The 288,358-nt window shown below is 42.8% G+C and overlaps 9 protein-coding genes across 15 annotated transcripts; 5 read left to right on the forward strand and 4 right to left on the reverse strand.

Moving 5' to 3' along the window:
• Positions 1–5,475: 5,475 nt before the first annotated feature.
• Positions 5,476–23,950, forward strand: SMTNL2 (smoothelin like 2). 2 transcript variants are annotated; one of them, XM_086624554.1, is made up of 9 exons: positions 5,476–5,880; positions 12,924–13,008; positions 13,731–13,973; positions 14,689–14,742; positions 16,320–16,395; positions 17,758–17,928; positions 18,503–18,620; positions 19,986–20,137; positions 22,402–23,950. In XM_086624554.1, the coding sequence occupies exons 1-9, from the start codon at positions 5,476–5,478 to the stop codon at positions 22,526–22,528; spliced, it is 1,431 nt and encodes a 476-aa protein (XP_086480680.1). In that variant the 3' UTR covers positions 22,529–23,950. The 2 variants fall into 2 exon arrangements, with proteins under 2 accessions (XP_086480680.1, XP_086480681.1); XM_086624555.1 differs by having other exon boundaries at positions 13,734–13,973.
• A 5,504-nt stretch (positions 23,951–29,454) lies between these two features.
• TEKT1 (tektin 1) lies at positions 29,455–34,664 on the forward strand. Its single transcript, XM_009991984.2, has 7 exons — positions 29,455–30,285; positions 30,675–30,840; positions 31,120–31,248; positions 31,621–31,764; positions 33,011–33,233; positions 33,854–34,050; positions 34,331–34,664. Exons 1-7 carry the CDS (start codon positions 30,096–30,098, stop codon positions 34,488–34,490), a joined length of 1,209 nt encoding a protein of 402 aa, XP_009990286.1. The 5' UTR covers positions 29,455–30,095; the 3' UTR covers positions 34,491–34,664.
• Positions 34,665–39,725: 5,061 nt separating this feature from the next.
• Positions 39,726–45,865, forward strand: PIMREG (PICALM interacting mitotic regulator). The gene is made up of 4 exons (XM_009992040.2): positions 39,726–40,080; positions 41,677–42,011; positions 42,814–42,909; positions 45,625–45,865. The coding sequence occupies exons 1-4, from the start codon at positions 39,790–39,792 to the stop codon at positions 45,749–45,751; spliced, it is 849 nt and encodes a 282-aa protein (XP_009990342.2). The 5' UTR covers positions 39,726–39,789; the 3' UTR covers positions 45,752–45,865.
• Positions 45,866–53,321: 7,456 nt separating this feature from the next.
• Positions 53,322–168,615, reverse strand: PITPNM3 (PITPNM family member 3). Its single transcript, XM_086624856.1, has 23 exons — positions 168,586–168,615; positions 165,649–165,859; positions 156,384–157,678; positions 155,280–155,340; positions 135,836–135,931; positions 120,727–120,834; positions 111,840–111,887; positions 102,525–102,601; positions 98,620–98,855; positions 94,713–94,902; positions 92,617–92,736; positions 85,421–85,602; positions 82,673–82,842; positions 74,895–75,065; positions 68,262–68,456; positions 67,368–67,516; positions 63,748–63,864; positions 62,323–62,439; positions 59,176–59,324; positions 57,219–57,368; positions 54,552–54,735; positions 54,020–54,148; positions 53,322–53,630 (listed from the first exon to the last, which is right to left on the reverse strand). The coding sequence occupies exons 1-23, from the start codon at positions 168,613–168,615 to the stop codon at positions 53,322–53,324; spliced, it is 4,494 nt and encodes a 1,497-aa protein (XP_086480982.1).
• Positions 168,616–171,631: 3,016 nt separating this feature from the next.
• Positions 171,632–189,979, reverse strand: KIAA0753 (KIAA0753 ortholog). The gene is given in 24 exon segments (XM_086624726.1): positions 171,632–173,215; positions 174,339–174,563; positions 174,733–174,853; positions 177,076–177,157; positions 178,058–178,182; positions 178,185–178,230; positions 179,334–179,421; positions 179,587–179,676; positions 180,411–180,577; positions 181,799–181,966; positions 181,968–181,990; positions 183,329–183,379; positions 183,382–183,417; positions 183,420–183,478; positions 183,480–183,517; positions 184,689–184,927; positions 185,740–185,800; positions 186,095–186,163; positions 186,165–186,202; positions 187,518–187,575; positions 187,577–187,654; positions 187,657–187,814; positions 187,817–188,132; positions 189,521–189,979. Coding segments are annotated over 24 exon segments (2,544 nt in total). The 5' UTR covers positions 189,611–189,979; the 3' UTR covers positions 171,632–173,097.
• A 656-nt stretch (positions 189,980–190,635) lies between these two features.
• Positions 190,636–193,396, forward strand: TXNDC17 (thioredoxin domain containing 17). 2 transcript variants are annotated; one of them, XM_086624743.1, is made up of 4 exons: positions 190,636–190,789; positions 191,709–191,790; positions 192,090–192,165; positions 192,775–193,396. In XM_086624743.1, exons 1-4 carry the CDS (start codon positions 190,648–190,650, stop codon positions 192,841–192,843), a joined length of 369 nt encoding a protein of 122 aa, XP_086480869.1. In that variant the 5' UTR covers positions 190,636–190,647; the 3' UTR covers positions 192,844–193,396. The 2 variants fall into 2 exon arrangements, with proteins under 2 accessions (XP_086480869.1, XP_086480867.1); XM_086624741.1 differs by having other exon boundaries at positions 192,090–192,813.
• Positions 193,397–193,868: 472 nt separating this feature from the next.
• On the reverse strand, positions 193,869–197,383 carry MED31 (mediator complex subunit 31). Of its 3 annotated transcripts, XM_086624745.1 has the most exons (5): positions 197,300–197,383; positions 196,314–196,391; positions 195,569–195,665; positions 194,618–194,836; positions 193,869–194,085 (listed from the first exon to the last, which is right to left on the reverse strand). In XM_086624745.1, the coding sequence occupies exons 1-4, from the start codon at positions 197,307–197,309 to the stop codon at positions 194,644–194,646; spliced, it is 378 nt and encodes a 125-aa protein (XP_086480871.1). In that variant the 5' UTR covers positions 197,310–197,383; the 3' UTR covers positions 193,869–194,085; positions 194,618–194,643. The 3 variants fall into 3 exon arrangements, with proteins under 3 accessions (XP_086480871.1, XP_086480870.1, XP_086480872.1); XM_086624744.1 differs by having other exon boundaries at positions 193,869–194,836; XM_086624746.1 differs by lacking the exon at positions 197,300–197,383 and adding an exon at positions 196,505–196,527 and having other exon boundaries at positions 193,869–194,836; positions 196,314–196,393.
• Positions 197,384–208,859: 11,476 nt separating this feature from the next.
• Positions 208,860–224,187, reverse strand: SLC13A5 (solute carrier family 13 member 5). The gene is made up of 14 exons (XM_086624424.1): positions 224,111–224,187; positions 223,181–223,199; positions 222,582–222,689; positions 219,646–219,774; positions 218,626–218,762; positions 217,980–218,194; positions 215,843–216,008; positions 214,547–214,669; positions 213,795–214,007; positions 212,901–213,022; positions 212,504–212,622; positions 211,085–211,246; positions 209,742–209,879; positions 208,860–208,988 (listed from the first exon to the last, which is right to left on the reverse strand). Exons 3-14 carry the CDS (start codon positions 222,684–222,686, stop codon positions 208,860–208,862), a joined length of 1,758 nt encoding a protein of 585 aa, XP_086480550.1. The 5' UTR covers positions 222,687–222,689; positions 223,181–223,199; positions 224,111–224,187.
• Positions 224,188–229,475: 5,288 nt separating this feature from the next.
• Positions 229,476–237,036, forward strand: XAF1 (XIAP associated factor 1). 3 transcript variants are annotated; one of them, XM_086624672.1, is made up of 8 exons: positions 229,476–229,548; positions 231,001–231,136; positions 232,122–232,178; positions 232,969–233,221; positions 234,727–234,794; positions 235,066–235,416; positions 235,906–235,975; positions 236,907–237,036. In XM_086624672.1, exons 1-8 carry the CDS (start codon positions 229,517–229,519, stop codon positions 236,918–236,920), a joined length of 981 nt encoding a protein of 326 aa, XP_086480798.1. In that variant the 5' UTR covers positions 229,476–229,516; the 3' UTR covers positions 236,921–237,036. The 3 variants fall into 3 exon arrangements, with proteins under 3 accessions (XP_086480798.1, XP_009976528.1, XP_086480799.1); XM_009978226.2 differs by lacking the exon at positions 236,907–237,036 and having other exon boundaries at positions 235,906–236,163; XM_086624673.1 differs by lacking the exon at positions 231,001–231,136 and having other exon boundaries at positions 229,535–229,548.
• The last annotated feature ends 51,322 nt before the right edge of the window (positions 237,037–288,358 follow it).

The raw sequence follows: 288,358 nt of genomic DNA on the forward strand, positions 1-288,358 counted from the left end.
AAGAGCCATGCTTCATCTCAAGGCCAACTTACAGTAACCTGAGTAAATGGGAGTCATCGGAGTTACTCCAGTTGTAATCACAGTGGTGCACCTGCACAGAAAACATGGCTCATGCTGGAAGGAACAAACTGCCTTTGCGCAAATTCTTCTGTAACTGAAGGGAAGAACAAAGAGAAAATCACAGGCAGTTTCTGTGTGCAACGTTGCCACAGACTTCTTAGGGGGACCTTCACGGAAGTACGCTAGCATCTGTGCTCGTAGAGCCCCTTAGAGAAAAGGCAGACAGCTCAAGCATTTCTGGGTCCTAGCCTATGAGATGCCACGCATCAGATTGTGTAACAGGCCACGCATGTGTATATGCCAATGTCGAACAGGCGATGGCTGCATCCAGAGACAGAATGCCTTTCAGTTGGGCTACTTCAAATTGAAGATCTGCTTAAAAGGCTTGCTCTCTCTGGCTACTGCTCAGCACAGATGCAGTTACACCTGTTTCTCTTCAGCTATGCTGGGCTTTGGAGAACAGATTTGAGCATGTAACTGACTGGAGGCCATGGCTCTTCTCTCTTCAATTGGCCTGGGCTTTAACTGTAGAATGGTTTGTGCAAGGAGCAATCTCATCAGGCAGACATTGTCTGCAAGGTGGGGACTGAAGACTATGGCTTGAAACTGACAACCACTGAGGGTGCCGCAGGACAGAATTGCAAAGGACTGCAGCAAATGCTGATTCTGGGGGTTAAAAGGAAGGAGAGGAAGGCTCTGTGTGGAACCTGAGCCTGTTCCAAGGGAGATAAGTAGTGTGATATCAGTGCTCACACTGATGTAAATCTTGTGAGACAAAACAGACCCATGGCCTGAGAAGATCTGTGACAAGAGCCAAAAGCCTCATTTTGAACTCTTCATCATCCTGCTGTGCTGACAATGAAAATAAAGACAACAGTTGCTGAATCTGAGCTTTTATTCTGTTCCTGGCCCTGAACCTCACAGGGGACAACTGAAAGGAAATTCCATCCCATCGCATTGAGCTTCCCAGTTCCTGAAAACAGTAACAGAGAGATGGGTAGGAGGTGGAGGCTAACACGATGGGAAGGATGTCAGATTTTAAAAGCCTTAAAACTTTCAAAAACATTGAAAGAGAGATCTGGATACTCTGACACCAGCATAAAACAGAAGTATCTTCCAGATGTTTACACCAAGTGGATGTCTAGTGTTAAAAAATTCCCTCAGTGATATATAGAGATGTAGTGAGATCCTCATCCAATGTAGCTCATCCTCCTTCCACTGAATTCAATGGAGCTTTACCACTTCATGCATATTTAAGAAGTGACCCTTTAAATCTCCAAAGAAACCACCCTCAGTGTGCATGGCCATTATACTCTTGTCACCATTTGCAATTGAAATATGTATTTCAGCATACTCCTTAAATGCATTCTGGCAAAATGATAATATAGTTACACGTGTATTTGTAACACCACAGTGCTGTTAAAAGATCATGAAAACCAGTTTACTATGCAGTGTAAGTAATCTGTCAACACCCAAGACTAAAAGGAAACAACTTTTTTGTTCACAAATCTGAAGCTCAAATGCAGACATTAAAGAGAACCTCTGGATCATGCAGAACTTGGTAACCAATATTATATTTATTTTAGGTCCGTTTTATGCTAGTGATTAAGTAATCACCTGTTTTATCATGTTCTATATATGCTAGCAGGCAATCCAAGACGATGTAAATCCAAATGCTTTGATACAAATTTGCTTACTGTGTTTACAGGAGCAGGTTCAATTGTTTGGATGAAGTTTAATTTGGATGATCTTGTGGCCTGTTTGATGTGCCATTTTTTCACTCTCAAACCACAGGGAAAACAATTTAGAGTTTAGCGCTGCAAATTAAACTATTTTAGTCTAGTATTGTTATACTAGAGTACTGTGTTGATGTCAGACATTTGAACCACTGGGGAAAAAAACTCAGCAATGGATCAGTGCAGATCTGCCAGAACAGCTACACAGGTTTTTAAAAAAACACACACACATACAAAACTATTGGCGTTGAGCTTTATTATGAAATAAAGCTTGGAACATTTAATAGATTATGTAATACAGTGTTATTTCCTGTCCCCCAGTCAAACAAGACAGACTTCTTTCTTTTCTTTCTTCCCTTTCCCATCTTTGCAGGAATCTTAATAGACTATGGAAATGTTGCTATTTTCTGCTTAGAAACACAACTATGGAAATGTTGCTATTTTCTGCTTAGAAACACAACTATGACGAACATCCCTGGGCAACGCTGGGAAAATGATCGTGCAACTCTTGCATACCCTGGCTGTTCCACTGGGCGCAGATCAGTTTTCAGAAGGATTATTCATACTTGCACAAGGATCAGTGACTCTTGTTGCTCTAGTCCGTAGTTCCTGACCAGGACCACGGAAGGCAGTGGATTTACACAGAAGACAAAATGGACGTCTTGTAGCCTTTTGTACCTTATCACTTCTGGTGGGTCACCAAATCGCAAGAACTCAAAACTTGTTTATCAAAGCCCATGGTAAGCATGTTGGACTGGCCTTTATTTAAAGACAAACTCAAAACTCTTCTATATGTAAATTGAGAATATTTTTTTCTGAACTGAAACATTTTTAGTTTTTCCTTAGTTTAGTGCCTGGCCGTACCATTTTTCAATGACAGTTTTCCAAGTAGAACTTTGCCTTAAGACAGCTAAACTGGTTATTTGAGATGGGCTGTGGAATGTATTATGTTCCACAGATGCTGGTTTGCCTGCAGGGTAGATTAGATACTCTAGAAATGCCATAAGACCCTTAAAAAAAATGTGATATTGCTACAGAAATTGATCAAACTGTTGTATTACTGTAGGCTGTGGTATTTGGACCATTGCTAACAGAATATTGACAAGGTTATCATAAGTCAGGTTTTCCTGAGTGTTTCCTCATCTCCTGCCAGGAGATTTTGCCAAATGAGATTTTGAGGATTTCATAGTCCTCTAGGTTTTCCACATGCCAAATATCTTCAGTCAAGCTATCCTTCCACTAGAAATCCTGGATGTAACCACGGCACATTTTTAATGTTTTTTGTTCATCCTCCTTATGATGTCCAACCAAGACATGTTACCAGTAATTTAGCTGGAACCGTGTGTTCTTTAATGTTCTAAATCATGTCTGAAGACATGAGAACTGGGACTTCTTTCTTGCTGGCAGAAGAGAGTTTATTTCATCATAGTAGACAAATGTCAAGGACCCTCAGCAAACTGAGTTTGTTTTAATTAAATGACATGTTGCTGCTGTTCTAGCACAGTTTTTCTTTCCTTCTAGTACTCCAGATTGATTGTAAAAAGTGGCAAACATGAGCACTCAGGGAACTATTGAGACCTCATGAACAGAAAAACACCCATTGATCTTTGTCTTTGGGCTGTGGCTCAGACCTGAAAAGACGTCCTTAATTGCTTGTACTTCAAAATAAATCTTATTTCCTGATAGGATTTTATTGAAGAAAAAGAGGATCAGATACTGAGACAGAGAGAGGGAAGGAGAGCTGAACATCAAATCCCTAGTGTGATTTGGGCATCAAAACCTCTTAGGTAAATTCAAGCTCTGAGAATCTTGAGTGTTGTCTTTCCGTCTTTGAATTGTATCAGTTGGTTTGGGCTTCACTTCTGGTGTTGGCTTACAATACTGTCTGTTTTGAGAGGCTTTTAGAGACGAATAGATTCCCATGGTGTGTCCAGCTGCAAGAGCTTAAAAGATTTCAAGTGGGAACAGAAAAGTGGGTGTGGTTTTAGACTGCTGAAGTATTAAGCCAATTCCTCATATGTGGCAGAGCAGACAGATAGAATGAAATTTGTACTTAAATTTGCTGTAAGATTAGGAAGTATCTGAATTGTTTGTATCCTAACCTGTACTGTAAATTGTTCTAAATGCATGAATGAGAGGCAGTTTTAAAAATACTAGTTTTTTATGATTATTCTGTGATTGCTGAGTCTGGAAACAACAAAAGAATTTTATTTTCTTGGCTCTGCTAGACCCTGATGAGAGTGGGTTGAAAATTTTCTTTAAAAGCATCTTGTGTGAGAAAACTGAACTTTCACTGAGGTTAATATTCTGTAAGCTTTCCTTAGTAATTAAACAATATTGTAAAAATTGAAATCTTTACTATGGAGGGAGGAATATTTTCCCAAGAATTATGGTATTAGCTAATAGCTGATAGCTGTAAGCTGTCAACTTTAATATTCACACATACCCACATATTATTATTGTTAGGTAAGGTTGCATATGTTAAGAAATTACCTATAAGCAGGTGGTAATTGACTTCTGTTATTATTGCTCTAGGGTTTTACATATACTTGACTTACACCCTTTGCAAGCTGGAGGTGGGGTTAAAAGTTGAGGCAGAATTTCTCAATCAGCTATTTGCTGCTTCATGTTAAAGAACAACTGTTGACAACTGTTAAATGATGGCTCCTTTCTCTAAGAAAGCAGTCATTATCTTGTAAGACATTGACATTTTTCTACAGCAGTATTTTAATGCTGTAAGATAGGACCCACAAAAGAGCTTAGGCTAAGAGAAGGGGAGGGCAAGGAAAAGAAATACATACAGTGGTACTGGAAAAAAGGAAGAGATAAGTTGGTATTTAAAGCTATCAGTAGCTTAGATAAATGGGTAAATATTACGTACAAATACACACACATACACATGTCCACAGAGGAGCGTAAATTTGTACATACAAAAATTATCAATGCAAAAAGCACACATGCATGTGCATTTCTGTCTCTAGTATCCCAGAGACGATTCCTCCTCTCCCTTTGCTCAGTGTTCCCCCTGGAAGAGATAAGCTGTGCTTACTTTGGCATCATCATCCAAGCAACCCGGGAAAAAACATAGTCACCCCTCCTCTCCTCACTCCCTGTCTCTCCTGTTCCTTCCCGACACCTGTCTACCCCTCCTTCCTCTCCCTTCCCCACACCGGCGCTGCAGCCCACTTCGGGCCGTCTCGCTTCCGCGGCCCCTCCCGCAGCCCACCACGCGCGGCCCCCTCGGGCCTTCACAGCCCTGGGCAGCTGGGAACAAGCCAGTGCCCCCGCCCCTTCTCCCTCCCACCGCTGCCGGCTGAAATTACATCTCCCCCTTGGAAGGAGCATACGCTGAGCGGGGCAGTCCGAGCAGCTGCCTCGCTCCGCGCACGTTCCCTCCGTGCGCCGCTGCTCTGCGGCGCAGCCGAGGCGCCCCCCGCGCCGGGCGCGGCGCGGAGTCTGCGGGGCTCTTCCTTCGTACTGTGAGGGCAGGCCGTGGCCCAGTGGCAGCGGGGGCCGGCCAGCGCGGGGGCCAGCCTTAAAACCACCGGGGGCAGAGGGCGCCCCCCCAGGGGAGGAGAAGCGGGGGCGGAAGAGAAGACGGCCGCGTGTCTGCCGCCAGCGGCTCCCGAGTGCCCCCGCCTCCCTGGCCGCGCCGCGCAGCCTGCGGTCCGCGGGCAGTATGGCCAGCGAGCTCGAGGATCTGAAGAGCCAGGAGGCGCAGACCGTCTGCGAGGCCCTGGGGCGCTACGAAGACACGCTGCGGGGCGCCGTCCGGGAGATCCACGTGGACATCCAGGTGTTCAAGCAAGGGGTAGGCCGGCAGGTGGAGGAGGTGCTGCGCCTCGCCAGCCCCCTGGCACATACCGTCTCTGAGCTGCAGCAGGAGAACCGGCGCCTGCGGGCGCAGCTGGAGCGCCTGTCTCGGCAGGTGGAAGCCCTCATCCGGTCGGCGGGGCTGCCGCAGGAGTGGTCCGATGAGGTGGCGGGGAGCCCCCTGGCCGGGGAGCCCGGCTCTCCGGGACAGGGTTCGGCCGGCAGCACATTCTCCAGCCATGCCAAGCTAGCGGTCACTGGCCGGAGCCAAGTAAGTGCTGGCCATGGCCAGGGAGGTGGCGGGAAGGAGGGCCAAGAGGATGCACAAGCAGATGCTTCACGGGTGTTGCCGTCCTTTGCTCTGCCATGGGGGAACGTTTAGGGAGATGGGGCTCTTCTTTTGCAGTGCAGAGTCAACAGGCTTTTGGGAGGTGCTCTGAGAAATGGTTTTAGCCCCAATACCACCTGGGGAGTTCCTGATTATGGCACTGCTTAGTCAAGCAGGCATCTTGGTTAGAGTGGTAGCGACCTGTCAGTTCAGTGTGGTTAGAAGTCGGAAGAGAAGCTGAGGCAGTCTCAGCTATCAATATACATATGTATGTGAATATCTGTGTATCCTTTCTGGATTCAATTCAGGGGGATCTGTGTGCCAGTAATGCTGTTTGCCAGCTGGCAAGTTCACAAAGGAGGACAGCTCAGCATATAGCAGGCAATAGCATGTTTTCCTAAGATAGTGACTTAGCAACCTGCAGTGAGACAGTTTTACTGCACAACCACTGTCCCACACTGCTGCAGCTCGTCCCTGAGAGGTGGGCCTCATGCAAGCTGTCATGGTCTCCAATGACCCAAACTAGCACGAACACACGCATTCCTCCCGGTTATAAAACTCTTTGTGCAGCGTAATGGAGCCTTGTAACTTGGTGCATGGAAACCTGTTAGTGTCATCTGTCACTGAGATGTTTTCTGTAATACTTTTTCTATGTGTCTGGCCCTATGGAAAGAGTTGAGGACTTGTGTATGATCCTTGACACCAGGAGGTGGCAGCCAGACAGTACACCATGATTCAGTCACATAAAACTGTGTGAGACCAGAAACTTGGCTTTCACAGATGACAGTTTATTTTGTGTAATCTTGATTAAGCCATGTCTTAAGGGATCTTAAGACTGCTGGAGCATGAAAAGCTGGTCTGTGGTCTGTCCAGGCTATGGGGCTGGAAAATAAAAGCTCAGAAATTAAGTTCAAACAAAGTGAAATTGGTGGGAGTGAGCAGAGAGTCTGTAGTGCTTTCCAGCCCTTTTCATTCTTTCTGACTCAAGAATGGAGGCATAGGGCTTCCTACACCTGGGCAAGTGAAAAGTAAAGCTGCTGCTTGATGTGTTGTTCCCACATAGTCATGGCAACTGCTGCCTTTTCCCTATGTGGCAAAGGTAAGCAGCATACACACAACTTTCAGATCCATTCCTTTTTGTTCCATGGAGCCATCCACACTTGTTTATATTGCAAGGAACAGAAGTGAGCTGACTGACGTGGAAGGGACAAGGGGGAGTGTGGTCCCTCACACCATCTCACCTGATCTTTCACCACTCCCTACATTGTAGTGTGTACTTCACTGTGAAAAGTCTTGCATCGAGGTTATAGAAATAGCCAGCTTTAGGTATCAATCTGCATTAAAGCACAGAATGAGCTTTTGTTTGGATTAGAACCTTCCCGCTTTGCTTTGAGGGTTTAGGAAAGATCACTTAAGTACTTCTAGTTCTTCAATGCTCTCCCATCAATTTTCCCCAGAAGGCTGGACAACTTCCTGAGTTAGCATACCTGACTGAGAAGGAATTTCAGTACTGAGAACTACGGGAGATGCAGCTAGAGCTACACATACCAAATGTATGCAACGAAAGCATGATTTTGTGGCCAAGGCTCTGATGTGACTGTGTGCAAATAGCTAAAGAGCGAGCCTTAGTCGCTGTGCCAGTCACCCAGATTCTCTGTAGTGAAGAAAGTGCTCAGTCGCTTGCAATTTATGGTTATATGATCAAAGCACTTGAATCTAAAGAGGGTAGATTTAGATCAGATCTAAGGAAGACGTTATTTGCTATGAGAGTGGTGCGGCACTGGAACAGGTTGCGTAGAGAAATTGTGGATGCACCATCCCTGGCAGTTTTCAAGGCCAGGTTGGATGGGGCTTTGAGCAACCTGCTCTAGTGGAAGGTGTCCCTGTCCATGGCAGGGAGATTGCAACTAGATGATCTTGAAGGTCCCTTCCAACTCAAACCATTCTATGATTCCATGAAACAGTAAATGACACTGTGTATATTTTCAGATAAATGAGTATCTGTGATAAAATTGGTGACACTTTCAGCCTTAGTAAATACTTGTATAAAGTATGAGATATGAGAGACAAATAATACTGACCTGGGAATAGTAGCAAATCAAGATGTGTTCTTTTGCTTCTGAAAAGATTTATTGGTTGAGTTCCCTTTTACTGTATGGTCGATGCAGCATTTATCCCAAGAAAAGGCTGGATTCTGTTGCCTTCAATGTTTCTAGCAAAATACTTGGGATAAGAGTTAAGACTATTGCAGATTGGATATTGGAGATTCTGAGCATCTTCAGTATCTGAACCATTGTTTTCTAAAATTGCTAGATTATTTTTCAAGGTAATTTGATTGAAAAAAGTTAAGCCAGGGAGTTCCAAGCACAGTTTAGAAGTAAAGACACAAATCTTTTAATTCTAATCTTCAGGCAATCTCTACTATGCTGTCCTTGAAATCTGGTATACAGCAGTCCTGTAAGTGCCAATTTAGGCAGAATTTTAAATGGCCATTAGCCATTATGATTTAGAGGTGAGTCTTTCTGGTATTTTGATGCCAGACTTTAATTTGGCTCTCTAACCAGGCCAGAATCTGAGAACTGCTTTCTCAAAGGTGGCTAATAGGATATGTTTGAGGAATTTATTTTAAACTGGGATCCCTCACTGAGCAGTTTGTTGCTATTTGTCGTCCTTTGCAGTCACTGAGGTACCTGTCTGTGATTGTTAGAAAGGAAGAGGTTTGACCTTTTCTGTTGATCAGATCTTACATTTTGGCAGAAGCTATATCTCTTAGGATCTTTCCATAGTGTTTGTGGTTGAGCATGATGCCTTTGTGAACAGAGAGGACTAAAAGTACTGTAAGGATATTCTGGTTTTATACTGTCCAAAGATTTTTCTGTGCAGCATGGACTGGCTGCTGGACAAACTGCTGCAGAGAACCTGTCTGCGATGGTCAAAGCAGCAGAGAGACAAACAGCTGGCTGACCACCTGAGAAGATCTAAACAAATATTATCCATTGGTATCTCTCTGTGGTGACTTGATGGCACCCAACAGTTAGTCAGTCTGGGAGTAACTACATGAGACATAATGACCTGGGGTATACAGGCAGGGAGATTAAGTGAGCTGCAGGGTCAGTTACAGATAGAGAATACTTGTGTTGTTGTGATGGACAATGGCTTTCTAGTGGAAGAATTAAGGGGTAAATGTAGTGCAGTTCTTGCTGGCGTCCAGCAGCCTTGTTTGCATTTCCTTACACATTTAATTTTTCCCCATTTCGCATGTATCGATGATCTCTTTATATGCAAGGAACGGTGTCGAATCTTGCCTTGCAAAAGTCAGTGGTGGTTTTGCTGTTCACCAAAGTGAAGCATCAAGAGGTAAAGAGTGTTTCTAGATCAAATGATTTTTACCATGATCCTTTTGATAATTGGTGCTTTTATGAAAGACTTTGGATGATTGAGATCTGTCATTTGAGAGAGAGGAATCTCATTTTTCTGTCATTCTTCTACAGTTTGACCTTGTTGCAGACAAAAGCTTGAAGACATGACAGACATGTGCCTTGGAGGCTCAGAGAGGAAATAAAAGTTGTGTTTCTTCTCTTTCTAATATCATGATCTGGTGCTTATTTTTTCTGAATGCATGAGATTTTCACTACTGGGTTATGATATTGCCTGTTTTATAGCAGCTTCCAGTCATGCATCTCCAAGGTCTAACTTCTTTGCAGTGAAGGAGGAATTCGAGCAGCCCACAACTATGGAAAGTATTACCACCCTACATTACATGGCGGCCTCTGAGCTACAGAGAGATTAGTTCTAAGAGCAAGCCTGAGTAAGACATGAAAAACATTAGCATTAACTTTCTTTTCTTCAACTTCAGCAGTTCCTCATCATGTTGTTGTTACATGAACTGTACAAATGAGTACTTCTCATTATTAAGCACAGATATAGGTACCTGTCCTTCTGCTATTTACAGTCTATGTAGCCAGCAAGGAAGTATTGTTACACACATAGGTTTGTCAAGGGCTTTGGCATCTCCAGACACAGTGGATTTTAAGGTACTTCAGCCTGACACTACTAAATGCACAGTAGAATCTGATCCCAGATCCTCACAGAGTTCTATCAGCGCATTGGCCTTCCCCATCCTCTAGCCTGGTATCAGTTTCTTCTCCAGCACTGTCAGCCAAAATGTGGTAATCATGTTTGCATAAAATAAATTAGCGCAGCACCTGTCACTGCATTAGGAAGCCAGTTCAGTGTGTAGGATGCTACATGATCTTTGCAATGACCACCTCATTTAACTGTTTTGCTCCCCCTCTTTCCCCCCCTGGCTTATAAAGTAGATTCATGTTTACAGTCTGCACAGATGTGTCACACATTCAGGTCATAATAGCTGACACAAATGGCTAAACAGTTCTAACTGTATTCCATGGGTACGTTCTAGGGAGCTGCATTAGCTGTGCTTTACATTTCAGTTCTGGATATAGGCAATAATTGTTGACTAGGATCTCAGTTACATTAAATATAGCAATAAAAATTTCAAACCCCTGATTCTGCATGGTTTGTATAATTAATATTTGGTGTTATTTTTCTCAAATTAATCCTGGCAGTTAGTGTTAACAGAATTTGCTCATGCATAGTACCACCTTCTTGACAAATATGAAAGTTTCAGAATAATTTCATTTCCACAAATTAATACAACGACGCAGATCCAGTCAGACATGAGTCAGACCATGTGTATGTATAGAAGCATTCTCTGTGGGCATAGCAGATGGTATAAAAATTAAAAGTATTTTTGATTATCAGGAGAGACGTTATTTTAAAGAATTTGTTCTTCTGGTGATGTGAAAAAAGTTTGCAGACTAGCTTTACAGAAGAACTCATCACTCCTTTTGGTGCAGCTTTGTTGGATGTGAGCTCTTCTGAAAACCTGTCTGTAGTGAAGCCTCTAAATGGGAGAGATTCCGCAAAAATCAGTGAAGCTTAGATAGCTGAGTTGTAGTGCTTTTGCTTGTCAAAAAGTTTTAGGTGCTGGGAAAGCATGAGAAGTTCTCAACATTCCAGCGTCCCCAGTCTAGTTTGTTTTCCTTTCTTTTTAAATAAAGACAGAGGAAAATTAAAACAAAGATTCTCCTTGTTTGGATTGATATACTGAAGTTCACTACGGATTTGATGCGTAGGACCTCCATTATATCTTGCACCTGAAGCCTTCACTGGGCACCAGTGAAGCTATAAGCAACATTGTGCTAAAACATGGTGTTGTGCGTGGTTGTTTGTTTCAGTGGTGGTGGTGGTTGTTTGTGTTGGTTTGTTGTTTTGTTTTTTTTTTTAAAAATGTAAGGCCCAACCTGAAAGTTGAGAGAAGGATTTTCTTGAAGTTTAGTAGTGTGGGCATGTAGCTCAAATTCTGCTATATACACCTGCGTTCCATTGAAACCACTTGGAGGTTGACACTTAAATATCTAGAAGGATCCGAATCTAAGGCCACGACTGTATACTGTGTGACAAAACTGTGTTTAGGCTGCCTTACTGTAATCTAATACTAGTTAAGAAATTCTTAGCAAGATCTCAGACCGTGGTTACCAGGAATTGACTGGGATTTGTGCTTGAGGTAATGAAAGTTCTAGTATCTCAAGTACCGGATGTTAAAACAGTCTGTGCACTTTGCAGCATCTAACAAAATTAAATGCTTTTTAAAAATCTCCAAGGTGCATTAACGTTGTTGTCTGGCGTTCTTAATTTAGTTTTGATGAGTGTAAACAGATGCATGGTAAACAGCAGACAAGTTCTGAGAAACTATTTTTGATGATTTGTCTTGAATTGATTATATGGTTTCTGTATTTTACTTAAGATATATTTTTCCACTCTATAAATAAATTATTCTAATAATTTGTGATGAAGCTATAGAATAAATAAGTAAAGTCAAACCACCAGTTTGCTCTGTATTTCCTGTGTATGAAAAGCAGAGACAAGTAATTACATGTATAGACTCTGCCTCTTTCCTTCTGTGTTATGTTCCGTTGGTTTTATACTTACCTGCAGTATAAAATCATCTTCAGTATCTATCTTTACTCTATCTGTCTGTCTTTAAAAAGAAAAAAACAAAACTTGTTTGGATTGAGTGTATAAGAATTTTTGATTATTTTTATAAGGGCATTATTACAGATTTTTTTCTGTATTCATAAAATTTTTGGCCAATCTGGTGGTTAGATATCTGTCTGGAATCAATTAAAACTTTTTCATGGACTTTGTGTTGGAGAATTTCACTCTACTGCTTGTATACACTGCTTCTTGGAAGCTACATTTTAAATTGAATTAATTGTTTGTCTGTGAAGCAGTTTCTTCTTGCTTTAGTTCCTGCAGCCAAAACCACGTAGTTCCTTGTGATTTTTTTGTATGTGTACACACAAACAAACACACAAACACCCCCTCCCACACACACCCCCACCCACCCTCCAACAACAACAAAAAAAATTCTTGACTGATTTTCCTGGAATTATATTTGCGCACGGTATGGGAAAAGTTGGTGCTTTCCTGAGAAAGAACTATTCTTACAGAAGGTGCAGATTATAGTGCATCTGTAAAGTTCTAGGATCATGTTTTAGGTAATGCTTTTACAGTGCATAATCAGAATGTAATTTTTTTCTGCACAAACAAAAAAAAACCTGGAGAGCATTAAGCATTTTATACAATCTCAGTCTCTCCACTATTGTGTGGACTCTTCTGTTTATCACCTTCACAGTGGATGGTGATACCTTTATCTAACAAAAGTGTAAGACCCCTCCTGGGTGCATGGGGGCTTTGAGGAAAGTATGTGAAGATGGATACAAGTCCTGCAGTGCCAGTGGTCATTTAGCAGCTTTGGCTCTTGGGGTTAGATAATTGTTGCCTTCTTGTACTGTGGTCTCTAGCATAAGGAAGACTTGTTCTTGGCAGGTGTTTCTGAATATTCTTGTAACTTTTGCTGCTGTTTGAAATTTAGCTGTTGTGTCTGTTATCTGTTCTGACAGAGTGTAGACCTGGATGACCACCACAAACCTGAGTTTAGAAGAGTTTTTAGTTCTTCCATCATTGAAAATGGGCATCAGTCTTCAGGTAGGAACAGGGCATGAAATGAAGTAGCACTACTTGTAAAATACCTGATCCTGTCAGTCGTAGAGCAGTTCTCACATGTTAGAAGCATTAGAATCTACTATGGTTTCAGCATAGATATTGTACTGTGGCACTGATACCTTTTATTTTCTAGTTAGGAGTTTAACTTTTAAACTTTATTGATAAGCATGCACTATTGTGTTTTGTAAATTAGAAGCTATTACTGTCACATTATCTTGGGGCATTAGTGATAATAAGGCCTGCTATTTTTGGTGCCCTTGTAGCCTTGCATCCCGAAACATCTTGCAAATTACCTGTCCGCTGCCATCATCCTTCAGTGGAGGGAGGACTTACTGTCTCTGTTTTAGAGAAAACTGAGGCACACAGTGTTTCATAAAACCAGGAAAAGAAAAGAACTCCTAACCCATGGCAGGAGATTGGGAGCGGGGTGCGCAGAGGAAGAGGAGGAGCTTACCAGATGCAGATGTTAGTGGATTAGTGATCTGAAGTTGTTCTTGCTGAGATTCATGTAGGACAGGTATGATCGCTGCAAGGCGAGGGTTGTTTCCGCAGCATGGTGTAAAGGGTATGATGTCCGGCAGGGAGGACTAGGTGGAGTAATTCCAATGACTTGTAAAATAAAGTTGTTGCACTAAAATTGCTTTGTAACTTTGTTACAAATATGCAAATAAATTTACTTCCTCTCTCCTTTTCTTTTTATTCAGTAGGTCAGGCAAAAGCCTCTCATGAACTGACCTCTTTTCACATGTCAGATTCTTCCCCTGAAGCCCATGCCCCTGCAGTCACCTTACAGATGCCTCATCTTCCTGTTACTGCAGTAACCAGGATATCAGAGAAGTTTTCAGGAGAGACTATCTGTTCGACCGGAACAGCTAATGCGTCTGCTGGCCTCGTGGGACAAAGCAAGAACAAGAATGCGATAGCAGTGAAAACTTCCAACCAGTCAGGTAAAAGAGACAAAAATAATGTGTTTGCGGAAGCTGTGTCCCATTTCTTTACTTCAAGAAACTGGTGCTATGGGAATGTTCCTGTGACCTAGTGGTAATTACGAAACCTTGCTTCTATGACTACATATCCCATGGTAGGACACACTGATTTAGAATATTGTGAGTCCTAGGTGGAGCTTTCGGCTATAATGTCACATCTGCTGAGAATTTTTGCTGCCTAATATAGCTGAGTTCATAGTGCAGCCTATCCTCTAGCACACAAAAAAGTATTTCTTCAACATGGCCAGCTATTTTAATGAAATTTGTGGGATTTTGTAGTGCTTTGAGACCTGAGGCCTCTTGAGAAGTTAGGCAGATATTTGGCTAACAGATTCAACAGTTATTTGGAGAGAGGAATGACCAACAGCAGACTGATATATACACACAAGTCAGAGTGATTGCGGAGTCTTATTTGTATCTAAATTTAGGTTGTTTGGTTTTTTTAAAAAAAAAATCTCATTCATATTGAAGTCATTCATCTTTGAGCTATATTGCATATGTTTAGTGATAATGACACAGATCAGACTATGTATATGGGTCTGAAATTACAGAGAGAGACCAGATGGAATTGCCAGCAAGAGATAGGGATTATTTGCAGGTTATTCTTTCAACTTTTGTCTTACTAAAGCTAAAAATGTAGCAAAGCCTTCCTTTGTCTTTTTTCCTGCTGTTTCAGTGAAGGCCTGGAATTCAAGTACAGTGAGAACGATGGGTTCATCTTCCACTGGGGGTGAGTGTTCCTACCACTGTATCCTTACGCAACACAAATTGAGAGAGATTCCATGGTCTGTGTCTGGGGGATTCAGATCTGAGAATGTAGTTCTGATTAGTAGGTACATAGTAATATTAAAATTGCTATCAAGACTGCATGCAGTTTCCGTTTCCCAGGTGTCATGGAAACTTGTTCCACTGTATCAGATTCTCAATCAGTTCAAAGCAAGGGATACTTTTCCTTATTTGCAGAGTAGTGTACATATGTACTGTTAGACAATCTGTGCAGTGGAAACAATAAGTGCTAGAAAAGTATGGCAGAACAGACAGTTTGAGCAGTGAAGATTTCAACTGACCAAGTGAAAACTGTGACTGAATGCAAGGTAATGGCAGTTGGAAAGTAGTGGGTCCACCCTATAGATTTTGAAGCAAATTCCTTTGAGCAGAATAGCAGTTAGTAGTCTCCTTTGTGTATGAGTGTGTCAAAAGGCAAAATGCCTTAAGGATTTTCGATTTCAGTCCAAATAGATGAGTTGAGCTCTATCCTAAAGTACTTCTGATTGACGTCACCAAGCTGTTACTGTCTACACAATGTACTGGCATTTCATAGTGGTCTCAAGTGTCTGTTTAGCAAAGATGTAGCTTGTCCAGAATGGGGATCACACTCCTCCTCCACTTAAAACCTCTGAGATTTGCACAAATATCTGGCAATTGTTGTGGCCCCAAATTTGTCACATCTGTATGCTGACATTTACGTGTTCTACATGAGAAGTCTAGTTGATCTGGATCCCCTCTATAACCAGAGGGAAGGTTGGGCATTTTCAGAGTGATTTCGACAGTGATCAGGATGGATTGCTGCTAAGATGCTGGTCTTTCTTCTTTGTGCATAGAAGGAGCCTTCAATAAATCAGTTGCTGGCTTATGCAACAAGTTTTGGCTTTAGTGTGTTAAAACTGGGCAAGCCACTCCATTGTTTTGCATTTACAGACCATAGCTGGAGTCTAGAGCTGAGCTCTAAGAGGCAAAGCGCAAAAGGTGGAATCTCAGAGGTGGGGGAGGAAGGTGCAAAGTTGGTTTTAAGCCACCTTTGCAACCTTTGGAATCTGTTCTACTTTACAAACTAAAATGTTTCCTGGTGAAAATTAGGTAATTTAAATTATGCCCTCAATCATGGCAGACTTTCTAGGACTCTTTATGTCTGCCAGAATCAGTGTTGCAAACTGAGCTGTAGCACCATTTCTTCCTTTCACTGAAGCATCCATGGCAGTGTGCCGTGCTCTGAGGTCTACAAAAATGTCTGAAATGATCCAGCCTTCCCAATGCAGTTTTATCAAAGGCATCTTCTCACAGCCCTTTCTGGTGTGTTTACACCACCCTCACTGCAATGCAACAATTTTGCAGAGGGATTGAATCCCTGGGGGAAATTTCTCCCCAGCTTGTTAGCTCATACTGGAAGTTAGAGGTCTGCAGCTTTTCACTGCAGTGAGTGAAAGTCAACATGTGTCTATCTATCAGGAAATGGTTTGAAGATGTATGAGGAAAGCAGATAAAAGAATTTCTGCCCTGATGCATCTTGTTTTTCCTGCTTTTATACAGAGAATACCACTTCTGTCACTAAGTCTGTCTCAACTGTGAGCTATGGGATGAGTAGTGGAACTAAAACTGATGAAAGGTACGTGTTTTTCTTGACTTTTTGTTGGGCCGTTGTGGTCAGTATAGTCTCAAGGGACAGGTGTTCTCCTGGCTTGGAGAACAGGCGAGTCCCAGATGCTGTATCTTAAGGGCTAAGTGGAACAGAGATGGGAAAGGATAAAAATCTTTTGTAGAACAGTTTAAAACAGACCTAATTGTGGATTTCAGCATTGTTACAGTGTTAGTGAGTAAAACTCTCAGTGCCAGCAGTGGATTTTTGTTAGGAGGAGCAAGCTGTCAGGCTCTTTGAAAACACTTTTAAAAATCCTCAGCTGTGTGAAATTTGTACTTTGGGCTTATTTTTGGAAATCAGCATATGACTGTCATCAAATATCCTTAGTTCGGCTAGCCGAGAGTTTAGTTTGTAGATAAATGCCCTTATGAGGACTGAGGACTACTGCACATTCTGGATTAACTCAGAGTTGCAGTTGCTTAGTATAGCTTTACATGGTATCACAATTACTACTGGCATATCCAGGCATCCTCAGCATGCAAAATATCCATCAAGAAGAATGGGAGGGCAGCCAATTTAAATCGCTTAAATTGGGCTTGTGTCTGCCTTGAAAATTATCCCAAATCTGGCATTGTGTTTCTTCTGAGTTAGTTCCAACATCAGCACTTCAATATTTGAGTCATGATACACTGAGCTCCCTAGAGAACTGGCTGTCAGATCTAACCTCCATCTGTACCAGAAATTAATGTGTGACACTAATGTCATTGATCTTTGCCTAAGTTTCCCCATTTCTGTCATGGGGAACATTTCCAAATGTGATGTGTGACTTACTTCATTAACGCTGATGAAGTGATTTATGGCTCAAATAAACACAAATTAGAATATAATCCTATATCTCTGGATCAAATTACCAACTTGCAGTCAGTGAAGCAACACTGACATGAGCGCAGGATTCTGTGTACTACAAGTAAAAATTTCAAAAGTACTTCCTGAATTACTCTTCAAATTCCATTTTTAAAATGTGACTTTCCCTCCAGGAACCTCAAAGATGGAAATTAATGGAATTTAGTGGTCCTGTGTGGCCACAATGTGTTTTTTTTTTCTTAAAGATGTTTAATTGTTGTTCTACTCAGTGCTACAAAGCATTTGTGACTTGTCCAGCTATGTCTCATTTATAAAAGTACCTTAGATTCTTCTATACTTAAGTGCTGTTGTCTGTCAATAAAACAGACTTTTACTTAAATTGCTTGTGACTCATTCAGGTCATCTTGAAATGGCTGTTTTGGGAAGTTTAGAGTAGGCAACAGTTGGACCTCTATGCTGACTCCTGGTACTGCAGAGAGTTACTTTTTTGTTTAACCGTATACTTTTCATGTTACGTTTCTCCAGTGCCACTAACAGTTACTGTAATGTGACTCCCAGCTCTCACTCTTCTCCTCCCACTGTACCTCGTCAAGTTGAAAGGAGGCGAGAACTGGTACGGTCTCAAACGCTCCCACGGACTACAGGTGCACAGGCCAGGAAAGCGCTTTTTGAGAAATTTGAACACGATGGTGGAAAGTACGTCACACCCCTTGTCGCCACAGTGGGTTTGTTAATGGGTAACTAATTTGTCAATTATTACCAGCAGAGGACAGCTGGGTGGGAGACTCTCTCAAGGTAGGATTTTGAGCTAAGGGACAATATGAGGTCACATATAGCTTTGCTGACTTCACAGACTGAGCCCTGGCAATTCAAAGCTACGGATTCCTCTGGTTTTGGAGTTGTTCAGCTGAAGAAGCAGGTGCTTTTTATCAGGAAAGAGTGCTGTGAAAGCTGCCTTCTTCGTCATTATAAGAGACTGGGAATGTAGTGACTTTCTGTTGCCACTCATGAAGGACCAAAAGTGTGGACTGTTCTTTATGCACCATGATGGGGGTATGATTTAAATAGAAGAGGGCTTGGAATCCTGGCTTTAGTGAAATGAAAATGAGTTTTTCTTGCAGGACCAACAAATTGAAGTTTCAGCAACGTGTTTCTCAAATATCACCTCCTGGACAGAGACTGACCTGGGCAGGGTTGCATAGATGTTGCTGACAAGTAGGTTTAAGTTTTTCTAGAATGTAATTTAATCTGGTCTCTGTTAATTTTCCAGAGGAAAAGGACAATCCAGAGCTAAGCTGAAGAGGTCGCAGAGTTTTGGGGTTGCCAGCGCTAGCAGCATTAAACAAATTCTGTTAGACTGGTGTCGCTCAAAAACCATAGGATACAAGGTGAAGACATGCTAGCACTTTCAGCTCTCTCTTTTTCAGGAGAATTTGAAAAAAAGTGTACTCAAAAAGCGAACGTAAAACATGCTAGACAAGTTAACTTGGAAGTTAACTTCCTTAAGGTCATCAAGTTTTGTGTGGGTAACGCAAACATCGTGGTTTCCATGGGCAGCACTTCAAGACAGTGATTGCATGAGTGAGGTTCTGTATGTCTGTCAACGCAATGCATTAATGTTTGTCTGAAAGACTACGTTTTTGTACTTATGGATATAGACTTCATTATACACTCAGACATATTTTTTTTTTAGTTGCAGCGGTGATTTTTGCATTCTCATTATATACGGCAAGATCTGAATAACATTTTGCCATTATGTGGAGACTATGACCCTTTTGCTGCACAACAGACCAAAGTACTCTCTACTGGTATTCTACAAGTGATTTGTAGTAAATGGTCGAGGTTGAATCACACAGTGTTAGTGAGCTAATTTCTGTGAGGTAACATCAGTGTGGCTAAAATAATTCAGCAGCTGAGGTTTTAGTAATTTTACCTGGTCTTAAACTGCAATTGCCAAAGCAATTCCTAGGAGAAAGAAATTTTTTTTTCTAGGCTCTTTTTTTTTGTGTAATATGTTTTTCAACGTTATTGTAAAATATGTATTATTATTGCTGAACTTTATAATATACATAAGCATAACTAGTGAAAATTACTGTTAGTTGCTGACCAGAAAAGCTGGGGCTTGAATTTTATATATGATGGGAAAGCAGCATGAGCCAAGAGCCCAATTATGGTTCTTCTCACTGTGGCGGTTGAAAGTAACAATAAGCATTTGTTCTAAAATCAGATTTTGCAGTAGGTGTAATTCTTCCTATATTTCTTCCTGTATTTCTACCTGTCTGTGTGTAAACTAGCATTGAATTGGGCCTTACTGAAAAGCAAAGCAAGCGAGCATAGTCTAGTGTTATTCACAGCCACAAAATGAACCATTCTTCAACTATAAATACTTCGCAGGGATAAGCAGTGTCCTTAGTTTCTGATACTGAGGTGGTGCTTTGGGCCTGCTCCAGAGCTCACTGACATTGACAACATTCGTCCTAGTATTTCAGTGGGCTTTTGATCAGGGACCTTGACTGTGTGTCTGCTTTGCATCTGGGCATTTCAGGCAAAAGGCTTTCATTGCTGAGCATGCCGTTTCTTCTCAGAATACAAATAATGTAATGTATACAAAAAGGGGAGGAAAAACATAAAGGCTGTGCTCTGTTGCTTTGGTTAGTGGGAGAAGGACAGAAAGTTTGCAGTGAGCAAAAGCAGCTGCTCTTCCGTGTTCCCCCGTGCTGCATTAACGTGTGTGGTTTTTTTCCTCATAACAGCACATTGATCTCCAGAACTTCTCCTCAAGCTGGAACGATGGGATGGCATTCTGTGCTCTTGTGCATTCTTTCTTTCCTGAAGCTTTTGATTATAATAAACTTGACCCAGCTAATCGCAAGCAGAACTTTGAGCTGGCCTTCACCATGGCTGAGTACGTATCACATTAGATCTCTGTGAAGTGCTTCCAGTTCAAGTCTAATGCAACTGGGCAGCAGTGAAGAGTTTAATTGTTCTTGTAGATCTTATATCACTAGTGTACATATGTCATGCCAGAAAATAAAGCTCTGCATAGAGAATGCATAGAACAGGAGACTCGGCAGTCTAAGATCAGAATTGGTTTTACCAGGCACAGGATAATTCACTGGAGTCCTATGTTCAGGTCTTTCACACTTTTCAGGCAGTATTTGAATTCTACTTTCTCACCTCTGTGATTCTCACCAGTGATAGCACTGACACGCTAAACTTGAGAAGTCAGCCTCATGAGTTACACTTGGACAGAAGAGGAAAAAAATAATATTTCTCTCTGTGTTTGTTTTTAATTTTTTTTTGTTATTTTGTTCTTGAAGTAATGAATGATTCTTAAAGAATTTGCCAATATAAATCACAAAAAAGAAATTTGAGTTCATAGAGCACAAGGTATCCAGTGTTTACTCACAGTCCATAGGAACTGGACATACAACTTGCAGTTTCTTAGCCAGTCCCACCTGCTTGATACCTGATTTGAATTTGAGGCATGTTAATATATCCATCCAGCCTCTCTGGAAAAACTGTGACACCTGAGCAGCAGAGAGTGAGTAGATTAACTTTTGGAATTGGGTTTTGTGAGAGGGTTCACCTCTGTCTCTATGTTGCTTTGGTTGAACAAGAATGAAGGTTGAATTCAGTGTAAGCAGAGTTAGATCAAGGCTGAGAGCTTCTCGATGTCTCAACATGGTAACTGCATTTTTGTAAAACAGACAGAGCTAATACACTCAGTCACACTGTCCTGATCCTTTTTGGATCAAATTAAATTAAACAATAACTTGTTTGTTAAAGTCATTATGAGTGTGAACTTGTAATCTAGAAATAGTAACTTTTTTGACCTAGTATCAACATGATTCTTACCTGCTGTTTTGTTTGACTTGTGTGACAGTAAGCACACGCCATGTGATATGCAGCTGGGTTTGGTACATTCTTTCTGAATACTAACAAGATGTGGGAACACATGGCAAAAGTTTTCTGCAGCTTCTGATACAGCTTCAAACACTGGTACCACCACACTGAAGCTCTGGGGTGCTGGGGTTCTCTGAGTGCCCTTTTTTTTTTTTTTTTAATCAAAGCAATAACTTACGAAATTGAATTTGCCATTCCAGAGAAAAGCTTTGAAAATTCTTAGCATAACTTTGAATCTCCTTATCACAGCCCCTAGCAAAGGAATTAATTTAGGAGTTACAAGGGTTTTACATACACACACATATATATGTGTGCATAAAAATTTTGTTGTTTGTCAGTGAGTTGGAAGAGATTCTACAACACTTTTAGGTGGTTGACCTCTAAAGTAAAACTATCTCCAACTCTCAAAAAAAAGCTGCAGTGTTTTTCTATCTCAGTTTAGGTATAACAGTAAGTATAGGGGAGAACAGAAGACAGCATGCACACAACAGTAAGAAACATTAGGTAAGAGGTATCTACAGAAATAACTACTTCATAGCTGTGATTGCCTTTAAAGTAACTGTTCTCTCCTAGTGCCAGAAAAAGGTCTTCTCTGTCATTGCTCTTCACCCCAGTATGAGGTCTGCTGATCAAATTGCTTCCTGCCCTTGTGATTTTTCATCTTAGGCCTCAGCAGATCTGTTCCTTTCTGCCGGTCCAGATCTCCTTCAGGCTTCTACTCTCCAACCTGATAATCTGAGATTGTTGTCCAAGTCATTCACACCTTGAAGATAAGGAGGTGGTAGAAAACAAACAATCCACAGCCACTTGGGCCTTCATTGGCACATCTCATCTCTTCTTGTGTCTTTCCATTCTTTTGGAGCCTCCTATGTAATAACTAGTAAAACTCATGATTTGCAAACTCGCATGACCCTGCTTACTGAGACTTGGACAGAGGAATGTGAGATTAGGCTACAAGCTACAGATATCAGGGATGTGAATGGCCATCAGTGGGATAAAAAAAAAACACCCTACAGGGCTTTGGGTCTGATCTCAGTATAGGAGAAGAGAGGGAAAGAACAGGAATATCCCATGGTCACAAAAAATAAGAATCTCCAATCTGGGCCTGACCATTTCATTGTGAAATTAAATGTTACTGATGAACCTCAGGATTTCTTAAATGCCTCAGTGATGCTCAAGTCAGAGCAGCAAATTAATCTTGAAGTAGTTACAGGCCTTAGATTTAAGTCTTGATTTGCTGTATCTGTTTTATTATTGCTACAGGAAAATGGCTCACTGCGATCGTCTGATAGAAGTGGATGACATGATGGTGATGGGTCACAAGCCAGATCCCATGTGTGTCTTCACCTATGTCCAGTCTCTATATAATCATCTACGATGCTTTGAATAAAACCATTGACACCTCTCCGACCGGAAGGGTCAAGTACAGTATGCTAATGGGAAGAGTAATGTTTTGCAAATGGAACGCAGTGTTATTTCTTGCTTTTTACTATCCCTTTGCTTACATTCAACTGTGTGACTGGCTGTCTGAAGTGTTGCTGAGCAGCGCCCCAAAGTGTTGATCACATCAGCATGTCAGTAAGACAGAAATATGTTTGAAAAAGATAAGAAAACATAGGGAAAGGCAAATGCTGTCATTCTGGTGCTAGCAGTAGGTTGGATTTTTAATATTCTTGTGTTTAAAGATCACAAGATGCTAATTTACTGCTCCTATCTCTTTGCTTTGGATGCAGTTTTATGCAGTGACAGGTAACTGCTACAAAGGTGTTCCCTCTTAAAATGCTGGTAAAACTCTAGAAGATGACACCTTCAATTCCACTTGTCTGTTGAGCATAGCACAAAAGAAATAGCAGATGGACAAGGAAAATTCCATTTTAACAAACGATAACCTAGAGTACTCAACCACTAGGGCAATATTGCCTCTCCTCCAGCCCTACCCCTCACTTCAGCATACATGCATGCACACACACACATCAAACAGGCATTGTTCTGTTCTCTTAAAGCAGAAAGAGAACATAGCCTCTTACCTGCTGACTGAGGAGACAGATAACTACCATGTTACACAACAGTGTGTGTCTGTAATGGTCAAATCTAGAATGATTTGCTTAGAGACTTGCTAAAGCCTCTGCTGGCGGTTGTGGATTAATTTCTTTATGATGAAGAATAGCAATAGTTGGGGCTGTTCTATGTATGAGATTGTGTGTTTGCATGATTTAGGATTACAGGAAAGGAGGGAGCTAGCAAGGTACAAAATCCACGGAACAGTTGTAATAGAAGCAACACTTGTAGTCTGCTTTGACCTGGACTCTAGGGGAGAGCAACTCTCCAGTGTGGACAGGAATGAAGTCTTTATGACTTGCTCAGTCCTCATGTTGACTTTGAGGTGAACAGGCAATATGCCAAAAAAAGTATGAAAGATGTAGGAGTTTTGAAATGCCTTGAGCTAGCTTCTGTTTTCAGTTAAATTAGCATTAAAACCACAATACCGTGGGCTTATCCAGATTTACTGCACAAAAAGGTCATGTGTCACCCTTTCTGGTTTTCTCTTTGATAAATCATCAGAGCTTTGTTTTCACAGTGAATGTTAAGAACAAAACCACTAAAAACTAGTTATTTTTTTTAAAAAAAAGCTTTTTAAAATTATTTCCTCCCTAAAAACACACTTGTAGAAAGTAAAAACTGAAAGCCCTCTGCTTATGCTAGAGAATGTTTTTTAACCTGCATTTGTGCTTTTTGTAGATATTTATAAAGATGACTTTTTGGTTCTGTATTGATGACCATTTATAATAAAATATGTCAAATGCTCTTCAGATTTACTGTTTCCCTTTAGAACGAACTGGCAGATCTGACAAAGAAAAATCAGTGAAAAAAACCCAGAGCTTTTGCTTAGGTTTTTGTTCTTGTCATGATGCTGTCTGCTGTGAATTTCAGTTTTAAAAAGTACAGAAGTTCAGTGGCATTCGGAATAGAATTTTAGTTCAGCTTCCCTTTCTAGTGAAGTTTACCTGAGAAACCATGACTGAAACAACTGCTTTGTTAGCAGTCTCAGAAAAAAAAAAAAAAAAAACCACACACCAAAAGTGTACAAAGGTAAAGTGTAAGTTAACTGCTGAAGGTCTGGATCGTCACGTTCTGTTTGGAGTGTAGCTAGGCCGTTGCTTAGACACTATGGAAACAGTTTGAAAGACTTTTAAATACACATGTTAATAAAAGTATCTGAAAGATACTTGATTAAACTAGCAGGATCCTTGTCTCACAGCTTTAATGCAAGTGGACAGGTTGGGTGGGCTGTTCATAGTTGGCATATGACTGCTGTTGTCTTCAGTTTTTGACTTTGTCTTGAATGACCATAATTGTGAGGAGTAAGTGTGCACGTGTTGCTCCACCAAATGTACTCTAAGGATAAACACACTGTACTTGTGTTTTGGAGGAGTGATTAGAGTAAGCATGATGAGAAATCTGTCCCTGACACGCAATATACATATTTACATTCTTACAGCAGAATACTTTCCATTGACTAGCAGAGCCAAGTTCCATCTTGGCTATGATAAGAGGTGCAATACTGGCTTTATGCATCGCGTTCCTTCACAGTCCCAGGTCACTGATGATTTTCCTGTGTGATATGATTGCTAAAGACACAGGTAAGTGCTTGGCCAATTTATGCCTAGTAGCAAATAATTATATAGAGGCAATTTTAGACGGTAAAATTATTGCCAATTCACCAGGGGGAGTTTACATCCTTTCTATAATTTAACTTGTTTTCACAGCTACCCAAAGCTATTTGTACAGGTTTTCTGAAGTCTTCCCACTTCAGAGAGGTTATAGTAAAGATACCTGGTACTTGCCAGCAAACTGATTGCAGGGGAATGGAAGACTATAAGCTGATTTTAACTGCTGGTGGTTCATGTGTAAGGAGATGAGGTAGATGGTGCTATGACATAATTTTAGAAAAGCCTACAGCTTTGTGCATTAAGAGAAGTGGTCTGATCTGTATGAATAACCTCGACCATTAGATTGTCTGGTTAAATTGAAGTATGTAATGTATGCCCCCTGCTGGATTTTTTTAGTTTAAAAAAAATGCAGAGTGTGTGTATATACACACACAGTAAATGTGTTTAGCATGAGTGATAAAGCGAACAATAAAGTCGGCATACTATATATTTTACACAGATGGACTGTTTCCTGGCTTTTCTAATGTTTCTGCACTGTATCTAAAATTCAGTACTATCTAAAGTGGTTTATTGGCAACTCGATCCTACTTTTAAAGGCTAGACCAATTCATTCATTCAGTACAAGATTTTCAAAATAATCTCAGCAGAGATATCACCTACTTTTTAAAATTGTTTGCTATATAGCTTCCCACAGCAGGGAAGTCCTGCACCTTGAAAGTATAATTGGATGGATGCCTTTCATCATGTCTCCCTTTGTGTGCCATTTCCAATAAAGCATTTAATCTAAATGTATGCTTAAACCAGTGCAAATTCTTGGATACATGTAATTAGGTATAAAACTACCCCATATGATTCAACATGTGTCATTCCATTAAAACGAGCCTGGCTTACAGAGATAGTTTAAAGTGTCCAAAATAAAAGTTGGCATTGCTTTATATAAGGTGCATTTAAAAGCCACTTTTGGTTATGTTAAAATAGCTCTATGCCTAGATAAAGCCTCAGTGGAGTTAACATAGCATCACAGAATAGTTTGGGTTGGAAGGGACCTTTAAAGGTCATCTAGTGCAACCACCCCTGCAGTGAGCAGGGACATCTCCAAACAGATCAGGTTGCTCAGAGCCCTGTCTACACTGACCTTGAATGTTTCCAGGGATGGGGTGTTTACCACCTCTCTGGGCAACCTGTTCCAGTGTTTCACCACCCTCATAGTAAAAAAATTTCTTCCTTATATCTAGTCTAAATCTACAGTCTTGTAGTTTAAAGCCATTACCCCTTGTCCTGTTGCTACAGGCTCTACTAAAAAGTTTGTCCCCATCTTTCTTATAAGCCCCCTTTAAGTATTGAAGGGCTGCAAAAAGGTCTCCCCGGAGCCTTCTCTTCTCCAGGCTGAACAACCCCAACTCTCTCAGCTTTTTTTCATAGGAGATTATTCTGGACACTAGTGGAATACCGGAATTCAGACATGTTACGTTAGTCTGCTTTGCAGTTTCAGGAACATTGAAAGCAAACAGTTAATGATGGTGCAGTATCAGCTGAACCTAGAGAATTCTCCCATTTCAGTGCACTGTCACAGCAGTCACAGCAATTTGGATGACAGTTTAATCCTCTGAAGAATGAGGCTCTATGGTATTTTTAAGGCATCTAATAAGAAACATGGAAACACATTTAATTTAGATCTAGTCTCATGAATGCTTGTTATTCAGACTCCTCCACAGAAAACATGTTTTTCCAGACTCTGAGAACTTAGGCCACTTCCTCATAATGAACCCAGTTTCAATGTCCAGACACAACTCGCCAAGGTGAGGAACTGCTTTGTAAAACCCTTTGTGAAGGCGCTAGTAGGGGATGTGGTACGTGAACAGCACTTGAGTCGGTGCCTGGAGCACTGGCGATGCGTACCCGGGAGCATGCGCTGCCTCGTGCAGCGGTAACTGCTGTGACGTGTCGTGCGGGAAAGGCGGCGCGGCCTTCAGCGCGCTCAGCCCGCGGCACCGGCACCGGCCTCCCAGACAGCGGTTCGCAACGCTCCGCTCGCCGACTGCCGCCAGGCGCGCGCACCCGTGACCGTTGGCGAGAAGCGCGCGAGGGGCGGCAGCGGAGGCGGCCGATTGGCTGCGCGGTGCCGCCGGGCGGAGGGCGGGAGGGGCGGAGGGCGGGAGGGGCGCCGCCGCCGTGCGCCTTCGGCTGCCGCGGGGCCGCGTCGTCCGCTGGTGAGGCGCCGCGCGCTGCTGGCGTTAACGGCCTTCTCGTTTTCAGTCCTTGCTAAGTCGCCCTAATTGCTGAGTTGACTTTTCCTCCGTCACTTGAGGAACGGCCCGCTGTTGTCAGCCGCAGGAAGTCTGCAATGATTTAACCTCTGAAAACTATCTGAGGTAAAAGTAAAACCTTCTTATGTCGTGTAATTCATATTGAAGGATCAGCTGTAAATTTCGTATTCACAATCTAAAAATAAATAATCTTTTAGGTAAGCTAACAACGCAGAACAGACTTAAAGTTGGTAACTACAAATTAATTACTTTGTGATGGTGTCGCTCACCAGTTGGGTCAGACCAGCACACACTGGGGTTTTGGAACAAAACTGCGTGAAGTCCCATGGGCCTCAGTAATGTCTTGCAGGACCATCACTTGGGGACTCCTCAGCTTTCAAAGTGACTGAGCACGTTTTGAGAAACGTAAGAGTCATTATTCTTAACTGCTGTTCAGATACCTCAGCATTTCAGTTTATTACGAATCATTTTATAATCCCTCTTTAATTACATTTCTAAAAGCCCTGGAATGTTACTGAGAGTACAGATAATAAAATTTTGTGGAAGATGACTGATATGCAGCCTTGTACATATTCTGTGACTCATGCTGGCCAAAGGAAACCTCTGTTCAAACTAGCTGTGAGTTCAGATCTACTTAAATCATTGGAAATCTTTCAGTGATTATGGAAATGGCTCCAGTCCTGCTCCAGTTGTTCCTGTGACAAAAATTAGTGCTTTCAACTAACTCATTTTAGCATGTTAGGTTAAGAATCTGTTAAAAAATATCCATTAGGGGAAAAAGAAAATATATATATATATAGACCAAGGGGAACCAGAATGTACAAATCAAGGGGACAGCCCATAGAAATGTTGCTCTTTTGCAAAATAGTTGCAGACTTCATGTGTGCAGTACCATATACATTGATTTACAGATCTGCCTCAGTAGTGGTCTGTGTAATTGATTCTGATCAGTGTTCAGCCTAGTCATAGTTTTGCTTTGCCTCCTGAATCAGGAGCATTCTGAGTGTCTGTGACCATAGCTTTCTATCCTTCTGCATCACTTAGCATTTATTGTTCATTTTCTTTGCTTGCCTTGCACCCCATTCTCTGCTGCTTCTTGAATCTAAGTCCTTCTCCTCTCAGGCTAATGGCTTCAGTTCTAATGTCAACCCTGGAGTTTTCTTTGTTTATCTCCGAAATACCTGCATTTTTCTGTAAGACAGAGTTTCTTCTGCTGAAACCCCTTTTTGCTCCTCTGGAGCATGTGCAGATTTCTGTTTACACAGCAGCTGGCATGAGAGGCACTGTAGTTACCAGTTATAGTGATCACAGAAAACATAGCAACTGTTTGAAATTAATGATCATAAGCAGCTTTCTAGCTGTCACTGCACTGTATTTGCAGCCAACAATTGCAGTTGCTTCCCATTTTTCTGTCTTGGACCAGCTTAACTTCTTTTGACCAATGCTACTTGCTGCTTTACCACTTCTCAATCTCTTTGAACCTTGTTGGTAACTCTGAGAACCCCTGCTCTGATCTAAACTATATCAGGGCTATACAGAGGGGGCATTACTGTACCAGTGCTCTTTTGTCTCCTTCATTTCTTCTGTCTGGCTCCCAATCTCTTATATCCCAGGAAAGAATATAGTTGCCATAAAGATGGAGCATACTGCTAAGGACATTTTATGACTGACATTTTAGATAGCTAGGTACTTAACACACCTTTCATTTGCTTTCACAATCTTTATGCATTTCTGCAATAAATTGATCAAAAATTACTGTCCGAAGCTGTGGGAACTATATCTCAATTAATGTACAAAAAATGCGTTTCTATTTCCAGATAGATCTTAACTGGAAACAGGTGAAAGGATGCACTGCTGGCTTGTGTGTGCTGTGCTTCTTCCACCTGGTGCAATAGCAGAAGGTTGCTAGAGGCAATGTTGCTGTTCCCTTAGCAACCAGTTTGTTTACCTTTCATGCTGTTCTGAGCCACCTCCTGGAATATTTAGTTGCACATTTAAAAAGAAACTATGATGTGCTGCTGCTGTGGAGCTTGAGGCTGGAAGATGGTTGGGAGCAAACCTCTCCCAGTGGAGGGGAACTGAGGACTGAGGACGTGGCACTGGGCCGGGGTTTGACCTTGGGGAGCTGTCCTGGCTTGGAGCAGTACCAGCCAAGAGGTGTGTGAGGGAGAAGGGGGATTGTTTTAAGGGCTCCTGTACTGGAGTATGGGCAGAACTGTGTGTTGCTGAGGAGTGGCTGTCTGCGTTTGGGGTGAGGATGTGTCTCAGGAACATTGGATGAGCATAGTGCAAGAATAGAAAAAACTAATAAACTGCTCTGACTTTGCATATATTTTGGGCATTGGTTTCACTCTACATTAAACCAGTGTCCCCAGTGGTGTTTGTTCTGCGTTAGCCTTTCCTAGGCTTTTCTATTTCTCATTTACCTGCTGTATTTCCTCCTTCATCTTTTCAGGTCCTGTTTTATCTTTTTCTTTTTTTTTTTTCCTAATGACCATTACATTTCTTTTCTACAACCTAGAGTTCATTCACCTCTCCAGCCATATTCTTAAAAGGTGTTTACTTCTCCAACCTATGGGAGACTATCTTTTATATTTGTTCACTTTTTCTCAATTTTCTGTGATGGTCCATTTAGTAATTTCGTCCTTCCTCACAGGTCTCCTTTTCTTTCCCTTCTCCCTCCTATTGCAGACAGCCCACCTTTTCCTCTCAGTTCCACTTTCAAGCCTCTTACTCTCTCTCTTCCTGGCTCACATTCCCAAATTCTTGTCTCTTCATTCTCCTATTCCAAACTCTCTCCCACATTCCTTAGTAAAGTTGTGCAGAGCCTTGAGCAAGAAGTCTTTTCTTTTCATATCTGTGTCATTTTTCAGGTAAAAGGGGCAAGAATTTTTCTCACCATCATGGACTTGTCTTCTCCCCTTCTTGCTTCTGCAGCCAAATATAATGCTATTCCTGTTTTCAGGTTCCATGTTCCAAGAACTGACCTGTGTTATATCTAGCAACTTTCCAAAAAACTATGGCCAGACTGTTGCAAGCTCCAGCCAAGTTTCATCCCTCGGAATGGGACATTGCAAACAAGATGCAGTGTGCCAGTACAGAGTCTCAGAAATCCAGGTCAGAGCACATGATAGCTGAGAGTCGGAGGCTGCTGGATGAAATAGAAAAGACAACTCAGAAAACCCAAAGTGATGTCAAAAAGAAAATAGGTAATCCTGTGTGTTCTGCAAGTGTTAAGATGTGTTATTTGAGCTATATGTTTAAGATGGACTTAGAAAATTAGTTGATACTGAATAGGAATATACATCCGTGCCATGCTCTCTGATCTCATGGAAAAATTAATTTTTAAAAAAATATTTTGAGGGAGATTGTTTATTTTGTAACAAATAAATTACTTTTCTAAAACACACAGACAACTATTCTAACAAAACCTCCTGACACAGGGTTGCAAAACTGTCTCCACGCACCAGCCTACAGCACTACATGCACTCCACTATGGAATAAGTCTGGTTTTAGCCATATCTCAGATCTGACCCACAGTGCTCTGGCATATAAGATGGGCTTGTATTAATACCTGTTTGCAATCTTCATTCTGCAGAACAGAGACAGGAAGAAATAAAATTCTGGAAGCAAGAATTAGATAACAAACTTGAACAAATTGTTCATGAGACAGAGGTACTGTTGACTTTCAAGACTAGGCTGGAGAAATCTTTGGAGAGCTGCAAAGAACCACTTGTCATTACTCAAAAGTGTCTCCTGAACAGGTGAGAGGATTAAGAAGAAAAGCATTCAGGGAGAGCAAAAAAATCTAGGTAACCGTTAACAAATAATGAAAAAGGCTGCAAATTAAGGGTCTGCCTCTCTTTTCAGTGCAATCACAGCCTGATTTAGGTGTTACAACACTGGGGAACCAAGGTTATAAAGGAAAAACTTCCTGTGTGGCAAGGAAAAGCTTTCAATTTTGAAAAGCTGGGCTTCTTCATCTTCTTTTAGCTGTAGGCATTTGAACAATGTGGCTGATGGCTTTTCCTCTTTTTGTTTAGGCAGAGGCGAGCTGGGATTGACTTGGTGCATGATGAAGTGGAACAGGAACTGGTGAAGGAAGCTGAAATCCTCCAGGGGGTTATTGCTTTGCTTGGACATACATTGGAACAAACCAATGAGCAAATCAGGTGCAGAGGCAAAGAGTGTAACTGAACACTGATTAGCTGTAAAGTAAGACAGTACAGGAGGTCAGTCCTAATTCATACATTTCAGTCAGTAATGGTGAGAAGTTCTGTTTGTCAGAACTCAAAAGAGTACTTGCACATGATCCCTGGTCTTCTCATGAGCCATTTGTGTGCCTTTACTTCCAATGGGAGTTGTACCATCAGTTTCTATGGAGGCAGCTTCATGCTCTAGATTTTGGGACTTTGCAACTAACAGTTCATACATAAAGAATTCTGTAACAGTATGTGTATTACCTAATGCGTTTAGGCATGCACATTAGGGACCTCTGTGAGTGCCTACGCTTTGGCTCAGACTTGGGTTGTTTCTCCTCCTAGACTAAACCGTTTAGCAAAATACAACCTGGAAATGGATCTGAAGGACAAGTTCACAGCGTTGATGATTGATGATTACTGTGCTAGCTTGGCAAGCAACACTCCTGATACCAGATACGCTGACAATGCAGTGAAAGTAGAAGGAAAGTAAGTGATTATTTAGCTCAATGAACACATGATTATATAGCTAGTATGAGCTCTTCCAGTAATAGCAAGATTAAAAGTAATTTTGTGTAAAACAGACTATATCTGTCTATCATCTGTCTGTTGTAGGTTTTTTATACTTCTGTCCATCACTTTAGTATCTGTGTAATATGTCTGTGAAATAATCCACAGTAATCACGTTCTCAGTGAACTGCAGTTTACTGAAAGTTTTTGAGGATCACAGTTAGCTAAGGAAAAATTTCACACATTGCTTAAAGTCAGAATAGATTTACTAATCTAACTTCCTCTCCTCTCCCAGGGTGTTCTAGTGGGGAGAACGCTGGAGTCAGTTGCTGACTTAGTCATTAACCTGTCAAATACAGCCCTTCTGTATGGGTTAGGTAGAGCCAATGGTTTAGATGGAAAAATAGCTACCACAGAATAACAGGCTGAAAAGAGGAGACATACTGAGAAAGCAGTGTGTTTGAGAGCGTCTCCCAGGACACATTGGCTCTATGAGAACTGACAAACTTGGAACACCAAGAGACTGACAGCTCTTGCTGCTATCACATTAGCATGCATCAACAATGGGTTGTATAACTCAGACCACACCTAGAATGGTGTTGGCTGCTATATGCAAATGACAATTACAGCTTTATATATCCACCCAATGAAACAAGGAACCCTGTGAGGAACTTTCCAAACACCTGCCTGCAAGCTGCTAGTGCACAAGCATGACCCTCTGATTCTGGGGATACAGTTGGGACTTGGCTTCCCAACTATTGCTCCAACCAGGTACTATAAGTGAGTGTCTTATAGGTAGTGAACTGTGTGAGAGAATAAGTGAAAGTTTTATGTGAATAGTTAACCTGCTACTAATAGTAACAGCTGCATTATATTAGTAATAACAGCTTAATTACTGAAAGGTGTTCTAAGATATGTTGGTTATTAGTTGTATTTCCCTCACAACAACTTAATCCTTTATCAGGCAAATGAAAGTCATAACAAGCTCTACGATTTCAGCAAATTCGTTTCCATCCTACCCTTGTCTACTTCGTTCTGAAATGTTTGTGACAGAGAGGGTCTTTATTTTGTATCTGTAGAAGTCCCAGCACGACTGGCACTCACTGAGATGTGCAGTTAAATAGTACTGCTTTGTTCTTGTATTTGTGGAGTAATTAGAGATTTTTGAAGTCACGGAGGGCCTGATGCTGCCAGTTGATGACCTTTTATTTTTCATCTCTTTCAGTTTTGTTAGCTCTGAAGACTGGATAGGTTTCTCAAACATAAATATTGAAAAGGCTGACAAGCAGAGAAACAATTCTTTGGCACTGAGAGCGCTGATTGATAGTATCCTCTCACAGACAGTGAACGACATATGCAAGCAACGTGAGATGGTGAACATTGCATTTAGGAATCGAGTGAAAGAAGTCAAGGATGCCAAGCACAAACTAGAGACTCTCCTTGCAATGGTGAGTGGTAGAGGACCGTCAGTGAAAAAGTGGAAACAGGTTTTGGTTATCTACCAGTTCTCTCAATCCAGTGGCTTGAGCTATTTTGCTTTAAGAATTTTACCTTTGCAATATTGGCAACCACTACCACATTTTCCTACCCTCTCCACCCCCGCAAAAAAAAAAACCCAAACAGTTCTAGAGGTTTTTTTCTTAGCTCTGTGCACACCACTACAGAAATTAATTTCTGGAATTACGATGTAAGTGTTGCTCTAGGCATCAGTAAAGTCAGGATTTCCCATGTGATTTTTAGTTACATGAGGCTCCTATAGAGTTTTCACAGTTGTGATCTAAGAGCCTAATAACTTATAAAATCAGGGTCAATGTGCTTGAAATTTGATACATGAAAAATGAGTGTTAATGTTAAAAATTAATTGCTGAGCATAAATCTCTGGTTTCACTCAGAACAGTGTCACCTGCTTTCCAGTGACGGAATCATAATCCCGGCTGACCTTTGTAAAATATCCTTTGATGAAATAACATCTTGTTACTGTGATTGTTACAACTGTTAAAGATGTGTTGATGATTTCGCCCATTTTAAGAGACAGTGTGCAGCACTTCCTTCTGTTGGATTTGTTAAGGTAATGGATGAGACAGCCTCACAGGAGAAGAACATTGCAGCCTTAAAGCAAGCAATTGCTGATGCAGAAGGACCTGTTAAAGTGGCTCAGGCCCGCTTAGGAGCAAGAAACCATCGCCCCAACATGGAATTGTGCTATGACACAGCGCATTACAAGCTGATCAGCGAAGTTCAAGAGTTCACAAAAAATATTCAAAGGCAAGTGGAAACAATGAAAGAGGGAATATCTGTGATATAGATTACTGGGTTAATTTAATGAGTCAAAGTAATGTTAGGTCCCAGCTATTCTCCCTGAAAGGTTGGAAATTACTTTTCCCTTAAGGGCAGGACACTTTAAGAGAAGCAGCATGGACATTGTCTCTCTGTGAATCCCTTTCCATCTTTTTTTTTTTTTTGCTCAGAATTCTTATCTCATATGAAGAAGACCCACAAACTATCCATGTGTTTCCAACTAATGTCTGTCTGTATTTTCCGTTAGATTAAAGGACACACTGGCACAGGCTGAGACAGAGCGGAAAGGTCTGAGCCGCCAACAGCTTTCCTTGGAGGAGGAGATCCAGGTCAAGGAGAATACATTGTACATTGATGAAGTGCTCTGCATGCAAATGAGAGAATGTGTTTACATTAACAACTTCTGAAGCCATTATACTTGGAGATTGCACGTGCTCTGAAGAACCAGCTCCTGCTGAAATTTTATTGACAAACCTCCAGATTTATTGGTTTGGCTCAATGTTGTCCTGGTTCTCATTATAAAAGGTAATTAAAACAGACTTAGTACTTACCGCTGTTTCACAGCTATCTATGCTCTAGAATGCCAGATGAAATCTCCCACTGGGCAATAAAATTCTATAATAATAATGTGTCCCTTCTTCCATGTTATTTATCTTGTGTGCAACCAATGATATCTTTTGCCATTGAAAGGTCTAGCAGCTGTGGAAGCTAGAGCAGGAGTCTCCTCAGAAGTCACTTGCTGGAAAGCTGGGCAAGTGAGTGACTCTCAGGACTAGCCATAGTATGTTTTGTTTTTACCATCTGCTGTTAAGAACTAGGCGCAGCGTGTGTACCAAACTTAATGGGAGGCAGGGATTGCCAATACACTGGATAGTGCATCTGACTCAAGATCAAGCCAAGGCTAACTTTAGGCTGATCACGTCCTCACCCCATGTCTCAGTTTCCCTATTTGTAAAAGGGAAACAACGACGTGGGCTTCATTGGTTAAGGTGTTGGAAGCTCTACAATAAGACGTGCTGAAATAAGAGGAGGGCCTTATTTTTACTTTAGATGCTTGTAAGGGTGGAAAAAAGGCTCACTGCTTCCTTTGGTTCTGGTGACGAAAAATAAAGCAAAGGCAAGAATAAATGATGCTGGAGACATACGAAGCTGGTTCCCAAGTCCAACATTTTAATGCATAGAGTTTAAAACTGTCCCTTGCTGTAATGGTATCTCCCTTTCAGAGGCACTGCTGTCAAGATTCAAATCCCTTACTAATGGCCTCCAACGGCTCCATTCATTGCTTGCAGATGTCACTGGGTGTTCTCTCTCCCTGTGGTTTACACCATTGGGTAGGTGGTGACAAATAATTAAGCTCTGAGTCAATCAGCTATTTGAACTTCCTGTTAATATTGCACAAGAGCCAATCCTCCTCACTGGTCTCTTGTCGGGCTGTGTAAATCCTGACCTGTAAGCATGAATGACAGTCATGTTTCTCAAATACAAGGGGAAGGTTCAGCCCATTAAAGCTCATGACAAGACAACGCCTCTGTGACTAATGAGGAATCTGGAGAAAACAAATTCCTTGGTTTTGAGCAGAATCTTGAGGGTTTACTCTGTTTTCACTCCAGACTGACTGAAAACATCATCTCCTGCCAAAGAATTTCGGGGAAGAGCAATGTTTCTCTTACTCCCAGAAGAGATGCATTCCTGGGCTCTGCACAGATCTGGGACAGCATGCTTTACACTAGCTATGGTTGTGGTCTGGCCCCAGTTCAACACAGCATCCCTGCAGAGTAAGATGTGTTTGTATCTTTTTGCAATTTAGTGGAATTCAACCTACCTGCCTCAATTTAAGCATAGACATAAGCACTGGGCCTGGGAAGTGACTGAGAATCCCTAGCTTGAACTAGAGGTGACAGAGGGAACTCAGTCTAGGATGGAATTGTTGGGGCTTCTTACTAAACTTCTATAGTATTCTGTACATGGTTAAGTAGCTTGGAAAGCCTCATTTCTGTGAATGGTTCTCAGGCTCGTTATAATGCTAAAACATAATATAGGGAAGGTAGTTAACATTTCTGTAAGTGACCTGTCTGTGGGCATGGGGACCTCACCTTTCTCTGGGTATTGGAGAGAGGAAGGGAACGGAAGTTTTGAAGCAGAAAGTCTTACCTTTATGGTAGTCAAAACGCATTTCCTTTCTGCATGGTTTTGTAGCAGCTTCTCCATAAAGGTGACGTTTAGAAATGCCCAGACTTTCAGAAAGAACAACCTCTTGCATGATAAGATGAGCTGTAGCAGCTCATGGTCATTGTTTAATTCAAGTGATAATTTACTGAAAGAAGAATGAACACTGTTAGTATTATTGAACAGAGTTTGTGAGCGCAGTAACTAGAATTCAGTGAACAAGTTTCCCAATTTTACCAACAGAAGTGACTGTCAGCAGATCAATTTTGTACCTTGACATTAGCAGACAATCAGTTTTGTATTATGACAACAGTATATGCTACAGTAATTTCCACTCCCGTTAAAATAGGGCAGTCCCTTGGGCATTACATACCATCCTAAGAGATGGACAACATCTGTTCTTCTATTGCCATTAGAAGATGCTACACTCAACAGCTCATGCCATGATCTTATTTGACATACTGGAGATTATCTACTGAAGAATAGATCCAAAGACAATTTCTAGAAAGCTTTACAGCTCTCTGGTGTTTATTGGAAATAAACAGAACTCAAATGCAATGCAACAGAACTCAAAGAAAGCTGTCAGCAACTGTTAGGTATAAGGCTGTCTCCCTCAGGCATGCAAAGACCTGATGCTCATTTACATGGGTCAGCTGTTGCACATCTTTGGTGACACCAAAGTGCTTTGACATGGGCACCAGTTAATTTACACTGCTTTGTGGAAGTGTTTAAAATCTAAATGCTTTGTATGCTTTGTTTTCCTCTAGGGTAAGATCGAGAAAAAAAAAAACAATCCAAACCCAACGCAAACCCAAACCAGACCATGTTCTCTGCACTCGGCCTTTCTTTGCTGCCCGATATGCTACGGAGGACATCCCGGACGGTTTCCCGTACACACTGTGCGGTGACACCAGCTGTCTGCTCCAGCAACGGCTGCTGGAGAAAAGACAAACACACGCAAACCTTCTAAGGTGTTGCTCACACGAATTACCGAAGGTAACGAGCCGCGGCTCGGACACCCAAGCGGGCAGCCCGGCCCCGCATCCCGTTCCCAGCCCTGCTACCGTGCCTCTTCAGGCCACGGGCCCACGCAAGCACCGCACCCGCGGGGAGGGAGGCCGCAGCCTGTGACTTATCGGGGCGCAGGGCCGCCGCCGCCCGCCGCCGCCCCTTGCCCCGCCCCCAGGGCCGCTCCGCGGCGCCCGACCCGCGCCTCTCCCGGCACAGCACGCGCAGCCGCTGCGCAGGCGCCGAGACGCGAAACGGCGACCGCGCGCGGGGCGCAGCCAATGGGGGCGGGCCGCGGCAGCGCCGCCAATCCGGAGAGGCGGAGAGGGCGGTGCGCCGTTCAAACGCGGCGGCGGCGGCGCGAGGAGGCTCCTGCGCGGTGGCGGTGCGTCGGCCCCGGTCCCGTCTGTCGCTGTGAGTACGGCCCCGAGCAGCTGCCGGAGCCATCCGGTCGCGGCCCGCGTTTCCCGGCCGTGCGAGAGGCCCGAGCCGGTCTTCTCCGGCCTTGGTGTCGCTGTTCTCAGTTGTTTGTACCGTCCGTGGCTGGCGGAATAACGGTGTCGACTGGGCCTGTGCCGCCGCATCAGCTCCCGCGGCGCGGACCCGGTTGCGATAGCCGGGCCGCAGCCGTACGGCTGTTCTGGCCGCCCCTGCAGCGAGCACGGGGAGCGGCAGCCGAGAGCGAAGTGCTGCCCGAGCCGCGCTAGCCGCTCGCTGCGCTCCGCGGCACAGCCGCGTTACCGCCGCAGGCCCGCCCGAGGTAGCGGCGTAGGGGCTGCTGGTAGCCCTCGCCGTGGGCTCCAGATGAGCCGGAGCACGACGTGGTATTGTGCAGTGCCCGACTGATAGCAGATAAAGGTAACCCTGGGACAGCAGCTACTCCCCTCTGGGCGTTTCATAGAATCATAGAATCGTTAGGGCTGGAAGGGACCTTCAAAGGCCATCTAGTCCAACCCCCCTGCAAGGAACAGGGATATCTCCAACTAGATCAGGTTGCTCAGGGCCTCATCCAACCAGGCCTTGAACGTCTCCAGGGATGGAGCATCCACCACCTCTCTGGGCAACCTGTTCCAGTGTTCTACAACTCTCATGGTAAAAATTTTTTTCCTAATATCCAACCTGAATCTACCTCCCTCTATTTTAAAACCATTACCCCTTGTCCTATCACAACAGGCCCTCCTGAACAGCCTCTCCCCGTCTTTCTTGTAGGCCCCCTTGAGGTACTGGAAGACCACTATAAGGTCACCCCGGAGCCTCCTCTTCTCCAGGCTGAACAGCCCCAACTCTTTCAGCCTGTCCTCATAGGAAAGGTGCTCCAGCCCTCTTATCATCTTCGTGGCCCTCCTCTGGACCCTCTCCAACTGGTCCATGTCCTTCTTATGTTGGGGACTCCAGAACTGGACGCAATACTCCAAGTGAGGTCTCACGAGGGCAGAGTAGAGGGGGAGAATCACCTCCCTCGAGGTTTCACCTGAGTCATTTTTTTTCTGGCATAAATTAATCAACAGTAGTTGGCAGCTCATCAGAAGGAAGCCGGATAAACTGTGAGCTAGTAAGAGAACTGACTGGTTGCCCCATTACTAGCCTTTCCTTGTTGCCACAGGCACGAATGCATTAAAGGTGTTAATATCCCAAACACCTTCAGGATTAAAAGATTTCAATAAACCTTATTGCTTTCTGACACTTGTGAGAGATGGAGACAATTTGGGAGATAAGAGATAGTAAGGAATATCAATAGGCTTTCCTAATGTGTGGTATAATGATGGTAGAGACCTCTCATCTTTTTTTTTTATTAACACTAATCTGCAATGAAGTATTGATAAAATTAATTTGCTCCCAAGTCAGATTGCTAAAATACATTTGCATTTCAGTTACTTTTTTAGAAGTAATCTGCTATTGATATCCTAGTTTGATAGCTAGTGAAAATGAAAAATGGAAACTATATATATGTGTGTGTGTATGTTTAAATTGTCATCTCTTATATAGATAACAGGCATTTTAGCCCTTCCCACCAGTGTCTTCTGCTAGTAACAATCCTGTCCGTTTCAAGACTTAGGTATCCACAGTCATAACTGTGATCTAAGCGTGAACCTTCAGCTAGCAACTTAGGCAGGAGATAATAGCAGCTAGGTAAACTTGTCTGGTAGTGGAGGGCTGTGTTTTGCTTAATAGGACAAAAATTGAGATATGAGATCTTAGACTAAGACACCACCAAGAAACTTGGATTCTACCTCATAAGCTTGAGTCTCACAGCTTACCAGGTCTGATGTCTAGTGCTGGAAATGCAGTATAAGACTTCTTTATGAACATGCACAGACCTAAACAGCCGTAGAAATCAATACTGTTCTCTTTCAAGCCTCCAAATAAAAGTCTGCTCAGCTCTGATTTTGTTGTTTCAGGCAAATGTAAGTGAATATATTGTATAACGATTTCCACTTCTCCTTTTTCACACTGCTGTGTGCCTTGCTCTGTCTAATTCTTGCTCTCATTCTGATTATTTTAGAAATAAGGTTGACTAAGAACTGCAACGGGATGGTATCTGTGCTCCAAAATGTCAAGGCAACAATGGCCTGGCGGAAACACCAGCTCCTAGCTGACTTCGATGAGAATGAGAGCCCTGTACCAGACAAATTCAAGAGAAGGGCTTCTTTGAGTTCTCTCAATACCATCCGCATGTCTCTAAGGAAGCAAGTACCATTAAAGCAAGTAGAGCTGAACTTTCATAAGACTCCAACTTGGGAAAGTCTGGAAGCAAGACAGAAGTGCCAAACTCTTCAGAGTTTTAAAAGAACAGCAAAAAATGCTTTTGGAACAATGTCCCAGGTACTTTGCCTTTGCAGTGGAGTGTGGATAGAGTTTAGGTTTTGCTTCAACTTGAGTACTAAGATTTCTGAACTCTGCACAGAATACTGTATTCCAGAGAGTCGATCCCATGCACTTGCATGCTGTAATGGTTGTCTCATAGCTACTAGCTAGCAAAATCTTTAATATCCTCACTAAAGTATAGACAGGCAAATTATGGATCTGGCAGGAAGGTGACAAGAAGAAATATGAGACATAGTTTCATCAAAATTTATTGCTAAATAAATGCTTTTCTCCTACTGTATTTCACGATGTATGGCAGAGCAGCCTTCACAAGGAGGAAGGTGGGTAGAGACTGCCATTGCTTGCAAAGAGTTGTTTCTGAGAAATGTGTAGTGCTTTGGATTTAGAATCATAGAACAGTTAGAGTTGGAAGGGACCTCAAAGATCATCTAGTTCCAACCCCCCTGCCATGGGCAGGGACACCCTCCACTACACCAGGTTGCCCAAAGCCTCATCCAACCTGGCCTGGAACACTTCCAGGGATGGGGCAGCCACAACTTCTCTAGGCAACCTGTTCCAGTGCCTCAACACCCTCAGAGGGAAGAATTTCTTCCTCATATCTAATCTAAATCTCCCCTCTTTCAGTTTAAATCCATTGCCCCTTGTCTTATCACTACACGCCCTTGTAAAAAGTCCCTCTCCAGCTTTCCTGTAGGCCCCCTTTAAGTACTGGAAGGCTGCAATAAGGTCATCCCGGAGCCTTCTCTTCTCCAGGCTGAACAGCCCAAACTCTCCCAGCCTGTCTCCAGAGCAGAGGTGCTCCAGCCCTCCGATCATCTCTGTGGCCCTCCTCTGGACCCGTTCCAACAGCTCCATGTCCTTCTTGTGCTGGGGACTCCAGAGCTGAATGCAGTATTCCAGGTGGGGTCTCACGCGAGCAGAGTAGAGGGGCAGAATCCCCTCCCTCGATCTGCTGGCCACGCTTCTTTTGATACAGCCCAGGACACGGCTGGCTTTCTGGGCTGCCAGCGCACGGTGCCGGCTCATGTTGAGCTTCTCATCAACCAGCACTCCTAAGTCCTTTAGGTTCTCACAGGCCCACCTCCAGCCTGTCCAGGTCCCTCTGGATGGCATCCCTTCCCTCCTCCAGCATGTCCACAACACCACACAGCTTGGTGATGTCATTTTTTTTTTAACTTTTTCCGGTACCCATACTATTTATTAGCATGTTATTCATTACAGTCAATCTAAATTTGGACTGACAAAAACCGCTAGATGGCAGCAGGGTAGCAAACTCGAGCTTGCACTGCCTTTTGGTGGAGACTTCTGTTTTCAACGACATCAGTTATGTTAGGGAGCCTGGCTCGCTCCTGTGTAAGAGCAGCAGGAGCTCTGTTCCAATGCCTGCTGAAGTCCTTGACAAATTCCAAGGACTGGGGGAGCAAATGACTCCTCCAATGCAAATGAGTACAGAGTTGAGAAGCATTCATGCTAGACTAATCATGATACAAGAATGAAAGCTAGGGATTCAGCTCATGCTCCTTGTCTTTCTGGTTCCAAACTCTATGCTAATTGAGTTCATTTAGTGTAACGTCTGTCTAATGCTTCTTTCAGAAAATACGTATGTCTTGCCAAAGCCCAGTACACTCAATGGTGACCTTTCCAGCTGAATCCATCAGCAGAAGCTGTGCAGCCAGTTCTACCAAGAAAAGAACTACTACACCTCAAACCCCTTGCCATAAGAAGAGTGTTACTCCAGCAGCCAGTTCCAAAGGCACTCCTAGATCCAGCAAAAGAGCCTTGCTTGGACCAACAAGGGTGTCAGAACAAAGAGGATGGAGGGGTTTCTCATCCTGGCTTGGTAAAGATACTGTCGCTCTCCGGAGATCAAGAAGAGCAGCAGCGCTGAAGAGCCCTTATTCATCAGCTGCTCCTGCCAGCAGAAAGATGTAAGTCATGTTCTTTTGTGAACCTTACTCCTTTTTTAATTATTATTACTGTGATTAGAGTATTTTGTTATGTGAAAGGCAAGATATGAAGGTTGCTATCCTATTCCCCTGAGAGGGTGTGCTCTTTGAATAGTTAAGGAAGGAGTTACAGGTCCCTGTATAGACAGGGACTGAGCACTGCGTAAAGCTGAAACATGAAACTTAATTTCGTGCTGTTACAAGAACTTTTTAAAAATCACTCTCCCGCCATGTTTCTCAGCACCAGTCCCCAGACACTAGAGCCATTCCTGAGTTCTTTGCTGATGCCTTTCTGGTAAAGAAAAACACTCTCAATGCATCTCACTCCTACTTAGCTCTACCTTTTCCAACGTTGCTATTTGTACTGCAAGATATCTGGAATAGCTCTGCTTATGCTGAGCTCTTTATAGAAAGCAGAGAGATTCTTGCCTCAAAGATTTAACACAAATTAGATAAAGGGTTCTGAGTTAAGGAAATACTTCATAATGCACACATAGCTTTTTGTTTTGGTCAAAGTCATATGAGCAACATCAAAGCTAGAAGCTGAATCCAAGCCTTGTGAATCTGAACCCAGTGTTTGAATTGAAAGATAGCTGTCTTGGGGATGAATGGAGATGTGAAGCAGTTGGTCAGTGAAATTAAGAGCATAACTGCTACAGCCCTAAACCTCTCTGGGTAAAGTCGAGGTACTAGAGTTGTTGCCGCTACTGGGGTAGAAGCTTGAGTAGTGTCACCTAGTCAGTCTGTCCTGTTTGATCTTTAGTAACGACCGTTCTGTTTGCAGAGAGTTTGACTGCAAGTTGGAGCTGGTCTCCTCAGGGATTTGCCAATTGAAGCATATCTCCCAGGCATTTGATGATGCCATTGTGCAAGAAGAGAGGTAAATACTACTAACTGTCCCTCAACTTTAAGCACAGCTTACTTCCCATTTGGACATTGCCAGTTGCAGGCTAAGTGATCCCTGTAACTCAGGATGAGGAATAGTTGCAGAACCTTCTCAGCTGTAATGTAGCAGAGCCTTTCTTTCTTCAAGATACCTGTGCAGATGAAATCTGCAGTTGGACTCGCAGCTTCTAAAACCTGTCAAATGCTCTCCTTATCTTCAGGTGTCTTGCTCTAGAAGTCAGTTTTTTTTCCCCACAAGAACCTATGTGTGAGAACAGTACCTCCCTGCCTCTGTCTAAAAGAGGTCCCAGTCCAGGCTGGGAGGGAGATCCCATTGCACTGACACTATCATTGGTGCCTGCATATTATAAGAAAATCCTTTTATTAGGTAGCATTATGTTAACAAATATTCCATTGTACCCATTGATACTGAAAATTTGAAATAGTATTCTTTTGTATATGTCCATCTGTATTCTTTTTATATGTAAACAATAGATTACTCAAGAATGCTAACGAACAGAAAACTAATCACTTTGACCTGGGAAAATGAATCACTTTGAGCTAAGCATAGATCAGATTGACCTTGAATAATAGCGAGAACTGGTTAACCATTAGAATCAAAACAAAGCACACCTGCATTCTTCCTCAGAGCACATGCTCTGAAGTTAAACCAAAGGACATTTAAAAACTGACCGCCAGAGGGTCCTGAAGACCCCAAAGGACTTAGGGCGCATGTGTAATCAGGATGCAAATATTATAATTAGCTTTTGGAAATGAGGTGAATATGTATAATCATTCTTGGAAATCTAATACATATGTATGCAACTAACTTATATAAACTCTACTAACTTCAACCAAAAGCAGACACATTCGGAGGAATTATTCCCTGTGTCTCCAGTGCTGCAATAAAGAATGCCTGCCTTCTAAAACTTCAAAACAAGTCTTAGAGGGTTTTTCTCTGCCGACTTTTACAGTATCACCGTAACTCAAAAATTTAAAGGATGCAGAAGCCTCTTATACAATATCTTGGTTAATCCATGAGGTGTCAGTGTTTGTAAAGGTTTTGTCATTATGAATTAGACATATTAAGACAGTAAAAAATAAAGGTCAGAAGTCTTGTCACAGGGCAATTCCCTAAGCCTCCTCCCCTCTTAGAGTACTTGATGTTAAGCATTCAATAATTAATTGTCAAGCACCTAAAATTCTCTAGAGAGGGCTTAGTGTTAAGTACTTTTATTTACAAAGAGGTAAGGACTTAAAGTCCTACATAATTCCAAAAATTCAATTTTAAACAATAGGACCATTTTAAGATAACTATAGGTTAAATCTTATATTAAGTTACTGATCATATCCATTGGAAGTTCACTAAATCTCATTCCTAATATTCTCCCATCTGTTAGTGGTATGACAGTTTCTCTCATTCGTAACTGAAGATAGTATCAACCAGGTAAAGTAGTTATTTGCTTGTCTATACCTGCATGCATCTGTGAGGAGAAAACCTGCTGTTTGGAGAGTGAAAGGCTCATGAACTCATGCTTCTTTAAAGTGTTATTATGCAGAACCACAGGGTTCTTCCCTCATATTCACTGTGGCTGTCTCTGCTACAGCAGATCATTACACAGTTGTAAAACTTCACCTCTACTTTGTGGGTTAGTGAAAGTTTGAGGGTTCACAATGAACCCTAAGTTGAGCTTCTATGCAAACAGCAGGTTTTCTCACCCCAAACCAGAAAACTACTAGTACTAATGTCTTTGCCACTTGACCTCAGTTCTCACTGATTACTAATGAAGATCACGAAGCATGACAGAACAAACCATTACCCTAAGCTGTCTAACTTTACAGCCTTTCTTTTCCATCCATAGCAGTGTCTTAGCAGTTAAGACAATGCTATCACAATAACAGCAGTTGACTCTTGTATTGCTGGCATTTTTAAACACAGCAATTGTACCTAAATGGATGGGAACCGGAATTCTTTGCTGTAAGTTTCTAAACATCACTTCTAGTGTCAATTCACTGAACCATTACCAGGTAACTGCCTCTATTACCTTCACCGATATCTGTATTGTGACATTAATATATTCAGCCATTATGTTGGAAGTGTTCCTTCTGTTAAAGGGAAAGTTACTTCCTGAATACTACATCTTATTTTAGCAACAAAGATAGGTGTAAGACATTGATTGCTGTAACTTTTCAGGAAAAATGAGAGCTCTTTTAAATGCTTAACTGAAGCTTTAAACAGTGATGTGTACTGCTTCCACTAAGCAATTTGGTCCAGTTCTCTGGCATACAATGTGCTCTGTCACTGGCTGGTTTGTAGGTTGCCTACTGAAATAATTGTGAAATAAACTTTTTGGAGGTGCCCTTAGTCTTGCATATGACACTCTGATCTGGTATCCAGTTGCTGTGAGTTTTAGTGTTACAGCTCCCTTTTCATCTTTTCCATGATGAAACAAACCTTGATCTCAAACTCTTTATAGTTGCCAGCTCCATGTATTGTTCTAATGTTTTTAATTTTAATGAATTGGACTATGCTCACTGAAGGTAACAAAATATTTTCTTGCTAGTGTTTAGAACTGTTATACAGTGAAAGTGTACAGGTCCCAGTCCTCCCTCTTGTTCCCATCTAACAGTTTTCCAGCAATTTGCCTGACAACGAGTTAATTAACCTTATTGACTTCATGCTGCTAATGGCAGTCTTGTTGTTCTGCAGGCAACACACAATATCAAACTACAACTATCTAATGGCACAAAACTTACAGTCTGCACATCGATCTCGGAAACTTTCTCAAGCTATCGAAAGGCGAGCAAAGAAACTCCATCGAGCTCTTGGTACCTAGACAGAGATGGCTGTAACTATTCTTACTCTATGAGCATATATAAAGGACAGCTGTGTGTAGCACTTGAAAGGGTGCACTCTATACATTGAACAAGCCATTACATTTTATAATCTTTCTTAACAAAGCAGGTCAGGACTTCCCTTCCTTTGCTTTCTCTTTTCAAGTGAACAGGAGAATCAAAATTGTACCACAGTGTATTATCTCCTGCTGAGATGAGGGACCACCTTGAATGTGACTTTTGTAAGGCAGTAAGTACTTTGAAACTTACTGTTGAACTGACCAGTGGGAATGCCCAGAGCTAGGGCCACAGACTTACTTAGCCTAAGTAATCCTATCTTAAGTAGTTGAGTTCCAGACAAATCAGAGCAACTTTGTAACTTCTTGTTGCTGCTTTAAATAACATGGTGGCAGTCGAGTTAAAACACTGCTGTTGTACTACATCTGTCTTTTAGTTAGTTATACACAGAAATTGGTTATTACAATTAATGTAACCTCTTACAACTAGTTACTAGCTAATATCACAGTGCAGGTATTTGATGAAGTATATTAACATTTGATAACTGTATTTTGCTTCTAATTACTTTTTTTAAAAAGTAACGTGCATTTGACAAGCCTTTTTTGGTAGGTGATTCAGTTTAACAAAGTTTAGTCTTTCAAACTAAAGCAAATATTTCTTGGGCTTCTAGAATTCAACACCAGGGCTGTTTTCCATGGTAGCATCTTTACACAGGCTTCTCAGATTACATTTACTCTAAGACAAACCTTCAAACAAAAGATTGATTTGGGAAACTGCTCTACTTGTTAAGATGCACATGTAATTTAGTCAAACTGGAATTGCTAAAAAATTTTAATGGTATTAAGAATAAATATGGGAAGCAGTCATGTTCAATCCTGATTTGTGTGTATTGATTTTTAAACTTGCTCCTGATTTTTCTTTTTTTCTTGTCAAGCTAGACTGTTTTAAAATATTGAAACAGTTAATGAAGCCTGGAAACAGGAAAACAACCTTGACTTCCCAGCTTTCAGATGACTGAGAGCTTTAGCTTGTGTTATTTCTTGATGTAGTTTTCATGTGTGTTATGTGTTTTGTGTTGTGGTTTTGTTGTTTGTTTTTTTTTAAACCACATTCAATATGGAACAGTAGCTTCAAAGTATTCTTTGCATGTACTGAAACTACTTCTATAAAACTTTCACAAACATGGTGCCTCATTACTGAAATATTTTCTTACATGACTTTTGAAAAAGGAGGAGGGTTGGAGTTTTGTGAAAAGTCAACCTCCAATCCTAGGTATTATTTCAGATAGTCAGATGTGTTAAACGGCCTCTATTTATACTGTTTCCACTGGCTACTAGGACACGTACAATGTTGATCTAATTAATACTTCCCACATCACCGGTAAGAAAACTCAGTGACACTGTTTGCTTGAAGGCAAGGAAGGTTTTATTTAAGTGACTAATCTGTTATAAGATTTTAAAAACCAACTCACATCAAAATCTGTACCAGTTGTAGAAATCTTACTCCTTATTTCATATTAAGAAATTCATTATAGTACATTTTTGAATCTTTACAAGGCAGCCATAAGAAATATAAACATTTGTCACCAGATTAGAACTTTCTCACTGACCAACAATATTTAAAAGTATGCACTTAATAAAACCATAGACTGAACGAACATGTACAATTTCAAGTTTCCTTGTATGAATTCAGTTGTAAGTGGACTGCCCCCTTCCCTCCCCCACAAATAGAAAAATAAGTTACACAGAAGGCTTGGGGTTCTGTGAGAGGACTGCCATTCTGGGCCCTACACCAGTCCTCCCAGGACAGCCTTATCTTTAAAGCTTGCAATCTGTAAATTATGTTTTAATGTTGTAATCTCTGGAATACCATGTCACAGTAAACCTGCCTGCCTCTCTCTTCCCCCCATAAGTTCTGTACATCCTTATAAATGAACGGTTGAATTTGTTTCATGTTCCCCTGTCCCCCACAATTACATCCAGTTCCAAAGGTAGCTTATTGATATAAATGCAAAGAGAAGGTAAACTGTAATCCCCTTACCTTGGACTTGAACTAAAATGAGGGAAAGAGGAAATACCAACACCTGACTTCAATTCCACAGTCCATGGCATAGGATTCTAGCAGCTCCAGGCCATTTCTTATTTCTGAAAAAAAGAGCTCTTTTCATCCAGAAAAATGTTATTACCTCCATTTTTTATGGGTGACTAATTTTAGGATCATCTGTAGGAACCTATATTCACACTTGAGTGATTAAACATCATGGAAGTCAAATTACCTCGTTAAACCCACAATTTCTGCTGAAGCTGTGAACATGGACCATGAGGAATCATGGCTCTTGGAGAAGCTGAGGAGGTAAGTTATAAAGTTTTGTGTTTATAGGAATTCTATCTTGTACCAGCTCCAAACGAGGACAGAAACTGCCACTTTCTCCCCTGCATGCCTGAAACGAACAATTCAATGCAGAAATCTTCAGTTCAGATCCCACATTTCAATTTCTAACCAGAAAAACGATGAGATTGCAGCGTACAATCTCATCTCTTCTTCTTTCCATTATTAAGTCAATGAGCTTATTAAAAAGGTGCCCATGCTTTAATCATCTAGTACTTTTAGGATGTACTCCTCTTTCTGTGGCTTACATGCAAGAGAGGGGAAAAAAGCCTGTGGAAAATCCTATTTGTTCAGTAACAATTGTTGCACTTACAAATCTTAAAAACTGAAAATAATAATTTATTTCAGGTATTATTAAAAATGCTTATAAACAAAGTTTTTAGCAAATTTAATATAAGAATATATGAAGAAGGAAAAATCTCTTTTCTTCCGTTCTAAATGACATACATGATAATATAGATCTAAATATTGAGGATTTGGTTAAATATACACATTCGTAGTGCCCTGGCCTGAAGACTGCAATGTGTAAGTGGGACAACTTGTTCACCAAACAAAGGCTATTTTTCAGAATGGTGGAGCTTCCAGATAAAGTATCATTGTTCTGCTTATTTTAATAGTAGATTAAGGGGTGTGTGTATAATTTTTTTTCTCTAGTTTACTGATAGTTCTAGTTCTACATAACCAGTGGAAGTTTTAACTCTGTTTAGAAGTGACTTCCCTAGGTACTAGAGGAACAGGTGAAGTAATCTGTAAGAATTAAGTCTCTGTTTTCGTGTAAACAAATCAAAATGGCAGCTCTCATGAACCCCAACGAACAAGAATTATTAATGCCATGTCATTTTTACACCTAACAAAATTTTATACTGAATAGATATAAACCATGCCACAAAACTAAATAGGAGTACTTTGGTCAAGCAAGAATCTGTTCCAAGAGCACTAGTGTACGCAAACACTTTAAAAAAAAAAAGTTATTCAAAATAAGCAGATTTGGATCAACATCACTGTTCAGGTCTGTGGAATATTCTGCACTCTTTATACAATGATATCTTTTTTCAAACTTACCTAACTAGACAACAAAATTGAATAAACAGCAATCATTTGTTGGTGTGGTTTTTTGTTGGTTTTTTTTTGTTTTTTTTTTTAAAAAAAGTATATTGGTTACAAATTTGCCGTGAAAGTAGAACCAAAACTTCACTTAAGGTGTCTTCCAGTAGCTACACACACACATACACAAACAAAACACCACGGTTGTGAAGGTGTGTTTTCACAATATCTCCGATAAGTCTACCACTGCTATTAATCACAGCTGTTTTTTACAGTAATTTAAAACTGGATCCATATCAACAGGGCAAAGAAGTAAATGGTTCCAACTGTGGCCTACATTGCACTAACTTGCACTGCTGCCTTAGCACCCACTGGAATAAGTTTTGTGTTTTACGGTTTCACTTATGCTTCCTCCATCCAGCAGGTTAAGAGAATGTGCTTTTCTGTAATAGAGTGGAGGCACTAAAGGTCCTGAAACTACTGATGAGTCTCACTGGTGTTCCCTGGGCACTCACCATCCCTGCCTGACTTCTCTGTCCCTTTCCCTTCCGTGTATGCTTTAACACTTCCATAGCCTATAAAGCTCATGTAAGTGCTGACTGCAGAGACTGCAGCAATGAAGACTTGCGGAGGACAAGCTTGATCCTACAGCCATCTTATTCTCTGACTGCAAATGGCTTGCTTAGGAGAACTGATAATCTGTGCATGAAAGCACAAGGAAAACTGAAATCCAATTGCAAACTGAATGCCCATGAACCACTCACTGCATGCAGTTTCACATGATCAAAGTGTGTAACTAAATTCTGACCAGAAGGAAATGTTAAGAGAAAACATGATCGGAAAATTATGCTATAAAACTAGTGATTCATCAGGCAACCCTCAGGGATCGCCCCAAGCACAGCTGGGAAGACAAAAAACCCTCCCGCTAGTGGCCCAACACAGATGCGGTTCCCAGCCATTGCCACAGAGTATTTGTGGAACTGCCATCTTAGTGTGAGATGTCTAAATCACACTCATCTTGTTCATGCTCTCAGCTCCAACAGAAGTTGGTTTACCGTTTTAGTGGCAGCTGGCTAGCACTTTCAAAACAAATGTATCTGGCATCTGATGTTTTAGAAGATCAGCTCCTAATTAACGTCAACCCTTAACCTCCAAGCTAATGTCTGTACCACTGTTTGTCAAAGCGCTCAGCTGGAGGCGTGTGATCAGGAGATAAACCATTCTATCCCTGAGCAATAAGTAGTGCTGGAATTATGCAAAGGCCATATGAGCTCTCCTATATTGTAGGAAATTAAGTTAGGGAAAATATTTTCAGCTTGATTTCAATACTGTGCGTAGAAACTTTGAAATTGTTACCACTCTAAATCACGCGCGCGCACACACGCATTTGTTTTACTACTACTAGCGGGTAATATTCTTAAGAGAAGCCAGCACGGTGACTACTGTAAAGATGACCCAGTTATTGATAGAAATACACAAAATCAGAATTTTCATGACATGGTACCCTGCAAAATGACATCGTATCTGCAAGAGTAAAAGACAGACCTTAACAACCTGGGAGACTAACCTTGTGCTCAAATGCTAGTTCATTTAATACAGTCATGGAATTACACACAGATCCCTCTTTTGAAAGGAAGTAGGCCCTTCTACCACCGCAACTTAAAACGAAAAATAAGATTTTGGAGTCTCTTGGCTGATAGAGGTAGATGACTAAAGCAACATTAGCTTTGAACTTTGCAGCAGGGACAGGGATTACTGTCAGGAGACATGCTACACAATATCCAGTGCTTGAAAAGAACTTTGTGTTCAATCAATGTTGCTTTTAAGTCTCCTCAGCAAATTTAAAATTTGTCTAGCAAGTTCCTCCCTCACAAGCCTTATATTCCCACACCTATTTAACACTAACAAGCAGGAGCTTGCCAACAGTGAACTGACTGGAGGGAGACAGTCTGGCATACCTGTGCAATCTTCTCCTAGCTGCAGAGGACAGGAGAAGAAACTGATCAGGTGAATAGAATTAATCAGAAGCCAAGACAGAACACAGAGTAATTCCTCCAAGTTTGTGCTTTGAAGAACTAGGTGTGATACTACTGAGAAAGCATTTGTAAAACCTGAAGACTGCTTCAATGTGGTTTGTGGATATCTCATTTAGCTTTGGTAGCTGGCTGACTTGGCAATGCAGCATAAAAACCCAGCCCCTTGTAATGTAGTTACCTGCTCCTAATTAGTGTGAGCTACCAAACTTTTAATATTTTTCCTAAATCTTCAGCAAAGAATGCCCCTTCCCTTAAAGGAAGCATTATAAAAACCAAATTACTGATGTGCCAGAGATCTTTCAGGAAGTTTGAAATAGGTAACTGACAATCTTGCCAAGTAATGTCTAAAAAAATAAAGATCTTCATTTATAAGATACTTTGCTGCCTTCTAAAGGCAAAAGCCACATTACTATGCCCTTCAAAAAGCACACTGAAACTTCTGAGTGAATACAGAGTATAGACTTAGGTTTACTTCTACACTGTCTTAATAGGTTTCAACTGCATTTCTTGTTTCCTTTATACATCAACTTTCAAAATCATTAACCAACAGAGAGACTGATTCTGGTCTAGCTAGAGACAAGGAACACCTGAAAGTAAGGGGAAGGGAGAAGGCACGACACTCTCTTCATCTCAACTTCCTGAAATTAAAAACAAACAAACCAACCAACCAACCTGAAAAAGAAATCTCCTATTGACTTCAAGCTTTTTCAGTGTCAATAATCTGGTTTTAACTTTTAAAGAAATGGGTTTTTATGTGCACTTGTAACTTCATCACAGGTTTTAACACATGCATATTATTCAGTCATGAAAGTTCTCTTGGTGAATTTACTGCAGTGAAAGTACCTGCATGAAGAATCTGCAAACTGCTACTATGTTAAATTAACTACAACACTTCAGAAATATTACCACTTAGGGAAAATTTCACACATTTTACTTCTAGTAAGTTCATTGAGAGACTGGAGAGAAATTTAAAGCAGCAGGAAAACTTCTATTTGGCCCCTGTAATTTGACACGTCCATTCTTTGAAGCTCAAAGGCTGTAATTCTGAACACTACAGATTGTCTTAACACAGCTGATGCTATAAAGCATGAGAAGGTAAACAATTCACCCATAGGAATTTCATTACTTTTTTTCTCCTCCAGCGTAAAGATTCCCATTAGAATAAGGAAGAAAGTGACTCCTCTGAAGTTTACAGATGCCTTAGTAAAAGGGCTTCCTTTAGCTCACCATCTTAAGATCTGTCTCTTGGACTGAGACAGTCAGAGTCACCTCCGTACTCAGAGTAGTCCACACGTTTTGCACAGTCACCAAGTTCCACAAAACAATGTGATCTTTGTACACTTGCACATCACTTTGTATACAGCAACACTAACGGCTTCAAACTGTGGCAGACACATTTATTTCTAACATGAAGTTTTTATGATTTGGTTCATAAATGCAGTTCTCCCATTTACTTATGTCCAGCACCTCACACAAACACGAGTGCCCATGTTTGGGGTCTGCTGACCAACACTGTAAGCTGAAAGGAAATCTTGGGTTTAAAGCACCCAAAAAGCATCTTGCTGTACAAGTCCTGATCACCCATTATTGTAGTTCCCACCTTTGCTTCCCTTGCAAGTGTATCGCTTTATCGAAAGTGAAGTGGAAATAGATACAACTATTTAATGTTTAAAGTGTAAACCTTCTCTGTAACCTATAGGACCTATTGTTTATACTGTTTTGGATGCAGCTAGTTAGCGGATACCACAATCCTCCTTCTGAGTAAAATCAGCCTATTACAGCTTTTTCTCTTATTGCACATTTTATTATATCTGTTGTAAAAAATAATCAAAGATATTTCCTGTTGCTTTTGATGTTATAAGCACTTGCGATAGGTTTAGATTGTTTTAAAACTTCCCAATAAACATGTCAAGAGGAACAGACTGGAAGTTCCCCAGTTGGTGTAAGAAGGCAGATTCCAGAGCAGGGAAGACTCCAAAGTACAGGTTCCCCTCTACATCTCTTAGTTTGAAGCTGCCTAAATGTTATCCTCAAGGCAGACTACAAGTTTAATGGCATGCACCCAAGATCTATATTCCCAAGCTTCCTAGGGGACAGATTCAAATTTGAGAACTCCACCTCGAACCCAAGCAATGGAGGGCAAATGCCTGTCATGATCTTTGTCTGACTCGGGCTGGCTCTGGGCACGCTCTGGCTTGGGGTTTGAAGAAGGTGGATCAGGCTGCTGTACAGACATAGTCCTGCGGAGATGGTTTCTCTTGCGCAAGAACTCAGGTTGGGAGTGGAGGCCAAAGCTGCCTTTTCTCAAGATCATCCGAGAGTTGTTCTTTTTGGGTCGTGAATGGAGACTGAACTCCAGCGAGGCCAAGTGGGCTGCATAACCTTCACTGAGGAACTGAAATAGGAAGGAAAGAAAGGGAGTGACAAATAACATCTGCCTCAACCTATGAGCTCTATGAGGAATTAAGTTCCTATCTCTGGCATCCCAGCTAGATACCTACAGAGTACTAATACTCCTCTCCCCTCGCTTTTTTTTTTTTTCTCAGCAACCTGTTCCATTTTGTCATTCAGCAATATGCAATGCATGCACTTGCAGCTACAACCTATGACCACTCAATTCTCATTACTATTGACCCTGCCAGAAAATGCCTCACCTGAACCCAAAACTGCCCTTCTTTCTCTGATACATTGTCTCTGCTCTTCATCTTCTTAAATGTGCACGTTTGCATATGCATTTCCTTGTTCTCCCTAGGACTTGCTGGTTGAGTAGCAAGAGTTACTTACTTGACACTGTGCCTGGTGTTTCTTTGTTGATCGTCCAACTATGTAGATCTGGGACGGTGACAGAGCCAAGACATTGTACACAGAAATATCCTTCATGGAACCGTATGCAGCACAGATTTTGATGTGGCACTGAAACAAATATTACTTCAAAGTGAATGCTCTATTGAACACCATGCACTACAAGGATGACAGTTATTTTGCAATGAAGCAGCAGATGAGTCCATTGTTAACAACCTCATTTTGTAAACTACAGAAAGCTAAATCTGTCTGCCTGCAATGCCAGTAAGAACTACAGATATGCACACAGGAAAGAATAAGCAGTTCATTTATTGATTTGGCATGCCAGGAGGCCCCTTTGGATATTTTATCAGCCTTCCTTTCTCTTTAAAAAGTGAGGAAAAAAATGAGGAATGGCAAAAAGACTTTGTGATGGCCAGTGAGATTTGCTGTTCAGAAGGAAAGGAGATCTCTAACTTCATTGAATGACATTCTCTGGAAAAAGGTTTTAAGGCTATAAACACGTTTCTAATACCTCTTGCATCAGATTCCGGAGAAAAATGGTCTTTTGTCGCAGTGGGTCATGAACAAGTCCATCTGAGAAGAAGATCATCCCTTGTGGGAAGTTGTGTTGAGACAACCATGAAACCACACGCTGTTTTTGCATATCTGGACGGCCAGTAATATAGATAATCAGATATCCCAGGTCCTGCCAATGCCTGTCAGAAATAGTAGGTAAATTATGAAGGTGCAGAAAGAGAAACAACACCCACAGGTCAGGTCAGCATTTCTTTGCACAGCACAGACTCAGAACTTATCAAGGGTTATCCTTCAACAAGTGAAAGCAGCATGCCTAAGTCTCTGTTCCTATTGAGAAATTAAGTAATAATCATAGAATGGCTAGGGTTGGAAGGGACCTCAAAGATCATCTAGTTCCAACCCCCCTGCCATGGGCAGGGACACCCTCCACTACACCAGGTTGCCCAAAGCCTCATCCAACCTGGCCTGGAACACTTCCAGGGATGGGGCAGCCACAACTTCTCTAGGCAACCTGTTCCAGTGCCTCACCACCCTCAGAGGGAAGAATTTCTTCCTCATATCTAATCTAAATCTCCCCTCTTTCAGTTTAAATCCATTGCCCCTTGTCCTGTCACTACACGCCCTTGTAAAAAGTCCCTCTCCAGCTTTCCTGTAGGCCCCCTTTAAGTACTGGAAGGCTGCAATAAGATCACCCAGGAGCCTTCTCTTCTCCAGGCTGAACAGCCCAAACACTCTCAGCCTGTCTTCACAGCAGAGGTGTTCCAGCCCTCCGATCATCTTCTTGGCCCTCCTCTGGACCCGTTTCAACAGCTCCATGTCCTTCTTGTGTTGGGGACTCCAAAGCTGAACACAGTACTCCAGGTGGGGTCTCACGCGAGCAGAGTAGAGGGGAAGAATCCCCTCCCTCGACCTGCTGGCCACGCTTCTTTTGATGCAGCCCAGGACACGGGTGGCTTTCTGGGCTGCCAGCGCACGGTGCCGGCTCATGTTGAGCTTCTCATCAACCAGCACTCCCAAGTCCTTTTCCTCAGGGCTGCTCTCAATCCATTCTCCACTCAGCCTGTACTTGTGCTCGGGATTGCCCTAACCTATGTGCAGGACCTCACACTTGGTCTTGTGAACTTCATGAGGTTCTCACAGGCCCACCTCTCCAGCCTGTCAAGGTCCCTCTGGATGGTATCCCTTCCCTCCAGCATGTTCACACCACCACACAACTTGGTGTCATCTGCAAACTTGCTGAGGGTGCACTTGATCCCACTGTCCATGTCACCAACAAAGATGTTAAATAGCACTGGCCCCAGTACTGACCCCTGAGGAACACCAGTCGTCAGTGGCCTCCACTTGGACATTGAACCATTGACCACAACTCTTTGCGTGCGACCATCCAGCCAATTCCTTATCCACTTGGTGGTCCATTCATCAAAACCATGTCTTTCCAGTTTAGAGACAAGGATTTTGTGTGGGACAGTATCAAATGCTTTGGATAAATCCAGATAGATGATGTCAGTTGCTCTTCCCCTATCCATCAATGCTGTAGCCTCATCATAGAAGGCACCAAATTAGTCAGGCAGGATTTGCCCTTAGTGAAGCCATGTTGGCTGTCACCAATCACCTCCTTATTTTCCATGTGCCTTAGCACAGTCGCCAGGAGGATCTGCTCCATGATCTTGCCAGGCACAGAGGTGAGACTGACTGGCCTGTAGTTCCCTAGGTCTTCTTTTTTTCCCTTTTTAAAGATGGGGGCTATGTTTCCCCTTTTCCAGTCAGTGGGAACTTCACCAGACTGCCACGACTTCTGAAATATGATGGATAGTGGCTTAGCAACTTCATCTGCCATTTCCCTCAGGACCCACAGATGCACCTCATCAGGTCCCATGGACTTGTCCACCTTCAGGTTCTTTAGATGGTCTCAAACCTGATCTTCTCCTACAGTGGGCGGTTCTTCATCTAATGTCTACATCTTGAGGGAGATGGAGGAGAGCAAGAGAGATTCTTATACCATAGGTTATCTAAAATATGAGAGCTATTTAAAAATGTATTTAGAATAGACCTTGCTACACATCAAGTCCTGCTACCTTTGAAACCTTTAACGAGATTTCCTGCCATTTCAGCTGTAAGGAGTGGAAACTCTTGAAAACTGAGATCTCTCCATTCCCATGCAAGTTCCAAAATGAGAGCTGTATTTCCCCATCCAGTGCGACATTAAAGGACTTGCAGGAATGGATTAAAAGGCCTTTTAATTTTTCCTCAAAAAAATGCTCTTGCATTGATGGCACTTGGTATTTCTGAAGTAGAAGTATGTCCTTATTTGAAGTTAGTGAAACACAAAATACATTCTTTGGTAATCACAGTAACACATGGAATCATTATTCATTCACTGCACATGCCTGAAGGCCATATTCTCAAGAAGTAACTTTTAATCTTAGGCGACTTAAACTACACATTTCAAAGTAAACCATAGCATTCTAAGATTCCTTGGGAAATCAGGCAGACCTAATGTCCAAGCAAATATAGAAATGTATCTGCAAAGAATCCTGGCCTTTAAAGAACTGTTGTTTATTTAGTAAAAAAAAACCCAAACCTATTCTACCCTCTTCCTTCCTATTGTGTTTGAACAGGAAAGTTGGAGATTTAAAAAGTGAAGTGTGCAAACCTCACTTACCTGACAACATCAACAGCCCCAGCTCGGACTTTGGGGTCACTTCCCATAATTGAAACACTTGCTGCAAATGAACCGTCAATGCTGAAAACGACACATTCCATTCCTCGGGGAAGCACAGTCAGGTAACTTGCAGCACTGCTCTGGTCCCCTCTGGAGAGTCAAAACAATAAATACTTTTTAAAAGCAAAATGTCAGAATGTATTTTCTGCATATGCTAGTTAAGACCTGAAATTAGAGCTGTGTGGATCTACAGCTTAAAAAATTGTCAAATAGGGCTTCTGATTTCAGTCCCATGTAGGACAATTAAAACTTACGCTTCTAGGAAATAGCTTTCCAAGAGAAATTTGGAAGCTGACTTTAATAAGCAATCTCATGTGTATAGATAACTAAAATAATTAGAAAAAAAAAAAAACCAAAACAACCTGAAGTACTCAAACTACTGCTCAAACTTGCTTTCTGTCCATGTATGTCTATGTAGGTACACATAGAAGATATAAATACTATATATATGCACACACACACACACACATACATACACATAGCACACAGAAATCAGCTACTTTTTTTTTCCCCAGCAGTCTATGGTTACTGTTAAATTATTAGAAATTACAATTTTCTCACGGAAAGGCATGTGAAATGCAATCTTCTCCTCATGACGAATTTTCCCCAAGAGGTCTGGACATTAATACACTAATAAAGCACAAAGCAATCCAAAGCTCTTACCATCCCATGACCTCATGTTCTCTAAAAAAATGTAATCTGAAGATCACATCTTCTTTCCTTTAGAAAGATGATTATTGACGATCTAGAAATTTATATCTGGTGACGAAGATTCTTACAATATGTGTGCACAGCTTAATGAGCAAAGACAGGACAATTTCTTTCATTGCTGTTTGAAACTTACCCCTGCAGTTTAAAAGCCCATGACAGCTTCGCTGCTGAATACACCTTAATTCATTTTTAAGTAACTCTTTTCTTGAATTGATTGTCTGCTCTATTACACTGAGGTGAAACATTTCTCCCCCCTCAATCAGCACTACGTAAGATTGTAAACTGACTTTGGACTTGATTAACTGGTGGGTAACAACATATTGTTTCAGCTAAATTCATCCCACTGATTTAGCTTCCAAAGCAGGGATTCAAAGGAAGTTGTAAAGCTACTTCATAAGTGGCTAGACAATATAATTCTAAGTGAAATATTAAACTAAAACACTGTATTAACTCAAACTGGACTTTTATTAAACATAAGATTTTTCAAAAGCACAGCTACTCCAGTCCCGCACCGAGGCCAACAAATTTTATTTCACACATCGTCGTTCTTCGTACTTTACTTAGCATAGAGATTCTTAAAAAATGCTGGAGAGCTAAGAGAGCTGACAAATTTTACTTCAATGAATTGTTATTTTCAAGTGCTAGTTGTTTTTTTTTTCTTTTTCCCAATTTAGAATAAGCATGGTCTTGAGCACAGAATTAAGGTAACTTTTGATCAGCCTGACATCAACAGATAGAGAGGTGCCTGAGAGCAAGGCAGTACATCCTCTTCTGTTAATTTCAGTAAGAAAAGCTTCTTATCAGTCTGCAGAACATAAAGCTATACCCTTCAGCAATCTTTTCCCAAATCAATGGGCTGCAAAATATTTCAAGTCACGCAATCTTGCCACAAGAAGACATTACAGTCATTCAGTCCCCATATTTTGCAAGACCAAGTGCTCCTAAATTGAATTGCAGTGAGGATTTGTGTTGCAGTGGGGACACCCCCATTGGCCTGGGCACCTCCAAACTGGCCATAAACAGATGACTGCTGCTTCAGATCTAAGCTGACAACACAGTGACACGACCGAGAAAGATAACTAACTGACCAAAATCTCCCATCACACCGTCTTCAGTCTCACACACCTCAGTGTCTTCCTGATCACAACAACCCATCACAGCTGCAGTTCCAGCTCGGAGCTATTACCTGACCACCATTTTGATGGGATACACACCAACTCTCAGTCTCTTCTGTTTGGGTATGTTGTAGGATATCCGGCCGCTGCTGTTGGATATCTCTGTGTCGAAGTACACCCACCTACCTGAAGACGGCTCAGTCATTATGAAGATATCAACCTACAAAACCAACAAAACAGTCACCTAGTGTGACAGTAGGCAACACATCCCCTGTTTACAAGGCCTGCTGAGCCCAGATCACATTAGTATCGCCAACTATGGCTTGTACTAAAAGCTTACAAAGAAGTTTGAAGGGAGCTTCAGAAGTCAGTAAAAACGTCACAGAGGGTACTCTCAATTAGAAAATGCTTGCTAACACACAACACAAGAATTTATTGCCTTCATTATTTAAAGCACTCAGCACTGCAGGTGTCAAACGAGGGTATAGAGCTCAGAAATTTGGCAGGAATCCTAAACTAGAAAAAGACCGTTTCAGCTTGCACGTGTATATTACACTTTTGCATACTAAACCTACAAAATGGAAACTTTCATCTGGTTATTAGCAAAACGAAATCTTTCTCAAATCATAACTTGCCTATAAATGTAAAACCTAAACACTTCAAATTATCAAGACATTTTTTCAAAAGGTTTAATCAATATGGTTTTCTTCAACTGAAACATTTCATCAAAATGAAATACTTGTAGTATATAAGTGTATGAAATACTTTGTCTGACTTGAACTGGCACTATTTAGCAATAAGTACATCAGTTAACCTGAGGGAGGCATCTGCCAAGGTCTCCTTCTGTACTTAATTTTTACAGAACTTAGGCATACAAGGTTTATGTGGACTTCTTCAGTGCTCAACATGCAGCCAGATACTCTACAAGATTCGCCAGCAGCTTATGAGGTGCTGTTTGCAGGGCTGTCCTTGATAACTCTGCAGATATGCTCTTCTTGGTATAACCATGTTATATGACATTGAGATGTAACTATAAATAACACTAAATTTATTCTGAAGTGATGAAATTCAGAACTGAATTTCTCTAAGGGATGAGCTTTGGTGCAAGGGAAGAAATTACAAGTATCGCTGAACCAGAAGTGTTATCAGGATCAAACAATGGGTTTACTCCTTTCTTCTGCTTTTTTTACTGCAAAGTGAATTCGCAGTTTGAATACAGATATGTACCATCTGCCTCTTTAAAGTCTTGGATGGTATAAGTAGAACAAAGCTTCACTTTGTACCCAAAGTGATTCTGAATTTCCAACTTTCAAATGCACTGTTAACGGAGAGAGAGCCAAGGAAAACATTTTTATGACTTGCTAGGGAAAAATCTAACTTCCTTCCAACCTGGAAAGGAATGTAAGACCTAACCAGGAACAGAAATATCTTCTTTCGAGAATCATACTTCTAACTTTATTTAGCCATTCTGTTCTTACCTTCTATTCCTTCTCCCTTTAACAAATTTTCTCAACACAAGCCATTAAAGATGAGGGCCGGCTGTGTGTGTGTACGTGTGGTTCACAAAAATAGTTTTTCAGTTGCATTGGGCATTCTGAAAAGTTTGCACAACTACAGTCCTTTCAGATCAACATTTTCTTTTTTTTCAATATCAATGTGAAAGCTACTAGAACAGCATTCTGCTGACTGGCCATTGAACTGTTCTGGCTCAGTTTTCCATCTCCACATTAAGAGATTAAGAAATATAGCCTTTTATGTAAAGTTACTTGAGATCCTTGGAGGGACAACGTGCAAGTGTAAGAAAAAAATACAGACAGTATTTCTGTCAGTTTTGAAACCACTCAAAATTAGAATGAAAACTACCAGTAATTCATCATTGAGCATGGAATTCTCCCCAGTGCAATAATTAGTAATAATCAACATTTTTACTTAGCAATTTCTTTCAAGAAATTTTAATGACATGATTCTATTCAATACCCAAGCATAATATGAATCTGTTTTCCCACTGCAAAAACACAGCTTATTGTTCATCTCTATCCTTCTGAAATGAGAACACCATTTCAAGGCAACTAGCCAGCACACAATAATCTATGTGGGGAGGAAAAACATCAAGATTATAATGCTCAGATAATAATGGGTCAAGTAAATCCCAGAGAGACACCTCTGGCCTCAGTAAAAGCACTGAAACTCAACCTAGTTTGAATTCGAACACTAAAATGCTGAATATGATGTCCTTTTTACCAACCCAAATTCATCTCAGTAAAGGACGTAGAGTTACAGCAAATCTAGTCTACAAACCTGTAGAAACTCCAACAGGCCCATTTTAGGAACTCTTGGGAAAACAAGGGTAGCCTCCAGGATTGATCCTTGCCTCAATAAAAACTGGCACGTCAAGCCCACCTTGGGTTAATTAATGTTTTCGAATAGGACAACAGACTGAGGCTGAGATCAGCCACGCAGCCAGTCCCATGGCAGCATGAGAGGATACGACTGGCAGAGACTCTCAGAGAAGCTTAAGCTCCTGGCTCCTTGTCTTGACCAGATGGCCTCATTCCCATTATCACTACTCTGTTGTGCCTCAACAGGAGCCACCCAAAGCAGATGAGGTTCAAGGAAATTTTCGTGCCTGCTGAGGACAGCATCGTGATGTGACAGAGCAGATCAGGCTCACCTGTCAGACACGAACTAACTCTTCAAGGTCTGCTCAAGTCTGCAGGCTACACTGCTATTTGACATAAGTCCTTCTCCTGCTCTAACTCCCACTAGGAAAAAGTGAGAGAAGGATGGCCTTTGCTTTGACAGATTCAATGGTCTTGTGGTAAAAACGGTTTCTTCCAATTTCTGCACTGTACCAGTTCCAAGAGTGCCCAATTTGATGCATTGCTAGGATGTGATTTGCCAACCACTATAAAATTCTTTTTCTTTCTTGCTCAAAAAGTTAATTGTCTCCAGTAGATGGTACAATCACATGGCAGGTTCAAAAATCACTGCACGGCACACCCATCACTACCCAGAGGAGATGGCCAGCATCATGTAAGAGCTGGGAAAAAGGTCAGCTACCAGGAAAGCCCACGTACAGCATATTTTTGCTGAAGCGGTGGCGGCCAGGGACACACTTCCCCTCAGTGTAAGGCATTCTCTGGTACTATACATGTGTGCTACATTCAACAACTGAATGCTGTTCAGAAAAATAAGCAAATTAGTTACTCAGACTTTACCTTTTCACCTGTTAAAGCTACCATGTCCAGAGGCCCATACATAAAGCGCCCAATTAGTACCTGAGGACCATCTTCTGCTGCGATGACATCATTAGCTCGGTGATTAGCAGTCACATTCTGAAATAAGAGCAGAAGGTGGGAAGGGCAGCATTTGCTTTTGTAATGAAGCTACTGTGTCTATTATGTTATTATAAACAGTGACACAGAAACAGTCCTGGATGTTGGGTCTGAGGTTCATCACAGTGCACCTTAGAGCATCCAGCAAACCTGCGTTCCTATTTCAGGTGGATCCAGGTTTCCAGATATGGCGGGTTCCTGAACAGACTTTCTAGTGAGAGTGCTCAAGGTAACCAAATAAGAGAGAACATTTAAGGCAACATCAATTATCTTTCACTTCAAGTGGTGCCATAGATTCACACAATTATGTGCAAGACACACACACATCTTAATTGACATCTCTAACTGAAGTGGCATCTGAAGAATGCAGAAAACACTTTTTTCCTGAGTTACGGATTCATCTAGCACGTAACCGTATCCTGGGCTGCATCAAAAGGAGCATGGCCAGCAGGTCGAGGGAGGGGATTCTGCCCCTCTACTCTGCTCTTGTGAGACCCCACCTGGAATACTGTGTTCAGCTTTGGAGTCCCCAACACAAGAAGGACATGGAGCTGCTGGAACGTGTCCAGAGGAGGCCACGAAGATGACCCGAGGGCTGGAGCACCTCTGCTATGGAGACAGGCTAAGAGAGTTGGGGCTGTTCAGCCTGGAGAAGAGAAGGCTCCTGGGTGACCTTATTGCAGCCTTCCAGTACTTAAAGGGGGCCTACAGGAAAGCTGGAGAGGGACTTTTTACAAGGGCGTGTAGTGATAGGACAAGGGTTAATGGCTTTAAATTGAAAGAGGGTAGATTTAGATTAGATATATGGGAGAAATTTTTCACTGTGAGGGTGGAGAGGTACTGAAACAAGTTGCCCAGAGAAGTTGTAGATGCCCCATCCCTGGAAGTGTTCCAGGCCAGGTTGGATGAGGCTTTGGGCAACCTGGTGTAGTGGAGGGTTTCCCTGCCCATGGCAGGGGGGTTGGAACTAGATGATCTTTGAGGTCCCTTCCAACCCAAACCATTCTATGATTCTGTAAGAAAACTGAACAACCTCTTTGCTTAACTGAAACTTAAGGCCCCTTAAGTTTCAGTTAAACTTGAATAACTTAAGTTATTTAAAGAAAGAAATATACTTTCTCTCAACAAAGAATAAATTGTTCCTACTCTCTAACTGTTAATTTGTTTGCCTCTGGACTGCGTTAACAATTTTCAGCTCTTGAGTAATATTTAATTATGTAAACTTATAGTTTGAGAGATCAAACTCCATTTAAATTGCTGCTAAACCCAATTTCTATAGGTGTCATATATATTCAGATTTATACTTACTCTCAATTTGACATGTGTCCTTTTGCGTAGCCATTTTTCTCGTGGATTGGATGGACTTAGTGTTGCTGGATCCAGGTTTTCATTTTCCTTGAAATTTACGTTTTCATACCTCATCACCTGAAATTATATTAATATTCTAATAAACAGTGTGTGGCCTGGGGAGTCCTGGTACTTGGCAAAGAAAGGGAAAGCATGCTGCTGCGCCAGCTGAATGACACTGCAGAGCTAAAAGCACAATGAAAGTAGAAAGAACCACAGGCCATATGTTCACATTAATTGTACAGACAAGTAAACTGCTTTCACTCTGTTGGCCGACACGTAAGTCTCAAGTACTTACTGAACAGCTTTTCCATTCACAACAGAGCTTGCACATTCTTCCACAGAAAATGGTGAAAACATTAGGATGGTATCAAGTGACAATCATATTGTTTGCTCATGGTCTGCAAAGTCAGAAAGCAGCTTAAAATGACAGAAGTATGTTTTAATGTCCTTTAGACAGAGGTCAGATTCCTGACTCCATCTGTAATGACTTTTTTATACATATATCCAGATAGAACAGTTCTTAGTGATGCAAGGATGCACTAGACTTTGTTTCCTTTAAGATAATGAGGGATAGCGGAGGAGCCTTAAAATATTTGTCAAGAGGAGGACACGTGTCCTTGTAAGTCCAAAACATCTGGCAAGTGTTAATGCCTCTGCTAGCCATTAATCACCAAACAAGGAGCCAAAGCAAGGACTTCAAAGACTGATAAGGAAAACATCTTGCTATGAGGAAGGTTAACGAGATCAGAAGAATACCACAAGTATAAAGTCAGCAAGAGCCAGCAGTAACTACGGGAAAGGTAAAGGCGGCAGGGGGAGACCACGACCACCGATTCAATTCAGGACCAAAGAGACTTACCCCCTGCAAACCTGCATGGAGCACGCGCGCTAATTTAAATATGTTTAACCAACAGTAGATGATACATTAAGCACTAACCAATGAGTGTAATTTTGGGTGGGTTTATACTAACCATGTAATAGGATAAATATGATATGATTTTCTGGTAAAGGCGAGCTAGCTTTGTGGAATACCACCTAGCTCCCAACTTTGCACAAACTTGTAATAAAGAAGTACCTTGACTCTGTATGTATTGGCTTGCATTCTGGGTAAAGATCTCACTTTTTGGACAACATCATTACCTTCTGCGTATTGCTCACCACTGCAGTAGGTGATAGGCTCACGGTATGGCTTGTGGCTAATAGGAGATCTCAAGAGGACTATAACTTGTGAACATGCAGAACTCTAATATGTCATACAAGCTACACATTCTTACAACCTAGTACCACACACCAAGAAACTTGCATGTCTAACTCAAATTTCAGGAAACAACCTATTTCAATTGAAACCACAAGCCCTGTCTCCTGAAATCTGTGGGATGCACCCTGAGATCACAGACAGTGTGAGGCTATTTCATTTCGAATGAGAAATAGCTTCACCTTGTCTCTTTTACAAGCCAGCAGAAAATTACTCAAGTTGAACAGTTAGTTTTCTGTGCTGAAGTTTTCCACCCTGGTTGCCCTCTCTGGAAGAGTGGCCGAGAATCATTTTGAAAGATGTCTCACATGAAGTCTCTTGAGTAAAATCTTGCTGCATTCAGTCTTAGCGATGCACTTGGCTTGCAACAAATCATAATAATGCTGAGAGATCAGTGTGTTTTTTAACAAATTGGCACAAATTCTATTCACTGGAGGTCATGTGCAGGAAATATATGTGCCCACAGGGCAATCAGGAGTCATTATCTTTAACCTTAACCCCCTGAAAGGGCAGAATGTCCAGACTATGCTGGAACTAACCAGCCCTTTATGTAGTGCTGTAAGCTCACATATTGCTTTACAGGCACGTTCCAAATGCTTGAAGGGCTTACTGAATTCTAAAAGCTGCAACACGTGTACAAGGCTAGGTAAGACACAACAATGTAATTTGATAGGAATGCACAGAAATAACAAGTAGAATAAAGTAGGAGTGATTGCTAACAGACAACTGGGCTCAGGAAGGTGTTTAAAAGGAAAGATGGGAGAATGTTCTGATGTATTCAAGGTAAAAAAGGTCTTGAGAAAGAAGATGAGATGACAAGAGCTACAAAAGAGCTGCGAAGGAGAGGAGAAACAGCTATGTACAATTATCTAGGGCCCTTGAACAGAAAAACCAGGGATTTGCATCCTGTTGCTTCCAGTAGAAACCTCTCCTCTACTTTAGGATGAGCATCAAGTAAGATTCCTGTTCTGGAGACTGTTCTCATTCATGGAAAATCCTTCAGCAACTTTTGCTTTGCCTTGACTATGGTGATGCTATTTATAAATAAAGATTTTTAAATTAGCTTTTAAAATTCTGCATTGCTTAATGACACATTTTGACTGGAATCAGATATACTAAAGGATGCTCTGAAAGGACAGCATGAGGTTGAAAGACTCTTAGAATTTAATCAATTAAAACCAGCAATCAAAAACCTCCACGAGTGGTCTGGTTGCCAGCCAGGCTGTCTGCTGCACACTCCGCTCTCAGACTGCCGTGTAAAGATGGGGGCTCGGTACAATCACACAGGATGACTCAACAGCAGTTCTGGACTGAAGGGAACTCAGACACTGAGCTACCAGGTGAGCCTCCAGGGAACTAACGTCATTGACAACAGCACTGGGAGCAGAAGGTGGAGGGAGTCAACACTCAGAGACCAGCTAAAAGGAGTTGCAAGAGAGGCAGGCACACTGACATCTGTCAACTGATTTAATGAAACAAAAGTCACTGTGCAGTTTTCTGCATTATTCTCTCTACTGTTTGCCTGGCAGCAGCTGCTTCATCATTCACTGGATGTAAAAATAACACTGATTCTTGGGTTAATCCAAACAAAACTGCTTGTGACTGGCTTTTGGGTGAGGGTCCCTTTGGATTCTTGAAAGGATACTTATCCTGCAGGTTTCACTTGAACACCACTTTATTTTTTTTTTACCCCAGGTGAGATTTCTCAGCCTCACCACTTCCTCTAGAGGTCAGAGGACTGCATTATCCCTAAGTCACTGTGAGCTGCTGCCTAATTATTGACACAGTAGGAACAAGAGACCATCATATGACTCAAATTCTGAGGAGACAGTGCACACAATGCCTCAAAATGCTCTAGTATAGTTATAGGAGAGACTTGATTTTTTTATGGGAGCAGTACTTTCAAACTGCTGGTTTATTATCAAATGTATGCTAATATTTTTATATTTAGTAAGGAAATCCATAATTAAGTAAGGCTGGAGATAGCTTATTCCTTCAAAAACAGGAGGAAATTAATACATAATACAGGGCTATACTGATCTGGGGCACAGGAGAAGTCTGTAAGGTATGTATGACAGTGCATTGTTCCCAATCACACAGTCAGCAGTAAGAACACCAGTCAGCAGGGCTAATGGTGGACTCACTGTCCCCTTCACCTCTCCCATAAATCCACATCTGTCACTCCTACATCCAGGTGTATGTAATGCAACCACAGTTAGCCATCTAACTGAATTAAAGATTAAATACTGACCACCCTTGGAAGATGCAATTAACAATCACAAGTTTATCTGTTGCAGAGAGAAAAAATAAAGAGATCAATGACCTGTCTTAAAATGAAGGCCACAACATCTGTTGATTCCCAGTAGCTAGCATGGAAGAGATGCGGCAGGGCCACAGTTGGAAAGGCTGTCAGCACATCTGGACAATACAAGGCATAATCTATTCGTTTTGTTCCCCACCACTTTGCAGTAACTACAAAAAAAATCACAAACAAAATAGCATCATATTTCTATTAGATATCTTCTTAACAAATATCTTGCTGTCTTTATGTTTAAGCTAGATAACTCAATGAAGTCTGCGCTTTTAATCTTGACATTTAAAGTCTGTTAAAAGGTATCTATCAAACATGAAAATAGTGTTTTCACTGACTGCATCATCACTTAAATGTCTGCAATCTAGACAGTTCTACTGGGTCCAAGTTTTGGGGAAGGAGAAATTACCTCAGCGTGATTCCCACTGCTTCCTGGTCCATGGAAAATGTACAGTGAAAGACTAGTGCTTTTATGATCATGTTATAGAGTAAGAATTGCACATGCTTCCCAAATAGTGAACGGAATATTGATATATGACTATAGTCCATAACAGGACTATATAATAATTCATAGCACTTTTAAATATGGGTAACAAATCTCATCTATACAGATTTACTCATGCCTAGAACATGCTTCTAAAGCCCTGTTAGTATGAAATCTTTAACAACTGTTTATGAGTAGCATCCTAATATAAAACTGTTACTTCACTTACATTTCTTTATCTGCTTAGTTACAAACAGGAAAGGAAGCTAAACTGTTATTTAAAATTGCATCAAGCTGTTCTCATTCTCTGCAAATTTCCAAGCAGGTAATTTTCCTGTTCATAACAAACTTTTCTACAGAAAGGATGTGGAGGGAAGGGTTGTTGTTGTATCAGACAGCATATGGCACCAGGCTTCACTCACTGTTGGTGAGGCATACTGATGGCAAGCTTTCTGTTGACCCTGAGTTTTCACTGTTTGTGCTGGCCAAGCTCAACTTTCTTGTTTTTTCTTGTGGTTGATCAGATGCGTTTGGAGATCTGGGACTCTCCTGAGAGAAGGGTATTTTCGAAGAGCTGTTCTCAAGGAACAGAGCACTGTCCTTGTGGATAGCATCACCTGCAGGTTACAGAAATGAAAACCATAAAAAAAATCCACAATGGGATAAACAACATGGTTTTGAGAATTGCATGTGTGTGTGTATTTTTTAATTTATATTTTAATACAGAGCTAATGAGCATTTTGCTGAATAATATCAGATTTAATGACCATGGATTAAACTCCTTCAGGGCGAGGAGGACAGTATAAGACAGCATGACTAAATGGAGAAAGCACACCCTACTGCCATCAAAATGCAATGGCAGCTGGCTGCTTTTGACCAAGATCTTACAAACTGGGTAGCGATGTTCAGAGACTATTTTAGTTCACAGTCAACCCTGTGAACCAATTTTATAGTCATTCTCTGAGAAGAGCTACATAGCCCCGGGAATCTGTGATACTTCTATTGTCCTCTTCCTGACATTAGCAAAACTGCTTTAGAAAGAGGACCTTCAGCAACACTATCTACTGGTTTGCATGTTCCAAAATGGAACAGAATTCTCATTTATTCATGCCACTCTGACAAAGCTATGGGCCATGGCTAAGACCGCTACTTAACGAAACAAAACACAGCCTTCTTCCTGAGGTGTTCTGAAACATGCAAGGACAGATGCGCATTTACATAAAAGCATTACTGACAATTTTGCTTGAAGCAGCCTGCATATCCCTCCCGTACCTAAGAAAGGCAGAACCTACACTGAGAGATAAGATATACAGCAAAGCACACATCAAAAGCATCTGACTCCTCAGCATTGTTTTTCAGAGAACAAACCTCTTGGAGATTAAAACAGTGAACAAAAGAGAAAGGAGATCCAGTTTGGTGCATGTAATACAAAAGAAAGCAGGCAGCCCTTGATGATGTATCACTCTGTTTCTGAGCATGTTTCAGTCCCATTCAGACAAGTAACTGTAATCATGCTGTGCTCATCTTTCACATGGTCTTGGGTTGGGGACTATGTCATACGACTATGTAGTGGAGGCCTGGAATAAGTTTCTCTTCAACTTTTCAAGTCTTACCAACTCTCAATGCAATGAATACTCTGATGGCACACACAGAACACCATGACAGCAAGTTGCTGCTTTCAAGGACATCATTCCTTAAAAAAAATACACTGGAAGCATAAGCGTCTATAGATTATCAGAACTGATAAAACATGTCAGCATTAAATGAAAAGGAATAGCAGGATAGCTCCCTACAGTTTCCTCCCTTCCAAAAAGCAGACATTGCTAGAAAGATTCTGGCTTCTTTTGACATAAGCCTGAATATTGCAACTTTCAACAAGAAACTGCCCTGCAACTGAATCCGAGAAACAATAAAATCCTAATACTTTGTGATGGGTATGTAGTTTGGACAGAACGTATTAAATTTTAATTTCCATGGGAATATATGCTTTGAGTTTTCATTAAAAAACTGCAATGTACTGTTCTTTCAAAGGAATCTTGTTGACATCATACAGTAGGGAATCACAGAATGGTTTGGGTTGAAAAGGACCTTAACGATAATCCAGTTCCAACCCCTCTGGCATAGGCAGGGACACCTTCCACTAGGGAAAGCTATGTGTGGCTACATGAAAGCTTGATGGAGGTGAAAAAGAATGGAAGGATAATTTTATTACTTCCCTTGTCTCAGGCAAACTATACAGACTTCAACACAGACAACTGAAAAGAAAACACAATGCTGCTTTCCTATTACTTACCTAACAAGATGAGGAGGTATTATATGCTTTTTGTAATGAAAAAAGTAGCACAAAGAAGTAAAAGGTCTGATTCTATGTCACACTAAACACTGAACAGCAAGACACTTTGTCCTTCTGACAACAAACCCCAAATCATGTGGCCTAAAATATCACAGCAAATGAGTTCACTGAAGAGAGCAGCAGAATGCACGGACACAAGCAGCAAGGAACAGGGAAGGTGCCAAATTGAACCCCGTTAGAGGATCTGAACCAGAACCCTGATCCAAACATGAAATTCCACAGAAGAAGGTGCAATGAATCCCATAAATGACAGTTATATCTCATGAAGTGCTCATGATTGGCAGTGTTCTGATGCATACTTTCTCCTTCCCCTTCCAAAAGATTCACTGAAATAAAAAAAAGTTTTGCTTTTAAAATAAATTTTCTGCTTCTCAACTGTTGTTGCTCTGCCGAAACAGTTCTAAATTGACCCTGATCTAACCCTTCCTCCTCCACTATAATTTTGCACAAGTTCTGGTTTTTTCATCCCACTAAAATGGAGATGGAGAGAGAAGTAAAAATAGTAACTTTGCACAGAATGGAAAACATGTCAGTCAACATATCTGTTAGCCCTTCCATATTATTGATTATCTTAAGATCAGCTTGGTAAGGGGTCTTGAAACATGTTGTTTAGTTTGTAATACTGTTATACTAAGCTCAGTAACCTTTCTCCCTAGAAGAGATTAAATCAATAAAATGGAAGGCATTTTTGGCAGTTTTTTCTCTCTTGTCTCCTGAGTTATCTTTATTTTAAACAGGTAGAGCAGCCTGCCTTCATCTCTATAGGTCAGGCCCTTGTTGAATTGTAAAGGAGGTCAAAGAGTACCAAGTAGAGTTTAATAAAATACATGTAACACTATTTTTTCCTAAAAGCCATGTGCTCAACTTTTGATTAGGACAGTTTACTTGCGTAATTCTTCCACTTAAATATCTGAAATAGATACTTCTGACTCCAAACAACCTTCCTCATGGCTCTGAGGGTCACTAAAGGTTCTTATCCTTTATTTTACTAATCTAAATTTACTATTATGCTCGATAAGAAATAAAATAAAGGCAGATAATTTTACAGAGTCTCTTCTTGGATATGATATGTTACAGCCAAAACGAAGAGGCAAAGCAACTTCCTCAAGGCCACGCAGTAACCATCTCCAGACAAAATTAACAATACTTTATTTTATGCATATACAATCGGAGAAGTACTGTACTTTTAGACTTTAATTTCTATCTATCCACAATGGAGCAGACCAGTTAGATCAGCCACAGTGTGGACTGGCATTCCTGCACATTCTTTATAAATAAAACTTTGCAGGAGAAAAATTTTGCAATAATTTCAATTGTACTGCTAAGCAAAATGTGAGGAAGAAGGTCGAACAGTAAAGAGGATTACGATTATCTATGTTCTGCTATATCAAATGTCTAAAAAGTAGGCTAGGTGGAAAACAGGTGGTTTGAATTAATACATAACAACCATATTTTTAACCACCAAGTAGATATAATGCATCATGTCAGAAGCAGCAAAGCAAAAAAGGAATTGAATCCCACACGTTAGTATCAAAAGACACAACCGGCGGTAGATCAGAGACCTGTCACAAAGCTAAAGCTCACTTGTAATAGCTACAAAAGCACTTTGATTATGAAATGTCAACTAGGCAGTAGCTAAGAAAGCTGCTGTTTAATGAAAGGTCAAGACAGCATGGCTTTCTCTGGGCTGTAATATAACCTGAACTCTGTACCTTGTCTTAGAGTAAAAAAACACCCCACCAATTAATAAATTGCATTTTTATCTGAACTGTTATCTACTGCTATGTCTCCTGTCATCAATCACCATAGATGAAAGAGTTATGAAGAGAAATGTTTTCTCCACCTGCTCTGTATGTCTGGCAGTGCTTTCAATGCAGTTTGGTTTACTTTCCCTTGTCTGTATACCATAGCAACACGAGATACACATTCCCTTCAGAAGCGACTTCTGAAAAAGTGGGATGTTTTATGTGATTATTTCTATTCTATCTATCCAGTGCGTAGGTCAAAGATGTCTCAGATATTAAACTCAATCTTTGCTAATTTTTCTTCCTCTTTGCATATAATGCGTTGACTCTCTTATACATTCAGAAAATTGAATTTAAACCATGCGTCAAATAATTTTATTTTATTAAGCTATTTTATAAATAGCCTAATAATGTAATCGCATCCACATTACGAATTGTATCAACAGAAGACACAGTTGCAACTGACCAAGTACTTGACAGAAAGAGGAACCAATTCTCTGGGCCAGTCAAGTCTCTGTGATTGTCAAAACCAAGCCTGGTAAGAGTCAGCTTTCATGATCATTAAGCTCTTAATAGATCAATTCATCACACACACAAACAATATCACATTACTGAAAACTGAATGACCCTAGGGGCAGACTTAGTGAGATGCCTGCGGGATGCAAAAGGCAATCATCTAGATAAACGTGTGCCCTGGTCTTTAAGTCTTGCCATTTAAGTCTTAGACGCTTCCTACATCTCAGTGAAAAAAGTAAATTTGATAAACTAAGAGCTTCAAGATAAACCCTATGCACAGGGCAACTGCATACAAAAGCTTCATTTGATTGGCAAGAACTGAAAGACAGCTACAGAAATCCAGCCTCACCTCCATTTTCATCATGTTCTCCAACCTGTGTTATTACTGAACCGTTCCTATGAATCATATGGTGAAATTCTGTTCTAGTTGTAGATTCTTTTCATGTGGCTTCCAGATTAGAATTTTTTCCACAAAGGCACCTATCAGGAATGTTACGCAGATAACAGAATCGTTCTTATTTTATCCATCAGTTCTTGTGAGAAAAGGAACAGGGAATGAGGTTGTTTAATGACATGAAAGATTATCAGAAAAGGCTGTTTTGGGCAGTGCATAATAATTATTTGGTGTAACTAGGTCTCATCATAACTGACTAGTAAACTACCATTCCAGTTGACACCATGAAGGCTCTCACTTTAAGAAATACTTTCACAAGCCCAGGTATCAGAGAAAGGAAAAAAATTATACAGTCACTAGTACTAATCCTTTGTGAATGAAGAACCTTAAATTCCAAAAGGATCTCAAAGCACTTGCATTTAAATGGGAGGATTTCACATGCATTGAAATATAACACAGCTCAGGTGCAAAGCACGGCGATGATTTAACTCTGCACAGAGGTTTAAATACAAAACCATACCATGAACACTTGCTGATCATTAGCACTCAGGCATTTTTATTTTATAATACTTCCAACAGACAAGGTTTCCAGATTTACATGCTCTCTAGGGGAATCTTCTAACTCAGTGCCTTAGATGAACTCAAAAAGAACACCAGTTGTTCCCAAATCACTTTTAGAACCTCTGCTTCAAGAATCACTGCATCTAAAGGGTTTACTTCAACAAAAGATTAGCTGGTAAAATGTACCAACGCAAGGTTTACAATTTGAAAAGCAGCCTAAGGGAACTGTTCTTCCTATGACAGTTATTTAAAGGAGGGTTCTATTTTTCAAGACAGGTTTAGATACGTCTCAGTGACAGAATTTGTGCCTAACCAACCAGCAGGATTTCCAAGTGTATAGTCAGGCTCCATAATAACTCTGAGTCAGAATGCAAAGCAAGGTATATATTTCCATGGAAAGAAAATTCAGACACGAGAGTGAGGAGGGAGCAAATATTCCCTAGTTTGGACTGTCCCTCACCTTAGCTATTCCTTAAGTCAACTCCTGAGGAACTGCCAGATCTTCACGTTTCAGTGAAGCTAACACCTACAAACCTACCTTCTGCAACTCAAGATCAACTGCTGCTTTTCAAACATTGATTTAATCAGATTCAAACTGATTCGCATCCACTGTACATCGTATTTGAGCAGATAAAACAAAGTTGTGTGTATCCTACCACACAGAACAGGTTGCCAATGATACAATTTGCCTAGCTCCAACACATAGAAAACATTGCTGTTTTACTATATTAGTCTCCAACCTTAAACTCTGAATCCTGAAAAGCCTTTTGAAATATCCTGCTGAAGCATCAATTCATGTCTGAATCTGTAGTAAAAAGAATAAATCTCACATGTATGCATATACACACTGATCAATTCCTGTTTTGCATATGACAAGTCAAGATACTTTGCATCTATATGATTTTATCTCATTTTCTATAAAGTCAAAACAGCACAATTCTTTCTACTAGCACCTTGCTCATCCACTTCTTCCCCCTTCCTCCCCATAAATCAGTCTATTTCTGTTTTTTCCTGGATTCAAACAGTTATTACCAACATAACTATTGTTTAATAGGCTACCTAGGAAAAGAGCAACCAAAAACCAATTTGCTCAGTGCTGATTTGTCCTAGTAGATACCTGCAACAAACCAACAGCAAGTGACCAAGAGAAACAATATCTGAAGATCTAGGCAAAGATCAACTAATTGTAAAAATAAGTTGTTTCAAATGATAGTCAAAGACATGGAAGTTTGCAAGTGACTTCAACTAAAGCAGTGGTATCACCTTCCAACTCCTCTTCAACACAAGTAGTACCACAAAGCTCACATGTAAGAATAATTTTTTCTTGGTTCTTCCACACTTGCTAAATATGTCTGTGCCATTCTGTCCCAGATAACTTGTTTTTAGCATGTTAGCATACTGGTATTTCAAATCCTCTTGAGCTGTGTAAGGAGAGAATGCTTAAGAGAACAACAGGTAAGGAGAGCTATGAAAATAGGCACTGTACCTAACTGGTGAGATCTTCCATCCCCTAGTGGGTATCTCTGGTACCGTGGGACACTGAATGGAGGCAGGAGATGGAATCTTTTCTCCAGCAATGGTTCAAGTCTGCAGGCAGAGGGGTCAGCAGAGTGAAAGAAACTGTACACTTGGCTGCAGGCTGGGCGGACCTGGCATACTTGGATGAGAATGAGACAGAGAGATAGAGTTCAGTATTGCCCCTTTACAATTTTCAAGGAGTCTATACAGAAATATAGTCAACATGGTCTTCTGTAAACTCCAGACTAGCATACATCTGGCCCCAAGAAATTTAACTAAATGGTTTGCTATTCTGTATGTAAAGAACACTTGGCTGCAAAGGAGTTTAAAGAGACATCACAATCTGAGATGTAGGCACGTAGCAGACATGAAGACCAGCCAGCGAAACAGACAAAGGTAAGGAACAAAAAAGAAGTTTTAAAATCTTGTAAATATATCACTGAGCATTACACCTATGATGCTCAGCACTTGAAATATTTACCAGCAAAATGGTTTGATGGGCCTGTTAGAGGACTTAAATCTAGGTGACAGCAGGAGCAGGCAGGTGACAGAAAGCACGGCGGTTTCTGAAGTCACCTTATGGAAGCTAATGAATAGAAATGAGGTTGGTCATACTGCAACAGCAAAGCAATGTTTATGATTCTTGTTGAAGGTGTGCAGCCCTGAGGGTTTGAGGCTGCCACTGTAAATGCAAATCTGAAAATCACTTACTCAGCTAATAAGGCATTCTTTTGACTAAACACATAGCACGGAAGCAGAACTTATACTCAGATGGGTGATCACACAAGACTGCTAAGGTCTGTAAAACGGTCGGTGTAGTCACTTCTCACCACATCACACTTCAATCACACTGAATCTTGCCAGTGCAAGCAAATAAATTCATTATGGGCTCTTTAAACTTAGTAAGGTTTGTCTAATACTGCATTACATGTTACAACAGTCAGTTTAATAACTACAAGAGTAAAGGAATGACTAGAGTATTTAAAAAATATGTTTAGGAATATTATGTCTGCTCCCCACAAACTCCACGGAAGCAAGACAGGTTTTCAAGTCTGCTGTGCTGTGCAATAAACCCTAAAGTTCTGTAGATAGAATTACTGTTTCCTTGTGGCGATAACAAAAAATCTGGTAACACGTATGACGTTTTTCCTTAGAAGACATGTTTGGTACAGCACTGTTCCTATGCACAAGTCAAACACACGCTTAACTGGAAACCATAAAGAAGGATGTAAGTTTTAACATAAGGTGTCATGGAATATTGGATCTAATGGAGTCTATCTTAAGTGACATCTCTCACCAGAGCACCATTATGGAATTAAAAAAAAAAAATATCAAAACCACACTGCTTAGGTTCTTTCTCATTTTAAAGAACAACAGTAAAGGTATTTGTACATAAGCAAAACTACAATGAGCAAACTTGATGCTGTACATCTGCTGCTGCTGCAGTCGCAGAGTCACTAAGAACTACATCAGAAAACACTACCTTCTTATAGGTTTTCTTAAGTGCATTCCATGTTGCTGGAAGAACTCCAAAAATGTATGTTCTGGTGCTTGCTGCTATTAATAGTATATAGGGACAAATCTTGATATAGACTATGTCGATATTATCAAGTTCTAAGCTTAAAGAAATTGATACTGAGTTGTAATAGCAGCATTGCCATAAGCAGGTCAGAGCAATACTTCGTTTTGTTCTGCTCTATAGGAATTTTTGTTCTATAAAGGCTACAGCACAGGTACATAATGTTTTTTTCTTAAACTAGTAAGACAATTAACCTTTTATATCATAGTAAAAACCTTCTCAAGATACTTAAATTATGACAATGAATCACATCCATGGGGACCACTTTATTGCATGTGCCCTGTGCTAAACTGTCTAGGAGACTTATCTTCACATCATGAAGATGTCAATACTCAGCCTCTCAAGAAATGCTCTGGGACAAATCTTCCAGTAAGAATGTACCTACATATGATCCAGTTCTGCCAAACCATGAACTTTTTTCTTCTTTGGTCATGCAGTGTGTGTTGTATTTTACATTCACCGACTCCCTCTAAGGATGGTGCAACATCTCTTTAATTCTGCAGGATTTTTGTCACATAAAGTGAACAACATGAGTGTCTTTTGACGGCATTAAATGAAGCTTTATGGGTTCTTTTTTCCCCCCCAAGCTCTCCTTGTAAAACACTTTGAGACTGTTATCAGTGGCAATTACCAGGTTTCCAGCAGCAGGATAACCAAAACCCACTTTTGATGTCTGTTGTATGTTGACTTTTCTAGAAAGGATGGCTCTGTGCATCAATCAGCACATCTGGTAGCACATGAAAAGAAAGTGGGAGACAGTAAGACTGCTTGTTGAGGACACTATAGAATCTTATCCCCTTTCCCACTATCAAATAAATAGGAGCTTCATTCCACCTTTGTCTCTTTCCCACCATTAAGCCAGCCATATGCAAAAACCATGGCCTGTAAGATTCTTCTGTGAAGTACCTTTCTACACTTCTCCAGGAACCACTATCTACTACCCTTTTTTCTTAACATTTTCTCCAAGTAGAGTACAAAATGTGCCCATCAGTTTACTGTGCTGTGAAAACCGAGTAAATTCTCCTATGTATTCCAGTTAACTGCATCACAAGAGAAGCAGAAGGGAAACACTAGCAAGACTGCAAAGATCCAAAACTACTTTTGACGGCTTTCTTCAAGCTGTATTTTGTTCTTAACATCTGCCAGAAAAAATGGAAACAGGTCACCTGTGTGAGCACATTTAAGCACAGCCAAAATTAATTCTTTGCAAGGAAAGCATAATTTTCTTGCAGAACCCTAATAGTGTGAACGGCATTCTGTGAGGTAAAGTATTGCACTGCATTAAATTAAAATCATATTTCGGCAAGCCTATAACTTTGACGTATGTTTTTAGAGATCTAGTGCTTATAGAGTAGTAAACAAGATATTATCCTACCAAACTAGAGCTTCCTTCCCGAGTGGGTTGTATATTGGTTTATTGTTTCTTTCTCATCATGCTTAATATTAACTGTCAGAGCCAAACATAAAGGAAGTGCTTAATGTTATTAAATCACTTTTCTAATTGCACCTTCTAATACTTCTTGTACAGGAACACTTCTGTGTATTTCTGCCTTTTGTATATCATGGAAGGCAGATAAATACAAAGAAACCAGGAACACAAACAGCAGGGTCATGAAAGTTGTCAGCATAGGGCAAATGATGATATTTAATGGCAACAAGAAAGCATATCCTCTGAGTTATCAGCTGTTTTCATACCCCTCTTCCAACTTGGCAAAGGAATACATCACGTTCCAAAGGAGATTACTTCCTACTACTGTGGCATTTCGCAGCATTACTTCCCATCGAAAGCGAGGGCAAAACACCCACCACTAGAAGCATCCTAAGGCAGAACAGTGCCATTTTGTGGGTGTAACTAAGTGCACATGATATATTCGGAATTCTAAAAAACATCAACATTTTCATAGGGAAACATGCCTCTTCCAAGGATAATCAGCACACAGAGAGTGGAAAAACATGGCAGACACACACAAATCATAGAATCACAGAATCATCTGTTCAGCCAGGCTGGTCTTCTGCCCTTCCGGCTCGTCTTGTGGTTGACTGGGACAGCCTGCTCCTGGGCTCTGAAGATTTCCCTCTTGAGAATTGTCCAGGCTTCCTGGACCCCTTTGCCTTTCAGGACCAACTCCCAAGGTACCCTTCCAACCAGTCTCCTAAGAAGGTTGAAGTCTGCCCTCTGGAAATCCAAGGCAGCAGTTCTGCTGACCCCTCTCCCTATGGCTTCTGTGACTGAAAATTCTATTATTTCATGGTCACTATGTCCAAGACAGCCTCCAACCTTAACAGTGTCAATGAGTCCTCCTCTGTTGGTAAACAGCAGGTCCAGCAGGGAGCCTTCCCTGGTTGGTTCCCTCACCAGCTGTATCAGGAAGTTGTCTTCCAGACACTCTAGGAATCTCCTGGACTGTTTCCTCACTGCTGTATTCAAATTCCAGCAAATATCTGGTAGGTTGAAGTCACCCACAAGAACTAGTGGCTGTGATTGTAAGACGTCCCCTAATTGTTTGTAGAATATTTCATCTACATCTTCTTCCTGAGTAGGTGGTCTATAGCAGACTCCCACTGTGATGCCAGCCCTATTGGCCTTCCCCCTTATTTTGACCCACAAGCATTCTACCCTTTCATCACCATTGCTGATCTCCAGACATTCAAAACCCTCCCTAACATACAGCGCAGTACAGTCGAATGATCAGTACTTTAAAAAATAAGAACTAAGACTAGACAGTGGGAGGACTTCAGAACCGAGTGCTAGGGGGTAACCAGAAGAACTGTCAAGGAAGCACTAAGGGGCCAACAGAATACTCAGCAGAAGAGAATTATAAGGCATTTGGCAAGGAAATAAAAAATTGGAATGAAGATTTGGGTTTAGCCACACTCTTATTAGTGTAAAGATAAATATTCAGAAAGTAAAACACGACAAAACACATTGTTCTGCAGACAGAACAGGCAAATCTCTGGATATAATTTTCTTTCCTTTTATTTTAAAACCTTACTCTAACAAAACAAAGACATAAAAACATCCTGAATTTTATTTCTCACATTTCCAGGTAGCTTTTTACCTTGCATTTCAGTAAAAAGGGCACTCGACTCTTCCCACCTAACTTCCAACTGTCTGCATCATAGGTTTCAACTTGTCTGTTTTCCTCTCAAATGTGCTATAATTATAACTTAAAAATAGGATTCTCTTATCATATGTACCTCTAAAGACTCATTATGCTTCAGGTAGACTCTGCTCACCTTGGAATGTGTTTGAAATGCCAGTCAGTTGAGCTGCTCTCAAAGCATGCTCCCTGTAGGATACCAGAGGCAGGATGGAAGCGAGAACTGATTTGAAGAGAATAGCTTAAAATACTAGTAATTAATGTGAAATTTTCCTGTCAAAGTGTCTGAAGGGTACCAAAGCTGAGATTGGGGAAAGAAGGACTATTAGCTAGAGAGTTTAGAAACATAGTCTCGGTCCAGTAAAGCATTTAAGCATTGAAATTTGCCCCATCTATACCTATATCCCATTTTTTACAGTTATCTCATTCATCCACTATAAATTTAAATATAAGAAGAGAACTTTGACCTGTGCACAGAGTTGCCACTAAAATACAGAATGACTCAGATGTTGTGTTTGCTCTTTGCTTTCTAGTATCTAAAGGTAAAAACGTAATGCATGGTACGTTGATATATTCCAAAGTGGTAACAGGAACACTTGCTATGCAGAAGAGCTTGCTCTAGATTCCTGTAGCAAGTGGCAAACTGTGGAATAGACACATTATCTTGCACCAATCTTATCAGTTTCGCTGTCCATAAGCCATGTCTCAGACATCTTGCTAAAGGAAGCTAGGAGAACCTAAAGACATTGTGTCTTCTCTTTACTGATACATTCTCATCAATAAAGGGCAAGCACATACAGCAATCAGAGTTGTGGTAACCTTCAGAAATTGCCTTGCTACCAGTCAGGGAAAAGCTGTCTCTTCTTCTCCTCTTGCCTTGCAGCCTTCCCCAGTATACAGAGACGAGTTTCAAGCTCAAAATAGCACTATGGCCTCATCGAAAACATAGTCAAAACATGGTAAGTCACTTTGTTTTTAAAATTATCACCTGAAACAAATCCCAGTATAGCCTCATTTTCACCTTGTTTACCTACATACTAAATACTAAACGTTCACCAACATACTAAATGTTCACCAGTATAGCATCCGTTTTCACATGCTTTACCTGGATTTTCGACAGGGAAGAGTTACAAATCAACTCGCAGAGCTTTCCCTGTCCTAGTGATCCCAGTTCACAATATAAGGTTTCAGGAAGGCAGCTCTCACCTCCATGCATCCAACATTACTTCTAAAGGGCACATTTATATGGCCAACAGTGACTTTTAAACATAATTGTCACACTTCTGAACACATAAATGCTGTCATACGTGGCACAACATTCAAGGGAAGACTTTCATACTGCACAGGGAATTACACACAAAACCTGTATCATTTCAGAGCAATTCCTTTTACAAAAAGTCACAATTCCATTAAGTTTTCACACATTTTCAATACATGCGTATGTTCCCTTGAAGCGAAATGTGGATTTCACTTGTGCTTATCAGGACTGACTGATGGGAGGGCTCTCCACACACAGCCAACTTCTGACAGCCACCACTGGCTATAAGAAAAGACGTGTCGACGTCTGCCACTGAGGCACTCACACCAAACACTGCCAGTATTTTCTATGTACTTTGCAGTAACTGGCATCTGCTAATCAGCACTTGTCCTCAAAGACTCTAAAAAGGCACCTAATGAGCCAGATGCATGCTCTATTTCGTATGTGATTCCAGAGTAAACGCGTCTGTTCTGATTCATTAAATGGAAATCATGACATCTTGAAAACATACAAATTCTAGCTCAAAGAGTTTGAATCCCTGCACAGGAATTAATACTGATAGATTTTTCCACATGAAGTCCTACAAAAAAAAAACCCTCAACTCCCTGCCCCAAACCCCCAGCAAAGCCCCCACCATCTTCAGAGGGAAGTGTTGCTAATTGTGTAAAGAAATCCCTAAGATGGAAAAACTAATGGCAGAGCAGTTTTCAAAGCCAGCCATCACCTATATAGTTTTTGCTCATTTCCCTGACAGGTCTTTTGCAGAAGCAAAAAGCCTTAGTTTGTACAGAAATATACATGAATTCCCATTCTCTTTAGCTGGGCTTTGTGTGTTGTTTTGGTTTTTTTTCATTTGAATGAAACTGAGTACTGCTAATATGGGGAATGAAATGCAAAATAGAAGTTTAATTATGCTCTCTTGTAAATACATGGAACTTGCTAAAAACATCCTATCAGATTTCTAAGGGTTCTGAAAAACATGAGTTTGGTAATTTTTTAAATTATTTTTATTTTTATTAATTAATTATGGCAGGTAAAATAATTTTCAGTTTACATTACATTCCACTTTATTCCCGCAATCAAATGTGACTTTGAAAGCTCAGTCAAATGACATTACTCAAAAGTCTATAAATTGAGAAGAAAAAAAATGAGAGTCCTGAATTGTTGTCTCTTTTCACTTTTGCAATTGAGTTTTCTCCCTCTCCTGATAAACGAACATATCATTTCCCACAAAGATGCTGTGCTATCCAAACCTCTTACAATGCAAAGAAGCAAAATGCACACCGAATTTTGAAAGTAAAGTAAGCCCTTACTTTAACAGAAAAACTGAAAAAAATCCAAATGTATTTACAAATAAAGCCAAAAAATCCTCTGTGTCTGATCACTAGGCTCTGTTACCAGAGACGAAGAAATGGCTCACGATCAAAACACTCAGGGGCCAAATTTACCCATGAAGCCAGACACAAACAAGATGCAATGCTGAACCAAGCACAGATGTTATTTTTGGTATCTTTTTCAAGGACTGATCCTTGGTGAGGTGTAAGCTTCATGTTGTATGACATGGAATATATGATTAACAGCAGAGCAAAAGACACTACTGGTGTGTAAATGGGTGAGTAGTGACACCCCTGGAAAAACCCTCATCACCTCAGTACTTACCTACACTAACAGTCCCATCTTTTCAAGGAAGACACTTACCTCACTCCCCAGCCTTTAATTAGGCTCCTTTATTTATCTCCTTTTTTATGAGCTTCTTTGTTTACAGAGGTCATTAAGCAGCCTGTGGTCTAACCCCAGAAGGAGCTTACCATCCAGGCCAGGCAGAACAGTACTCCTCATGGCCAGCACCAATCCAAGCGGTGATCCAAAGAGGAAGAAATCGGACACCTCAAACTCAAATCGGCCCAGGTTTACTTCTGAAAGACTGGAATTCACAGGAGGAAAGTCTGCACCATCTTTCAACACGCTTGCGTGGATGCTGAGCAAAGAAAATGCACTGATTCAACAATAATGAAGAGAGCATCCAGAGAAAAAAATCCATTCCCAAAACAGACTGCTTAGAAAGCTCCAGCATCTGGATCTAGGTCCAAGCAATGGGCCTTCAACTGTAGATAGATATTGCAGTATAGCAGCCACTTATCATGATCTCCAGCGTGGCTATTCAGTAAATTTGCTACCTTCAACACACAAGAGTTTTCTACAGTTATTCTATAGAATACTTGTCGGTACATTATGCAAGGACTCTGAAGATGGACGTTCGCCTCCCCTCCCTTTTAGCAGTACAAATGTACATAAGCTTATGCTGAAACTTTGGCTACAAATTCTAACCTACTCAAGCTGTATAAGGACAATGGTATTAAAAGGTTACAGTAATAAGGTATGTTACATGGGTACATAAAAAACGCCGTTCTAATCTGTTCCCTGAGCTATGAACTAGAATTTCACTACTTTTCATCTATTGATTACAGGTTAATATTAGTGATGCTTATAGACAGCTTTTAATGTTTTAAGTGACTTAAATACTTTCATTTACTTTGTATGCCATACATGCATGAGGTACAGATCACTGACAGAGAAAAAGACTCATTTAGTTCTGCTGGAGATTAAATAACTGCATTCAGAAGCAGAGAAGTAACATATACACCTGCTGTCCAGTCATGAGACAGAGCAGAACATGCCTCCAGAGTGTGCAGAGCCTGACTGAGAGATGCTGATGACGCTGACTTCAACCAGAGCGGTAACTGAAGCCCTCATGAGTTATCTGCACACTACACTCTGCATCAGCGGCTGAGCATGGACCAGAACCCAGAAATCCTGAAGACTGGTCTCAAATCAGGCCAAGACACCAGGCCTCTCTTTCAATCTGAGAACCTAGCAACATTCTCAATTTATAACCTGATGCTATTAACTGAAACTCCAAGGACCAAACTTAGGGCCCTTTAGGGTAGAAACGAAGAGAGTCAAGAATTAAACCCATCATTGGCACAGCAATTAGGAGTTACCTCTCTATGCCAAAAGCACTTGGACAAAAAGCACAAGTTGACGCACTGAAACATAACCACATGGTAAAGGACAAGGACATTTCTGTGGGAAAGAGCAATCTTTCTAACCTCATTACTCACACTGACACACCACCTCTAGATTGCAGTAAAGGAGCTCCTGGAGGAAAAAAAGTCTTAACAATCTTACGCGAGCCTCACAGACAAGAAACCAAAGGCTTGGGATCTCTCTCTATGGACAGGATGGGTCAGAGGATGACATGGTTTGGTTTGATTTGTGTTTCTTTCCCCTTTCTTCACCTTACCAAATAATTTTTTCTGCTGTCTTTGGCCTGTTGTTTGTCCACTCATTCTTCAATAACTTAGCAACATCCTAAAGTTTGAGGAGTCCAAAATGTGAATGGAAGATAATGCTTTTCTATGTTTGCTTAAATATAGCTGCATGCAAAGCTTTCAGCTTAAAATCACAGATACATAGGAAATGGAAAAAGGCTTGGAAGAAAACAGTTATCTTTGTCTTTTAATTATCTTATTATCCTCCAAGTCTGAAGTGCTTTATACAAGCCAACACTGCACTTTAAACATAACACAGTAGTCCTTCTATGCAAGAACTTAAAAGTGACCAACTAAAAAAGTCTTCATGTTTTCAGTCGTACATAAGTGAAAAACAATCATTCTGCCTCAGAGGGAAGACACTTCACAACATACTGATATCCAGAAAACCCAATGGTTTGAAAGCAAAAGCAGAATAGTTAACAAAAGCAAAGCAAAGTACCTTCAGTCAAAGCAAGAAGATAAAATTACCTTAAACTGCTACTAACGAAACTGCCAGACTTGAAGTAAAGCGCAGTAGTAAGTCTGTACTATACTTAACCGTAGCAGAACTGAAACTTCAACATACAATAAGACTTCTCCCTCTGCATCACTCCCAATGAAATAAAGGAAATAAGATGATAGATAGAGGAAAGAAAGCACAAAGATTCAGATAAGTAAAAAACAAACAGCTTAGAACAGGCAGAGACAATGAGACAAAGGGAATGCTAATTAAGTTAACTCTCCTCCCCCAACCTCCTCCTCATTTAAGATAAATGTTTATGCAGATTTTTTTGTTGTTTTAAAGATGATTTGAATAGCTCAAAGACCAATGGGAGCACATAAAATAATTATCTCACTCTCTATAGAATAGCAGAAAGTCTGTTAAGTGAAGCCAGAGGGATCTTTAGAAAGAAAAATGTAACAGAAATTTAGAATTATAAAGCATTTGTCCATCTTAATTTGTGTGGGCTGCACTGAAGAAACAGAACTACTCGCATTCAGTTTTGTATATTCAAAACCCTCACAACTGAATAAAGGTTTAATAAAAAACTCTCCACGTGTAAGTAAGTTCATACTAGACCCACTGTATCTATGGTTTTCTTTGAGAGGTATACAGGGGCTTTAAGCAAACCTCCAGAAACACACCACAAACAAAAAAAACCCGATTCTGTTGCTCTGGTGCTGACAGGCTCCATTCTATGGCAAGGCTATTTCTTGTGCTCAGTTATACACACTAGTTACCTAGACAGGAGAGCATGATGTTGGGTTACGGTATCACAGTCATAGGTGGATGAGTCGCTCTGTTTCCTAGGCAACGTCTGCCTCGGCTTCTCATCCTCCACGATTCCCGAGATGTCAATATTGCTTTTGCTCAGGCGTTTGCTGCCACTCAGACTGGAGTCCTCTGCTAAGAGGGGATTATCCTTCAGAGAATGAACAGAGCAAAAGGAAGATTTAGACAGTGACCAAATATGACAGTTTATATTAAATGGTTGCACTTGTACATTTGACCTCGCTTTACCCAAGAAAGGGTGGAAAAGGTTAGACTTTCTCTCTGCAGTAGAAGGTAAGGAAAGAGATGAAGACTAAATTTCCCTGTAAAATGTATAGCCTAAAAGCTGGAAGGAGAATCAAGAATTTTGGGGGCGGGGGGGAAGAGAAGTAACACAAAAGCTGTATCCCTCATGACTTCATCATTCTTAGAGAACTGTAAATATCATAAGGTGATCAGAAGGGGTCTTACCTGAGTGCACAAAATGCCCATTACAACTATTAATGATCCTGCTCATCATGTTCCATGGATGTGGGACCTGATTTTTTTAAGAATGCGAACTTCTGCGGGATGCAAGAGGAGACCAGTGGTACCATATCTTTAAGGTACCCCTTAAAATAGGAAATAGATTTATTTATTGTTCATTTTCTCCAGCACTTCTGCAGCTCACACCAGCATCCTCCCTAACATATCCCTATTACCCCCCGACTTTTATTCCTGCATCCATTTCAGTAGCCAATGCAAAGGCTGCTTTTCAAAGCAAACACCATTGGACTGAATCCCCCCATTCATGCATGCAATCTGCGTGCATGAGGCATTAAAGATCTGGTTCTTCCTAATAACTCTGTAATCCATTTTGGTGTAAATCTTCCTCTATTCAGATCAACAAAGTAAGACAGTGCAAAAATGCCTGTCATGTATTTTTACAAAACTTCAAAGATACGAACATCAACAAGGCACACTGGGAGAACAGATACAGTTAAATCCCTCCGAATGGCCTAATTACTGGTTTTCATCCATATTCTACTGACTCTTACAATGCAGTACTAGAATTCATGGGATGACAGGATACAACTAGCATTAGCATCTTATTAACTTGCAGAAGGCTAGTTTAGGACCAGCATGTTCGGACAATTATTCCTGTGATGGTATAATGAAAAAAACTTAACATGCACGTAGGAATCTCTTTCTGCATTTCATAGTAATGGAGCAAAACTCACATCATGCCAACTTTCACATGAAAGTTGTGTAAGAACTAGAACCTTGCTTGGCACAATACTAATAATACCTACAATGGTAAAACTAAGTCTCATTTCCTGTAGTTGTTAATGAGTGCAGAGAACTATTTCACAGGGCCAGGGAGGAAGCGAGGGCTCCTGCTTCGTGTTGGCAGCTGACTGCCCCCACCATTTCGTGTGCTAAAGTGTTGTAAAACCAAAACAAAGTCTCCACCTAAAATATGTGCTTCCATTGAGTTCAAGCCAGAAACAACTAGAGGCTCTACTTGTTTGTTTTTCTTATGTAACCAATAACTTTTTTTTCAGCCTGACACTGACTCTCTGTAGCTTGATTTGCCTTGCAATTTACCACCTTACATTGAAGCTATTATAACATCAGTCCTTTTTAGCAATCGTTATTTATTCTCTAGAACACCAGGGACATTTCAAAGCCAAAATTCCTATAACCAAAGTGCTCCTGACAGTTTCTTAAAGGGTAACTTTTTATAGGTGAATTCTCAAAAACATACATGAACAACATTTATCTGCATTATCTGAATGCGTGGAGCTTCGCCTGGGGTCGGAGGAGGAGCTGACAGAGAGCTTATGGGTCAAGATTAGAGGACGGGGACGGATAGGGGATGTTACGGTAGGGGTCTGTTACAGGCCACCTGGCCAGGAGGACAGAGCAGATGAGGCGCTTTATAGCCAGATAGGAGCAGCCTCGCGGTCACAAGCCCTGGTCCTCATGGGGGACTTCAACCACCCTGACATCTGTTGGAGAGACAATACAGCAGGGCACAGGCAGTCCAGGAGGTTCCTGGAATGCGTGGATGACAACTTCCTCCTGCAGATGATAGAGGAGCCGACAAGGAGGGGTGCCATGCTCGACCTTGTGCTCACCAACAGGGAGGGACTGGTGGGTGAGGTGAAACTTAAGGACAGCCTTGGCTGCAGTGACCACGACACAGTGGAGTTCAAGATCCATGGGGCAGCAAGGAAACCATTCAGCAAGCTCTGTACCCTAGACTTCAAGAAGGCGGACTTCGGCCTCTTGAAGCACCTGATGGGCAAAGTGCCGTGGGAGGTGGCCCTGGAGGGACAAGGGGCCCAGGAAAGTTGGTCCACATTCAAGGAGCACCTTCTCCAAGCTCAGCAGAGGTGCATCCCGACGAAGAACAAGTCGGGCAAAAAGACCAGGAGGCCAGCGTGGATGAGCAAGGAGCTCCTGGACCAACTGAAAATGAAGAGGTTAGCCTACAGAGGGTGGAAGCGGAGACAGATAGCCTGGGAGGAATACAGAGAAGCTGTAAGAGTGACCAGGGATCAAGTGAGGAAGGCTAAAGCCCTGAAGGAATTGAATTTGGCAAGGGATATAAAAAGCAACAAGAAATGCTTCTATAGGTATGTAGGGGACAAAAGGAAGTCCAAAGAGAATGTAGGCCCCCTCCGGAAGGATACTGGTGCTCTGGTTACCCGGGACATAGAGAAGGCTGAGGTACTTAATGAATTTTTTGCCTCAGTCTTCAATGGTAAAGCCTCTTGTCTTACCACCCAAGCTGTGGAAAGAACTAGCAGGGACTGCGAGGATGAACCACCGCCCACTGTACTTGAAGACCAGGTTCGAGAACATCTGAGGAACTTGAAGGTGCACAAGTCCATGGGACCTGATGAGATCCATCCGCGGGTCCTGAAGGAACTGGCGGATGAAGTTGCCAAGCCACTGGCTATTGTATTCGAGAAGTCGTGGCGGTCTGGCGAGGTCCCCGATGACTGGAAGAGAGGGAACATAACCCCCATTTTTAAAAAGGGGAACAAGGAGGACCCGGGCAACTACAGACCGGTCAGCCTCACCTCTGTGCCTGGCAAGGTCATGGAGCAGATTCTCCTGGGAACCATGCTAAGGCACATGGAGAGCAAGGAGGTGGTGGGTGACAGCCAACATGGCTTCACCAAAGGCAGATCGTGCCTGACCAACTTGGTGGCCTTTTACGATGGGGTGACAGCATCGGTGGACAAGGGTCGACCAATGGATGTCATCTACCTGGACTTGTGCAAAGCTTTTGACACTGTCCCGCACGACATTCTTCTCTCTAAATTAGAGAGTCATGGGTTTGATGGATGGACCACTCGGTGGATAAGGAATTGGCTCAATGGCCGCACTCAGAGAGTAGTGGTCAACGGCTCAATGTCCAAGTGGAGACCGGTCACGAGTGGCGTCCCTCAGGGGTCCGTGTTGGGCCCGACCCTCTTCAACATCTTTGTCGGTGACGTGGACAGTGGCATGGAGTGCACCCTCAGCAAGTTCGCCGATGACACCAAGCTGTGTGGTGCCGTCGACACGCTGGAAGGGAGGGATGCCATCCAGAGGGACCTTGACAGGCTGGAGAGGTGGGCCCGTACCAACCTCATGAAGTTTAACCAGGCCAAATGCAAGGTCCTACATCTGGGTCGTGGCAATCCCAGGCATAAATACAGACTGGGTGGTGATTGGATCGAGAGCAGCCCTGAGGAGAAGGACTTGGGAGTACTGGTGGACGAGAAGCTCAATATGAGCCGGCAATGTGCTCTTGCGGCCCAGAAGGCCAACCGCGTCCTGGGCTGCATCAAGAGGAGTGTGGCCAGCAGGTCGAGGGAGGTGATTCTCCCCCTCTACTCTGCCCTTGTGAGACCTCACTTGGAGTACTGCGTCCAGTTCTGGAGCCCCCAACATAAGAAGGACATGGACCAGTTGGAGAGGGTCCAGAGGAGGGCCACGAAGATGATAAGAGGGCTGGAGCACCTTTCCTATGAGGACAGGCTGAAAGAGTTGGGGCTGTTCAGCCTGGAGAAGAGGAGGCTCCGGGGTGACCTTATAGCGGTCTTCCAGTACCTCAAGGGGGCCTACAGGAAAGATGGGGAGAGGCTGTTCAGGAGGGCCAGTTATGATAGGACAAGGGGTAATGGTTTTAAAATAGAGGGAGGTAGGTTCAGGTTGGATATTAGGAAAAAATTTTTTACTATGAGAGTGGTAGAACACTGGAACAGGTTGCCCAGAGAGGTGGTGGATGCTCCATCCCTGGAGACGTTCAAGGTCAGGTTGGACAAGGCCCTGAGCAACCTGATCTAGTTGGAGATATCCCTGTTCCTTGCAGGGGGGTTGGACTAGATGACCTTTGAAGGTCCCTTCCAGCCCTAACCATTCTATGATTCTATGAACTGCAGGCAGGACATGTGCTGCTTATCAGCAAAGGTATGAGTTCCAATCTCTAGCTTGTTCTCAAGCAACAGTGCCATGAAAATGCAATATAATTATGATTTTAAATTGTAACTTGCATGCTACAAATATTCTGCAACCTTTGCCCAAAATTCCAATTTGGTGTTTTTACTATGAATAAATTTATTAGAGTGCATACAAATATTCATGGAGGCACACAAAATGGAGGTGAATCTACATACATGTAGCTGGAAGAGAATTTTTAGAGATTCAACCAAAGCCCATGAAATGCACTGACAAATCCATTTATTTAAATGGGCTATAGGTCACCTCGGCTCCCATTACTTTTTAAAAAGGAATTTCTGTCAATGGATTGAGAAAAATGGGAACCCTTAAAGGTGGCAGAACAAGAAAGTGGATGCAAGGAACTCAACATGATTAAATATTTTTGTTTAGGTCTCTTGATTTCCTGGTGGTCTCAGGAAGAAGGCTGGCTGTTGGAAAGGCACAGAGTTGACAGTAATGTAACACCAAACACAATTCTTTTAGTCACACAAGTTTCTCCACAGTATTTAAAAAATGGCTTGTGTCGCCACAGAACTAGCTAAGAAGACATTTTAGTAATGGAAGTTAATATATTCATCCCTGAAAGCTGGGATGGCACAATTCACCTTTGTCCTCTAAGCTTCAATAACAGGTTCTCCTTGCAGTGGGTGTGTTCTTCTCTTGTGTCGTAAGACAATCTCAGGTCAAATTTTGCATGAGTTTGACAGTCTTGGAACAATAATGTTTGGGAAACGCATCAGCCTCCCTCTTCTGCACTGCTATCGCTAAGGTTAACCTAGCATACCCAGCACTTCAGTTGTGCATGTTGATTTACTGGGCACAACATTTCTGTAAGAGACACAGTAGTAGAATGCTGGCTGTTTGGGGTTTTTTGAGTGTTTTTTTGTTGTTTTTTGTTAAAACTCTAGAAAAATAAACATCACCATAACACAACATGGCACGTTATTAATCCACTTTCTTTGGTCAAAATCAACACATTTTAAACTTGATTTTCTATGGGTAAAACTCAGGTCTTCCAAAGCATAAATGCCACAGACAGCTTAATGAGTGAAGAAAAAAGTAGTTTTAGAAGGACTAGGGACTAGATCTCTGTGAGACAACCCTAGGGATGGTCGCAGGGAAAACGGCTAGGCATTGTACAAGAAAGATTCAAAGTTGTTCTTTTCCGTGTTGCATACCACTCTCTCCCCACACTCATTTACAATTTCTTCACAACTGCTGCATCTAAAACTCTTCCAATGAAATCCATTTCTACTGGAGACACCAAGGGAGGGGAGTGGGGGTGAAACTCCATTAAAAAAAAGCATCCTTCTGAATATGTTTCACAGAAGCAAGCTGAGAACAATGGACAGAAAGACAAGATAAGGCAGGAAAAGAATACTTAGTTCTTCTGAAAGCACAGAGTAGTAGAGATGAAGATGGGAGGAGAAAAGGGAACAGATGGAGAGAGGAATGGGAAGAGAAGCTCTGTGGTATCAAGAAAGAGAGGAACACAGGAAAGTTGAAGCTATAAAAGCAGGGAAGCCAAAACAACCTATACTCCCTAAAGCCTGATCCCCACTCTCAGATTCATCAGCAGCCATGGCACAATCAACCCCACTGTAGGACTGAGGTCCAGGAGGACCATTTCTCCATTTACTTTGCTTGCAATGCACTGTCCTCAGTGCTGGTACTATCAAAGGCTGGCTGCTGAGAATCCAGAGTCACGTTACTAACGGTGAGTAAATCTCCTTCCTGGAAACATTTAGAGGATGTCTCTTTGCTCTACAGTACTCCCATCACACATAGCTCTCAAATAAACCAAGCAGGTTGGTATCACTGAGCCCGTTTTTGAGGGGAGAGGTAACTAAAGAGTCAAGAGATGAAACAATTTGGCCAGGGTCACAAAACCATCAAAGAACGGAGCGTGGGCACCTCACTCAGTGCCAGCTCTAATACACCACATTGCCTCTCCATACCCACTTGAGTCTGAAGCACATAAGATTAGTGGAACTTAAATTTTCTTTCTTAAGTGTTGAACACGGTAATGAAGTTTACATGCTAGCATTACTTTAAAAAATTGTGCTTTTACTATCATAAAATCTTTCCTGGATCACAGTTAGAATTAATCCTCTCTTCTCTCCATACATAGCAATCATATAGACACTGTTATGGCTCAGTGGGCCATTCACAGATCCTCAGGTGACTTGCATTCCTTATCAGGAAGAAGGCATTCTTTCGCCACTCACTAAAACTTATTAATGAACACATCTTAATGTTACACTAACCCCAGGCAGTAGCGTAAGGAGTTCCAAACCCTATGTGAACAAACAAAAAAATTATAAGATGACAGATAAAAGATTTTGGCAAAAACCAGGAGCCTACCAGAGATTGGTGAGAGAGGGCATGTTTGCATCTACAGTTATGGATACAATAAAGGGCATTTGGTAACCCTACTTTAAAGATTTACAGATACAGCCTTCACTAGTGATTTCTCTATTATCATAAATCTGAAGCTGCAGACTTAATTTTCAGACAGCAATTTTTTGAGCTGTCTGAATTTTTTGAGCTCATGAGCACATGAACAAAATCCTGTGCTATCGTGGCCATTTACCAAATCCTTAAATTTTCTCTGGTTTATATGGAGCTGATTTCCTCCAGGGAATGAATCTATAGGGTTCCAGCTGTGTGGATTTTTTCTCTTCACCTGGATGCTGCTGATGCTTCCTCTCCTGCTACTGTTCCGACTCTCATCAGCTGTATTAGAATTATAGCAGATGGCATCAAAGCCCAAAATTCCTCCAACGCAGTCACCAATGAGACACACCTGAGGAAACAAAAAGATTTTTGGGGGAAACGTAGCACGTGTTTTAAAGGAAACAAAAAACATCACAGCACTGCAGAGGAGTTGCTGTCTTACTTTACACTCTCGTTCCTGTTTTTTTGCACCTTGGTTCCTATTGCAGCTGAGAATACATAGCCACTTCTACCCACTTCCTTTTATCTCCAGACATAAACCCTATGACAAGAATATGCCCCAGGGACGATTCTGACCAGCTGTGAGTTCTGCCAAATAGGCTAGAATTCTTCCACCTGCTTGCAGCCAGATTCCAGCTCGAGAAGTCCAGATCACCAGACAACCAGTCTCACAAAGGTCTCAAGCCACTTAACATTTCTTTCAGTCGTATAGGGAAGAGGATCTCAACAGATTAAAAACAGTTTGGTACTCCCCTGTTAGGACAAGGGAACAGAACTTTTAAATAAGGTATTAAGCAGAGAGAGACACTCTTGCTTCACACTTAACATAAACATACAAGCTACCTTCAAAGTATGGACCTGGGAATTGAAATACATATTGTACTAAAATTGAGAATTCAATAGTTGGAGTAATTTTATGTTGCACTAGAATCTACCTCACAAGCCAATTCCACTGAACATCTCTCCATCCCACAGGAGATGATTCTTTCTCCCTGTCCCCCTGTCTGTGTCTGAGGATGAGTAACAGCTGTATTACCTTTCTCCTTGATAACAACCCCTATGGTTCCACAGGTTCCAGCAACTCTTCCTCTCCAATTTTCAAACTGAAGCAAACATCCAGTCTGTTGTTCCCAGCTCTGATTAGTTTAACAGAAGACATTACCTCTCCTTACAAATCTTAACTTGCTCTAGCCTTAACTCAGCCTGGCTAAAACTACAAGTTTTGGATAACAAGATGTTGTGCATGACTTCTCCATAGTGAAGCACGTTAGGAAAAGTAAGTGCTTCAAGATGCAGGTAGGGAAAAACCTCAAACTTCTCTTAGATGTGGCATCTCCACATACCACACCCTCTTAACTGACTACATTTCTTGAGATAAAAACATTTTAAAATAAAATAAAATAAAATATCAAAATACATTAAGGTAACATCTATCCTAAGACAATTCTGGTTTTAATGCTGTATACAACTGAACAACCAAATTCCTACGTCACGCAATGAAGTCCACAAAGAACTGAAAATTATACGATACAGGTAACCTTAATAAAATTAACAGCATGATTAACAACACGTTTTGTGGGGGATTAATAGTATCTCCTTCAATTTACCATTCCGTGTCTAATCATCATTATTATTGGCATTAAGATATTGGAGTTAACTTGTTCCAAATACTATATAAAACCAAAAAGGCAATCTCTGATCTAATGAGCTTGCAATATAAATGGACAGAAGAGACCAAAATATGAAAGGAAAGATACACACGAGGTGGGGGTCAGGTTATATGGTATGTATTTTAGAAGTATAGTACTTATTCAGAGGTAAAGTTGAGATTTCTGTCTAAGCACCAAAGCAAAGCACTGTAGACAGCACATGTTCATGCTCTTAGTCAGAGCTGTCCCAACTTTTCTATCAGCTATAGCAGGTGTGTGAGGAACTCCGTAAAACAGATTATCATTGGTCTTGGGCTGGCATGCTTGTTCACTGCTTAGCATAATCACACCTACGGCTCAACTAAGGCTCTTACACATTATCAGAGTTTGTAACAACACTTAGTAAGAGCTTAGGAGTTAAAATGCTTGTCGGGGAAAGGTATAGTATCTTCCAACAACTGAGTAAGTCCAGGTTAGATACTGCACAGGATTCCACGAGTGTCTTGCTAGGCACTGAGAAGGCATTTTGCATAGGCAATCCCATGCCAACATTCATTCATCGTATTTGCAGTATTGTTCCACACTCGTAATTCAAAACCCTCAACACAATGGCTTAAAAAGAAACAGCCTTGCTCTGAAGGAATTTTAATTTGATGTAAGAGAAAAATAGTCCTACCTGTCCATTAAAACCAGCCCCATCTGTAGATTTGAGAAATTCATTGTACACTTGATTGGCTCTACTGATCACCATGGCAACTGCATCCTGGTACTGAGGGGATGAAACAGCCAGCAAGGGCAAGGCAGCCAGTGGGATGTGGTCTTCACTGCTGCTGAGACAGCTCTCATCATAGCTGTAGGGATTTAGGCTAGAGAAGGACATGCTATCATCAGGAAAAATGCACGAGGCACCACACAGCATTAGAGAATGAACAGTTACGTATTAACAGAAGTGGGCTGGGCTATTGCAGTTCACAACGAGAGAGTACAAAAAGGATCATTTTCTCACAGAACTCAAGTGCTTAAAAAAATCAGGGAGTTATGCTTTATGTGAATGAGATTATGCTAGAAGGCATTTCTGTAGTTAAACATACTTGGTGTAATTTTTCCATACACAAGTAGACATAATTTAGAACAACAAAGCTATTATTCTGTTCCAGCTTTTTTTTTCTCCCCATATAACTTACTACATCAAAGAATGGGATCCAATCATCACAATGGACTATTGTTTCCTAGAACACAAGTATGACAGATGTATTGTTCAAAAGCATATAAAAACATTCTCCCAGTGTCCTATCCTTTCAAAAAAATGGAACAAAGCTGCACACATTCTGAAATCAAACATAAATGTTTGCATAGTAACATTTTGCAAAAATGAGGACTCGACTGAAAACACAAGCTGAAATTTGACTGGATGTCAGCTTTATTTTAGGATGTGCACCCTGCAAGGTTCTCAGTCCACTTGCCAATCGTGTCTTGACTGATATTTATTGATGAGTGGGAAAAACAACTCACAGCAGCCAAAGATGCAAGGCACATTAGCGTGTGCCAGGTTCTCTTAGAGTAAGTTGACTGTCCTTTAGAGATTAAAGGAAATTCAGAAGTGTTTTGGATAATTCAGATCATCTAAAGCTCATCCAAAGCTGCAGGCAGGCAACTTCAACACTATTTTGTATTCATTTTCTTTAGGAACTTGGTGAGCTATCACAATATTAAAAAGCAAGCTGAAATGGAATTAGTCTATGTCTTTGCTAAAACCTACACCCCTGAGACCATTACCAGGATAATCGAAGACTTGCAACGCTCAAGTATGGAAGCTGGTCTGTGTTCATTCCTGAGCCTCACTGGACATTTTCACATTTGTCTCTTGCTGAAGCACTCCAATAATTTGGTATTTTTCATCCAAAATAGAATAGTAGTTTCTATGTCCTGGAGCTCAGCTGATCTGCCAAGCTGTGTCCATTTACCAATTAACACAGCTTCATTTTGCCAGCTGATTAGACCATGTAAATGCACAGCAGACATACCTATGAATACTAACTCCCAAAAATGAAAAACAAATCTTAAAACCCTACATTAAAAGGCCTCATTTACTATAATAATTGGCAGATGACACCTCAGAAAAGAGAGATGCACAGGAGGAAAAAAAATTATGAAGTGAATGTTTGAAATGGAAAAAAATACCTGCCTATGTTTTCATAATAAAAGTAAAATGAAAATATTTGTAAAAAACAATATTCATAAGAGAACTACACAAAACAGAGTCAATGGAAAATAAATATCTGGTAATTTTATTTTTTGTGGCTAAAGGAATATAGATCAAACTGAAACTGGACAATTGTTTAGACAATCACAGTTAACTGGCTTAGAAATGAGGGTTTGCATTTTTTAATTTCAATTTATTTTATTGTAAAGGTTACAGCCACAGAGACCTCCATTGTTATCGTAGACACAACACAAAAGGAAGCAAGATCTTGACCACTGAAACAGTGTATGGAAGAGATGAAGTTGTTTGTCATAGGGGACATACTAAGTATTAGTGCTGAAGCTGAGACAAATGTAAAATATCAGCACTGGAGCTGAGAGGAGCACAAGTCTTGTCACCTTGATGCATTGGTAGGACCCTGCAGGAGGTCCTTCCAAAGCATCAGCTTGGAAACATCACACTTGCACAAAGGCTGGAAAAGGAAATCACAAGGAAGCAGCTGAAATCATGAAGTGCAAGAGCCTGACAGATAAAGTCACCAGTCCCTGGCAAAAGGCAGCAAACGGCTAGGCTGCAAGACACAGCTGGTCCTCCATGGTGGGTAACAGTACACCTAGCTCCCAGGGGAGAAGCGACTGATGGCACAGTGGCATCTGTCAGCAGGGATAATAGACTACACCATGGAAATGAGGGGTGAGAGGTTATTCAACCCAGGAAGGAGGGGAGAGGAAAGAGGTACAAGGGAATAAAAGCTTATTCTGAATGTAGAAAGCATGTGGCTAGATGTAGATCGAGACAAAACACTGGTCCCTCCTCAAAGCTTCCTCAGATCAACAGTCCCTGACCATGGCAGAGGTGAACAGAGACAGGAGAGGATGAAATCACCCATATGGTAACACTTGTTTGGATAACTGTCACACAATGGTTCTCTGACGTTCACAGTTTGGCCATCTGCACTCCATGCTGACAGCCCCAGGGACTTGCTATTGCTGTTTCTGAACGCCATAATATACATTTACTTTCTCCACTTTCAGGACAAAAGCAAAATAAGGAATAGAAAAATACTCAAATCATAACGACTGGACTTCTCCATACACTTTCTAAGTAAATTATAAAAGTATTTTAAAAAATGGATCAGGAAATTGCAGGACCCACCACTGTACAAGGAGTACGCAAGCGGCTGAGCACCCCGAACTCATTCAACAAAACACTTTCATCTTATTTGATTATTCTTATGCTTACCTTCCTACTTAAGTGCTTCCTAAATGCAATTTTTGTTTTGGCCTGTTTTCCCCTCCCTTAAATTTGCAATTACTGTTCTTCAGTTTGGCTAATACTTTAATTTAGGAGCTCTAATCTGAGGTGTGAATCAATGTATGCTCATCAAATCATATGCTATAAAAAGCATAACAGTTGATCCACTCTGGGGTATTATTCTCCCTGAAAAGGGAAGAGATGGCTCTTGAGTCATCTAGCTGGAACAGATCAGATTAAACAATCTCAAGCGTTTACTCGATGGAGTGATTTTACCCTGAAAGATCCCTTTCCTTTAAGCTGCTATTTGCAAGGCAGGGAGGAGAACTGCATAGGTGCGTTCAGATGAAGAGTCCCAGTGAATCCCTCTGATCCCAGGCACTCAGCACACAGACACAGCAGAATTCAAAATCCATGCCAAAGTAAACAGAGGGTTGTACCACCTTGACATGCACTACGCCTGCACGTTCAGAAAACAGAGGATACATTCGAACCAAACAAGAAATCTTATGCTGCTGCTTCGTCAGTCATCTGGCTTGCCCTCAAAGAAACATTACGGTAATTAACAACACACTTTCTCCCCCACAGCTTGCTAAATGGAATGTTTACCACGAGTTTATGCTCCACAACTGCATCCTGGAACTCTGGCTGTGAAAGCTGCTGGCATGAAGCTACAGAAATGTGAGAGCAGGGAATGATGTCTCCTTCGGCAGCCCCAAATGGGTACATCACAAGCAGCTCCATGCAAGAACATACCAAAGCAAAAAAAACCAAATTGATTTTTGGGGGTCAGATTGGGGGGGGTGGCAGGGAAGGAAAAGTTAACTTTTATCATAGTTTTCTTCTTCTGTTCAGATTTCTTCTGGATTTTTTTTTTTTCTTTTGTATGCATGTGGGCAATAGGCTGTAGATCACCATGAGCTTTTTGTTTTGTTTTGTTTTGGTGGTTTTTTGTGTTTGTTTTTTTTTTAAACAAATACATTCACTTAGAAAAGGATGAAAGATCATTCCAAGTCTTGCAGTAAGCAAAGGATTCATAACAATTCCTTAAGAAAAAGACAGCTCACAGAAAGCCATTCAAAACCCCACTGCAAAGCCAAACATTAGAAAATACAAATCAACTTACTTGGAAACAAGAGAGAAGGCTGCTGAACAAATTGCTGGGCAGGGAACAAGTCTGATTAAGATGTGGCCCAAAGCGGCAGGGAAATGGGCTCGGGTCACTTTCTCAAACACAGAACTGAAGGTGTTGATGTCTGCCAGCTTGCTGCTGTGGTCCCCACCTCCAGTGTCTAAGATGTTCCCACCATGTAGGATCAAAATTAGCACATGAGTTTTGCAGTTCTGGTGTTGAACTGCCTCCTGTGAGAAAAACAGGGAATAAGAAGGGAGGAAGCATTTTTATGGACAGTGTTGGTATACTTGGTGCCAACATTCACAAGCAGTTAGCATGATTCTTTTCTCCCCCTCCCCACTATGATCTTTTTGCAATATTTGCCTTCACTGAGGGGGGTGGGTGTGTATGTGCACCTTGTGTTTCATTTAATTCAAGTATGTCTGAACCAGGTAGAGCACACTGCTCAGCCAGAAAACCCTTGCAGCACAGGTGCAGGTTTCAGATCAATAAAGATTATAAACAGCTTTGTGAACATCAAAAGCTATTTTACACACAGAGATTGGAGAATTCCAACATCCACAGACAGCCTAAACGAACGTCTAAGTATCCTGAATGAGGCTGCTGCATTTACTAGAAAGGTTTTAACTCAAATAATCACAGGCTCTAAAAAGACAAATTTCTCTGCCAATGAAAACATTCAGCAAAAGCAGATGATACAGTTATCTCAGCCTTTTGAGACTGGCAACTTCTAATTAAAATGAAAAATGGGACTAACTTATTCAGACATTTACTGAAAAAGTAAAAGCTGCATCGTTGCTGATATCTGTAAACCTCACAACTACATTTATGAATAGGTGAATATGTGCATACACAGACAATAATCAGTGTGCTCTATACAATAAACAAGATGTTATCTACTTGAGACTGGAAAAACACTTTGAATGTCTCACAATTCTGCTTTTTTTTTTTTCTTTACCCCATGAGATTTATGTGCGCTCAAAAAACTCGGTAATATGTTAAAAGATTAGAAGATTTTTTGTTTTCAAATCTTGACTGCCATTTTCTTCTTCGCTTTGGATCACATGATTCCTGGAGATTTCTAGTTCTTGACCAGCTATGAACACACAATAAAAGTAACAGTAACATTTCTTGTATTTGTCTGAGGATTGTTAATTGCTAGATTGGGTGATGTACTGAGAATTGGGCAACATTCTGGACACTTTATTCTTCAGTTTTGGAATGAAAGCCACGGTCTTCAACAGTAAATATAAAATGAGAAGAATTGGTCTGAGTTTAACAAGAATATTAATCAGAAAAGCTGACAAGTAAACCAACACACATACACATTTCAGACTGTAGTTTAGTGAGAGGTAGGGTTGCAAATGTTGTTGACACGGATAAGACAAAGAAATTGGTAACTTTAGCACCTGTAAAAAGGTGACAGAGAAATGGTTGAAAATGAGAGAATTATAAGTTGTTCCATCAAGCCACTACCTCTGTTCAGCTCATGATTTTTAGTATCCAGTAGGGTATTTTGCTGACCTGCCTTGTGTCTGTTTAAGTACTGGATCTTATGAGAATTTTTAAAGTTCCACTTTTCCTTGCTCAAATTTACAATTTCCCTCTCCATATGGTCCCATTCCAGTTATTCAGAAGAGAAACTTTATTCCCTTTAAAAGCTAAGAGTAGCTCCTTCCACAGCCAATGTAAATAAGTGGTACTGCTGATGGGTTAGTGGAATGGAAAGCTCCAAAACAGAGGGAAAAATTCATAGAATCATAGAATGGTTAGGGTTGGAAGGGACCTCAAAGATCATCTAGTTCCAACCCCCCTGCCATGGGCAGGGACACCCTCCACTACACCAGGTTGCCCAAAGCCTCATCCAACTTGGCCTTGAACACTTCCAGGGATGGGGCAGCCACAGCTTCTCTGGGCAACCTGTACCAGTGCCTCAACACCCTCTGAGAGGGTCAACACTGCTGAAGTCACAAAAAGTCTCTCAGCTGAACTTAACTGGTATCCTTCGCAGAAGGACTCAAAGGGAATGAAATTAATTTGTCTCTCAGCAGTAGTTCAGCTATGACTGAGACAAGGGCTCAAGGGCTAATCAAAAGCCCGGTCAGCCTCACTTCCATCTCTGGAAAGATAATGGAACAACTTATCCTTGGTGCTGTCTCTAGGCCTATCAAGGATAAGAGGGTCATTAGGGGCAGTCAACATGGCTTCGCTAAGGGGAAGTCGTGCTTGACAAACGTGATAGCCTTTGATGAGGACATCACCCAGTGGGTGGATGATGGTAGAGCAGTGGATGTGGTCTATCTTGACTTCAGTAAAGCATGTGACAGAGCCTACCACAGCATCCTCACAGCTAAACTGAGGAAGCGTGGTCTGGATGATTGGGTAGTGAGGTGGATTGTGAACTGGCTGAAGGATAGAAGCCAGGGAGTAGTGGTCAATGGGACAGAGTCCGGTTGGAGGCCTGTGTCCAGTGGAGTCTCTCAAGGGTCAGTACTGGGACCAGTATTGTTCAACATATTCATCAATGACTTGGATGAGGGAATAGAGTGCATGGTCAGCAAGTTTGATGATGACACTAAAGTGGGGGGAGTGGCTGACACACCTGAAGGCTGTGCTGCCATTCAGAGAGACCTGGACAGGCTGGAGAGTTGGGCAGGGAGAAATTTAATGAAATACAACAAGGGCAAGTGTAGAGTCTTGCATCTGGGTAAGAACAACCCCATGTACCAGTACAAGTTGGGGACTGAACTGTTGGGGAACAGCATGGGGGAAAGGGACCTGGGGGTCCTGGTGGACAGCAGGATGACCATGAGCCAGCAATGTGCCCTTGTGGCCAAGAAGGCCAATGGCATCCTGGGGTGTATTAGAAGGGGTGTGGTGAGTAGGTCGAGAGAGGTTCTCCTCCCCCTCTACTCTGCCCTGGTGAGGCCGCATCTGGAATATTGTGCCCAGTCCTGGGCCCCTCAGCTCAAGAAGGACAAGGAACTGCTTGAGAGAGTCCACGCAGGGCCACAAAGATGACTAAGGGAGTGGAGCATCTCCCTTATGCTGAGGGAGCTGGGTCTCTTTAGCTTGGAGAAGAGGAGACTGAGGGGGGACCCTCATTAATGTAAAGGGTGACTGCCATGAGGATGGAGCCAGGCTCTTCTCAGTGGCATCCAATGATAGCACAAGGGGAAATGGATATAAGCTGGAACATAGGAGGTTCCGCTTAAACATGAGGAAGAACTTCTTCCCAGTAAGGGTAACAGAACACTGGAAGAGGCTGCCCAGAGAGGTTGTGGAGTCTCCTTCTCTGGAGATGTTCAAAACCCGCCTGGACACGTTCTTGTGGGATCTGATCTAGGTGGTCCTGCTCCGGCAGGGGGATTGGACTAGATGATCCTTTGAGGTCCCTTCCAATCCCTAACATTCTCTGATTCTGTAAAAGGACATCTGAAGTCAATCAAAGACTGTAATAATTTTCTGAGGGCTTGTAGGATTGGAATTCTTAAAAAACTGAGAAGCAGACATTTCTGTTGCCTGTCCTATGTGTGGACAGAGGACCTTAGTCAGTTAACTGGAAGGAACATTTAGATTCTTTGCTGCTTCTAAAAGAAGAGCAATTCTATTAGTATCAAGACTGCTGCTGAATCTTCTTCACAAAACCTGCACTTCCACTTAAGTACTAAGTAGACATAACAATTTCTCTTCAGAGAACTGGGTCACATTTCCACCTAAGTTAATTATGCAATGTCCAAAAAGGTTGTGATGATTTTCAGTGGTTGCACGTGCACCTACTGAACATGAACACACTAAGCCATCAAACGGGTTTATAATTCCGTAATACAATATGAGAGTATTTCCACGTCTACTCCTTGGAAATCAGCACAGCTTGTTTTGGGAAACAATCTCACCTCATTGTCCTCATGTAGTTCAATACTGCCTTGTGCCGGGAACCTTTGTTGTCTTAAAGAAGCTCTATATAATTCACCTGAAAGGAAAAGAGATATAATCAACGTATAAATATTTGGCTGCCTCATCTTTTACAGACATCTGTGGAGGTGAGGCATGCTTCTAGTTTCAAGAGAGAAAGATCTGTTCACAGGAAATCCTATGGACGAACAGAACAAAAGACACTTTCTTGCAGCCCTACACATTAGAGGCTTTTCTATTCTTAACAGCAACAATTAGAACAGGATTCGGGTCCTTATACAGAGGTGCGTAGTACCGGTACAGCTGCTGTTGGTCATCTGTGCCCTTCTGAAGCAGCAGGAGCAGAGGTCACCTGAGGTTCTGCATCATCTCTGCTCATCCCATACAGATATCTTAGATACTCTGGTATGTCTTAAACGGCACTAAACACCTATATATAGGCAAGTGAATTAAGCCTTTAAAGTTCTCCAAAGACCTTCAGAATCCAGCTCTTCCACAAATCTCTGTGACTACCTGGGAAACTCCCAGAAGGAACTGCAGTGCTCCATTATCAGGATGCAAAATAGAAGTAACAGACCACACAGCAAAACACAGTTTCTCCTCAATAAACCTTGTAAACTGAAAAATAGGAAGTGACATTGCAGAGAAACACAGCGCTCTGCTAATACCTTTTCACAACAGGATCGTGCATGCAACATCCTCTTTTATAAACACAACAAAGAAAGTCTCTGCATTGACTTCGGAGCATGACCAAACAGGCCCAAAAGACTCACTTGGGATTACTTCTTAGGCAGACTGGCTGGACAACAACCTGCTGTAAGTGGTGGAACATTCACGACATCAGCTTTAAGACCATAAGACTGTCCACTGTCTGGCTTTGGGAAGCAAAACTTAGGAAGCATTTCTTTGCAGAGAGAATGGTCAAACACTGGAACAGGCTTCCTAGAGAGGCGGTTGATGCCTCAAGCCTGTCAGTGTTTAAGAGGCATTTGGGCAATGCCCTTAACAGTCCGCTTTAACTTTTGGTCAGCCCTGAAGTGGTCAGGCAGTTGGACTACACGATTGCTGTAGGTCCCATCCAACCAAAAATATTCTATTCTATTCTATTTCTACAGATGGCTATGAAAAAGCTCTGAACAAATCTTCTCCGTCCTTGAGGACAAAGAACATGATGATACAGTACTGTCCACCTTTTTTTTTTTTCCTCACTGTGTTTCTTCAGTCACTGAAAAGAAATCCTACAGGATCTTTCTGGCTTCTTCATAATGCAGTCTTTTTTCTACAGCTGCATGTGTTAGTTACCTAGAAAACAGCTGTAGGGTGAAATTTGATTAGCACTGTTGTCAGCTTCATTGTCATGTTTATTCATGAGGTCAATCTCTTCCTTACAGACTAAAGGAATGTTCCATACTCCTGTCTCTTAAGCAGTTACAAGACACCTACATCAGAGGAGATGTGCAAGGCTTTGCAAAAAACCCACTGAAGCCTACTTACTCACATTTCAGCTTACAGAGTTCGGCAGTCAGATCCTGGAATGCTGATTTCTCAGGTAAAGAAAGAGGAGGTAAGAAGAAAAACATCTAACTTCTGATTTCCTGCTGTTTATAAGAGTTATTCTACTGGCCATTGTACTTTGTTTCCAAACACGAGGGCAAGAAAGCGACTGCTGGTAGTCAGCAAATCATGCCTAACCAACCTGATAGCCTTCTACGATGAGATTATCAGCCTTCCAGTACTTAAAGGGGGCCTACAGGAAAGCTGGAGAGGGACTTTTTACAAGGACATGTAGTGACAGGACAAGGGGCAATGGATTTAAACTGAAAGAGGGCAGATTTAGATTAGATATAAGGAAGAAATTTTTCACCCAGAAGGTGGTGAGGCATTGGAACAGGTTGCCCAGAGAAGTTGTAGATGCCCCATCCCTGGGAGTGTTCAAGGCCAGGCTGGATGAGGCTTTGGGCAACCTGGTGTAGTGGAGGGTGTCCCTGCCCATGGCAGGGGGGTTGGAACTAGATGATCTTTGAGGTCCCTTCCAACCCTAGCCATTCTATGATTCTATGAGATGACTAGCTTGGTGGATGAAGGGAGAGCATTGGAGCACTGGAAGGGAGAGCATAAAGTTTCTCTCAACTTTAGCAGGACTTTCAACACTGTCTCTCATAACACCCTCACAGAGAAACTGAGAAAGTATGGGCTGCATAAGTGGGCAGTGAGAGGGACTGAAAACTGGCTGAACTACCAGGCTTAAAGGGTTGTGATCAGCAGCACAAAGTCCAGCTGGAAGCCAGTGACTAGTGGTGTACCCCAACTGGTCACTACTGGGTCCAGTCCTCTTTAGCATCTTTATTAATGACCTAGATGATGGGACAGAGTGTAATCTCAGCAAGATTGCAGACAATACAAAACTAGGAGGAGCAGCTGACACATCAGATGGTTGTGCTGCCATTCAGAGGGATCTCAATAGGCTGAAGAAGTGGGTCAAGAGGAATCTCATGAAGTTCAACCAACTGAAATGCAAAGTCTTGCATTTGGGGGAGGAACAACCCCACTTTACAGGCTGAGGAAAGCAGCTTTGCAGAAAAGGATCTGAGGATCCTGGTGAACAACAAGTTAACCTGGATCCAGTGATGTGCCCTTGCAGCAGAGTGTTAACCGCATGCTGGATTGCATTAGGAAGAGTGTCTGTAGGTCAACAGAGGTGATCATTCCCTTCTACTCAGCACTGGTGAGATGACATCTGCACCGCTGTGTCCAGTTCTGGGCCCCTTAGTATGAGAAAGACATGGACTCACTGGAGCAAGGCCAGCAAAGGCACACAAAAATGATTAAGGCACAAAAGCACCTGACATGAGAAGAGGCTGAGAGAAATGAGACAACATGTTTGGCCTTGAGAACAGAAGGCTCGGAGTACATGGAGGAAATCTTATCAATGTGTATACCTGACATGAGGAAGTAAAGATGGAGCCAGAGTTCTCTTCATGACAGTCAGTGAAACGACAAGAGGCACACGTGAAACACAGGAAATTCCATTTAAATATAGGAAAGAACTCTTTTACTGTGAGGGTAGTCAAACACTGGAATGGGTTGCCCAGATGAGTTATGAAGTCTCCATCCTTGGCGATATTAAAAATCTGACTGGATGCAGCCCTAAACAATCTGCTCTAAACAACCCTACTTGGAGCAGGAGTTGGGCTATAAAAATCTCCAGAGGTCCCCTCCTACCTCAGTCATTCTCTGAATTAGACAACCATGAAACACAATACTTGGGTTTTTCATGGCCTACAAAACATAGCAGTTCTTTAAAAACTAGTACCTGATGGCCACTATAACCCACAAATCGGATATTTGGTAGGATGCTCTCTCTGAATTTCTAGCAGTATTATGAAAACTCCACTTTCACAGCACTCAGTTGGCTTTTTTTTAAAAGACTAAAAAGAGAGTAGCAAAACTGAAACCTGATAGTTTTCCATTTAGAATTTAAAATATCTACAATGTGATTGCTTCTGCTACCATCTCAGTTTCCTAGCAGTGACTTTTTCCTAAAGACAGAAAACATAACTACAGAAGTAAACCTGAGAGGAAGACTTTAACACCTAAACCATTGTTATGTTGAGTTTATTTGTTTAGTCAGCTAGCAATCTATGAAACAACCAATACTGATCTAGGAACAATAAATCAGTTTCCTTTGACATAGCAACTCTGGTAGTATCTAGACCTGTAGAGATGCATTCTGCTTTATCTTGTTAAATGTGCTCCTATTCATGAGTTTTCCTACTCATTGCATGATGCTTGCTCCTTTACCTAATATGCCATTGTTCTCCAGAATATTAATTTATTTTTAAGATATAGAATATTAAAAGCTACAAATTAGTCACCATTTATAAAAGTGTGCTGAAATGGCAAAATTGCCATGATTTACTGCTGAGTCCAGCATCTTAACCTCTGCCTACATATAATCACTCTCATGTAGTGAGAAGCTACAGAGACCAGCAAAAGCTCTTTATGAGGAATATGGTGTGGTCAAACTATGCCAGTCTTTCATTTAAAAGAAAACAATTACAAACTAAAAGTGCCAAGTTGTCTTTAGATAACATCTTTTATTCCTACACCTCAAATGGGTTAAATAGAGAAATTAAATATTGCAACATCGCACTGAAGGGGAATTACTTCAGCTGAAGTCGTGGGGGTCAGTTCTTTGGGGAGGGCAAACATGCTTTTCCCTTCTACTGACCGTGATGAAATTGCAGATAAGATGTGAATCCTCCTATCTCTGTAACATCTCCTTCTGCCTCTCATGGGGGGGGCAGAAACCCTTTGAAACCCTTCTGAATATCAACACCAGAAATTTGTAATTTAAAGCTTCAGCTGAGTGCTGTGTTGCAGCCTTAAAATTCGACTCATCTCACAAGAGTTAGCTGTTCTGAGAAAAACTGGGAGGCCTTTCTTCCTCCGTGACAAACACAAGTTTTAGAAGTTAATGAGAGAGTTAACTAAACAATAATACCAAAGTAGTTCACTAACAGCTTTCTGTATTAAAACACATTTTCCTTTGTTTCTTCCAGCATGTCAGAAGAAAATAAATGCATCACACAATGCTATAGTTGACTCAGTTTACCCTTTTTTTTTGGCATTCTGAGTTCACAGCCTGTTTGTGGTTCCATTTGATGTATGCTCACTGGCAGTCAGCCAGACCCTAAGAGAGCACACTGCAATTTTCACCTCACCAAGAACACTGATTAAGAAGAGTCTGGCCAGGCTACTCTAAAAGCACTGAATTTAGTCCAAAACACATTTCAAACACTCTCTACTCTTCTGCATTAGGATTGGGAGATAATTCTAGATCAGATTCTACCACTATCATTCCTTATAGCCAGTAGAAATTCATTTAACCTCTGTGGCTATGTTTCTCCATATTTAAAAGCAAGGTAATTTTTCTTGCCTTTCTGGCAGGCATGGATTTAAAAGATTAGTCATTTAATACTTGCAGAAAACAAAACAATACAACAACAAAAACCAAAACAGCAGAAAACAAACCCAACAGCAACAACACACATCCATAAACCCTGAACTTCCACCAACTCCAATTGCTTTCTAGAAGCCACTGCAATTTAAAGCTCCTTCTAATTAAGAGTGTTTTTTCCAAAAGCCTCTCTAGAAGACTCACTTTTTTCTGAAGGTCGTCATATGAAAGAGCATCTGTTTCTTAACACCTAAGCTCACAACAGAACCAGTACCACAGAAACGTTAGTTTTGTGTCAAGAAAAAGGATTACCCAGGGCCATGAGGCACCATCTTATAATCAATGACAATATTTATCTTCAAGAGAATATGGAAACAGGAAACCCAGGACTCTCATCACATGCCCACAAACCTCTTCGGTTATCTATACAGTACGATGCACTAGGCAAAATAGTGTGCTGTTCGGATTACTTGTGTGCTGTTCCTTTGAAAATCTTGTTCTAAAGATAAGCTTTTAGAAAGCAGAGAGGGTGGCTTGCTTTCTCCCTAATGCATCAAATGCCAGGTTGCAGGACAGTCCCTTGCTTCACACACACAAAAATGTCATAGATAACTGGACACTAGGATTCTAGGCATCGTTTCAATCACAATTTCAATTCTACTGTTAAAGTAGCCCTCTATCATAAAATCAGGCTTCTTTCAAACCTGCTTTCTCACTTCAGCCGAGAAAAAGAAAGGAAAAAAGCATATCAGCTTGCAGACTTACCAATGTACAGAGTTCAACTGTCTTCACAACACTGCTACACTGCCAAAAATTGAGGCTGCAGTAATGTCAGAAAGCATACTGCCTTGTTTTGAAAATCCTCACCTAGAACTACAGTTTTAAAACAAAAATAACGTGGAGATCTAAAAAGAGGGGAAAAAAAATAAAGGGGGAGCCAGACAGTTTTTTGCTGATTTGCAGCACAAGTCAGGAATTTCAACATACAGATCTTCAGTATTGTGGTGCCCAAAGAAACAAACTTGCCTGAATTCAAAGCAGTCCCATGGTGGTGGAGGCAGGAGGCTGTGTGTCACACGTGTGGCATACGCGGCATTTCAAGAGATTTGCGGATGAAATACTTTAGAACATAATCAGACTTTGGGTCTACACAGTTTCAGCTTTATTGTTTAGGTTAAACACCAGAGACTTAAATAACTGGGGGACTTTCTCTGTCATTATGACAATATAAAGGGTAAGACTATTCAGCAGCTAGAGCACTGCAGGAGACAGAAACGTACAGCATGACCTACTGGAGAAAATGAAAGGTATTTAATTAGGCACTGAAATGAAACTGATTACAGAGAAATTATGTGTTTTACTGTTTACTGGAAGGACTTTAATGAGGTAAAATACCAACACAGTTTTGCTGAACTGAACCTCTCTGATGACATTATCAACATTTTACAGATTTTTCCAGCTGTCTTGCTTCACACCATTATTATACCAGTTTATGTTAACTATATCATTTTGGAAATTACAGTAACAAAACAGGTACTCAAATTCCATACAGAGTCAGAAGCAGTGGGTTGTAACAGCCAGTGATGCAGTCAAGAAAGGTCAGGGTAGGACAAGATTGAAAACTATCTGTTCAATCATCTGTTTCGTCTTTGTTTTTTAATTAACCTGTAAAAGCAGCAGCTACAGGGTCCACTAGGGTCCAATCTGGCACAAGGAGAGGAGAGACAGGAATAGGAGGAAATCCTGAAATACCATTCCTCAAGAAGTTCAGTTCCTCTGCAGGCACCCAAACTAACTGATCGGTAGCGGCAGGTGATAAGAGTGGCTAGTTACAACTGCTGTCCCAGTGCCCAAGATCACAGAAGGAACCAGTTCTCCAAAGACACTGAGAGCTTTCAAAACCCAGCCTTTGTTTTAATACTTTCCTGGGAGCAAAACACGAAAACCTCAAGCTAGACACAGCTGCTGAGCCACTCTACACAGCTATGGCTCATATTACTGAGCAGAGTGAGTTCTTCATGCTATTGAGTGAACTTGGCCTAATATCACTACACTGCTTTCCTGCAGGCTACAAGTCAGGATGCAAATTCCTAGCATCTTTTTTCCCAGATGCTTCCTCAGCCCAGGCAGCATGGTAGCATATAAAAGTCACAATCAGTTGTTCTGCCTCTAAGGTGCAATGACCTCCCTCTTAAAAGGTAAATAATCTTGCCTCTGCGGATGAGAGCATCTTTTCCAGAGCTAGTCTGAGACTGTGGAATTAACTCACCTATCACAAAACTTTATGCCTCCCACTGCCTCTGCAAAATGCTCTGCTGCCTGTTAGAACAGAGTTGAATGTACAGTAGCATGGCAATAAAAAAAAAAAAGTTAAAACCACTCTCTTTTGGGAGACCATCAATTGATACCATTTAAAACATACGGCTGCATTCTGAAAAATAGCAAGAACCGTTAAGCATCTTTTGTCAGGTCAGCTACTGGACCACGTATCAACTCATTGAGAACTACCCTAAGTAGTTAAACAGCTTCTAGCACTATGTGGTACTAAAACAAATTAAAGTGAAGGAGGTGAGTAAAACCAGACTGACACATACCTACTGTTGACCAGATGCTGAACTACAAGAAAGACAGCTCAGTCCTAAATTAAATGCAACCACGTTACAGAAACTATACTGCTTTTCAGTCTAGCAGTCAACATCCAGGAACAGTGGCTACCAGCTGAGCCAACTGCCTTTATAAAGGCTGGGGATGAGATTTACCAAGTATTTCTGGAGATAGACACATACACTGCTACCACAGATACCGAGGAGCCAGCGTCTCCAGCAGGGTTTGGTTTGGACTCAAATTCCCACTGGAATTGTTAAACATACATATGTTGCACATGCTCATCAGTGACTTACAGAGATGTCAAGCAAGTGATTCAACACCCCAAAGCAGCCATGAAAAGCATCAGTTCAATCCATGACAAAAAAAAAATTAGTAAATAAGTACCCTGAATGTAGGAGAAAAGAATTTGCGTGATCATTCTCAAACTTATGAGAACATGAAGTACAGTTCAAATTTGTACTAGGAATCAAGCCAGGTCCTCTTTTTTTTTCCCCCCAGATCATTTCAAACATCCCTAATATTTTGCCATGTTAATTAGGGAGGAATTTAGAGTAAAAACAAGAGAACTCGCTTTAGGTACAAAGCATAAGGTGGTGATAGTCCCCAAAGAAAACTGTTACTTCTATTATCACACTCCCATGAGAAATTATGCCGTTTCTTGCCATCTGTTGTGCTATTACTAGCAGTTTTTAATGACAAATCTGCCATGAGAAATATGTTCACATGGAGGCTGTAACATATGCTTTCTATTAACAAATGATAAAGAATATTGTAATACACTGCAGTACAGTTTCACAAACTGCACTGTTTAGAGGAAAATAATGGCACACATCACTGAGTCCACTCCTGTTCTGCAAGCCACGACATGAGATAGTGCCTGTGTTAACTTCCACACTGTTTCTTCATTTAATGAGTCTTACACACACACACACTAACAGATCTTGTACATGACTACTAGAGAGTACTGCAGTGGAAGTAACACACAGGGTTTAGTGGAGGATCTAGCACGATTTCCAAAAGGGAAGGGGTTGGCACAGAGTGACAGTTTATGAACATAGCTGCAGGACTAGCAAACAGATGTTTCACTGTGAACTCAATGAGGGCAACTGACAATTGTTCCAAGAGGGAACTGTGATGAAAGAAAACACCCTTATTGCCACCACTCATTTCTATAAGGCAATTCACTCTTTAGCAAGCAATGCAAAAGCACAGAAAGATCAACAGCACAGTGACATGTGAATACACTCCTCAAAGTAGGGCACCAGCAGCAAAGGAACCCTAGCAATGCCAGGCATAGCACTACTTTTCATTCCTACAGCACTCAAACTTTAACAGCAACACCTCTTTAAGCAGAGATGGAAGAAGGAAGTCCAGAGCACAAAGCACGGAGGGCTTCTATGCTCCAAATCGAGCCGTGTTGTACTGCCCTGTATGAGCTATCATGTATACCAGCAGCTCCACCCTCCAATGCTCCATCTCTGCCACTCTAGCCAATGCTATAAGGCACTATTTAACGCGTTAAATAACGTTACAGGCACTTTCTTGGTACGTTTTCATAATCCACATTAAAAATAAACACATTTAAAACAAAACTCAAAAGAATCCTGCTCCCTCCTCTCCCTTCTCAACATAACACCAGACTTGGGCTGGTTAATATTCCTATTCTATTATTATCTCTGGTTGTTGAACAGCCTCAGTACAAAGAAAAATGAGAAGTCATCCAACTCACGTTGTTTTTCCTGTAGAAAGCCAGATGAGCAAAATGCAGACTCTTCACCTGCAAAAGGAAAAAAACACAATGTGAAACAGAATTGCTTTACATGAATATCAAGCCCTTTTTCTACTACTGTATTGCAGAAATCTTTTGCAATTTACCACTATGCTGATTTCTAAAACTCTCATTGGCTTCAGTGGGAATAGCTCAACACACGACACACTTGAAAGCTGCTCTAATGTATTCATTAAAATGGTTAGTTTAGAAGGCAGATTTTATTCTTCATTTCAGGAAAGGCACCATAAGCAATGAAACTGTAGCTAGTAATGTATTTGATTACCTGTAGCATTAGCCACTGAATCTCTAAATAACTAAGAATTAGCATAACTTACCTAGCAACATAAAATAGATTATTCCAAATATTTAATTAGCAGTGGTTTTAAGAATGTCTCTTGTCCTTCCATTCTTTCCACAGTTCACCTATCTAAGGAAAGTTGCAAGTATAAAGGGATTTTCTCAGATCTAAATACAAAACCCTAAGATATAGAGACACAGGATATAGGAATAGAAGAGCCTTTCCTTTGGTTTTTGCATATAGATAAAGGCCTCCGACAGTACTCGGGCCATTTCTACCACAGAGAGTAAACACCTTTGCCATCATTCCACAACTACAGAAATGAAAGCCCAATGGTACCAGCCCACAGCCACCATCAGAGCTGAGATGCGAACACAGGTCTCAATTCCTTCACTGGTTTCCTTCTTCAGAGGCCCAGGCAGAATTTACCCTTTCTCCTGGAGCCCACCTACCATTTGAGTACATTCAAACAAGTGACAGAGATGGCACTCTTCTGCCGAGACACAGTCTGAATAAACAGCAGAGGCAACGTTCTCTTCTGTGTATTTGGAAACAAGGACCAGGGAAGCTGGTGACACTCCATGATATGTGAATAAAAGACTACATGCATTGCAACCGTCTGCCCACTGAGTTTCGTGTGTTCAGTGAAAGCTTCTGCCCAGTGCCTTAAGAAGACTACAGAAGTTGTATGCACCGTTCCTCATCTCATGAATTAAAAACATTGCTACACTAAACCCCACTAGGGTTAATATATAATGATTAATGATAATTTTTAACTCCTCTGATGGATGTAGCAGTATAGAATAAGAGCTCTGCCACAATTCTCTTTTTCTTCAGATGCCCTGGCTATCACAACTGACAGCTTGACTTTTAAAGAGAGCGAAAAGAAAATAAAAAATGACAGGCTCTTCAACATACAGCATAGAAATTTGCTCTTGCCCATTCTTCGTGCTGAAACTGCAAGCAAAGAGACCACCTCAGTACCTGACTTTTGAGGAATTAAAATGATTTGAATTAACCACTTTCCACCCTTCACATACAATCTCTTTCATTTTCAGTTCCTCACCAGGGCAATTCACATACTGTTGTTCTGTATGTGAACAGTTGTGACCCAAGCTCTTTGGGGTTACACTGTTACCTACTTTCAGCTTATTAGCAAAGAAGTATTATCTGCAGTAGCTCACAGAGAGAGTAATTGTTGAGGCAAAGCTGCCATCAGTCATTGCCTTGAGAAGAACCTGTGAAGCTCTCAGGAACACAAGAGCTAAAAGCAAAAAATTCCATGTCAAGAGCACAGACCAGCCTTCTGAAGCGCTTGTATACACAATTCTATGAATTACATCATGACTGGAAAACAACAAGGTTCATGGAGGAAACTCCTTCCCATGACAGCTTTCAATGGCTGTACAGATAGAATTTTTCCATCTCAAAAGAACACCTCTTGATGGAAAACGAAGCCACTTTCACTGCTAAGGGGATCAGCACCAGAGGACAGCACAGCAGAACAGTGTGTATCTCAGCACCAGTGAGATATTAGGGGGATCCTTCTTTGCCTTCTTCCCCACACATCCAGTCTAGCAACACTAGCTACTGGAGTGCCAGTAGGCTTTATGGTGTGCATGACTTTCTCTGTTTGAATCATCAGAATTCACTTAACAATATAACCATACCACTGGAATAAACAATGTTCATGCTCTACACTTTAGAACGTGGCTTTCACCCCAGCAAGAATACTGTGAAATTTAATTTCTGAATAGAAAAATCTGTTTCGGTAATTTTTATTTTTAATGCCATTGCAAATGTAACACTGGTGTGAGCACAATTACGTCAAACTTGGGAAAGAAGGGGGAGAAGAAAGGATGTAATAGACTTCCAGATGGTATGACCCTCTGGATGGGAACAATAGCCAGGGAAACTCAAGGCTCAATGAAACTGATGAAAGAACACATGTTGATTTCAGCACGTGGACCGGATATTAATACAGGTCAAAAAAGGAAAAGGGAATCTGTGGAGGGACTGCAAGGAAAGCAATGTTCTCTGCAGCAGGACTCAGCTCTCAGCTAAAAAATATTTTAGCCACTAGTTTAAGCTTGCTCCATCTTGCATACGTTTGCTGAGCTGTATTCCAGAACATACAACACCACAAAATTATACGATGCCAGTTGCAGAGCACTGGTAAGCTGTCCTAGTATAAACTGCTACTATGAATGACTTCACTGCTTCTCTCTAAAACCTGATGCTACAAGTAAATCTGTTCTTCATACAAGCCATCTGATGCGTTTTGGAACACTGTTGACTCTTCTGGTTTCCATCCTTCCCTTCCACTGTTCACTCCACTAAGCCAAATTTTCTGTTTGTCATTCTTCACATTATTAGGCAGTAGCAGATGCTATTGCAATACATTTAATAGTAGTGTAAACACTACAGTCAGCTATGTACAAACACTCTTTAATTAATTATATGACTCTAGAAGGACATGACAAGGAGGGGGAGAACACACGCTACTGGGGGAAAGGAAGAGAGCAGCTTGTTTACATAGAACATTGACTGTGAACAAAATTAGGGAAGGCAGCCTTCAGAGGAAAGAGAAAAGGAAACACTAGTACAAATAAAAAGCACTATACTGAAAGTATTCTCATGAGGGGGTAGAGATTTTTCTGTTATATTGAGTGTTTTGACCATTGCATAAATGTTGGAGAACATCTGAGATGCACAGCAGATGTAGCGAAGGAGACTGAACCAGTGAGTCAATGAAAACTAAGACCAGATGAAGAGCTCGCTCAAACATCTCAGTACGCACCCAGTCCTGCACAGCAACACCAGTTTCCTGTAGAAGGGTAATGGATTCAACTCAACCCAGCTCATCATTTCAGATAATATGGATTAGTACATACATCGGAACCAACAAGTATATTAACAAAACGCCTAAACCATTCAATGCAAAAAATTAATCATCCCCATTTAAGTGGAAAACGGTAATTCACAGTCAAGCTGGCATATCTGCAGTATTTTGTTTTTATTCTCTTTATGCATGTTTGCTGCAGGCTCTGATGAAAATGACTTGAATGTTTCCTTAAGAGGTTTAGCCAGGTCTGGGGTCTGGCCAAGCGATACAGAGAACTGAGCATCTAGAACATCAGTTAAAATTTTAGGTGCATGACGTAATAATCAAATCTAACTTTTTTTTAAACATTAGAAATGCAAAATTCAACAAAACAATTAAGATCTACATATAATTAGGCTGAAAATAAATTAGCTGATAACATCTCTACAGGTTTTATACACAAGAAATAATCAAGTGAGAAAGTGTGTTGGGTTTGTGAGGCAGTTTTGGTTGTGAGGGAGGAGCTACAGGGATGGATCCTGTGAGAAGCTGCTAGAAGCTTTCTCAGCTCCAAGTTGGACCCACCTCTGGCCACGTGGGACCCAGTTCTGGACAGGGCCAAGTCAGTCAGCACCTCTGTGAATAACATATTTTAAGAAGGGACAAAGAACCTCAGGCTACGTGGGACCTGCAGTGGAGAGGAGAAGGTGCAGCGGTTCTCTGTGCTGGGCCATCCTCCACCCTCATGGGGTCTGCAGCCGTGGCCTGGAACACTCTAAAGCTCTCTGCTCCCGGAGAGCCCAGCGGGCAGGGCCTGGAATGGCTGCAGCAGAGAGAGGAGTGGGATGCAAGAAACAACCATGCAGACCCCAAGGTCAATGAAGAAGATGGGGGAGGAGGTGCACTGGAGCAGATTCCCCAGCAGCTCACGGAGATTATTGGTGTAGCAGAGATTCAGCTGCAGCCCATGGAGGACCCCACGCTGGAGCGGGAGGCTGTGCCTGAAGAAGACCGTGACTCCATGGGAAAGTCGTCACGGGAACTGTTTGTTGGTGAAGGACTGCACCCGCAGGAGGGACCAACGCTGGAGCCGTTCCTGATAAGCTGCGGCCCAGGGGAAGGACTCATGTCAGAGCAGTTCGTGGAGAACTGTCTCCCATGGGAAAGGAGCCCACAATGGAGCGGAGGAAGAGTGTGAGGAGTCCTGCCCTAAAGAGGAAGGAGCGGGAGAAATCACATGTGACAAACTGACCGCAATCCCCATTCCCCATCCCACTGCGCCGCTGGGGAAGGAGGTAGAGAAATCAGGAGTAAAGTTCAGTCCAGGAAGAAGGGAGGAGTGGGGGTAAGGTGTTTGTTTAAGATCTGGCTTTGTTTCTCATTGTCCTCTCTGATGCGATTGGTAATGAATTAAATTGATTTTTTTCCCCTAAATCGAGTCTGGTTTGCCTGTGACCAGGTGTATTTAACCATTGCACAGGGAGCTGCAGGCTCTGCTTTACTCCTGACCAAGCACCACATGTACAGATTTAAACCCTGTACGAGCTTTATTATTGACTTAAAGCGAGATGAATTTTATTTTACACGAAACAATAGATGGTTTCCAGACTACAAAGTCTTTCTCCTTCTGCAAAAACATCAATCTGGAGAGTGATGTAGCTAAATTCTCCTCTTACGCTTAGGATTTGTACCTACTTAGCAAACTTAAATCTCCTAAAGTTGATGAATTCCTTCTCCCTCATGTTAATGTTTGTCCATAAATACATAACTGGTTAGGCTCTTAATTTGATGGAAAGATAAAGCAATACTGTTCCACAGTCAAATTAAGAACTGCATATGCTCTATTAATTAATAAAATAGTAATTACTTTCTCATTAGCTTCATTTAATATACATCTGCAGATGTATATTAAATTTACTCTTAACAAAAAACATTTATCTAGTCTATCTAGTCTTCCAGTTCTGCTCAGTGCCTTGTGGACATTATGACAGGAGAACAGAGTTAGCAGTTGAGAGAACCACAAGGAAATTTGCCCCTGTCATCTCTTAGACATGTGCTGCTTCATATATAAAACAGGCTTTTCTTCCCCTTATGCTAGATGGAAAAAGATGATATCTAAAAGATACAATATCTGAGAGTTAAAAAAAAAAATAAATCATCACTCAGTAATGTATTTACTCCACTTAAGATCTCAGGAAATACTTTTTTTAAAAGGATTTTTTAAAAAGGAGAGTTACAAAGAACAGGTGGAGTGGCAAGGAGTCGTAGTGCGTGTCATGAATGCAACAGAATTTCATGGTCTACCATTCATAGCCACAGTCTTTGGAGAACAATTCTTTGTAAGTTTTAAGGTAAGAAGCATAGAATTTGTAATTTTAAAAAATCAGTAGCAATTGCACAGCTCAATTCTATGTGGTGCAGAAAGGGTAGGAATTGCAGGTTTCCATACGCAGACCTAACACAACTTGCTCACAGTAGCACCTCCCAGCTCCAAACGATAAATTCAACCTTACAAACATTAACAATATATACATATATCTAAAGTAAGGATTTTAACTCAAGATAGCTGGAGGAAATGCAAAGTACTGAAATCCAACAGGCTGAATTTGTTCCTAACAGACAGAAACTTTGCACCAGGAGCGAATTGAAATGCCTGATTATGATGTGTGAAAATGCTTTTGTTCCATAACAGGGAAGGCATCTGCATCAACATAATTTATGCAGCTGCATGAATTTTTAATTCAGCTTGATTGCTGTTTGTGTTATTTTCTGTAATAAAAACTTAATAATTTAAATGCTGCTGCCAGTTTTTCCCCAAAGACTCATTTCTGTTTCTGAAGAGAAAGGCTGTGCTGGTCAAGTGCTCTCAGTCGTACTTACTGAGAACCAATGATTGAATTAAATTATATACTTGCCATTTATAAAGTTCCTGAGGACCCTGTCTGTCTCACATTGGAACTGTAGCATTACTTCAGTAAGTGGTGTCCAGTGGGGCATCTTCTCGTACATCTTCATATGTTGAAAGAGCCCATATGCAATAAAGCAAGATGTGCTTTATTAATCAATTTATTAATCCATAAAAAAGAACCAGTGGTGCAATCTCTGCACAGGCACCTAGCAAAACCACTGGCTCTAGAGACCAACTGAATCGAAACAAAGCTCTCTGCAACCAAGGCCAACGAACTCATTCTCTGAGAGCGACAGGTAAATCCAGCTGGAGAATGTGTGTGGGAAGTTTCCCTGAATCAGCAGATGATACTCCTCACATCTTTCTATTGAAAGAGTGAAGGACCCTCAGAAAGAGGCCATATAGGACATCCTTCTCTTTTCTACATAATGTTTTTAAAGAGCGAATTCAGCTTTACCTGAACTTTTAATTTTCTACTATAAACAACTGGGCTAAGGCTGAAATTGTTTCTATTGTGGCACAGAAAACAACAGTCTTCCTTCAAACACCCTCCTCCTTCCCTCTTTGCCTTTATCATTTGTATCTGATGGTTGCTAATCACAGATTTTTCTAAAATTGCTAAATCAGTAACACTCTTCAGCCTTGTTAAGCTATAGCAAAAGCACTGTAAAATTATCTGCACTAACAGCACTGCAATATGACCTATCAGCATTTGGCAGATAATTCCATGAAGACACAGATGAACACATATAGGGGAAAAAAAAGAAAAAATAATAATAGTAAAAAAATCAACAAGTAGCTAATCAATAGGACTAAATCTGAGAGTATAAAGTGGCAGAGAAGAGAAGGAAACGCAGGTGATTGCCTCGCCTATTTAGAAATCTGATGTAGGGGTGCACCAGGGAGAACTTCTAACCAGCAGTGTGCATTAGGGCCAGAACTCTACTTTCTTTCTCATTACTGAACCAGTGAAATCACATTCTGGCAGAATGAGCTATGTCACATGTAATACTGGCTCAGACTTATGCTAGCCCAGTTCTCAACAACTTCAGTCCTCACCTGACATCTATATTCAAGAATAGTCAAACTCAGCACGATGAACAGTGACTCAAGTGCCACAGTACACTTGCAACATACCTGAAGCAGTATCAGAACACAGACATATCTTGCACATAGGCCAACTCATCAAATGCTTTCAGTTAGGTACACAGGCTCTAAAGCCTCTTCTAACAGCTACGTGTGAACAGAAATGAAGTAAAAGAGAATGGAAGAGAATTCTTTTTTTTTTTTTTTTTTTACAAAGCATCTTTTCTTAAAGCGAAATAGATTAAATGAAAATAGAAACCTTTCATATGAAAAAGGATGGACTATAACTCACAAAGACTTCTTCATTTGTTTCTGGCAAAGATGTTCCATGCAGCCCAGGGTGTCACATTCTCTTTGTTGCAGCTATTAAACTGCATAATACAAACAAGAATCCTTTTACCAGTCTTGTTTCTTAACAGCAGAAACCCTCAACAACAGTCTCTTACAACTCCTTCCTTAGTGCCCAACACAAAGGGCACTATGAGAAAAACAAACAAAAATATCCTCACATAAATGAAAATAAGCATTCTAAATCTTTGCCAGCCCTGGAAGAAACAGAGAAATATCTGCAAGAATGCAAAGACAGCTGGTTCTTGGCAAGTCATTTGGTGCAATACTGTATTAATCTGTCTTGCTACTTTGCAGCAGAGAAAATACCATATTTACAACACATCTAGTATTTCCAACAACTTGCCCTTGAATCTGACTTAAGTGAAGTTACTGAGCAACATAAATGAGGCCTTGATATCATTAAGAGCAAATGCAAAACAGAAGTTTTTTCTTCTCTAATTACCTGTTTCACAATTGTAAAGACTGTATTGTGTCTACCTGCCACTTAAATACTATTAAAATAAATCATTCTCACGGTATGTACTCTGAAAGTTTGTGATTCAGATAAATACTACTTTTACTATACCTGTCTACAAAATAGACTTCTTCACAGCTATCTTCAGAATTGACTACATGTAGCAAATCCATGAAGAAAAGCCTCCTGAAAAGGCTCTTCAAATGGACAAATCCATAAAATCCTTTAAAAAGCTAGATTAATTAACAAGTACCATTACACATGAGCCCCATACCACCAATGGATAAGGAAGCTAGGTCCTTCTCTCTCTCTGAAGTGAATAAAGTAATTCTAATTTTCAAACGACTAGGCAATTTAGGAGCCAAAGTAACAATTAAAGAAAGACTGCCTAGGCTTTTGTCTTAGGTCACAGATTCTTACTGGTACATCAGTGCCCATTTCCCACTCATTTCAGTGGCACAGTTACCTAAAGGTTTACCTAAAACTGGCCCCAAATACTCCTGAAAATGTGTCCCCTTGAAAATACCAAATAATGATTTGCCGACTTTAAGAAGCGTAACTCCTCAGTGACAATGACCAACAAGTCTCTTATATATGTCGATTACAGGAAACATGAAAAACAAGTCGTGGTCTTGTAATCTATCTCAGAGTTGTTGAGCTGCCTCCAACATTGACTTCTCACTAAAGGCAATAAATTGGTATTACCTGACCTCCCAGAGAAGAAGTTTCCTCCTGAAAGAGATAATTTCAATTCATTTCCCAGCACAAAAATACTACTTACATGTCAATGTAGATCTTTTAACTAAGGGATGCTGTAAATGATATTTCTGTTGCGTATTTACATAATATGCAACAACTAACTGCTTCAGCAGCCAGATTTTCTTGTTAGCTTTAAATTAACATGTAAGGCAAGCTAAACATTACCTTGATTTTCTTCCAGCTTCTCAATTGTTTCTATCTGCTCAACAAGGTCATTTGAGTTCCACTGGCTCATGCCTATGAGAATGGCACTTTTTCCTTCCACCATCTCTTCTGTAGGAGGAAAAAGGAGAACAGAATAAATTGCAGTGATGAATAAGAGAAAAAAGACAGGGTGAGTTCCTCTCTCTTGGAAAAAATTAATAATATTTTTTACTTTTTTTTTTCCACTTTTACTTCAGAACATTCTAACGGCAGAACAGAGGGAAGAATGGACACATAGACCAGCTTAAGGCTTTACAAGCATGGTTTTTTGCCTTTTATCACAGCCACATGTGCTACGCAAAGCTTGACATTTTCATCCAGGGACACAGAGACACTCTGTAAATGTCTACCCATATATAGTGTTTGTTAGCAACCCAAAAAACAGCCAGATGGCAAAGCCAAAATCATGTGGTAGCGCGCTAAGTCTGCCAGATAGTTTCTCAATTGACATAAAGTCATGCATATAATTGAGTAAACAAGGTATATGGTTAGCCCTCACTGGGTATCTTGACCTGTGAGTTTTCAAAGCAATTTTGACTTGTGGACTACTACACAAAAGGATATAAACGTGTACCTCTGCCTTTCAAACTAATGTTTCAAAGCAAATTCACTTAAATGTACACAGAAGGAAGGGAAAGTGGGGAAATAAAACACTCTGAATTTTGTTATGACTTTCAGCCTCAAGCAAGCATCATCAAAAAATCATTACAGATAAAAGGTATTCTATCTCCTTACCAGACCGCACAGAAAAATGTCAAGTCTCTGCTTTACTTTTTCTAGCACAAAGTATATTATCACCTCTCTATAGTCAGTTACTTAAAGGTGCACAGAAAAATGTCAGTAGAAAGGAGTCACTGGCTTCTGCACCCCTGCAAAGGCACAAGGGCTGAACACTGCAAGCCATTGTCTGCAGTGCTGGATGTATGTCAAACTATTTTTCATAATGGAAACCAAGACAGACTCCAAGGTGTTGGATTTTACTCTAAAGTGATTTATATGTACTTGTATTAGGTTAGAAAGCTAACTTGGATCACTACTGCTGCTCTGGGGGCAATGAACATTTTTGTAGATGAAAACCAGTAGGACAGCTTGAGTACATCCCTGACTACCATCAGGTTGCTATACTCGGAAAAGAACATGTACTTGAAATTCTTTGTTCAAGTATTATTTGTCTTCAAACAGAGCAAGACAGATACTGTTTTTCACACTCAGGATATACAGTACCCCCTATGCCTAACTCACCAACGTTTTACAGCAAGAATCATGAGCTTGTGCCTCTTGTGATTATCAATGACAACTTCTATCTTCCATGTAAATGCCTTGAGAAGATGATGGAAAAATCACAAACTTTTAAAGGAAAATAGAATGAATGTTAATATGAATAACATTGTTCACAGAGGGGAGATTTTTCTCCGCTTACTGTAAACATAAAGATCAGTGTTGAAGAGTTCAATATAGAATAGGTGGTTTGGGTAAAAGATACTTTCAAATAGCAGGAACAAAGACAAGTACTGCTGAAAGGCCTTCACCTTTACCTTGAGCAGTCCTTGTGTCACAGAGTTCTCTGTGAAATAAGAACAGCCCTCTAACTTGCGGAAGGGCTGGTCCCTTACCCTGGGCCATTCCACTTTAAAACCCTCCTAACAGGTGGAGGGCTTCTGAGGACACTAATCTGCGCTTGAGGTTCTGCTCCCATGCAGAACCCGTGCTCTCCGCCACGGCATTTTTGAGACAGCTTGTCTGAGAAGAACCCAACTAAAGGTGTCTAAGCAAAGGATTCCCTCTCCTCAAGTGTTTGTGTATCTCCAACCTCTCCACTGCTGAGGTGATGGCAGCAGAATGCCCTCAAAGCCTGAAGGACACAGAGGGTGCTGGCACATCTAGGCAGTGACTCCCTCTGTGACTGTCACAGAACCCGGGGTCCTGCCTGACCCCAGGAAAGCCATTCCGTTTTTCCTTGCCTCCAGTGCCTTGTCAGCTAACAGGATGACTCTGCACCTTTCCCTCCATCTGGTCAAACTGTAAAAAGCTTTTTACCTTGCTCCCACACAGCTGGAAGTTCACATTGGTAGGAATCTGATACACAGAGAAAATATTTTTAGTGATCATCATTTATGTGAGAAAAATCTGCCAGCAGCAAAGCAAAAAACCGAATAAGCCTAAAGTTTCCAACATGGAAGCATAATGCAGTTCTGCTATGAACTGAGAACTTTCAACCTAACTTACTGCCTGGCACACAGAAAGTAAGAAATAAAAGAAAGCTGTGCAAAAAAAAACCCAGTAAAATATTACTTCTCCCTTTCTCTACGGATTTCACTAAAACAAGTAGCTAGCCAGGGCAGATGAATCATCAGTCAAAACACGTACAGCTGCTCCATCTCAAACCCAGGTGCTTGATTCTCTGTTTGTAAGGCTGCCAGCCAGTAATTTGTTTGAGGAACTGGGGTTTGACCCCAGCTGTTTTTCAGAATGCCAAAGCAACTCACCAATGCTGTGTTTTAATTGTGCCCACTGCTGTGCCCTCTGCCTCCTGTCTCTGAAGTGCAAATTACACATGGGTAGATGTACAGTCTGGGATAACTTCCAAATTCTCCCATAAAGAAATACGGCACTTAATTTCAGCTGCACTGTGCAGAACGTCCTTTCAGCTGCAAGAATATCAAGCATTGATGAAGCACTCTGTATAAATAACAGGGAATGGGTGAGAAATGTAGGTAAGAAACACTACAGCAAACATGATGCTGGAGACAGAAAAACAGTATCAAGCTACTTCATTTCTAGGAGGTGAAAGCTACAGTCTCTCACAGGTTCTCCTCACTCCCAGCACACACAAACTCCCGCAGTTTCTCTGGTGCTGTTTAATCCAATGATAACGCCAATTACTTTGGCTCACACGTGTGCTTCCTCTACCAAAGACACAAGCACTCTCATCACCCAGAGAGCTGCTGAGTGTAGAAACACCTTCTGCCTCTTGTGCTAGTATCTATGCTTTTGTGCATGTTTATTTTCCTGACATTTTAATATTTCATTTTTCCTGAAAGGCTGTTGGGGAGAAAGTAGAGATGACACTAAACTAGGAGGAGCTGCTACCCTCCCTTGAGGGTAGAGAGGCCTTACAGAGAGATGTGAATACACCAGAGAGCTGGGCAACCACCAACCGTACGAAAATTAACAAGAGCAAGATTCTCCACCTGGGATGGAGTACTCCTGGTTATACATACAAAGTGGAGGACAAGAGGCTGGAGAGCAGCCCCACAGAAAGCAACCTGGGGGTTTGGGCTGATGGCAAGTTGGATATGAGTCAACAGCAGCCCTGGCAGCCAGAAGAGCCAACTGTGTCCTGGGGTGCATCAAGCATAGCATAACTCGCCAGTCAAGGTGGGTGATTGTGCCACTCTATACTGTACTGGCACGGCCCCATCTCAAGTACTGTGTGCAGTCTGGGGCATCTCAATATAAGGATATCAAACTATTTGAGTGTGTCCAGAGGACAACCAAGACAGTGAAGAGTCTTGAGGGCAAGTCTTACACGGATCAGCTGGGGTCACTTGGTTTGTTCAGCTTGGAGAAGAGAAGGCTGAAGGGCAACCTCATCACAGTCTGCAACTTCCTCAAGGAGGGCAGTGGATGGGGAGGTGCTGATCTCCTCTCTCTGGTGACCAGCGATAGGACACGTGAAAATAGAACAAAGCTGCATCAGGGGAAGTTCAGTTTGGACATTACAAAAAGCTTCTTCACTGAGAGGGCTGTTGGTCACCAGAACAGGCTCCAGGGAAGCAGTCACACCACCACGCCGGTCAGAGTTCAAGGAGCATCTGGACGATGCTCTTAGTTGTATGGTTTAGTATTAGGTAGGCCTGCTAGGAGCAGGCAGTTGGACTTGACGATCCCTATGGCTCCCTTCTGACTTGAGATATTCTACCATTCTATGACAGATTACATGCAAAAAAATGACAGAACACCAAATCCTTCTTTCCTTTCTTTACCTCTCATAGATGCCCTATTGTTCCTCCCCTTCCTGCCCCCTTTTCTTTATTAATTGCTGATGCTAATCAGATGGACAGAACAGCCCGGTCAATGTCATACGGTTTACAGGCCACAGCACCAGAAAACAAGAAACTTCAAAAGTAAGTGCAAGAAGCCAATAATGAGATAATCTATACCAGAGAAGGTTTTCTACCTATGCCCTACTAGTAATATTCAGGCCAGCAAACAAAAGAGTTTATGTTCCCACTAGTAAGTTACGGAATGTAAACGCAGTACTGTCATCTTTCAGCTAATGCAGCAACAAGTCCTTGTAAACACCATTTTCTTCTTCATACAATTGGGAGATTTTGAAACTTGCTGCCAGGTTGGAAGGCAGGCTGATAGCATCAATTTAGTAATTCACCTCTGCCTCACAACGACTCTCTTTTAGAATGGAGAGCTTACTCTCACCTTCCATGCCATCTTTCTAAGAGCTGGTACTAAAAAATATCCACCATTTCTTCTTTTTTTTCAGAAGCACAAAAAAAAAAACAGCAAAAGGCTTTTATCAGAATTCTCTTCTTCCAACTTAAAAATCTATTGCAACAAGCACAGATATGGACCTATGAACAAAAAAGCAATGGTATCCTTCTTGCACTCTTCAAAATTGGGTTCTACTTTTCCTTTAAGACTCATTAAAAGAGACACAATGTCCTAATGGCTGGGATATGATGATATAAAACACCTCATTGACCGGTTAGGCTAGAACATCAACTCAGTGCTGTACAAACACATCAAAGCCCACCTCCTGCTTCACTGTCTTTACCAAAACACTTGCAAGGGAGTCAGGACTAGCACACTGCTGACAAAACCACCACATTTGCTTCAGTGAGGCCAGTGATGGACACCAAAATGAAAATATGGGACTGTTGGTTCTTTTTTTCTTCCTTACCTATTTAAACTTAAGAGAAAGCCCACTTACAATGCCCAGCTCCCAGCATAAACAAGAGAAAAACTGAAATCTCAACCATCTCAAACAGGAATTGTCCATAGAATAATATCCTTCTTGATCCACTCTTCCAGAAATACATGAATATTAGAAGTTCCAATTACCTCTGCAAGAGGTACAGGGGAGTGGCACCTACCAAACCAACTTCAGAAGTGCCTAGAGTGAGAGCTTGACTGTCACAACAGTTTGGGTAGTGCAGGAAGGGGATACACAGTGCACTCCTTAGCACAAAGTCCATTTCCTGAGGGAAGAGTTAGCCTCACCCTTGCTGTGGGATATGTTATCTTTAAGTAAGGACAAAGGGAGGCATAGCAGCAGGACTAATTGTTCAGATGACAAAGAGGCCATTCCGAGACCCCAAAGACTGGCATGAAATGCCAAAAATATCCAGAAAGAATATGATCTGGGACATTTCCCTATGGATTGATTAATTAAACTGTTTCTTCTCCTCACTTCTTTATAAAAACACAGTACTTTCAGGTTGTAACACCTAGTGAACCTGTTTGGCATATGAAGCAGTACTGGCCGAGGCCAAGGAAATACCCCAAGGCCGCAACCATAGCTGGATCTCCTTGAATCATTTCAGAACAACTAACAACCAGCAGTAACATACTGACTTAACATGTTTAGACATGCATTGCATTCCCTAGAAAGTAAACTGAATTATAGACAGACTACTGGAATAGAACCGTTTTAAGCACATGGTGAGATCATTGAAAAGCGCAAAGGCAGCATGGAGGAAAATCAGCAGAGGCTATTTTCTTTCCTGTTTCCAACTCTTTCATTTACTAAAGCTTAAGATTTCAATGCATCTTAAACAATTTAGGTATCCTATTCTCATTGAACATCCAGTGGGAACAACGTACCATCTCTCATTCTCTTCATGCCTAGATGTCTCCAATACACATTTAATTTTGATCCACATAAGCAGTTTATCACATATTATTACCTCTCACTAAAAGTCTGTTATTAGAGGTTTAACAATTCAGTAACAGATGTTGTTCATTATCTATACATGACAGTCACTTTTTATTTCAAGTAACAATTACAAAAATGATAGCTACTGTCATTATAAGGATTTCAGACTACATAACTGCTCCTGACATTGAAAAATTAAATATCTAATGAAAGGTGTATTACATACTAAATCAATATACTTTACACACAGCATTCTGTGCTCAAGAACTAGGAGTATCATGACATTTCTCCCAAATATATTCAAAATATAATATGTAAAATATTATACATACACACTTACTCTCTTCCTTCCAAACTTTGAAAATCATCCTGCCGTAGGAGAGCTGAGACAGCAGACAGCATTAGAAACGGAAAAAATTATTGCACAGACATTCTGATTTTAAAGTAGTGTATCTCAAAAAAGAAGAATTAAGAGAATGGAGGTAGTAGACTGGGACAAGGAATATTTGCAATTGTCTTCTCCATTCCAAAATCCAATTCCTGTAAGCACAGAAGGCAACGGAAGACTATGAGTGGAGACCATAGATATATTATACTATGAACACCAGAGACAAAGAGTTACTCTAATGCCACAGATGCAGGAGTAGCACTAGCAAGACCAAGCACTTGGGTCTCTTCCGAACTGATAGTAAACCATATATCAGCATCACATGGAAAATAACACGCTTACAGAAGCGCCTTCCATTGATGTTTAAACTTGGGGGGGAATGACGCCCACTGAAAACTGAGGCAGGAAAAGACAGACATCTTGACATTAAGATATTCACAAGCCATCTTTGCAACACAGTCTTTTCTTAAAATTCATGTACTTCAGTGAATGAGGGTCAGCATCCTCACAACTTGAGAGACTTTTTGCTAGGCACAATAGAATTTTACACTGCACTAAGTGCCTTAGAGCACAAAGACGCTGAGGAGTGTTTAGACCTCCCAAACTTCCACTTTAGTTCACTGGCAGCGTTTTCAAACAACATTCGAGTTGCTCAGCAGAGTACTTTTAAAACAAATAAAAGAGACTAGTGGATCTATTTTCAGGAAAGGAAGCTGCAGCAAATTAAGAGCAGCTCTTAATTAGCAGAGAGCTACCCAGCCTCTTTCACGAATAAGAATCTTCAGAAAGCACATGCAGAGGCTGGCTTGAAATATACACCACAATTCTATTGGCTTCAGCTTTATATGAACATAGGAGTACAGAAGACATTGCCATAAGGCTCATTTTAAGAAGGCAAAACTAATGACAAAAGTTTTTATGCTGACTAAAACTCAGCTGGGAAAAATGAGGCAGCTGTATTCCATGCCACCTCTTCAATTTTTAGCAAAGCTGTCAGCAGGCTTTTGACTATAACATCTGCTACAGTTACACACTTTGGAAGCAGCAAAAAAAGAAATGCCTTCACATTCTAAATCAAAGCCTAATGCACTGATAAAGAAATAATGAAGAAAGTATGTTTCCAATAGGTTGGATTCTCATCTGCTGTACTAGTTTAAAGCCAGAATAACTCTTGAAGTCAGAGTTCATTAGAATTTAAAGTAGGTCAGAAAGTGGCTACAGGATCCCCTCCAAACAGCAATACTACCATTTGCATCTTATCACAAACATGATATCAACTGTTAACTTTGTTTCTTCTGAGGGAGTCCACAAGAAGCCTGAAATCACCTCCCAGATACTTTAATAATAACCATCATCAACAGCTTCCTCTTAAATATCACTTTAATTTCCAGCCACCTGCCAGAAAAGATTTCTCATAGTTTACAATTGGAAAAATGAAAACCAAGAAATAAAATGAATAGTTTTATATGACCCAGAAAACCAGTGCCCTAAAACAGACCATATGTTCCCCCAGTCCACCGATTTTTTACCCACCATCTCATACTGCCTCCCATAAAGAGTCCAGGGTGCACATGAGACCAGTCCAAGTCAGACAATCACACCTTTCTGTCACACACTGCCATCCAACATGATCACTTTTGCCATGTCTTCTCCACATTATTCTTGAGTTATATGTTTAAAGTCTTTCTACTCCTGGAAAGGACATCTTGCTAATTTTGTGAGGTGGTATGAGGAAAGTGTTTGCTGCATGAGAACCTGTACCAGAGCTCAAATCCTGTAGGGAATATTTCTGCCAGTCCACAGGGCGTGGATAAAAGGCTCATGATAAGTACGTAGATGGAAGCTTAGATACACTGGCTTTTTTTAACTTCCAAATGTATGGATTGCTCCTTGTGCTCTGCTCCACCAGCTACTCCAGTCAGTAGGCTCTGTGCTGAAATTAGAGCTGCTACAGTGCATAAACTCCCCCAAAAGGGCAGGGAAATAAGGACAGCATTTTCTTATCACAAAATCAAGAGGGCAGGAACAAAATTCATCAAGGTAACAGGGTCACAAGAACAAAAACTGAATTTGTCTTCATACTAGTGGTTGGAGCCTGGCTATAAAAAAGAACTGGAATCATTCATTTATTCATTATTTATTCACATATTGGAAGATACACATTTTAATACACATCACTCTTCCCTCAGCTTTGCTCTTCTTCAACCTAATTTTCTAGAAAAGTCATAATCCCAGAAACATGATGAAATTATAACAATTTCACATTATGGACCATGTTCACAGCAGCACCCCATAGGAAAGCCTACAGGCCATTCCTTCTCAAGAAAGCATAAAACCTTCCATTCATACCAACAGCTTGTCAGCCCTTCCAAGAACTCTCTTCATCCACCTGACCGCAGCTGATGATCACCCTTCCTGACAGCTTGTGGCAGTACAGAGGCTTACAGCCCCTTGAGAAGCCCAAAGTACTCAGTTTGCAACTCAGTGCAGCCTTGACCTAAGTTGTAAATAAACACCAGAAAAACTACTTCAGAAAAAGCACACAGTTCTGCCCAAAGACATAAAAACCCCCAAAACCACCAGACCAAAACAACTCACGCTGAATGGCTTTGTATTTTATGCTTCATTGTCACGCTGTGCAGCAACTTTCCACTTGCCCTTTGGTGTGAATTCAGCAACAATTTTCAGTAGCTGAAGCTCTCTCCCTGCCTTCCAGCCAAGAGGCAAAGCAGCATTAACTGCAGGTTTTCAGACCAAGAAGCGTGTAACACTGGGTAAAGCAGAGCCATTTACCTTAATGGTACCTTATTCACATGGGGCAGCAATATCACAGCAGCAAAGTGCCATGAAAAAAAATGAAAGAGCTTAGAACAGTGGCAAATTCTGAATGGCAAATAAACTACAGCGTCCTGCTGAATCCTTTCAGCTGCTGTTACTGCTTGGAATTTGATAGTGTCCACAATTACCTTACCATGAGTATTTCAGTACATGCATTTCATGACATCTAGCTGTAAGCAGCCCCATGGAATGAAGAGCGACTAGTATTTCCTCAGCAAAAACCTTGGAGACTGATATTTCATCCTACCTACTCCTCACCGCCAGGATCTGTGATGCCGTTATGATACAGAACACATTTCTCTGATCCCCTGAAGACATTTTCTGCTCCACAGTAACATCGTGCACTTGGTAGTGTCTCCTCCAGTCTAGAGCTTTGATACAGGCAATATAGATTCTACCTCCAAATGTAAGTAGGATGGCACACAATGCATCAAAAAGAAAAAAAAAAAATTAAAAAAAAGTCTACCAACCTGAAAGCAGCGATACCAAAATGGCTCGTGTGATGACAGACTTGGAGAAAATGACCCAGCTGTAAGCAACGTCCCTAGGAACACAGACAGTACAGACCAAAGATCTGAGAATCTCAGCTCCTACCTGGTATCTTAATCCAAAGGCAGACACTTCCCCTAAAATTTCCACTTGTTTTTTCGTTTAGCAACATCACAGTTCAGTCAGCAACACCAAAGTTGTATCATGACTCTCTGATAAACGGACATGAGCTCCTGCACCCCTGCTCTGAAGGCAGTAAAGATCCCCGTTTGCAAACAAGGTGTAGCCCAGCCTGTTACTTGAGCCAACAGCAGGCAGAGTTCTTGCTGGGTCAAACACAGCAACGCAAAGTCAACATGGGGTAAGCAGGAATCCCTGCTTAGGGCTATAAAAGGAAAAAATTTTAGAAATCTCATTAGATTAGACTGTACTGGACTTCTCTGGCAGTCCCTCATCTTACACATACACATCTATTCTTGCATGTTACAGCTTTCAAAAATACATGCAAAACTTAAATCAGTCTTTTACACGCAAATACGATTTGCTGAGGAGAGACTTGATTCCAGCAGTGACACAGCTTTTCCAATTTCGCTAACTTTTACACTCCAAAAAGATCAGAATTCCATATGCTCATGCACTTCCTTGCTTTAAAATGATTCTGGGTGAAAACGTTAATTTTAAACACAGAAATCTAAGGCCTGAATCTTCTGTCAATTGCACTGATTTGTTCTGCTTGGTTATTCTCAATTTCTGTCAGCATAAATATGAAGGAGGAGGGAGCCACCTGTTTGACAACTGCACGTAGGATTCGTTTTGTCAGGTTTTTTCTTTCCTTTTTGATGAATTAAGTAGCAGACTGAATTGGTGCACACCCATTTCCAGAGAGCTCTCCTGACACACAGCATCTATTGGCCTTGCCTGCATCTCTTCCTACAACTCTTTAAGAAATTCCTTTTTCTTTGTGGATATGTATTTGAGAAATTAGAAGGTGCGCATTTTGATTTCTCCAGTTTTCTTATGGAATAAGATTTGGAAATCTGTATTAGAAATTATTTCTTCTCAAAATCAGTCCAGACAGGCTGCTTTCATAAGCTATCCACCTAAATAGCCTGCAGCACCTTTTTATAACCATGCTCTAACCTACATGTCAGTCTCAGAATCCCAGGACACATTTTGCCCAGAGAACCACACACTACTGTAACAGCTATGGCCTTGTTTCAGTATCACTGTGGCTAAAATCCTTCTCTCCTTATTGCTCAGAAAAATTAAATACATTTCTTGACGGCTGTAGAATTCAGCCTTCTCAAACAATACTACCATCTATCGTGCTTCAAGGTTCAAATATTCAACAATAGTTCTCAGACAAGTTGTGGTAGCCAACCCAGGGTCAGGCCAAAGTTAGCTGAAGTTTCACAAGTAAGAACACAAAAGAATTCAACGTCTAAAATTATGGTCACAAGTAATCACTTTCACTGATACTTACTGACTGTGACTATGAAGTGAAACTCTCCAAATGAGGCTTAGAGTAGCTGTACACATAAACGTTTGCAAATTTGGCCCTAACCTGTCAAGTAATAACATTCAACCTCAAATCCCTATGCAGTAAGTCACACTTAAGCACAGTGGTCATCATCTTATTTAACACTGTGCTTTCTTCATATACATGGACAGCTTTTCACAATGCCAAATGGATTCACTTCACTATCTGCAATGCAGAACAGCATCTTCAGCACCAATTTTCATGTGTGTCACAGGGCATTGCTTCTGCCACATCCAACTTCAGCTACTTAGCAGAAGCACGCAATTCTGCCAAAAAAGCCTCTTCCCAAAAGAGCAGAATTCCCCCTGACCAGCAAAGCCAAATCAAGCTTGGAGATCTGATCAACAAGAATGTAGAAAGCTTTTCTATACTGGTGAATTACTTTATTGTTTACTAGTTCGCTCAGTGCAAGATTTCCATACACTGAGATGGATTTCAAGAGTACGGATTTTCATGAGACATGACACAAATACCTTGAGATTTTGGTTTTGCCTCCAAAATGCAAGACGACTAGCTGCCATTCCTAAGGTTAAAAAGGCAAATAAAGTATGTATCTACACACATATGCCTCTCCCTTAAAAGCTCAGTTATGCATCCACACCAGCTTTGTACCAATGACAATTCACAGCACTCATAATCTGATATTAAATTCCCATAATAATGAAGCACCCATCTGGGAAAAGAAAAAAAAAAAATCAAAATCTAGGTGCAAGGATCCTCTGAGTACCAGCTGCAGTGTCTCTGTGCCTACCACTGACAATAAAGATTACAGGGGACAAATCAGCTTATAACACCCGTAATTCTTTCTTCTCTCTGCTCTCTCAGTGTAGACAGCTGGAACATCCCTGTGCTAAAAGGCTCTTTCAGATAAAATAGCTGTTTGGTTCAGAACAAGGAGAAAATAATCAGTGTTCAGCAACGTGTCTTCTGAAACACGCGCTCGTGCATGCACACACACAGAGCTCGGAGCTCTTCACTCAGAGCTCTGAAATCCCTCTTCAAATACAGACAGGTTGCTAAAACCCAGCTCCGAAGTGCAGATATGAGCTGATTTCAGCCTGGGCTGATTTCAGGCTGGGCATGAGCTGGCATTGTGACATCAGACAACATATAGTCAGGCTTTGTGCCTCAGCTTACCTGTAAATTTTAAACACTCATGTGTTGATTTACCTTTCTGCGTCACTTATTTCTTTACTCTTCTGTGGATTGCTTCTTGATTGTCATATATAGAACCCTCTACACCAGTCAAGTAGTTATTACTGTAAGCCTAGCTGTACAGGAACAGGGAAAAATCTTACATTTTTGCATATCTCATGTTTCAGACTTCGAAAAGGCTCTGAACTGCATACACATCTTATTAATACAGGCGACAAATGAGCGAAATTTTTTCCCTGGAATGTACTTAAGATTTGGTTGTTTTTAAAAACGAACAGGAAAAAAAAAAAAAACAACACCCCAAAACCCCCCAACCTACCATAGGACATCCTTTCAAATTAAATCAGAAAGAACATCTGCATCTCTTTTTCTGCACAGTGGCTGTAGCATACTTACAAAGCCAAGGACTCACTCCTGGCTGTAAGCATGTTTCTGAAAGAACAGGAAGTCCACAGTCAATTCCACACATTCTAGAGACAGAAGGATCCATCAAGTCACTTCACCAGACTTTCTGGATAAACCACATCAAATAAGTTTCATCCTGCTATACCTGATCAACCAAAGAGAAATTTGACTTTCATAAAAACATTATTCCAATATCCATCTCAATTAAGAACTGCCTAATTTAAATGCACAGTTGCTGTGTTCTAGGCGAGGCCAGAATTTTGTGCCAAGTTTTTAAACTCCATTTTATTTTGAAGACTTTTCTTCCTCTGTTTGATTAAGGCTGTTGCCTACTGCGGGGAGGAGGGGGCAATTACAAAAAAAATAAAATCTAACTCCGATGTAAACAGCTTGTCTTTCAACTTTAAAGTTGTCATGAATTTTACAGCTACAGCAGGCAATTTACAGAAAGGAAAATGGAAAGTAAGTGGTTCAACACCAGATAAAGTCACTATCATTGTCAGAGCAACTGGCAGATAAATTGGAGTTGAGGCACTGATTCAAACCTGTACTTTGAATAATACACAGTATAATCTGGTTAGTATTAATTATGCCTCTGTAAAAACAGCTTGTTTAGCTGCAAATTCAGCCCCACAGAAATAAATCTGTGAGTTACCAGTGAAGTTGCTTCAGAGCTTCCAAGGCACTCAGAGCACAGAGCTGATCCTCTCACAAAAAGCAGTTTCGTTTCCCAGTCTGCCTCCTACCCTCCACATTTTTAAAGCAACTAAAAGCTCCCGATGTAACAACTCCTTCATGCTGAATTTCAACTCAAGCTTATGCCAGCATGAAAACACAAGAGCTGGACACCAATCATTCCTGTAACAATTCCACCCACAAAGAAAATTAAAAGATGCTGAGATATTAAGTTCACTGTAAGACAGCAGACATTTAATGCCGAATACTGCCTTAAAAATACCAACTGCCATTCGCAATACCACCATGCATCTGCAGACACCACATCAGCACACAGCAACGAGACTGAAGCCAATGCACTCCTATAAAACAAAACTAATTTTGCTCAGAAACAGGCCTCATTCAAGAAGAACAGAATGCTACGAAGGGAGATTTTTCCCTCTGTACCATAAATATCAACAGAGGGAGAAACTAAGTGACAATCCCAGCCATGCAAATGTTTTTGCACTTAGACATCAGCAGAACGTCTGCAGAGTGTGCTGTTAATGAAGCAACCAAACTAAAAAGAACATCCAAACCCAAGCCAAGTTTCCCATAGGACAGTTGAGTTTTCTACTTTGGATCTGGTTTACTTTAAACTAGAAAAGAAGTCTCAAACAAATATTTGGGGAGAGGGGAATCCTTTTCTTTTCATAGAATCATAGAATTGTTTGGGTTGTAAGAGATCTTTACAGATCATCTAGTCCAACCCCTCCTGCCATGGGCAGCGACATCTTTCACTTGATCAGGTTGCTCAAAGCCATAGGGATTGCTCTGCATTTAATGAATCCAGTTTGCTACAACAGCCAAAGGACATTCAACAAGTTTATTCCGTCATCCTTCACTCCTGATTTCCAGATAACATGAGGACATAAAGGACAGCTCAGTCTGACCTTAACAGCCTACACCATGAAAGAATCCTACAGTTGGATTTCACAGTAGTAGCAGAATTAATCCTCCCTTGCTGGTTATTCTCTTCGGAAAAGCAAACGAAACCTGTCAGAAAAGCATTAGGTTTGGCTCTTACAAACAAGAAACAAAACTCCATCTCCCACTGTAGGCGGGAGGTTGTATGTGCACACAACCTCCAAACTTTACTCCCACTTCAGAACAAAACTTGGCATGCTGAAGAGCATGCCGAGATTCAGGATCTCATCAGATGTTGTAAGGAGCACTGTGCAGATGTTGCTGCTTCTTGAACAAGCACAGGTCCCAACCACTTCAGTGAAAGTTTTGCCAGAGTGGAAGACCTAGGACATTGGTTTAAAAGTTGGCCATCAGCAACACAGACACTCATGGCCTTCACGAGGAACTGTGAATAGGAGCACTCTAAACTGTAACATCACATGCTACCTGACCTGTAAACAAGCTGGGCCCCAAACAACCCTGTGTGAAGCTCTGCACTGTTGTAGTCATCCTGCTTCTGATGCCAAACCCATTTCACGGCAGCTCACTTATCCACCCAGCACTTTGCTCATCTCCTGTAAATTTAGGCCCATCACAAATCCTTGGGAGGAGATCTGATGGGGTTTATCCAGATCTCACTCTAATGAGGACCATGTTGTCAGTTCATCCTCAAAGAAGCTTAGCTACATGGGGCAAAACTGAGGAAAGAATGAGGAGGGGAGGACCAAAAACATGTACTGACCTCGCGCATCAAAGAATTCATCATCGGAGCTCTCCACGGAGTCTTTGAGGACGTTCTGCATTGTGCCACTGAGCACCACTGACCGGCGTGGGCCAGCTGGAAACAGAGAGAGACTCACATTAACCCAAGGAACGCTCACCTCTGCTCCAGGCTTAAAAAAAATACATTAATAAATGTGGAAGGATTCCTAAAACTCCACAGACACATGAACAATCCAGCCTTCTCTGAGAGCCCCTGCTGGGACGTATGGAACTGCGGAAGGCGTGCACGGTCCTCGATGCGAATGGGAAACAGAAGCCATTTCCCCAGATGACGGCTGCTTCTTTCCCTCCGTTTTCTGCTGAGGATCATGGATAACCTTATATGGACATGAACTGCAAAACAACCAATCATATACGAGGGGCTGAGCTATTGCTCGTATTGTAGCCAATCACAAACAGCCAAGCCTTGTTCAGAAAGCTACAAAACGGCGTTCAGCGTGAGCCATTAACGGTGCACGCGTTTGGTCGCGTCGAGTGTCCTCGCTCTTCCTCCCGCAAACAAACGGTTTGTGTAGATGGTTCGGGAGGATCGTTGTGGTCAGGCCCGCGTACTTTAACCTCCACAGACAGGGCAGCCAGAGTTCTCAGGGTGGCACAAAAGGTCCCACCTAACAGAAGTGATTAAAACAACTTCTTGATAAAGACACGCTTGCATAACTTTCAGTTAATGGAGTGACCTGAAAAGATAAATTCACCCCTGTTGAATTCAGCAGGCTGTTCAATTCCAACACTCGAACTGTACATTGTTTCTAACACACAAAGCAGCATTTCCCCAGGACATGGCAGTAGCTCCCATTTAAATTCAATTTCACTTCTGAAAGAGGTGCCATCCTGTTTGGCTCGCAGATTTACAGACAAGTTCGGAATTCTCACTCACTGAGCTGCTTTCATCAGACAGCTTTGTTTTGCTGGAGCCTGAGGCTTTCATTTGAAGCTTGCCATTTGAAGACAGGAGGGCAAAACCACCTTGGAATAGGTATAGCAACAGATACAGTAATGACAGCTTAGATGGTCCCAATGGATTAACATACTCAAACTAATTTGCAATTAGTAAACCAGACCTGCATAACTACATCAATTCTCCTTACCACCTACCACAACCCAACACTAGAAAGCAGCAGTGAAATATATTACTTATATTAACAAATAATGTCCTCCTCCAAGTCAGTGGGGAACAGAAGATAAAAAATCACATCTGTAACAACACTACAGCTATTGTAGAAAGGATCCTTAGTACCAACCAGAACAGTGTCCTTGGTTTATCCATTTCTCTAAACAATGACATCAGACCTGCAATCTAATATCTTGAGGCCCTGTCCACAAACACATTCTCCTTCTCCAGTAGTAAAAGAGCAACTCAAGCAGCAGAAGTATCCTTCTACATTATTCTGAAGGAAAACACTAGGTCACTGCCTTTTCTTCTACTTTTACTCCATCTATAGCTGAACTAATCAGAAATATAAATGGAAAGGTGATAGGAGGAAGAAGATTCTAGCGGGCCAAGAAGAGAGTAAAAATAATAATCAGTTAATAGCATTTAATAGCTTTAAAAAAACCCAACCATATTCAAAATAATTGGTTATTAAGGAGTCAGTGTTCAATAGGAAGAGTACAGTGTGTAATGGGAATGTGTCCAGTGATATTTGGCGGCTACCAGAGAATGCATACAGATCATTACATTTACTGTTACAGATTTCTGGAACCTTTACTAACAATAGGGAATCGCAAACTGAATTATTCCTTACCAAACAACACCTTGCGGTCCCCCCATTCAATATATCCATTCCAAAACTTATCACTATAGTATCAAAGCAGTGGTAGAAAGAACACTTGTCTGAACTTCTAACGAAGAGAAGTCTGCATTCGGTCAGCACCTGGAAGGGCAGGAATTCCAAAACTTCAAAGCAACAAGAACGGGAAGCACCATAAGAAGCCCGAGCGACAGATGGGGAAAGGGAGAATTTGCAAGATTCAGTCTTTGGATAAGAGCCCACACGCTACAAAAGAGCAGAAGGAGGGAATAATCTGCCTCACCTTCGGAGATGCTTGATCTTAAAATCAAAATATAACACTATTACTCTTAGAAAAATTCGTGAGTAAAACTACTCTTTTCAGCATTATGTAGAATATGAGATTTCCTGATCACAGGCCTTAAGATTTATAGAGCAGCCAGAAGAAGGCGGTAAACTAGGAAACTTATCAAGAGTCTATAAATGAGAGGTGGGTCCACAGAACATGAGAACAAGAGGGAGACACAGAGAATGACAGGAAGGCAAAGGACTGCCTCAAACATCTCAAGAGTGTCCAGAGTTTCCTCTGCAAGAAAACAGCTCCTCGCTCAGCTACCCCAGTCAATCAAGTATCTGTAACTGAAGCAGCATTTCTGTGCTATGGATGTTTATTAAACCACTGGAATATTCAAACTGAGACAGACAGACTTCATCAGTAACATTCAGTTAATGCCTTTAGGGCCCTGTGGATGCAGACATTCCCATACTGATGAGTTTAACACCGAGAAAATTCTGCTCAGATTTTCCAGATCAGATGTCTGTACTGGTGATAGCTCTTCCAAGGCTAAAAATAAGGAGTCTGATTTTCATATATTTTGAGTATTCAGGACTCCACAAGAAGCCAGAATGCCATTTGCAGAAAAAAAAAAAGAAAAAAAAAAAAAAAAAAAAAAAAAAAAAGAAAAAAAAAAAAAAAAAAAAAAAAAAAAAAAAAAAAAAAAAAAAAAAAAAGAAAAAAAAAAAAAAAAGAAAAAAAAAAAAGAAAAAAAAAAAAAGAAAAAAAAAAAAAAGAAAAAAAAAAAAAAAAAGAAAAAAAAAAAGAAAATGCCACAATAAAAATATACTCTTATGACAACAGATAATTTTGTTTGAAGACACACTGAGGCATACAAGCCAGGATTTCAGTGCTCCTTGACAGCAGAGAGACAGCAGGGGAAAGTTATCACACTTCAAAATGTACCTCCTTCTTGACATCTAGCCTCCTAAATTAGGGTGCAGCTATCTAGGCTTGGGTTGGATTGACTGTATGTGATCATTACTACAAAGACAAACAATCACAATATTCTCATCTGCAGCATGTACAGCAATACACAGCACCTCCTCCAAAGCAGATACTGTTTTATGAATTCTGTGTTTCCCATCACTTCATATAACGTCATCTCAGTCTAGATTGAAGTTCCTGCTTATTATATCAAATGACAGAAATCCCACAGACTAGGTAAAAAATAACGCACAGGGAAAGAGTAACAAAACAAAAAGGCAATCCTACTCTTAGTACTTGTGATTACGTTTTAAAGTCACGCTGATTGGCTAGGTTTTAGGAAAAAAAAGAAAACAAAGCAAACTCCACACAATACACCATCATGCACTAGGATCACATTTAGAACTGTATTTTTATTCTATCAGCATCCTCTTGAAAAACTCTCCAATTAAGGATTCACCTGATACAATAAGCATGATCATGAAGACTCATTCCTCATTACGATTATCATTCATTTGCTATGATTCATCGAGACAGTAGAGTGACTGTTTAAGACTTGGTAACAGCCACTACTCTTCCTCAACTCGCCGTTCCCTTCAAAATATAGATACATTGTACTCATTTTAAGAAAATGAAAAAAGAAGGTTCTCACCCTGAGCTGTTTCCAGACCAAAACAAGGAACAATAAGTCAAGGTGGACAATTCTGTGCACACAGGTGTTTTGCAAGTGCGCAGATGAGCAGCCCTGTGACAAGGAGGAGGTGTCCTAGAGAGATAGTCCTTAACTGTGTGCCTAAAGCTCACCCTGCTTAACTGCATAAATGGCACAAAAGGCATGAGACTTATTGGAAAGGGAGCAACCTATAAACTCTGTAACAGCCAATGGCGGTGGAGGAAGCATAAGCAAGAGGAGATAGACTGGTGGGAAAAAAAAGGCATTGGAGCTGAAGGAAAGCGAGGACAAGTACAGAGATCTATAGGAAAAGCTCTGCTGGGTCAAAACAACGCAGACCAGTAGCAACTTGGCAGACAGATCTGGATTCACCATGCAGGACTCTGCCCAAGCAAGCAGATAGTGCTCCTCAACCACTCTTCATTAAGAACCTCCAGTTAAATTTTTCCTCACCACCTTGGTGTCCAGTGGTCAGATCATTAGTTCATATGCTAGCAACCCCAAGAAATCAACATGTCTATGGTAATTTGTCCATTCGAATAAGGAAAAGGTATCGCACAAAGTTCAAAAACCCTCTTCATTCTAGGAAACCCATATACCTGCATGTCACAGAAAAAGTTTTAAATATAATAATGAAAAATAGTTTCCTATTGCAGTGGCCCCTGCAGATTTTCACACTGCACTCACTGTACTTTGGCTTTTAGTGTTTCCTATCAAAAAGAAAACTCTAAGATTTATGAGACAAATTAGATGATTCTAAACTCTAACAAGTTTTTGTACAAGTTTTATCATCTTTAAATCAAAACGTTGGAATAGGACACAGCTGCTTTGAGTTTGGAGGACTTTGATTTGAAAATATTGAAAAGTTGACCTTTCCAGCTAAGATTCTAACTGAATCTCTCCAGTTAAGAGGAGTTTTACAACCCTTACAAGACAAGGAAGTATTAGCAGGTCTAGTTTATGGACAGGCACTCCCAGGCACAGACAAATCAAGCAGACGGATCCGAGTCTCATTTTTGTCACTGAACTTCCTTCCCACACAGCTGCCTGACGATGACGGGCTTGGGGAACAGAGCTGGCTCAACCCACCAGTGCCCAGGAAGGAAGGGCTGAGGGGCAGAACGAGCCTCTTCACAGCGGGGCAGGATGGCAGGAGAGGAGACTACGAGGTGTAAGCAGAAATGAGTTTCATACTGGGTTTTCCCTTAAACGTTTTCTCTAGAAGAAAAGTCATTCTTGGAAGCAGTGGTCCAGAGCTGCGTGATCTTCATCCTCTGAAATTTTCAAGGCCCAGCTGGACAGACTCCGGAACAATCTGCTCTGCTCCCGCAGCTGACCTTGCTTTGAGCAGGAGGTTGGACTGGCAACTAGAAACATGATCTGCTGGGCTGACAGGAAGTAGTGGAAACATCTGTGGCTATGGCAAAGACCACGTTCATTCACAGAGTACTGGCAGGAGATGTTTCTGCTCTAGCAGTAAACAGGAGAGAGTATGAGAAATTGCCACTGGCTAAACTACAGGAATGACAGCGTGACCTCCAAGGTGAGATACACAGATCTCCAGACTATGGAGTGTACTTGGAAGCAGGCTGGCTCTACTGCTGCAGTAAGTTCATAGCAACCAGCCCAGACCGTGCCAGGCCCTGCAAAGACACAGAGCAGCAGAAACACACAATTTAAACACTTCGTTTGGAAGAGAAGCAAATTTCCCCAGCATTCAGAATTGAGTAGGGAAGGTCTGATGGTTTGGTTCAGGCCTATTTTTTCAAATGTACTTACTTACACATTTTTAAACACAGTTGTCTATTGTGAACATATGATTTATTTTGAAATGATCAGGCAAGTCTGGGAAACAGAAGAGCTGGATTCCATTTTCATCCAATTCCATATTACTTTTTCATCTCATGCAAAATCAAGGCTAATATTTCCAGAAGAAGCCCTAATAATCTATACAATAGAAGCACAATGGAAAAGTGCAATTGTCAGACCTTAGTAATATATTTTAACTTCGTAATCCCATTTAAAAAGTCAGCTAACATTATATTCTGTGAAAAGCATTTTCTTCCTCCCTTCTAAAGATAATGGAAATTAAAGGGTTTCTAAGCATTAGAGATGTTATAATCAAATTCTCAGCCACTTTTTCACTTCTGTATTTTCACTGAAGATTACAGATTCATCTGCTGTGTGGTTAATCACACCAGAAGCACTTCGTCTTTGCTATGCCCGAGCCCCTTAGGACACAAGCAATCTTCTAAGCCATGCAAAGATCATGAGATGGGTTCTTCTGTTTGATTGTTTTGTTTTGTTTTTACCAGTCATGTTTAAAGTGGATTGTCTAAATATTGATAACAGCTACCTGGATCAGGAGTACTACGGTACAACCACTTGCAACTTCAGGACAGGGTTATGCTGCTTTAGAATACACAGAGACAAAACCAGAAATTGAAGGAAACTTGGAAATAAAAGTGACAATCACAGGTTCCGGTTAATATCAACATAAGCAGACAGCAGACTATTATGGCTTATGTTGTAGACAAATGCATAACTCGTAAATGCTTAACCAGTAAATTCAAAAACTAGGAATTCGTAGTTTAGCTCTACCAGACTAATTACACCTTTTCAGCTGCCTAGCTACATCATATATCCAAAAAAAAGCTTTTGACTGTAACAATACAGTTATTCTCCTAATGAATCAAGTAAGAGTATCTCGTGAGCTGGATAAATGAGTTAAAACATAAAAGTGAAGCAGGTACAACGGGGATACATTGGACATAGGGGACGGCATGCCCAAACAGAACCATCATCCGGAGATCACACAGTTGATGTCTTCACCTGTTATAATAATTAAGGTGAATATAACCACCAGCTTTTAACACAGCCTTTGAAAACTTGTGTTGGAAAATCTGCAAGCAGTTTCTGTTCTTTCCCTTCTCATAAAAGGGTAATTATGAGAGAACCAGCATTTTCTTAAGTAATCTTACTGAAAATGTTTCAAAGCTAACACTTAGTTTTGGTTTTCAGTGACAAAGCCTTCCCCTCAAGTCCATTTTCCATGCAAAGTGCCTATTCAGAGTTATTCATAAACATTCAGTTTTTGGTCTCCCGCCAAACAAACTTGAACTACTTTAGCTAACAAGTTAGTACATAATAAGCACTGAATATTATTTAAAAGCTCTTCGAATTTTAAAAAACAGCAACATCAATTGAAAAGATATACTGTATTGTTTGGGCTTTTCCCTTTACTTCTCATCTATGGAAATTCAAATTGGTCTGATAGATGCTGCCTTACATCAAGCTCTTACAGGCACATGCCTGAAGAGAAAAGACACTCTTTGCACAGGAGTTAAGAGCTGAAACATAGCCATGTTATATGAAAGACAGATAGGAAACGTAAATCAGGACCAAACTGTTCTGAAGATTGTACAAAGACTCAATCAGTAAAGCTCTACCGCTGCTGTTAACAGACCCCAACATTGGTCACAGACAACTTATGCCCAACACAACCTTGTGTCTTCCAAGAGAGAAAAGATCACAGGCTTCAATTCTAATATAGTGGTGGGATTAGTCTTTACAACCAAATCCTGATAGAAGTCTCATCTTTAAACAGTAAATACATTTGTAGAATTACACCTTGCAAACGTAGGTGGAAAACACTGCAACTCCTCTCCATTCCAGTGCTCTGCCTTTTTCCATCTATTTATTATCCACTTAAAACTAAGGCAAATACCTGCAGCATTAAATGAGGCTAACAGCACCAAATCTGTCTTCTGGCATAACTTCACTGAGGTCAACAGTTATTTCAGCAGGGATCCATCTGTACAGATGAAGTCAGCATGCCTCCAAGCTCAGCAACCGTAATGAAGCCATAGCCTTGTATCAGCCTCCTCTAAACAACTCTGGCAATTCATTCAGGTGTTTAAACAATGACTCACAAATCTGGCTGCAGCATCACTTCACAGGAAATCCCTGGGGTAAACTCAGATTAAAAGAATATGCAGATAGCCTTAGAGTATACGTAGTGAATCCATATAATTCCACTTCACGTCCTGTTACTCATCATCTTAGCATGCAATAGGACAAGGCTACTTCCAAGGTCTCCTTAAAACTTGCACAAGGAAAAACTGATGTGGAATAACATAATCATTAACCAATATAAACACTTATCTGAAGCACTCCAAAAACTTAAACAAAACCCATATATTCTTATGTTCACTACATAAGGCTAGATAGATATACCATGGAAACAGGAAAGTACAGTAATCGTAATTACATCTCAGCAAGGGCTGGGGGGAAGCTAGATGAGCATGCACTAACTACTTCCAATGAGGTGAAGAGCACGAACGCTGCAGAGCCCCTCTACATAACTTTATTTTCATTTATTTACTGCCAATCAAATTTTATCATTAGCTCACCACAAGAAGCAATTAAATTATCGACCCATTCTTCCCTTTTTTTCTAGCAGCAGCTTTTTGTTCTGCTTTTGTTGTAGAACAGCGGTGTCGTAAGCATTGTGTGTGATGTACATTAAATTGGGTGCAGACACTCCAACTTGAAAGATAAAATATACTCCCTGTGATGACCACAGCCCACACCAATCGGAGGGAATGCACAGAAAGAGAATGCCAATTAGCTCCTATGCCGCAACTGCACAGACTGCATTTCTGAGCAGGCCCAGTTTCTGCACGTTGTCAATGCCTCATTACAGGCAGTTCTGCACACCCTGCTCCACCACTGAAAGGGACAGGTTCAGTCATTTAGAAAAGGTCCCCAGAGGCTGAAGCACACTGTGCACAAAGCAACCAGAGCAAAAATCTGCAAGATAAAAGCATGACTTTCTTTCCTGGAAGAGGCAACAAACATCCATAACCTTGTTAGAGATTTAAGGAAGGATGTATGTCAAAGGGATTATTGGACTCCCGTCCAAAAGGGGTGCATTGCCCAGCAACAACAACAACAAAAAGAATAGTTGGAAGAGTAACAATCTACAGTAAAAACTTCCTTCATATGTAAAGTCTCATGTATGACCACAGAAGATTGTTGTAGCTGGAGACAGTGCTGGAGAGCAGGCAAGAAAAGCAGACATCTTTCCTGAAATGAGTTAAAGGAATTACGAAAGATTGTACAAGAATTTATAGAGGAGCAAACCCATTTCAAAATCAATAGCATGACAATGAATTGAAAAAAGGACGGCAGCTCAAAGCTGATGCTAATTGAAGCATTAATGTTTTATTGCATCTATGTCCATTTTTCATTTTCACGTCCTCTCTGAATATGTTACCAAAAAATACACTGGGACCCTGTCTACTTCCTGGTCGCTTGCATCTGCTGGGTTTCAGACAGCTGACATGCAGGTCTGTTAGACACAGAACTTGTCCAGGTATCCTTTCAAACCTAATATGTTGTACATGGAGGCAGAGCAAAGAAGATGCTAACAGATCTACAGAGGCTGCTAACTGCACGGCTATGCATTGTCTGGAAAGTCACAGGCACCACGAGGTACTATGATCAATGCCGCATCCCCAATATCATACTAAACACTTAAATCCAACAGTGAACAACTGGAGTCGTGTATTCTGCACACTGCATGGGAAACCTAGCCAACAGCTCCCACTGACAGCCACAGATGCAGTTCTCAGTATCTCTAAGTGCAATACCAAAAAAGTCCCATTAGTCCTTCTGTGGAGTCACTTTTGCGTTCTTCTGACAGACCAGCTTAGAAACAAAATGTTTTTTTCCAATGGGCACACCACAGCCTTCTGCACACCCACTGCATCTCTGGCAAGCAGGGAGATGAAGCACGAGGAGGAAGAAATGGGTGCACAGGGTACTTAAGTGACCCTGTTACACAACAGATCACTCCAGTACTCAGCATGGAGCCACCAACTTGAAAGATAAATGCAACAGAAAAAGGGTAAGTCTATAGGTGGTTCAACTACAAATGAAGGAGAGAGAAAACCTCATGTTTGGTCATGGTCTCTGCTACAAACTCAGCAGGGCAAGTCACTTGCAGCACAATTTCTTCAACAGTACCAAGTGCTGATCCATAGCTGATCGCAGAGTCAGACTGTGGCTCAAGCCTGTAATTTTGTTTCCCCAAATTGAAGCAAAGGTGCTACAGCCCCACGTCTCTGGTCCAGTGTAACCTCATACCTAAGTTCCCATTTGTCATAAACATTCTGGAGGGTTAACTTTGGTACCAGACAGCTTCATGACACATCAGGCATTCTCTGCCTGCAGTCAGAACGGAAACATAAAGTTCGCATAAGCACTGTGTCATGTGCTCCAGCTGGTTTGATGGAAGTGTGATGGTGTACCCCCACCTGATCCAAACAGACGCTATACTGCAGGGTGACAACACACAAAACTCGATGTCCATAACTGGACAGCAAACACAGAACTTCTGAAAACTGGTCATCTCTCTCTGTAGTGCTCAGTAATGAGACACTCAGAAGACTTGTTAGCATTTCCACTCTGTCATCTAGTTTTACTGGTCTCCTTCCCTGAAGAGCCAACACCATCTAGTGGGTGCCCAGACCTATCAGAATTGGATCCCAACCTCCTTTGCAACCTCCACAGTCAGAGGACAGTGGTATCAGCTTTACAATAAAGAAAAAATGTACAGCAATTTACTAATAAAGCCCTTGGTTAATGTTTTTAAAAGACAATTTAGCTGCAGTAAGATTGTTATTTTTAAATGAAAATAGAAATCTGATAGTGCATTTCTATTAGAGAGGAAGTTACACACTCACATTTTTTTCCCCAGCTCTACTTATGTTAAGACTCAGTTTCTGGTGTTTACTCCCTCCAACTGTTCAAAATTCATTGCTGCATCCTGAAATACCCAAGTTATCAGTCTGCAGGGAATTTGTACTTCATAAGGCCTTTTCTTAAGGAACAATGTGCCAAGACTATCACAGGCCTATTTCAAAGACACTTAGAGGAGTAAACAGTCCTTTAAAGAACACCCTTTCCTGGCTACAGGATTCGACTTCACTCCAATTCACAATTGTCACTGATTTGCTGGATGACACTGGGCATATTTTCTCTCTCCCTTGTCCTTTACCTGTCTCATTCACTTTAAGTTCTGACTGAAGGGTTTCCTACACAGCCAAGTCCAGTAGCCCCAAGGGTTGCCTGAATCCTGTCCATGTTGGAGAAAAAGAAAATTAAAAAGTTACCTAGTCTTGTGCAGAATGACTGCTACCCACAGCCACACTGTTACTGGATTCCAGTTCCTGGTTCAGCTTGGAAGAGTTAAGAGGGTGCATTACAGGGAAGCCCTAATAACTCAGAGACCAGAGAAATATGGTACCCTGCTGACCCCACCTGGCATCAAGGCCTACATGTGAGCTGGAGATAACAAAGCTGCTTTTTTAATGTTCACCAAGACAACGTGTTACCTGCAGGCTGTTCATTACAATGGAATTAACTCTCTCAATAGCTGTGATGCCACAACCTCAGCAGAAGAGGAAAGGAATTAGCTGAGGAAGCTCATCAACTACAAGCAGAAGAGGTGAAGCAGCTGACTATGGACAGCTGGGCAATAACAAGCTTGCCACTCACTGTCACAAAACAAGCCTGCAATCCTTAGAGCTGGCCTGAGAAACCTTCTGTACCCTACCAGAACAGTATGGCGTAGGCACACCTGGACAAAGTTAAGTCCTTTGATGTGCCATTCCAAAACTGATTTGAGCCAAGCTGACCTTTGCCTTAACAATACGCGAGGTAGAAAACACAGCAAAACCCCAATAACATGTATTCTCTGTTGCGCAGGTCAAGAAAGCCAAGAAGCAAGCTAAAATCCTCATAACCTTCTGGGAAGAGCCAACTGTACAAGCTGGTCCCATTAGACAGCTCTCGGAAAAGATCTGGTTAATGCTCATTCTCCAGTCTCAGAGCAAAAACTCATTCTCATGCCCTTCTACTGTCCAGGGATGCCAAGTATCATGTATGTGCCAGAAGAGGCAAAATGCCCTCCTTTTTATGAGTAATGCTGAGAGACATTTCCAAAGTCATCACAATATGCTTGAAAAAGCACCAAAGGAAGATAAAATACTTTGAACTCTTGTTTCTTGAGTGGCAATTAAAAGAAAAACAAAATAGAAAACAAAACAACAACAAAAAAAACACTTTACCATGTTCACAGTCATTGAGTAGTACAGGTTCTAACACAAAGCTTATAAAAATGCTGTCTCCATAAAATGGAAAAGAATTACCTTGAAACAGCAAGAAAACAAAACCATGAGCACCAAACAATTGAAAGGGAAGATGTTCCAAGGAATAATTTTTCACTGTAACACTAACAGCAGCTTACGCCAGGCTACTCTCCAGGCAATAAAACTGCTTTCTATGTTTTAAAACACACAGAAAAACAAAGTATGGGGCAACCCCAGTTTTACTGTAACAGCAAGGGTCTAATTCTCACACAATGTGCTTTACCTACTGCCTCACTGCACCAAGCATCATGAAACGAGTATAAGATATATCTGCAACAATCTTAAAGCCTTTTTTTTTGTGAGCTGCTTAATGGAGAGGGTAGATTTAGATTCAAAACAAGGAAGAAATTTTTCACTCTGAGGGTGGTGAAGCACTGGAACAGGTTGCCCAGAGAATTAGATGCCCCATCCCTGGAAGTGTTCAAGGCCAGGCTGGATGAGGTTTTGGGCAACCTGGTGTAGTGGAGGCTTTCCTTGCCCATGGCAGGGGGGTTGGAACTGGATGATCTTTGAGGTCCCTTCCAACCCGAACCATCCTATGATTCTCAGTAACACAAGCATTCTGCCAGCTTCTGCTCTATAAAAAGCATGTTTATGCAGAGTAATTCAAGTGACAAATCTATTTCCAGATCTCCAGACAGGCAGATGTCCCTTCATGTATGACAATGTTTTCTGCCTGTATATGCCCTCTGCTTCATTAGTACTGACTGTTACCAGGGCTCTTGGGTCAGGGTTTGGGTTTTTCTCAATTTTCGTATCCAAATTAATAAGCTTAGGTACTTGACCTATCTCAGCAATTAGGTCTAAATTATCTTGACAAGATCATAAAATCTGAGGTGGGAGGTTCTCCTTAGCTTCAGGTTACTATCATACAGATATCAGAAGCAGGACTGGAACTTGGAAAGACTCACGTGAAAACAGTAGCCCTCTAAGACATAGTGCACACTAAAAACACACACTGAGCCTACTGTGCTACTGCAACTACCTAATTCCTGTTCCTCCACTCATTCAACTGGCACTGCTCAGCGAACAGGCTCTGGGGAAGGAAGAGGAGCAAATGAACTTCAAAACTTATCAATTCATTAAAAGGGAGCCCACATTCCTATCTGTGGAAGTGTGAAGGGAAGACAGCAAAAAGCGTCAAAAATCTCCAGACAAATTCTGGCTACGAGAAAAGCCCTTGGGAGCATCAGTTCCGTTTACCGCACCAGGAATGCTTCTAGATTTAGAAGCAGCTTAAACATAGCCACAGTCAGCAGCACAAGTGTAAGCTCACTGCAGCAGCTCTTCACATCTACATTTGCTGGCTGGACTGCATCGCATCGCATCACCCTAATCCATTAGTCTTATTGAGTCTGCTTCCTCTTGCACCAACAGATGAGCATTAGCCACCTTAATAGGACTCTATTAACATTTCTTGATTGCATTAGACACTGGCATTGCCTGGACTCGCTGATTGATTTACAGTGTCAACTGCTGCATATTTTATTTTATTATTCTGTTTCAGAGAACGAAAAGACCAGCCATACTTCAAAACACAGGGTAAGTCCTCAGTAACGACACTTGAGGCTTCTGTGTCAGCGAACTTTATCAGATTTGTTGACTGATGCTTAGCAGCCAGATTTCTTAGCAGCAGCCAATTGTTGCAAGCAAGGCAGCAACTTACATTTCATTTCAGTTGTTCAGTATCACACTTTCTGAGGATAGAAGGGGAAACCATGTAGAAAGACAATGCCTTTAACAGAAAGACATTACATCACTAATTTGCCAGTCACATAGTTGAACTAGACATACATATAGTAGTTCCCACAGGCTGCTGAGGCAGCACGACAGACTGACAGTAGGATACAAGGGGAACATTTCGAAGTGGCAGGAGAGTACACAGAAATGCACAGAAGCTTTTCTTCTAGGAGAAGCAGAAGTCAAGTTTCCTACCTAAACTGTTTTCTTTTGCATAGTAGCTACTGCAGGTTGCTACACTCACCTGTTACAGAGCGCTGGCTGGGGGCTTGCTCTGAGCACACAGCCACAATCGCAGCCGTGGAGAAGACAAAAAGCAAGCCATCTTGCAGCACCCTGCATAGAAGCTGAATTCTCTAGTTAGGCTAGTACTAATTGAAATTAAGATTAATTATAATTAAGATTATAACCAGTGATTTCTTCCATAAAAACATTTTGCTATTTTCTTCAACAAAGAATAGCTGAAATTCCATCGGTACTTTGCTGCATCTGTGATCTGGTGACATGAGATGAGGTGGTAGGTGTGATGCATAAGTAAAATGCAACTTTGAAAAGCACTCTCTTGATCCTCTCTGCACTAAATCATTGCACATTTTAATTTTTCTGTGGCTGACGCTATCACATATCTGCATGAAGACAACTCTTGCAAAACCTATAGAAAACAAATTTCCACATCATGGATATAGATCTGGGTTTGTGACCCCCCCAACCTCACAGTAGTTCTCATTATATAAATTGCTAACTAAAAGCAAAGTCACTTCTGAATGTTTTTGAAAAAGAATCAGTTAAAGTAAGATTTACAATACGCTCATTTGCCAATTCACTCACATTAGATACTGATTTCCTTAGCACTAAGATATAAATAAGGATCACAACTGAAACCTATATCCTGTGCAGCAGTAGCTTCCATCAGAGCAAGAGCAGCAGATACAATCAGTTCCATCCTCTTGTGACAGGCAGTAAAATAGCTAACCGACCACACACTTGAATGAGCACCTAAACTCACCTCTTAAGAGCGCTCAGCCGCTCTGACCCTCCTTAAAAAAAAAAAAAAAAAAAAAATCCTCTTCCCAGGAGCATCCAGGATCCTACCTGACTAAGAATTGCTACAGAAATATTTCCACATCCTACTATGTGACACTTGTACTTCTGTTTGAGGGCAAGTCAGACTGCACCTCTGTAGATGTCATGCAAATTTAGATGCGAGGCAAATTTCATCCTTGGTGTTTAGTGACTGTGCTTATTCCAGCAAACTGCAGAAGAAATAGTTTCCACTCATGTATCAGCAGCTAATGCTATCCATCCAAGAAGAAATCCCCCACTATGATCATGCAATCTCTGAGATGTTCCACAAACAGACCTAAGGAGCAGAACAGCCACAGGAAAGGCCAATTCCACTTTCACCCACAAACACCAGCAGAGCTCGTTTTCTCATAGTTTCATGAGCAAATTATCCTGCTGAAAGCAACAGTAGTTGAGAAGTGTGTATAAGAGAAGAATTGGGTCTAGTTTCTCCTGGTCAGGAAGCACAAACCCAAATTCTTTCCAAAGGCATTTTTTGGTTGGTTGGTTGGTTTTTGTTTTGTTTTTCTTTTTAAAGAAGTGTTACAAACTGGCAGTGATATAACAATTTTGAGGATGCTTCTAAAAGAGAGGGGAAAAAAAGCCATGAGTGGAACTGAAGTGACCTTACTGATCTGTAGCCAACATTCTCAGAACTATGGAAATGGAAGCAGAAAAACAGACAAGAAGTGAAGTAAGGCTCTGAAAAGCACTTAAGAAACAAAGGTCTTCCTCTGAAAACTGAACAGCTAATGCTGCTGATTCCTGACTTTAATTTACCCACCTTCTTACACCATTTTGAAAGGCCTGGTGTCCAAAACCCACTCATCCTACAAGCCCCAAGCATCCTAAGGCAGGATGGCTCACCACTGTCACTCAGTAATTCCACACGCTCTGCTACTAGTACCAAAATGCTGTTTCAATATTAGTTGTTATGCAAAGATTGTACTTAAAATGCATAACAAGTCAGGAGAAAGAAAAGTCATCTACTTGTTCCTTCCAGTAACCAGCATTACCTCTGACAGTGCAACACTGTACCCGGTAGGCTCCAGTTCTTTAAGTGGGATATACGCGGGGCTGAAACACGTGCAGAGCACAGGAACATCTTCTCTAAAACGGAAGGAACATTTGCCTGCGGAAATGATGTCCTCTAGTGGACAGCACTCTTCACCAAGACACGGGGCTCTGCCACTTGATCTGATGAGCTGAAAAGTCATTTTACAAAGGCACTGGGAAGTAAGCCTAGCCCTGCTGTGACCACAGCCACGCTACCCTTCTTCACTGGTTCTGCCTTCTCCTCAGCTTGAATTAGCTTTTACAAACACTGACTGCAGCCGAAAAAGGAAACTATAGCTCAAGTCATTGTTTTTTACAGAAGAACTTCACCAGCAGGACCAGTATAAACTTTTTGAGAATGAAATAGCAATGATTTTATACCCGAAGTATATTTGTGGGAGAGCAGAGCAGCAGAACAGTAGGCACAGTCCAGAAGCATCAGTTTAAGAATCACTCCAGCAAATCCTAAAGGCCTTATTCTCCTTAACAACACACAAATCATGACACCTTGTCAGGGCAATAGGACAGAGAGAAAGAAAGCAGGCTGATCTGAATGCTAGTCACACCAGGCCCTCACGTGTACTGGCAGCATCACCAATGTACCAGGCTAGTCCAACAGACCATCCAGGCTCAGGCGTGCTTGTGCTGGACCTTCCAGGAAGATGCAGCCTGGGATAAGAACAGCAGTTTTCCTTGCATGTGATTACAGCAGTGAGCTTTCCAGTAAAACTAATTCAATACAATCCACGTCACTGTCACAATATTACAGATTTCAAGCTTTGCAGCAGGCCCAGCAGTTTGCTATCTTTTGCCTGGTAATAAGCACTTGTCAATCAAGCCTAGACATAAGCACATGCCACAGACAGGCGACCATAAAAAAATCACTCCTGAATACTACTACCACAGCAACCTAGTTAGCAGAGACAAAATAGCACACAATGTTCTCATAGCTGCTGGAAACTCAGTCTTTTACATAGCAAAATATTGAAGACTGAGTTAATCGGAATGAAAAATAATCAAAAATACACTCTGTTGCACAGATTAAAACATTTCCACTTGTCAAAGCTTGTTTAGAGCTGTGACCATTTTGAATTCAGGGAAGGTTTCCTAATAAATTTTAAAAGCAGAAGTCATTTATCCATTTGGAAATAGATGCCGGGTAGAAGGAACGACCTTTGCTGTTGCCATTGACTGCTGTTGCATAATAAAACTTCTTTCTGTTCTGCTGGTTTCAGATGCTTCCTGTCTACCCATTAAGTGATTTACCTGAGTCACCCACACAGTGTTACCTAGTGACTACACAGTTAAGACTTACTGGAGGCCAAAATGACCCACTGTTACCTTCTAGTCATGTTTTGTTTCTTCTTTGGCAAATGTAAGCTGAAGATGTACTTTAAAAAGATGTGAATTTAACTACTGGAGGCACTCCTCGGACTCAGGAGCTCAGGCACGACAGACGGAGATGCTGATCTTCCCTCCAGTTGTTCCAAAGTGAAAACCAAAGTATGCTCAGAGTAAGCCACCACCTGTGCACAGACCACCAGAAAAGAAGGACCACATATGCCATTATTGTTAGCAGGGCTACATAGAGTTCATCCAAAGTCACACATCAAATCTGTAGCAGAGACTGGAACTGAAATGAAATCGAAATTAAATCCACTGCAACGGGAAGGAGCGGGGAGCGAGTACTACTCTAAATACAGGCTGAGTTCTGCCCTGCTGAAATCTGTGTGTGCTTACAGTCTTGTGACCTGCAGTCTTGGAAGCATTGCTGGTACTTCAGAAAGAGGACAGGAGGAAGAATAAAAAGGGACAGAAGTGGGAGCTTTGAGGACAAGCACTAAGAGAAAGTTCCTGGTTTAAGAGGCAGCAAGACGAAAGGCAAGAAGTCAGGAGCAGGAAGCAGGAGAAAAGGAGAAGAAAGGTAATCCTGAAATTTTGGACAATAACACAAGCAGGGTCTTAGAGTGAACAAAGTCACTAAGTTTATCAGAGAAGCTGCAGCCCAGAGATGTTACAACATACCCACTGAGAGCAGTCCTGAGCTGACAGAGGCAGTGTACTGAGATAGGATTTCTAAGAGGTGGGAAAAGGGTTGACAGGTACAAAGGAAAAATTGAGAGGTGAAGGGAAGCATTAAGGAAGAATAAAGTGGTCAGTTTTGGAAAGAAAGGAGCTTGGGACAGGAAGCAGAGAGAAGCAGCAGCTTGAAGAGAGTCAGCAAGACCGAGCAGATACCAGGAAAGGCTAGAAAGGGGAAAGGGTCAGGAGCTCCCTTTATTCTCATTGTGGTTGCGTCAGTCCCTAAAAAAAAAAAATCAAATCAAAAGGAGAGCGAAGAGACCAGTGGTAGTTAAAAAAAGCAAGAGATGTAGCTAAAGGCAGAAGAAAGTTCCCACAAAATGCAGGTTCTCTTGTCAAGAGGTGTCGTGGGTTATGTTGAACTGCCCCACACACAGCCGGTCACTCCCCCTCCCCACCCCCAGGAATGAGGAGAGAATTAAAGGATAAACGTGAAACCCGTGGGTTGAGATAAGAGTGATTTAATACAGATGATTTAATACAATGTAGGTGCTCACCACCCCTCGTATGCGAAGCCCGTCTCGTCCCGAAAACTGCAAATCCCGGACGAACGCGAGGCCCCGAAATAGAGAGGGGCAGAGAGGGAGAGAAAGAGAGAGAGAGAAAGAAAAAAAAAAAAAAAAAAAAACAGCAGAGCAGCAGCGCAGCAAGCGCAAAAGAGCAAAAGTGCAAAAGAGCAAAAGCGCAAAGCCCCTCTTCCCGGCTGACCCTCGCTTTTATACTGGGCATGACGCTGCATGATATGGAATACTAATTGGCCAGTTTGGCCCTCAGTCTTAAGTTCCACACAAATGACAAGGGGAATCGTGTCCCCTTGTCCCAGCTATGCTCCCCCTTATCCTGCCGTGTTTCTGTACTCCGCACACTGAAAAGTCCTTGGAGTTTCACTTCCAACCACAAACATCAGCTTGCTATCAACATTCTTCTCAGAGTGAGCCTCTGAGTGAAACCAAAACAGGGAGCTCTTCTGGCTGTTAAAAAAAAACTCTGTCTCAGCTAAAACTGGGACAAAGGTCAAGTGAAAGAGCCAACTGAAGGAACAGTGCAGACACCACTGTGCTCAGAAGTATCCCATATATCAACACCTGTCTCCCATTCCTCACTCAATGTCTTTCTCTCATAGCATTCAGCAATGACAAGTCCCTGTACATCCTTCACCTGGCAATTCTGCAGCAGATGGTAAGGACAGGCATATATTTGCTTATTGAGTACAGGAAACAAATCAAGAAACCAAGCCATGCAGCCTTTAAGCCCCTATTTTAAGACACCAGTGACATTTCCAGTCTTGCACCTTATGGGATTGCTGATGAGATGGAAGAAGAGCAAGAGGAGGTTCAACATGGCTGTTCAGGCTCCAAAGCTTAGATGAAGCTTTCCTGTAAACACAGTACATCTCTTAGAGCTGTTTCTTGGTGCTTCAGATGCCAGCTTACCCACGGCAGAAATTAACTTCCTCCCCCTCTCAGCAGTATCATCACCTCCTCCAAACTCACTCCCAAAACCAGAGAAGATATGAATATTCTCTAACCTTTTCCTGCAATGACTGTAGGTGGACTGACTGCATCACATCTGAAAGACTCTACTTTCACAGTGCAGAGATTTTGGCTTTCTGAAGAGGATCTGGCATTTTTGAGTCACTGCTGCCTGTTAAAAATGAAGTAGGAGATGAAGAGCAGATACCACACCACCCCACAGGGACATGTCAGGTAGTGATCTGCAGCTGCCACTACGTGGTTTTGCAACCTGCAGTCCTGCAAATGTCCAAGCACTTCTGCGCAGGGACCACTCCAAGCACTTCAGATCTGGAATTCACTACGTGAGATCTGGTTACTCAAACGAGTCAAGTCAGCCACCTCTAAAAGTCCTTTATAAGCACAGGTGTCAAGCAACAGATTTCATGGCTACTAAAGTGATGGCCTGTCTTTGTAATGGTGACAAGGCTACAGCACTGGCAAGGGCTGTAAGGCAAGGCACATACAAGCAAAACAGGCACAACGTTTCTATATTTGTGCATATTCTAGCTCACATTGATAAATTCAGTAGGGTGAATTTATAAAAACATCACATTTCTCCTGCTCCTAACTCAGATATGTTCTGCCAGAGCTCCTTTGTGAATGATCGATTCTCGTTTTTCTTTACAATTAGAAGTAATGACAACATCGTAAAGCTGGCATCAAAGGTCCTATTTGTCTACTGAAGTGAGTGGAATCACACCCAAGAAAAGTACCATCCTTTAAAATTCCTGTGCAAAGTTGGATTTGAACATGTAAACTATGCATGTGGGCTACTGTTACTCGAGTACCACTGAAAGCAGAAGCAACGCTCCCTTATTTTCCTATCAAAGTTAAAAGGCCTGCAAACCAATGCCAAAACAATGAGGTTTTTCCCCCATTTGATTACTTCTCCATCTTCCAAAGATGGAAAACAACCATTTACTTCAACACTATATTTGTATCTTCTGAAATTATTGATGCTCTCACGTTCCTGAGCTCTATGTCTCTGGGCCGTCACCAATCCATACATATTTTGGGGGATAATAAAAAAATAAACACTGCTGGGAAAAAACTTTGGGTTTAGCTTAAATATTACCATGCGCTGTAAAGCTGTGCCAAGACCTGGCACCAAACCCAGGCTAACTGCACATGCAGACCACCAGGCGTTTAGTCACAGCACAGTTAGACCCTCACCTTCAAAAGCATTGGGCTCTGTGTGCCACCTGGAACCCCTGCTGCATCAGCAAGAGCCTCCTCAGCCTGGCTGGCCCTGGTCGTTCCCGCACTCGCAGCGCATGCCACCCAGCGCAGGGATGCCACTGCCACCAGGCACGGGGCGTCGGGGCTTTGCTGCCGCGCATCCACGCCCTCTCGCCCCAGCCCGCCAGCCGACCTCCGAACGGCCCCGGCTCGGGGGAAGCGCGAGTTAAAACCCGCGCCCCCCCGCAAACACACCTTGATTTTCCCACAGCCCCACGCCCGCCGCCTCCCAGCCCGTTTGTCCCGAGCAGGCGGCAGCGAGCGCCGGCTCCGCACGGCGGCGGCCACAGAGCTTCCTCCGGAGCCGAGAGACTCTCCCCGGCCTGGGGAGGCGGCCCGACAGCGACGACGGGGCGGACGCCCGCGATGCCCCCGCAGCCGCGGGCGGCACTCCCGCGACCACCGGCACCGGCCGCCGCAGGCAGAGTGGGCCCTATTCGGAAAGGACGAGGAGGGCGAACGCACCCGTGCGTCGTTCGCAAGTTTGCATTTACCGTTCGGGGGCCGCCGGTGGGGCCCGCCCGGCGCGGCGGACACGGAGCCGGGACGGAGCGCGAGGCCGCCGGTGGGCGGGGAGCGCGCGGCAGCCTCACCTGCCGGGGCCGCGCGCTGCCCCCGGGGCTGCCCCGCCGCCGCGCGGGCTCGGCACTCACCTGGGCGCGGAGCCGTCGCCATTTCAGGGCTGTCCGCCCGCGCGCCGAGCCGCGTGGCCGCGTCGGGTGCGCGCCCGCGGGGCTCTCCCGGCGCTCCGGCACCCCGCGTCCGCACCCCATCTGCTCGCGGCAGAGGCCCCCGCACCGCCCACTCGCCTGCGGCGCTGAAAGACGCGGCCAGGAGACGCCGCCGCGCCGCTCGGTCCCGCCGCGGCGCAGCCGCCGTCGTTAAAGGCGCAGCGAGCGGCTCCGCGGAGAGCGGGGGCCGAGCCGGGCCAGTGCGGGGATGTGGCAGCTCATAAGCGGCCGGCGAGGTCGGAGCAGCCCGCAGGTGCGAGGAGAGGCGCAGCGGCGAACGTCCCGAGCCCGCCCGCAGGGCTTCGCTCGTCTCGCTCGGCCTCGCCGCTGCCTCGGAGCGGCGGGCGTGGGCTGGCCGGAGGAGGAGGGGGATGGGGCCTGCCGTCCCGCTTCTGCTCCGCACCGAGCCCGCCGCCGCTCCCCGGCAGCCCGGGGCACGAGGTGCCGCTGGCCCGGTGCCGGGCAGCACGCGGCTCGGCCCCGCCCGCAGCACCGCCCCTGCAAGCGCTGGCTCTGGCGTTCAGCAGAAGCCCTTCGGCTGTTGCCGAGTCCTGTGTCAGCGCCGCGGCCGAACTGCTGCAACGCGCTGCCTTGTAAGTCGGCAATAGCGGAGCAGCGTCCAGTCTGCTGAGAGCGCTGAACTGGGGAACTTTCAGGGCAAGACTTGCGTCCTCCATCTTCAAGAACCTCACTAGTGACGTTTCTTTAATACCATCAAGGGAAAACAATAGAGTTGCCAGCTTCTCCAGATCTCACAAGAATTGGGAGAAACTCACCTTAAGAAACACCATAAGTGGCAGCTCATCTTGTGGCAACAAGGGCAGGAGGCAGGCAGAGCGCCTATGAGAGCTTGTATTTTATTTACAGCATGTCAGAAGTAAACAAAGGTTTTGCCCAAGGAGCATACAATTAAAGAGCCAAGCAAACAATGCAACCATGTCCTAAAGCAACTTACAGGCTCTGTGCCAATAGCAACTTGGGAGGTATAAAATAAATACATTATTTACTCCAGGTGTTGCTAAGTATTTAATTCAAGGAGCCACAGCAAATACCCCTGAGAAGAGAGTGAGTTAAATGGTTTTGCTTGAGGCTTAAGTGGAATAGGCACAACTCCTAGCAATCCTCACCCCAGAGCCCCCTGCAAGTAAACTGGTTCACCTTCCCCCAGCTCTGGGTGACAGTGCTACATGCTGGAAAGTTTGGCCTAGAGCCATATTGCCTCGGCTGTTTCACTTGAAGTACCGTTTAAAAGATTTGATTACATGATTGCTTTCCCAAGGATGCTACAGTGTCACTAAGCCACCAAATAAAGCAATCCTAGAGAAAGGCTGTGGATATATTCACAGGTCGGGTGGTAGTACTGGCTCAGGGAAAACATTTGAAAGGCAGAAGTATGTTGGGACAAGAGTAGTGAGTTCCCTGCTCTGTGCTGCTTCCTACGGTGAAAGTTGCAGTACTTTCCAAGCAGCTTCTGTCTTGTACAGGCGTGACCTACCACCATCACTTATAGGAAGGAGTGGGTCTGTAATCTATGGGATAAACCCACCTATTTTAATTAGATGTTAACTCGGTAGAGTTGGAGCAGGAAACAGAACAAAAGACGGATGACGGGACTGAAATGTGTTTTTAACAGGTAGTTGAAAATGCATGATTATTCATGGCTATCAAATGTATGACAAAACCATTGCAGTTTATCATAAAGGCTCTATCACAACAGCATGCAAGGAAGTGAGGAACAAACAGCAATTGTCTTTGTCCTCGATCCCCTTTTGCTGACAGGGAAAGCAAAGTGCAAAGACCAGAGGCAGAAGTAGAGTCTAGGTGAACACTTCCAGAGCTCAGCCCACCATGCTCAGAGGTTCTTCATAGAATCATAGAATCATAGAATGGTTAGGGCTGGAAGGGACCTTCAAAGGTCCCTTTTAATTTACCCTCCTTTTTCTTTTTTTACCCTCCTTTTTCTTTTCATTAAACAACTCCTTTCAATTTACATCACAAAGAGTAAATTCACACCTTGCAGTGATGGCACACTACAAGATCTATCCCAGGCTTCTGTATTTACATAATATGGTAGTAGGTAAAGGCTGGATCAGGAGACACTACTACCATATCAGTTTGACAGACACTGCTTTTTCCTGCCAACTCAGCTCTCTCTTCCCTGCACTCCTTTGTTCAGAGAAAGTATACCCGAAAACATGTAAAAGCAATCCTTGCCTTTAATTAAAATTATATGAGTGCCTCTTTGAAAACACAGTTCAAAATCAGATTCTGACTCAGATATTGAAAGAAGATTGGATTAGCATTTGATACCAGCTTAATAGGACTGGGTTTTAATTTGAACATAAACTGGCACCACTGTCAACAGGTGTTCTTTCCATTGTTCAACATTTTTTTTGTGGAAATCGTACCAGCAAACTGTACGGGAAGAATATGCTTTACAAAGCAGCTTTTTCATTTTCCCTGCCCCATATTCTGTCATCTAGAAGTCACCGCAGATGTGCTGCCTCCCGACCCACCATCCTACCCCAAGGAGGTAGAAAGAAATTAGACCTTTGCACAATACCTCTGGATGTAAGAAAGCATAAGCTTTGTTTTTGTTCACACACCACCACAATTATTTCAACACATATTCATCCTTAGTGGCTCTTTTGCACTGAGGTAGATGCAGTGATTGGGTGGGGTGGGGGGGGAAAGGCTTTCCATTGGCATGGCTGCCTGAGCAGGCAGTTAACTGCAGCATTTGAAGGCTGTAAACCACAATGCCTCCCTCGAGGGGAAAAGATTAATTTACATTGTCCCGATACTGAAAGCAGACAACTGCCAGCCCTTGACAACATAAGCCCCCAGAAATGTCTAATTGTAGAAAACAAACCTTGCACAAAACATGGTTTGCACGCTAATTCACACAGAAAACATCAACACAATAGGAGTGTCATGTGTCAGAGGCAATATAGAGCCACCTGAGGTTGGGAGCTCAGAGAAGAATGCTATCAACTGACACTATTGCCCCCCTGAAAATATCTGCCCACCTAATGATCCAAACCTGCTCCAGCTGGGCAGGTAAAGTTGCTCAAGCTGTACATGTAAGGTCCTAGGCAGCAAAGCTGAAGTTGATTGCTTGGTTAACATCTCCAGGACTGAATCCAAGCCTGGCTTCTATGGAGTTGTGCCTGCTGATATTAGGTTCAATCTGGTTTTAGCAATCTTTGGAGCCAAATCAGGAGACTGCTGAGGAAGTAAGGGAAATGGGAGATCTGTCCTCTAGAGCCAACATCGTATGTTCAAAGTCAGAAGATAATTGCTTATTTCAAAACGGTGATGCTGAGTGCACTCCATTAGCAGTTGTGGGACATCACTGATACAGCAGTGTGGGACTCAAGGAAAGCAGCTGATGAGGAGGGTACAATGAAGGTCAGAAGAACCCTTTAAGCTCAGTTCCTATATCCTCCTTGAAGTCACCACAGAATCTGAGAGGCAGCCCGAAGGAGCAGACACCACATTGAGTCAGAGAAAACAGCAGGCAGTAGAGCAGCTCACAGCCAAGTGTTGCATGTCAGCCACCCACTAGAAATGGGTTGCACTATGCTGTTTTACTTGGAAGGACTGAGAAATTCTCTGGCAGCAGATACCCCTACTCTGTGGCTGCTCATGCCAGTGAAACAGCCAAAGAAGCTGTCCAGGATCCAAGAACAAGCCTTGAGATGGCAAGTCTTGGCAACATAACTTCAAATAGTTTGAGAGGCCTCTTTGCACTGTTTAGATGTCACCCATAGCCAAAATAAAAAAGAGACAGGATATGTCAGAGCCCAGCACTTTAGAGGAGAGCAGCATTCTGCCAAAAACCAAAGAGAACAACATCATAATCCACAGAGGCATAACAGAAGATAGCAATGGATGGGCAACTGGTCCCAACAAAGACTTTATAGTACTCCCGGGTACAGGGAATTGTCTAGCAGGAAGGTATATGGCTTGGTGAGGAAGCTGTGACGTTGCCAGGTTGCTGCTAGCTCTAGTTAATCCCAGATACCAGAAAGGCCTCATACAGCCCTGGCACTGACTGACAGCAGGACTACTCAGATTCGCGGCTGAAGCTGGATGCGTGGCTGCAAGAAGTCCACAACAGACACAAGGCAGCCAGATAAATGCCTGGGCCTGGCAATGGCAATGAAAATTTTCATAACAATAACAGGTCTTGCTCTGTAGAGAAGCAGGGTCTAACTACTGGCCAAGACAGCTGTCAATAGCGGCAGAAGCAAGAGCTGATGGAGGCTCAGTCCTGAACCGGTCAGCCCCCTCATCTGTTACTTCTCCATTGGCTCTGAACTGAAAGATGCTCTTTCCTCCTGCTTCAAGCTTCTTGATAGCCAGAGCCTATCCAATTAAAGTTCTACCAGAGCAGGAGCAGACTTGTACTGATCAATAATGTCAAGGCTGAGGTCTTCTTAAAGGCAGGCAAGGAAAAATGGTACTTGCTGTTTTAACTCCAGTGCTCTCCAGCACTGGTAGCTACGATGAGGAAGGCACAAGGTATAAAAGCAGATGGAAAGAAAGTTGATAAGAATTAAAATCACAGGATTTAAGCAGGATTTCATAAGTAATTAATTTATATCTAGTATTTGTTACCACACTGCAGAATCACTAATCAAAATTGTCTGCTTTCTCTGCACTGTTTACAATTCTTTATTAAAAGGGAGAGATTCACTGAGCACAAGGCAAACAGCTTCCAGTTCCAGATGGGAGACAGAAACACAGCTCACAAAAACTCCTTGGGTACAAATGAGAGCACATGGCAGATGTGCTCTAGACCCTATAGGAAAGCTCCCACATTCAAATATGCCCCTATAGTCATGACTTTTCATACCTGGTAGTGCTGCAGGAAGAGTTACTTAGAAGAAGCAATCCTCCCTGTCTGCTCTAAATAGCACACCAAGGACAGTGATCTTAGCAATTTTCAGAAGACCAGTTCCATGGATTAAAAAGACCAAGTGTTCAGAAATTCATGAATCAAAACTTAAAGGAATAGTATGAAATTGTAGCAGCTGTAGATTTTTATGCTGTTACTCTAGGGCAGTTTGGGAGCTTTTTTGTCAAATTCTGACATGGGGAGGGGAAGATACTGGAAAAGGAGGGCAATGTCTTTATTTTCAAAATTTTAGAATACAGGTCGCATTTGTCAAGCTTTCCACACTCAAAAATCAGGACAGGACAGTGACAAAACACCAGGCTGAGAGTGAAAGAAGGAAGAAGCAAAAAATTGTACCTTTATGTTTTCATGTAGATTGCTGCAGACACACAGAAAAGCCTAAGTTAATCAGCATCTACTGAGTAAAAACAAAAGCTAAAACCTGCCATGCCTACATACTGGTTTGCTCATAGTATAACCTTTCTGGATAGATATCTCATTCTTTCAATATGGAATAGCTCAGATTTTCTCCTCTCTTGCATCCACAATCTAACCCACTATTACAGAACAACCCAGACTTTCCAATCTCCATTATTACTGATATTGCTCTGCTTTATTGAGCCCTTTCTGATTTTTCCATTAAAAAAAGAGGAAGACAGTGATAAAACTGCAGGGTGTCTGCATTTCAGTGGATAAGGACAGGGCATCTACTCTTTCCATATGGAAAAGTCTATCAGTTTTCCAATGTTATTTTCATAAAGGCAGCCTGTTTTTTCTAAAACCTTGTTGCAGTGGCTTAATGCGTTGCTAGGAAGCCTTCTTCCCAGAGCCTCATTGCTGCTCCATAGCAGAGCAGAATGTTAGGAAAGATCAGCAGGAGAAAAGACTATGATAAATACAAGATTTGTTGATGAATATCAGTTTGATCCTAAATCCATCTTTTTTCACTAAATGAGGGACTAGGTATTTGGAAAAACAACAACAACAACAAAAAACAACCAACAACTGGATACATTCAGGAGAACAAAAATTAAATGCTAAAGGAGTAATCAGACAGCACAGTGCTCTGAGTGGTTTAGACAGTAGCTATTTTAGTCATCTGTTTCCTAACTGAAATGCTGAGGGAGAGGGAGAGACGGCGATACCAGAATTTTTAGAAGCATCTACAGAGCATTCCCGTTCGGCAGCGCAGCGGCTGCTTGCGCAGACACACCTCGCCTCAATTTCCACTGGCTTTCTCAGGCACAGACCAGTCCCACCGAGGGCAAATGGCTCATCCTGCTTCTCGGAGCAACACTGCAAACTCGCCACAGGTCCGCAGCTCACAGCGTCCAGCCAGGATGTGGATGAACAGCTGCAGGACAGACCAGCCTGCGTGAGCCGCACTGGGAGCGAGGGAAGGCAGAGGAGCCCAAGGAATCCCAAAGAAGGGCAGCTGAAGTTGTAGCGACCCGATTCAGCAGGACAGAGACTTTCACTCCATCGTGCTGTGCCGTGTCATTTTGACTGACCCTTGATAATTATGTGACTGTCACAGCTGAGAGACTCAGAGTAGCCCAGCGAGGCTGGCATTCAATTGTCACCGTCAGGTACCGATAGCCAGATAGCTGTGGTACCAAACAGCTTGTCTGAAGCTGCAAAGCATCTGCAGGAAGCAAGGGAGTTACTTGTGTAGTTGGCCCCTCTGAGTTCTCTGCTACTATAGGTATATTGCAATGAAAAAATCAGTTAATAATTTGTTAAAAAGATGTAGGATGGGTGGGGGAAAGCCCCCCACCCCATATTTTTCTATCCATCAACCCACAAAGGCCTAGACTGAGTCAAGAGACTGACTCTGCAGCCTGCTGTGCATATACTGGGTGACTCTGTGCACATCAGTTCATTCGCCTGAGCCCCGTTTCCTCCTGCCTGCAAAGAGAGGCAAGTGATGTGTTTCCTTGCCTGTAATACAATTGTAGATCTATTAATATTTCCAATATTTTTTTCTCTTGAAGCAAGCAAGACTCACCTACTATAACTCCCAAACTGCTAGCTTCTTCTTTCTTTAGAAGGTGTCTGATCTTCACTTTACATTATTAATGCAATAATGCAGCTGAGATGCAGTGAAAGTACAATGACTCAACTTCCTCTGGAGATACTACTAGCAATAGCTTTACTAGGTACCAGCAGTGATACAATTTAGCTTCTTCAATGTGGTAAGAAGGTGTGGATTGAAGAAGTGATAAGCACCCTTCAATCCTGCTAAGATGGATCAGATTCATTTAGGTTACTGTCTCAGCAAACCCACCATAGTGCTGTCAAGAAGATTAAAAAAAAAGTTTTCCATTGTTAAGGTGTTTCCAAATAAAGTGAGAAGGTGCACACCTTGGGCATGCCCACCTATCCACGTTCCTAAACATCTGTCAAAATGGAACAGTAAAGCATTTATCTAAATCAAAAACCACTGACACAGTGCATTGGAAAGACTATGCTAGTTGGTGCTCTGGAGACTTGAAACTGCTCTGTAGGCATCTCGCAGACTTTAGCAAGCTTGCCTCCCACACATGTATGTGGAGCTTTGTTCAGCTCACATGATTTCTATTTAACAGGTAAATCTTCTCCTGGCTCAGCTTTGCTAAGACATGCTGCCTAAAACCACCAATGAAGCCGATGCAGCTGGATTGCTCAGATCTAAAAATCAAGCCTCCATATAAGCCAAGGCATGCCATCAATGTGAAGCAGAAGAGCTATTCAGTAATCCACAAGTGGAGACACTCTGAAGAGGCCAGTGCATCCAAGAGGGTAAAATTCTGTGCACACACCCCCCCTCCCCAATCCCACTGCTCTTAATATAATTTCTCGTTAGGGAAGTCTTCATGCTGATATTAAACGTCACTCTACACCCCTGCCTCAGACTAATAATTTACAGAACGTTTTGTCTTGGTGGCACCCATGGCCCTCTTATCAGTACCACGTAAGAGAAGGCTACAGAATCATCTGTGTAATGCACAGGAAGAAGCAACGTCGAGCATGCAGAAACTATGCTTTCAAGGCTGACATTCTCAAACTCCTTCATGACTCTTCAAGCTCAGCTATTCCAGGTTACAGTCAGCCTTTCCCTTTCTCTGACAAAGGGTATTTTGCTAAATTTTTGACACCAAGTCTTCATCCTGCACCCACAGTTCCTGGTGAGTTTTGAACGAACATTACTGGACTTTAGGGGAAGGTGTCCCTGCCCATGGCAGGAAGGTTGGAACTAGATGATCTTTAAGGTCTCTTCCAACCCAAACCATTCGATGATTCTATGACTGCAGGTATTTTTTTCCCTTGCTTCCTTGCCACAACCCAATTCATCCTACCTTGTGGCACAAGCCATGTGCATTAAGCAGACATTCATGGTTTTAAGATGTTTTGGGGAAGGTTCAACCTGGCAGCAAGGTTATAGTGGAGAAAGATTTGCCTCTTCCACTTGTTCTGCTTCTGCATAACTTGCTGCCTAAAGGGTCAGTGTCACATTGCCCACAGGGGTAAACATACACAAGGCAAAATAAATCCATTACATCTTTCCCACAGCATTGACACTCACTGATCAAGAGCCCTGTCCTGTCTGGAACTAGGTGGCAGGCCTCTGGTGGTCTTAGACTGGTAATGATGCTGGACCTCTTCTCAGCAAGACCGACAATGCGTAACTTGTCACCGTCACCCGGCCTCAGGGAGTTCTGGCTGTGCCTGCAGGCAAAGTCCAAGCCTTCAAACGTTTCCAGGCTGTCCTCCAGCTTCTGGGAATGGATTGAAATCTGGATTAGAAGACGGTTTATTGGGGCTTAGATTCAGAGACAAAACATTCCATCAACAGCTTTGTCACAAAGCAGAAAAGCAAAGTCCCTGGACCTCAAGAGCATATGTTTTTGAGCCAGCCCACCTCCACCCCCAAAACCCAAGGCTAATGAGGGCTGTTGGAGAAGCAAAGGGTGATGTTTCAGAAAGGGAACAAATGTGCTAGGTACTGACTTTTCTTTGATGGGCTGTATTATTCTCTGGGCAGCCTTCATTTTATACAGTTGGTTCTGTTTTGGACAGATTTCAGGACACTGGAAGAGCCAGCTTAAGGAGCTGTCTATATGGAAAAGCCCAGCTTGATCTTCCTTGAGCATCTCAGTTTGGGTCCATTTGAACAATGCTATTTAGGTTTTATTAATACTGTGGACTTTTTCTTCTATGCCAGCTCAAAAAGGGATAGAAATTGCTACAGTGAGTTAAAAAAAAGAAAAGGAAGAAAGAAAAACAGAAAGTCAGCATGTGCACTTTAAGAGGTTTATTATAACTGACACCAATGGTGCCATCTCCTGCTGATATAATCATTGTTAAGCATCTGCTCCTGAGGTGGTTAGAATCCACACTGGAAGTCTTGACAACAGAAGCAACCACTCTTTTCTTTCTTCCCTCCTTTAAAGAACTTAACTTATTCTCTGTCTCCTTCCTGCTCACCTAGTTCTGTTTGGCTGTTTTTTTTCCTCAGCCTAAACTCTCAGACTGGCTGCAGAGGCAGGAGAGGGAAGCCAAAGGGATGGGGGTTGGAGGTGGGGGGGAAGGCAGCAGCAGCCTTACCTTTAGTTTAATTGGTGCTACTCAGCTTCATATTCAGAACAAGGTTATTTTCCCAATTGAAGACAACAGACAATTACAGGGAGCGTAACCTTTCATTTGAATTTCCACCACGTTTACAAACCTCAGAGACAAACGAAGTTCCAGTGAAAACCTTGAGAGTGAACTAGCTTTCATTCAGCTGCTTGCGCTGATGTAGCTCACAGAATTTACAATCTAAAGACCAGGTTCTCTGCAGATTGCTCCAAACTGAAGGCCAAATCCTGACAACAGCTGAGCACTAAGCTCCAACCGAATTGCCGCAGCTTGCCCCTACCAAGAATTCACTTAACAACTAAAGACCAACTCCCTAGACATGAACCTTCATAACATTGTTATTCTCATGTTTGACTCTCAGGAGGAGAGGAATAGTCAAACATAAAAGATAAATCAGTGCAATAAATAAACGAGACTCAGACTCCCAGGAGAGGTTAAAGCCTGTATAAATTTGTGATTGCTTAATTTCTATCAGGCAGATGGAAGAAAGATGTCTCAAGCCTTTGTTTGGGCTCATTAGAAGGCTGAGCAAAACTTCCCTGAAGACAAAGGGGATGGTAGCAGAGAAAGAATTGCAATTTATTAAAAAAAAAAAATCAGCATTTTCTGCCATGATTTTATCAACACCGATTGTTCTCTTGCTCTGCATTTGGTTTGATCAAGATTACTTCACTGAGTACCACTTGCTCAGAGACAAGTGCGTTACAGAGTAAGACTTTCAACTGCTGCAACCGAGCGATAACTGATTAGCACTGCTTTCATTTCATTGAGGACTAAACTTCAAAGGCATCTTGGGACAGCTTGAGGTAGATCTTTTCTGTCAATATAGATCAGATCTAATGAACAACAAAAAGAAATCAGCCTGACAGAGTAGGACATCTTACCAAAACCAACTAGTTTTCCTTTCAACCATCAGCAGGCAGGAAAGACTGAATGAGACATTGATTTTCCTTGTCAAGCTCATTACAATTTCCAGCTCCTCCCTTTTTCATTGCACTTCGTCTATTTTAAAATAATCTGCCTACACAGAGAAACACTACACAGTATGTCAGGTATAAATGTGTGCCCTGAGAGTGAACTGAGCAGGACACCAGCAGGCAGTCCATTCAGGTACCCTCACAAGGTTTACCATACAAAGAGCAGTTGATGTCAGGTTGGCAGTGCCAATCATCCTTAAGGGAACTAGATGAAGACACCAGTGATGTTCGGTCCCTACTGACTTAGTGGGACTCTGAAGGACTAGCAGCAGCAGCTTCAAAAATCACCAGAGTGAGACAGGTTCTGGCTCCACAGAGCTTTCAGGTACCAGGCAGAGGGTGGGAGGACGAGCGCTTAATGTGTAAGGAAAGGTTACAATTCTCAGTATGTACAAAGTACTGTTAAAAAAATATAAATCTGTATTATCTAAGTGTTGAGAAACATTCCTCCCTATTTTAAACAGTCAACTGAGCATGACCAAGAGCTACTCAGACATAATTCATTCTCTCTCTTTATTCCATTCCCCTCCTCCCTCAGTTCTCACATTAATCTAACAGTCTGGTGCACCATGTACTCCCCCTTAGGAAATCTACTCACATTAACCTCCAAGAGAGCTGGCCTGCTTCAGAAACCTGAGCTCAGAGCTGGGACCTGTCTCACTCCTCCAGCTGGCACTCGTGTTTCCCAACTCCAGAAGAAAAAACACAAACTATTCCAGCAATGCCTTCTACGGAGTGAGGTGGAAACAGCAAGCGTGTAGCCTCGTGCAGTCCCAAGCTGCAGCATTCTCACCCTGGTTACCTTCTCACAGAGGCTAAGGCCAGTAACACCAGAGTCACTGCAGCCATGGCCAGTCTAAGCCACCCAGCTCCTTTGCTGCTAGCACTGCACCACAGGCTCTTGCCTTCTCGTGGCCACTATGAGATGGCTTCATCTTGGCCCCTTGAGCCACAGAAACACAGGTATCACCCACAGCACACAGCCCAGTTTGTCAGGGTGACCCTGTCCTGTGTGTGCCTCGTACAAATCTCCCTGAAGGAAACTGGGGCCAAGGAAAGCACTGACTACAGCCTTGATGTTGTGGGACCATATTCTGTGGGATTTTAAAGCTGGAATCTATAAGCTAGATTTGCACATAAATACGTGATACAACAGGAATTTGATTGAAGGAAAACTCATGTAGCTCATGAATTAGCTCTGAATTTAGCAATTTTTACACCAATGCCTATAGAATTGCTTTAAAAGTTACACATGCCCAAAGCATCTTGGCAAATCAGAGGGCTGCTTAAAAGAACATTTAAAACCAGAAAGTAAACATACTAAAAATCGGTCCTTGAAAAATACTGCTCAGCAGCAGTGACTGAGTTTATGCGGTGAAAAAAGACATCTTCCTACAGCAAAAGAATAAGAAAGCAACCAGTAAAGACAGACATTTCTCCACGAAATGAGAAGCAGTAAGGATTGAACTTTGAACACCAGGTTACATTTCCTTCTGGCAGGATACTACCTGCAATTTAAAATGAAGTCCTGTTTTACATTTGGTTCAGTTATTCTCAATGAGATATTTCAGAAGGCGAAGGTCCTGCCAGCCAGATCTCTGTGCCACGTTAATACTGTAGTAGGGTGTTAGGAGCTCCAGTGGTCAGGTGCTTCCCTCCACGTGCTAGGAGCTGTGAGCAACCCTTACCAACACATTGCAACCTCTGCTATGCAAGAGACAACAGGCAAACACAAACACACAGGTGAAGCACAAGGAAATAGATGATAAATGACCATTGGGACCACTGTCCTTCACTTGATGCTTCTCTCTCAGGCCAGACTACCATCCTAAAAACTTAAGTGCAATCCAGCACTTCAAGCATGCTGCAAGAGAGAATGTGGGGTCCTTCTGAGAAAAAATACATTGGAAACTATTATGTTCTTCCAGGACATACCTTGAGCGATACAATGAAGCAGATCTTCTACTTGGCTGATAATTGACTGACATGTACATCATGAACAGAGCCCCTTTCCTGTTGCTGGTGAATCAGTTCTCAAAAAAAACCCAAATAAAAAACCCTCCACTTTTCCTGGTGGAAGGAAAGCAATCCATAGAGAAGCAGGACGTGCAGAAAGTTAGCCTCCAGGAGCAACCCAGAGACTAAGGAAGCCAAAGAGAAGAAAGGAGTTCAATTATGCTCTTACATCGACATTAATGGAAGCTGAATTATTTGAATAAAGTAGCTCTCCAAAGCACTGGTAGCGCAAACACTGTTGCCATAACTACCTCACTCCCAAAAGCATGCAGATTAATTTCTACAGTTAAATATTTACAGAGTAGATTGCATGTTTTAAAAGAGTTGCAGGAGCTGCTTGTAGAATGCGAATGCACAGTCCAGTCTTCAGGGTCCTCATAGAGCATTTCCAGAGCCACCCCTCACCCCCTCACTCAGTGCTCCTGCACACCTAGTTATCTACCGGAGGAGAAGCACGGCTGCCCCAGGAGGGAGGACACGCCGGGAGCCGAGGGTACGGTGGCACAGGCTGGGAAGTAACCGTGCCAGCAGCACACGGTCCCAGAGCACCTGAGCAAGGCAGGATGGCGACAGTCACACATCCCACCGACAGCCCAGGCATCACCAGCCCACACAAGGCAAAGAGCTGGAGCCAAGGTCAAGTGAGTCTGGATGAGCCGGGGGGTACAGGCCTGCAAACCGGTAGCACAGCTTCGGCAAGGAGCAGGGACTTGCCCGACTACAGGGGGGACTCTTTGGCCAGGGCAGAGGTCCAGGCAGGCTATCAGGGCAATTAATACCTGTTGGCACACCCAGGATATGGCACTGCCCTTGCACCAAAATGCTCTGATATGCTTCTACCAGCCATCACCTAAATCACCTCCAAACCACTCTGTAAACTTTAATTCTACTTCAGCTATGACTGCAGCAATTTTGATTGTTGGAGTCACCCACACATCTATAGAACCACTGAATTCCTTCATCCTGTTTTTGCTTCATTCCTTTCTTAGCTCTGACATTGTAGAAACTTGCCCATAAAGAATCAAGAAAAAAACAGGTCTGCAAAGATCTTACAAGAAATCTAGTCCAGCCCATGGAAGTGGATCCTATGCAATACCAGGTAGAATAGTATGTTTTGGATATCTAACCTGTTCCCAAAGACTCTCAGCAATGAGAAACAGCACAGTCTCCAAGAAAATGTATTCTTCACTATCTATACCATTAAAATACTTCGTAAATCTGAAACTGCTTCTGGTACTCCCCCATGACTACGCTTTAAAGAAGTATGGACTCAGATTCCTGACAGTGTTTTAAATAAGTGTGTGGCCAGTTAACATGGCTCATCAGATGCACAGTTAACAATTGCAGTGGTATTACAGTTGCACATTTCAGCCCCATGTATGATCTCTATCAGCACACTGTGACAAGAATTATGCACATATATAATGTTTATCCAGCTTGATGCTGATTTGTCCCTTAGGAACAATGACATGCAGAGTCACTTTAAGACGAAGCCCTGTAATTACGCAGTTTTTCAGGGTAGAAACTTCATAACTGTCTAGCTGCATGTTTAAATAATGCATTACAAAATCCTTTAGTTAAGTTTAGGAAGGACTGAAGAGTGTGAAGTCAGGAATCCTGCCTTAAGCCTTCATTCTTCACACTTTCTGCTCCAAGAAGGAACCCAAATGCCACAAAGTTCTCATCCAAAATAAAAGTTCACTTTGGCATAATCAGTCAGACGATACCACTCGCGGCACCATGGGATTTAATAAAGTATGTTTACCTTGACAGATGACCACATTACTTTGAGACAAATGGTAGTCTGACTCCTGTAATGTTGCCAGGTACTCCCTTCCATGTTGGGTGCTGACTACTCCAAATGGATTCAGATGGAAGTTTTCGTAAATTAAAACTACGTTCAGTCCTAAGAAACAAGTGTTGTTTATTAAAAATAAAATATCTTGAAAATACTTTCACAAGCATATATACACATAGAGACACTATGGCTTTAATTTTCTGGACTTAAAAACAGGCTTATTTCTATAATCTCAGAAATAAAAATAATAGTGTTTTAAATTACAGAAATCACACATCAGCAAAGTCACACATCAGTGGCAACATCTACATCATTACATTTGGTGTAAATTTCAAGTTACTGTTACAAAACAGTAAACCAGGCTTCAATAAAAACAAAATTATTTTAAAAGGTATGTTCTAATAAGAGGAAATCAAAATAACGTTAGCCTAAAATGATTCTGTTATAGGTTGAACACTATCGGAAAAAAGAAATTTGTCAAAGGAAACAGATCATCATATTGGTTTTTGGGTTACCTCAAGGGTTGAATCCGCATCTCCTAGAATATTACCATAAGTAATTATTACTCATTGCTCACTCCAGACATAACCCAAACTAGATCATTACAAGTGATCAATGTACAAGTTAATTCAGAATTGCAGAAATGCCAACTGTTTTAAGAGTAAGGAATGTGGGCTTGAATCACTAAATGCCTACAAAATTACAATATTTTAGTTTTAAAAAAAAAAGTAAGAAAATCTCCATTATGAGCTTCTATTGAAAGATCTTATTTGTGCATGATGTACTAGTGATATTCAGAAGCCAACAGAAGACGTACTACATTCAGAAGTTGACTGCAAGAGTCCAAGCAAGCTGTTGGCCTACGAGTACATACAATGCTAAGTGTTTACATCTACTTAATGCTGTGCCATGAGAGTCCTTCCTTTGGATAGCCACATCCCCAAAAGAACTAGTCCTAGTATATACGCTAAGCATGGTGGTCAGAAAAACATCTTTGACATGATGCTGAAAGCCGTAAACAGCAAATCAAACAGCTTTTACTCTGGACTGTTCCATCTTGGCTTTGGAAATATCAATAATGCTTCATTCTTCCAACACAACTATCAGATATATTCAATTTTACTGAGAAGAATAAACTAAAACCCATAGCTCCCTTATGAGGCAGGTAAATCAGATTCTCTCCATTTGAAAGCAGAAAACTGAGGCACAGTACAACTAATTCCATGACGCTGCTTGAACCTAGTCCTCCTCCCAGTCTTTTAGTCTAGTAAGATCACACATAAAAATGAATGAAGTAATTCAGTAATTTAGAAATAGATCAGTATTCGTATCAAAATATATAAACTTCACCTGTAACAGTTTACTTCATTCTACTGAAACAATGTCTAAAAAAAAAAGTCCTGATAACTGCAGTATAATAAAGTCTGAAAAGGAAAACATTGTGATAATGGTTTTATAAAAACCTGAGATTAATCCTTGACGGACTTAATTTATGTGGTGAAGAGAATGTCACAGACTTTAAAAAAAAAAACACGAAAAGTGAGTTCATCTGATAAGACTGAGGCTCATGTTGCATTTGATGACGGGGCAGATTTGAAAACATTTACTGCGCTGGCTGCAAAAACTCCGATGTGAACACAGCTTCTGCATAATCCTCACAAACATCTTGCAGCTCTGCTGCCACATCACACAGGGCTTCTTCTGTTAGTTGCTCTGCGAAACTGAGGGAGAGGGAGGGAATAAAGACAAGGTTGAGAAAGTCAGATTTCAAATTCCAGTCACTCGTTCCATTGATACCAATACTCTGATTTTAAAAGGCAAATACTCATTTTTTTCATTCTTTCTACTGCTTAGTTCAAGAAAAGATCTGATATGTGTTCTGATATTATTCTATCAGATATCAGAAATTCTTTCCTCAGGCTGGTTCATAGCAAAGGACATAGTTCAGGCTTAAAGCTGACAGATCACAGTTGCTTCCTTTTTTCAAATGCTTAAATACTAATCCTGCTTTGGGAATAAGAGTTAACATACTACAGTGCTCATCCAAAGGCCACTGAAGTTAAGTGGGAAGTTTCTTACTGATTTTAGCTGCCACTGGACCAGGCCTTACTGAGAGCAATAAAGTTCAAGGAAAAGTGAGTCAAGAAATGTCAATTTTCAGTGATCCCTGGACCACAGCAGCTGACAGAAGGGAAAACTATTTAGTGTAAGAACAAAACTGTTCTCTTCAGGCTTACACAATGCTCAAACGCCATAAAATTGGTCCTTCCCGGATCGCCCGAGCACCGCGCGGGAGTTTCTTTGGAATATCGCGACACTGCGGCGTATCGCGGGTTTGTGGCGCCCCCTGGTGGTCACGAGTAGCCCCTGAAGCACGCGCCATCCCGGCCCGCATTCCGAGCGGATTGCCGCAACGTGTGCCAGGCAAGGGCGGAATGCAGCCGGCAGGAGCGATCCACCCGAGCCGCCCATCGCACGGCACTTCCGACCGGGAGGAGTGACGGCGCCGAGAGCCGGCAGGGCGTGCGGCAGCGCTCTGGTTCAGCAGTTCCAACAGTGGTGTGACCACAGCTGTCGGAACATCTGCCTCCTTTGCCACACTCACCATGTATTTTACAGTGAAAAATAGTCACTCCTACAGGACATTCTGCTCCCATATCCTTTTGTTTTACCCAACTATCTCAAAAATCCATGAACATCAAGTACCAGGCAATAGTTGACTGCTCCTGGCTTTCAATTTGGAATTTAAGCGGCCCCCTCACCACTCCGTTCCTGAATAAGGACAGAAAAACCTGTTCATCAGCTGATACAGTCACATGAAAAGCACCAAGATAGTTCATATACCTCTCAGCAATCTGCCATGGATTGAAACTGCCTACCACCTCATGGGAAATAAGCTTTAAGTGATGCTTGTATCTGCTGTTATAATCCAAGATGCTCTGCAGCATATGCGTCGGCACAGAGACAGACACATAGCACTCCTTCTGCAGGGAATTCCGAGTCAAGGGTTGCAGAAGGTCATTTCTGGTCTGAAATTTCTCCTCTGCTTCTTTGTTTTCATCAAGATCACTGAAAATATAAAATAATCATTAGGCTAGAACTCCATTTTCAAGTATCTTTTTGAAGGATCAGAAAATTTCTTCAAATAGTAACCACAATTTTCTGTAATGAAAACACTATAATGAAGATACACAGCTCATATGCACCAGTTTAGTGTAGGGCCAAATATTGCACTTACTTGCCATCAAAAGGTTTTTCAAATAAAATATCTGTTTCTGGCTCTATGCATCCGATTAATTTAGTTCTCTGAATTGGATGAGGAGATGTAGGACTTTCAGCTATTGATATAGTTTGTTGTTCTAGAAGGAAGAAAATAACATTAAAAATTGTTTCTTTGGAAGACAAAAACTACATTTACTGCAAGTAAGTCGTCACAAAGACTTTTGCTTCTTTTAAGAGGAAGTCCTTCAGATGAGTAATGTGTTGAAGGTACAAGCCCCTAAAATGTACATTCAATATAGATTCTTAAGAGCTCAGTGTATTAAGGTGAGCAGCCTTCCAGCACCTAAAGGGGCTACAAGAAAGCTGGAGAGGGACTTCTTGCACGGGCGAGTAGTGGTAAGACAAGGGGCAATGGCTTTAAACTGCCAGAGGGGAGATTTCTAATAGATCTAAGGAAGAAATTCTTCCCTCTGAGGGTGTTGAGGCACTGGAACAAGTTTGCCCAGAGAAGTTGTGGCTGCCCCTCCACGGGAGTGTTCAAGGCCAGGGTTGGATGAGGCTTTGAGCAACCTGTGTAGTGGGAAGGTGCCCCTGCCCATGGCAGGGGGGTTGGAACTAGATGATCTTGAAGGTCCCTTCCAACCCAAACCATTCTACGATTCTATGATTTTAGAAATCCTACCTTTAGTATAAATAGTTTGTTGTGTCAGTGAATAGTTCTAGAGGAGAGACACAAAAATACCACTAAACTAAAACTAGTGCAGCTTGGCAGTAAAGCCAAGACATAGAAAAAAAAATCCAACAAGATTGGGCTAAGTCTTCACCAGTCTTATTGTGAGATTTTCCAACTGCTATAAAACAACACAGCTCCATTAAAGTCAGTATGTGATCAGATACTCAGCTTGGAAAAATGAGTGTAGCTAATTGTACTCAGTCAAACAGTAGGATAAAAAACAGAGCAGGGGGATGGGAAAAGCAACAAGCTTAAGGCATCCTTATTTGCATGCCACTGTGGCAAACAATATTAAAGTATGTACACTTACGTACAGAAAACATCAAACTATTGTTTAGAATGCAACCTTTCTTTAGTGAACAGTTTCCTACTAATATCACTTAGGTCCCTCATATTAAAATTTAATCTGATGTGCAAAGTTAGTTGTATCTTTCACCCAAAGGACTTTAGATTCTTTCATTTCTTTTCTATCCAATAAAAACAGACAGGAAAAATGTGATTATGTGAACTGTAAGCATCCAAAACTGTGGTTTTTTTCAAGGATTAAATACTTTTGCTGAAGGCATATTGGATAGATAAATTCTGTACAGAAAAATCTGTATTTTCTGAAGCTACAAAATTAAACTTGCATGTATGCTCTGAGATCTAAAACAGTATCACCATCACTGAATGGAATAAGGAAAGAGAAAAATAATTTAAGCTTCAGTAATTTAATCTTATCTTCCATGTACTGCCAGGAAATCTTTAAACTGTTATGGATTCACTACTACACTAATATTTACCTAACATTTACTCTTGAAATATAAGCCATTTAAACTGATAGTTTATTAAACAAAGAAAAAAAAATGAGATAAGCAAACTAGAAGATAATATCTTCTTGTTCCTGCCTAAGCAAATCAACAGCAGGAACAGAGATTGTGTCACTATACCTTACCTCAGCCTGTGAACTCTTAAGAAGTTTTCAATTCATCAGCATGAAAATGATTACTAGTAAGTAATTAATGGTGTTTCAAGGAATCAAGTCAAATGAGAACACATTAAATACTCTTTTCAAGATTAAGATTTACAGATTTGCCAGTGCCTTTCTCAAAGCTGAAGACAGACAAGTCTTAACAAGAATATGAGTGAAGTGGCTTTAGGATACCTCAGACTTATAAGGTAAACTAGCTGTCTTCTGGAGTAAATGGAAGTAGCTTAACAGATGAACTGGAGTGTATGTACTTACAGAATATAATCTTCACTGCACAAAAATAATTACTCACATTTTGGTAGAAAAGAATGTATCTAAGATAAGGAATGACAAAGAAAAGGGACAACATTTAAACACTTAATGACTGGAAGCATGTGTTAAAGATTACTATCCCTCAGCTATTTGCACTAGCAGTGCTTTCCATCCAAATGCAGCCCCAATAAAGGTAAGTAGAAAATGACAGCCGTTCTCAGAAGAGATTCTTAGTCTCCAAAACACTGATTTTAGAACTGTATTTTAGAAACAGTCTTACAGTAAAAACATGTGTCTGTATGGTGCTATTTGATCACACATAATCCAATGATTTTGATGTCAAAACATCTGAATTTAAAGATACAGACTACGGGAAAAACAAGTTGCATTAAAAAGACACTCACCCATTTTGTTTTCCTGGGCCCAGAACTCCAAATCACCGTACACAATCTGGGTGAATCTCCTGCGTACATCCTCCTGGTATCTCTGGTTTTGAACATTCAAAATTAATCAGTCAACACATACTAGTTGCCAGTACCATGGCAACATCTCCCATTTCAGCCAAACAACTGAAGGGCCCTCACGCTGTTCCTGTCTTACCAACAGTGAATTCAACGTACGCTCAAGTGCCTCATACGGATACGGACACTGCGCAATGGAAGCTTCATGCTTCCAACTTATGAATAGATCTCTAGAAGTAAATGGCACTAAACTCTAAGTTTAGTTCTTTAGTTCTAAGTTACAATAAATTTCACTGAACAGGATGGTCGAAATGGGACTTGAACGAAGAACTGTGGAAAAGCTGATCAAAGAAAACTTTTTAAGAACGCAATAAATGAGAAAGTTCAATTCAAGTAAATGATAACCTCATGAATAATTATATAGGAGGATGGATAAATAAGGGCACAGATAACCATGTATTTATCTGACTTCCCTATGTTGCCCTGTAAAATATTTTGGATTGCCAGAGTATATTTCCTTGAGATGCTCGTGTTACTAGAATACTAGGGTCCTATATCACAAAAAAATGAAAGAAAATTTAAATTAAATTCATAATATTCAAATACTTTCCAATCTGTGAGACAATCAACATCATCGTCATACTGATTCTCCCATTCACATATGATGATCTAGGCCACAAAGTCTTGAGGTGGGAAGCAAACTCCAGCCTACCAACTCTGAAGCTAGCAATTAGGGTGAACATTCTTCCATTCTTACAGTACACTTTGCTTGAAGTGCAACTCCTTCCAAGCCTTTCCCTTCATACACTGATCCAGTCAGACCTTGCTTCATTTAAGCATGTAGATACTCAAAGATATTACGATTTACAAACAGTAAACTATTTAAATTGGCATCAATGAGACCAACCAAGAGAGAAAATCTTACTTCAATTTCTTCCATTCTTTGCAACATGGACTCCAGACTATGAGTGTCAGCCATAAGCAGAGCCTCGGTCTGGAGTCTCTCACGCTGCTTTATACTCCACAGTTCCTGAGCAGTATCTTCCAAATATCATCCAATAGCTTTTCACTCAGAATATCTGCATTTGCTGCAACCTGCTATTTAAAACAAAAACAACCAAACCATACAGTCAATGCAAGAAAGACAGACAGAAAAACACAATAAAAAAAAAACAACTGGGGGGAAAAAATGCTTACAAGTCAAACATTTCTTACAGCAGCTCATGGAAATAATCCAATTGTCATTTAAACAATGTCATTTAAAACAAAACCCAAAAAAATTCCTGTTTCCTTCCACCCACACAATAAGCCAAATCAATAAAAACAGCTTAGTATGTTCCTACCAATAAAACCAATGAATACGGAAAAATCTTGCTACACAACTATGTTCCCAAATTGAAGACAAAACTGGCACAGGATCAGAGATCACCCAGGAATTCAAGAAAGTGAAGTGAAGTCCCTCATCTTACAAAACACTACACACACACATTTAACTTATCATACAGGAACAGTGTCACAGCAGCTCCAGGTGGTAATGAGTAAATATATAGGATCCAGCTGTAGGTTTCAGCTGTGTTCAATTTTACCAATTAGCCATGGTACAATTATCACTATTCATTTACCTGTAGTATTTCATATGAAAACACGTTTCCCCCCTAAGCAACTTATGCATTCAAGGTCACATCAAGCAAAAAATATACAAAAGAGATGATGTTAGAAAGAGCTTTCTCATTGCTTCATATTGTCTATTGTCACAGAATGATACTTCAGAAAGCACACATGCCCGTCCAAGGACGCTGTTTTGAAGACATGGCTTATGTAAGTTGAAATTGCTAAGTCTGGGAAATCAGTACTACTTTTCCAGATGCATTCTGCTATATGGCAAAGATAAAAATTCATCTTAAACGTCAAGTCCAGTCATGTTTGGCATGGAACTGTTATGACCGTTCAAAACCAACTTAAAACACATCTACTTGACAAGAAGCTAACAAAAAAAATTTAATGCAGTTTTGCCAAACTTCATGACAATAATTCAAGACCCATGTACTGAAATGGAAATACACTCTCCAAACGTCCGAAACTGTGTTGAGTACATAAATATGACTTGCACTAAGTTGGAAAGAAACTGTGTTGCCCCTTTACAAATGTTTTACAGCTCTAAAGGCATCCTTCAAAGAGTAGCATGAGCTTGACTGTACTACCTGTGTCCTATATGTTAGTGGCTCTAAGCGCTCCCGTACTGCCTTCTCAACTTTGTCTGCATAATGGGTTGGAGAAGCACTTTGTGACCTGCACAAAAAAGAACATATGATAACGCCATTCTGAAACTTGGTATGCCAACAATAATTTAAAAAACCCAAACACATACATGTACATTTTGGGGCACTGGTGGAGTGGGGAGAAGACCACATCAGATCTGACACCATTTATTAGCTCTTCAAAGTAAGTCATTACCTTAACTTTTTTTTTTTTTTCATTTCTCCTCTGCTAAGGTCAGTTAGAACCTTCACTCTTCTTGAAGCTTCTCCTTCAAGCCATGCTGGTCTTCAAAAATAAAACAGTAACATAGAGGGTTACAAAATGCACACTCTAACAACTGAAGAATGAAATTGTGATTCTGAGCATTAATTTAGAAAACTTGCAAAAAACTGTAGAGAGAACATTAATCCGGATTTTAAGACCATATAAGCCAGGAAATTCTGTTGAGAGTCAGGGATCTTCATTATGTTTGTATTACTGGCAAACAGGGAACTTCATGGCTATCCACAAATACTGCCCGGTATCTCCTGCTTCAACTGCCACAAACAGCAGCCCCAAAGTAAACTAAGTTTGGGGAGCCCTGGTCCACAGGATGCTGAATATAGTTCAAAATTAGCAAACATGCAGTCTGTTACTGGCTAGGGCAAAGATACGTATGGTGTACTTCGGGAACAGGGAGATAATAGTATTTACCTCCTTAATGCAGTGCTGTGAATACCCATTCTGCGTGCCGTGGTTTTTGTCAATGTCCTGCCTAGCACAGTTTGGCCTGTGACTCTCAGACAACACCTGGACCTTATCCATGCAAAAGCATAAAGCAATGGCTCTTCCCAGGCTGTACGAACGAGGCCACTCTGTGCCGAGCGGGAACAGAACACAACCACCCAGCAGCGCGCCGTTCCGCGCCGCTCGCCTCCCGCGGTCCGACAGCCCGGCCAAACCATCCCGCACACCCGGACTGACACGGCAGCATTTCCCCAGGAAAGTGGCATAAAGACGGGTTCGGACTGCGAACGTACCGCTTACGTGGAACGGGTGGGGATACGGGGTCCGGAGGCAGGCAGGGTACTCTGCTCTCCTTCGGCCGGTTGTTCCCTTTTAGCTGGAAAGCTATAGTTGTCTCTTGAAATCGGGCATGCTTTCCTCGAGGCTGTACCTGTCTTGATTTTAGAGGTTTCGGCATTCCCTTAAAATTAACACATTCACATTAAAGACATATATTCCAGTTGCTGAATTTTTAAAGTATTTTGCATTCTGCTTCAGGATTTGTCTTCAAGCCACACCTGCTGGCTTTGTTGCACAGGTGACCTATGCGGAGGTTTTACAACTGATTTAAAGGGAAGTATGAACGTGCCTGAACAGAACATACGCTTAATCCTGCAACTATTATTTTTGCAAACAGTTTCAATTTTTCCAATGTTGGTCTTCATGGCGAAAAACTTCCTTGAAGTTTTCAGAATTAGACTCCCTGTTAACTCTTAATAAATGGAAATAGAACATTTCCAAGGTACATTTTATTCAGCCACGAATTACAATATTGCCATATTTGTATTTGCTCCAAGGACACTTAGGCTAGTCCCCTCAGTAGGAATTACTGAATGCTTAACCTTCCTGCTCACCATCCTCACTGACAGATAGATACGGGAAGCAGTAAAAGTTACATACACATACATCTGTGTTACTGTATCGGATCTGACCTTTTCAAGCGGAAGGAAGGGAGGGAAGGGAAGGAGGGGAGGGAGGGGAGGGAGGGGAGGGAGGGGAGGGAGGGGAGGGAGGGGAGGGAGGGGAGGGAGGGGAGGGAAGGGAAAAAAAAGTCATTTCATAAAAAAACCAACTATTTTAAAAATTTAGCATCTTGAAATATTCTTAAATACCTCATTTGTTTGCATTACAGAAGCCTCTTGCTGGTTGCAAGAAGGACTGACCAGAAACCAGAATTTGTATTGTCAAGTTGTACAATTTCTGTAACTAATGAAGTAAATCTGCTTAACTTATATCCTCCTACTAGCATTAGCATTAGCACAACATTACTGCTGAGTGCATTTTTCATGACAGAGGATGACCAATAAGAGGAAAATATTTCAGCTTTAATTTCGACCTGAAAAATATCATGCTGATTTCAAACATGAAACTAGTTTCGGTGAAAGTTTTCCATGCTAATTCTGTTATTCAGTATTTCTAGTTGTACAGGGCATTTCCAAGGAACAGTAACACTACTTTCAAAAAACATTTGATAAAATAGTCACGACCACTAGAAATAATGTAGGCAGACAACATAGTTTATCCTCCTACCTCAGAAAAAAAAAATTGTGAGGAAGTGCAAAGCTTCGCAGTGTATTACATTATACAACAAATCCCAGGGGACACGTAGAAGAAAGCGTAAGTTCTTACATCACTTCCATACCTGTGGTTTTGCAGGCAATAACACATCTCTCTTCTTCAAAGGGCCACTTTCAAGGATGGGATCTCTTTTCACAGCTCTAGCTCTCACCAATGCGTCTATGCTTTCTTGTAAAGTGGCATTTCTCTCTGGATCATTTTCTTCTCGGAATTTATTGTGCAATATATGAGCCACAACTGTTTGCCTTCTGAACTGCTGAAATATTTGCAACATGTCAATGTTTATCTATATAATAATATAATAAATAAACTTTCAACTGTAAGTTGAAAGGGGCAAGATCATCTTTATTCTACATTTGATAATTCTGTTATGCTAGGTGCAACTAACAATGAACTTCTAAGCTCCACCATAATTTAAAAAAATAAAATAAAAACAGAAAAAAAAAAACCCACCTTTCCTGATTTTCTTAGACTGTTTCAATGAACAGCAGACTTTGGGTTTTGCGTGCATATACATATTTATATGTATATAGACACTTGAAAATACACATATATATGAAAATCATGGGAAAGCCTTTTGGTGGTATTGCCATATGAGATCTAGACAGTGATAACAAAACATTCTTTTTCTTTGGGCAGCAAGACACATGGAAATCAGTAGATGTTTGTCAGTATACGTCTGTCTGGACTGCCAAAGATGAATTCACCTCATTGAATTCTTCTTGCCCTTACCTAGGGGTAGAAAGGAACACTTACTACTCTAGTAAAAAACCAGTATGGAGGTATGGAAAGACACCCCATATTATATACATTATATAATAATGTAATATGCTTTAATGGCTTTCATGAGGTTTCAAAATACTTTAGGTGGTAAATTTATCTCACACCACCTTGCGAAAGAATAAAGCCCATTTCCTTTATATATGAAGCCAAAAGAACAATAAAGTAAACCAATTCCCAAAGGTTGCATGGTGAACTAGTAGTGAAAAAAACCCAAAGTCTTCAGCTAAACCACCAGTTAACACGTCTCTAGGTACTGAACTGTTGATGACTGTGCGGAAGACAAACTCTAAGGAACTGGCAAGAATAAAACACAATCACCCTCTTTCAAAAGTAGGGAAACTGAAAAAAAACAAGGAAATTCTGAGGCCAAGGCTTCAGCCAAGGCCACTTTTCATTGTAAACAGTTAAACAATGATAGCTCTGTTGGAGTTTTGCTAACAGTCAGTGACTTTACATTCCAAAATAATATATTTATACAGGATAATCTAGGTAGGTATGTGGAAATATTCTGTATGCACCATTAATGTCAACTTTGTAAACTGCCACTTAGGCATACACTGCCGAAAAACAATCCAGGTGTAGCCCACAGTAAAAGAAATGGACAAACCAAGAAAATATGGTGATAATAATAATATAGTTTTAAAGAGGTACATAAACCCGCAGGTCTATCATCTCAAGAGACCAGCTGAACAAAACGCAGAACAAGTCTGTGTGAATAGCCTTCCAACAAACAATATGTACATACCACAAAACCAAACTACAGATGGTAAGTCAACTGATAAAAACGTATTTAACAATTCAAAATACAAACCAGTCAAGAGACTCCTGGCAGCTGGAGGTTTTCTAGGTTCTTGTCCATGCTGCCGTTTAAAATGAGAGGCTTGTTTTCTCCTTTGGGGATGTAAGCTGCTCAGTATTCCTTGGAGATTTACCCTGACATGCTGAAATACACTTCTTCACTTTTGGGTGTTTGTTTCTTTTCAAGCAGTGAATTCAGATCCTGCACCAAATATTTAGAATTTTAATTACTCTCTCTAAATCTGTTGTAATAATGAGAAGCAATACAAGAGATTCTAAGTAGTTGCAACTTTTTTGGTGTGGTTTTGGTGGTAGTGATTATTCCCGATAGCTTGTTCGTGCAGAAGCTTCTTCGTTTATTAACTCAAATTGTACAGAAAAGGCTTGCATTTTGTATATACACTGACTCCAGCAAATTATCTGCTTACAGCATATTCAAAAAGAAATGGACACAAAAGCTACAGACAAAAAAAACACAAACCACAAATGCCCACGTGACTAGGGTAAGACAAAGACACTTCTTCCAATGCTAAGTCCAAACTTAAACACTTCTACCTCCTTTCCTGTTCCCTGGCAGTTAGCACTGTTACTGTTCCCTTAAGCAGTTCACACCAGTAAAAATAAAACACAGCCGTCTTTCAGTTAGAACAATACTTTAAGGAAAATAAAATATCTTACGGCTATTTTATCAGTTGCTTTTATTCAAATTAAATATTGGTTTCATAATAGTTCAAGTTAAATAGGTTCTTACTTAGAAAAGATAATCTTGAAGGTAGGAACTGCAGCAGGAAACATGAATCAGAATTTTTCTATTATACCAACAACATGTTTAAGAACATCAGGTATCCCTAACAAAAGTCATTCCAAGGGCATAAAGCTTAAGTAACTCTTGTAACTACAACTTCTTCTGCCTGGACAATTCTGCACCCACCACCATGTGTGAGGATCAGACACTCATCACGAATCCTGATGACTAAAGCCCGCATCGCAAAGCAATAAACGTGTAACTTACACCAGTGTATAAAATGCCATTATTCAGTCCTGAAAACGGCAATGAATCAGGAACTGGTGCTTTGCTGCCACTATCACTACCAGTCCTCAATTCTTCCAAGAGAGCCAATAAAAACAGGAACAGCATAAACAAGAACAGGCAGCACATAGCTTCCGTATTTAGGATGCAACTCTATTTTACACCTCCATTATTTAGGAACATTAGAAACATATATTATATGTTAGAAAATATGGCCTTAAAAAAAACCCAAAAACCAACAGTAAGATATTCTGCCGCATTTCATGAACACGCAACACAGATTGCAGTCTCATATTTCACTACATCTTTTCTGCCTTAGCAAAAACAAAATGTTTTTTCCTACCTCAACTTGCAGCAAAATATCTATAATAGCATCAGAAACAGAAGAATCCACTTCTAGTTTGGCGGAACAAAGAGACAGCTGTCGAATGAGACTGCCCAGTTCCTTGTAGTGGGTAGGAATCTGCTGCTTTGTTTGATCTGTAAACTGACTGGCAAATGCCTGCAAGGCTCGTACAGCTCCTCTGTGTGCTGCCGCCAATCTGGATACTGCTCGAGACTGGGAAAAAAGAAAAATAAATGCTTTCATAGCTACAGTTTCTATGAATACTGATACTATTCACAGAATTGTTGCCAAAACTTCAGAGAGAAGCACTCGGGCTTGGGACAATTCTGATGGATATGAGGCCATTTGTGAGACAAAACAAACAAGCTTTAAGTAATCTACTAAAGGTACTACACAACTGTACTCACATCAAGTATCATGCTAGCTTCAGATAAAATAGCCTGTTAGAACATATCTGACGTTTCTACTACCTATGCTAACAGAGTACGGCAGTCATGGGCTTAACCCTCATGTGCAACAACTGCACAAACACAGAACATTCTCCATTCTCCAGTTTTTGTTACTAATAAAATACAAGTGATAGAAAAGCACAACAGAACAACGAGATAATATTGGCCAAACAGTAGGCATGACCTCAGCACTACCTTCCTGAGAGATGCTAGGCAGAGGAGAAAATCAGAAAGGAGGCTGATGAAACTGCATGACACCAACAGGAACTTAAAAAAACCAGTCAAGAGTAGAACACAGTGTTATTCAGAAAAGGAAATGGAATGAAGAGGAACAAGAAGCCACACAAAAGCAGAAGACCAACAGCCGCCTTCTCCAGTGTACCGTAGGCAGAGAAGAACTGAGGAGAAGAGAGAAGCGGCAAAGGCAGTATCGGACCAAGTGAGACATCCTTCTGTGAGAAGGAGATGAAAGGTGGAAGGCACAAAGAAAGTCTTCCTTCTGGAGTGAGCTCAGGTGTACCCTAGACAATCAAACTCAACTAGCTAGAAAACTTTCTGTCAATAAGTTAGGCACAGCCTGAAGGATAATTACATCTTACCTTTTAGTATGTTGATCTTATGAGGACTCAGCTTCTCTAAATCATCTTGAATTTCTTTTACCTGTTTACCAAGAAAGGAGGGGAAGAGGGGAAAGTCAGTCAGAATTAGCTCAATGTCTACAAATGAGCAAGTAATCTTCACCGTAACGTCTGAGTGAAAGTCCAAATTTTCCAACAGTGATGCTCATCTCTCCGTCCAGTCCCGGGAGAAATTAGTCACATCATTCAGATCTAAATTAGAATGCCACGGAAGTTCAGAGGTAACGCAATCGAATTTCTCTTGTTTCAGTTCATTTCTGTTCAGCTCACAACAAATGAGCTTCTAACACCTTGATTGAGAAAGTGCTGCTTCTACCTGCTGCTGGAGCACATACAGCATCCGAGCTGACCGCGCAGCTGTTTTCTGTCTCCTGGCGCAAAACTTCTTGTTCTTTGTCAGGATCTAAAATTACTCTCTCTCCCCCTAAAAAGCACGAAATGTGAAGTTTTATGTCTTAATTTAACCTGCGAAAATACTGATCAAGCCATGATACCAAACATAATCTAGCAGTAAGCCCCTTCACGCAGAACCAATACGCAACGTATCATATATGTTTTGCAGGGCTTCATGAGCAGTCATGCAACCAGTCACTTTAACTCTACATGATGTTTCTATTTAGAATTTGACTAAACATTCTTATCCAATATAGCTTACTAGTTATAGCTTACAAAATCACGTGACTCAGTTTTAGACAAAGCTGCAGGTAAAGCACTCAAAGTTCAGAAGGGTTAAACCTCCGGCTAGTATTACAAAAGAATCAACGCGGCATATACTGGGGGCTGGCTGGGATGGGGTTAGTTTTCCTCACAGTCACCAGTATGGTGCTGGTTTGGATTTAAGACTAAACAGTGTTGATAACACGCCAGTGTTCTGGCTGGTGCGGAGGAGTACTTGCACAGCAGAGGCTTTCTGTTTTCAACAACGCCCTGCTGGCGCATAGGCTGGGTGGTGCAAGAAGCAGGGAGGGGACATGGCCAGGACAGCTGACCCCAAACGATCACAGGGATATTCCATGCCATGCTTAGCAATTAAAAAAAAAAAAAAAAAGGAGTTTTTCTGGGAGAAGGTAGCTATTGCTCACAGATTGGTTGGGCATTGCGTCTACCTGTGGAAGGCAGTGACTGATTGCCTTTGCTCACTTGTTTTGTTTTTTTCTTTCTTCTTCCTCTTTCCTTCCCTTACTAAACTGTCCTTATCTCAACCCGTAAGTTTTCTTGCAGTTAATCTTTCCATTCTCTCACCCCATGCCGCCAAGGGAGAAACGAGCACAAGCGTGTGGTGCTTTGCTGCCGACGAGTGTCGGAAAACACATCAATCGTGCTATTGCACAACCATAAATTAGGTGAGTCAGACTTCTGAAATGAAATTTTACCAGCTGTTGCCCCCTTTCTCATCACTGATAAGAATGTGGTTAATTATGACACTGTTTTTTCAGTCTGAATACCCAGCCATAGGCCTACAGACATCATATTTTTCACCCATTATCAAATAGCCTACCACTGATTTACTATCATTGCAGGCTGGATTGGAACTCATCACAAAGACGCAGAGATATGAAACCCTGTTGTTGATTAAACTGGCTACCCATTCTAGCTTTCATCTACTTTTGAAAAAAGTATGTGATTCTCAAAAAATCCAGAACTAAACACGGATTCTAGTCCAGCCAAAAACAGAAAGAAAAACAAAACAAACAAACTACTGTACATTTATATAACATAATTATTGTTCTATCTTACACCTTTTTTGGTAAGTTCTTCAATTTTCTGGACACAGCTCCTCAATTCCTTTTGCAGCCGTCCTGACTTCCTGAATATTTTTATCTTCTTTTTTGTTTACATTTGGCTTGGGGTCCGGTCCTGTGTCATGGGTTGGTGGGGGGAGTCCAAACCAGCTGGTATTAGCTTTCCCCCATTTGGTGTGTAGAGATAAACTTTAGCACCAGAGGTGGTAGTCTCCACTTTGGAAGGCTGACTGACTTTCTGCTGGTATTTGATGCGAGGTTGAGACTTCAGTGCATTTTTATTTTCTAGACTTGGAATACTTCAGTCTTCTGCTGCTGTGACTTCTGGGACAACAATGGTTTATTGACAGCATCTTCAAACACTTGCTGTTTCACTTGCTCTTCGAGATGTCTTCGTTTTATGTCCCTTTTGGCTAGCTGAATAGCCAATTTTAGTCTCTCTTCAGATATCACTGAAAACATGCCAGAGCTTCTTATGCCGGGGAACTCACTTCCAGCTACATTTCTCTGATCATTGGATGCCTTCAGTTTTTCTATTATAATTGGACAGGGGTTAGAGAATCTGAGAGCCAAATTCTCTGGATCTGCAGGAACATTTCTATTAAATTGGAGCTGTTCCAAAATGTGAAAAAAAAAAAAAAAAAAAACAAACACAACAAAAACGCTGATGTTACATAGAACACTTTACACAGGTGATGTACCTTTAGTGTATAATTGTATGGAAAATGCATCTTCTTTCATACTAGAATGCATCCTGTCATGATGGTACTTCTTCAATGCATGCAAGGCATTCTGCCCACTCAAACGCCAGTATTCAAAATTATTTTGAATTAAACATTTAGATCATCTTGCAAATAACATTTGGCACTTATCCGTAACTTAGGGTGGGCACCTTAGGGAGGTTACTCACATTGAAAAACCTGCTCCAAAGTGACTGGTCAATGGACAAGGAACACCCTTATAAAGATTATTTGTTTTAAGAGTTCTCACAATTAAATTAATGAGTTATAACGACAATAAACATTAGTAACATAAATAGGCACGATTATATCATACTGATTTAGTAAGGCATTAGTAAATATACAAAGGTAACAGAAGGAGAAACGATGAAGACGATGCATGATGAAGGAGAAATGAAAAGCTGAAAAATGGTACCAGAATAAAGTTTCTAGGATCTGTTTCCATGTAGTAAAGTAAGAGGTTAAGAAAGTGTATTGCTTTAGACTGGGATAGGGTTAAATTTCTTCATAGTAGCTTGTATGATGCTATGTTTTGGATTTGTGATGAAAACACTGTTGATAGCACACCAATGTTTTAGTTATTGCTGAAGAGTGCTTACACAGCATCAAGGTCTTTCCTGCTTTTCACACTGCTCCACCAGCGAGTAGACTAGGGGTGGGCAAGAAGCTGGGAGGGGACACAGCTGGGACAGCTGACTCAACTGACCCACGGGATATCCCATATCATATGACACCATGCTCAGCACTAAGAGCTGGGGGGAATAAGGAGAAAGGGGGGGATGTTTGGAGTTATGGCGTTTGTCTTTCCAAGTCACCATTACATGTGATGAAGCTGGGGAAACAGCTAAACACCTGCCTGCTGATGGGATGTGGTGAATGAATTTCTTATTTTGCTTTGCTTGTGGGGCAGCTTTCGCTTTACCTACTGAACTGTCTTTATTTCAACACATGAGTTTTCACACTTTTACCTTCCAGTTCTCTTCCACATCACACTGGGGGAGAGTGAGTGAATGGCTGCATGCTTAGCTGCCTACTGGGATTAAACCAAACCAGACAGGTAAATAATATTTACAGATAGAGTTTCTGATCTACACTCTCACAAAAGGACAGTGTCAAGATTATGTATGACGGTAGCATGAAAGCAAGTACAAAGATTTGACACTCACTAGTGGGCTATCTCAGGAAGTGGGTCGTAATCATCTTTTTGTAACAATCACAAATGAAAACCAATTCAGCACCGCTGCAGAAGTCAAACAATACCTGTGTTTGTAAAGCCTTTGCCTCGTTCCTGCATAGCTGGCTAGTGAACACAAATGCCGCATCAGACATAGCTGGTTTGCTTGGTCCCATCACATCGGCTTGATGCTGGAAACACAGCTATTTGTCCTTTGCTTACAATTAAAACTATGAACATAAGAAGAACCATTATTTCTGCACCTCAAAAGCAATCCTAGGTGTGACAGAGAACCAACCTGCAGAGGCATGTGGAAATGGAAAACGTATCCTCTGTACTCGTACAGGTGGCACACAAAACGGAGAGTACAATCCCACTGTTCCAGGCAAAATTTACAATTTATATCCTTCTTTGACACACCCCCACTGAGAGCTGAGCTGCACCATCACAGACAAGCTCACGCTATGGACCACAAGACGACTGCCGCGAACTTTCAAAGATACTACTCACCTGAAAGGGAAACACTATATCGCGACATAAGAAAAAAAAAACAGAGCGGCGAGATAAGCTAAGGCAGTGCTCAGGCAGCCGGGTCTGCGCAAACAACGCCGGTGCCCGAGGAAAACTGGCCGAGGGCACGCTCGTACCGCAGCTTCACGGGATTCACCACCAAAGCCACGCGCGCAGACCGACAGAAACTTACGCCTCCTTCGCCCGCCTCTGACAGTCAGCGTACGAGCAGGATCCAACGCGTTCCGCTGTTAAAACGTTCTATCGCGACAGAGCGACAGGCTCTGCCTCTGCGCCGCAGCTCGGCTGCACGCGCCTCTCCGCCGGTCTCACGCAACGCGGACTCCGCCGCCCGCCCGCAGGCTTCGGTCACGGCGCGGCCCTCGCGAGAGGGCGCCGCGGCGGCGCCACCTCCCCGCAGCTGCCCGCACCTGGCAGCCCCGGCGGCCTCCCGCGGCCCGCCCCGCCTCACGGGCATCCCGCGCGGGCGGGACCGGCGCCAGCTGAAGCAGGGCGGGAGGCGGCCCGGGCCCGGGCCGACACCTACCGGGACGCTGCTCAAACCGCAGCAACCGCCGCCGCCGCGGAGGCCGCCGGGAAGCGCGAAGGCGGCCGGACCGGCGCGGAACTACGGTGCCCGACGCGGGCCAGGGGCGGAGCCCGCCCCTTCCCACCGCCTCCTCCGCTTCCTCGGGCGGGCGCCATGGGCTGGGAGGAGAAGCAGGTTCGCGGGTACTCCGAGTTCGTGCAGACGGCGCAGCGCTACCACGGCCGGCCCATCTTCGCGCTCTTCTGCGGCGACAAGGATGCCGAGGGCAGGAGCTGGTGCCCGGACTGCGTGACGGGTGAGGCCCGCGGGGCGGCGCCCCGTTCCCCGCCGGGGAGGCCTCGGCGGGTGCGCAGGCAGACGCGGCCGGCGGCGTCCCGGGCGACGGGGAGCGCCCTTCTCCCCTGGCCCGCGCGGGGGCCCCCGGCAGCGGCGGACTGACTCTGGGGGCGGACACCGCCCCCTCGGTGCGGCGGCGCCTCTGCCGCGGGTGCGCGCGCTCTCCGCTTTGCGTCGCCCGGTGCACGGGGATGCGCCGCGCGCACCGCGCCGCCCCCGCACTCGGAGCTGGGCGCGGAGGGAGCGCGGAGGGAGCGCGGGGGGCGCGCTGGGCTCGGGATTCCCGCCCCGCAGCGCCGCTGCGATCGGGCGCCGGCACCAGCTGCCCGCGCGGCGCCGGGCTGCGCGAGCCGCGTCCCGCCGAGCGGCACGGCGCGGCACGGCACGGCGCGGCGCGGCACGGCACGGCGCGGCGCGGCACGGCACGGCGCGGCACGGCACGGCGCGGCACGGCGCGGCGCGGCGCGGCGCGGCGCGGCGCGGCGCGGCGCGCGCAGCGGGGCCGGGGCGGATGTGACTCGTGCGCTCGGTGAATGCGCCGCGCGCCCCGGGGCAGAAGCGAGCTACAGCCGGTGTCCGGCAGCAGAACGGGGGCAGTTCGACCGCTGCGCCGAGCGGCCTTGGTGCCGGCAGCAGACGATTCTTTGCCTTCCTTGTTCAAGTAGAAACCGGCCTTTACTCACAGGCCGGTCCCTCCAACGTCCAGCACCTAAAGCGTTCTGCAAAGCTTGTAGGTGACCAGATGAAACAACATACAGATGTCTACCCGAAGCAGATAAAACTTTAATTAGCAGCCTTGCCGGTCAAAGTAGATTTGTGTGATTCTGTAGCACAGTAAAAGCATTAATTACTAATAGATTTTAAAAATTACTCTCTAGCTGAACCGATTGTGAGGAAGGAACTTCACAACATGCCTGATGAGTCTGTATTCATCTACTGCCTAGTAGGAGACAGAGCCTAGTAAGTAACTGTTTTAATGCCAACAACTGGTATAATTTGTTACTCATGGACTGGAGGTTAACTAACCTGTTGGAACAACTGACTGAACTGTCTCTTCCTGCAAGGAATGAAGCTTTTTTTTTTTTTTTTAATTTTGAGGTCTACACCATCCCCAATATGAACTATCTGCATGCTTGTTCTGAGAAGTGGTTGGAGAGGTGTGAGGCAAACACCTCTGAATTATCATTTTGAAGGAATTTTAACAGGCTAACTTCAAACTGCACCTCTAAAATTGTGCTTAAACCTTTCTTCCTGAACAGCTGGAAAGATCCCAACAACGAATTCAGGAAGAATCTGAAACTAACAGGAGTGCCTACACTACTTAAATATGGAACAGTAAGTGATTTATTCTATGTTCTGGATCTACAGGCATTCAAATGGGGAAACTGGCAGGAGCTTATGGCTGTCAATGAACTAGTCATGCAGCATGTCTTCTGATACCCTCTCTTGTTTAAAAAGAGCAGTCTTCTGCTCCCACCCTTGCACTCTTCCTGGCTCAAACAGTTCCTCAGGAGAGAACCAGTCTGCTTTCTGTTTAATGTTGTCTATAATAAACATACAGTCATGAAAATATGTACACTTAGCATGTAGCGGTTGAGAGGCAGAGAAGATTCTTAGCAACGTATTGTTAGCTTCCTCACTCCTCGGATTTTAAAAAATCCAAATGCTGAGTTATGGGAGTAAAGCAAGGTTATGTGCAGTACGCTCTTGATTCAGACAGACTACATCTCAGGTTTTAACTTGTGCATGTTATTTAAATTAGCAGTTACTTTCTCAGAAATGCCTCTTCCACAGTCAGAAAACCCTCGGGCATTTTTCAGTTATTCTTACCTTGCTTGCTCCACTCCACCCTCCCAGTAAACCAACAGCTGGAGTATGTTCAAACAGCTGCAGTCTAGAACAGGTTTTTGAATTGCCCCTAAAACATCTCCACTTTTCTTTCAGCCTCAGAAGCTGGTTGAAGAAGAATGTTTTAAAGCAGAGCTTGTGCGTATGTTGTTTACTGAAGACTAAATCCTCCAACAGTCAATCATTTACAAAGATGGTAATCTAAAGTTGTTTGCAGTGTCCTTTCAAGGAATCCTTAACCTTTTTAAAAACTTTTGTAATTACTTCAGACTAGTTGAGATAAATGTCATTAAATTCTAGGTCCAAATCTTCCACTAAAATCGTGAAACAAAAAACTGTATCATTCCTTTCATGTTCAAATAAACTTGAGTTTGCAAACAGTCTCTTTTCAAAGGAGCTGAGCTCACGTTATAACCTGAGAGCAGCCTACAGTTACTGAAGAGTACGACTTAACTGCTAAGTTATACCTTTAATAGTGAATAAAGGGGACAGGGGGTAGAAGAAACAGAAAAACCTGCTTATTCTTCCTAAATCTGACTTTACATAGCTAATGAAGCTGTTAAAATAAATTTTCAGTGCCAGAGATGTTTAATGGCTTATCTGTTCAGTCTAAATATCATAGAATCATAGAATGGTTAGAGTTGGAAGGGACCTTAAAGATCATCTAATTCCAAGCCCCTGCCATGGGCAGGGACACCCTCCACTACACCAGGTTGCTCAAAGCCTCATCCAACCTGGCCTGGAACACTTCCAGGGACAGGGCAGCCACAGCTTCTCTGGGCAACCTGTGCCAGTGCCTCACCACCCTCTGTAAAAAATTTCTTCCTTACCTCTAATCTAAATCTCCCCTCTTTCAGGTTAAAGCCATTGCCCTGTGTCCTATGACTACATGCTCTTGTAAAAAGTCCCTCTCCAGCTTTCTTCTAGGTGGCCTATAGGGCTTATCCTATTCAAGTATGATAAACTGAAGGCTAACAATCCTGGTGTTACTGACGTGTTAAGGGTTAACAGTTGTAGTACCTGCTCCTATGAGGACATGAAATATAACATGAATGCAGCACGAATACAGTCTAAAATACAAAATTAAATCCCTGACAGCTGCTGAGATCTATGTTCTTACAACAAAAACTATACAGGAATAAATGGCAAATACTTCTCCCATACTGCAAGTGTTTCCATCTTTTTGTCACACACATTATTTCACTACGCGCACTGTAGAGAAGCCCAAGAGCAGCCACTATTTAACTGGCAGAAAACCAAGATTAAAGGAAGCTGACTTTAATGGAACAGGTACAGCTACAGTCTATTTCCTTCTGTTGAGTATCTGCAAAGTTTATTATTACTTATCTCTGCTCCGCTCCTGCAGTCCTTGTCTCGTCACCTTTGGACTTCTATCTCTAAAACACACTGTTAAGAAAAATTCTGTAAGACCCCAGCAACAACGATTACCAGGTAAACAGAAATGACAAGTAATAGCTCAGGTCTGTTTCAAGGCAAAATATACACTATTTAGGATCTTGTACAATATCATCACTTCAACTTTGTTCATCCTGCAGTTGTAAAAAGTAGTACATGAGAGTTTCTAACCCCAGTTTGAGACACATTATTATTCTCCAGGGAAAATGCCTCCTAAGAACAGACTTCTGAGCTACGTTTTGTGTTAGATACTTAAACGTCAGTGCCCTCAAACCTAACATTTTTTCAAAAATCAAACAGAATCAGTAACTACAGTAAATAATGCTCTTACAAAACGGTCCGTGCTACAAGATAAATTGCAGAAGTAGGTGTTTATCAGTCTTGTATCTTTAAAAAAAGTTGATGAAAGAAAAAAAACAAAACTCGGTCACTTGATAAACCAAAATAAAATGTACACACACAGAGGCAAACCTACAAAAGGGTTAATTCCTCTTGTAAATACTTCAGCTGACATAAAGCATACCCTATCATCACTCTTCCAAGCATTTTTCATTTTACAGAGGTGTTGTTTTGTTGCTGCTGCTCTGCAAGTGCTTGTTGGAGGCGCATTCTCTTCCGTGAATAATGCTGCCAGTGAAGAATCTGTTGCTCATCAATAAATTTAGCACACTGAGCATTTACCAGTTCTTTGCGGAAATGTTCATACTGGAGCAGCTCTAGCATATGCAAACATTGAGGATACCTGCATTAAAAATAAACATACTTTAAGTTTTTACAACGTACACTAAAACTGGAGTCTCGAATTCTGCAGTTCATTATTTTAGTTTTGTCGTGTATGTGCTTTACTCAGGTATCAAACGACTTAAGACTGTAAACATCCCACACACTGTAACTTAACAACTTCAGTACTGGGCTAGGAAACGACGAGTCCTGTAGCAGTTTATAAACGGGATGCTCGTGCTTGCTTACAGTAGCTTTTCTGATGGCTAGATTTTACTAGAAGAAATACATAGCAACTACAGTATCTGTTTCCAGGGCTCATTTGAAGAACATAACCAAGAACTGCTCTCCCAAAATCTGAAGATCTGCACACTCAGAAAAATGCAAAGTCAACCTTTGTTTTGTGTAAGCATCAACAACGCAAAATCACTCTTTAGAAGTACTTATTGGGCCTAACTGAAGTAGTTTTGTACCGTAACATTCAATAGTTTTATTTTAAACAAATGGTAAAGCGCAGATACAGGCTGCAAAAGGAAGATTTCATGCACGACTCGTGAAAGACAAGTTTTATGATTTTGTCTATTCTTGCTACATCTGGACTGTTGGAAACAGGAAAACGTATGTTGCATATAAACACAGTGGGGAGGACAAAGGTAAGGCTACAGACAGAAATCAAATACTGACACACCGCTGTACAGTCCATAACAGAAAGTAAACATTAAAATGCAGAAATCTAACTGATTTTAACACTTACTTCAGGTATTTTGCATATTCAGGTTCTTTCCAATAAAGTAAATATTTAAGATAATTTACAAAAGCTTTGTCTTTGAAGTAGCCTCTTTGTGCAAGAACTGAAATAAAATGACAAAAAAAGTTGTCAGTTACAGATGTGTGAAAAAACCTGCCAAACTTAAAGACTATGTATTCACAAAACTACGCAAAGAGAAACTTTAGTCAAAACTTTATCAGTACTATCAAATTTTGATAATTCAAAATTAAAAAAAAAACACACAGGGAAAAACATATTTTACGCCAACATACTAGGCATAATAACCTGGTCACGTCTCCCTTATCGTATGTTTCTTTCATACGACGGCAAGGAAGAGAACAGCTTTTTGAAACGGGAAATTTTGCCTGTAGCATCAAAATTGCCAGGGATTCAGTATAGTACCTGCAACTATTATTAACATTAGTAAAACTCTGTTTTCAGGTAAAGGAATACTGTTAACTTGACATACTTTTTAACTACAGACTTGAACTTATTATAATTTTCTCCACCAGACATAGATTTTTTCTTCCGTTTCAACCAATAAAACATTTTGCATTAAAAAAAAAACTATTAGAAATTTAGTCAAACTAAATTATTTACAGAGTATCTTCATGCTGTGAAAGACCCAATTCCTTTTCTTTGTTTAGCCCTCTCTCTCCCTGTTTAACATTGTTAATAAACACCATTAAGCTATATTCTTTCCTCAAGATCTTGATATTTAAGTACTCACAGTTGAGGTAATTTGGATTTGCCAGACACTGAACAAACTCTAACTCCAGCTGGAACCGAAGTCGATTTCCTGTATCATCTGGCACATGAGGAAAAACAGTAAGAATTGCACCCACAAAATAGATTTGAAAGTAATTTTCTCAGTTTGAGCCATCCGAATAATGTGTTTAAACAGGAGAACAAGCAGTAACTCTCCATAATAAATATGAACTCATTTAGCAAAGCCTTCGTTGCATGAGTCAGTGTTGGCGATGTCCTTGTGAAACGGGACACATGAAGGGAGCGCACAAGCGCCGTGCGATGCGAGTCGAGCAACCGCGACCATGGGAGATCGCGGGGGTCTGACCCGCCGCGGCACCGCGCTCCGCCCTGAGCGCTGCTCCGAGACCGCTCGGCACGACAGCCCTTCGCCGCGACATAAGCGCTTCTGCAAAGGCTGCGCCCAAACACACCTTCGCTCCCCCGGAAAGCTGTCCGGGCACAGCAACGAGCCCGCGGCGAGCCGTGAGAACCAACGCGCTCCACGGGAACAAGGACGGAGGGCAGACCGGGACCGGCGGGAGGTCCCGTACTCCCGGACTTGCAGCTCTGGTTTCTCAATCAAGAGCAAACGGGGGGTCGCCCGCGGCAAACGCTGTTTCAGATCTGCGGAAGCGGACTGAGCGCTGCCGCCACGGACGCGCCCCCCGCCCCGGCTCCGGGGGATGCGCGAGCGGGGTGCCGGTGCCGGCCCGGCCCGGCCAGACAGGAGAGCCCACGGGCGCGCAGCGGGGCCGAGCCCCGAGCCCTTCTCCGTGCAAGCGGGCTCGGAACGCGCCCAGCGCCTGCCGCCCGCCCGGGCCCCGCCACGCCGGCCGCTGTGCGGCAGGAGAGCGTGCGGCCTCTCCCCGCGCCGCAAGCGATCGGCCTGACGGCCCCTCGCCGCGGCGTCCCGCCGGCCCCAGAACCCTGAGAGCCCGGGAGGCAGCGGCGACCGCCACCGCTCACCTGTCTCCATGGCGGCCCGCGCGGCTGCGCCACTCGCCCGCGCCCAAGATGGCGGGGAAGACAGTCGGACGGAAGCGCGGCGGAGAGCAGCGCTGAGGCACGCTGGGAAGGCAACGGGGCGGGGCGGCGCGAGGGGCGGGGCGGCGCGAGGGGCGGGGCGGCGCGAGGGGCGGGGCGGCGCGAGGGGCGGGGCGGCGCGAGGGGCGGGGCGGCGCGAGGGGCGGGGCGGCGCGAGGGGCGGGGCGGCGCGAGGGGCGGGGCGGCGCGAGGGGCGGGGCGGCGCGAGGGGCGGGGCGGCGCGAGGGGCGGGGCGGCGCGAGGGGCGGGGCGGCGCGAGGGGCGGGGCGGCGCGAGGGGCGGGGCGGCGCGAGGGGCGGGGCGGCGCGAGGGGCGGGGCGGCGCGAGGGGCGGGGCGGCGCGAGGGGCGGGGCGGCGCGAGGGGCGGGGCGGCGCGAGGGGCGGGGCGGCGCGAGGGGCGGGGGCGGCGCGAGGGGCGGGGCGGCGCGAGGGGCGGGGCGGCGCGAGGGGCGGGGCGGCGCGAGGGGCGGGGCGGCGCGAGGGGCGGGGCGGCGCGAGGGGCGGGGCGGCGCGAGGGGCGGGGCGGCGCGAGGGGCGGGGCGGCGCGAGGGGCGGGGCGGCGCGAGGGGCGGGGCGGCGCGAGGGGCGGGGCGGCGCGAGGGGCGGGGCGGCGCGAGGGGCGGGGCGGCGCGAGGGGCGGGGCGGCGCGAGGGGCGGGGCGGCGCGAGGGGCGGGGCGGCGCGAGGGGCGGGGCGGCGCGAGGGGCGGGGCGGCGCGAGGGGCGGGGCGGCGCGAGGGGCGGGGCGGCGCGAGGGGCGGGGCGGCGCGAGGGGCGGGCGGCGCGAGGGGCGGGGCGGCGCGAGGGGCGGGGCGGCGCGAGGGGCGGGGCGGCGCGAGGGGCGGGGCGGCGCGAGGGGCGGGGCGGCGCGAGGGGCGGGGCGGCGCGAGGGGCGGGGCGGCGCGAGGGGCGGGGGGGAAGCCCCGCGCAGGCGCCGCTCGGGACCGGGCCCGGGCCCCGGCGCGGCGCGGCCTGCTCTCCGGCGCCGCAGCTTTCCCGCGGCCCAGGGAAAGCGTTAATTCGTCATTCTCCAACGCGAGGTGACGTGTCATCCTGCGTTCGCTCTCGATCCTGATCGAACAGCCTTGGGCAAACGCGGATCGTTTTAAACTTTCAGTTTTGTACAAAATTCGTTCCCTCAGTTTCGCGAGCGAAGCGTTCACTTCTCAGCGGGAGCGTTTCCTGTAACTGTCCGCAGGGGCGCGGGGACGAACGCGCAGGAGCTGGGGTTCGAGTACGGCAGGCGGCGTCCCCTCCCGCGGGTGCGGGAGCGCCGTGCCTGGCGGCGGAAGGAATACTCGGAGATTTCGATACCCAAATAAAACCCAGGCTGAATATAACTCTGGAAAATTCCCCCCTTCCCAAGCCGCTCTTCTGTCCTGCGGGCGCTGCTCCCGGCCGGCCTGAGCCCCAGCGCCCGAGCGGGCCCGGGGGCGCCGCCCCGACGGCTGCGGGACCGGCGCTGGGGCCGCCGGGCGCTGCGCACGGACCCCCCTGAAACCCGGCGGGTTTGGGGTTTTGTTTTGTTTGTTCGCTTGGGGTTTTTTAAGTGATTTGTTATTTTCATTTGTTGAACTATTTTCAGGGTCCTAGTTAGCAATTTTCTGTAATACTATCTTTTCCTATGCAGTATGATTTCTTTTTTTTTTTTCCCCTGCGATTTGAGTTACAAAAACCATCTAAAAAGGATTTATGCATAGTTTTTCTTAATAAAATAGGGGTGCCTTTTTTAGACAAGGTTTTAGTGGTTGTGGAATACTACCATTACTCTATCAAAACATAAGAAGTCACTCCCCAGTAAACACAGACTTGGGGCTAAAAGCAGAGATCAAACAGATCCCACGTGTCTGCATTGCTATTCTGGAATGTGATTTCTCTCCCAAGACTGACTTACTTCAGAGGAGAGAATCCTAAAAAAGTATTGGTCACAGGAATAAATTACTATGTAGGTTTGCCAGACTTAAGTCAAACATGTCAATTCTTGGCCATCAAAGCTAGGAACAAAAAATTGAAAGTCAGGATCATAGTATAATAACCAAGAACATTCTCTAGGAAAAGCTGGATTTTTTTTTTCTGCATTTAAATATCAGTATAGTTAAATTTTCAGACTATAAGTGTTAACATATATGACTGTGAGCCAGGAGTTTTCCATATTGTTGTGAAACCAGGACCACGTTGCAGCCTCAGTTTCTCCTTTTACAGGGACTGTGCTGCCATCGCTGCTGTTGTCTGTCTAGAAACTGTTTCTGAACCTTATTTTTTTCTGAGACATTTTGACAGAGTATGCTATAGTGGATTTGTATACACAATACATGTATTATCTAACAAACAGAAATAGATGAGAATGTTCTCTACCTTAAGCAAATTAAGCTGTTGAAAGCTGAAAACTGCATTCAAAAAAATGACACGTCTGCCATAGTAATTACAGATAGTCGCTAAGTGACAATAAAATCAAGTTTGTGACATGTCTTTGTAGATGTTATATTTACAAAGGAATGTAAATTTCCAACACAGGAAAACCACAGACACCAGGATACTGAAAGGTGTTTCCAGGTCCATGAAATAACTCATCAGCTATTTGATTTCAGTGTCTGGATTTCAACCTCTTTTTCCAACTGTCACACAGAACTTTGGACTTTTTTAATATTAAATGAGGTGTCCTCCATCCTGCCAAAAAGGTCTCTTCTTTTATGTTTGAGATGCAGTAAAAACATTTGATTTTTTTGGAGAACGTGGAGATTCCATTTCAAATTAATAACAAAAATATCTCCTGTAGATAAAGGTCTCGCATGTTGATGTCCATGACTTAATTCAGAGTTGCTTCTGAGGGCTTAAGGGTGGAAATGGTTATCTTTTAACTAAAGCTGTTTATCCCAGTCACCTGTAGTGTTTTCCACACTGGATACTTGTAACTGACAAAAATACAATTTTTAGCTGGATATGCCTTCCACTTATTTCTGCTTAAATTTTACACTCAGCATTTCAGCCATAGGCTAGGTTCTGGCATTTTTAGTCATGTTGATTAGTACTGCACTGGCAATAATGCTTTTTAGAAAATGGAATGTTTTATGACAAGTACAACATAACATCATTAGAACTGGCACAGACACACAGCCATCAAATGGAGCCATTTCTGGGATGTGACTCCATTAGACACAGGGGAAAACAAAGTCTTGTCTGAAGTGCTGTTAGATCTTAAGGTGGACACTGAGGAAATGAGATGCTGCAAAAGGTTTATCTAGACACCATCATATCGTGTATTTGCATCAGAAAGAAGATCCAGCAAGGCTTCACTATTGAAAACTGATTATGTAAGTATTTTATATCCAATGCTTGGAACCCAAGATATTCCCTTTTGCTCATACATTTACCCATCTACTTTAGAATAGAGTGCAAACTTGTATTGACATGGATAATGACATCTTAAAGGATTTTACCTTCTGCAAGACAGAATTCTGCAGACTGGAGAGGATCCTGCTTCAAATATGGTTAAATAACAGAGAACAGAGTATGCATTATGTTATATTTATAACAAGCCAGTACAAAGTCTTCAATTTTTTTACTCCAATGTTATAATTGTAATTCAATAGAAACAAGATCATAGTTATCAGTGACTGAAACAATTGTCAGAACATATTTAATTAAAGGCTTAACTGCTGAGTTCTATTTTTTGAGGCCAAGAAACTGGCAGGTAATGTGCATTTCAAAAGCCATCCTATGATGGTTATGGTAGAACAATCTATATCTGAAGACTGTTAAATATCATTCAATGGAGCTGTAAATTTGGTGAAATGGTGTAAAAAGACTTAAAAGACTGTGGCTTATTGCAGAAGCTGGGAAGTGTGCTCATATGACTATGGTACTCCTCCAGCTTCAGACAACCAGTAGAAAGCAAAAAAAACCTCGAGATTAAGTGTCAAGTGTCAAAGTATTTTATGCTTTTATTTAATAAGTTGATTAAAAATACATCAGTCTTGTATTCTCAGGACATCTGGAAGGCAGATGAATTTGAGGTCAGCCACACGCCAGGAGCAACATGCATTGAACCCGAGAACAATGGTCTACAAGGAACTTCTTCACAAAGAGATTGCTTACCATTTGAAGCCCTTTTTAAGGTGTTCTAGGGAAAGAATTCTGCAAAGAGCCAGGATATATGGGGCCTGATCTGAAGGAACTCTCATCCTGTTGAATGCCAAACAGGCCAGAAACAAACTTATTCCCCAGTAATGAAGGAATGTAAAATTTCCCAAGTCTGAGATCCATAGACAAGCTTGCAGAACAATAAACTGAAGGTTATCTATTTTATAATGGCTGGAAATATGAATAATTTCACTTATTTTCCACTATATTTTGGATTACCATTACAGTTATTTAATTTCCCAAATAATACTCCAATAATGACAGTTTGATTCACTTTCTACACTATTTCATTTTTAGGCTCTTCTACTGTGGCATTGATCAGAAGAGTGTAGGGAAAACATCAAGAAAAGTTATGTATAAAACTAAGGATATCACTGGCATGAATTTTGAATTAATGAATAATGTATCCTCTTTGTTTTATAATATGTTTCAGCTGTGTTCAGCAAGTAAGAAACAAATAGTTAACTTGGTGCTGAAACTAACAGACATGCTCACATAGACTACAGGTAACAACATTTTTCTTAATTAATCACAGAAACAGACAAAGAGCTTTGTCAACTGGCAGGGCAACATATTCCTTGCAGGAGAAAGTATTTTTTTATTTAAAAAAAATTAGGGAAGTTTCCTGGCACTACAACTGAGAACAGAGGCTTGAGAATGTGACCTTTTTCGCCAATATAGCCTAAAAGTTCAAGAGCCAGATGAGCCACACACAGAGGTACCATCAGTAAATGTAAAATTTGGATATCTAGATTTAGTTTGGTTTGTCTATACCAGACTAGCAGGTAGGCTTATTGGTATATTTTGTAACTGGCACAAATGTTAACCTTGCCCTTTTTTATTTTTTTTTTTTGCTGTTTCCAAACATGGACAACAGAAATGAGTAGTGGGCTATTGCACAGAGCTTCTCTGACAGCTCAGAAACAGAGTTTTTGTGTAGTGAATGCGGTTAAAACCTCAGGTCTTTCTGGAAGTCTTGAAAGTGGGCTGGCATAATGGTCTAGAGAAAGTCAGCTGATGGTGGGCAAGCAAGGGCATCCAACTTGCTCATCCCTAAAATGCTGAATGGGCCAAACTGCTGGAGCCTGAGCTGCAAGCTCAGAGCTGAAGGAGCTTTAGACTTACCTGGGCCTTGGCAAATCAGAGCTCTCAAAACCAAGTAATACTAATTATGTGGAGAATCAGACTTCAAAACATTGGACTTGTATGTCCTACTTTAATGCTAATGCTAACAGAGCATGAAAATACATACTGATGTACAATACCTTAACTTTCCTCAGGTATAAACTGGGTAAGCAGCTGAAGTTTATTCAAACCTGCCAGTTCATGTCAGCTAAGGATCAAAGCTATAAAGTTCCAGGAATTAAAATTCTGATAATAAATAAGTAATTTTAATTACATCATTGGAGCTAAATAGAAAATCGAAACTATTTATTTCTAGTTTTTATATTGCCACCTCAACTGCCTGAATTAAGAGAATCAGAATAAAAAAAAAAATCACATTCTCCTATTCTTGAACAGGAACATCTAACTATGCTAGAAATAGCACTGCAGTTACTTTCATAGATAAACAAAAGAGAGCTGGAAATGCATGGTCTCCAATAATGAAAACATGACTAGTGATGCTCCTTCCTGCTGGCAAGTAAAACTCTAAATATTCTGTAAGCTCACCCACAGCCTCACCCACTCCTGAAGAAAATAACTGTAATTCGTGGTCATTGCAAAGGTAGTGCACAAATAGGTCCAGTTTCACGGATGCCTACATCAATATTTAGCAAGAATATAAACCCTGTCTTTAGCTGCATGCTAGCCAACCTCTCTTAGTTAAGAGCTTTCCAGATTCCATTACAGACTCCTCTGGTGGAGCTTTACTGCGACAGCTCCAACACTCTCACTGCTAGAGGTTTTTATACTGTGCAGTCTTCTATTTACAGAACGACCCTGCTACAGAGGTTTATAAATGCATTGAAAAGCGCGTGAACTTGGAGCTCTCATCTGCATAGCGTTACTAACTATAGGCACTTGTGCCTCCTAGTGTTTATGAGGGTCTTTTTCTGATCTTTTGATTCCTGTTACTATGACACATCAAGCTACAGCAGAAAAAAACCCCAAACCACTCACCCTTTGTAATTTCCATTCCTTAAATGTTCCTCAGGAGGCAGAGAATCCTGACCTTCTTCCTGACTTTAGTTTATTGTGCAGACCCCAACCTACTGATGAATCAAGTGCAGTGCAAAGGTCCACACAGCTAGGACGGCTGCTGCAGTGAGAGATATAAATTAGCCAAAGACCTGAGAGGTGTTTCATGAAGGACACCTGCACCTAATTAACTCCCAGAATGTTGATCATCATCAATTTCAGTCACCCCAAAATAAATTAAAAAAAAAAAAGCCAAACCAAAAAGCTGGACCAAGATCACCTGGCAAAAAATTCAAGATCTATTTATTTGACCACCTTTCAAACAAGGGTGAAGTTGTTTGCCAATAGGATCCCCCAGAGGGATGATTTTAACTTGGGTATTTTTAGTACCCTAGGGTGACGTACTCAGATTTGCTCTGTATTGACCTGACTTACATCTGGAGATAGATATGAATGAGAACAGTCAAAGGTGAGCTCTGAAATGAGGCATCATAAGACAATTGTGTGTGTGTGTGCAGGATGGTTCCAGGAAAGTTTATGTTGTTTTTTCCCCAGCTTTTGTTATTCAAAGAAGAGCTGAAGTGTCCCGTGTTCTGACTTCCCCTGTTCCCCCATCCCCACCTCTCTTTTTCAGAGGAAATTGTTTTCCCAATTGAAAGATAACTATTCTTAGTGAGGTGCACAAAAAAATTCCTGGGTTTCTGACTGTAGAGCCAAGTAAAAATATTGAAGTAAAATAGATACTTGCTCCATTCTTTAATTGAAAGTTTTTGTTAACTTTGTTTCTGGTGGAAAATTTGATCTTCAACTGGCTTGCTAAAATATTTGCTAAGACCCAACCCTTGTTATTGTTCACAAAGAGTACTTCACAAATGAAACTACAGCAAACTAGTCCTAGTACCTGGAACATCCAGTTCTTTCAAGAATATGGTTTGTCTGTAAAAATAACGTTTTACGAACACTGTAATGAGGCTCACATTCGGACCCGAACTGTTTCTGAGAACTCACTGAAGAGCTGGGTGCCAAATAGGGCTAGCGAGTAATTTCACGTGGGTAAATAAAGTGAAGTAAACATGGGAAGGATAACACCTTTCTTCTTATAGAAGAAACAGTCTTTTTCTTATGACCAGAATCTACAGTCCACATTTACACCATAATGAATGGGCAACTATTGACTTAGTGCTCCAGAAAAAAACTAAATGGGCAAAAAATAGTTTCAGTATAGTCAGTTCTATTTTTGAAGAGCTACGAAACATCTTATTAAGCAGTCCCTAATCATCTCAGAGCAGCACAGTATGCCCACCTTTTACTCTGTGACTCCGAATGGTGAGGGCTGTGCTTACTTCTATTCCATACAGGACACAGAAATTCCTTAGAATTTCCCTCTGGAAGAAGCCAGTTCTCCTTCACCATGAAAAGCTCCAGGATAAGTAAGTATATTATTTTCAGCATATTGAGATCACTGTTACTACACTGGAATGCCAAACCACAGATTAAATAACAAAACATTTGAGAGAAATCTACTACAAGAAGATAAAGGAACTGCCTGTTGATAGAGTTTACTTTTTAGACTTATATTCATGTGCAAATACTACAAATGGCACAGGAATTTAACAACAAAGGGAAAATCAGGAAACAATAGACATAATAGACGAGATGCCACACTCAATCATGGACTCAGTATTGCTTCGCGCTGCAAATTGCTGCACAAAATCACAAGCCAAGCCCTCAAAATTGCAAGTCTGCATTTAAAACTAAGTAATTCAAAACTGAAACAGTGAGTTCCTATTACTTATCTTCTGGTTTTGAGGTTTTGGAGTTGATATTCAAAGACTTTCCTCCCATGCTGTCACAGCTTTAGGCTTACTTATTGCCTCCAAGAAAAGTCAGGATTCCTACAGGACTCAAAGAGGTAGAACTTCAAGAATCAGAGCAAATTTGATTGATCTCACAAACTTTAGCAACATAGTTTATTCATTAGTTAGGCAAATAATTTAATCTTTGTCTTCATGCATGAATTAGCAGGTCATATTTCTAACTAGTTTTACAGGCTGATAAGAAATACAGCATTTCAGATTGAAACAGAAAAGTTAAGCAACTTGCTTAAAGTTCCAGTAGGGTCCAACAATATAGTATGTTATTGGAAGGGGATGCAGCCAGGCTCCAGGAACAAAGCAATTGTCCCTGCTACCCATTGTAAGTAACACACATATTTACTTAGGGCAGTGGAACAGGACGACATGCATGCTTGATGCTGAAGAAAAAACTGTTTGTGCCTGCTATACTGGAGAGTTTGTACAAGATTAATTCTTGAAAACTAATCGTGTTTCTTAGGTTCTTATAACCTTTTACTCTGAAATGAATGAGACAGCTTGTAGGGTATGCCAACTGATTTGGTCCCACCTGAGCGTTTTCAAAGATGGAAACTTGAGTTATCACTTAGCAGAGGAAAGAAGAACCATTGGTCTGTAGGTCTGAAAGTACTTAAAGCAGTATCCAAATCTCTGCTTCGCACTGATTCTCTATGGCGTGTACCCTCCTGGATCTTACTGGAACAGTACCATGCTACAGTGGAAGCTAATGTAGAAACAAGTCGTCCGCTGTGTCACACAGGAAACAATCCATGCCAGACAGGAGACAGTTCTAGTAATTTTTTATTTGCCAGGCTCTAATTCTGCAACTCACCCATTTCAATTAAAATACAGATCAATCACAAGATGTCATCATAAAAGTGTCTCAGAAAGAAATATTTGCTATGAACAGGGCAGAGAGGTGGAACATCAAATACACAACAGTTCCAGTAAAACCAGCATTCTTTATTACCCCATATGTATGTTCCCCCTGCCTCGGCACTCCTGTCAATAAATCACCCTGTGTGACCATTGATGAAAACGACGTTTGTTTTCTACTTGCACAGTAACAGAGGGAAGCTCTTTCCTAGTTGAGATGAGGGCACTTTCTTCTCTTCAAGAAACTCTCAGAACATTCCCTTCTGCAAATGGGATGGGGAAGAAGTGTCGGTCCTAAGGCTTTTAGTTGAAACCAGTTTTAGAGGAGTTTTGATCTGCATGAATTGAAACAGGCAAGCTCAGCGTTCCCCACCCACGCAAGCTCCACTGTGTGTTACTTGCAGTAGTGAAGAGCAAGCACCGTGACGTACGTGGCCGTGGTGAAATGTCGTCATACTGTGAAGTTCGTTGTAAGGCACAAAATGTCTGTTTCTCAAATGCGTTTAGATCCTACAGATGCAAATCAGCATTAAGTGGTAACTGCCAAAGCACAGAAGGTGCTTAATCGTTCCTGGTTTTGATTTCTTCAAACACTGTGATAAGCTCCAGGTGGTGACAAACGTCTGTGACCAAGCCACTTCTTGGCACTAGAACTAGTCTCTTGCTTAGACAGACTCTGCAAGTGGAACACTGTTCCTCCACGTGCTCCACCATTCCCTGGAATAGGATGAGGCTGCACCACATGCAGCCAGCTGAGTAGACAGGGTGCCGTCGGATGCACCCGGGAATGAAAGTCAGTGGAGAATTTATGGTGCCCAGCACCTTGAAAGAGCATCGATGATAAAGGCATGAAAATCAAATCATTCTAAAGTAGTTTCCTGCTCAGAAAAGCACCTGGTTATTTTGTGGATAAATACTTTCCTTACTTTTGAAGACAAAAATGTTAATATTTTTAATGTTCTATAAAGAACATTCATGTTAATAACAAAACTATTAAATACCGTACACACACCACTACGCTAGAGGCCAGGTCTCCTAACCAGAATTCCATGATTTTATGATTCTGTAACTTCTACCTTGCACCTCTTATCATGAGGTGGGGAATCATGGGTGCTGAATTTGACCCTTATGTCCTCACAACACCCTTGTGAGGTAGGTAAGTGCCATGACATCTTCTCCAGGAGGGGAAACTGAGGCAAAAGAGATGAATTGACTTGCATGAGGCTGCACAGCAAGTCTGAGAGCAGAACTCGGGTCATGTCCACAGCTGCCTCCACTGTAAAACACTGCCTTACCTCCCACCCAACCGTCTCCAAGGCTGAATGAAAAGCATCCACGTACCACTGACAAAATACACCTAGTCCAACACCAATCTTTCTGTAGGCTACTTCTGCTTCAGAAATGACATAAACAGGTGCTACAGAACACTTTTCTCACTGGACCTGCATTCCAAAGTACACCACACAACTCCCACTGCTGTCAGCCAGCACAGGCCCCAATACCTGGGCCCCTTAATTTTTACAACGCCTTCAATTAGAGCCTTTCTCATGCCTTGTCTCCACTCCAAAGTTCCAGAGTTAATTAATAAGGCACATCAGGAGCTAATCTGCAAACTTTCATAATAGGTGTCAAGTCCTATAGGCCACCAGTCATTTCCAGGCTGGCACTAACAAAATACTGGTTGGCAGGTGAAACCACATCCTGTGGCTGAGAGAAGGAAAAGCTCCTGGCCCTGCCAGTGCCACAGTGCAAGAAACGTGAAGGCAGTCTTGAGGCATCATTGCCCAAGACATGAGCTGAATCATGACCAGAATGGCATTGTGTTATCTCAACCCTCAATAAGGGTGACTAAATGCAGAGATTTGGGAGTGAGAACAAGGCAACAGAAAATGTGTTGGATGTTGACTTGGAAGGATTCCACTACATGTTTGAGGCCCAACTAAAGCCTACTGTAAGGTAAGGTAAGGTAAGGTAAGGTAAGATCATATCCCTTCTTTCACTAGACAAGTGACAACAGGGATTTCTCTATACAGCTGCTGACTCGTGGATATCAGTAATAGTTAATGAATTTTCAGCCCCTGCCTGAGTGCAGTGTTCAATGATAATGATTTACAAGTACATACCAGTGACACGATAGTTGGAACCATTTGATACAACAGCCTGCCCTCTCTTTATTTGAAGTTTAATAAATTCTAAATCTCGACCTTGACTGGAGATGCAACGGATCACTTGATCATACTTATGATCCAGACACATGATCCTTACGGTTGTATAATCAAACAGCACTTTTGGCTCCAGCATGACCGAAATAAATTTGAGTTGGTTCATGCCTAAATTGATGTGTGGCTCCCAGAAGGTAGCAAACACCTGACACTGGATCTGAAGTGGTGATGAGACACTATATAGGGCTTCGGGCAATAAGGAGTGGTTGGTATTAAGGGTCCTTTCCTTGTTTAACACATGCATTCTTCACTGCTCACTGGTTAGTTGTGCTGTTTGCCCAGGCTGGGAAAGTGTCCAGCTCAAACATAGGTCTTCCCCATGTGTTGATGGCCAGTGTGACACAGAAGACTCCAATGATGTTCATCACTATTCCAGATCTAACCTGTGAGGACAAAGTCCAAACCAATAATGATAACTTAAATACCAGCATGGTAAATTGCAGTAAAGGCCTATTTGTACATACACAAGACAGATACATGGTCAAATCAATCACAGAACTAGCCATTGTACCCACTGCCCTGTGCTCCTGCTTAGGTGGAAATATCAGGGAACACACTGTGCAAAGCCTTTGAACAGTACACTATATAACTAGTCTAGGAGCTTTAAGGCATGTACAACAAGTTGCTCTTTTTAGTTAAAGAACAACTTTTGCCCCCTTCAAGTCTTCGGTTAGAAAACTGATAATGTTTGGGTGCTCGGCACAGAACCTGGCACTGTGTGGTCTGGCAGGCAATCAGACCGTCAGAGTCGAGGGCAACTGATTGTTACCCTCTGCTTCCAGCTCCAGTGCAAACTCGGCTTCGACCACGCTTGCCAAAGCCCCAGAAGACTGGAAAGCACTGACTGCATTTTAACCCTTCAGTGTTTAAGAGACTTATGATTTGTCAGTTTTAATTTCAGTTAGGCTGGGCTGTATGTCTGCCAAAGCCTGTGAGAAAGGTCCTGTTACTTCAGAGATGCAAACCTTTATTGCAATATTAACACTGCATGAGAGAGTGGCATAGGGTGGTATTTACAGCCCAGAAGAGCTTCCTCGTACTTTGGAAATACTCGGTTAAGAAAATTAAACTCTCACATATTTCAGCATAAGGCAATGGAGAGCTTCAGATAAGGGATCAGGCAATTACTGTCTTACCATATCCAAAACACGGATGTGGCCATAGGAAAACACTATCGCATTTGGCGGTGTTGCAACAGGCAGCATGAAAGCAAAGGAAGCACTGAGAGTACCAGGCAGCATAACGTACAAAGGATGGATCTTGACAGATGCAGCCTGCAATGAAATGGAGCAAATATCACACTGCAGGTGTTCCAAAAGAAAGGCATACAGAACATTTCCCAGACCATTGAGACACTAGGAGATTTCTTCTCCTGGTATTGTATCACCAGAGTGATTTACAAGCATTTTATTCTGAAATCCACACGTGCTTAAAGATAAATTTGCTCTCGTTTCCTGTCCCACAATACTGAAAAACAATGCTTGATTCTTGTTGTTTGTTTTGCTCTACGGTATAATTTAGAGTTCTGGTCAAATTTATCCAATGATCTTTTCTTTGACCTCAGAGCACACTTTTGCCAGGGTAACACAGGGATGGGATTATAACTACTAGACATGTGGAGTAACACTCTTAGACGTTACATAAATTCTGTGGGACTCAGAAATTAATTGCCAATTTAAGTCACTAATAGCTCAGCACCTTGATTGGGACAATTTTACTTTGATGAAACAGTCTAGAATAAAGTGGTTGTACTTTCTAAATTAAAGAACAAAGTAACCTATTTTTTCCTTTATTCTACAATTTCAATTCTGCTCAGAAAAGGCACCAAATTTTACCAAGTTTTCCCCTGTATGTTTTAAAATTGTTCTAGCTTCCTACGGAAAACAAATCAGGCTTACCACTTTCTGTATGCTGGCATAAAACCATGAAGATAAAGGAACTATTCAAAGGGATAAGCAGAAAGTGCTGCATTTTGGTTTGGTTTAGGTTTTTTGTGTGTGTGTTAACCAGTTCTGAGTTGATGGTTCAAATACAAAATGGCCAGAAGTAACTGATGTTTGTTGATCTGTATTAAAAAAGCGACTCTCACTTCACTTTCTCCAGGGCCAAGGGACACACCTTACAGAAGGCTTCTACTGGCTTCCTTTTCAGTGAGGGTGCCATGGGATAGGCATCTTGAATTAGCTTCTTCCCCCTACAAGCTGGTTCTCAGGCTTCAGGCATATAGGTAGGGCAGACTGGCGAAAGTTTGCACTCTCACTTTCTGTCTACATCTGGTGCCATAAACATAGCAGTGAACACCAGCTAAAACCATGACCCGTTATGGCATACCGTCAGATGGACTGTTTCATTACTGGCTTTCAGATTAACATGGAAGCTACACTCAAGACAACAAATACAATATTGCTTTGCCATTAGGGACTGTCAGTTTAACTCTGATCTCCCACTTGACAGGATAACAGGATGGAAGTAATCTTACCATGGATGAAAAGACAGGTAGGAAGAGGGTGGCTGTGGCGACATTACTGGTGCATTCGGTGAAGACAGCTATAATAAGCGAAAGTACTGTTGCAATGGCCCATGGTGGGATAGATCCTAGTGGAGTCATTTGATGACCCAGCCAAGCTGAGAGCCCAGAGTTCTGACAAGAAAAAAACGTTTTTTCCAGTGAGGCTTGGAAAACCTAGCTCATGAACAGGGAACTCATGTTATATGCAATGTTCCTACTGAACAAAGCTAAATGATTCCTGAATTATATAAACGCCATCTGGGAAGGCACAATGATCTGTCAGAAACACTAAAAGAAATTCCTTGCCAACTAGACATAATATTGAGTCCAACTTTCCTGATTTTTCTGGAACCCGAATACTTGCTCACACTTCGGTTACAAAATTACATTTTTATGCTAAACAGAAATAATTATTGCTGACACTATTGCAAAAACTTAATGTACCACTCGCAAGTTTCCTGGCATGCTTTTTTCAGGTTTCTGAAGATAATGATGCTGTATGAATGCTCTCTTGTAGGAACATGGGCAGTGATTGACTTAAAAAGCTTACAAAACCTTTGACTTCATGGATTCTAATGCTCTGGAGCTTTAATAATGTATGTATGATGTACGTAGATTAATGTAAGTCCCTAGAGCTTTAGTTTGCCTCCTGGTTTAAAACTACCTAGCCACAAAACTTAGATCTTAATATGAATTTCCCCAAAGCATGGCACTGTTGATAGCTAAGGCTTGCTTCCACTTAGATTCATCTCAGCAGTGATGAAGGAAACAATACGGTTCATCTCAAGATTCTTTCCTGTTTCAGGAATTCAGCTGCCTTTTCTGTGAATTTACGAACATGGGATCAAACCCTGGGCTTATGGAATGCAGCATATTGCCTGGCAACAGCCACTGACAAGAAGTTCAAGAAACTCCCATTGTACACAATTTTGGAAGGTATCTACCCATAATGATTTTCTTCCTCATCAGTTCTGTAGTGGTTTGGTTTAAATCTGAAAATATATATCCTTTAAACGAACCTCAAGTGGTTCCGAAAATCTTACAAGTGTTATCTATACTTCTGTTTTTCTAGCCAGGGCTGGGATCGGGATGATAACAGAAATAAGAAAGGCTGCTTTTCTGGTCTGTCCAGCCAGTGAAGATCCCAAACTACTTGGCAGCCTCCAGGAGGTAAGATAAATCAAATAAATTTGGTCAGAGCACACAAATTCCTGAAAAAGAGGCACAAACATTCACCTCTCCTCTCAGTTTTTGCTAATTCGCATCTGCCTCCAGATCTGAACATCTCTACTGGCTTTGGCTTTGGGTGCATGCCCAGTAATATAAGACCAGACAACAAACCAGGGAAGTTTGCCTTTGAGTCAGAGAAAAACCGATGTCAGGACATACTGCGCTTGCATCAGCCAAAGCAAAACCTCCTCCCAGCAGCAGCACAACGCTCCAGGGCATCTTCCTCTGAACCACATTCCAGTCTAGTAGCGGGGCTGATAAAAATGGCTTTTTTATATCTGAAGTGAGAAATGAAAAGCAGAACATGTTTTAGGAGAGTGAAGACATTTTGTCTCCTGTTCTATAAGATACTAGAGAAAGACCCAACAAGCAGATGCATATTACTGAGAAATTTGCACAGGGTAAGGGTAAAACAAAGGAGCAGAGACGGTGCCCCAGCCCTGCCCAAGAAGTGAGGGAGGTGAGCTACCCTGAATGTAAATCCAGTACATGTTTCTGCCATGTTAGCTGGAACTGGTTAACTGTTTCTCAATGTTATAATTCCTCTTTTAAATACCTTCTTCAGTCTGTTCAGGGTCAGACATGTTTGGATTCCAGCCTATGAATTTGGGTTTATTAGCAGGAAGGATAAACAGTAGCAGGGCGATAAACACAGCAGGAGCAGAATCAGTGATATATCTGAAGAAGAAAAGAGAATATAGATTAGAAAATAAGACATTTTTCTCCTAGAAGGTGGCTGCCTTCCAGCATTGCAGTCACTGCTCTTTGTCATACTGTTCGGGGCTTGTACATTAGCAAAACAGGTCGTTAGTTTATGACTGAGGTCTCTCAGACCCGCCTCAACACAGAGTAATAAAAGAAACTAGCTACAACACACATGAATAACCAGAGTCACAGATGACAACGGCTCCTGGGAGCAGGGTTCCTTCTCTGGGGTGAAGCCAAGATTCAACAGTTGTATCTCAAAGAAAGATGTGTAAAGAAATGGCCTAAATGATAGTTTCATGGTGCATTTTCTGTTCTTTAATATGCCACAGACATTATGCAAAGAAGCCACTCAAAACACCGAATCAACTTCCCAGTGAGTTCTAAGCTATTGTTCAGAGGTGATATTACCAAATACTGAAACAACACTGCAACTGATTGGTGCTCATATAAACAAAATACTAACATGTACATCAGTGTGACTGAGACCAGCATTACAGAATTTTCTCTCCCGTCAGGAGATTCAGCTTGCTCCACGTCCCAGTCTCCAGTCTCCATTGCAGTACAAACTGTTAAGCAATAGATCAATTGGGGACCTCAGGCACAAGCAATAGGATCAAGCCCAGCAAATGTGAACTCAGGTAAGGCTGAATGAATGACCCCGCACTCAAAATGGAATGTAAGAGCAAGAAAATCTGATTCACAGCCAAGAGGGTACAGGATGAAAAAACCCCTAAAAACTTACTTTTCTCCTTCTGGGAAAAGCCTGGTGGCCCAACCTTTTACAAAGCCTGGGTGTCTGGAAAACCACAAGAGAACCAGCAAAACAAACATCAGGAGGACATTGAATTCGGCATAAGAGATAGGGCCTAATTTTTTCATTTCTGCCTTCAGCACGTTGTATGCAGCTTTTTCTTTAGCAGTTCTCTCTGTCCCACAGCCCCAGCTCTTTTTAAAGCTTTAAGAAAAAGGGAGAAGAAAATACTGTAAGTATTAACACACTAAAGGGATTTAACATGCTTGCCACTCTGAAGCTGTCACTCCTGGGGACAGACACACACTACAGAGGAGGCCAGGAACAAAGAAATGACAAATGTCAGAGTATTTTACAGGGACATGCCAGTTCTCACAGAAGAATGAGGTCTATGAATGGATGTAAGTCTCTGTCCAATTTGGAGCAACCTGGGATCAAAAACTCAGGTTTCAATCAAGGGTAGCAAAACAGATACACTAGCTCTCCTAGGGCTGAATTCTCAGATGTGAAATCGAAAAATAAAAAGGAAATTCTGTCTGAACATTAAGAACATATAAAGTTCTTGCCTCAGCGCGACTCCCATGAACACAAAAGGTTTCCAGACCTCAAGAGTTGCTGTGAAATGGAACTATGCTGCTACAAAATGAATAACTTGTCACTGCATTTGTTTTATCCAGATTTCTCAGTAAGCTGATCTGCATTAGTCGAAGGGTTTACACAATATCAAGTAGTTAAGTACTCACTTGAGTCCCATGAAGGAGCACTGTAGCCAAAGCCAAGCTAGTATCAACATCAGAATCATGTTTGGGAATGCAAATCCAAACCAGGAAGCAAAATTCACAACATCATTATTGTTGGGGTATAACCTGAAAAGAAAAGAAAAATGCTTTCTGTATGAATGTCAAAACATTTAGTAATATACTCTCCCTTTAATATGTGCTAGTGACAATTATACATGCACATCTACAACAATCACTACAAGTAATCTTAGGCAACATCCATAGCCTAACCGTAGTCAGGAGCAAGGCAGACTGGATTTCAGAGCAGAACTTAAATGATCCTCAGTTTTCCCTGTATTTTACGTTGATGCATACAGGAGCTCATGTTGATATTTTAGGTCTCAGTAAGACAACTGCTGCTCTCACACATTCTAGGTACCTTTCACTTTCAACATGCCTGCTCATTTATCCCAAGACAGGACATTCTTTCCTCCTCCCCATTCATTCTAGTAAGAGAGCAAGAACTGTCTTTCCTGGCACTAATACTTGCACTTCTGCTCACTTCAACACAAGACAAAGTTACTAGTTGCTTGAAAGAATGAAGCCAGTGTTTTAAGAACAGCAATTTTTGTTCTTCCCTGTGTCCAGCAATAAAGACTGGAGGAAAAATATCAATAGCAAATTTCCAGTTGGGTGTTAAAACCAACGGGTAATGTGGCAGCTGAGGCTGAAGTGCTCCCAACAGAAGGAAGCAATGTTGAGGGACTGTTGTGAAGTCTGCAGAATTTCCACTGTAGGTTAGGTTGCATTTAAATCAATTCCCAAACTCAGTTTAGCAGAGTATTTTATGGATAACTCCCTTCCCTTACAACAGTATCTGTACAGTTTCCACAGCATAACATGGAGGAATAATATTATAGGAGAGTCTAAGCTACTTTTAGTTGTCTTCAGTGTGCTTATGAGAAGAGTTAATCATACATTCTTCTGATGCTCTTCACTGCAGTTCCTCTGCTGATGGGCTGCATTTCAGTTGAAAAAGAGGAGACAGAAGAACCAGTATCTCATGATCAACCAGCTGGCTGCCGATTACCAGTATGTATGTCCAAGTTTCTCTGGAGACCTATAATATCAGCACATAGCTGCCTAAAAAAGGCTGAAGCAGAAAAAATGAGGTCCATCACTTCATACACACTCTTCGCTCTCAGTTCATCAACTGGTTATTCCTTATAGTTTGCAACTGAAACTGTAATCAAAGACTAGTCAGTTGGTCACAGAATCAGTAAGATAGTATAAGTAAAAGAAACAGCAAGAGTGACTTACTGATTCATCTGGCCTTTCAATACCATGTTTGGTCCTGTTCCAGTGAGTGTTGCAGTTCCTCCAATGCTGGCAGCATAGCACACACAAAGTGTCATTCCCTTACATATACGTTTCCTCATTTTCTTTTCCTCAGAAGATCTGGGGTCATCAGGGACTTGTCTTATGACTAGACACAAAGAACATGACTTGCCTCAGGTAAAGTTAGGGAGGCAGAGAGTTCAGGACAGGGTCTGCAGGCTCAGTGCTTCCAGTTTGTGTATGCCATTTTAATTTAAAAAATCCCACAGATATGTTCCTAAATACTTCGGACTCATGTTCATGAGAAGCTGAAGAGAGCAGCTGACAATCTGGGTCTGCGTGATCCAAGGGTGCTGCTGTCCACATTGGTGCCACAGTCTCTCAGCAGTAATTTCCTGTTTTGCTTACCACCAGCCAGATATTGTAGTCACTGGAACCACATTCCAATACCACAACAAGAACCCAACCAGCTTTAACAGCTGTGAATACGGGCAGAAAAACCCACACACAAAACCAAATTCTTGCCTGGCATAACTGTTAAGATCAATACATTATGTCAGTTTACACCAACTGTGAAATTTTGCTGCTGTGTCCATTGTTCTCTGAGGTTAACGGTCTAATCTTGTAGTTCGACTGGACTAACAGAGCAGGACAATGAATTGAAGGTAATTACAACCAACTCAACAATACCAAAGGGTATTTTTTGCACACATTTGTTACCTTCATTCACTACATGTTAAAATAAATTAGTCAGCAAAGCCAAGCAGATCCTTCTAAGTGGACAGAAAACCAGCAAAATTATTATTACTGGTCTTAGAGCAGAAGTCCAGTTTTGGGAGTCAAGAATCAACATTTAAAAGAGCATTTGCAAATATGAAAACTTATATTTAATACAACTGTTTGGAAGCTAGAAATGTGCAACCTTACAGAGCACTCTGTGACCCAAGTGGCATGCCTGTGGGCTTGCACATCTTACACAAACACAGTGTCTTGAGCTTTGCACAATCATAGTGCATTCTCCCTTCACAAGCGAGGTAAGAAATGAAGCCACCAAAAAGCAGAGTTCACAGTTGCCTCTAAACTATGCCTCCAAGGTCCAAACAAATGTGACAGTTATGAGTCAATCTCATAACAGGCACACATAAACACCCTTCTTCTACATTGTGCCTTCCATGGACATGTAAGTCTGAAAACAGGCATGGTGTGTCCCAGCCAGAAGGCTTGAAGTGTGGGACACAGTATGCACTACCAACATCTGCACTCATTTTTGCACACAGTCACATAGAGAATCGTGGTGGATCGACTTGCTAATTCAGTGGAATCACATCTCCATGAAAATCCCCAAGACAATCCTTCCTCCTCTGAAAGAGAAAGGCACCACAGATCTGATCTTTAATAGTATTTAATAATACATCCCTCTGTAACAGCGCAGCAGAGCAGTGAAATCAGAGGGACTGACTCTGTGTGTGTGGTTCAAGCCAAGTGAAGCCTACTGCAAAACCACAGCATTGACAAACGGATCTTGTGGAGCCACGCATGAGGGTAAGGTCACACTTTAAAGTGTTCCAAAGAGAAGTTTGTCTACTATGAGTCAAATGACTCCAGCTCCTGTTTTCCACGTAGCTGTTAAAGTATTGCTCTTCCTTCTCCCCACTTCCACATACAAGAAAGAGACAATATTAAATAAAGAGATACTTATTACCTCAGAACCAAAATAAGTTGTGTTTGCACAAAATTTTTCAAACATTCCTGCACGGCTTAGAAGCTGAATCCCCACTGATAATCACAAGATTTAGAAAGTGAGATGCTGAGGGCTTGGACAAAATTTCCCACAGGATATGCTTTTCACTTCTCTGAGCGGGCAGTTAAGTCCAGGGAAACCATGGGAGGATGATCCCAGCTTGAAGGAAAGAACGTAACAATCTGCACAGGATTTAGCACTAAGCATAACAAAACGGCAGCAACCAAAACTGGAAGCCATTTCGTAAAACCTACACGTCACGCATTTAGGAATTTTCAGTCAGGTTACCATCCCCTTTCCTTGGAAAAGGTACAGAGGTCAGGGAGCTCCGAGCGTAGCGAGTTCAGCAGAACCAACTCACGCCAAGCAGGCCCTTACCATGCACTGAAGCGGGATCTGACGCGTTCTTTTCCTCCAGCTCAATCACTGTGTTTGTCTGCCCAGCGGCTTGTTCCATCATGGTCACATCATGCTCCGTGTTGTCCATTTGATCCAGCACAGCCTGGACGATGGGAACCATCATAGCAGTGGTGGCTGTGTTACTTATCCACATGGACAGGAAGGCAGTGACCACCATAAATCCCAGCATGAGGCTGAAAAGAGAGAAGCAGGCAGAGGAGAGAGGAGTAAAGCAAACAGACCCTGCTAGGCTTTGTAGTCACTCTAACGGAGACAGCAGAGCCCAGGCAGGAATGTGTGCAGTGTCCAGTAACACAAAGCAGGGCCAGATTCCCCTCTGGGACAGCTCTGTCACCTTCACTGAAGGAATCCCAGAAAGTCATTTAGCTCCTTAGTCTGTGCGTGATTAAGTCTGTCATCATTTTGTCCCCAGCGACAAGAATTTAGCCAGAGGCTCGTTTTGGCTAAAGGACAAATAAACTGTTCCTGCTGCCAGACTTCATCTCTGGAAACTCTACACAAGTGCAGCTAAAGAGGTTCTTGAGGGTTCCCTTCTCTGCTGACCCCATCCCTAGGCCTCTGCTACACTGACAAAGGCAAGGAAGAAGTAATGCAACACTCTTACAGTGCAGGTTTCACCCCAAGAATCAGCAGGACCCTCAGCGCAATCCTTTTGTGAAGATTCCACTGTTCGACAGAAATTGCGACAATCAGCCCTCCAACGAAGAGCATGTTTGTGTCATTTAGGTACTGCAAGCACACCTGGAAGACAGAGAGGTAGGTCAGGGGCCCAGATGTTGCCTTTTGCTAGCTTCACTAGTACATGTTGTCTTCCATCCTCTCCAAGCCACTTACTGCACCAGGCCCCATCCCAACATTGGCAGAAGGAGCAGTTGCAGCCTGAGATCTACCTCCAGTTTGCTGAACCCTTGATCCACTGTTTTAAGTGCTGAACTGTCTATTCCAGGGGCTCTTTGTGCATCAGGAACCTTCTTTTTGGACAGGAGTTAATAAAGTATAAAATGACAGCAGTTTCCTGAAACATTGTTAAGGGCTCAAAGTATTGTGTAGGTACTAGAAATGCTGAGCTCCAAAATGGATTTCTCAGCACCTTTAGCAACCACCCCTGCCCTTACCAGCTTGTTGGCCAGTAGTGAACCTGGGCCACGGTACCTAAATACAGCCTCGTTCCTGTGGACTAAAGCACGAGCACAAACAGCCAGAAGGAGCTCTGGAGGTGACACAGTGTACCTGCTGGCATCATCCCGTCTGCCCTGTCAGATGAAGTTTGTCCCATCCCATTTTGAAATATTCCAGAGGGTATGTCAGCACTGGTCTCTCATGGGATGGGTTATGAACACACAGTTGCTAGGACTAGTGGGATGCTCTCCAGCAGGATCCATGCCCAGAAACAGACTTTCCCCTCTACCACCTCAAGCCCTACACCCTTAACATTTTTGGCAAATATGTATTTAGTTCAGCATTTTCCCATCCAAGCATCCTGAACACTGCTCAGTATGTTCAAAAACAGCACCACAAGAACTGGAGTGCTTTCCTATCAGACTTGCTTGCTAAGTATTGATGGGGGATCAGAGCAATGGATATCCCTGTATCAGATCTGGATTGAGCAAGAACTGTTCCTTACTGATTTAGAGCTCTGAACTCCAAGCAGAGGGAAAAATACCACAGGCATGAGGGAAGTAACAGCCAGAGGGATCACTTCAGTGCACCAGTACACAGCCATGATGATGATGATATATGCACATTTGGCCTCCTGCAACATAAGGGAAGACACATTTAAGCTTAGAAAACATACTTAAAGATAAGAAACACACTGGTAGCTCTTATAAGGGGCCCAAACACTCCATTGTCTGTAGGTTAACAAGTTATGCTGAAATAGGTACCAGAGACATGAGGGTTTAAACTTTTAAGCCTTGTTCTAAAGTCACTTGCATAAAAACATCTTTTTGACCAAAGTGTTTGTTCTAATGCACCCACACAAGATGTAGGGTGTGAGAAAAACAAACCTTCCACAACTAGGTAAGTACACAGTTTGCAGTATGCAATTACCTCTTGGCAGTTGAGGTAACCAGATTTCACATTTAGGAGCCAAGAATTTTTAATAGTGTTTGTAGATTTGGCTTTTTCTATTTTGAGTTAATTATTTTTAAATGGATGGCCAAATTTCCCAGTGAGGATAATTAGCTTGTCTGAAATTCTCAAGTCTTCGAGGTACATCCAGTAACACATCTGAGCCCAGAAACTGTATCACTGAATAATTTAAAAGCTCTTAACTTTTTTAAGTAGCTCTTAAAGTAAAACTGTTTTACCTTTTTTTTTTTGGTGACTAAGCACATTAGAGGTATTTACTTTCCCAAATCATACTGTGCTTACCTACTAAGGGGAATTCCCTGGATAAGAAATGTTGTAACATGTCTTTTTGTACTGTTCAACAGGCACTTCTGTAACCTAGCTTCCTTGGTTTGTACTTTCAAAATTGTGACGAGAAGCAAGAATTTGTTAGCCAACAGTAAACAGTGTTCTAACGCTTAAGTCAGTGTCCTGTAGTTCAGCATTTGCTCATATTTAGAGTATGTGTTTATAGGATTTTATTCTAATGCAACAAATGGGACTTTATTGCAAAAATAAATGGTGTTACAGTGACATCTACAAATTGCCGTAAGGTGATATTTACAAATAGGGGTGTGTTTTCCTTCATTTTGTTGAGAAGCTTAAGAACCAGAAAACAGCCTTTGTAAGCAATTTGATTTTTTTTTTTCTTCAGGTTTCCAAGAGATGAATTACAGCACAAGTTTTGAAAAAATATTTCTTCAGAGACTAAAAGATATCAGGTCAATCCTATTTAAGTCTCTTCCCTTAATAAATATGAGGTGAGCTCAGGATACAATTTATGCTGTACCACAGTGACTAAGTGCTAGAACTGACTGTGGTTAATCTGTTGCCAGTATGGAAGACAGATAAACAACCCTAAGTAACTAAAATTCAAAATACAGAAGAAACACTGGTTCTATAGAGAGTAAATAATTTATGTGAAGTTCAAAAATACGATCATGCTTATAAATTAACTCAAACAATCCCAGCCAATTCAAACCACCAAAGATCTGGAATTAAATATATATCTGTATCTATACCTATATCTGTCTGTGATGTATGGGAACAGTCACAGAATGTTTCTTCGGTGTCTCTAGACAGTTGACTGGAAACACAGTGATCTGCCTTCTCAGCGAGAGCTGGAAAAGCAGTCACTGATGGAAATGTTACTCTCCTGTTGTGAAATACTGTAATTTCCCAGATTAGACTGATGACATAATATTCCTACAAATACTGGGAAACTGAAGACATACTTATTTTTTTAGGGAAATTATCTTTCCTAGTATTGATCAAAGTAGTGCCTAACAGTCAGGAATTCCTTTCTATAAAGCACCAGCATTCAAGTGAAAGGCAGGGCTGATGCCACATAGACAGGTACAGCAGAAGGGCTGGCAATTTTGTTCATAAATATGCACGACATTTTCCTGCCCTTTAAAACACACTGAGCAATACAGGTCACTCAGAAGAGAGACTGGTTTTAGCATTAGAATAGCCTCTAAAGCTATAGTGGGCTGAAATACTGTAAACTGAGCTTTCTCGATTTTCCAAGAAGGCTACAAGACATTAAAGACCAAACTCTTCGTTGGGTTATTCCAATTTTATGCTAGTATAACTCCACTGAAAGCAGAGGAGTTGTGCCATCGCCATCACTGGAGTAAAACAGATGTGAATTGGAGGATGCTGCATTTGAGACCCTGATACGATCGCTGTGTAACGCACTCTGCACGGCGTCTGCCCACGCTACCGATGCAGAATGCCACCCAGCTGCACTCCGTAACGGACCTCGGAGCCTCGGCAGCAGCCCGCTGGAGAACCCGCAAGTCCTGTCTCTCAGTGCACTGCCGTCGTCACGAGACAGTGCAAGGACCAACTCAAACCTGCAGGCCAGTTGCGCCTGTGTTCATCTTTGGCCCCGAAAGAATTGCACCTCATCGGCAAGATGGGCTGGGCCCGCGGGAGCCGCGGTCCTGGCGGTGGCACAGCCCGCAGGATGCGCAGCGATGGGCACAGAGCTCCTTCTGCAGGCTCGCCCGCCGCCTCACCTGCGTGCGAAGGTGATTTGGGAGCGGAATCCGCGACACGCGCCCCTGAGATGCGGGGCCGAGCCGCCGGCCGAGCTGCACGGAAAGGCTGCAGGGAGAGGCGGCCGGGGGGCCGTGCTCAGCCCGCCGCGGGGGCGCGGGGCTGCCCCGGCGGGGTCCGGCACCGCCTTCGCGGGCGGCACGGGAGGCTGTGGCGCGGGCGGACGGGATGCGAGTGCTGCAGAGCAGCCGGGGGCCCAAAGCCTGCCCGGGGTCCCGGGCACCGGCGGGCACCGCGGCTCCGGGACAGCACGGCCGGCCCGCGCTCACGGGGCGGGCTCCCTTCGGGCCGCAGAGGTCGGGCGCGGGGTCAGAGGGGCGCGCCCCGTGGGGCGGCCAGGGCCGGACCCGGGCGCTCGGTTCCCGCGTGGGCCCCGCAGGCACTTACCCGCGTCGGCACAGCCACCGGCAGCGGCAGCAGCAGCAGCGGCGTGAGGAAGAGGACGGCGAAGGACCGGTACCTCAGCAGGGGCCGCAGGCACGTCGGGGCCATCTTCTGTGGGGACACGCGGTCAGGGCGCGAGCAGGAGCAGCGCCCGCCGCAGCCGCCTTAAGTACGGGGCGGCGGGGCCGCGGCGGGAGGGACATGGCGAGGGGCGACACGACCCGCCCGTGCCCCGACGGGACACCGGGCCCGCCCGCGCCCTGCCGGGGGCCGGCCGCTCCCGCCCCGACGGGACACCGGGCGCGCTCCCGCGCTGCGGGGGCCGGCCGCGGGCAGCGGTGCAGGCGCGCGTCGGGAGCGAGCGAGGCCGGAGCCGCCCGCCCCGCGCCCCCGCCCCGCGCCCGGCCGGCAGCAGCCGTGGGGGACGGGCTGCCCGCAGCCTGTGTCCGGCACCCGGGAGGTTGCCTCAGCCCGATCCAGACCAGGTCAGAATCTCCCGCCCGCTCCATCGTGTGGCCGCCGGGACATAGATGGGGCGTTCCGCATTTCCCCGTTCTTTACGGCCACCTCTGTGCTCGTGCTTCTGCAGACTCGCCATGAACAAGGAAAGCTGTTCAACAGCTGTGTGTCGAGCTATCGCACCAGTTGTGAGAATGTTTTCAGAAAATCTCCCTGCTTATAGCGCCTACGGAAAGTTGCCGCTAAGCGTGGATTCTCATAATGCCTATCGTGCCGGGACCAAAGTGCTGACCCACGGCCTCTCCCGGGTGCTGGGCTTTCCGGAGGTGCTGGTGACTTCTCACTCATTTACACAGTGGTGAGGAAGGACTGAGCTCCTTTAGGGAAACAGAGAGTTAAAACCGCAGTGGGGGTCTCCCCAAAACAAAGGTCGGTGCAGGCATGCATGGCTGTGTTTCACTGCCTGTTATTTCATGAGGGATTTTGTGTGTGTCTGCAATCTGGGTTAAAAATAACCCGGAAAGGTTAACTTGAAGGGTTATTTTCAATGTCATTCATTTCAGTGATTTGATCTGCAGTGTAGCCACAGAATCTGGATCAGAAGTGATGGCACTACTGAAAGAGTGGCAAGCACTGTCAAGATAGCAGAAGGGAACAGCTAGAGGGACTGGAAACTAGACTGAAGACAAATAATTTGTTGATATTTTACGTTCTCCTCTAGGATGTCAATAGCCGCCTAACATTGAAGGCAGCGTAAGTCGTATCTTGACAATTTGATCCTGCAGACTGTTAGTACAGTCTTACCAAGCAGCTACTCACAGAAATAAATAATTTCAGGTTCCACAGCAAGTAATGAGGGAGCTGTGACTACAGCTTGCACTGTTTGTCCTCTGCTGACCAGAGGATCTTAAGTGACAGAAGTTCAAAACAAGGCACTCCAATGTTACTGTTCTGTTTGTAAAAGCAGTGAATGTCCACTAAGGAAAATAGTAGCCAACCGGATCTGGACAGATTCCAAATCTTCAAATCTTTAGCAGCAGTCCCTCAGGGTAACTTACCAACACAGAGGAAACTTCACACCAGCGCAAAGCCTAGCAGAAAGTGGGGAACCAGCCAAAACTTGCATTCCTGTGGTGAGTCTCCAATGAAAAAATGGTCCCTAGTAAACAAAGAAAACGGACTACAAGCAGTTAAATAGGAAAATGCAAAGAGTTAATTCTAAAGGAGTTGTGCTAAGGTTCACTTTGATAGACCCGTGCAAATATGATTTGCTGTCTTTTTGTTTAAATGAGATGCAGTGCAGAAAAGAGAAAATAAAGAGAAAGGCCATGAGCATGTGTTGATACCTTTAAATGGACTAATCCTGTAAAAGGAGACTTGCTTGCTGTACCTGGGAATGAGATCAGGGACTCTTGTGGGCAATTCAATTAGCCAGTCCGTGCCTCAGTGTCCTCTTTTGTTAAATATGGAGAAGAGAATCAAAGGAAATCAGTATTTCCTTATTTTGCAGAATTATTGTGAACTTGCCTTCAGTGTGCCATGCAAAGTACATCTTATGATATGGAACAAAACGAAAAAAGGATTCACAGAAAAGAACAAGCATCTGAATAATAGGAAATCAGATTGAAAGATGGTGGAGTACCCTTGTCTGCTGTTCATACAGCAACTGTCGAGCAGAAGGGTGTACCTTTGGGAGGAGAAGGGGAAGGATGTGAGAAACACAATGTTCCCTAGGGTTCTTAGGAACAGCTGACTTGGGACAGGGAGGAGAAGATGGTGCAGGCCTCCCAAGAGAGTATAGAGCAGAAAGGAAGGAGCAAAGAAGGAAAACAGGGAGGTGTCACTCAAGACCAGCAAGTACCTGACCCTTAGTGATAAATACCCACTTCCCACTTCTTCCAGTGGAGCTGCATGATCAATACCAGTTGAATGAGAGAGGGAGATCTAGGAACACCATTGAGTCCAGATTTAAAAGAAAGTGTGTCTAAATCTCTTTTATCTGAGCATGTTTTTATCTAAGAGCCAGGTCCCAAACTAAGCAACTATAATATTTTCATGAATCAAGACCAGCACTGAAACACTGAGTTTAGAAGCCTAAATTTAAAGGCCGATCATTCCCAGCACTTTGACTAAAGCAAAAGCTGGGAAAAATCTTAAACGTGGAAACAAGCAAATTTAATTTTTTTTTTTTTTTTTTAAAGTAGGCTCCTTTCTAGAAGTTTGCTTCAGAAGGAGAGCAAGTTGGTTTGTTGGAGTGTGTGTGAAATACCTCTTCATGAAAAATGTCAGTGCTGACTCTGCTGAGAAGAAATTGAATTAGTGCCAACTACAGTTCCTGTGGAAGTCTGCTAGGAAGTCAGCTAAAATCCAGCAAAGCAGCTAGGACAAAGTCCTGCACTGAACCGAACCTGTAATCTTGAAGGTAAATTCTCACTTTGTTACCCCCTTGCTCAAGCCATCCTGCCACTGCACATTTCATATTTAAGATACCTTCATCACTGTTTTATGACCCATTGGAGGTTTACATGTGTCAATTCATGCTCAACTGTAAGAACCGGGAGGCTGAGAAGTTGACTGAATACAGATGTTAGAAACACATATTCACATACCATCACAGACAGCAGCAACGTGGGCAGGAAGAAGAATACTGAGTGAGGACAAGAGAGAAGATGCCTCCATTCAGATAAGGAGCTGGAAAAGCTGTGCAATGCATCGTCAAGATGCAGGTAAGGAAGAGCACGACTGGAAATGGCAGAAGAGAGCAGTGTGCAATGCAGGCCGAGGCTGGGTGCCGCTCTCTAAGGGATCAGCATGCATCAACAGAGATAAGCACAGAGGAGCATGCTCCATTTGGCAAGTCTTCCAGCTGTTCCCTGTCTCCCTGAGTCTATGCTTACAACTCAGATACATTTGGCACCGACGGGATATGAGAGTGCCACAGGAATGGCAGCTCTTTCACACAATCTGCCCACGAGCTTCCTCTTCACTGTGCCAGGGGGAGGCGGACAAAGCTTTGGCTGCTGGCTTTACAGAACTAGGCTGACAGCCGGGCAAAAGGAAGCTGCAGAAAGCCCATCGCGCTTGCAAAGCCTCCAGCAGGAGGAGTTTTAGATGGTTCAAAGAGAGCATTCAAACAGAAACCTCCCACAGCCTGGAATTCAGCTCATGCTAATTGAGCACTAACTGCAAGAAAAAAGAATCCTTTCCTCCGGTCAGTGCTGCTCTGACTGGCAGTGACATAGCAGAGACCAGAGCAGTATTTACAAATATGTGTGAGATGTGTGGTTTCATGGTCTTTAACTACTGCTTTAACAACAGTAGGTAAAATTAGCTTTTGGTTGCAGACACCATTTAGAAGCAGGAGATCGTAGCAGCCTTTGGGCTAAATTTTGATACCCTAGCATTGAATAATATGCTGCTCTTGTTCTTGGTAGTAAGGTTCAATTCAGTTTACAAAGGCACTCAAATCTTTGTGTTACAAAGAGACTTGGGCATGGGTGGTGACATGAAGTGGAATCAGGTCTCTGGTACCTGAATCCCTTTCCCTGGTTACAAGACACCACTGCTCCTGTTTGCTGCTGTGCTCAGCTCACTGCCACTGACCTGCCCTGGCTTTCTTGCCATTTCTCAGCTGGTGGCTCTGAGGCTCACAGGAGTTTAACTTGACAAAGACAGCAGAGCATTTTCTGCTGAGTTAGTGAGCTGGATAGGTTCAGTGAAGTGTTCAGTGAGCACCAGAGCCAGCTCAAGAGATGGGGCCACTTATGGCTGGGAACAGTAACAGCTGGGACAGGAACAGCAGCACCTTTCAAGAGAGCAAATTCATAGGTGAGCTTGACAGCAATGTCAAACCACACACAGAGTTTTGTAATCTTCTCTTTTGTACTTCAGATACCAGATTCAATGATGTGAGACACTATAAAGAGTTCCACTCAGAAGTGGGACACTGCTGAAGACTAGTTAACAAAGGCTGACCTGCATAATTTGGATTAGTAGAAAGGGACTAAAAATCAAGTCCTCTTGGAAGGCAGGAATTCCAAAGTCATCAATGCAGGTGGAAAAATTGGAAAATAAATATTTTAGTATAGTTCAGGTAATTCTCAAGAAGCTGCTTTTCTGATATATTTTATTCACTACAAGCCAATCATCCCAGTTACTCCTGTTATTGCTGGATAGGAGCAGTCTGTGGCAAGGAGGCTTTACAGGTAACAGTTGATTTATTTAATTACAGATACACATATTTTCTGCCTCTAATTCAAATGCTGTCCAAGCACACAAGTACAGTTTGCCTGTTTAAAAGCAGTCCATTTGACCTAGATAACTGCTGTTCCCTCTCAAGACAAAAACTCTCCTCACATCCTTCTTAAAGTTCTTTCATATTGCAGGCTCCATGCAACACCCAGAGGCACAAAAGTTTTAACAAAATTATATCGAACAAGGACTGCAAGACTTATCATACTTGACACTGAGAAACAAAAATGAAAACAACTGACCCCGAGACATTCTAGGATTTAGCAGACAAAGAAGTGTCTTTTACCCAGGCTTTGAAAAATCACATTTAAAAAACAACCATCTCAGAACTTACCTCTATGTGATCCTTGACTTAAAAAGATGCCTAGAAGAGGTCTTGTACAATAATGTTATGCACTGGAAGGTTTACACAGAATTTAAATGGAAAGAGTTATTACCAGCATTCAGAGAAAATCGGTTTCATTACTTTCCCTTTTCTCTCCAGTCAGTACTTTCCAGCCACTGCCAGTCCACTGTTTTGCTTTAGGAGTATCTTTCAACTAAGTTCCCAGTGGAGCATCTGATATTTTTCCAAGAAAAGCTTTTGAGACTCTGAACGAACAGTCCTTTCAGTACAATCCCTGTGCCCAACAACTTTCTACATAAAAGCCCTCATTATGAATTTTGAGTCGGTGGGGTGTTCTCAGTCAGTGTGTGTTGCAGATCAGGCTTTCTTGACCTAGAATTGGTATTTCTCATGTAGTTTGCATGCAGCCCTAAAGCACATTCTAATGCTGTGCAGGCTGATGATTACAAAAGAAAAAAAAAGGCAAAAGAAAATCACATTAAAAATTTTGATTTGGAATTGGCAACACTGTAACCTCTCCCTTAGCTGCCATCTCATTAACATATTTGTTCAAAAGCCTTTTCTCTGCTTCATTATATAATTTGTTACAAAATCCAGATAAACACTCATTATTCCCAGGTCTAAATAATGGCTTATTGGGCTTCCTTTTTCTTCTTCTTCTGTTTTTCCCAGAGAAAAATGGGGGACAGAAGGGGCTTGTTTGGATGGGAAATGAACCACACCGATTTCTGAGTAACATCTGGGACATCTGTTGTGTATGGCATTACAATACAATTTGTAAATACTAGTGAATGATTCTTGCCAATACCTCTGCAAAGTAGATTAATTAATATTATTGTCCTCATTTTACAGACTAAAGTCAGTTCATATTTTCTGCATCTCCTGTATCTCATTGTTCCACGCTGGGCAGAGTCTGCAACCTTAGAGAAGAACCATTTGTGTCCTACTGCTGTAAGGTGTAGCAGGTACAAAAATGCTAAGCTTGCCATCAGTAAACCCTGAAGATATTGGTATTGGCATTGAAATGAAAACGTGACGTTCTCTTCCTTTTTCTCTCTAACTTTTATTTCTTCTGAAGTTCCCTGTGTAAAAACGTAGAGCTCCATGACCCGCAGCTGAGGTCCAGTGACAGGCAAGACCTGCTGCACCTGGAGCCTCCAGTGCTGTCAGTCAGTCTCAACCATGACAGAGTATCACCAGGGAGAAAAGGCAAAGGTGGTTAATGTAGGCTGGAGATTTCACCTTGCACGTACTTCATGTTCTGAAGTGGTGAAACAGTGGGGCCTGGGAGTCTGCTGGGCAAGGCTGAGAAGCTGTGTTGTGGGGCTTGGTGAGGTGCGGCTGGAGGAGCAATGCTGGACTTCTCCCCCATGGCGATCGTGGGCAGAGCAGAGGGGCAGAATCCCCTCCCTCGCCCTGCTGCCCACGCTGCTTTGGATGCCGCCCAGGACACGGTGGCTTTCTGGGCTGCCAGCGCACGGTGCCGGCTCATGTTGAGCTTCTCATCAACCCATACCCCAAGTCCCTCTCCTCTCAATCCATTCTCTGCCCAGCCTGTACTTGTGCTTGGGATTTTCTGTTCCTTTGCTGTCCCATTAAACCGTCTTTATCTTAGCTCACGAGTTCTATGTTTTTATGACTCTCTCCCCATTCACATCTGCCCTGACTGCTTCAGGCAGCTCCAGGCAGTAACTAACTTGAATGTGGAACTCGTGCTAAAAACTAATACTTGTCTAGCAATGCTGCTGTTTCTCCTTTAAATTATTTTTGGCTAAGCAGCTCTTTGGGGTGGAGTTATTGCAACAGAGGCTTTCAGTTTCGTTTTTTTTTCCCCTCTCTGCTCTTAGAAGAAAGGATATCCAGCAGAAGAGAAAGAAAAATCATGACTGAAGAGAGCAGGTTCTGCAAAAATTGGTAAGAGATCCTTCTCCCTCTCCACCCCTACAAAGTGTGGGGATTTCAAAAGTTTTCTAGGATTTTCTTTGATGTTGTCTAGATCTCCTGTAACGGGGAGAAGAGGAAGAACCACAAGACAGGAGGGGGATACGCTAGCCATTAAGTAGTGAACAAAAATACATGCATTTTCACATTTCCAGTTGCTGCTTTCTTGCTACTTTGCTGTGCAGAGGTTTCTGCCGTAGCCCTCTCCTATGCTGCATGTCCTCTTTTTACATAATATCACTGTGGGTAATTTTGCAGTATCTGGCAGAGGAGTCAGTGCATGGACCATGCCAAACCCAGGAACTGCTTCAGTTTTCCCGCATGGCTGATGTTTCTTTCTGTTGCTATATTTGCAGTTAAGTGATAAAATACTCTTTTTTTTCAGGGTAATTGGCCATCTCTTACAGAACAGAAGGCTGAAAGGGGCCATAAGGATAGCATAGCTTGGTGTGTCTCAACTGGTGGCAAGGCCATTGGGCAAATTATATGAACAAATACAGCCAAAGAACTGTAAATTTTGTGATGCCTTAGATGACACCCAGAAGACGGGCCTTTTTCTTTCCACATCTATAAAAAATGTAAACAACAGCAGAGCTTTTCCTGAAACCATTGTTGGACAAACGTACCAGGAGCCTCTGGCAGCTGCCCTTTCCTTTCAGAAGTATTCCTGGTAATGCGGCAGCACAGAATGAGTAACAGAATCCAGTCGTTAAATGTCTCATTAAGACACATCGAAAAGACAAATACTTATTTATAGTTTTTAGGGACAAACTAGTTGAATTGTAACGAGTTGTACTGGGTCTGGCTTGGATGGAGTTAGTTGTCTTCACAGCAGCCCTTACGGTGCTGTGTTCTGTAATTGTGGCTAAAACAGTGTTGATAACACACCAGTGTTTTGGTTTTTGCTGAACAGTGCTTGCACAGTCTCAAGGTTTTCTCGTTTTCCCCACTCTGCCCCCACCCCAGTGAGCAGGCTGGGGTTGAGCAAGAGTTTGGGAGGGGAACAGCCGAGACAGCTGACCCGAACTGTGCAGAAAGATATTCCATAATGTATAACCTCAGGCTCAGGAATAAAAACTCCATTAGAGGAAGAAGAACAGGGTTGGGGTTTTGGTTTCTTTTTGCTGCCGAGGTGGCTATTGCCTAAAGACTGGTTGGGCACAGGTATGCCTGTGGGAGGTGGTGAGTGATGTCATTTGCTTCATTTGTTCCCCCCACTCCCCCTTTCCTTCAAGTATTAAACTGTTTTTATCTCAACCTACAAATTTTCTCACTTCCATTCTTCCTATTTCCCCCCACCCCATCCCACTGTGTGTGTGGTGGGATGGTGGCGAGTGAGCAGCTGTGTAGGTGCTTGGCTGTGGCAGGGTCAGCCCACCACACCAGTTCATTTACTTGTCTCTCTCCCATTTATGTGCTTGGTAGTAAACGAGATGTGTCTGCTGCCAATTTCTCCCTCCATGAGGCCCACTGCTTGCGGTTTCTCACTCTCTGTCCAAAATGTGATGAACCAGTTGCCCAAAAGGATATGAAACACCATCAAATGGAAGCACACAAGCAGGTGAGGAATACTACACGTTCTGCAGGGTTTTCTTGCAAATAGCAAAAAAACTCTGCCAGCCCTGAAGTAGTATGTTCATGGCACTGTGCTCTATATTAACTAGATTTGAACTTCTGTAATTGTTTGACCAGAAGATCTCTTTAAGGGTCTGATATGACCCTTCAAGCCTGGTTACAGCACCTTTTGATCTTGCTGCACACTCAGCTTAAGAGAATAAGGTTTCCACTGTGGTGTCTCAGTTTCCCCAGCAATACGAATTACAGATCAGGTATGGATACATGCTTCTAGTGCTTGGGAATTAGCCGGAGCACGCAGACAGGCAGTACCTGGTCTGACATAAACCTTGCTTGTAAAAAGCTATGACATCAATGCACTTTTTTAACAAAACTGAACTGGCAGAGTAAATTTATTAGCTCTTCATATAATGAGGCAATAGCATTTTTAGTACAGCATTAAGAACCCTGTAGCTAGAGGTACTATGCTGAAGCATGAATACACAAGCATGACTCCCTATTCTGTCTTGCTAGTTTTATGATTTTGGCAATTCCGTTGCTTTCAGTTACTTGACAGAACGCATGAGTAGCTCATATGGCAAACCTACAGGAAACAAGCATACCTGCTGTGTTTTCAGAGGGGCCGTTATAATTTAGACTCGCTGAATATCAGACCTGTACTTTTAAGTTAAACCTCAGTCAAAATTTGGAATACAGACTCTTTATTTCACATCACACTTTGCATTTCACATGGGTGCTTTTGAGAACTGGATCCTCGCACAGAATGACAGCTGACTGCAGAATCATCAGGCATCTGTTTTCCTCAAGATCTCATCAGACAGCTCAGGCCTGACAAACAAAAATTCACCTACAGCTTGTTGATGATTGGGATGAAAGGAAGATCATCTCAGCAGCTTGAAGTTGTACTGACACATGAAAGCACTAACTATCCTCCCGTGCTCCCAATGAACTGCTGTATGTTTTGCTTGCAGGTCAGATGTACTCTTTGTCACCAAAGCATGCAGCAATACCAGCTGGAACATCATGAGGTAAGTATGGAGTGCAGTACTCTTTACCTTCTAGGCTGACCCCTTTGAGCAGCCACCAAGAGTCACACTAATGGGTTCAACAGCAAAACTGAGTAAATGCCCAACTCCTGTCCTGGACCATGAAGAAACTTAAACCTCTCATCAGTTGCAGAGTTTTGGCATACCTTTTTCCCCTTATAAATAAGTATATCCCATGGTGGTTGCTCATCCAGTTGTGATGGGACTGTCAGTTCCAGGAGATAATCTATTACGTTCTCATCCTTGGCACCTCAAGCTGATTCTTTGAGGGCTTCTCAAAGACATTTCTGTCCAGCCTCCACGCTCATATTACCTGTTTTTTCAAAGGAGTGGTTATACAAAGCAAGAGTTAAGGAAACAGCTAAAGAGGAGATACAAAAAACACTTGGCAGAGGCTGGGAAGTGAGAGCAGCCTGTCCATGGTAGCTGTAGTCTAACCAAGGAACCAAAGCAGTGAAGACACAGCAGGCTTCCCCTGGTGACGGTAGCTGAAGTATTGGAATTTTCTAGGTGGGGTTGTGCTCCGTTGCTAACCTGTACTGACACAGAACATCTTCACTGCTATTGATTCCCATTTTGCCTTATATTGCCAAATTCATCCTAAATTAAGGATAGCCTAGATAAGTGAACTCATAATACACCTAAGCCTGCATTTGGTTATGTGGATAACCTTTAAGGAGGACATTCTTAAACAGTCATTCTTTGCTCTCACCCAATGCCCTCTTTTAGTACTGACAGAAAATTTGCAATAATTTCCTCTATTCATGTGCAGACCGAGGAATGCCACAAACGAGCAATGAAATGCGAGATCTGTGAGCTTGAAATGCCCTTCAACAAGCTGCAGGAACACTTGAACACCTGTGCCAGTCGAACAGAGTGGTGTTGGGAGTGTAACAAATACATCATGTACAAAGACCAGAACAAACACAAAGATATTTGTCAGAACAGTGGTCTGTCCTATCATAAGGATGTGAATTTTCAAACCAGTGAAGCATCCACTAATGCAACGCTTATTTTCCCCACTGGTAAGCAAAATTCCTCATTGTCATGGACTGGGTCAACTGTGTTAAATCTCAGTGAAAATTCTTCTGCCTTCTTTAAAATTCTCAGTAATTCGGGCTAGAGGGAATTGTTGTTTAACCAACAACAGTGAAAGGGCCAAGTGTTGCTTTCGATTATGCTCGTTATTGTGAAGCCAGAGTGGCTCCACTGACTAGTAGCTCATTTGCCATGTTCTGTTATGCCTCCCTGATATCCTGGAAGTGAAGTTCCTTCTATTAGAAAATAAGTGGAACTTCTTTCTGTTTCTATTTGTTGCACGGGAGAAAATATGATTTGGAATTTCCTCCTACTTCATATATAAAGCCAGTAATGCATATCTTGATTTCTTGAAGTTGAGGGTACCTTTATTAGGCCTAAGGTATTGGACAGAGTATGTCAAGACAAAAAAATTGTGAATCCTGTCCATGATTCCAGAAAAGAACATGCACAGGCTGGACAGAGAATGGATTGAGAGCAGCCCTGAGGAGAAGGACTTGGGGGTATGGGTTGATGAGAAGCTGGCAATGTGCACTGGCAGCCCAGAAAGCCAACCGTGTCCTGGGCGGCATCCAAAGCAGTGTGGGCAGCAGGTCGAGGGAGGGGATTCTGCCCCTCTGCTCTGCTCTTGTGAGACCCCCTCTGCAGTGCTGCGTTCAGCTCTGGGGACCCCAACAGAAGAAGGACATTGAGCTGTTGGAGTGAGTCCAGAGGAAGGCCATGAAGATGATCAGAAGGCTGGAGCACCTCTCCTAGAAGATAGGCTGAGAGAATTGGGATTGTTCAGCCTGGAGAAGGGAAGGCTCTGGGGAGACCTTCTAGCAGCTTTCCAGTTCCTAAATGGGGCCTACAGGAAAGCTGGAGAGGGACTTTTTACAAGGGCATGTAGTGATGGGACAAGAGGAATGGCTTTAACCTGAAAGAGGGTAGATTTCTATTAAATCTAAGGAAGAAATTTTTCACTGTGAGGGTGGTGAGGCACTGGACCAGGTGGCCCAGGGGAGTTGTGGCTGCCCCATCCCTGGAAGCATTCAAGGCCAGGTTGGATGAGGCTTTGAGCAACTTGATCTAGTGGAAGGTGTCCATGCCCATGGCAGGGGGGTTGGAACTAGATGATCTTGAAGGTCCCTTCCAAACCAAACCATTCTGTGATTCTATGATCGGTAGGTACAGTGGTTGACAAAATAAACTATAATGAGCAAAACTCTCTAGCAACAGAATTAGTGAGGCCAAGGTAGGAGTGAAGCATTTTGAGCCACAAAACATGAGTCTGTTGTGGAAGATAAAATATCGTGAAGTCTGTGGGAAGGGCTGGTGGTTTAGTTTTGAGTGTTGCCAAAGCAAAACGTTGTCACAGCTGTAATTCCTTCTTTGCCAGTGGAATCAGCATTCTGTGTTTCTCTAGAACCAGCAACCATAAGTGGATTTGAGCATCCTGTCTAGATGGCTCGTGTCAGTACTGTGTTTCTCTCTGTTTTTTCTCCTTCTGAAGGTACTGGTGGCAATCTTTGTTGGAAGTGCAGTAAGTCATTCCCAGATGACCAGTTCTCCCAACATCAGGTAAGCACATGTGAAACTGAACAAGAGAATGGTCTGTGCTTAATTTCCAGCCAGGTTATTTCTCTGAAAAGTGATATGTTAGGTAAGAAAGGGCAGTGTGTCTTAGCTCTTCAAACTATATTTTCACGATACATGTATTCAGCGGAAGCATCACTGTGAGGTGATGTGCACTGTCCCTCCCCATGACTCATGTCTGTCACAAATCATAACATACGACACAGTTGGGTGTAATGAAAATCTTCACCTCATTATGCATCCTCTCTTTTAACAGAATAAATGCAGTGCAGCCCATAAGCCGACACAAGATCTTGCTGGTCAGTCAACTTCAAAACTCAGCAGTGACCCACCACAGTCTTCTTCCTCCCTGGCACCGTCTTCCCGCTCCGAGAATGCGATGGTGTGGAAAGATGTCCGTCCCAAAGGGAAAGAAAGGGACCAGTCATTGACCTGCAAATCCTTGCTTAAACCCCCAAAGAACAAAAAGATTGACTTTCCCTCTCCCACAAGAGGCAGACTTTCCACATCACCTCAAGCTCTGAAAGTCACCCAGTCTTTTGATCAGCTTGCAACCTGTGCCCATTGCAACATTCTTCTGCCTCTTCCAACCCTTCAGAAACATGAGGTGAGAACTGACACATTGGACTCAGCCTCCTACATGCAAAGGGCTGTACCTACAGAGCCACTATCTCCACACTGCCTGGGGTCCCAGTGCCCATTTCTGGATTCCATAGCTTCTTGAAATGCTGGCCATAGGTACATTCTCTCTGTAGAGCGTGGAATTTTTAATTCCATTTGTGCTCACATCTACACAAACAAGATCCATTGCCTATATATAGTCTGCTTGAGTTTTAGGAAAATAATAACCATCACTCAAGCCATTAATTTTAAGCTCAAATCCTGGAAAGTCTTCAGCAATTGTCCTTATTTGCTGAAGGCTGATATTGTTCCTGCTAAGCAAATAGTATGATTCTATCTCAGCTACATCAGAGATGGAGCTCTAGATAATTTTCCATCCCAACAAAGGGGCCCAGTTGCCTCCCTACTGAATATGATCACATGTTGAATATAATGTTAAATTCTCCTCTGATATGACTGTTACTTATTTTTCTAGATCAAATGTCTACGTTTGACATCTTTGAAAAATGCTAGGATGAAACAAAAATCAAGCAATGGAGAAAGAGGTACTACAGAATTTGAGAAATTTAGAATGGAATTCACCATTCAGGATTATTCTACATTGGGTTAATAGGAAAAATGGGATGTTTTGCAGAGGTAGTGCATTTAGGATAGCTAATACTCAGAAAATCACAAAGCTCTTTAGATTCCAACACACAGCGCGTTCCCATGAGGTTGCATTAAGCAAGCATTGCTTCAGAGCCAGTATGTTTTCACTCTCTTGACTCAGAGCAACATGTATTGTGCCTCTCAAATTATGCTGCTATGAACAATGCAGTACCTTCCCTACTGTAAGCAGAGATCAGCACAAAAGATTTTACAGAACAAATATTCTGTGCCAGGTCTGTCTGCTCCAACACTGAATGGAGTCTTAAAGAATAGTTTCAGAAGACAAAAAGTAAAATTATTTTTTCTCCATAGTAAAAATTGCATATTCAATAGAAGCATTGATATAATTATGCCAGACAATACCTCCAGCTGCACTTGCACTGATCCACAGCCCGTCTCTTTCCTCACCCTGTCCCAGACAGGCTGTGAATTTTAATACTTCTGTCTTTGCCAACACTCCCCTTTGCTTTTTAGTTCCTAAGCAGTATCATTTCCTCTCAGTCCAATTAATTAAGTGAAACTGAAAGTAGTTGTTCTCAATCTGTCCCTTTGCTACGTGATTCAGTAAGTGAGGTATTACTTTTCCTTGTAAAACTTTTATCTCCTGGTAGATGAAAGAGAGAAAGGACCAAAGCGAGAAATAGGGGGTTTGTCTAGTTTTGAATTACTGGACTCTAGCCTTGAAATGAAAGTGAGCACATGGTAATTACATGGATTATTTGACTTGCATTGTGGGTCTTTTCTATTGTTCAACTGAGTGATGACATAGGAAGGCTGTGAAACTGAAACTTTAAGAACAGTCATAACTGGGCTTTGTTTGTTTTACAGAAGAATTTCTGTAGCACTCATGATTAAATCTGGAAATGGAGGCACATCTTCAGATTGAAGCTTCAGCTTGGCTTTAGCAAAAGGCACTGAAAGTGTGATTTCCTTACCAACAAATAAAAGTGACTTCCTACTCTGGATCAAGAACAAAAAGCGACTCAGATTTTTATTCCTTATCAAGAGAGGCATTTAAGAGTTTTCACTAGAAAACTGTAAAAGTGATGAGGGCTCAACAGCTATTGTCATTTCAAATATTTCTGTGTAAGCTTGCTTTAGGAATGTACTTTTTCCACCTGCTTCAGCAAGGAGAGCAGCTTATTTGAAAATATTTGTTCTGGGAGAGAAGGAAATAAGGAATTCAGAATTCCTTGTCATGTTGAGCACCACCAATTCCCTTTGCCGTCACTGAGAGCTGAGACCTTAGTGTTTTTCAGGGCATGGCCCAGTGACATGAAAAAAACATTAAATGCTGCTCTCCTTCACTTCAGTGAACCACTGAACCTAGGGCTAGCACAAACAGCTGAGTCTCGGGAGATTGCAGACACATCCAAGGATAACTGAGGGTGTTCATCTTCTGTTTCACAAATGGAAACTCATAGAGCCCAATGGTGCAAAAGTTAAAAATGAAGAGTGAGTGGATGCTTTATGCTAGTGCCTGTGAACATCTGTGAAAGCAGCCTTTGCCGCTTGGCATCTTACGTCGATAAACACTAAAACATGTTAACAGATGAGTTTTACTATAAGGTGCCATTTTCCTCTCATCCACCCTTAGCAGGGTTCAATCTTACAAACTGATGGCTGCAACTAAGGCACATATGCTGACCTATAATCTGAGTTACATCTTACTTCTCGCCTCCAAACTTACAGATATCTGCATCATTTATGCACAAGCACACACAGGATGCAGAGTCAGTTGACTGAGTTAATAAACTCTCTCAGTGATTCAGCAAAGGCCCAGGCTCATTTATGCACATCGTAGGCAGAGCTGCGTGGCAGGACTGAGCCAAAATGCGCCAATGGGCGTTCGAAGAGGAGATACTTCCAGCCTGGTAGTCACTGGGCAGCGGTACAGCGGCTGGTCACGTGGGCTGACAAGCGTTAGTGACTTCTGAGGCTCCAGGGACCTTTGCAGCATAGAGACTGTTTCTAACAACCAACAGCTCCTCTTGCATGCACTCAGACCTCATTAACCTGGATCTGAAACTCTGCTACTCAAAGGCCAAGAGTGCAATAACTTCACTCCCTGTCTGTCCCAGATGTTTTGCTGATCAGTGTCTAAATGAATTTCATTTGAAAGCTTGCGGGAGTACTCTGACCACATTTAAGAAGGGATTTTCAAACACAATCCAAGACAGCGCTCTCACTGAGGTTTATTTTAAGCTTTTAAAAAATTGTTCTGAACTTCTGGTAAGCAGGTCTGACATTGAACATGGTGCTATGAAACAGAATTTTCTGTGTTTGGGAGCAGAGGAAAAGGGCTGTGAAAGCATGTCTGTTAAAGCCATGTCACTCTATGCATAAAGTTCTTCTCTTTTATTCTGCACTCATTAGACTTTCACATAGTTTAGTATTCTTATTATTCCTTGATAGACATTGCAGCAATAGACTTGATGGATCTCCGCACAAGCATAAGCTTTCTCACTGTTGTGCATTTTGGGGTCCGTACAACTTCCAGCAAAGCTGGACTTATCAGGCCTCCCAGGAGCACTTTATTGTTCTTCAAGGCCTGTTTGAAGAAGGCTGGTAAACATAGCATGGTCTGAAGAGAATCCATAGTAAATTAATAAAATAAGTTTGGAGACGAACTGAGCAGGCAGCTCATGCTCCACAATCTATATACAGAGAAAGACATGAAACCATTTTCAATCCTTTTGAAAAGGAACTTTGAAAGCCTTGCTGCCCAAAAGCAAAGGAAGATGCTTTGCTCCTAGAAACAGTCCAATTTACCAGACAGGACAAGAAATGGGCAGGAGCAGGCAGGATAACGGGATGGTGCTTGCCCCAGCCCTGTTCTCGCAGGAGGGCTGCAGATCCACGCCACGCTGTGCCATGGGCTCGCCTGGCAGCACCGGACACCCGCGGGGTCACATCTGGTACTGTGGGACAGGAGCCAACGTGGCTGTGTCTGAAAAGCGTCACACAACTCGCAGAGAGCACCAGGCCATCTTCAGCCTTCTGGCCCTTTCGCCGGGGGGGAGCGGGGCGCGGCGGGCAGCAGCGCTGTTCCCGCTCCTCTGAAAAGCACGGCAGGGCTCATGGCGGAAATCCGCGCTGCAGTGGCATCGTGCGGCTGCTGGTGGCACTGGCAGGAGCGAGACCGTCGTGGCCGGGCCGGGGGCCGCGGAGCGAGGAGGAGGAGGAGGAGGAGGAGGAGGCGCCGGCGCGCCCGTCCCGCTGCGGAGCTGCGCTGCGCGGTGGCCCCGCGGCCGCGCGGCCCTTGGCGCCGGTACCGTTCGGTAATTCGCCACTGGCAGCTCCCGCCTGGCTTAAGGGCAGCAGCGCCGGGGCGACGAGGCCAGGAAGGCGCGTGCCCGAGGGCTGGAGCTCGCCGCGGCCCGCCTGGCTGCGGCCAGAGCTGCCGGCTGGGCGGCCGTCCCGGCACGGGGGGAGCCGCTCGTCAGCCCCCGGAAAACATGAGCCAGACGCAGATGTCTCTCTGAAGGATCTCGAAAATCCCTGCAAACCATCTGACTCCTTCGTCTCCCAAGGTGAGGAAGTGGCTGTTAACGGTCACGTCAAACGTTACCCTGGTCCTGGAGGTGCTGTGCGTGCCCTGCCCAGCAAGGTGACCCCCGTTCCGCACCTCTGCGAGCTCTCTGGGGAAAAACGAGGCCATTCATTTTGCAGAAGGATCTCCCGAACCGGGGAGCTCGGCAGGGCGCAGGCCCCGTTCGTTGCCAGAGACAGAAGGCAGCCTGAAAGCAGCAGTGCCCACCCTTCCTGCAGGTCCGAGGGTCCGTGGGGGGTCCGGACAGGGCAGCTCAGCGTTAAGGGTGGGAAGCAAACTTCCTCGCTCTTTTGGTCTCGTTGGTTTCACATTTCCTCAGATTTGTAATCCAGTTTGGTGTGAAAGCGGGAACAGCTGTGGTCACTAGATGGCAATAAAGGATCGATGCGCTCCGTCCTGCTCTACAGCCAAAGTTCGTAAGAGTTTGGCCTAGATTTGCCTGGGAGAAAGAACTGGAAGATACTAGAGAATCCATGAAAATAAGTGTGCAATCGTTCTGCTAGGTAATCAGGATTTGTTTTGTTATTGTCTGTTTCTTAATTAAAATTAGGTTGTATTTACCAATTAGAAAATTATTAACAAAGTATAATTCTGAGTAAGAAAAGGAAGCACTGCCTCACCAGGACAGGTACTCAGAGAATATGGCATCATACTCCTGAAATACTGCTGATGTTTCAAATACACTGGGATTTCAGTGTTTTACCCTGAAGCTTGAGACACATTTTTATTCTTTGGCAGTGGCAGGAGGCAATCCATTTCTGTACGACCCTCTTTGCCCGGTAAAAGCTTACCTACGTTACTCTCAGTACATTTTTTTTTTTTAAACAATCTTTTGTCATAGTAGAAACTTTAATACAAATCTATGAGATACCAGAGTGAAGCACACCTTGTATTTGTCCATTTCCAAAGTGCTGTGTGCTGGTGGCTTCTCCTCCACTAAGCTGTATGTCTTTTAATTTTGCTTGGAGGTTAATCTCTTTTGAAGGCAGGAGTATTGTGTGTACAAAAATTTGCAAAGCCAGCTGGCATATCCTGCTCTCATATACTGCTGTGATTCGAAAGCAGTGTTATGGGAAGCAGAAGGGACTAAATGAAGAAATTAAACTGACAATATACCCTGCAGTGAGCTGATAGGGAGAAACTGAATGACCTAATTTTGGATTTGCCCATTGCTGCTGCTTCTCAGTGGTTCTGTTGCAAAGGACAATGCGGGATCTCAGTACGTATTGTTGTCTTCTATGGGATGTGGATTTTCAATAACCCAGAGCATAAAAGTCGTCTGTTAAGAAACAACACAAGGCTCCCATACCAATTCAGCCTGTTTAAAGAAAAAATAAGCAGTGTGTTTTTTACAAACCATACCCATCTATGTAACTTGCACAGCACCTTGTGACTGACAGCTCTTCATTTGCTGTTGAAGTCTTTCTGGGTTGCTTGGATTGAGTCACATTTGGATAAAACTTGGCAGAAACTTATCTTGAGCCCAACTACTTTTTTGATTAGTTAGAAAAACCCTCAAAAAGTAAACAAACTATTAGATAGATGACTGGAACTAGTCATCTCCTATGGTGTATGAACATTTTTCCTAGCAATTCAGAAAGAAATGCAGTAAAACTGCAAGTAAACAGTGAGGGAGATTGAGTGTTAAAAGTGAAGGACTTGGGTGACTACCAGTAATTTCAGAGCTGTGTATTTCTTTGGTTTTATAAAGGCATGTTTCCCACAGTCCACAGGCCTGGATACTGTCTTTGCCTGGATGTGTGCAGAAGCAGTGCAGCTACTTAGATCAGTTCTTATTAACTGCTGTCAAGAACAGTCTTGTTCCCTGGAAGATAGAAGAGCATGTTAAAGGATAGCAGCCTTATAGATAGCTGTGCATCCTTACACGTCCCACCATTTCGTTCTTGAAGCATTGCTGGCAGATTCCTCCTTGGATTTAATGCAAGCTCTTTAATGCAGGCCCCTTACAAGGTGCGGGTAGGGAGCAGGTTGATAAATATGCTGGTCGGTCGAGCTAACAGCTTAGTTTTAAAAGAAAAATTCAGTAACATTTTCTTGGCTTTGTGAAAAGGTGGCATTTTGTTTCTGCCCCATGAAGTATAATGATAACTGTTGAGACTGATGATTGTGAAGGCTTTGCAAGCCCATGGAGGCAGTTATTGGAAGAACGTTCAGATTGGCTGCTGGGAAGTTGCACTTGTAGCCATCAGTGTGAGAGGCAGCTGCAGGTCTGTGGTGAGTTCTTCAGTGGCTGATGGGACCAAAGAGATGCTTCTCAGAGTGGGTTGGATGGTGACAGTGCCCGGGTTCTGCGACGACAGCAGCTGCTGGCTGGGTTACTCCAGCGAACGTGGCTGGAGACTGTCCTGCAGCTGAGTGAGCGCAGTGCCATGGTGGTACCTGCTGCATAAGTGTTCACGTCTGTGGGAAATAGAGAGAATATCAGGCTACCCTGTGTGAAACAGAGGATGTGACTGGCTCCTAAAAGGCTTTTCATTGCGTTTGATTCTGCTGCAGTGCACATGTTGTGACCCAGGGAAACACGGGGAAAGAAACTAATCAGTATGTGCAAATCAGTAGACCATGGCGAGATTAATGTCCCGGAGCTGCAGATGCCTACAGAGGAGATGGGTGCAGTGCTGCAAGTACCTCGGGTCTTTCAGACCCAACAAGGGCCCTGGGATGTGACTCTTTTGGCCCATTTTAGATATTTAGTTCAGGATCAGGCAGACTGTGTCCTGGAAGTGTGTGGTTTTCTCTGCTGACTGCAAAGGGTGTCTCAGTAACAAGCTCAGATGTAGACCTCTGCGTGTCTGATGATCACACCAAAAACACTACAAACATTTGAAAGAAGGGGACTGTTCATCTCAGTCATTTCCTAAGACCAGTCCTTTCCACATCAAGGCAGGTGGCTTTTTAGGTTCTTAGGCTTCTTATTTCAAGGAGGAAATAAATGAGAGATGATTTATCAACTACAGGTTCATGTGTCAGTAATTATGCTTGTGTGAAGTCTTTATGACCAGAGTAGGTTTGATGGGTGCTTTTTGAATCACGCTTATCCACACACTGTTACAAAGTGCCCCGTACGGTGTTCTTCCTCCAGTGCAGTTGGCAGAGGCTGTGCAGCCAAGTGGTATGGCTCGGCTGTTTCTGCTTTACTTCAGCCTCATTCAGTTATGTGCGAATTAATGGCAAACCTGGGATTTTGGTCTGTGAGGTGCTGTGCACACAGCTAATGGGTTGTGTGTTTTGTCGGCTTCGTGCATTCATTATTTGGCTGTGGTGGATCTGATGGAGCAAGGGAATCCCTTTACGCAGTTCAGGAGCATTGGTGTATGCTCACAGATGCTTGCAGATTAAGGACAAACATCGGAAGGGGAGTAATCACCATAAATATTCTATGTGGGCATCATAGCAAAAGCAGGTCTTTAGAAAGGACTTAAATGCAGTTGGAGCAGAGATTTTATAGAGAAGTTGTGGGAGGGGGAAATTAAACCATGGCTGAAGTGTCACACTGAAATGAATATCCCAGAATCTGGAGAGGGTCTCATTTTCCAAATGTTATTTACACAGAGTGGGAACAATCAGAGAATCCTTACAATTTCTTTTTCTTCTTAATGAAAACATATAATTAATTTTCTTTTGAGCCTTGCCGCAGGCAGCGGCCACAGGTGGGATGCTAATGCAGCAGCGCAGGGCAGGGAGGGCTGGAGGCTCCTCACTGGTGGCTCTGATGGACACAGGTGAGTTTGGGGTGACAGCACCCACTGACACCCACCACCTGTGGCATTTTTGGAGCAGAGGTGCTGGTCCTTTCAAGGCAACAAAGCAGCTCACTGTCAGGTCACAGTCCTTATGGCATTTTGCATGACTACAACACAAGACATTTTAATCACTGCAGTTGGCTGAACTGACCATATGCTTTGTGAAGGGGGTCCCCTGAGGTGGCTGAGGAGGTCCTTGCTGAGGGACAGTCATCCTTCCCAGTGCCACAAGAACCACAAGCAAAAAGAGTGCAGATCAGGAGGTCATTAAAGACATGTCATAGCAAGCATGCGCACGGGACCTGGGCTCAAGAAGCAAGGGCAACAGCAGTTCCGACATGCCTCGCTTTCAAACGCTTGTCTCTGTAAACTCTGCAAGTTCTTCACATGTAGGCTGAGTGTGTCTACATGTGTAATATTTACAGATATTTGAAAGCACGTATACATGTCCTCTCACCCATGTATAAAATACATAAATATAGGTGCACAAATAAATACAAAAAATAATGTTTTATCAATCTTTACAGTTTAACTGAGATACGATTTAAAACAGGAGCCCTCTTTCAAGCATCAGAAATTGATTTCTGAACTCTCTTCATGTTACCCAGATTTTTCTCATTGTTAAGATTTTCATTACCTCATTGTTTAGAAACATAGGTATCTCTTTTACTTCTGATACCATTTTGCCCTAGGGCTGATACCACCATAGGAGCCTGGGAGATCGGGAGAAGGGGTGGTATGTACCTTACACACTTGATTTCTGGGGACTGCTGGTGCAGGTGTGAATTTTGTGGCTGGAATTTTCATGTAACATGGGGCAGAAATTGATGGTGACCACACAGCATGGAGAAATGCTGCTGCTTAGTATTTCAGTATTTAGTATTTTTGAAAAATGGAATCCATAGGATTAGGAAAGCTTTAATACACTGATGAAGACCAGCCTGAAATATAAGAAACTGGTGTTTTGACTGTGTGCTGTTAAACAAATGGCAGCATTCTCATTTTTCTTGTGGAATTTCACAAACTCCTACGTCAGGAAAGTAGCGTAAGAGGCACCAGCCCAATGCTCTTTGCTGGAGGCACAGGGTGAAACAGTTCAGCAGATGTTTGCAGCTGGGCTGCGGAGGCTGGTCCTGGCCGTGCTCAGCTGTGGCTGGGGGTTACCCTGCAGAGACCAGGAACGTGTGAAAGGGATGAGAGGGCACTGCTGCTCCTGTGGCACTGCTGGAGAGAGGAGCTGCTTGTTGAGCAGGTATCATCCGTGCTCAGACGGGTGCTGGTGCCGCAAGCGGGCTGGAAGCTGTCAGGCTAGATCCTTGCAAGGAAATGAAAAGCAGTCGTAGGGACTAGATGACCTCTACTGTCTCTGTCCCGGCTTCTCTTTCTATGATCTGTGCTATCAGAGATTTATTACCACGGGCGTGTGAGCTGAAAAGTGATAGATTCAGCTTCTTGAAAGCTCCCTGAAGCTGGAGAGCAGCAGAGAGTTTGACTGCTGGCATCTGCAGCTCCTCTAGACCTCAGTGCAGCCCTGGGCACGTCTGTGCTCTGCATCCACAGAGTGGTGTGGTGACAGGTCTGTATGTGAGGTGTGGAAGGGAGTAAAGTGCTGCAATTTGCATCGACTCAATCAAGCCCACGAGGGAGTGGTGATGGGGGAGGGCAGGAGGAAGCGGAGGCTGCTGAGACACTCAGTGGGGAGATGCAGTTGGTGGGAGCGCCCTGATTCATCTTTCACTACCTTCATGCCTGTGCCATTGAAGTGACTGGACGAAGGTGGGTAGGGATCTCCCTGCAGCGATGGCAAACCTTTCAGAGGCAGCAGAGCAGAAGGGAATTCATTCGTGGGCCGTGGGAATCAGTATCCTGCAGCTGCATAAAATAATCCCAGTGAGCCACGTGTCTGAGCCGATGGCACGGCACAAGCAACGGCAAGGTTTGCACCGGCGGGTGCTGTGTGGGGATCTTTCTGCTCTGCTCTGTTCTTTCCACAAGATACCAAAAAGCGGTTTCCCACGATTGGAGCCCGTGCGAGGAAATGAGATTTTATGCTTTCTGTTATATTCAGAGATCACAGAGGGGGAGGACTGGGTTATAAAATCATAAACTGCTGTATCAAATTTTGACTGGGGCACAGCTCCCTCCAGCACTTCTAGACATCTCAGAGGAAGATGTGAAAGGTGGCGAATGGACTCGTTTCTAGTGGTCCATTTGCTGTGCCAAAAAGAACTTATTCTACCATATGTGAGGAAAATTTCATATCTGTTCTTGATTCTTAGTGTGTTTTGCCTTTGCCAGCCAGAAGTTACTTATCGTTAAGGCACAATGTCTATTTAGGTGAAGATTCAGTTTTCTGTCTGGGCCAATTTGCAAATACGTTCTTGTGATTTGGGAAAGCAGCTTCCATTGTGAGCTGCTGACACCAGGCACTGAGAACACGCATCTTCTGTGCTTGTAAAAGTGCCCTTTGTTGGTCTGTAACACTGTTTTGGAGGCATGAAGAAAAGTACCTGTAGACTTGAGTGGGATTTGCTCACAAAAGCTGTTACAGAAAAGGTTTTTCACATTTGCATGAATTCAGACTGTGTGCTGCCTAAGTTTTCTCTGCTGTCATTTTTGAATGAAGAGCCTATTATGCCTTTTTGTGACCTGTTAATTTGGTTGAAAGCCTGTTTTTTAAGTAAAGGATAGGTTGGTTTTTATCCAGTGCTTCTTAGAAAAACATCACAGAATTCTTTAAAAAAAAAAAAAAAGCCCTACATGTGGGCCAGAAGGAATCATAATAATTGCTTATCCCTGAAATTACTCATGGCACTAGGAGATTCTTAGGATGTGCCTAGGTTTTGTGCGGGAAGCCCTGTTGTGGGTGGAGGAGGAGGGTAATGCAAATTAAACAAAATCCGTGGGGAGGCCTTGTTAGAGTGCTCTGTAAAACACTCATCTCTAGTCCTGAGGAAGAAAACATTGAGTTTGTCTGTTGTACAGAAGCCTTATGGGTGGAGGACTCTTAAGGAGTGACCTTAAATAGGCACTTCAAAAGCTGTGAAAGCTTTTTTCCACTTTGTCCTCCAGTTCTTTGGAATCCTCAAGACTCGGTGAAGAGATGGTTTTAATGTGTCTCAGGGCATGAGCAGTAAACGAGTGAACGGTGTCCTGCTCTGCCATCCTCGGGTACCAGTGCGAAAATCCTGCCTCTGGAGAGCGATGGCAGTGATGTTCAGAGGCTGAGATGTTTCGTTTCCAGGGAGCATTGAGAACTCTGACTAAAACAGATGCTGTGGGCAGGGAAGCTCTCGGGATGGCGAGGGGCTTCCCCCGCGCAGGGCAGGAGCGCGGTGCTTTGCTGGTACTGAGATGAAACCAGTGGCATCCCTGTTTTCCTGCCTGCTGAGCCCCAGGAGCCGGGGCCGAGTGCCTCGCTCTGCGCTGGCACGGGCGCTGGTTTCGGCATGGTGCGGCCCCAGACGGTGGGGATGGCCGGGATGGGTGGTGGGACCCCTTCTCCTCCGGCACCCGCGCCGACAGGAGCCAGTGTGTGTCTGTCTGCCCTTCCCTGTCTGGGGGAAAGGCTGAGCTGCTCTGTCGGAGGAGGGATTCCCAGGCTGGAGCACATGCTGGGTGACGCTGGGTGATGCCTCGCGGGACCCTCAGGAGGGGTTCGGGTGCCGCTTTGTGCGTCAGAGACAGGGAGTCGTTCAAACCGCTTCGCTAACACAGCAGCGATGTAGCAGGAGAAGATCATTTAATCTCAGGGTTTTCAGGCAGGGTAGCTGTAAATCAAAGGGCAAAAATAATTCTCTTTAAGCAGAAGTATTTTCCCAAACTTCATTGAGGAAGAGCGTGTAGAATATTTTTCCAAAATCTGTTGTGGAAGACACTTTATTTTAAATACCAGTTAGGCTGCCTTGAATGACTTTCTCGATCACTGATGCATAGTGAAAATATATCATATATATAAGCATATTTTCTGAGATATCAAAACCTGTAGGCATGTATTTCCAGTCTGGAGAGGGCAATGAAATGTGACAAAATAGGATTTTAGACTGAGTTGCCTACACGTTTTCTTCTTGCAATACCAAGCAGACAAATGTAAACACATATCATAATACATAAAAATGAATCCCATATTGAGTATTTTGTTGGAGAAGCAATAAACTGCACTAAAAATTGATGAATGGCAAATATATTTTTATTTAAGCATTTATTTTTATGGCATTAACAAACAGAAAAATATATGGAAGTATGCAAATGATTTCATAGAGACATTAAAATAAAATGAACAAAATCAAGTTGCTCATCCTTCATGGAGATTGTGTGTTTCAGTATTGTGGACATTATTAAAGCACATATAACATGGCTAGTAGAAACGCTGGAAATAGATTTAATTCTTCAAAAGCTTGAGTTTTCACTATATTTCCCTATTGAGAGCTCGAACTTTTAAAATGTTGGAATAAATCTGCTTTACGCTGCTTTTATGACATACCTTTCTGCATGCATATTTTATTGTAAGATGTATAATTGGATCTTCTTTGTATATTTTTCTCTAAAGTTTTATTTTAAAAGTCAAAGAAATAGTGTAAACTGTGATAAGCAGAACCTCGGAGTTTGTTTACTATGGACTAATTCTAGTTTAAAAAATGGGACTCTGGTCCCATTGCTGCTTGAATTTTTAGAAGCCACCGTGGTGCCTGTGGGGCCATGGAGCTGCTCCGCCAGGGCAGTGACCCCCCCGTGGGCTCGGGGCAGTAACGCCTGTGGGCTCGGGGCAGTAGCCCCCGTGGGCTTGCTCTGCACCATCAGGGACCCTGCTCGGGAAGTGCCAGCACAGTGGGAACGCAGCCGGACGGCAGCAGTGCTCCGGTGTCTTCAAACGGGTGGAGGAGGACGCAGGGAGTCACCCCAGACAGCGATGGACAGTGAATGTGGGGATGGATATTTACTTCCTTTTGTCTGATGAGGGGTTCCTGCTGTGCTGTGGCCACTTTTCAGAGCAGCTGTTCATCATCTTTCAGTGCCAAGCTCCCCTGGCTGGCAGTGAGATGGATGGGATAGCTTGCTGCCTTATTAGCTTTTAATATTCCAGCTGCAATTAGTTCCAATGAGTTTGTTTACATTTGTAGTTTATGTTTTGACTTGGTGGGGGAGAAAAGAAAAAATATCTTCTGCTGTTTTATCAAGGCGCCTATGCAGGAATAAGGCAGATGGAAGAGGCCATCTCTTCTGCTTTTTCTCCATTAATTATCATTTAAAATGTAAGGATAATCAGTTTGTCCTTTCATGCTGTTGGTGTGGATTATTTCACAGCTCTCCCTGCTTCCAGTTGCAATAGAGGTATAAAATGCTAGCACTTTCTAATCAATTTCTGAAAAGAAACTTCACACTCATTTCTTTTTAGCCTTAGATGAATCTTGCCACTTTGTCTCTCTGTGAAATAATCTGTTTGATTTAATATTAGCCTCCCATCACTGGATCGCACGTAACCTGTTAACAGGCTGCGGTGGTCTGCGGAGCCGTGTTTGCTCCAGCTGGGCTGCGGGTCCTGACTGTCCCAGCCTGGGAGAAGGAAATGAGCCACCGCAGGAACCGTGTCGTAGAGGAAGCTATTGAGGCATCAACGTCTGTAAAATGTCTGAGTCTGGAGAGATGGCAACAGTCCCAGAGCTATGTCCAGAAGTTCAAAATAACATTTTTTTTTGCAGAATTAAAACTGCCACAGGAAAGAAAGGATAGATGACTGTTGTGTCGTATTTATATAGAGCTATGTGTGGATTGGATTTAACAATAAACCTTCATGTCAGTTCCTAGAAATGACATGTTTTAGTCTAGTGTTATTAAGGAATTTTATTTTGTAAACTTTGCATATTTGTCCATAAAGGTCAGTTGGTCTGGTTTATATTTGATATTTTTGTTCTTTCTTAAAACAATCTTTTTATATGTTCTTTTTATATATATATTTATTTTATTTACTTATAAAAACAAATGATACCCAAGTCTAACAAAGAAAGCCAGAGAGAAATCAGGAGAAATAAAGCCTTGGAAAAGAGTCACTTGCTCAGTGGCAGGGTTGTGAAGAGCCTGGTTCTCCTGGGCTGCAGGCCGTGTCCCTACTTTCAGCAAAGATGCTTCTGCAGATCTTTTCAGTTAAACATCCTTCAGAGGAGGTGGGTTCACCTCCCTGCTTTTCTGTTTGCTTCCTGCTGATGGACGGGGTGCCTGTGTTTGTGTTACTGGACGGTCTGAGCAAAGGCACAGGGGTGCCACTGGGCTCTCGGGGCGGCACTCCTGCGGGTCTCAGTTTGAGTGGGAGGTGACCACGGTCTGAGGACGTATATCGGAAGAGCTATTCCCGTGCGGCGCTGGATCCGACCAGAGCCCGTCTGGAATGCTGAGCGCGCAGGTCCGTGGGCAGCAATGCCCGTTGCTTGGGCACTGGCGATGGACACCCGAGTGCAGGAGCGGGGCCGGGCGCGCGCTGCGTAGCGGCACCAAGGGCTGCGAGGAAAGGCTTCGGTCCCAACGCGCTCCTTCTGCAGCGTGGCCGAATGCTGCCCGAGCCGCCTCCAGCGCCGGGGGCCAACCACCACCTGGCCTGCAGAGCTCTCTAAATTGGCAAAGAGACTTCTCACCCTCCTGTAAGTTTGCTTTTTCATTGCTAGTAATTTCTGGGCTTTATCTTCCACTTGATGCTCAAGCTGTATTTCTCTTTATGTCACCATAATTAGTTTATAAGCTCAGAATTGACAGGTAATGTTTATTATGGAGATGACTTCCTTGAACAAGCTCCCTGAAATAACCTCCAAGGATGTGCAAGGAACCTTACATTCGGTAATTAATTATGCAAACCTACTTTTAACATATCTTTAGGTAATCAGAACAAAAGAAGACAGTTGTCTTTGTTAATTATCATGAAAATTTGCTTATGAATATTGTAATTACACACATTACTGTGTCTGCTGTCACTCACAGATGGGGTACCTTTAGGCAGTGTTATTTTCCTCCCTTTGTCGTTGTAAGGCAGGGCTAATGAAAGCCAAGGGCTGAACTTAGAGGCCCTGTAGTTTAATTTCAGGAAGCTTTATTTGCTCCTTCAGATCAGAATGGGAGCTGGGTGCAGCGGCCGTGCTGCCTCAGCACCTCCAGAGATGGGGCTCGGGCCGAGCGCGGGTGTTTAGCCGGCGAAAGCCGGGGTGTCCACCCGCGCTGAGCTTTTGTGGAGGAACGGTCCACGCTCATGGGTTGGTCCCTGTCAGCGGTGGGAGTGCAGCCAGGCTGTCCGTGGGGCCACTGATGCTGCTTTGACGCTTTCTGTCCCCTGAATTAAAGCAGCACACCGTTTTGGTGTGCCAGTAAAGCAGAACCTTTTCGTGACCACTTAAAATTGCTTTTTAAATGTTTGAGAGCGCTTCCATTTCTCTTTGATATAACACTGTACCTATCCGTATCGCCGAAGAATTTACTCACTGAGTTTTACTGAAGTGTGTTCACAGGACAGGTTTCCTTTAAGGTGAAGTCCCAAATCTGAAGATCCCTGGCCAGTTCTCGAGAGCTGGACGAGTGTGACAATTAATTATAGATTCAAATTCAGCTTTCTGGCACTTAATGTGGCCAAGTGCCTTATCCTTCTGCAAAAGCAGATGATCCATCAGAATGGGCCAGCTCAGCCTTTGGCCCTCATTTCTTCTCCAGCAGACAGCTGATAAAGGAAATTGCCATTAAATTAATTGAAGTTTAGAAGTTCACTTTATAGTTGCCCTTTATAGCCCAGAGAATGTCTTTGAATTTCCAGAGCTTGACACTCACCAGAGGTTGATAACGTATCATTAAATATCTTTGTATATATTGCTAATACACGTTTTCTGCCCTATCTAGTACTGGAAATGTTAAATGGTTTTGATGCGTGATTACAGGCATGCCTGAAGATCTAAGCTCCACCTTTAACCTGTGCTTCCAAGACCCAGTTTTCAAAAATGCTCTTGAGTTAGCTTGATTGAACACTTCAGTGAAAGAATCTCAACGCGCTCCCTGCGTCCCCCGTTTTACTTCTTACCCACATTGTCTCTGTGCGCGTCAAAGGTGTGACTGGCTCCTTGAAGCACATGTCTCTGTTCTACTGGAAGCCTGATTGAAGATGGTAAAAAGAAACAAAAATTTATTATTTGTATGAGTATTATGCCTTCCCCCCAGCTGTGCTGACGGCCCCATCATGTTCAGGAGTGTGTAAACACAGGAGGAAAGTGATGCTCTGAAGAGCTTATCCAAATACCTAAGGCAGGGAAAAAGGTGGCAAGAGGGAAATTTTTTTCTCCCTCTTGTAGAGACCTGGACCTGAGACACACTAATCTCACATGCACTTTCTGAGGTCAGTTGGAGAACCCAGAAGATCCAGGCTTTCAGCTGATCTCTTTTATGCCAAAGCCAGAAAACAGGATAAAAACCACACTTAAAATATGACCTTACTCAGAGCATTTTACAGGAACTGGCTTCTTATGCTCTTTGGTGAAAACTCTGGCAGTGAGTTTTATTTGAGTGTATTTGCACCTTATGCTGCAAGATGACAGTGAGTTTTTTCCATTTTGGTTTTGGCAGGGGGAGGCAGGGAGGGGCAGGAAATCTGTTCTCTGCCACTTTCTAGAAACCAGAACGAAACTGCTGAATAATACTCGTGACCGAGTTCCAAATTTGAAACCTGGAGGATGGCGAAATGGCCTTGATCTCTGTAAGATTGCTTTGAGGTCTTGTTTTTAAGTCTACTCCTATTCCCCAGATATGTAAAATTGTACAGACAGAGAGACACAGAGAGAGAGAGAAAACTGGGAGAAACACAAGAGCTGATGTTGTTCCTTGATTTCAGAAACTGACCTAAATGACTTTGATCTCTGCAGGTGAACCTGCTTCACGGATATCTGGAAGTGCTGCTGCCATCCTGTGCACATCATTTTACTGTCATGCAATTAGAAGCTACAACTATGATGCCACTTCAGCTTTGTAGTTTGCCCTTTTAATTTTGTCTGTTGCTATGGTAGCAACAAATGATTGCAATCACTGCTGTTTATATTGCAATCCAAGTCACATCAATAGAGATCTTGGAAATAAAACAATAAAAATCTGGCTTAACTGTACACTGCGTTTGTTGTACAGAATACATTGTTCACAATAATCGGGATTCATCGAAATCTTTTGTTCCTGAAGCATTTGGAAAATTTCTTTAAAGGGTCAAATTATAGTTTATTTTCAATACGCACTTAAGCAGTGCTCTTCACACAGCTGGACAATGTTTCTTTTACACTCTTTCCTGGGTATATCCTTGAAAACAATTATTTTAATAGCCTTTCTAGCTTTGAAGAAAGGCTACTCTTCTTTTTTTTCACCTTGTACTAATCGTAGTAGTATCTTAGGTCTAAAATAATACATCTTTAAAAAGATAATTCAGTACTTGCTCCCACACTTTGTTGTGTCTATTTAGATGATACAGGCTTTTTGAGGAAGGATTGTCTTTATTTTGTGCAAAAGCTTGTGTAAAGGAAATTCTGTGGGCTACAACACTAATAAACTCATATCAGTTTCTGATTTTGAACATCACCTGCTGTGATTTGAAGAAGTTGAGAACAATTGAGGAGAGAGGAAGTGGGCACATCAGTCTGTCCGTGCCCCTGAGGGGATCAGCGATGGGCAGCTGGAGGGGAGAGGATGGTTACGCCGTGTGCCCGCGCTCACCCGTCGGCATCGTACCGCCTCGGAGTTCATTTTGGGGCCCTCAGCACTGCCATTTGGAAGGGGGTTTAGCCAATGTTGCAGCAAAACAGTGTGAAATCGTACGTTCCTGAAGTCTCGGGTCTTTTTGCGGTTGATTCCAGCTGGGAGAGGGTTGCTCGTTCCGACGTGGTCAGCTGCGGAGGGAGAAGGGCAGAGGGCTGCGGGCTCACGCCTCGGCTGCGGCAGCGGCTGGACGGGGCGTCGCGCTGGTCGGTCGCAGCAGGGCCCGGAGCAGAGCCTGCCGAGTGTGAGTTCTGTTGTCTGTGGGTGTAAGCTCCAGTGCCTGCTCCTCCTTCGTGTGCAGCCCGGCAGCTGCCCTCTCCGTGTGCCCGATGCCCAGGCACAGCAGCATCACCGGGGCTCCTGTCTGCTTCCAGCCCTGGGAGGGCTGCGACTCACCCACCGGCTGGTGCGTCGTCCCTTCCAGAAGCTGGATCTAGACTGTCTAAACAGGAGGCCAGTAAGGCAATTTGCTGTTTAAATGACCTAATGCACACTGGGCATATCAAAGAAAAAAGCCATTTCCTAGTGACTAAATCTCATTAAAAAAGCAATTTTCCAATCAATTACAATGCAGTTTAGCTGCTAACTGTTTAATTATAAAAAAAAAAGCTATTTTGTTCCCTGTTTCTGTATTTATGAACCGTGCTTTAAAATCTCGTCTTCAGAGTAGCTGTTCAGAGGAATGTGACTGCTCTATTGATGCAATTATATTAAAGTTAAAATTTTCAGTTCAATGTATTATATTAGTTCAAGGAAATATTGTTTGCACAGCTTTTGAAATAGGAGATTCATTGATTTCTACAAAAGCTTGAATCTTTATTGTTGTTTTCATGCACTATAAAAATTGTATTATCTTATGTAGGTTTTATTATAGGAGCATTACTTCTTTTTTCTTCTTTTTTTTTTTTTTTTTTTTTTTTCAAAATCTTGTGCAAGAATTTCAGTCCTGGAAACATATGCTGAAAATAGAGCAAGATCCCTTCCGAAACAGGTAAAACAGAGGTGATTATAAGAGCTGGGATGCTGGCGCCTGGTTGCGACTCCCTGTCTCAGGGCAAGCAGCACGGACGCACTTACGGCTCAATTCCAAGAACAGGAACACGTTAAAGCAGCAGTGCCGCCACGTCTTGTAATTTTTATTAAAAATCTTGCAATACTTCTTCTTAAAGCTTCAGCTCCCAGAGTTACCTGAGACTTTCATAATTCCTTTTCTTAATGGTGTTTCAAGTCTTTGTAGTTTAAAAGAAATCTCAAACCCACAAAGTTTTCAGCCTTCAACAGGGGATACTATTGTAAACTAACAGTTTACATCTTAGGGATGTTGCAAATCTCACTATTAAGCACTTAGGAAGAAATGCAGTTTTGCTGAGGAGTGGCTGTTTTCCCTCTTTCTTGTATGTGTGGTTATTGTTTATTTCCAGTATGTCTGGGTCTGGAATGTTCTGTTTATGAGCAGACAGGTATGGCACATAAACTTATCTGTCGACTTAGCTCAAATGATTGATTCAGCTTTAACAGGTCCGTTTTATTGCTGTGCACAAACAGCATCGAGGTAATTAAGACAGTTTGATTGCTTTGCGAGTGAGACTTGCCACACACGCACACGTTGCAGTGTCAGGATGGCACTGGAGAACACTGTGCAGTGCAGCCCAGTTACCTGGGGAACCCCACACCTACTGCAGTGCTTCCCGCAAGTCCAGAGGGAGACGCGCTCCGCCGTCCCAGGGGGCTCTGTCGGCAGGGTTCCTAACGAGACTCGGTTGGTGAAGTTTGCGTATCGACTGGGAAGTCAGAGTGCCTTTGGTCACAGTCCTATAAAGGCTTATCCTCCGTTCTCAAACTCCAGTGTGTGGGTCATCCTGCCCGCGTGGCTGGGACGGGAGCTGTGCTGAGCACGGAGGATCCAGTGAACGACGTGGCCGTTGCAACGTTCGCGTGCAGGCTGGGAAGCACAAGCTGCGCGTGCAGCGCCGGCGCGTGCCCAGGTGCCCGTCGGCCGCTTCTGCTGTCGCTGCTCAGCCTCTGCAGGGGCTGCTGCGTGCTGGGGATGGGGTCCCTGGAAGCACCAAGCACCAAAGGGTGCTTTTGGTTCTATCCCATGCCATTCCTCAGGAGTGACGACAGATTTAGAAGAGGAGATGAGTCTAGCAAATGAATTTTAACTGTGAAATGAGACTTTTATTTCTGCTAAGCCTATCTATTCAGATTATAGAGCTATGGATTGAAATGGTTTGTTCCAGTTTCCTGGCTACCGAATGCCTGTTTAAATAAAAGAAGGTTGCTGAATAATTCAAATAAATATTTTTCAATAATTGATAAGCTTTGTAATAAAGATTGAAGCATATAACCCAGTAAAACCTCAGTGTGCCTTTATGTTCTTTATTAGCTGATTCTGCTGAGGAAAGGACTGTTTCTGTGTGGAGGTTTTTGTGTTGGTTTTGGTTTTGTTTTTTCCAACTGGCCTAGCAGGAAGCAGGGATTAGAGGTTTGTCATCTGGCTCCACTAGAAGTGAAGCCATGACTCGCAGAGGCACGCGGGGATCTACTCTGTCTCTTCAGGACAATCACCATAAGGACCAGATGCCATGGGCCTCAGCACAGACAGCACAAGGGTCCTATTTGGGACCAGCTTCTTTCCCTGTAGAATTCTGCAGAAATTATCCTGTAGGTAAACTGTGTCTTTGGATACCTGGATAAAAGAGCGTAGGAGGTAGAGATGTTTTTGGCCTCAAGGACTATCTCAGCTCAGCAAAGTCTTGGCCGCTGTGGTGGGGCTGTCCCCGACAGCTCACCTGCATCTCCTGCACCTCAGCTCGGCAGCGGAGGTTTGAGTGGCTCCTGTTGCAGCCCCATCACTGCATTGCAGCTGATCTCTGCATTAGGGCTCGGGAAAGTTGAGGCATAGCCAGCTACAAATGTGGGATCACTGTGCATATTTTAAAACACATTAGCTCTTCTGCAGATGTTTTAATTCAAAGATAAATTAACTTTCAGCTGCTGTGGAGGTTAAGGTATGGCAACTTAAGGCCATTTCTGAATGTGATCCTTCAAACAAGGATCTTGTGCATCAGTTTCACATTTTTCAGTGATTTGTGTCCGGCTTCCTGGCCGGCCCTGTCCTTAGGGGACTTGGTGGTCTGGAGGCACGGTGGTAGCAAAGGGCTTTGCCTTCCTAGGTTTGAGTCCCACTTCCACCCATGTGAATACTCCAACAAGTTAATGACACATTGGTGCCTTCTGCAAGCTGAGCTTCTCAGGGAGCTCCTGAGGGACGGCTGTCTGCACCGCACCCGCTGGACCTGACTCCTCTGTTAGCTCTCGTGAGAGCATCAGTGGGACATATCCTGAGCAGCACAGCACGTGAGAAATGAGCCCCCCCCCCTCAGGAGGCACTTTGCAGTTCTGCAGCAGCTTCAGAAGCAGAGGGGAGGCGGTGGGGGAGGAAAGGCACGAGGGAGCCGCTTTCGGGGTGCGAGAGGAAGGGTGACAAAGAGCTCGAAGTGCTCAGAGCACCTCGGAAATCCAGATGAGATTTGGAAGATGAGCAGGAGAGAAAATCATTGCCCTGCAAAGTGTCTAGATGCAGGGAGCTGGGAAAGGGCCAGAGGTGCTGCAGAGAGAGAACGCAGAGCCCATCTGCAGTCATCGTCCCGCAGAGAGGAGAACCTCCAGCAAGAAGCCAAGCCAGGAGTTTAGCCCCACAATTTCAGGTTAAACGGATGAGACATGCCTACATCTTCAGTCTGGCTCTGCTGTGTCTAGCTGTCCTAGCCATTAAAGCAGTGGTTTTTTATGGCTAGTGCAGGTGCTACAACCTCCCTCTTTCTGGCCAGCACACTGGTCATCTTCCACCATTGTGTGAGTGCTGCAAAGACAAGCTGTCTCTGTGTGCAGAAGACAGGAGGTATTGGAAATGGAATGTCAAGTGTGCTGCAGCTGTCTAAAAACAACAAAGAAAGATCAATAGTGAGTCACATATGCTAATGAAAATCTGCAAATTGATCAAATATTTACCATGTTGAAGCTGTGATGACTGCAGTGTTTTCTGTGCCAAAGCTCTGGTGGCAGCTGGGCATCGTGGAGACCACCTCTGCTGCGGGTGGGGGCGGGCGGCTCGCCTGGGGAAGGGCTCCAGGGGGTTACCTGCCCAGTGCAGGAGGTGCATGGCTTCAAGAAGCTGGCCTTGACTTACAGAGGAACCTTTCAGGTGCTGTGCCTGGTACGTCAGAGATGCACACGCTCTTCCTCTTACCTGGAAGGATAAGAGCAGTTGAAATCCCTGAGCTCCACGTTGCTAAAAGTGGGTGTTGAGGAGCAATTCTTGATGGGTTCCTACATTTTTTTTTCAGTTGATTTGACAGAACCAAGATTTCTAAACAGGATGCAAAAGGTTTGAATTCCCCAATCTCCATGTACCTTTCAGCAGGAATGATGGGTCACTCACATTTATTGAATGGGAAGGGGGAGGCAATTTGCATACTGTCGTTAAGGTGCTTGCAGACTAGTTTTCTTTCCATTGAAGTGCAAAACAGCCAGCAGCTTGAGAAGGAACACTCTGACCTTCAAAACACTGTCTAGGCAAAATAAATAAGTAAATAAACAGGAGTTATTTTGTTTCTGAAGTGTTAGTGATGCACAAAGACTCTAATTCGTTGTTCATTAGCTCCAAAGGGTTGTCACTGAAAGCTGCTTATGAGTCTAACCACTTGCAAAAAGCAGCTTTCTGGGGAGAAGGGACATGGAGCTCCGGAAGAGGCTGGCTGATTAATATTTGACGATTGTAGCTTGAGAGTGATGTTTTAAACACAAAAGCCTATCATGAATTTGGAGCTGATAGCTGTGGGAATGAACAGAGCTTGGTCTGTGTTAATAACTACATTATGCACCATAACAGGTCGGTCTTAATAAGTACAGATCAGATATATGTCTATGGAAATAATCTGTTATGCTATTAGATGCCAATAATAAAATGTTGTGCTTCCGCATTGCAATATACAAATCCATTCTACTTCTCACAGTTAAGGGACCCTTTCCCTGCTAAAACTGCCTGTAACTCACCAGTACGTGTTGTCACTGTATTGAAATCGTGCTCTGTGAGAATGCATAAGCAATTAACTTTGCTGATAAACTGGTTTTCAAATCTGAAGTCATCTTTACAAAAGGAAATGGGGCTGAAGAGCTCAGAGGAATGAAAAGGCAGAGAAGATAAGCAGTATGGGCTGGTGGCTTGTTAACTGGGCCCTGTTTCAAAAAAAGAGAATGGCTATTTCTGCATTTTTTTATGTAGGTCTTGAGGTTCTGTTTCCTTCCTCACCAAGGCTCATGCTGGTTGGTTGTTCTTCAAGCTGGTAACTGTGTCTTACAGCTCGTACTAATCTGATCTAATTATTGATCTAATTATTGTCTTTCATAATTATCTGCAATAATGCTTGAGTTACTCCTTTATAGTTTACCATTTGATTGCAACCAAGATTAATGTCTTAAATGTGCTATCAGTCGTGGAGTTTTTTGACAATGAGGAGTCCCACGTTTTAAAAATCAGCACACAATGGAGCTGCAGCATCTCGTTGTCAGAGAAAGAAGGAATATTTGCTGCTTTCTCTGAAGAGAAAAAGCACCTGCCTTCAGGTGCTTTCTTTGCACGTGAAGGCAGGTGCTTCGTGCTAGGGATGAAGACATGTTGCTGGATGCTTATGAGAAGCTTACAGTCTATCCTTGTGCAAAAGTTTCTCTGCATATTAAAGACCTTCAACCACCATGGCTGCTCTTGTGGCTCTCATCGACTTCAGAGAGAGTTGGATTAGGAGGAGAATAATAATAATGATGACAGTAGAACAGTGTACCAAGTACATTTAGCCAGTATTAGCTACCAAGGCACATTTGTCTAGTATTTACTAGAGCTCTGGAATGAAAGGCCATTTCCACAGAATGAAGAATTAACCAATTAATTTTCCCTTGCTCACATATCTTCCCAAGACTTGCTCGAAGAGCGTGCACAAGTGCCAGGTTTTCCTCTAGAGGAATGATGAATGAAAAATGGATTTTCAGCTGATGCTGAAATCTGCTGATATACATATTTGAAAACAAAGTTACCTTAATATTGATAAGAATCACAGTTTATTACTGAATTAGCAAAACAAAACTAACAAGGTGTAGGAAGTTAACCCTTTCAACATATAGGATTTCTTTGGAACAGAATAGAGAGCCATGGGGTTAAATTTCTGGATTTGGTGATGATGCAGTGTGGTAGGAATGTATGTGAAGGGGCAGGTAGAAGTGTGTGTATATAAATAAAGCATAAAAACTTGCGTATGTCCTTGTGAATTGAAATGATGGTTTTCACAACAATCAATTACTAGCCAAAATTTCACTGAAATGCCATTCTGCCCAAGTGAGTAATGCAGGAAATAGCATTTGCGATAATTACATACCTGAGCTGGATTTACAAAAACATGATTACTTTATACGTAGTTTGGGATGACTTTGATAAACTTGCTCATTTTGTGCTATCAATTTAGAGAAGACAGGAACCATTTGTTTATGAAAATTACCATAAATAAACAATGAGACAAGACCTAGATTTATGGCTTAATATTGTAATTGGGTTTTGCTGAAGAAAAAGAATTCTTTTGAAAGAGTAAACTTATAATTATTTGTGTACACAAAGAGGGTGCAGGTATTGTAGATGGCTCGTAAACTGCCTGTCAGCCTCTCGATGTGGGAATTGCTTTCAGAGGCAAACTTCCTGGGGAGACACAAAACTTCACACAATCCATTGCAGATGATACAAAAAGATGAAAAATTTGTAAAGGTTTCTGTGTGCAGCCACGTGCGTACATCCACTGAGGAAGGTCTGGAGATGCAGAGCTCCTGCTTTCCTGACCTGGCGATGTACCAAGACTTTATTAGTCGTGTTTTAAATGCAGTGCCCATAACAAAGGGCACTCTGTCCTGTGGGTCCCAGCTTTGGTGCTTGTGTTTATCTGGGGAAGCAGATGTCCAGCCATGGTAAGACCTTGCCAAGGTTGGTGAAACTGCTGGTTTCCAATAAATTGAGATGACAGCAGAAGAGTCATAAAGGTTGGGGTATCTGGATGGGAGTTGGTCTTACAAGGAAATGGTATTAATCTTCTCAGTTATAGCTGAATAAACTCCACTTTTTATCCATTAAACTGCCTGAGGTATCTAGAAGGAAGATATCTCTTGGACTGGCAGAGAAATATTTAATTAAATGTTTAAATCATTACGTATACATCTTATAATGAAAACATTTTATCAGATTGTCTTTTTGAATCTAATGGATTATTTTTTCACTTAAGCAAACCGTACATTATTTGGAACATTAATATCTAGGCAGATTTTTAATCTGCTATCAGAACAGAAAAATAAAATTCCCAAACAAAGATTAATATTTCTTTTTAAGGCAATTCATCAGTGATTGATGACCTAATGAATCTATTGCATCTATCACTTTCCTAGAGCATGCATTCAAAAGGCTGCCTTAGATAAACAGATGGTGCTGTTTGAATACAGTTTGGAGAAAACAAAAACAACTTTTAAGAGGGCCTCCTTTGAAATTAGCTTGCAGCAAAAACTTTGTAGTTAAACTCTTCTCCTGTATAGAAAGTATTAGATGATTTCGTTTTAAGTCTGCTGAGGTGCAACATTAGGACATTGCAGATGAGTAACACAAAAAGAAATTTGGAGACATGCAGATTTTTAAGATTATCTCGTTTTCATCTATTGTATGTTTTATACCATAGCTAAAGGATCCCACTGTAACCTTGCTAGTACCACACCAAGCTTTCCATCTTTGACCAAATGATGTTGCAGAGATTTCAGTCATCCGGGTTGTGTGGAGAGAGAGATCCTGTTGTATTGATGTCCCTGGAGACAGGGGCTGTGATGGGTGCATTGGGTTGGTGGTTTGTTTTGTTTGTTAGTGTTTTTTTTGTGTGTGTGTGTTTTTTGTGGTTTATTTTGGTTTGTTTGTTGGCTTTGCCTCCTGCTCTCCTCTGTGACCAGACTTTTCTTGCAGTCAGGTCCTACAGCATTTTCAAGGCTTTCAGTACACAGAGAATTGCCAAATAGATTTTTCAAAAGTATCGTGTTGCTTAACGGCTGTGGATCTCAGAGCAGGTGATGTGTTGGAAGGGGCGGCCTGAGCAGGAGGGGGGACCGTGGGGGCTGCTGGGGTGGAGTTTGGCTGAGGCAGGTTCACGTCTGCAGGCTGTGCCTGAGCCGAACCAGCCCGGCTCTGGCAATGGGAGCCCAGTGCGGAGCTGGTCCCACTCCGGGGTTAGATGCTGAACTTAATCCAGTGGAGTCACAGCCCAAAAGCCACTTTCAGTTTCTTGACTGCAAGGACCCAGGTGACGTGCTCCCCAGGCTGGGGGACAGTGGGGTCTGGTCCACCTCACCACTACCAGGACCACCTTCACCACAGTGAGTCTGGGGAGCTGCCGGCAGCAGATGCGGTTCTTGCACACGGCCAAGTCCTGAGCACCTCGTGGTGCTCGGAGGTTCATCAGGGAGGGAAGAACCGGCAAAAAGGACTTTGGAAATGTCCTCTAAAACTGGGGGGCAATCTGCTCGGAACAAATCCCTGCGAAACTTTATAACCTTTCTTGGCAGCTGAACAAAAGCTATTACAGTCTGGTGGTTACTGTATATTACGAAGGTTATTTCCAAACACTTGGCTAGCACCTGGGGAGAAAATATATGCCTTGTGGTTGAGTAGCATCTGAGTGCTTTCCTTCAGAGGATGTACGGCTCTGGTGTAATGAATACAGCAATCATCAGGTGCTGTGAGAAAAGGACAAATATTATTGTTATGATTAAACTGTGAAGGTTAAATGAATCATCCAGGAGGGCTGAGGCGTACAGATATTAGACCTACTGGGGAACACAGAGAGGGGAAAATGCCTTTGTGAATTCTCTACCTCAATCTTACTGGTAGTGTTTTAAAACTTTCTCAGCACCATTGAACCTACCCGTTTCTCCTGACCGATGCTCTGGCCCCCAACCTGCAACGCCCAGCCTGGCTCAGGGGCAGTGCTGCTTTCTTGAGCGTGCCAGCGAAAGGTCTGCAGGGAGCCCCAGCTGCCCAGGAAGGCAGAGGACAGACTACTTTCCTCTGCAAAGGAATCTTTGTCCCTGCCAGGACAGCAAAATAATGTCACCCGAAGGTTTATGCTACTTACTCTGTTTGTCTTATTGTGTTGCTCTTCAGCTCACGTATTCAGCATGTACAGGTGTTTCAGGCTGAGATTTTGGCTTCCATTGGAATGAAAATTAGTGTCTCTACCTTGCCAGGGAGGAAGTACAGAAAAGCTCATTACTGGCTAGCAAGGAGAGCGTTGTTTCAGATGGGCAATAGAGAAAGAAGGAAGACACTCTAGTGGCTTGGTGTTGGTTACTTTTATTCTTCCATAGCTCCTGAACATTTGTTCAGAAAAACTGAAAATGTAAGAAATCCCTCTCTCCATCTGCGCGAAGACTGTAACAAGTTTAGGGTTTGGATTTCTAATGTGTTCTCCATCACTATCTGCTGGGTTACTTTGGACAAAGCATTTTCCTGCTCGTTCCCCAGCTTCCCCAGCTGCAGAACAGAGATACTGAGACTATTTTGAGCTTAGGGATGTATAAGTGGAAAGCAATATAAAAGAACAGTATATTGTGAGATATAAGTTTCACCACATCATGCAGTAAGGGAAGCAGAACTACTAAATGTTCTCATGTTTCCACAGACTTCTCTGAGTTCAGGCTTATCTTTAACAGAGAAAGTGGCTATTTTACAAGTATGAGTTGCACTCCAGTGCACAGCTGTGCCGCTGAGAAGTAATTGGATTTGGGACTTACCTTTCTTTTGAGCCTTTATTGTCCCAGACATAGACCATTGAGGGGGGGGAAACTATTTTTTATCAGACTTAATCAGATCAGAATTTCACCTGCTTGCATTAAAAATTGTTTCACTGCTCATACCTTGAGGCAAATATGACAGAATCAACTTTTAATTCTCGGTTACACTGGTGTCAGCAGCAGGAAAACCAAAGCTCGTCTCTCATGCCCTAAGGAAAAACCTCTCTGCCTTACCATGGTCACAGCCTGCGTGAGCAGAGCAGGGGCAGCAGAATCATATCTGTTCTGAGGTTGCTGCCCACAGACGCGTTCCAGGCTTGCCTGAAAGAATAAACACTGTGGCTCTGCCTGGCTGGTTTTTGGTGTGCACTTCATTTTCTTCTGCTGGCTGGCTCCCTGCTGAGTTGCAAACTGTAATCTTCAAATCAGCTGGAAAACAAGCTCTCCACCCACCTCCTCCCCCCAAAAAAAAAAAAAAAAAAAAGAAATGGAAATACATGCAGGCTCTGTGTTTTCTGTAAATCAGATCTCTGTCATTTGGAAGCCCTGCCAGATGGTTTCCCTTTGTGCGAGAGATGTCTGATGTGTGCTGTCACCTTTCCGCGGGTGCGATGCGGGCAGGGTGCTGCTGCGCCGGGCTCTCGCACTGACCAATCTGCTGTCTCATTCCCGTTCTGTCGGGTGTCGAACAGACTTGGATATCCCTCTCAATTGTTCGCGATTCCCATTTTGAGGACAGAGTTATAAACCCAGTGAAATCTTTCCTTCCTCCATGTGTTCCTTTTGTTCTGTGTGGAAGTTGTTCAGAAATCACTCGAAGACCTTATCTCAAGCTAGGAGTGATGTATGAGAGGCTTTGTGCTTGTGTTTTCTTAAACTAGTCTCCTTTTTTGGCAGCTGATAAACGGAAGTAAACAGGGCTGGTGTGCAACCCGTGCTCAGGCCCCAGGCGTGTTGCTGACTTTTTGTTGTTTAGATTTTGCACGTGAATGAGTGACCATCACTGCTCTTTTCACACCAGCCCTTGACAGCCTGCAGTTGTGCCTTGCGTGATGCCTTCACGATGCTACTGATGGCGGGAGCTGAAACCCTGAGCACCTTTCCATGAGTGAGCGTACGGCTGCAGCTGGGTGGTACCTGCACCAAAACTTCTGTCTTCCAGAGATTTGTGAGCCAGGCCACTTCTGAAGCGTTGCAGTAAGTTCTTCACCTCTGGTAGTTCTTGGGGTTTCACTACAAAGACCCCACCTTCCTCGGCTGCAGCCGAGCCACGTCTGGGAGAGCTTTGCAGCCCAGTCCAGACTTGTGCTCCTGTCGCATCAGGAACCGGTCGCTGGTGCTGCTCCCCGTGGTCGGCAGAACCACCATGGTGTGGGAACGGGGCCGCGTAGAGCCAGCCTCGCTTGTGTGTTGTGTGGTGGAATTGTGGAACAAACGTTTGCAATCAGAATGCAAGCATGGAAGGCAGGGCAGTGCGAAAACCGAGGAGTTGCATTTGAAAGCTTTTGGCCATCTGTGCAACGGGTGCAAATTGGTTTCAGTGGGGCTCGATTCACTAGACTCAGCTGAGGACCCGCCTCTCAGTATTTTAGCATTCGTCCTCTTGTTTACCCAAGAAAATGCCGTAAGATTTTTTTTTTTTTAACAAAAGGAAATAAAACATTGAAAAGCCCAGTTTTTCTTATAGCTTTGCATGACATTTCATAAAGCAGATAATTGTAGAGGAGATAAAAATACCTGGCATTTCTGAGCAGAGAGAGCAGAGGTAATTTGCATATAGGTCAAGAAATACCAATGTTCATTGTTTAGTTTTTCATTGAAGTGCTTAAATAACATCCAGTTGAATCCAGAAACAAAGCTGAAAACACAAAGGACAGAGCTGATTCCTACTGCAGGTTCAATTAAGTCAAGATGGCCTCTGGGGAATTTGGCCCAGTATAAATATCCCTACTGGAATTTTTGTTTTTTTAAATGATGCATTTGAGAAAAATGAAAGCAGTTCTGCCAGCAATTTTGTAGGGAAAATCAGACCTTCTCAAAATGCCTCTGATTGTGCTTTCAAAAGAAATTGCCGTGTTGATGAGGGTTCTGCCTGCTGCGTTGTCTGGGTCTTCCGAAGAGATTTAGAAAACAGCGAAAAAGGTCATCGGCTAAAGACATTGGAGGAAGTAGACAAATGCATAATTTCAAGTCCATGCAGGCAGTTTGTATTTCCTGACAGAATTAATAACTGAAGGATGTGGGCACTGGGAGCCCTACGAGTGGCGCAGCATGAAGTGCTGCAACTGGAGACGGTGGTCAGGGATCCAGCGTGATCCAAAGCCTTCTGTGCTGTTCCAGCTTGTGTTTAATCAAAAGCAGCTGGATGCTTGGTAGGGACGGAAACATGACGTACATGGGCAAATTTATCAACTCTGTGAATGTGAAAGGTCTGTGGTGTGGGCTGTAGCCTTTTAAAAATGCCTTTTGTGACTTGAAATATCATTTATACCTGTTAAGGTTTCATGAAAAGCACTGATGACTACCCCAATAGCTATGCCTATAACCATTCAAATCAGGTAAAATTATTAGAAAAATATATTCCTTCCTTCGTTGTGTCATATTCTGTTACAGAATGAGAGGTCTTCCTGATGATTAGTGTCCTGTTAAACAACTGGAAAAGACTGGAGTTAGTCATTTTCATAATGGGTCAATGGTAGTTGAGACCGAATAGATCTGTGAAGGACCTGCTGCTTTACCTGGTCACTGTTTCCCTGGAAAAGAGACCAATAAAAGGGTCAATATATTTTTCCAGCTATAAATAAAGCAGACAGAAAGATTTTCTACAGGTATTCTGTAAATAGCCAACCAGGAAAATGTCAAATGGAATTCAATGTCTGTATACACACTGGGAAAGAAAGAACTGTAGTTCTGGGCACGTAGGGGATACCAAGGGGGGTTCGGCTGTGCCTCTCTCCCTGCGTCTCTCGGCTCACTTACACGGGGCAGCCTTTTCCCAGCAGCCGTCCAGCTCTGGCTGACGTTTGGTTCTGCCAGGATGATCCTGCTCTCCCCGGCGCTTGTGGAAGGTGGCACCAGGAGCTGAGCCCGGGCTGGCCGTGCCAGCGTTCTTCATCGGAGAGCTCTGCTGCTGCTGGGGAAGCCAAAGAGCATGGGAAACAGGAGAAAGGAAGGAAGGGAGGGAGTGCATGTCCTGCAAATCCCAGGTGGAAACGGCTGGGGTCTCGTTTGAGTTTCCTTGTGGCTTTGGGCTTCAAGTTTGCTTCAAGATTTGCCACCGTTGTTGGTCTGTATTAGCAACAATGCCAGCAGTGTCTCCTTCAGACGTTCCCAGGTGTCCTCGTGCAGCGTTTAAGGCTCGTGCATAAATTTCATGCCAATATACGAATGCCACAGTGCCCCGGTCACAGAAAAATTGGCATTCAGGACCCGTTGTGATTTCTGTTTCAAGCTGTTGGGGAAATTCCCATCTCCTGAAATGAATGTTTTTCTCGTTCGAGGAAGTGCAGGAGGCAACCCACATTCACAGGCTTCTTATCAGTTCCTTGATGAGAGGATTCCTCTGTGTGTGGAGATTTTTTGCATTTTGAGTTCTAAGTGGAAATCAGCTGACGAGGAAATAGAGGAGTGAGGAAATCTGCAAACGCCGTGTCAGGGATGGTGAACGCCAGAGCACGTGCCGCCTGCGGCACCCCAAGCCTCTTCCGTCCCCTTTTCAGTATTTACACATCTCCACAGCACCCCCCCCTCGGGCGTCCGCGGGGAGACCGTGGCAAACCGGGAGGCTGCGGCGTGAGGATTCCCGGCCGCTCGAGGAGGCTGCTGGATTTCAATATGTTCTCCCATATGTTTTAACACTTTTGCATTTCTTCCATCTGTTTCTGGGAAATGTGAAGGAATTTAATGATCTTTTCTAAGGTTATTAAACCAACAGCTGTTGTCATTAATAGAGGACATTCTTTACGGCAGCGTGCAAATTCCGGTGATAAATCCAGCCCTGTCACCCTGTATTTCTTCTTAATGAATACAGCATTTGTACTGAAACTGAGGTTATGAATACAGTGAGTTCTTAAACTATTATTTTATGATATAGCTTTGGCATAAAAATAGAGTGGTTTTTTTCTCCTCTTGTTCCTGATTGCTTTTGCTGTGAAATACATTTTGTGCCGGGTAAGACAGTAATTTATTTTTTTTTGTTTCCATTTTCCTTCCTTCTCCCCTTTTTGTTCTCCCTGACAAAAAGCAAACTTGACAGACTGGGAAAAAGTTGCTCAAAAGAATGGAATATATCACAATTGAATAGCCATTTTCTGGTGAAGTTTATTTGCAGAAAGAAATGATCTTTTCCTGTTCATTTTAAAGGTTTCTCTGGCATGCGAAATTGATGGTGGCATTTGTTGTATTTGGAGTGTATTTTTGCCTTCACTTGCCTTGACTTATTGTCCTGCATCGTAATGAAGACCGTAAATATCTGCTTGGATACACTTTATGTCTAATTACACACTATGCTGTTTTTCAATATTTTCACTTAACACTATATAGTAAAGAGCTTTTTTGCTGCATCATTCTGATTTTCCTACTGTTTTTTTAAATGCTAACATAACCCAACATAATAATTACAGTTTTGAGCTCAGTGAAGTACATAATGTAAGGTAATGATATTGTGTGTACTTGCATAGTGGCCTCGTCTCTCACAATTTCAATAAGTTTTGAGTATTTAATATTCTCTTGAAGGCTTGAAGAGTTACCTAGCGTCTGCAAGTGGGAGGGACAGAATATTCCATGGCAGCAGAATCTTCTTTGGGCAGTCTTGCCTTGTCATGTGCAGCTGTCATCCCAGGCTCGTGAAACGCAGTAAGATTCGGTGTCCTCAAATCAGATTCAAAGCCAGATGCAGTTGGAACTCGATGGCCCGTTCGGTCTGGATTCGCAGAGTATGACTGGCTGGCTGTGGTGCAGCAGTCAGAATAAATAGGTTTCAACACATTCGTCTTGCTGGGCTGCAAATCTAAATGATTAAATAGTGGAACTGTAAAAGGTGCCTATTTGTCATCAAATGCTGTTTGTAACCAACTTAATGTCATTCTGGAGAAGGTGAGTGGAGTCCCGATTTCTGCAGCCGGAGACTCCTGCAGAGACTGCTCTAATCCCCCGTCCCCCCTCTCCAGCAAGCCCCTTCCAGGGTTCGACCACCCTCTCGGTAGGAAACGCTTCCGAACGCCCCGGCGCAGCCCTGAGCTGTTCCCAGGCTCCTGTCCCCGGCCCCAGGAGAAGCAACAAGGTGCCCCTCAGCCTCCTGCTCTGCCAACAAGACAAGCCCGGAGCCCTCAGCGGCTGCGGGGAGGACATCCCTTCCAGCCCGGCACTTTGCTGCCCTTCGCAGGACGCCTCCGAGGACGTTCACAGCCGTGTGAAGCGGTGGGTGCAGCGCCGGGCACCGCGCTCCGGGCGAGGCGGCACCAACGCCGAGTGCAGCGGGATAATGACACGTTCCTCTCGGGTGGATGTCTTAACGTGGGAGATATTGGAATGAAAGCAATTAACAGTAGAAGAACACTGCCTTCTGACATCACTTCAAAGTGTTGAAAGTATTTCTCAGCCAGTGTTAGAGTTGTATATGAACAACTAGGAGATTTCTGATGAGTTTCACTTAGGAGTAATCACTGCCCTTCTGTCCTTAATAAACAAAACCAAGAAGAAAATACTTTTCTGTTATCTTCTGTGGGTTATTCATCCTGCACCTTAGAAACCAAAGCATACAACAAAGTAGTTTTTCATCTTGACTGAAATACATTTTAAAATTAATTGTTTTACTGGCTTGAAAACTTCATAAATTGGATTAGAATCCCATATATATACCAGCCACAGATAATGGGTGATCTGGCCTGTTTGTTATATTTCTAACGTTTTTCTCATGTAGCATTTTAATTAAATAATCCCTTCACTGACATTGTAAGCAGAGATGGGCAGGAGTTGAAATATTCCCTCTGCCATGGGAGAAAATTTGGGCTGAAATTACCAATTTAAGGGGGATTTACCAAACCTGCACAAAATGCAGATATTGGAGCCTGAATTAATTAGCATGGAAATGTCTGAGCACAGTTAAATGCGTATGTCTTGTTAGTATTCAGCATTGCTGCCATGAGAGGAAAGAATAAGAAACTAAAAAGGTGAGATAAAGTGAGCGAGAACAGGAAGAGAAAAAAGATGTTCGTTAAGCTGTGGTAGTCCTTTCAATAAATTTGCAGACCAATGCAAGGAAGCAATGGTAATGATTCATAAGAAGTAGTTTCATTGGAGGGTATCTGTGTCTGAGGGCTTCTGGCTGCATTAGAGGTAATTAATAAATGATTATGCATCTATCTAGGGGCTTATGCTGTCACTTGGCATTGCAGTATGTGCCTTCCTCAGGAAATGGAAACCAATAACTGAAATGTAGGGGTCTTCACAGACTCTTTGATATATATTCTTTTTTTCTTTTTTGAGCCAAAACTCTGCTTTAAAAGTAGCAATCCTTTTCCCAAAGAGCAGGTGCAGTGCTCAGATACTATGATTATGAACATCCTATAACTTCATGGGTGTGCAGATAGTGGGACGGATGTGCAGTGACAAAGATGGATGGATTAGACACTTGACGTTCACCTCTGCAGAGAAAGATCCTGTTTTGAAACACAAAGTGGAACTGAAATAGAAGTAGAGCCGGTGTGAAATTTCAGCCCTGGTGTGCGCAGTTACTTTGAACAGAAATATTTGCCACTTTTTTGATAAGCTGGACTCGCAGTCTTGTTCTTTTCAAAGGAGAGAGAAAGCAAAAGGAAAAATGCAACTTGTCTTTAAAGAGCAGCAGGAACTCTGGATCATTCATTCCTTGCAGCATTTCCCCTTAAACAGAAATTTTCCGTGAATGTTTCAGGCTGAGTTTTTCAAATTGGTTCTGGGCTTTATTTTCTGCTTCCTAGGGAACTCATTTGGAGGCAAGTTTTCTGGCAAAAGTGGGATGCTCGGAAAGAGAAGAGGGTTAGAAAGACACTTGTTCTCCAGGAACCAGGGACCCTCCTTCCTTGCCGCTGGTGCCGGTGCCTTCCGCCCCTCTCTCGTAGGGGAAGCCGGCTGCTGCCGGAGGGACGGGAGCACCTCTGGGCACCGGCTGCTCCCCCAGGCATGGAGCTCGCCTTGGCACCGCAGGCAGCGTGCCAATGAGTGCCACACTTCTGCCCTTCCCACTTAGTTTGCCGTAAGGTGTCCGCAAGGCTCATCTTGCACACGTGCGCGAGTGGTGCCAAGAGGCTCTGACTTCGTGGGGTCCCTCACGTGTTCCTGGGATGCAGAAGCCAACAGCAGTGTTGATATTTGTGGAGTGGTATTTCTTCCCAGCTGAGCAGCAGTTAGAAAAGAAGTATCTTTTGCATCATGGAATTAAACAAATATCTTTGTCAAGGGGAAAATACAAGACAGATTAAAACTGTCAGCCCCGATGTGGGAAGAAAAAAGAATGCATCCACTGGCTGATCTGAGTAGAGAAAAGAGATCAATGAAGTGTTAGACTAATTTTGCTCTCTGATTAAAACCCTGAAGTGCAGAATATTCTTAAGAAGAGTGTTTGGAGTCTCATCACTTTGAGTTGAACTCTTTTACCCTTTTTGTACCGCGGACATGAGCGTGCAGCTCGTGGAGACAGGGAACATGAGTGATGATCTGAAGGCAGGTGTTGGAACAGCAATCAATGCTGCATTCGAATCCCTTCTGGCTCAGTGGTAATTGATGAAGTGGGCGATGACCCCTCGTGTGGCTTTTGGTGAGAAGTCGCCTCGGGCTGAGTGTGCGGAGGGGAAGGGTCCCCGTGGGCGCCCGAGTTGGGCAGTCGCAGGGCAGGGCTCAGCCTGCCCCCGCTGACAGCGTCCCCGCAGCGAGAGCACGGCGCACGGCTCCTTCTGGGACAGGGATAATGGTAACAGACCCGTGCGAAACAGCCTGTGGTTTCAGGAGTCTGTCTGATGCAGGGAGCCCCTCCATCCCCACCTCCCGGTGTGGTGAGGCCATCCCGGGGCTCTGCCTCGCAGTGGATGGGCTGCTGGAGCTCCTGCAGAGGCTGGTGGGTGTCTTTTAGAATGAAAACAAATAAAAGTGAAAATTCTTAATTGGGCTTTACAAGAGTCAGGCTAAAATAAAAATGACAATCCTGCCCCCTCCTTAGAGCCAGACAAGGCAGCGCCGGTGCCCCAGCACCTCGCACGGCCCCTGGGCAGCCCGGCAGGCACCAGCCCTGCTGCTGGGGCCAGAGGGACAGGTACCCTCCTGGCCACGGGATGTACCAGTGCCGTGCACATCCAAGGGATACAAATGCATAGTTAAGCTAAAAATACTGCCAGCATGTTACTGCCCAGGTAAATCTCCTACTGATACGTGTTTGGATCACGCCAGAGGGCTCGTTTGGGCCCTTTGACAAAGTAGGTTCAGAACTGGAGTTAATAGTGTCTGCACATGTTAATGGTGACCATATGGTTATACTGATTGCACAGGGTCTGCAAGAGCTGAGCAGGAATCCAATAACCTGCCTTCCTTAATTATATGCAGTTAGAAACAATATTATAAGCATTTGTTAGGGGTAACTTTTTAAAAAATATCTTGCACTTGTACACAGTTGCTAGTTCGGTAGAATCCTGAGATAAATAATACGTCATTACGCTTGCAAGCACGTTTCTAATTGCTTTTTCCTCTCCCTGCCCCAAGCCATTGGTCATTCATCTGTATTAGTACAACTACTTCTGTTAGGAAAAACAAAGCCAAAACCCACAGAACTGAGGCACATTTCAATGTATTTTTCCCTACGTAAAAAAGATGCATATGATTTCCTAAAAGCCTCAAGGCTATAGAAGGGGCGGCAGGACTCTAAGCTGTATCATCAATTATCTACATTTAGGAGATGTGAACCTAATGAACTGCAGGGAGCATCAAGCTGGGAAGTTAAGAGAGGGCTCTGTTTTGTAGCTGTTGTGCCAGACTAGTGCCCGGGCAGTGCCCTTGTGAGCAGGTTCTCCTGGAGCTGCTGAATTCCCGCACACGTGGTGACCACATCTTGGGGCTGGGGTCTGCGCTGGCGAGCACTGTGCGTGGGCTCCCTGTGCTGGAGTGCTGGCTCCTGCCCTGGGAGTAGAGAATAAGAAAGAGCTATTGCTGCAGGTTACAGCCTGCTGGCCCGTTCCTGCAGGCCTGGAAAGTGCTTCTGAGGAGTGGGAGAGCTTAGGCAAAGGCTTTCTGGCATGATAAAGCTTAGCGGGCAAAGGCATTGCCAGAAGCCAGAGGAGGTGAGTAGTGCAGAATATTGCCCTCCCTACCCAAAGCCCCCTTTGGAGCAGGGCACCATTACACAGGGCTCTGAGGAACACCTGAACCTCGAGTTTGGAGACTTTGTCATGAATAAGCCCTAAATTCAGATGGCTTCCATGAAGTAACAGATGCCAAAACTAGAATTGCCAGCTGCAGGATTAGACCAAAACATGCACCTTTTCTTGTCTGTTAAGCTAGGAAGATCCTGGTCATTAAGTTAGAGTTCTCAGTTAACCCTTAGTTCTGGGCTCTGTCTGCCAGACCAAGGGGCAGTAGTTGTCCCAACCAGCCTGCCCTGCAACCTCTGCCCATGGTCAAGAGTCCCACTCGCGCTCAGGCCAGTCCTTGGTCCTTGCTGAAGCTGTGCCACAGGTACAGCCGTGTCCAGACCTGTCCCCTGCTCATCCAGACTCCCTGACTGGACTTCTTAGGTTGACTGTGGCTCCAGCTCTTTGCCTTGTGTGGGCTGGTGATGCCTGGGCTGTCGGTGGTGACTGTCACCATCCTGCCTTGCTCAGGTGCTCTCCCCTCCTTAAAGCTAGATGTAATCTGCAGTATTGTCACCATTGTGTGGAAAAGTTGCATACAATTTGTTGCATTTCAGAAATGAAGAATCCATCCTGAAAGGGGAGATTGCGTTTGAAATATATCTGGGCTTGGTAATGTTTTAAAGTGTAGTGCCTCCAGCATTTTTCACTTTCAAGGTGACAGTAATTGAAAGATGGATTCCTGCAATTTTGACATCTATAATTTGACTGAGAAAAGGTCAACTTCTTCATGGAATCTTGTTTAAACTGGTAGAACGGCATGGAAATGTCACATTGTCTTTCTGATAGTGTCACTAGTGCTTTGATTAACAATAGGTTCAATCTGTAATGCAGAATAAAACCCAGGTGCCACAAATAGCTCAGTAAGAGCCTAGTCCAGAGTGCCTGAGAGATGAGCAGAAAGATTTCCCTTGATTCCACTAGCTCTGGGCTCTGATCTAACTGAAACACTGAGAAAGAGAGATCAGTGTCATTATTCAGGAATGCATTATTTAGGTCTGAGGGAGTCAGGAACCCTTCCCCCTGTTCAGGAGCCCAGGAGCTGGAGAAGAACCTGCCATGGGAAGACCGCACAGGTGTCCTGGCCCTGGGGGTGCTAACGGGCCAGCTGGCCCCACCAGCCTCACCTGGGACTGCTGTGCCCTCCCACAGCCCATAGCCCTATTTAAGCTGGGCTCGATGCTGTGCCCTTCTCTTGTCTGTGCTGCAGGAGCACCGGCCCCAGCTCTGCTGCAGCCTGGCTGTGGGCATCACGGGTGTGTCACCAGCAGTGCCAGAGGTTTGCCGCGGGAGCTGGGTGAGTCTCTTGGGTCCCCTACTGCTGATTTGTCCTGTGTTGGCTGGTCCTTCCCTGATTGCAGTGGTACTGGGAGGTTAAATCTCAAAGTAACTTGTAAAATCCTGTGCTGGAGGCTAGATGGTGTAGGTGTAGAAAGCTGATGTGATGCCCCTTGCATGGCCAAGGAGTTACAAGGGCTGAGCTTCCCCTGTAGGTATCTTCAGTGTTAATTTTAGTTCTGTTAACCCCCTGCACTTACACCCTTTTCCTACAATGTGCCAGCCTCTGGTTTTGAGGAGCATTCACAGGAGGTGTGATGCTGCCTAGTGCCTGTGTCAAAACAGACTTTTGGCCCTGGAAATGCCTCTTCAGATGTCTTGGTGGGCCTCTCTTGTGGCTCTTGCTTTGTTTGCGTCTTCTGTGCTGTTGCAGCAGTGCTCCACGCCTGCCCTACCCTGGCTGCAGCTGAATGTTTCCTCGATTCACTCCTCCAGCACATAACGGTGTTTGAAATGTGGCTGTGCATTACTGGATGGAGAGTGTGATGATGGTGATAATGACTATAGTGCTGACTTTGGGGTCAGAGAAATGGATAAAACCTGATTGCTTTCTCCTGGCACTGCTTGATGGGATGCAGCTGGGGAGGGGTGACAGGTGAGCACCACTGCTGTGGGACTGGGGGAGCCCAGGCCAGAAGCTGGGAGCAGCACTGGGACCGGGGTGATGCCGTGGGTCGGTATGCGGCTGTCTGTGGCGCCGACCTGTCCCTGCCCTGTGTGCATGTGATGATTCTTCCAATACTTGCCCCTGTCTCTGCAACTTGAGGCCACTTGATCAGCCTTGCGAGGACAGACGTGGATACGTGTGCCTGCCCAGCTCCCCTCTCAGAAATGAGCGGGTGGCTGTAGTGATCCTGTTCTTGGCTCATCCCAGCTCCCGAAGGCACAGCTGGCTGGGCGAGCCTGCTCTGGTCACAGCAGCTCCCTTCCCACTCCTGGGGGTGGTTTGTGAGTGTGGTACTGTGAAACTTCTTTCCAGGGTTAATTTGATGAGAAATCATGATGTAGAGGAAGAGCAAAACATCATCAGAAGTGAGACATAGGATTGATAAATCCTGGTAGGTTTTTCAGGAAAGATTCTCTCGGGTTTAGTAAATGAACAGTTGACAGTTTTCTTTGCATTTAATCCAAACAATTATTTACATACTCAAAGGAATGGTGCTGATCTCTGAAGGTGGAGAAGGCTGAAATTATCTGAAATACAGATTTTTGTGTTCAGCTGAGGCTGTCTCTGCTGATGGAGTAAACTAGAGCATCTGCTTTGAGCAGAGGTGCTTAGAGAAACTTCCTTTTCAGAGAAAATTGGGGCTGAGCCCTGCAGCTTTGTTTGCCTGTAGCTTTTGCAGAAGATGTGCTTACTTCTACGTGTGGATGTTTGAAGTCAAACCCAGGATGAATCTGGAGGATATTAATGGCAGAGCAGCAGCTGTGGTGCCCTCATGGTGGTACCACTGCTGTGCTCTGCAGCAGCTGGGATGCCCTGTGCCAGCCTGCGCACACATGGGCTCCACTCCGCTTTCTGTGTGGGGCAAAACCAGGATCCAGAGGTCACGAAACCTTCAGTGAAGGTGGAAGTGGAATTTGTGTAATGTGGAGTTTGTTTCTTGTAAACTTAAGGAAGAGCTGAGCAGTTTGCAAGGTATCTGGCAGAGCAAACATCAGCATTGCAAAGGATCAGATGGTTGAATTGTTACTGGCTACACAGACAAAATACTGTGGCGCCCTGTGACAGCTTATGTTAGGAAACTGAATCATCTTCTGAACACAGGCCTTCTTTGCTGGAATAATTTTATCTGACAAAAGTCAATCTTGAAGCATTTTTAGGAAAAAAGTGAAGTGCTGCCAGATGGGGGAGGCTCTTCAAATAATCAGTTCCTATAATATTTATCATCAACTGACTTTTCCGAAAGACAACCTCATTGCAATTGCTTGTCTTCAACTTCCAATTTTCAAAATGATTGTGAACAGAGTATCACATGTCAGGAAACACTTTCAGTGACTTACTTAGTGCTGCATGTTTCTATTTATGGATTCTCTGTGTTTATTTCTAACATAGAATCAAAGGATTTGATAACATACTTTGTTACCAAATCCTTTCAAAAATTCTAGAAAACATAAACATCAGAAGTTCCTGGGGATGTTAGAAGCATGCTGTCAGGGGAAAAATATATCCTGGACCATCAGTCTTGAGGGTTAAGAGTTTTGTAAGGAAAATACCCTAATAATAGAATAGAAAAAGCTGAGGTGATAGCTTAGCAGGCTGGAAATTGATATCTGTGAAGACTCAGCCTGGTACGAAGGCAGGCAGAGATACAGTGCACAGTGTGGGGGAGAAGTTTTGGTATGCAGTCTGCATCTACCTTGTCTCTCGTTCAGCTTGTCCATGAGCTTTGAGTGTGGAGCTGCAGTGCTTTGCTTGTGTTCACTATTTGTGCAACTCAGTTTCTGTTGCACCATCTGTGATTTAACAGAAGACTGTCTAGTCAAAAACTGACATTCATGGAGAATAATTGTGGACTGAGAAATGCGAAAATGTGTGACTTGAGCCCAAGTGGCAAAGTGGAGGTCCCAAGAACATAATGGGAAGGTATCACTTACTACTGCTGTGTACTTTTTACAGGTGTGCTATGCCTCTGTGTTGCCAACTTGCTTGTCATGAGGTTTTTTCGCTTGCTTGAATATCTTGGGAATTGGCAGAATGGTTGAATGAGTACAGGTTTGCATGTCAGCACTTGAGCAGAAGGGCTTTGGGCTCCCACTCCCTTGGAACCGAAAGGCCTGAGACTTCTTGCTCATTTGCACTGCAGGCAGGTCTAACATTTGACTTTTGTACCTAGAAGATTATCAGAATGACAAATTTCTTGACAGCTGCTTGCTCAAATTGTCAACTAGTGTGTTCCAGTAAATTGTTGAGAGGTGCTTGATGTTGAATGTATAATGAGATTGCCTCTTGCTGCAGGTGGGCATGATTGTTCTTGTTTTCCTCCCCATTTATATAAAATACGACAGTCCTGCTATTATTAATTTGCATAGACACAGCTTGAATTTGAGTTAAGATCCTGAAGCGTAATTTGAATTGCTCTGAGTTTAAGTCTGTTTACACAGAAATAAGTGTTTTGTGTGTTTGGTGGTCTGAAGGTGCCACTGTCCCTAGGGCTATGCTTAGAGGAAGGATCAGAAGATCCTTCACAATCCCAGTAACATTGGTGTTCCTTGGTGATACTAGTCATTTTCAGGGGAGGACCTGGGTTCTTCTGCTGTCTTCATCCCTTTGGGACAAACGGTTCTGTTGGACTGTCTGTGCTGCAGCAGATGCTGCTGAAACTGTCTGATGGACTGAAGTCAGTGCTACTTCACTGCACCCCAGCTACTGCTCGGAGTGTTGGGTAGGTGTTTGGGTTTACAAGTGTTTCTGATAGCATGAACATTCTTGCTGACCTCTAACCATTTTAAGAATCTGTGCAGTCCAGGTGAAGGCACCTTTATTCAAGGTCAGTGTGAAGTGCCACACTAAGTGCCAGAAAACCTGTATCCTTACGGGCTTTCTGCCTGAAACCAGTACAACCTGTGCCCTCAGCAGCAGCTTGGATTGCCAGCTCCAGTGTCTTTTATCTAGGGTGTCTTTTCCTGTGTTGTGCTGATTTCCTTATTGCTCCTGCTTTAATCGCTAGATGCTTCCATCTGCTTTTTATATTCCAGCAGGATTTCTAGTTCCCAGAGTGATCCAGGTGAAAGGCTGTGTGTGCGAACTCAGGAATACGCAAAACTTGATAAAACTTTGTGAACTGGAAACAAATTGTGTCCTGCAGCTCACTCAGCTGGAAACATCTGAGTCTGCTGGTTATGAAGTAAACTAATAGCTGAAATGTATCCCTCAGATCACCTGACAAATATCTTAATTAGGGCTTTTAAGGAAAAGTAATCCTCTAAATGAGCTGCCGATAGCAAGAACACTTTAAAAAAAGTGTCTCAGTGGTAGGGGGTTAATCTCTCTCCTGCTCTGATGGTGTCACCTTCTTAAATGGGTAGCACATAAATATGCATCATTACAGCTTCTAGTAGGAAGCTATAAAAATGGACACCATGCAAATATTTATTAGGGCTGAGGGAAAAAAGGAACCCTTTCTATTCCTGACTGCTGAGCAGTGAGGGACAGATGCAGCGTCAGCTTCCCCAGTGAGCAACAGCGCAGGGAAATGCGATTATGAAGAATTATGTGCCTGCAGTGGAGGAAAAATAGATGTTTAAGAGGACCAAAGGAAGGATGCTGGAGCCTGACTAACAAAGTCCCTGGTCTACTGCTGCAGACATGCATCTGAGTACTCAAATGTTCAGAAGATCCACTTTGAGCAGCTCTTGGCCAAAGCACCTACTGTCTCTGCAGATAAATGAAGAAATGATCATTTAATGACATTGCAGTGAGCTTGAACTATTATCTTAATTTCTGTTCTGTGTCTACGGTTTGGACAGAAGGGATGCCAGTCTGTGAGTGTTCAGTGCTACAGCAGTAAACACCATTAACGACTACTGATTATTTTTTTCTAAGTGGTAAGCATTGCCACTGTTATTGCTGGCTGTTTTCATTCCTTGCTGCTATGTCTAAATATTTGAGCAAATACAAGATAAAACAATCCACAACTGATTTATTTTTAATAGTAGTTTTGTGCTAAAATGCAATGCTTTGAATGTAGGTGAAATAAAACTTATAGGGAAAAGTCTTTTCATCTATGGACCAGTAAGACTGAAAAGATTTAGGGTATGAAACAGAGCTAGCAAATCTCCTTTTATGAGAAGGCTGGGGATGCTTTGTCCTGTGTGAGCACTGGAGTGCCATGTGCTCACTCCTCTGAGTGTTTAACCTCATCACCTCTCCTCCAGCTGGTAGCTCCCTGCTCCTTGCTTTTCTCTACAATGCCCATTCTCCCAAATTATCTGATTAACACAGTGAATTTAAGCACAGTAAACTGTATTTTGAGTTTTGTGGGTCCTATTTGTAAGCAGACAAACGACTCGAGTACTTAAGTCTGTTTTCCCTAAATGCACCCTCTATAAAAGACAATTTCTTCCCCAACATGCCTTTCTTGCATCCTGAGAAGCAATGCCACCTGAAGCCATGGGCTACTGAGTTGGGGACATCAAGTCAGGTAATGCTGTGCTGCTGTTGCACAGTGTCCCCTTGGAACTTCCCTGCCCGTAGGAGCTGTGCAATCAGGCTCTGGCTATTTAAGTTTTGGAATGCAACTCCTTTATTTACAAACATGCAGAGATTCAAGTGGAGGCTTGAATTAAAAGCTCATCAAACTAGGACAAGCTTGTTTACAGAATGATTCTAATGATACATTGTAAATTAACAACTCCAACATATTTAAAATAAATACATGTGTGTAGCTCCATTTTAATTTTAATCTTTCATGAATTAGAGCCTTGCTGCAACTCTGTGTGGGGTAAATGATGTTTTTCCACTATATTCAGTACAAGTATCATCCGGTATGGAGTTGCTCCACATAATTACCAGGGCAGGGATCATCTTTGCTTTTCCAAGATACTATTTAAGTGCAAGAAATATGCTCTGCTCAAAGTGGGGTTTTTGAGATGCTCTACTGATTTGAATGGTAAGTAAACTTAAATTGTATACTCATTTTAAGAATACAATTTGCAGAGCCTATTAATAGCACTCAGTGGGATATGCAAATTCTCACTTGTGTGGGACTTCCAGGTTTCTGACATTTTTCTTTTCATCTTGCCTAGGAAAAAGTCATCTTGGTAGAAAAAGTCTCTTGACATGTTTGGATTTTATTTATTTTTAAGTGTTACTTAATTTGTTCTTTATAATATGCAGCAAAATGAAGAGGCTTTTAACATTTAGTTCTGAAAATGTTAAAACATACCACTTCTGGAGCATTTTTGTTTTTTCTTAAACTAAATTTCAATAAGAGTTGAAAGTTAAAAAGTTAATGTTAGCTGCTTTTTCCCTCCTTTACATCTGTACCTAATATCCTTAGTCTTACCTTCTTTAGACTAAATTGTTTTAATTTCTTTTCCTAACCAATTTTGAGTCCTTGGATCATTCCCTTTTGGATTCTCTCCAGTTGGTGTTTTGCAGCAACATCGTGTGCTGACTCGTGTTCCATCTATCACCCCCAATAATCGCCAGATGCCATCCTGCACAACTGCTGCATGGGCAGTAGCTTCTCATCCTGTGTGTGTGCAGCTGGTTACTCCTGCCTTTTTCCTATCGACTGCTTGAGGGGGCAGCAGGAGAAGCAGGAAAGGCCTTGATGCTGTGCAAGTGCTGTTCAACAACAGCTGGAGCACCTCTGTTATCAGTGCTGTTTTGGTCACAAATCCAGCACACAGCACCAACACAGCACCGTTTGGTTTTATGATGTCAGTTATCCATGGCTTAAAAAGATCCAGAGGGAATAATGAGCAAGATCTTCTATAACTCCTATATGGTCCTTTCTGTGACTTGGTTGATGTATAGAGAGGCTAATGACAGTGATAGTTATGGTGTTAATCATTGCTAACACATTGAATTTGGGGGCTGCAGCTCTTCCCTGATAATGAAGAGACATGAATTCGGTTCCTTCTGAGGTCTGTTCCCAGACACCCTGCTTGTGCCATGCAAGATGACGTGACCTCCTGCCTCTTCCTTCTGGTGAACCAGTCTCCTCAAAGAGGAGGGAAGAGTACTGTTCCTAAAATAGCAGTGGCTGAACAACAGTAAGTGGCTTCAGCCTTGATCCTCAAAAGCAAAGGAACACCAGGCAGGGTATCCTTTGTGCTCAGTATTTATGAGCTCACCATGAAATTGCCTTCAAGGCTGAGCTTTTAGCTGTGGACCTGTCTGCAGCACTGTCAGACAGATGTGTCAAAGATTAAAACTAGATAATGCCAGTATTATCTCAGCACAGGCAAAACAGCTGAATGCACGGGGTATTTAACAAACTGTTTTCCCTGTGAGCACACACAGCTGACAGCTCTGAAGGGAACCGCTTCAGTGGGTGAGCCACAGCCCCCCCTCTAGTGAGCACAGAGCTGTTCTAGACTGTGATTTGGTTTGAGAGGTTTAGGGTGGGTTCCTGTAGCGGCTCAACATGTCTTGTGTGCTTTCTAGGGTGCAGTTAGCAGTGAAACCAGCTAAATCTCTGACCAGCATGGGGTAACCTAGCAACAGGATAACAGCCATTCTGGGGCTGACACTTGATGCTTTTTTGCATTACTTATTTATAAAGCTGCTTTGAAATCTGAGTGCTTTGACACCTTTGCTCCAACAGAAGCACCTTTGTATGGGTTTAATGCAGAGCTCTCACCGTGGTGCCTGAGTGATGCCATGTCACTGAGCTCAGCACCGTTGCTGCGCATGGCAGTGTACATGGCTGTAGTGAACTGCACCTCACCTTGCTCCCCAGCAGTAAGGCTGGGAGGAGTTCCCAGGAGCTCAGGCTGCTGTTTGAGTGCTGGTGGACATGGTCATTTGTCTGGGAGGAACTTGGATAATCCAAAAGTCCGCAAACCCACATAAGAATTCATCCTGTGCAATACTCCATCCCAAAAGGCAGCAGTGTCTGGAAGGCAAAGTAAACAAAGCAGCTTTGTGTGGAAGACATTAAGACCCAAAATCTTTCCAGGTTTGTGTTTCCAACCTTGCCCTTTGCAGTGAACAGGACAGCTGATTTGTCATATAGTAGTGAATTTGTACTGGATCCATGTCCAATACCTTTAAGCCCACATGTAGAAAAGGAATAGAAATATAATAGAAACAGAATAGAGCCCTTGAATGTCTCAGGATTTAAAATACATGTTTTGAGGTTTTGTATTTGCCTTTTAATTCTTCTTGTTTTCAGTCTTTTTTGCATTATGTGCTAGGCCTACAGTTGCATTGTGTTTCTCAGTAGAAAGTTGAGGTTTTGATGTATTCCCAGGACTTCAGGAGCTAGGGCTGCAAATTAATTACCAAATATCACCAAGTCAAGATAAGCAGCCAAATCAGCAACGTGTGCCAAGAGCTACTGAAGGCGGAGTGAGAAATACTGATTAAGGAGGGAGCTGGTTTGGAGTAGTAGGTACAAACAGTACTGTAGCTGCTTTCATGTGCTACTATTTTGTCCTGTGTTGCATTTTATCACAGGTGAATTGATTAATAGATAAAATGATTGTTTCTGTAGTGCTAATGACTGATTTTAAAGGAAACTTCTATATGGCTTTTTTCTGGCTGAAACAGTGAGATAAGGCAAGGCAATGATTGGAGTGCTTTGTGTTAATGACTGGCTGGCACAAACTCTTTTCCCACTATTACTCTTTTCTCATTGGCAGTGAAATAAATTGCTCTACACTTATATTTAAGTACAGCAAATATAATTACTACTTCAATCCTCCCTTTAATAAAGAAACTTGGCACAAAAATTGTTCAATTGCAACTGGGAGGGAGGGATTTTCCAAGAAACCTTAGCTTGCTAATTCCCTTACTGGAGGGTGTGTGTTTGATTATTGCAGGAAGTAGGAGTAATCCTGTAAAAATTAATCCTTAACTGTCTTTCTCTTAATGCTGGTATCCACCTCTTACACTATAGATTGCTTTTATGTTTAGTCATTGGGTATTAATCTCTGCTATGAAAGTTAAATAACTCCATTCACTTGAACTGTATTTTGGAAGAAGGTGATGGTGCCATTAAAGCAGAGGAAACATTTGAAGAAGATTTCTTAGCTTAGTTTAGAAGTAGTTTTCAGCTGAGTTCAAACTTCTTCCCAGGTGGCTTAAATTCAGTTGTCTTAAACATGGCCTAAAGCTGATCTTAAACCGTAGTGAGAGCAGGGCATATTTTGGTATCCGGAGGGGAAAACCATGTATTCAGTTTCTCAGAGAAGAAATCTTGTGTTCAGTGCTAAGAGAGTAACTCAGATGTTACTGATGTTTTCCAAATGTTTGTCTGCTAAAAGCCTAAATTGACTTATGTTTTCAAGTGACAGGAAAAATTTGTTACTTTTGACTTTGTAAAAGTTTCCCAGGAGGGAAATAATACCTTGTTAATTTTCCTTATCCTTTTATATTAAGTACCACTGAGTTCAAATTACACTATTAGTACATTGTTCTGTTTTTCAAAGTACAGGTAAGATTTTTATGGCAATGAAAACCAAGAGGAAGCAAACTGGTTGCAACCCGAGCAGGTTATATATCTGCTGTTCTAGTTACAAAACGACACTTCCATCTGTAGAGTGCATGAAACCCTCCATCGTTTGCATGCCACTGTTTGGAGTCATGGGCCATAACAGGATGACAGTGGGCTGGTCGTGTGGCTGCCTCGAGGCAAGGTGCTGGGATGCCGCCGTGGTCTGTGAAGTGCTGATACATATGTGTGTGTTAGAGTAGCCCTGGAGTAAACTACATTGATGGGATCAGTAGATTAAGCTGGTTGATGGTGTTGCTGTCACTGCCTGCCAGTGACTATGGGCTCTTCCAGAGCTGCTGGAGCACTGGCCTGTTGTGTGCCATCTCAGTGGCGGCTTCCTGCTTTGCTGAGGTGGAAACCTGCAGCTGAAACTGAGAACAGTGAATTCTCAAGACAGAGTGATGATATATTCTTCTCTTTATTGTAGACTTCTCTAATGCACTTGGAGATGTCTTCATTGACACCTGTTGCCGTGTATGATAAGCATATATTGATGTTGCTAATGTTGAAAATTGTGCCAGTTTAATCTTAATTTTCCTTAAATTAGTTCATAACTCTGCCTAGACATTGTTCATTTGGTTTTAAAGTGGATTATGCCAATTTAACTCAAACTGATCTTTAGTGATTTAAACTAAACTGACACTTTAACTTCCATAGTATGTAATACTTTAGAACGTATTTTAGGGGGGAAAAGTCATTAAAGATGAGATGCAAATGGAAAAAAGTCAATGCAGATTTATCAGAAATAGTGTGCTAGAGTAACCTTGTGTGTTTGCTTTTCTTGGACGAAAGAAATGGAACAGTTTTAATCCATATGGCTTTCACTACGACACTTGATATGATATCCAAAAAGCAGATATGGTGAACAAGTTATAAAATGGTTACTCAAAAGGCTACAAATCACAGCTGCTTTGTGCTGGAAAGGACATAATTAGAGTAAGCCTTTAAAGATCAGTCTGGGCTCATCTTAGTGTTTCATTCTTTGCCTCTGTGCAAAGAGAAGCTGGAGTTGTGAGCATGGCAGGCAAAGATTGCACCGGGACACCTGGGTGGCTCTTGTGGTAGTAAGCAAGAGATGGATTCCGAGAGTGCAAGCTACAAGATGGTGCTCTTAGTGGCTGGTAATACTGCAATGAATGAGGGGCTGAGGGCTAGAAAGAATGTTGAAAAACCTGAGTGTGTTATTAATCACAGAAGAATCTGAGAAACCAGGATACTGTGGTCCTGGGAAAATCAAATGGGAGCCAACAGGGCTATTACTGAAAGACACAGGAAAGCTGAGTGCCCCAGTAACGCCCAGTTGGAGCCCATGCTACTGCAGTTGGTGTAGCACTGAAGGTAACTTCCATGTTATACATGAAAGTTGTAGTATCTAATATGACCAAATTGCATATACATCTCTTCTGTTTCTTTCTCCAGGATAACTGATACTCAATTTTATTTCACTAGTAGGCAGACAAAAACTCCAGTTGTGATGCAGAGTTCCTTATTACAAGTCTCCCCAAGCTTGCAAAGCAGAATAATGTAGGCCCAGGATATATGTCCTGCATATAGCATCATGCATATCAATGAGGCAGTTTAGAAAAAAAGAAATAAATTAATGGTGCATAATGCACTTTTGACATCTGGGTTATTGCTGCTTTGCTGTGTTTGATGGCAGTAGGCAATCTGACTATGCTACTGTGTATGTTTATTCTGCAAAGTCAGGGGGCAGTGAAACACCACTTCTCTGATATCATGGCACCCCTGTGACACCTTTATGAAGGCAGAAACCAAGATTTGTGATGTGTTTTTTGGGCAGAAGCTTTCCTTTTCTGGCTCCAGAGAAGTGGACTGTTTTTGGGTAAACCTGCACCATGGAATCTTGGTGTGAAAACAATCTTACCAGCTGCTTCCCTTAATGAAGTGCTAGGAGGTATTTCTCTGTGCTAGGGTGGCAGCAGCACAAGCTTTTGCAGGGTGTTGACTGTGATGAGCGAACCTCTAAAGCGCATCAATTACGTTTGCCCAGTAGGGTAATTGTGACAAGCACAGGGACCACTGCAGCTGTCACTGCTACTTGTGCAAAATGCTTTTGGTGACACTAAGATGCCGTGGTTGGACAGAAGAAAGGGGCTGGGGTGTAGGTCCCCTGCCTCTGACCCCATGTTTTCACATGTGCAACATGAGTGTGGCCATACTACCACCTGGGAGGCTGGCATCCCTCTGTGCACTGTCTGTAAGAGAGTAAGTTACTCCATGGGCTATGGGAATTGAGTCCTGATTTCAGCAAGGATAGAGAGAAAAATAAGCAGTGTTCAAGAGATCACACAGGAGAATAAAGGCCTGGGTTACTGACTACTTTGGTACCAGGAGAAAAACGCTGGTCAAGTCAGAATTTGTGTTTTCCACTGGATGTGAAATATATCAGGTTTTTTGTCCGTTACTGCTTTGCACAGTGCTGGCAGTCTTTTCCTTTCCTTTATGGCACTGTGAGGAAATTCACCGTTAACAGCTGTTCATGATGGGGTTCCTTGGCCAGTGAAGTCAGCTGCAGCCAGTATTTGCTCTGCAGTAGTCAAATTGTTGCCTTGGATAAATAAGGCCCCTGGCAATGCATTAATATTGACTGCATAAAGTTTGAACACCTAAATGAAAATAAATAGTAACTGAATTTAGAAGTCCCAAAAGGTATAGATCTCAGGTTCCTCATCAAAAAAGAACCCACTTCATTTTCAACTATGGCTTAGGACCCGGTCAATCACAAAGTGAATTGGACATGGAACATGGCTAGTTCTGCCTGGTTTATTATGCACAGATGTCTAGCTGTGTTTCATACCCTATTATGAGCCAGGTGCTAAATTGCCTTTGGCTGACTTTGTAGGCCTAAGGAGTTCTTGTGGCTGTCCCTAATGTAATTAAACATTTACACTCAATTAAATGAGTTGTGTAGCCACATCATGCTAAGAGCTGCTGCGACTTCCACCAAGATTCTGCTTCTGTATCATTTAGACAAGTTTTAAAACAGATATTCCACAATATTCAGGCATTTAAGTAGCAAGCAAAGCTGTTAAATATTTATGAAGTGAGGGAGAGAATACAAGTATGGCATCACTCTGTCAGCTTGTAGTATTTGCAGTGTAACAGAGCCAAGAGGAGATCTTGAGCCCAGAAGGCAATGGCAGAACTCCCCTCCTGGAGCAGCCAGCTGAGCTCCGTGTAACTGATTTCAGCCGCTGAGCTCCACAGCACAACTGTGGGATTTGTGTGGTCGTGTAATGCCGTTTCTGAGCAGCGGTACTGAGGCTGTTCAGGCAGCGGCAGGACGGCAGCATGGCAGCCCTGGCCGTGCCGCGGGATGTGGTGGGGCTGGTGGTGCCGGTGCCAGCGCGGCCCTTGCCCGGCTCCGTGCTGCGCGTGGCCGCTCTGGCTGCGGAGGGAAGTGCCTTCAGCTGGGTTGGCTGCTTCCCTCCTCTCGAAGCCAAAGTGGCCAGCCAGGTAGCAGGAGTCTAAGAGGAGCTCAGGCTTTTAAATAAATAGTGTGAGAAAACCATGACTGGGACATTAAATCAGGAAAAATACCGGTTTTCTGGCACTTTCTCTTTTAAAGCTGCTTGGAAGTAAGCCTTGTGGGGTTTTTCCTTCATCCTGAAATATTTCATGTTGCCCTTGATGCTGACTTGGGAGAGTGCTGTCACTTCCTTCCCCAGAGGCAGGAAGACAAAGAGTGTGCAATTAAACTCACTCCCTACAGGAGGCTTTACATGGATTTGCATGGAAAAAGATCTAGAAATGAAAAGCACATGAAAGGAAACAATTGTATCTGGCAAACAAGCTGGTGGAGCTGTGTGAAAGGCTAAGAGGATATTAGGAGAGCAGGTGTCTTGGATGTGGATCTCCATCCTGGATGGTGGCCTGCATTTAACAATGTGCTGTTCATGGAGCTCCTTGCACCTGCGCTACCACGGGCACCGAAAATCGCTGGGGCCGGGACACGGGGCAGGCGGTGCCGCCCAGGGCCTGGTGTGCGCTGGGAGGGGGACAGGTGAGCGTGCCCCCGGCCTCACTGTGTGCCCTGAGCTGATGGGGCAGGTGGGACCGTTGTGTCTGCCTGCAGTGGGAGCAACAAAGTCAGCTCCAGAGATGGGACATGAGGGATTTGGGAATGATATTACCCTGGCACATGGATGGCATTCACTTAGATAATAAGATCCTTAGTGGAGTTTTTTGTTTATTTACACTTTTGTCTGACACAATCTTGGTCCATTTTGGAGTCCTTCAATGTCATGATCGAAACAGTGGTAATTAATCTGAGTCCAAAGAGGATTATGAATAATTTTTAGAAGATACAATCAAGTAATTCACATCAGAATTAATCATAGATGAAACTGAGTTGAGAGGGAGGCTAATTAACTTAAGCTTGTACCTTGGAATTGGACAACTTTCTAAAACACCTGAGATTTCCTCCTAGGTGCTTTCTGAACTTATTTACTGAAGGATGAGTGCAGAGTCCCTGCAGCTGGGATGCAAGACTGCAGAATTGGGCTCATGTTTGTCTGAAGGTTTGTTTTTAAATTTGACTCCCTTCAGCTATGAATACTTGTGTAGCTCTGCTACGGACTGTACCATATCCTGAACATGTGGGACCATACAGGGGATAGACTCTAGTCATTTCTAATATCTAGACTATGAAGCCTATATCTTAGGCATCTGTACATCTAGATAATGCCTTCATGTCTCTAACTTAGAGCTCCTGGCTGACAGCACAAAATGTTTGCTCAGACACCTCTGTCTCATGCTGGACAGTCCCTAAATCAACAGGTTGTACATGTGTTGTCTCATATCATACAGATTTTCCAATAGGCACTGGTTTTCTATGGTTCCTGCTGAACACTGGCTTAGCTGCAGCTACACGAGTGTTTGCAGCGTGTGCTGCTGCGTACGGCAGCGACACTGGCGAGTCTGAGCCTCGGAGGCTGGTGCTGAGCAAAGAGTTTTGCTGCTGGAGGCTGACTGTGCCAGTTGTCTCCACAGAAGGAAGGAGCTATCTGCTGGCTTCTGCAATTGGAGACTCTCAGTGGTGAAAAGACAGCTGATTATTATCTTGTCTTCTGTGGATAAAGGCTATTATATAACATTAAATTGTATTCCACGGCAAATCTCACGCAGTTGCTGTTAGTGAATTGGCTGGTAAGCAGCACAATGAATAAAAACTGTTCTGGTAAGTGATAGCTGACCAGTGAAAGTCTGTTTCTTTGAGAGCATTAACTCTTTAAAGGGGTCTCTGGGCGCAGGGACTGGGAGAGGCAGCTGGCAAGTGTTGGTCACACAGGAGTAAGAGAAAATGGGGAGAAGGCAATGAGGAGCTGAGCACAGCAGCCTGCAGTAACAGCCAGGGATGGAGTCTGAAACAGCATTATCAACAGGTTCTAGGGAACAGGGTGTCCAGCCTTGCCCTCAGCAGTACAGTGAACAGGGTAGTGTG

The sequence above is a fragment of the Tauraco erythrolophus genome, chromosome 21, assembly GCF_009769465.1.
Source record: "Tauraco erythrolophus isolate bTauEry1 chromosome 21, bTauEry1.pri, whole genome shotgun sequence".
Taxonomy (NCBI): domain Eukaryota; kingdom Metazoa; phylum Chordata; class Aves; order Musophagiformes; family Musophagidae; genus Tauraco; species Tauraco erythrolophus.

What these genes read in the sequence shown, in the direction of transcription:
- SMTNL2 (XM_086624554.1), top strand. Translation starts at nt 5,476, where the DNA reads ATGGCCAGCGAGCTCGAGGATCTGAAGAGCCAGGAGGCGCAGACCGTC. An exon ending in GAAAACTTCCAACCAGTCAG is followed by an intron (nt 13,974 to 14,688) that starts GTAAAAGAGACA and finishes CTGCTGTTTCAG; the next exon opens with TGAAGGCCTGGAATTCAAGT. An exon ending in CAAAAACCATAGGATACAAG is followed by an intron (nt 18,621 to 19,985) that starts GTGAAGACATGC and finishes TCCTCATAACAG; the next exon opens with CACATTGATCTCCAGAACTT.
- TEKT1 (XM_009991984.2), top strand. Translation starts at nt 30,096, where the DNA reads ATGGCCAGACTGTTGCAAGCTCCAGCCAAGTTTCATCCCTCGGAATGG. An exon ending in CAAAAGTGTCTCCTGAACAG is followed by an intron (nt 30,841 to 31,119) that starts GTGAGAGGATTA and finishes CTTTTTGTTTAG; the next exon opens with GCAGAGGCGAGCTGGGATTG. An exon ending in CAAACCAATGAGCAAATCAG is followed by an intron (nt 31,249 to 31,620) that starts GTGCAGAGGCAA and finishes TTCTCCTCCTAG; the next exon opens with ACTAAACCGTTTAGCAAAAT.
- SLC13A5 (XM_086624424.1), bottom strand. Translation starts at nt 222,686, where the DNA reads ATGGCCCCGACGTGCCTGCGGCCCCTGCTGAGGTACCGGTCCTTCGCC. An exon ending in AGATCCCGCTTCAGTGCATG is followed by an intron (nt 216,009 to 217,979) that starts GTAAGGGCCTGC and finishes CTTTGTGTCTAG; the next exon opens with TCATAAGACAAGTCCCTGAT. An exon ending in ACATCCGTGTTTTGGATATG is followed by an intron (nt 208,989 to 209,741) that starts GTAAGACAGTAA and finishes TTGTCCTCACAG; the next exon opens with GTTAGATCTGGAATAGTGAT.
- MED31 (XM_086624746.1), bottom strand. Translation starts at nt 196,527, where the DNA reads ATGAGTTCATATTTATTATGGAG. An exon ending in AGTTCATATTTATTATGGAG is followed by an intron (nt 196,394 to 196,504) that starts AGTTACTGCTTG and finishes TCCTCATGTGCC; the next exon opens with AGATGATACAGGAAATCGAC. An exon ending in AAATCCAAATTACCTCAACT is followed by an intron (nt 195,666 to 196,313) that starts GTGAGTACTTAA and finishes ATTTTATTTCAG; the next exon opens with TTCTTGCACAAAGAGGCTAC.
- XAF1 (XM_009978226.2), top strand. Translation starts at nt 229,517, where the DNA reads ATGACTGAAGAGAGCAGGTTCTGCAAAAATTG. An exon ending in AACGCTTATTTTCCCCACTG is followed by an intron (nt 233,222 to 234,726) that starts GTAAGCAAAATT and finishes CTCCTTCTGAAG; the next exon opens with GTACTGGTGGCAATCTTTGT. An exon ending in ACCAGTTCTCCCAACATCAG is followed by an intron (nt 234,795 to 235,065) that starts GTAAGCACATGT and finishes CTCTTTTAACAG; the next exon opens with AATAAATGCAGTGCAGCCCA.
- TXNDC17 (XM_086624741.1), top strand. Translation starts at nt 190,648, where the DNA reads ATGGGCTGGGAGGAGAAGCAGGTTCGCGGGTACTCCGAGTTCGTGCAG. An exon ending in GTGCCCGGACTGCGTGACGG is followed by an intron (nt 190,790 to 191,708) that starts GTGAGGCCCGCG and finishes ATTACTCTCTAG; the next exon opens with CTGAACCGATTGTGAGGAAG. An exon ending in CTAGTAGGAGACAGAGCCTA is followed by an intron (nt 191,791 to 192,089) that starts GTAAGTAACTGT and finishes CTTCCTGAACAG; the next exon opens with CTGGAAAGATCCCAACAACG.
- PIMREG (XM_009992040.2), top strand. Translation starts at nt 39,790, where the DNA reads ATGGTATCTGTGCTCCAAAATGTCAAGGCAACAATGGCCTGGCGGAAA. An exon ending in CTTTTGGAACAATGTCCCAG is followed by an intron (nt 40,081 to 41,676) that starts GTACTTTGCCTT and finishes TGCTTCTTTCAG; the next exon opens with AAAATACGTATGTCTTGCCA. An exon ending in GCCATTGTGCAAGAAGAGAG is followed by an intron (nt 42,910 to 45,624) that starts GTAAATACTACT and finishes GTTGTTCTGCAG; the next exon opens with GCAACACACAATATCAAACT.
- PITPNM3 (XM_086624856.1), bottom strand. Translation starts at nt 168,615, where the DNA reads ATGAAGCCATCTCATAGTGGCCACGAGAAG. An exon ending in CAGGACAGGGCTCTTGATCA is followed by an intron (nt 157,679 to 165,648) that starts GTGAGTGTCAAT and finishes CAGCGCTTGCAG; the next exon opens with GGGCGGTGCTGCGGGCGGGG. An exon ending in GGGGCTGTTGATGTTGTCAG is followed by an intron (nt 54,736 to 57,218) that starts GTAAGTGAGGTT and finishes TATTTCTGACAG; the next exon opens with GCATTGGCAGGACCTGGGAT.